The sequence below is a fragment of the Scyliorhinus canicula genome, chromosome 4 (genome assembly GCF_902713615.1).
Source record: "Scyliorhinus canicula chromosome 4, sScyCan1.1, whole genome shotgun sequence".
In the NCBI taxonomy this organism is placed as follows: Eukaryota; Metazoa; Chordata; class Chondrichthyes; order Carcharhiniformes; family Scyliorhinidae; genus Scyliorhinus; species Scyliorhinus canicula.
Window position 1 is genome coordinate 168578971 of NC_052149.1, and position 241048 is coordinate 168820018.

At 45.4% G+C, this 241048-nt stretch overlaps 2 protein-coding genes across 5 annotated transcripts; one reads left to right on the plus strand and one right to left on the minus strand.

Moving 5' to 3' along the window:
- Nucleotides 1-325: 325 nt before the first annotated feature.
- On the minus strand, nt 326-6056 carry LOC119965148 (D(1) dopamine receptor-like). Of its 2 annotated transcripts, none has more exons than XM_038795495.1 (2): nt 4632-6056; nt 326-4140 (listed from the first exon to the last, which is right to left on the minus strand). In XM_038795495.1, the coding sequence occupies exon 2, from the start codon at nt 3540-3542 to the stop codon at nt 2217-2219; it is 1326 nt and encodes a 441-aa protein (XP_038651423.1). In that variant the 5' UTR covers nt 3543-4140; nt 4632-6056; the 3' UTR covers nt 326-2216. The 2 variants fall into 2 exon arrangements, with proteins under 2 accessions (XP_038651423.1, XP_038651422.1); XM_038795494.1 differs by having other exon boundaries at nt 326-4145.
- Nucleotides 6057-71795: 65739 nt separating this feature from the next.
- On the plus strand, nt 71796-204438 carry LOC119965150 (sideroflexin-1). Of its 3 annotated transcripts, XM_038795497.1 has the most exons (12): nt 73627-73711; nt 76533-76582; nt 136594-136767; nt 147600-147770; nt 165740-165838; nt 166764-166839; nt 168170-168255; nt 173779-173906; nt 175700-175749; nt 178206-178255; nt 179305-179352; nt 203419-204438. In XM_038795497.1, the coding sequence occupies exons 3-12, from the start codon at nt 136604-136606 to the stop codon at nt 203513-203515; spliced, it is 969 nt and encodes a 322-aa protein (XP_038651425.1). In that variant the 5' UTR covers nt 73627-73711; nt 76533-76582; nt 136594-136603; the 3' UTR covers nt 203516-204438. The 3 variants fall into 3 exon arrangements, with proteins under 3 accessions (XP_038651426.1, XP_038651424.1, XP_038651425.1); XM_038795498.1 differs by lacking the exons at nt 73627-73711; nt 76533-76582 and adding an exon at nt 71796-71819; XM_038795496.1 differs by lacking the exon at nt 76533-76582 and having other exon boundaries at nt 73567-73711.
- Nucleotides 204439-241048: the final 36610 nt, after the last annotated feature.

Here is a 241048-nt window from a genome sequence, read left to right on the forward strand (position 1 = left end):
TTGATGAATGGTGATGGAAATGTTAATTCTTGTTTCCCTCTCCACCAATGCTGCCAACCCTGTCCAGTGTTTCCAATTCTTAAAAAAGGTGACTTTTGTTTTGCAGGCTGTTTCAACATTACAGTTGACTGTGTTTAATCTAGCTTGGAGATTGCTAAATGGGTTGATGGAAGCTGCACCGTTCAGCTATTACTTGTTGATGATGATCTTGAGATTGTGATGATACTCCATCGCAGCAGCCTACAGAGAAGGCAAACTCTCTCTCTCTGTTTCTGGATCCCACTTTCCATTTCCCCCAAATAACAGATACCCAATCCACGCAATAGATGTTTCAAGTTTTTTTTGGTTTACTGGCAATGCATATTAAAATGCTAAAGTGACAGGCCTATACAACAGGACTGTACATCGTTCACCACTAAAGAAACTTACACATCCCCGACACTAGTAAAGGAAAATAAAATTCCATCCACATTCACCTTGACAGTAGCAACACGCTCGGTGTCACTGTAAATTGTCGAACTGAACATTTAATTACACGATATTCAGTTGTACATTCGCCATCGGTATCTGAATTGCACAGTCCTTTCGCGGTGCATTCCCCAGTATTCGGGAAAGGTGAAAACAGTTTGGCTTCTGGGCTCCTGATCCACATTTGTGCCTTGGTTCTAGCAGGGCGCGCGGCTAATGCGGGTTAAAATGACACAGGCACAAACAACAGTGACCCTTTTTCTTATGTTTAAAAGGAACCAGTTCTGAGGTAAGCGAAAGAATATTCATACATGACACAGATCCCGAGCTTCCACACTTGTGCACAGCACCGGACCAAACAGCACGCAATGGACACTTTCCACGCAATATTACTGATTTGTTACTACAGGTAACGGATGGAAGAAAGTGGGGGCGGGGAGGGGAGGGGTAGTCGATGGGAGATACATCAATAACAGAAAAAGGGATTGGGTGTGGGTTGAGAAAATCGATCAAAGGGCAGTTATTGGCATTTTTAAAAATACATACCAAATACCATTTGCATAAATCATCACGAGATATAACATAATATTGGAACGGCTATGACAGCATTTCGATAGAGGGAAGAACACAAAAATCACACAATGATGTGAAGTTAGTTTACTTCTCAATAAACAAGGAGGTCTTCATAGTCCGACAACACAGCTCACCCTCGTCTGGACAAATTGGAATTCATTGAGATTTGGAGGGGCGAAAAAAACGAAATACATCCACATCCTGGCATTTAGCGTACAGTAAGTAATGCACCCATTTACGTGTGTTATGCAATGACATTCCATGATTCCATCCCTTAGTATTTATATTTTGGATAGTGTTTTCAGAACTTGGGGGAAAAAATATAATCACCAGCCTTTTCATACCCTTCTTCACCGGCATCATTTGCATGTCTTGTCTGCAACAGGGGAGGTTGTTATGGCTGGAATGTAAAGGAGCTGCCAACAAAAAACTAGATGATAAGCGGATCCCAATTCGGATTGATTTGCCCGCCAATGCGCACAGTACTGAGTTGTGCATCTAAGTCTTTTGATGATTATTATCAGTCTCACAGTTACGCTGTGGGTGCAACTGCTGTAAGATGCAGAGAGAGAAAGAAAGAAATCTATTGAAACGTTGACTCCTGGGAGGCAGCGTAACGAATGTTTTGCGGTTTATGGGGTATCCCGCACCGATTCGTCCCCCCAAACCGGCCCCACACACATCTCCTGTTCCACAGAAATTGGCCATCGCACGAAGCAATGTTCAAATGTACCGGGAGAGGCTACATTACAAAATAGGACTGGTACTTCGGAGCCTCCGTACTGAATGCATCCTGCCATTGGGAAGTTCCTTCACAGGTCAACTGAAGAAATTGCACAACCTCAATTTGTCAATTTCGTTCAATCTCCACCGTTGGATACGGATAGAGGAACCACTGAGTTAGATAGAGAAGTTATATTAAAAGGGTCATTCTGCAGATCTAGTTTCTCTCTCCACAGACGCTGCCGGTGCCTGCTGGGTTTATCCAGCGGTTTTTTTTTTAACATTTTGAGTTGCATGTGACTTGTTTCGAGTAATTACAGTAAAGCAATGGTTTGCTAGTGATGGTTGGTGGACAAACCACGCTTGATAGCAGCTCACATGTATGTTGTCTGTATTAAATTGGGGTAGGGGGAGCAGCATTTCTATTCCTTGGGGGTGATATAGGTAAGCTGTCAGGTGTTGTGCTGGCCGTTCTGGGTAATCGGGATGATTTTTTCCAGGGACACGTCCGTCTCGTTGTCCCCATTGCTGGAAAGCAGACTGACGGCCCCGTGCGGGGACACGGGCGAGAGCTTGGTGCATGGGCTGGGGTCCGCCCGGTTTTGCTGGGGCACGGAGTGGGGGATCAAGTAGACGCAGTTGTCCATTTTGTCCAGGGAGACCCCGGGGTGGTAGGAGGGGACCCCGTTGTGGATGGTGACCGTCTCCACCGCGTTGCCGCCGCACAGAGCGTCGCAGCCCAGCAGCGTGGAGAAGGCCTTGCGGAAGTCCGCGTTGAAGGCGTAGATGATGGGGTTGAGGGACGAGTTGGCCCAGCCGAACCACACGAACACGTCGAAGGTGCTGCCGCTGACACAGGGCAGGGGCGGCGGGCTGGCGGCGCTGCCCTCGCAGAAGGGCACGATGCAGTTGAGTATGAAGAAGGGCAGCCAGCAGCACACGAAGACGCCCATGATCACCGACAGGGTCTTCAGCACTTTGGTCTCCCTCTTGAAGGACATCTTGAAGGAGCTGTCGGACGGCTGGATGTCCGCGTTGCTGCCGCTGCTCCGGTTGCTCTGGCAGTTCTTGGCGTGCACGGCGGCTCTCTCCAGCGCCGAAATCCGCCGGATCTGTTTCTGGGCGATCCGGTAGATCCTAGTGTAGGTGACAATCATGATCGCCACTGGGATGTAGAAGCTGATCAGGGAGGAGGAGATGGCGTACGTCCTATTGAGGCTGGAGTCACAGTTGTCCCCTGGCTGCTGGGATGTGGTGTTGTAATCCAGTAAAGTGCTGGGTTTTGCCTTGTGCCAGTCCAGCTGCACTGGGATAAAGGAGATCAGCACCGACAGGGTCCAGGCCACGCTGATCATTACAAAGGCCACTTTGGGGGTCATTTTACGCTCGTAGCGGAATGGACTGGAAATGGCCCAGTATCTGTCCACGCTGATGACACACAGGTTGAGGATGGAGGCCGTGGAGCACATTATATCGAAGGCAACCCAGATGTTACAGAATGAGCCAAATGGCCAATAGCCTACCATCTCACTCACAGCCTTCCATGGCATCACCAGCACGGCCACCAACAGGTCGGACACGGCCAGCGAGATCACAAAGAAATTGGTCACCTTCGATCGGAGGTGGCGGAATCTGACCACTGCCACGCACACCAGCGTGTTGCCCAATAACGTGGAGAGTATCAAGAGGGAGAGGAAACAGCCTGTGAGCACGCGGAATGAGGAGTCCTGTTCAGCATCGAACGAGCTTCCATCCATGGTCGTCCTGTTCAACCTCATTGCTCCAGAGGGTGGGGTGGGGTGGGCCCCCCCCTCATATACAGTGTTCGGTGGGGTGGGCCCCCCCTCATGTAGTGTTCCCCCTCCCTGTGCCACACTCCGTCTGCTTACCACAACTCACAACTAACCCATAGGTAGAGCAGGCGGCGGTCACGGCGAAAACTCCTTTCACACTTCCCAACAGAAATGGACCTACCTTCAATCCATCCCCACGCTGGCTGGCTCCAGCTTTTATCAACGCCCTTTATCCCGGATTAGCTTTATCTTAAAATCCATATTCGTAGCGCAGGCGAGCATCTCTGCCCCAGTCAACAGCCTGGGAAAACGTAACCATCAACATTGCACTGTTCCTCATGTGCAATGGTGCCAAATTCTGCAGGGGAAATAGTGCATATCACTGGATCAGAGTATTGATCCTCCGAAAGGGTCCAGGGTTGGGTGTCCTCGAGTCTTATGGAGAATATAAATCTAATGCATATACTGTTGGTACGATAATCTTTTTTGTTGCAGTTTTCAATAGCTTCTCTCTCAGAACTTCTCACTCGAGATACCCGTTGCCTCCAGCGTGAGGAAATCCTGTGCCTCGCCGTTCACTTGACTTTCCTTAGAAATATGAAGAGATCAGAAATAAAACAGATTGTGTCACCTTTGAGGAACCACATAAATGGTATGAATACCATTCACAAATTATAATGCTTTACTACATACACTCCGAGTGGCAGTACAGCTGTGATCACTGCCGCGTCCAATTTACAACCAGCAGCGGCTGCATTGAGATAACAGATATTGCTGGAAAGACTGGGGAATGGAAGGCAGGGACAACGTTTCCGGCTCCACGGTGTTTGGGTCGGAGTAGATTTCCAATGTATTGTGATCCGTTTACACTGGTGTTTAAAGTGAATCCTTTACCCCCCTCCCCCGTCTCCCATTCGCAACATTTTGAGCAACTTTATAGCCAGCACGATGCACAGGGGCTGTTAAAGTCTTTCCGGGCCGGCCAATCCCCAACCCACACCCCGGGTTTAGGGCAATGCCCCGGTCACCTGCACACCGGCCCCTTAGCCTTTCCACAAGCCCGCATTTACTCACCTCATCTTGTCTCCCGCGCTGTGTATGGGCTGGACACACTCTCTCCAGCCGCTTTTGGAATGATCCCGCTGTCCTTTGGTCTTTTCGTTCAACGAAAGTTTGTTGACAGAAGCGTTAAACACCCGCAACTCATTCTAAAGTGGGAGGGGAGAGGGGAGCGAGGTCTTAATTCTCACGTCCAAACCGAGAATAAAACTTCTAGAAACATGCTGCCGAGGCGTTGACATCCACAATACGATCGACAGCATTTAATGTTTTGTTACAGTCCAGTGGCCGGCTACGGGTGCCATGTGGGGTCATTCACAAAGATGTAGTGATTCGCAGTAAGTCTTTCCCGGCTGTGTTATCTGTTTCTCCAGGTTCCCTTCCTAATAAATGAATGATCCCAGATCTGGGATGACTGGACGTTGTGATCTCGTTGCGCCACCGTGCGGATTGGCACCGCCGTTGACAGAAAGGCGGAAGCTCCTGTCTGACGTGCGGCTTTTGTCGCTGGACTGTCGCTGAAGCCCCTCCGACAGTCAGCGAGGCGGCAGCTGACAAATGCTGTGCACGCCGGCCTGCTCCCTGAACCGTTTGAGGTGATAATACTCCAGGCTTCACTTCTGAAAGTTAGGTGCAGGGAATCTAACGACACGTTCACCAAAATCTGGGAATGAGATTTTCTCTCTCATCGGATTAATACTGTTTACGGCGAAATCATCAACCCACAATGACTATTCTATGCATTAGCTGTCTGGGGCTAAGGCATCCTTTAGATTTTGGTAGAAATAGCTTTCGGATGAACGAAACCTGCCTGCTGTGGTGCCCATACTTTTCGACCTTGTGGAATCAAACCCTATGTTCAGCTTTCTGTTCCCTTTACAGATGGAGGGTGGAATAAAAAGGCAGGGTTGATGTGAAAAGTGTGTGACAAGCGTCTTGGTTCCCAACCTGTCATTTTCACCATTAGGTACGCCAGTGCTCTTCAAGGTAATTTACACAATTGTTGTGGGTGCTCAGACTGACGAAATGCGCTCGTCAAATGCGGACCTTTTTGGATCACCCTGACCAAATCTTCTATCCCAATCTTCTATCCCAAGCAGATCAACAGCTGGCAGCGAGCAACACTGGGTTCCCTTCCTGGTAACCGAATTGGGAGAGAGCCTGGACTGTATATAATCAGAGTTTTGGACTGTATTCAGTTTGTTATGTTAAAGAAAACTCTAACTTTTGCCCACAACATTGATTTGTTGAGACAAAAGAGTCATTATTTATCGTAACAACTTCTTAGGCCAGAAATGCAAATGTGATTAAATAAATCGAACTTTGTAAATATGGCGCAAATGGGCAACATTCTGCCCAGCACCGTCTTCTCTCCATTCTGAGATGAGATGAAGATAACCTTAACCGAGATTAACACATTCCTCTGCGAACAACCTGACAATCTGTGCCCCCAATAACATTAAATTAAACCTGAAGAAGTTGTAAAATAACTTGTGATAAGCGATAACTGTACTAAACACCAGGCAAGGTCGATCCGTTTAGAATGAACTGTTAACTGTTTTTAGAATTAACTGTGCCAACAGATACCAGTACTGATGGTATAACCCAATGGATGTCACATGATGAACTCCACTAATCCTGCTTAAACATTAAACATTGTTTTATTCTGGGTCAAAGATGTTAGAGCCACGCTCTAGAATCCTGTACACGGGCCTTAGTTACATCTTTAATCTACTAAAGCTCTGCTTGTTTTTTTTAAATGCATTTTTCCCAACTTCTGATTAATTATATGAGACAGGGCTGGTCAGTTGACTTAAATCACCCCCCAAAAAAATGAAGTTATCTTTTTCCTTTCACAACAGTTTTTTTAATAAAATCATTCTCAGATTGTATGCGTTACTGGCAAGGTTGGCGCCTGTTGTTCATTGCTCGTTGCCCCGAGAAGGCGGTAGGATTTTTTTGCTCATTTGTTCAGAATACAGAAAGTGAAGGATGAAGATAACACATTTAATTTGACATACGGACAACATTGGCATGCAACAGTTTTTTTTGTTTACCCAGAAGGAAAGTAATAACTTCTTCTATAAACTTTTCTAATGAGGAACAAAGCAATATTATGGATTGATCAAGCAGCCCTTTGTGCTTGCGAGAATAAGAACGTTCGCCTCCTGATGTCACGTGTCCTGTAAACGCTTGTACAATTAATTGCTTTAGAGCTTCAAAATTTGCTGAATATCATCCCATAGTTAGATCATTTTGCACAGGCCGTATTCTCTGTCTTTAAAGTTGTCAACGTTGCTTTATCTCAAGCCTCGCTGACATGTCCTGCCTCCTGTCTCAGTGAAACTGCATCCCAACAATATTATCGTGAACAAAACAATCCTTTGCACGTCTCATTTCCCAATAGTCTAGTTGTGCACAAAATTATACTTTTGACATGCACCAACCAATTACTGCCGTTCAGTTGGTCATTAAAAAAAAACAAGTATTAAAATACCACGCTGAGGGCTGCACATGGCGCACTGGGACTATGTCACTGAGGACCAGAGTTCGGATCCCGGCCCTGGGTCACTGTCAATGTGGAGTTTGCACATTCTACCCGTGTCTGCGTGGGTTTCACCCCCACAACCCAAAGATGTTCAGGTGAGGTGGATTGGCCATGCTAAATTGCCCCTTAATTGGAAAAACAACAATTGGGTACTCTAAATTTATTTAAAAAACAAAATAAAATACCATGTTGAAAAATCCCAAATCCTTCAATATAATGGTAGACCACCTTTTTGAACCATATACTTATTCCTTTTAACAATTCTACAAATTCAATGGCTTAATTAGCCACTTCAGAAAACAGTTAAGAATCAATCATGTTGGAATAGAGCCATATGTAGGCCAGACCATGTAAGAATAGTATTTTCCTTCACTAAACTGGTGTTATATGTGAGTACTCCTGTATGAAAATCACCACAATTTACAATTTGTAAAACTGAGGGAAGACTACTGAACCACAGGAGTGATAAAATGTTAAACAAACTTTAATTTAAACACAGAATTAACCATGTTAACAACAAAGAAATAGCATTACAATTAACAGTTAAAACAGTTCTTAAATAAAAGGAAAAATAACTTTAACTCACTATCTACACCTGCCCTTGTACATTCCAATCAAGCAACCCAATACAGTTCAAATGCCACTTATAACTAAAGTTCACAATCAGAGTCTCTTGCTTCTATGTGGAGATCCTTGGAGAGAGACCCTTTCAGGAACAACCTGAAAATCCTTCTTACCAGGCTCAAATCCAATGGCAAACTACTGTTCAATGTAAAATTTTATAGCAGACTGAAAAACTACAGACACCCCTGGCTCGTCCCATTAATTACATTATCTGTATCCCAAGCAGAGGGTATTCTCCAGTTTTCTTCCATTAAGATGTCATATAACCTGCTTAGCTAGGACTAAACATAATCCCTCAAATTAATCGACACTCCAGGGAACCGCCTAAGCATAAACAATATTTGGGCAGCATGGTAGCATTGTGGTTAGCACAATTGCTTCACAGCTCCAGCATCCCAGGTTTGATTCCCGGCTTGGGTCACTGTCTGTGCAGAGTCTGCACGTTTTCCCCGCGTGTGTATGGGTTTTCCCCGGGTGCTCCGGCTTCCTCCCACAGTCCAAAATTGTGCAGGTTAGGTGGATTGACCATTCTAAATTGCCCTTAGTGTCTAAAATTGCCTTTAGGTTCGGTGGGGTTACGGAGTTATGGGGATAGGGTAGAGGTGTGAACTTGGATAGGGTGCTCTTTCCAAGAGCCGGTGCAGACTCGATGGGCTGAATGGCCTCCTTCTGCACTATAAATTCCATGAAAAATTTCTATGAAAATATTCCATTAACCATCTGATATAAATAAGCAAATGGTTAAAATCAATGATTCCATACCTTTATGATGCCTTAAAACAGCTTTAGCAGACATGCTGCCTGTATGCATTTGAAACCAAGGTTTTTAATAACATTACCAAAACAAAATATAACATATAATATAAAACAATTTCCTACATTCGTCACATAGTAATCCGACAGCTTCATGGTCACTTTTACAGATCCCAACATTTTAGTCCAGATTTTAAAAATGGAATTCACATTCTCAAAATGTTATGGTAGGATTTGAACACACAGATTATGAGCCCAGGTCAGTAACCACATTACAGTAACCATTTATGTAGACTCTTAGATAATAAACCCCAAAATGCTGTACAACAATGCTAAATGATTTAATGAGGTTAAGTTGGCATGATTGAGAACTTGTTCAAAATATGGTTTTGAGTAGGTTTGCCAAAGTTGAAGAAAGGTGAATTGAAGGGGTTTAAACAGTGAATCCAAAGATTGGAACTGAGTCACAAAAGGGCTGCCACCAATCGTGGGGTAAAGTGAGGGAGGGCCACAGAGTCCGAGGAGTGAATAATGTGGTAGGGATCATAGGCTGGAGATTAATTGGGACAAGGCTGTGAAAGAATCTGAAGCTGAGCACAAGGACTTCAAATTTGTTCTGGAGAACTAGGGTGCTGGTGTAGATTAATGAGGCGAGGGCACTGAGCAAGTGGTTTAAATATGTGCTGCAGAGTTTTGGACAAGTTAGAAGTCATAGAAGATGGAGGCTGGGAAGAGTACAGTCGAATAATCAAATCTAGAGATGGCAAAAGAATGAAGTGGGGTCTCCACACAGGAGCAGAAGAGGTGAGACAAAGGGAGGCAATGTTGTCAAGATGAGAGTGTCCCTGATGGTGGTTAGAATGTAGGATTTACAGTTCAGCCTTGCTTTGTGTAAACTGCCAAAATGTTGTATGGTATGGTTTAACTGGGTAAGTCTTACAGTCATAGAGTTCTACAGCATAGAAAAAGGCCCTTCGGCTCATCAGGGCAGCACGGTAGCATTGTGGATAGCACAATGGCTTCACAGCTCCAGGGTCCCAGGTTCGATTCCGGCTTGGGTCACTGCCTGTGCAGAGTCCGCACATCCTCCCCGTGTGTGCGTGGGTTTCCTCCGGGTGCTCCGGTTTCCTCCCACAGTCCAAAGATGTGCAGGTTAGGTGGATTGGCCATGATAAATTGCCCTTAGTGTCCAAAATTGCCCTGGTGGGTGGGGTAACTGGATTATGGGGATAGGGTGGAGGTGTGGGCTTGGGTAGGGTGCTCTTTCCAAGAGCCGGTGCAGACAAATGGCCTCCTTCTGCACTGTAAATTCTATGATAAAAAAATTATATTCGTGCCAGTTAAAAACAACCGCTGAACTATTCTGATCCCATTTTCCAGCACTCGGCCTCTAACTTTGTATGCCCTGGCATTGCAAGTGCACATCTAAACAATTCTTAATTTTTTGAGGGTCTCTGCCTCCACCCATCTTTCAAGCAGCAATTTCCAGGCTCCCACCACCCTCTGGATGAAAAGATTTTTCTTTGCATCCCCTCTAAATCTAGTACCTCTTACTTTAAATCTATGCCCTCTGATCATTGATTCCTCCACCAAGGGGAAAGGTTTCTTCCTATCTACTTTATCTATGCCCCTTAGTCTCCTCTGCTCCAAGGAAATAAGTGATTGTGTAGGGGGTTGGAAATGGTCACGGAGCTGGGAGGCTGCAAGGCATTCAAAGATGTTGCCGAAGAAACAAAAAGGAAAACCAGAAATGTGACAAACCTTTTTTCAGTGAGGTATGATGATATATGATTTGAAAGAGCAGGAGAAAATGCCTCAGGAAAGAATACAATTCACAGTATTAACTAGAACGACGGTCAAGAGAGGAACTTGATTAGTCAAGAGTTGAGTTTAAAAAGAGTCAAGGAAGCTGGAGGTGAGGAATTAGGAAGGAATTAGCCTAGAGGGCAATAGGGCAGAAGCACAAAACCAATTGGATATTGGGGAGAAGAGGGAAGAGGAAACAGACAAAATACAGGAGAACCTGTATGGATATTTAATTTGTACCTTTATTCCAATTTTTGGTCAGGATTGATTATGTGATGTGTGTGGGTTAAACCAATCTTATTAGCACAATAAATTACCCGTGACCCGACAATTCTTTGTCTCTGTATAAACAGAGTGATTGAATGAAGAACCTTCTGGTATTGATTTTCAGTGAGGAAAATCCTAAAGATGGAGACTGATTATGCAGACAGACAGTTTGAGACAAATGCAAATTGACAAGATACAAGTACACTTTAATTAGATCAGGGAGATACAGACCGAGATAAGCCTGCACAGAATTTAAATAGAGGGAGCGAAATAAACACACATATTGACTAAAGATTTCTCTATTCAGTTAATTTAGCCACAGGAAAGGCTTATGTGTCTGTTAACATATATTCCACGGGCAAAGTTGGAATAATTTCTGGACAATACCAAGTCAGACAAAAGTTGATAAACACTGGGAAAGATGCAGATAATCAGAATTAGAGTCAAGCTAGGCAAACTGTGAAACACACAGCTTCTACCAGATATTAAGAAACATATCCTTTCTTCCGACAATCTTCCATCTGGCACATTGGCTCCCCCATTGTGTCACTCAAATGTATTTGAATAATCTCAGTATTTGCACCTCCAATATTTTGCTTGATGGGTGTTCCAGACAGGACTTAAATCAGACTTAATTTCTTTTGCAATTTATTTTAAATGTATTTTTCCCTTTATGACATCTGCTGGTTCTACTTTTCAGGCATGCTTTAATAAAAACAGAAAGTGCTGGAAATATCCAACTCGTCTGGCAGCATCCATGGAGAATGAAACAGAGTTAATTTTCTGAAGAAAAGTCACATTGGATTAAAAAAGTTAACTCTTTCCACTGATGCTACCAGACCTGTTGTGTTTTCCAGCACTTTCTGTTTTCTGTTCAGACTCCAGCTACTGCAGTATTTTGCTTATACTTGCCATTAGTTATTATGCACTTTGAAGAGGGATTCCTTCCCCTTTTTTTCTAGGTACTGAAGCATAATCTTTTCCGATCCTTCCTCATAGCTTCGGTATTGATGTACTTTCTGAACCTTTTTCGAACACATACGTTTTGTAGCATCAATATCTGAAGATCACATAAAGGGAAAGAAATACACCTACAGTAGTGGTTTTCAAACATCCGTGTTTAAGAGACTGTCTGAAAGTGCTGACATGCTCCCAGGAACCCCAGCCAATATTGTCTTAATCCTTTGGACCCATTTAATTAACAAGTTACCCAAAGATATTGGGCTGGATTCTCCATCCCGCCACACCAGATTTCTGGTTCAGCACGCCAGCGGGATGCTCCGTTTCGCCGGCTGGTCAATGGGGTTTCCCATTGTGGGGCAGCCCCACACCGTTGGGAAACCTCCGGGCTGCAATGTCTTCCAGGCTTGGGTACTTCTTAAAGATCCCTCAAAATTAATAAGAACATATGAAAAATTGAGTGAAGATAATTATTGCTGTCCAAAATCAAATATCAATGATGTCTGTTTTTTTTTTAAATTATGAGATAAGAAGTTGCAGCCTAACAACTACATATACTTGGAGAACCTGTCCTGTTTATTTCCGCTGTTCCCATTTATTTTGTTATATTTGGTCCGTGGACCTATATTCAGAACGTGCCTTCAAGCAGTGAACTCAAGTTGGCTGGTTTAGCACACGGTTAAATCACTGGTTTTGAAAGCAGACCAAGGCAGGCCAGCAGTATGGTTCAATTCCCGTACCAGCCTCCCCGAACAGGCTCCGGAATGTGGCGACTAGGGGCTTTTCACAGTAACTTCATTTGAAGCCTACTTGTGACAATAAGCAATTTTCATTTTCAAGTTCAAACAGCCGGCTTGTCAAGACATTGTTTATCATGTTTTGTATTTTGCAGAGGAGAAACAGACTTGTCAGTGCCGAGTGAATCTTAGGAAGGAACTAGCTTTGGAGGAAGTTGGTTCGATTGGTTGGCTGGCAACCAAGGTTGGCCAGGGACAGTGTTCTGCCTGACAACAGTCAGTGATTGGTTCCTGTGTGTTGCTTTCAGAGCGAACTTGGCAGACGTGTTTAGAACTTGGAAGCGAAAGGGACAGTCTCTCTCTCTCTCGCTGCTGAAGTAAAGCACTGCTTTATTGCTCTAAAACCAGTGACTGCCTGGCATATCTTTGTTGTAAATTTTAACTAATCCTAAGACTAAAGAGAAAGCAGACAACTTTGCCAGAGAAAACACATCAAGCCTAGAAGGAGTCGCCAGAGAAAACACATCTCAATGCCAGAAGGAAAAAGTAGTCCAACAAAAGCTTGAACTCCAGAAATAATAACTGGAAGCCACCCTAGTGCATTAAAGATCCTTTGTCCTTCTATTTTTATTAATATGTTCTTTACCTCTCAATCACCCTTTTCCTGCTATGTTATTTGTCTGTCTGTGTGTGTATGGGTGGTTGTGGGGGGGGTGGGGGGGGGGGGGGGGGGGGGGGTTGGAAGGAGTATTACATAGTTACATTTGACTGTCAGTTTAATTATACTAATGTACATAAAATATTACTTGTGTTAATATTACAAACCTGATGACTGCAGTTTATTGAGCTCAGGCAAGGACCTCAGGTATTTTAAAATGACATCTTATTTCACTAATGTTGCGACTCTGGGTCAACTGGGACTAGAATTCACTGCCTAGCCTAGTGTCGTGACAATTTTTTTTCCCCCATTACCAGTGGGATGAGGGAAGAGCGATGTTATGAAGGTTTGGTTATAGGTGGAATGTGATGTTTGAAGCTACATTCAGTTGAAAGGATATCAATGTTGCACATTTTCTGGTTTAGCCGGAAAGCAAATGGTGTTGGATGCAAATTACAGAATTTTGAATTAAACCAAATACTTTTGGTTTAATTTCCCTCATTGACAATTTAAAAGAAGTTCTGGCTATAGCCACTGAAGTTGGCCATTTCCCTGAATACAAAATGGAGGAACGCAAAGCATATAGGATAAAATGGACAATGTTTGCAGCACCAGCAGGCTGCACCTAGCAGGTGTGGATTCTGTCTGCTAAGAAAGCAGACAGCACCGAAACGAACATTCCGCATACTAATGAGGCAATCACCGGGATAATTAGCATGTTAATGGAATGATTCCAGATACGATGGACACAAATGGGGAAGCAACTGCAACATTGTAAAGGATACCAGACACTCGGGCACCAACAGGGTTCGAAAACAAAGAGCCTGAGAGCCCGCCCAGTAGCTAAGGAACAGCCTCAGTATTGGGGGGATTCAAACATATCGATTGGGAAGAGACCCAATCGATTCCAAGCAGGTAAGGGAGTCCGCCCAAAGGGGCGCGGATCCCTGGGACCTATAAAAGACAGGTCCCACACATGGTTCAGTCTTCTCGTCCAGCCCTCCTCTCTCTTTGACCAGCACTCCTCCGTGGGCCAGCACCTCGACCAGCTTTTGCCAAGAAGACCCTGAAGGAGAGAGAGAGAGGTTCGGACAGCAGCCGTCAGCAAGTAAGTGTCTCACAACGATCGCTACCAGAGATAGACACTCCTGACCCCTTATAACTTATACCAACCTGAAGTCTGCAGACCAGAGCAGAGCAAGAGGCCTTGTTCCCTGACCCGGCAGTTCCTTTGAGATAAGTATTAGTTTATTTAGCGGTAGGAATAGCTTAATTCTTTTAGCGTGTGCATGCGTAGTTATTATAATTGTATTATAATAAACTCAGTTGTTTGAACTTACTAATTGGTGTATGATTTTTATTGCTTTGAACTTCACCTTGAACTTGTGGCGGTATCTTAACGATACCTGACGACTCCAGAGCTAAGTAAAGAAACAGAGCCAAATTGAGTGTTAAGCACACTCACACAGAACGACCAACATGGCTCACTCATGTTTAGGTCAGGCATCTGAGTGGCTGTGGAGTTGAGTGTCTTGCTCGACTACAGGGAAATTGTCTCCATGGATGGAGATATCCCAGAGGTGCAGAATGGAAATGTGGAAAATGAGGAGACGGAGGATAGAACTTGGGTTATCCTGAAAGTGGCCATGTGGGAGACAAACCTATTGGTGAAAGCTTCCATTAGAACAATAGCAATTATTTCTTTTCAAATAAATCAGTTTGGCCTTGTGATTCAGGTTATGGCATTGATGCAAGGCTTTTTTTTGGAAAAGAAGCACAATAAATCTAAAATAGTTAAATTATCTGAACTTAATCCATATCAGTTTACGCTGGGCTGTTTGGTTAAGAACAACCAGCATGGGAAATTAATATTTTACTTTATTTAGTTTGCTTTTTCAGGTGAAGCAGAGGCCACGGGCTATCTGCTCAATTATATCGCCAAGCAACGGAGACTAATATTATATCTGACATCAATACCAGCATTCCAACAATTTCATTTCTGATTATGTTCTTCAATTTATATTTATAAAATAATCAGAACCATCCATTTCCTCTCAGCTAACAACCTCTCAGCTTGTTACAGTATCCAAGATACTGCACACCTCATATGATATATTGCTATATGTCTCCCACTTGCTCAGCTTTTTAACTGTAGCAAGGATATGACACACGTGTTATAACATGCATCCGAATGGAAAAGAGGAAAAGTGCAGAGTAATGATGGAAAATTATATTCATTATAATACAGCATTTAGAGACATAATTAATGCAGGAGTTTCATTTGTCTTTTCTCCAGTTTTGGAGTGGTACTTGGATGAGCAGGGGCAGAAAATTGTAACTTTGGATTATTGCCAGTCTTTTAGGCTGATGTATTTTCCAGCATAAGTGATGACATTTGTTGATAATGGCATTGTGACATTCCAAGTTTCACCATTAATACCAAGAGTGCGCCCTTTGAACAAACATTCAACATTGCTATGTGATGGAGTCACTTAAGTCAACATTTTGAATGTTGCAGCCTCTTCAATTAAAACAAAGATGATGGGCGGAATTCTTCTTTCCTGCTGCTAAGTGCAGACACCGGCGTGGGACTTGTGGTGTTTCACGACCAGCATGTCGGCGCAAACCCCTTACCGATTCCGGTACCGCTGAGGGGCTAGCACTAGCACTGTGTGAAATACCCACGGATCGCGCTGAAACAGCCGGAGAATGGCCAGGTCCCGGACCACACATGGGCATGGTTGATGACCTGCACGGTTGGGCCGTACAACATTGTGCCAGCCGTGCGTGAAACCTAACCCACCAACCACGACTCCACAGCTCACTCCCTGGCCACCAACTGTGATCCCACAGCCCACCAATCATCCCAGCCCTAGCAGACAAAGCAGCCCATTTGATTGCTACCCCTTCCACAAACATTCAAACTCTCCATCACAGACGCACAGTGGCAGCCGTGTGTACCATCTACAAGATGCACTGCAGTAACTCACCAAGGTTCCTTGGACAACATCTTCCAAACCCTCGACCACTACCATCTAGAAGGACAAGAGCAGCAAATACCTGGGATCCCCACCAACTGGAGGTTCCCCTCCAAACCACTCACCACCCTGACTTGGAAATATATCACCGCTCCTTCACTGTCACTGGGGCAACATCCTGGAATCCCCTCTCTAATAGCACAGTGAGTGTACCTACACCTTAAGGACAGCAGCAGCTCAAGAAGGCAACTCAACACCATCGTCTGATGGGCAACAAGGGATGAGCAATAAATGTTGGTCCAACCAGCAATGCCCACATCCCGTAAATGAATTTTTAAAAAGTTGATTAGGAAGAAAGAACACAATGCTAAGAGGTCACATTTCAGAACAGATATGGCAGGGGTGGCATATGGCACAGTGATTAGCATTGCTGCCTACGGCACTGAGGACCCGGGTTCGAATCCCGGCCCTGGGTCACTGTCCATGTGGAGTTTGCACATTTTCCCCGTGTTTGCGTGGGTTTCACCCTCACAACCCAAAGATGCGCAGCTTAGGTGGATTGGCCATGCTAAATTGCCCCTTAATTGGAAAAATAAATAATTGAGTACTCTAAATTTATTTTAAAAAGGAACAGATATGCTCTTGGGAGTTCAGTTATTTTTTTCAGCAGGAGAACAAGTCAATTGCTGTGGTGAACCTGTGTGTGTATGACAGCTGAGGAAGGAGGTCATAATGCAACTGGTATGGAAAACTAAAAAGGATGGTTTCGTGGGAAGAGCTGAGAGAGATCTGGAAAGGTATATCTTTTGGTGAACATTGTACCTATGGAAATAAGGTGCAGTAATTTACTGCTGATGAATGGACATTCATGCCTAACTTCTGTTGAATAAAACAAAACTGAACCTCTGCCTGGGAAGAACAGAGTTTTGAGGAACTCTGTCGCTGAGAGCAATGTCATATATGCCGAGGGAAATGCCAGTAAATCTGTGACTGATCTTTGTTGTATCAGATATTTAAAGTATAATTTATACTCTCTAATGAACACAAATTTTCTTTTAATTCATCTTTAATTTCTGTTGATTTTGGTTTGATTGTGATAGTAAAATTTGAAAAAGGTGAAATCTTGTCCACTGGGGTGGTTTGGAAAGTTCAGCTCTTTCACGTTGTTGTCTCCACAAGGAACATAGCACCTGCAAAAGCAGCCATCTCCCCAAAGTTTCCAACTCTGCACCACCCTTCCCCACCCACCACCCCAAGATCTCGCTTCCCAAAGCAGTGTCTCCCCAAAGCAAGTAGAGATAGAGCTGAGAGTTCATCAAGATATTTAAGTGAGGCTATGGTGGGTTACTCAGGTGGCATGAACCCAGTCCTGTCACTTGAACACTTAGATCATTTGGGAGGGGATATCTAAATAAAGAATGCATCAGGCAGCCTCATGGCAGTTTAAGGTGGTGCACAAAGTGCGCCTGACCTGAACCCAAATGAACAGGTTCTGCCCGCAGGTGGAGGACAAGTATGAACAGTGCCAGGGCGGTCCGGCTAACCACACCCACATGTTCTGGGCCTGCCCCAGACATATCGGGTTCTGGACAGCCTTTTTTTGAGGGGATGTCCAAGGTTGTGGGGGTGAGGGTGGAGCCGTGGCGAGAGTGGCAGTCTTCAGCATGTCGGACCATCCAGAACTACACATGGGGAAGAGGGCCGATGCCCTTGCTTCCTTAAATCGCACGCTGGAGATTCCTGCTCAGTTGGCGATCAGCAGCACAACTCACAGCTGCAGACTGGTTGGCAGAGCTGTCGTAATTTCTCCACCTGCAGAAGATCAAGCACACCATCCGACGGTCAGACGAGGGCTTCTATAAAGCGCGGGGGGCATTCATCAGCCTGTTACAAGACCTATTCGAAGCCAATAGTGATTGGGAAGAAAGCAGGGAGGGGAGGGAAAACAATAAGGGCAGACAAGATAACATAGAACAGATAGGAACGAGGGAGAGGGGATGGCAAGGAAGGAACCCAGGTAAGTATCAGGAAGGGACATGGGAAAAGAGAGAGTGTGAGCGGGTGGGGGGGGGGGGGGGGGGGGGGGGGGGGGGGGGGGGGGGGGGGGGGGGGGGGGGGGGGGGGGGGGGGGGGGGGGGGTGCAGAGAGCTCCCTCCAGCGAAGCTATAGGGGTAACAGCAACAACTCAAAACAAAAGACAGAATATAACAACACAACACCCATGGGGAAAGAAGGGGCCAAGGTGGAGCCCGAGAATCAATGGGAGGAGGAAGGGCCGATGAAAGGGGTACATGTAAATTGTACATAAGAAATGTCTCATGTGTTTTCATAAGTCGAATTGTTAATTTGTTAAATTTGGAAAAATTCAAATAAAAGTTTTTTTTTAAAGGCAGGCTATAATGAGATGTATGGTGAAGTAGAAAGATAGGGTTAACACAGATAGTGGGTGCATGAAAATGAAATGAAATAAAAATCGCTTATTGTCACGAGTAGGCTTCAATGAAGTTACTGTGAAAAGCCCCTAGTCGCCACATTCCGGCGCCTGTCCGGGGAGGCTGGTACGGGAAAGACAAAGAAGGTAAGATCTTGTATGAAAGGGACGCAGTAACAAAAGATGATCCCAAACAAAGGTAAACAGTGAACTAAGCATCATGATATCAGAGGTTATGAATGTTTAGAAATTGATGAGTACAGGAAAAGCTGTAGGTAACAGCAAAATATCTACAAGCCCTTAGACAAACAGAATCAGAGATGATAATAGAAATTCATGAACAAGTACATACCAAAAGGATACAGTCTAAGTGACTTGAGATATTTTTCTTTAAGTTACCCAAGAACCCAAAAGTAACGGAGTGTAATTATTTAAAACTATAAGCTTAACATCACATTAAATTGATCTTGAAAATCATAATAGAACTTAATAATAATAATACATTTGAAGTATAAATTGGTGAAACACAGTCTGAATTAAGACCTGGAGTAGTAACAAGAGAGAGAATATTTAACCTTGGAATCTATGGATCTCCCATGAGCTTCATAGAATATAGTTCATAGAAGATAGTTCCCATGGTAAGCGAGAGGAGGCCCACCCTGCTAGAATCATGGCAGCACCTTTAAATATAGCTTCCAGACCCGGACCGACAGTCCCTCATAGTCCTGGGCTGGGATGTTTGCTTTGTGTGCTGCGGTAGTGGCTTTATATTCAGTTTAAAATAAACCAGCTTGGTCTTTCACTCTGTGCCTCCTGGTTGAGAAGACAGTAAAAATATCAGATTTATCCAGACCCTATCAAAAGAGACCAGAGGTGAAATCTCTTCACACAGAGGGTGGTGAGCATCTGGAATGGGCTGCCAGAGGCAATGGTAGAGGCGGGTATGATTTTGTCTTTTAAAAAGCAGTTATACAGTTACACGGGCAGGGTGGGTAACGAGGGATATGAGCCAAATGTGGACAAGTGGGACTAGCTTAGTGATAGAAACTGGGCGACATGGACAAGCTGGGCCAAAGGGCCTGTTTCCATGCTGTAAACATCTAGGACTCTATATTGGGACCAGTAATGAGCATCAGGTTAGAAGATGGACAATAAAATACTTTTAAAATTGAGGGGAGTATGACACTGCTCTGCACCATCGCCAAAATTATTTAATCTGTATAGAGAACAAAAATACAGAGATTTAGATGCACTTCCGGGGGTTAATATTGGAGGCAAGAACATAACAAATTTACTTGGAATCAGAACAGGCCCAACAAAATGTCTTAGGTCAAGTAAAATCTAGAAGTTTAGAATATGGATTGAACACGAAAACCAAAAAGGAAAAAAAAAATGATATTTAGAAAGAATACATTGGAAGAAACCAGGGGGAAGATTGAAGTGGTTGATGTCACACTGGAACAATAGATAGATTTGTATATTTAGGATAAATGATAACAGAAGATGCCAGATGTGATGCAGCAATTGGAAGAAAGATAGAGATAGCCAGAAGTAATTGGGTGAAGTTGAAGAGTGTGTTAACAACAAGAAAACTCAAACTTTTAACAAGGAAAAGCTCATTAAAAAAGGTGCTACATTTGATCCACTTTCCTGTATGCCTCAGAAACCTGAACATAAGTATAGATCTGTGGAAGAAAATAGAGACCTTTGAAATATGGATGCTAAAAAATCCACATATGGATATCAAACAAAGTGGTATTTGAAATAACACAAGAGGGTGGCATGGTAGCACAGTGATTAGCACTGTTGCTTCGCAGCGCCAGGGACCCGGGTTCTATTCCCGGCTTGGAGTGCGGAGTCTGCAGTTCTCCCCCTGTCTTCGTGGGTTTCCTCCGGGTACTCAGGTTTCCTCAAGTCCCGGAAGACGTACTTGTTAGGCGAATTGGACAATCTGAATTCTCCCTTAGAATACCCGGACAGGCACCGGAGTGTGGCGACCAGGGGATTTTCACAGTAACGTCATTGCAGTGTTAATGTAAGCCTACTTGTGACACTAATAAATATCATAGAAATGTCTCTGTATTAGCAATTGCACCTTTTGGCAATTCCTTCGTTAAGCTTATTGCATTGTTAAAGACAGGTGATGATCATTGCCTCAACCTCAAGAAGTGTATAAATGAACACAGGTGGAGCAGTTGGGTGTGGGGGAATCATAAGGATTTTGTGATTACTGAACAGTATGAAGAATATACTTGCACAGTGGGCTAAGATAGCTGGCTTGTAATGCAGAACAAGACCAGCAGCGAGGGTTCAATTCACGTTCCAGCCTCCCCGAACAGGCGCTGGAATGTGGCGATTAGGGGCTTTTAACAGTAACTTCATTGAAGCCTACTTGTGACAATAAGTGATAATTATTATTATTGCTGAAGATAAGTTGCTGTATATGGAGTGACTTCGTTTTCGATTTAAAATAAATTAGTTTGGCCTTGCACTCCGCGCCTCCTGGAATTATTACAAACAATAAAAATAAATCAGATTTATCCAAAGCCTTTTATTGGGGCAAAGTTACAAGCATCAGGTTAGAAGATAAACAATCAGATACACTTAACATAGTAGCAAAGGTTGAACATTAAGCCTTGCTGATTATTTGCTGAAAAATAAGGGTTTTGGCTTCACCCTCTGTAGGATTAATGCTTTTACTGATTAATTTAAGTTACAAGGGTAGACATTTTGTTTATCCACCAATTTTCTTGGAAGTAGAACCATATCAGCAATGGGAAACTGAAGTTGAAATGTGGACATAGTTATTTCATTACTCAAAAGTAGCAAGTAGAGATAGATCTGAGAGTTCGCCAAGATATTTAAGTGAGGCTATGGTGGGTTACTCAGGTGGCATGAACCCAGTCCTGTCACTTGAACACTTAGATCATTTGGGAGGGGATATCTAAATAAAGAATGCATCAGGCAGCCTCATGGCAGTTTAAGGTGGTGCACAAAGTGCACCTGACTTGAACCCAAATGGTTTTATCATTACTAGCAAAGAGTACAGTTAGCAGTAAAGTGCTTTTAGAGTGGAATGCGAATGATTTGGATAATGACGAGGGACTGGATCTTCTATTGCTGCTTTTGGGCAAATCTTATAAAAAGGATAACTTATTGGAAGGATGACTTATTGGAAGCATAAGAAGCTTGGTCAGCCTAGATTTACAAAAATAGAATGATCTGTCCATGGACTTTGACAGATGGTATAAGAGACAAAAGAATTTTGAACTTGACATCCCTGAGTTGGTATTGGCATTTAAGTTATTGGGTTGTGCACGCATTTCTCATGTTGATAGACTTTTAGTATTGACGCAGGTTAAATTCCGAAGTAAAGACACTCTTTTAGACCAAATGGCTACTGCCCTAAAATCATTTCTAGGAAGACAGTGATTTCTAGCTACTTTCCTATTGAATATGGGCAACTCCATGCTAAAGCAAAAGATGGACAATTCAATGGTGGCTGAGTTTTAAGATTGATAAATCTTAGACGCAGATTCCAACACAAAGATGAGATTATTAATAGGCGTTCTGAAAAAGCATTCTGGGACGGCGACCGAAAGTGCTTAAACCCGAGAATTGCACAGGGAATGATTAATTAATGTTATTGATGTGATTCCAAGTATCATTATGGAATGCGTTGCCCATGGCTAAATAATAAAGTTCTTGAAGTAACACATGAAGCAGACAATTCCATGACTAAAAATGTTGGTGGGGGCTGCCATGACATCTAGCTCTTACCGAAGAGTTTGAATCCAGTGGCGAGTATTTTTATGGCTGATTAAAGCTGTTGCACTTCCACAGTTTATGGGGTGGACTGCCTTAACTGCTACCTGGCATTTCTTGATGTGGCAGGTCGGTGGAAGGTCAAAGAGTATGAAAGCTCGACATGCTTCAGGTTTGGAGATGACAACTCACTAACATATTCCAGAAGAATAGTCCTCCCTGTGACATTATCATAAATATAGAGAATTGCAAGGGTTAATGTAATATCTAAATCAACCACTAGAGCGAGCTAGATGTACAACTGTATAAGGCATCAATGCTAAGCCTTGGGGTGAGAGGTTGAGGAGAAAGCTAGAGTACATACTGAAGGGAAGATAGTGTGAATGAGAGCAGATCATAGTTAATATAATAGTGTAGAGATTAATAGTAGATTATATGTTTATTATCAACTGTGTACTATATAGGAGCAAGTGTCAAATCCAATTAAGTTGTGTTGATAAATTTTGCTTTCTACAATTTAAAAGGTATTTGTGGTCTTTGTGAACACTATGCCAACCTCCTGAATTTAACAATGCAAAGAACACTGCACTCCCTTACAGAACAGCTTTTATCAGCATTTTTATCAATACAGCCATGGGGTGTGATTTAACAGGACAGAAACAGAGTCCCGATTCGGGTGCATTGAGTGGGATTTTTCTCAGTGCCTGCAGCACCAGGAACGACACCGCTATTTAACAGCTCTTTGCCAATTTCTTTGGCCTTGGCGAGGAACACCCCGCTGAGGCCACCCTTACATCATTTCTTGCAATGACAAACTCAGCTCATCAAAGCAGGAAGAGTACTCGCGATTGGAGCACCATTTCTAAATACCGCCCCAATCTTTCAAACTCTCAGCCACCCCACTGTGGCTTCTGGACCGCACCTCTCCCCTCCCCCTCCCCCCTCCCCCCACCCCCACCCCCAACTGCACCCAACTCACCTTCGCCCCTCTCACCTCACCTCTTTAAGGGCAAGGCACCCCCAGGCCAGATCCCTGACATGGGCAACCTGGCACCCAGGCACTGTCAGCCTGGCAATGGGATTCATTAAATCCCACAAGACGTGTCAAGCGTCTCACAGGATTCAACAGCCTCTTTGCGTCACCTATAAATAGATCATTAAACCATGCCAGTGGTTTCTAGTGACATACCTCCCCTGTTCAGCAAGTTTTCAATGAAGAAAGACCAGATGACACTAGAAATGAAGATTGACAGCGCGATCAAGTTCAGTAAGACTGAATATACATTTTAGTAGATCAGGCCATTATTGCCTGCCATTAAAGAAGCCAGAAATTTCTCAAGAACTCAAAGTTTAATGAACTTTTGGGAATAAGAATTTGGTGGACTAAAAGAAGATAATTTGAAGTTGCCAGTTTTCATATCTTGCGGCCACTAAATACTGAAGGCTTTATTGTGAGATGATGGAGCACTTGATCAAGATCACAACGACCTTATTGAGAAAATCATGGTTAAGTAGGAAATTTGTTTAAAATATTGAAACACACCACCATGTCCTACTGTGAGCTTGCCAATAGCCAGGAAATTTACCGATGCAGTGACAATGGACTTAAAAGTGTGGGACAAAGAGATGGATATTTTTCTGCTGCACTTTATAGATATAGCCATCAGATTTAGCCAATCCACTGCAATATATGGAAGGGCAAATGGACCATTGTCAAAGAGGTAATGGAGAAATGGGTGGGAACAGAATTAGGGACACCAACAAAATTCCTGACAGATAACAGTTACAGGTAATACAGAGGTTGTCGAAAGGGAGGAACTTCGAATAATCATCATCATCATCAATAGGGAAATAGTGCTAAACAAACTATTGGAATTGAAGGCAGACAAGTCCCCAGGGCCTGATGCCTTACATCCTAGGATCTGAAAGGTAGTGGCAGTGAAAATAGTGGATCCATTGGTTATAATATTTCAAAATTGCCTGGAGGCAGGAAAGGCTCCAATGGATAGGGAAAATGCTAATGTGTATTCAAAAAATGAAGGGAGGCAGAATGTAGGAAACTATAGACCAGTTTAACATCTGTTGTTGGGAAATAGTTAGAATCTATTATTAAGGAAGTAATAACCAGATAAGTGCAATACATTAGAGTCAACAAGGTTTTACGAAGGGTAAATCATGTTTGACTAATTTGCTAAATGGATAATGGACATCCTGTAGATGTAGTATATCTGGATTTCCAAAGGTGTTTGATAAGGTGTTGCACAAAAGATTAATACACAAGGTAAAATCACATGGGATTAGGGGCAATTTATTAGCTTGAATGGAAGACCAACTGAAGGGCAGAGAGTTGGGATAAATGGGTCATTTTCTGGTTGGCAAGGTGCAACTAGTGGGGTGTCATTGGGTTCGGTCCTCAGGCCTCAACTGTTTACAATCTATATTAATGATGTGGATGCAGGGATAGAAGGTGCTATAGCCAAATTTGCAGATGCCACTAAAACAGGTGGGATAGTAAATTGCAATGAGGAAATAAAAATTTACAAATGGATATAGATAGGTTTGGTGAGGGGCCAAAATTTGGAAGATGGAGTTTAACGTGGATAAGTGTAAGGTTATCCATTTTGGTTGGAAAAATGGAAAGGCAACATATTATTTAAATGGTGTTAACCTTCGGTGTGGAGGGATCTGGATGTCCCTGTGCATGAACTCACAGAAAACTAGCATGCACATATGGCAGGTAATAAGACAGGCAAATGGAATATTGGCTTTTTATAGCTAAAGGAACAGAGTACAATAGGAGGGATGTGTTGCTGCAACTGTACAAAGCATTGGTCAGACCTCACCTGGAACACTGGAGCTGGCTCAGCTCAGTTGGCTGGTTTATGATGCAGAGCAAGGCCAACGGTATAGGTTCAATCCTCGTGCATGCTGAGGTCATTCATGAAAGCCCCACGATCTCAACCTTGCCCCTTGAATGAGGTGTGGTGATGCACAGATTAAATCACAACCAGTCAGCTCTCCCCTCAAAGGGACACCTGGGACTATGGTGACTTTACCTTACCTTTACTGTGTACAGTTGTCCCCTTTTTTGAGGAGGAATATAGTTGCTTTCGAGGCAGTTCAGAGGAAATTCACTAGATTGATTCCAGATTCCAGGTATGGGGGGGGTGGGGGGGGGGTGGTGGTGGTGGAGCAGTTTAGATCCATACTCTCTCAAATTTAGAAGAATGAGAGGCGGTCTAATTGAGGAAGATAAGACGATAAATGGTATAAAAGTAGACGTGGAGCGGATACTTCCTCTTGTGGGGCAATCTAGAACGAGAGGTCATATTTTTAGCAAAAGGGTAGCAGATCTAATAGAGATGTGGAGAAATTACTTCTCTCAAAGGGTCGTAAATCTGTGCAATTCACTACTCCAGAGTGCTGTGGATGACGGGACATTGAGCAAACTTAAGGAGGAGATGGCAGATTTATTTAGTCATGGGTTGAAGGGTGATGGAGAATGGGCAAGAAAGTGGAATTGAGGCCAAGATGAGATCAGCTATGATTGTATTGAATGGTGAAACGGGCTCGGGGGCTGAATTGCCTATTCCTGCTCCTAGTTCTTATGTTCTTATAATGGTGGAGAGTTTACCAATGAAGAATTTCCAGACCTGTGTAAAAGTCTGAACATCATAGCTATGCACATTGCAGCTGTAACCACATTCAATTATGGTGTTTGCAAGAGAAACAATAGAGTCATAGATGACATGTTACATAAAATATTGGCTGATCAACCAGATTGTAAATTGCTAACAGTGCTCGTGTGCCATGAATTATTTGCAAATGGTTGGAGGGGACAGTCCATACTAATTGGTGTACAGCAGGAATCCGAAATTGCCTTCTGTCCTATCAGGTGGTCCCCCTGCTCTGGAAGACACTATCACTAGCTCTACTTTTTCTGCTCATCTGAATGATTTCCATGCACATAGAGAGGCTTTCATTAAAGCAGAGGTTTCAGAGAAAACTCGTCGAGCCTTAGGGCACTGTATGTGGCCATTACAAATACAGTTTAGGTATATAACAAAAGAAAAGGGTGGAAAGAATGGAAAGGTTCGGTCAAAGTGATTGGCAGTGAAGGAAAAGTAGTAACTGTACAACACTGAAATCAAATTGTTAGGGTTCATACTTTGAGGTTCCTGGTGATATCTTGTTCAGATTTATAAAAGGTATGGATCAAATTTTCCAGTCCTACCCACTGTAGGAATCGTCACAGGCAGGACGGAAAATTTGACAGAATATTTAAAGATCCATTGATTCCTGATGGGAACTTCTTGGTCTTGGGGCAGGTGCGACTGGAAAATCATGCCCATAGAGAATGCTCATAATAAGCAAGTATGAGGAACTGATTACAGCAAATAAAGAATTGATTGATGATGAATAAAGTTACACTAAGGCTATTTATTACAAAGGACAACAACCCAATGTAGGAACAAAGGTAACATACATGCCATAAGGAGGCAATGTATGGAGGGATACTGTCATCATAGGAAGAGCATGAAAGGCTACCGGTAAATACAAACATTGGTTAAATGTGCAGGATGAAGTTCAGGAGATATGACCCATGGATTGGTAAAATGTGGAAGGCCAGAGTGCTTCTGACAGTGAACTAGAAAGGAACGTGCCACCAGAAAAAGATCTCAGACATGAAGCGAAGACTGATCATGGGCGGGATTCTCTGAGCCTCAGCGCCAAAATCGTGATCAGTGCAGGGCCGGAGAACGGGAGCCAATCCAGAGTTCAGGTCCGTCGCTGCTCCCGCAATTCTCTGATCTCCGGAGAATCGCTGCCAATCGGCCGCGTGCTGTCGACGCGGTGCTGGTCGGAGGCCATTGAAAGAGGGCCCCACGGCGATTCACCGAGTGCAGCTGGCCGAGTTCCCGCCGGCATCGCTCTCTCATGGTTTCACCCAGCGGCAACCCGGTGTGGTGGCTGCTGACTCAATCCACAGCCGCCCTGTTGGGGGCCTCCAGGATGGACAGGCTACCGATTGGGGGCTACCGATCCATGGGCACATGTGATCTGGGCACGCGTGATCTGCAGGGGTCTATCTTCTTGGTGCAGGTCCATGGTGTGGGTCGACCACGTCTCGCGGGGCGGCCAGCACAGGCCGCCACCATGCGCATGCACAGACCCCCCGTCCGGAAGTACAGGGCCCCGCATCAGTAGCCAGAGTAGCGAGGAGCACTCTGGGGTCCTGCTAGCCCAGTGCACATCGGAGAATCACCCTAGACTTTCTCCAGGTAAGTCCAGAGTGATTTACGCACGTTTCTTCGTGGGCGTGAGGACATTGTCCCATTTATGGAGAATCCCGCCCCATATGTGGGAAAGGCAATGTAGCAGCAGTCCAGGAAGAGCGAAGGGGGAAGAGTACAGGTCATAGCTTGACCAGAAGGAGAACCGCAGAACCAACTAGGAATGTCACGGGAAGTAGAAGTATTCATGACAGAGACATTTTAGTAGCTGCCAATAGATGGGCAGATAAGCTGATAAAAGAGCAAAGAAATAGTTAGAAAGTTAAAAAGAATTTGGAGCATATACAGAAATTCCAGACAGGAGACAGCCAGCCTTGTCACACAAGTGGATATGCACGGCAAAGGTGCTCCGTGACAGAACAAGGCTAAAGCTAGACTGAGACTCGGGTTTTGAGGAAGGACTCCCGGTGGAAATCAAGGTAATGGTCACGTTGAACCTTTACGCCATCGGCTCTTTCCAGGCGCCAAGTGGGGACCTGTCTAGGATCTCATGGAGCTCGGTGCACAGGTGCATCCATGCAGTCATGGAGGCCCTATATGCCCGGTCGGCACAGCACATCCATTTCAACGTGGACTGAGCCCATCAGGGTGCCCGGGCAGTGGGATTCGCCGCCATTGCAGAGATGCCAGAGAGGGTCCAGGGGGTGATCGACGGGATGCATGTTCCCCTATGAGCATCTGCAGATGACAGGCCACTCTTCACACAAATCGAAAGGGGTTCCACTCGAACGTGCAGCTGGTGTGTGACCATGGGTTGTACATAATGAACGTCTGCCCTGATACACGGGCAGTGTGCACAATGTCTTCATCCTGATGCACTCGATGGTTCCTGGCCTCTTCGAGGCACACCCCCATCTGGGCGGATGTCTCTTGGGCGACAGGGCTTATCCGCTGTGGTCGTGGCTGATGACACCTATCCGGAAGCCACAGACCGACACAGGAGACTTGTTACTGCGACACCCATTCCATGACTAGGGGAATGATGGAGCGGTGCTTCAGTATCCTGAAGAAGGAGTTCAGGTCAACACTCCGTCTCATGTCTTTCCTATATTTGCAGAAGAAGATTAGGTATGCTATAATAGGATCCACTGAGTTTGTTTTTGTAGATGGCAACCAACAGTCTCTTTCTTTGGAAGATTAATTACTTTTGACTTAATTTACTGTTTTTTTTCGTATAGTCGTTGTATGTTTGTCTGTTTATTGGGGGGCTTCCAATATCATACTGTATTATAATTTATTATACTTTGTTTACCTGCTCCTTTCCTCTTTTGGAAAATCAATAAGAAGAATTTGCAAACAATAAATGCATGTGTATGATTTTCTGCGGGGAGCTTCTATAGCATTTGAGCAATGGGTGATCGATAAAGTCAAGAAGGAATTCATGTTTGAAAGCCAGGCTTCAGGGACCTTTAAATCAAACATTAAACAAAATCATTCAGTCATGACATTGAAGCAACAATTCTATTGAGAACATGTTAGCTGCATCCCAATAAATCGGGTCAGATTCTCACAAAAAGAGGAGGCAGCGTCCAAGGGAGAAACCAGTCAATTGTTAATTGGACAGTTGAACTGGTTATACACTCCGACTAGACCTGTTGCCAGTTATGATTCCAGTGTTGGAGCAGAATGCCATGATCAACCATGCCACAGTAGAGGAAGTTCTGAAAATAAACAAAACATTAAAATAAATTAAACTTGGAGAAATGCACCAAGTTCCCAGCTCTGGGAGAACCAGATGCTGGGAGATGGGTTGTCTTTAGTGACACTTTGCATGCCAATTTTTCAGATGGATTTTTGAGCACTGCTGGGTTCATCCTATTTTTGGTTGGAAAGAATGATCAATGTTGCTCTTTAGCTTGAAAAGCACCTGAGCTGCAGAAACCCCCAACGTTGGTTGAAGCAATAAATATGGGAGTTTATTTATCCAATATACTGACAGAAATATTATATAAAAGGGGCAAGATGAGAACCGTTTTCCCATAGAACACTATATTGATAACCAATCCCTGTGGGACATGGTCCATTCAATGAAAAGGGTCACTGTAAGAAGGTTAAGAATAGACATAGCTAGCATAAAAAGAACGTTAGAAAGAAGGGAAATTTCTAAGATATCATGGGTTGACGCAAGTCACCAATTGTCAGTCTTCAGATTTTCACCGGGAGCAGTGGCCAGGGGTCTGTTGGGAAGAGCTGCAGGAAGCTGGAAGTCGGCCGTGGGGATTTCTGGGAAGATTTGTTAGTACCTGTATATAAGTTGGGCGGTTGCTAAACCCGAGACACTACACTTGTAGTGTCCCTCACCCTTCCACCTCCTCTAACCTAAGGGGTTGAGTGAATATCAGGTAAGCTCTTCCTTTCTTTTTCTTGTTTTATCTAGACAGGATGGAAGGGAAAGGCAGTGCAATGTTCCTCCTGCAGAATGTTTGAAGTGAGGGACGCCGTCAGTGTCCCTGCTGATTTCACCTGTGGGAAGTGCACCCATCTCCAGCTCCTCAGAAACCGTGTTACGGAACTGGAGCTGGAATTGGATGAACTTCAGATCATTCGGGAGGCAGAGGTGGTCATAGATAGCAGCTTCAGGGATGTAGTTACTCCTGGGAATGAAGCTAGATGGGTGACGGTGAGAGGGGCTGGGAGGAAGCAGTCAGTACAGGGATCCCCTGTGGTCGTTCCCCTTAGTAACAAGTATACCGCTTTGGATACTGGTGGGGACGACAACTTACCAGGGGTAAGCCATGGGGTACAGGTCTCTGGCACAGAATCTATCCCTGTTGCTCATAAGGGAAGGGGGAGAGGAGTAGAGCATTAGTCATTGGAGACTCCATAGTTAGGAGGATAAATAGGAGATTCTGTGGGAACGAGAGAGACTCGCATTTGGGGTATTGCCTCCCAGGTGCCAGGGTCCGGGATGTCTCGGATCGTGTTTTCGGGATCCTTAAGGGGGAGGGGGAGCAGCCCCAAGTCGTGATCCGCATAGGCAGGAAAAGGGATAGGGATGTAAGGCAGGAATTCAGGGAGCTAGGGTGTAAACTTAGATCTAGAACAAACATAGTTATCATCTCTGAGTTGTTACCCGTGACACATGCAAGCGAGACGAGGAATAGGGAGAGAGAGCAGTTGAACATGTGGCTACAGTGATGGTGCAGGAGGGAGGGTTTCAGATACCTCGATAATTGTGCTCATTCTGGGGTAGGTGGGACCTCTAGAAATGGGATGGTCTACACCTGGACCAGAGGGGTACCAATATCCAGGGGTGGGGGGAGGAGATTTGCTAATGCTCTTCGGGAGGGTTTAAACTAATTCAGCAGGGGGTTGGGAACCTGAATTGTAGCTCCAGTATACAGGAGGTTGAGAGTAGTGAAGTCATGAGTAAGGTTTCAAAGTTGCAGGAGTGTACTGGCAGGCAGGAAGGTGGTTTAAAGTCCATCTACTTCAACGCCAGGAGCATCCGGAATAAGGCGGGTGAACCTGCGGCATGGGTTGGTACCTGGGACTTCGATGTTGTGGCCATTTCGGAAACATGGATAGAGCAGGGACAGGAATGGTTGTTGCAGGTTCTGGGATATTACAGTAAGCTCAGGGAAGGTGGTAAAAGAGGGGGAGAGGTGGCATTGTTAGTCAAGGACAGTATTACGGTGGCAGAAAGGACGTTTGATGAGGAATCGTCTACTGAGGTAGTATGGGCTGAGGTTAGATACAGGAACGGAGAGGTCACCCTGTTGCAAGTTTTCTATAGGCCTCCAAAAGTTCCAGAGATGTAGAGGAAAGGATTGCAAAGATGATTCTGGATAGGAGCGAAAGGAACAGGGTAGTTGTTATGGGGGACTTTAACTTTCCAAATATTGACTGGAAACGCTATATTTCGAGTACTTTAGATGGGTCCGTTTTTGTCTAATGTGTGCAGGAGGGTTTCCTGACACAATATGCAGATAGGCCAACGAGAGGCGAGGCCACATTGGATTTGGTACTGGGTAATGAACCAGGACAGGTGTTAGATTTGGAGGTAGGTGAGCACTTTGGTGATAGTGACCACTATTCGGTTATGTTTACTTTAGCGATGGAAAGGGATAGGTATATACCGCAGGGCAAGAGTTATAGCTGGGGAAAGGAAATTATGATGCGATAAGGCAAGACTTATGATGCATCGGATGGGAAGGGAAACTGCAGGGGATGGGCACAATGGAAATGTGGAGCTTGTTCAAGGAACAGCTACTGTGTGTCCTTGATAAGTATGTACCTGTCAGGCAGGGAGGAAGTGGTCAAGCGAGGGAACCATGGTTTACTAAAGTAGTTGAATCACTTGTCAAGAGGAAGAAGAAGGCTTATGTAAAGATGAGACGTGAAGCACTCAGTTAGGTCGCTTGAGAGTTACAAGTTAGCTAGGAAGGACCTAAAGAGAGAGAAAAGAAGAGCCAGGAGGGGACACAAGAAGTCTTTGGCAGGTAGGATCAAGGATAACCCTAAAGCTTTCTATAGATATGTCAGTAATAAAAGAATGACGAGGGTAAGAGTAGGGCCAGTCAAGGACAATAGTGGGAAGTTGTGCGTGGAGTCCAAAGAGATAGGAGAGGTGCTAAATGAATATTTTTCATCAGTATTTACAAAGGAAAAAGACAATGTTGTCGAGGAGAATACGGAGATACAGGCTACTAGACTAGAAGGGTTTGAGGTTCATTAGGAGGAGGTGTTAGCAATTCTGGAAAGTGCGAAAATAGATAAGTCCCCTGGGCCAGATGGGATTTATCCCAGGATTCTCTGGGAAGCTAGGGAGGAGATTGCTGAGCCTTTGATCTTTATGTCATCATTGTCGACAGAAATAGTGCCAGAAGATTGGAGGATAGCAAATGTTGTCCCCTTGTTCAAGAAGTGGAGTAGAGACAACCCTGGGAACTATAGACCAGTGAGCCTTACTTCTGTTGTGGGCAAAGTCTTGGGAAGGTTTATAAGAGATAGGATTTATAATCATCTGGAAAGGAATAATTTGATTAGCGATAGTTTTGTGAAGGGTAGGTTGTGCCTCACAAACCTTATTGAGAAGATGACCAAACAGGTGGACGAGGGTGATGTGGTGTATATGGATTACAGTAAAGCATTTGATAAGGTTCCCCATGGTAGGCTAGTGCAGAAAGTACAGAGGCATGGGATTCAGGGTGATTTAGCAGTTTGGATCAGAAATTGGCTAGCTGGAAGAAGACAAAGGGTGGTGGTTGATGGGAAATGTTCAGCCTGGAGTTCAGTTACTAGTGGTGTACCACAAGTATCTGTTTTGGTGCCATTGCTGTTTGTCATTTTTATAAATGACCTGGAGGAGGGCGTAGAAGGATGGGGAAGTAAATTTTGCAGATGACACTAAAGTCGGTGGAGTTGTGGAGAGTGCAGAAGGATGTTGCAAGTTACAGAGGGACATAGATAAGCTGCAGAGCTGGGCTGAGAGGTGGCAAATGGAGTTTAATGCAGAAAAGTGTGAGGTGATTCATTTTCGAAGGAATAACAGGAAGACAGAGTACTGGGCGAATGGTAAGATTCTTGGTAGTGGGGATGAGCAGAGAGATCTCAGTGTCCATGTACATAGATCCCTGAAAGTTGCCACCCAGGCTGATAGGGTTGTTAAGAAGGCATATGGCGTGTTAGCGTTTATTGGTAGAGGGATTGAGTTTCGGAGCCATGAGGTCATGTTGCAGCTGTACAAAACTCTGGTGCAGACGCATTTGGAATATTGCGTGCAGTTCTGGTCGCCGCATTATAGGAAGGATGTTGCAACCAGTTAGATGCATCAGTGCAGGACCCACTCAGGAATCACATCCGCAACCACCAGAGAATTGTGTAACCGTAGGCTGATGTAACCTTCCGATCCCAATGGGAAGGGACAACAGGTTACCCCCTGGGATAAGCAACAGCTTCATTGCTCAAAGGAAACATAACAAATCATAAAACAATAACAGGAAACAATAAACAGGCAAAGGCAATTAAGTCACATACACAAAGTGACAGAAACCAGTAACAATTAACATTGCAAAAAAGACACTAGCGGTGAAGGCAACCCACAGCTCCCTCCCCCTCCTGCAGGAACACGGGCGTAGGGTATGGTGGAAGAGCAATTGAGCACCCCCCACCCGATGCTAGACTGCAGACAAAAGGGGCCGTAGCAGACAAGCACACGGTCATCAGAGAACAAACAGTAAACAACCAACACTGCAAAAACTATTTTCCCCAACCCCCCACCCCCCACACCCCCCACACCCCCCACCCACACCCCCCCCACACACACACCCCCCCCCCACACACACACACACACACCCCCCACACACACACACACACCCCCCCCCACACACACGGGAGCGAATGCGGATCGCCACTACAACCCTCTCCACGGGCCCCGTGTGGCCAGCGTGCGCCGCCATCTTCCTCCTCTAGGGCCACGTGTGGCCTCCGGTTAACCCCATCTTGTTTCGCTGACGCCGTGTGCGATGGATGGGCGCCGCCATTTTGTACACCCTCAGCCATGTGCGACCAGTGGGCGCCGCCCTCTTGGACAGACTCCAAGGACCTCAGTACAGGCGACCACACACCGCCCGACGAAGATACCCAGCTGCTGCCACGATTAGCCTTGGTGACCCTGGACCAGTCCCAGCCTCGAACACTCTCAACTGCTACAAGATGGTGCTAATCAATAGACACGAGACGTCTTGTTTAATCGACTCTGGGAGCACGGAGAGTTTCATACACCCCAACACGGTAAGGCGCTGTTCTCTCCCCGTCCACTCTGTTAATCAAAAAATCTCTCTGGCCTCCGGTTCCCACTCAGTAGAGATAAAGGGGTTCTGTGTAGCAAACCTCACGGTCCAGGGAAGGGAGTTCAAAATTACCGGCCCTACGTCCTTCCCCACCTCTGCGCGGCCACCTCCTAGGGTTAGACTTCCAGTGCAATCTCCAAAGTCTAACTTTCAAATTCGGCGGCCCTATACCCCCTCTCACTGTCTGCAGCCTTGTGACCCTCAAGATCGATCCGTCTTCCCTGTTTGTGAACCTCACCCCGGATTGCAAACCCGTCACCACCAGGAGCAGACGGTACAGTGCCCAGGACAGAATCTTTATTAAGTCAGAGGTCCAACGGCTACTGAGAGAAGGAGTCATTGAAGCTAGCAACAGTCCCTGGTTAGCTCAAGTAGTGATGGTAAAGACCGGGGAGAAGCATAGGATGGTCATCGACTACAGTCAGACCATCAACAGGTTTACGCAGCTGGACGCGTACCCTCTCCCCCGCATATCCGACCTGGTCAACAGGATCGCGCAATACAAGGTCTTCTCCATGGTGGACCTTGAGTCCGCCTACCACCAGCTCCCCATCCGCATGAGTGATCACAAGTACACTGCCTTCGAGGCAGATGGGCGGCTCTACCACTTCTTAAGAGTTCCCTTTGGTGTCACAAACGGGGTCTCGGTCTTCCAGAGAGGTGGACTGAATGGTTGACCGATACGCTTTACAGGCAACATTCCCGTATCTCGGTAATGTCATCATCTGCGGCCACGACCAGCAGGACCACGACACCAATCTCTGAAAATTCCTCCAGCCCGCGAAGATCTTTAACCTTACATATAACAAGGACAAATGCGTGTTTAGCACCGACCATCTAGCCATCCTCGGCTACGTAGTGCGAAATGGAGTGATAGGCCCCGATCATGAACGCATGCACCCCCTTATGGAGTTCCCCCTCCCTCACTGCTCCAAGGCCCTGAAGCGCTGCCTAGGACTTTTTTCTTACTACGCCCAGTGGGTCCCCAACTACGTGGACAAGGCCCGTCCTCTGATCCAATCCACAACTTTTCCCCTGTCGACAGAGGCCCGCCAGGCCTTCAGCCGCATCAAAGCAGACATGGCAAAGGCCACGATGCGCGCCATCGACGAGTCACTCCCCTTCCAGGTCGAGAGCGACGAGTCTGACGTAGCTCTGGCGGCCACCCTAAACCAAGCGGGCAGAACCGTGGCCTTCTTTTCACGTACCCTCCAAGCTTCCAAAATCCGCCACTCCTCAGTCGAGGAGGCCCATGCCATAGTAGAAGCTGTGCAACATTGGAGGCATTACCTGGCCGGCAGGAGATTCACTCTCCTCACAGACCAAAGGTCGGTCGCCTTCATGTTCGATAATGCACAGCGGGGCAAGATAAAAAACAATAAGATCTTGCGGGGAGGATCGAACTCTCCACCTATAACTACGAGATCTTGTATCGTCCTGGGAAGCTAAATGAGCCTCCTGATGCTCTGTCCCGCGGCACATGTGCCAACACACAAGTGGACCGCCGCCGAGCCCTCCACGAGGACCTCTGCCACTCGGGGGTCACTCGCTTCTTCCATTTTGTTAAGACCCGCAACCTGCCCTACTCCATTGAGGAGGTCAGGCCAGCCACCAGGAATTGCCAAATCTGCGCAGAGTGCAAGCCGCACTTCTACCGACCAGAGAAAGCGCACCTGATAAAGGCTTCCCGTCCCTTTGAACGCCTCAGCATAGACTTCAAAGGTCCCCTCCCCTCCACCGACCGCGATTGACGAGTACTCCCGATTCCCATTCGCCATCCCCTGCCCCGACATGACCGTAACCACCGTCATCAAAGCCCTCCATAGCATCTTTACACTGTTCGGGTTCCCCGCTTACATACATAGTGATAGGGGGTCCTCCTTTATGAGCGACGAACTGCGTCAATTCCTGCTCAGCAAGGGCATTGCCTCAAGCAGGACGACCAGTTACAACCCCCGGGGTAACGGACAGGTAGAGAGGGAGAACGGAACGGTCTGGAAGATCGTCCTACTGGCCCTATGGTCCAGAAACCTCATAGTCTCCCGCTGGCAGGAAGTCCTCCCGGATGCCCTCCACTCCATCCGATCACTGCTCTGCACCACGACCAATCAAACACCTCTCGAACGTCTCCTTGTTTTCCCCAGGATGTTCTCCTCCGGGACCTCTCTCCCGACCTGGCTGGCAGCTCCCAGGCCCAACCTGCTCCGAAAACATGTGCGGACGCACAAGTCAGACCCGTTGGCCGAGAGGGTCCATCTTCTCCACGCTAACCCCCAGTACGCTACGTGGAATACCCTAACGGCCGACAAGACACGGTCTCCCGACGAGACCTGGCGCCCGCTGGATCCCTGCGCATACCCTCGCCACCAGTTCCACCCTCCATCCCACCGGTGCACGTTACAGCGGCCCCCTTCCCAGGAGGATCGGTTTTTCCGCCGGCCCCGTTAGGACCCCCGCCCACCGATGCACCCTGCAGATGTTCCCTTCCCAGGTCAATCAGCCTCCCCACCAGCGCCATCTAGGGGTGTTGAAGCTGCCACAGAGACCGAAGCCACGCTCCCGGAGTCACAAACGCCCGAACCTCCACCGGCGTCACCACCAAAGCTTCGACGATCACAGAGGACGACCAGGGCCCCCGATCGACTGATTGTTTCACTGTGATATGTATATAGTGCAGTGTAAAATTGGAAAATTGTAAAATATTTTGTAAATAGTTACGATTATAAGACAAACGCTGTACGGAGGTATTACGGTACCTCCATAACCATACATCCTACCATGTTACAAAGTTATTATACCAAGCCACCACCCCAGCTGGACTCTTTTATTTTTAACAGAGGGTGAATGTGGTAGTCTGGTTAGAGGTATTACGGTACCTAGTAATGCTGGAACACCATTGGTGGATAATGCATGTTGTCTATTGGTCGAGACTGGTTGGTAGCTCCGCCCTGCAAGGTGGGGTATAAGAGCCCGTGCAGCCCCAGCAGCTACCTTTCTGTACCTGAGCTGCTGGGGGAAACATCTAGCTTATTAAAGCCTTGAGTTGGACTACAACCTCGCTTTAGTGGTCATTGATCGTGCATCAGGGTTGACCTAGGCATAGTTAAATGATCACAGCAGTTGATGATGAGTTACCATGGATATGTGAGGATGGTGTAAGACAGGCATGCATGACATGCCATGATAGCAAATCTCTGGACAGGAGTAGCTACAAGCAGCAGCAGCAGAAAGTAATTTCACTGAGAAGGCCTGATGGATAAATCAATATGCTGTTAGTCTTGCTTTATTTTTAGCTTTAACTGTTGAAAAATGGACTGAAACATTGCTGTTTATCTCAAAAGCCATTGAACCATCCTTTTTTAAATTCAGATGGCCATACAGTGGAAAATAGTAAGTATTCTGGAAAGCTTTTGGTGCCAATAACAGAGACTTTAAGAGACATGAAGCATTGATTCATCGAGATGATAGCAATGGTAAGAACCTACAATTGAGGAGAACCTGGAGATACTCAAACAATTTCCATTGCAACAAAAAAAGGCTGAGAATATTTAATAGGTGTTTTTTTAAAACATGAAGAATTTTGATGGGATGAACAGCCGGAGTAATGGGCCATCAATTCAAAATTGTTACTAAACATAGAGAGGCTAGAAGACATTTCTTTATGAAAAGTATTGTTAGTTAAAGCATGCCTTTGTCAAAGAGTGATTAAGGCAGAGACCATTCCATCTTTTAAGTGAAATTTGAATTAAACTAATTGAAGCAATAGATGATCCAGGAGTCTAAAGGGCACAATCAGATCAGCTTTGAGATTGTTTTTAGAAAGAGCTGGCATGCAAACAACAGGCTGAAAGACCTTTTTCTATGCTTTGAGTACATATGATTATATAGTCTGCAACTGATAGTGGAGACTACGCAACTTACCTATAGATACAAATATTGAGAAAGAGATTATTGCAGCCACATTCCTGAAAGAATATTCTCAAGGCATTAATTAAAACTATTTTAATTACAAACTTGTGATATCCTATTTATTATTCAAAGTATTTCCCTGGATTGCTACAGAAATAAAGTTTACACTGTTCTTATTATCGTAGAATTCCTTCAGTGCTGAAGGAGGCCATTCAGCACATCGAGTCTGCCCTGACCCTCTGAAAGAGCACCCTACCTCGGCCCACTCCCCCACCTGATCCCTGTAATCCTATCCGACCTGCACATCTTTGGACTGTGGGAGGAAACTGCAGAATCTGGAGGAAACCCATGCAGACGCAGGGATAAAGTGCAAATTCCACAGTCACCAAGGCTGGAATTGATCCTGGGTCCCTGGCACAGAGAGGCAACAGTTCCACCCATTGTGCCACCCATTATTCTACCTACATTTTCCAACTGGTAGCAAACTTAGCATCAGTTTTACATTAACACTGATCAGAAAATCTCTGAGTTTAATCATTCTTCCTCTGCCTACCTCCTCTCTTTCACCCAAGGTTGAAGTGTATTGAAGTGGATAGACAATTTGGTTGGCAGAGAGAAAACAAAGAGTAGAAATTAATGGGTCCTTTTCAAATTGGCAGGCAGTAACTAGTCGGGTGCCACAGGGATCGGTGCTGGGACCCCAGCTATTCACAATATAATAATGATTTGGATGAGGGAACATCTCAAAGTTTGCAGATGATGCCAAGTTGGGTGGGAGGGTGAACTGTGACGAGGATGCAGAGATCCTGCAGCCTGATCTGGGCAGGTGGGGTGAGTCAGCAAACCAATGGCAGATGCAGTATAATTTGGATAAGTGTGAGGTTATTCACTTTGGAAACAAAAACAGGAAGCCAGATTACTACTTGAATGGTTGTAAATTTGGAGAGGGGAGTATGCAGCGGGACCTGGGTGTCCTTGTGCAGCGGGACCTGGGTGTCCTTGTGCACCAGTCACTGAAGGTAAGCATGCAGGTGCAGTAGGTAGTAAAGAAAGCTAATGATTTGTTGGCCTTCATTGCGAGAGGTTTTGAGTACAGGAACAGGGATGTGTTGTTGCAATTATACAGGACCTTGGTGAGGCCAAACGTAGAATATTGTGTGCAGTTTTGGTCTCCTTTTCTGAGGAAGGATGTTCTTGCTCTCGAGGGAGTGTGGCGAAGGTTTACCAGACTGATTCCAGGGATGGCGGAACTGCCATGTGAGGAGAGATTGACTAGGTTAGGATTGTTCTTGCTGGAGTTCAGAAGAATGAGGGGGATCCCACAGAGACTTTTAAAATTCGAACATGACTAGACGGGGTAGATGCAGGGAAGATGTTCCTGATGGTGGGTGTGTCCAGAACCAGGGGTCACAGTCTGAAGATTCAGGGTAAACCATTTCAGACAGAGGCAAGGAGACATTTCTTCACCCAAAGAGTGGTGAGCCTGGGGAATTTATTACCACAGGAAGTAGTTGATGCTAAAACATTGAATATATTCAAGCGGCAGCTAGATATAGCACTATGGGATCAAAAGTTATGGGGAGAAAGCAGGATTAGGCTATTGAGTTAGATGATCAGCCATGATCGTGATAAATGGCGGAGCAGGCTCGAAGGGCCAAAAGGCCTCCTCCTGCTCCTATCTTCTCTGTATCGATGTAACCTAGCAGTCACAGCCGCAATGCCAGAAGCTCTTAAAAAATGCCAGCACGAACACCTTTGTAATAGGACTGTAATATCTACAGGTACAATCCTACACTGGATAGAAAGCAGGCGTTAGAATTTTCCAGTTGCACGAGGAAAACAGGTGCTCAAGATGAGCCCACAGTTCCATGCACATGATATGACCTTTTATTGACCTGCATACTTTGACTTGGTCCTTGCTGGAGGATACCAGTGGACATAATCCTAGCAATACTTGTCAAGATTACCAATGTATTGTGTTTAAATTTTAAAAGAAAGATTTCATAGGGCTTCAACTGTCTGGTTTGTCCTCTTTTTTTTTTAATATAATTTTTATTGGAATTTTTTACAGAAAATATAAAACGTAACGACAAACAATGAAATGCAACAAAATAACCCATAATAACTGTATCACCCCCAGACCGTATCGACGCATGTATCCCACCCCCCACCCCCCCAACCCCAATGAACAACAGAAGAACTTAAAAATAAATTTAAATTAAATAAACAAACATAGTCATCGTCCGCCCCCCCCCCTCTTTTCCCTCCCCCTTCCCCCCCCCCCCCCCCTCCCCCCCCCCCCCCCCCCCCGGGTTGCTGCTGCTACTGTCCCTGTACCCTATCGTTGAGCCAGAAAGTCGAGAAAAGGTTGCCACCGCCTAAAGAACCCTTGTACCGACCCTCTCAGGGCGAATTTGATCTTCTCTAGCTTAATGAAACCCGCCATGTCATTGATCCAGGTCTCCACGCTTGGAGGCCTCGCATCCTTCCATTGTAGCAAGATCCTTCGCCGGGCTACTAGGGACGCAAAGGCCAGCACACCGGCCTCTTTCGCCTCCTGCACTCCCGGCTCCACCACAACCCCAAAAATCGCGAGTCCCCATCCTGGCTTGACCCTGGATCCCACCACCCTCGACACCGTCCTCGCCACCCCCTTCCAGAACTCCTCCAGTGCCGGGCATGCCCAGAACATATGGGCATGGTTCGCTGGACTCCCCGAGCACCTGACATGCCTGTCTTCACCCCCAAAGAACCTACTCATCCTCGTCCCAGTCATGTGGGCCCGGTGCAGCACCTTGAATTGGATGAGGTGGTTTGTCCTCTTAACCATCCCTAAATTGGTTCCAGACTATTGCATATATGAGGACTGTTTTCAGTACCACGCTTTTGCTGCTTGCTTATTCAAATTACTTCTTCCATAAATGAACTTGGTTAATTGTTCTTTTTAGAACATGACTGTCTAATATGGCTAATATTAACTAGCTTCTGAAGTGATGTGAGATATAATGAAAATCCCACGTGGTATTCAGTAAGAATAAAAAGGCTTTATTGTTCATGTGGAACACACCATCTCATTTGCTTCATGAAGTGAAAGCTCAACAATAAGACCTTTTTTTAACGTGTAGCATGAGAAAAAATACCTGGGGTGAGCTTGAATAGTAATAGTCCCAGTTTCATTACTAACATTAAAAATGAAAGCAGCGTTTGGATGCAAATGAACAAGTTTTCATACTCTGCCCCATCAGAGAGTTAAGTAGAAGCAGTAGTGTAATCCAGCATTGCCTGTTCCACATTGTCCTAACTGTGAGCCATTCGGTGCCTGTAGGATACCTATTATTATGTATTATCAATGCCAGCAGCGCAGGTTCAATTCCTGTACCAGCCTCCCCGAACAGGCGCTGGAATGTGGCGACTTGGGGCTTTTCACAGTAACTTACTGAAGCTTACTTGTGTCAATAAGTTAATCGTCGTCGCCATCAGACATTTAGGTGGCATATTCTACTTTTTTTCTGATTTTCATTCAATAACCCTTAAATATAGCAGTGAGAAATAATGGCAACCTTGATGAATATTTGCAGATATTAGTTTTGATTTCTTGCTTGACTCAATTTTCATCTATCACAAGTCTGGTTAATGTAACTTTTTACCCTCATTGTGTCTTGAAATTAGGGTCTTGGCATGTGAAATCTAAATGATTGACAGTTGTGCCGATATGTTGCTGACTTTAAAAACAGTGTACCGGTCGCAGGAGATTGTGCAAACTCCACACCAACAGTGACCCGGGGCCAGGATCGAACCCGGGACCTCAGCACTGTGAGGCAGCAGCGCCACGCGCCACCCTCATTTATGAGATGATAAACAACCTGTCTTCTAACCTTGGAATCAGCAGTAGTACATCTAGGAGCACAAGCCACATTCATCATAACTGCTGCTGCTAATTGTTGCTATGGTTGGCACTGTGGACACCGCACAAAAAGTAGAGAAATTAACCCCTTAATGCATATACTTTAAGATAAAGAAGGGGGTAACTTGCATTTATGTAACACCTTTCACAAAATTGGGATGTCTCACAGCACTTAAGAACAGTCAATTAAGTATTTTTCAAATTTTGCCACATCCGTAATGTAGGAAAATGCGGCAGCGTATTTATGCACAGTGAGATTCAACAATCTTACTTGCAGATTTACTGAAGTTAGTTGATGGATAAATGTTTATCAGGATGCTGAGAAAACAGGATGCTGTTCTTCGTTGAATAGTGCCAGAGATTATTTTACACCCACCTGAAAAGGCAAATAACATTATAATTAATGGATGCAGATCAGCCCGGAATTGAAATTTAATCTGCCCCTAGAAGTGGACTGGGAGGTGTTAGGTAGAGGGGGAGAATATATAATTGTGCGGCAAGGTGCGGGGTGGAGGACTCCCGACTCTCCCCAGTTAAGTCCAAGATTGGAATGCTCGGAGGTGGCCTTCCCGCACCGAGGAAAACTCAGACCATTAAGTAGCCTTAAAAGAGGAAAAGGAGTGAGAATGAAAGTACAGGAAATGGGATCGGCATGGTTGAGGGCCCTATCAACCAAGTTGGAGGAGAATCTCCGTTTGAGGAAAAAGGCAGATATATCATAAGCACACGTGTATGGAAAGTGTTAGGAGGTAGCTGTTTAAGACAGTGAACTTAAAGTAGTTATTGGTTGACAGCAACATTTTTAATGCTGGTGGGCATGAGCAGCAACTGATGGCAGCAATGCAATCAGACCAACTTTATCATGAGCAGTTGAAAACTATATCATCTGACCCCAGTTTGTACTTACTCGTGATGCTTCTGTTCATTTCTACCAGTGGGATTTCTGTTCGTAGGACTCGGACCCATTTGAAAATTCCAAGGCAAATAACAAAGGGTCAGCAGCCACTTGTACTTTTGATGACCGTTGTGTATGTTTATTAGTACAGTTTTCTCAATATTCACTAACCTCACAATTTGGGGTCATCTCCAAATGTTAAATTGTGGGTGAAATTTAATGCTCTCTCCAGAGGCGAGCTGCAAGATGCTATTGAGGGGATGCAGAGAAGGTTTATCAGACTGATCCCTGGGATGGCTGGACAAATGTATGAGGAGAGATTGAGTCAGCTACGATTATATTCGCTGGAGTTCAGAAGAATGAGGGGGGAAATCTCACAGAAACCTATAAAATTCTAACAGGATTGATCAGGATAGATGCAAGAAGGATGTTCCAAATGGTGTCAAGAAGTAGGGGTCACAGTCTGAGGATACTGGGTAGACTGTTTAAGACAGAAATGAAGAGAAAACTCTTCACCCAGAGAGTGGTGAGTCTGGAATTTGCTACCACTGAAAGCAGTTGAGGCCAAAACATTTGTATGTTTTCAAGAAGCAGTTAGATATAGCACTTGGGGTGAAGGGGATCAAAGAATATGGGGGGAAAGGCTGGATTAGGCTATTGAGTTGGATGATCAGCCATGACCATAATGAATGAAGAGTTGGATGCTCTCCTCCTGCTTCTATTTTTTATGTTTCTAAGTGACAAATGCATGGATGACCTTTTTTTGCTACTGATAAGTTGAGATTCCATGACTCCATCTACACCTCCCTCTGCCTTGGGAAAGCGGGCAGCATAATCAAAGATCCCCCCCCATCCGGCTTACTCACTCTTCCAACTTCTTCCATCGGGCAGGAGATACAGAAGTCTGAGAACACGCACGAACAGACTCAAAAACAGCTTCTTCTCCACTGTCACCAGACTCCTAAATGACCCTCTTATGGACTGACCTCATTAACACTACATCCTTATGCTTCATCCGAATATCTTGTGTTGCCCTATTATGTATTTTCTTTTATTCCCTTTTCTTCCCATGTACTTCATGATCTGTTGAGCTGCTCGCAGAAAAATACTTTTCACTGTACCTCGGTACACGTGACAATAAACAAATCCAATCCAATCCAGGGGCCAGAGTTGGGCAATGCTCAGGAGGTGAAAATAGCCGGTCTTGGTTATGGCACAGATATCTTGTCGGAAGCTCATCTCAAATAGGTCACCAATGTTGAAAAGGTTTACCTTTCATTACAGTCAAGCAGGATGTCATCTGTGACTTTGATAAGATCCATTTCAGTACTGCAGCAGGAACAGAAATCTGGCAGCGTCCAACAGTATCAGCAGCTTGAATTTTTTAAATGCTTTTGCAGTGAGTTGTTGTGATCTGGGATGTTTTCTAAAAGTGCAATGACATCTGATGAGACATCTGGAAGCAAATTTTAAAATAACGTCAATGATCACTTTAACAGATATTTCAGCATCTTTTCCAGATTCAAATGGTGAGTGGGAACATGTTTACTTATTGACATTTCTGAAATCTTGCTTTCCAAAACTTTGTTAGTTGGAGAGAGGGCAAGACATAGGTGTTTGCTCACAAGAAATATGAAGTACCCAGCCTTAACTGTACAGAAAGAGGTTGTCATAGGAATTGTGGTCAGGTGTCGACACTTCAGTAAGGAGACAATTTACCAGTGCGTGATATCTTGCAAGATAACCTGAAGCCAAGCTCCAAATGCCTTATCAGTGGCAAAGAAAGTAGCCACTCTACTGAATTATAAGGGTACTGGTGTCATGTGCAACATCTCCCAGAGTGCTGCGAGAGCCCACATTCACCAGGTTACTGAGGCAATCGGGCTTCTGATTTAGTGAATTTTGACATGTTCCTTGTAAAGATGTGATCCATCACACCCCACTGAAGTGTCCATCGCATACCACGGGATTGCTGGCTTCCCAAAAATCCTTGGGGTTGTCGATGGAATACCTAATCCATTGAAAGCACCAAATGATGAACCAAAGGACTTCCATTCTTGGAATGTCATGATTGTTTGCGCTGCCCAGTTGCGATTCTCGTTATAAATGCAGAAAACCAGGGAAGTGCTGACAAATCAGTCATCCTGGTGAACCCAAGGGAACACCAGGTCATGAGTGTATTACCTTGACATTCAAAGGTTGTATCCACTGAGAACATGGCTAATGACACAACCCACAAGACCAGCAATACAACCGAGGAAAGATACAACCATACACACATCTCAAATGTCACGTGGAGGAGAGGATACCCAGGCTCCTGAAGGCACTTTTCCACTGCCTGGACAAGTCAGGGGATTGACCGTAATCTCTTCTGAACGTGTCAAAGATTACAGTGCATGTTGTGCAGGTAGAACTGGACCTTCACCCAGAAGATGAGAGTGCTGGAAATGGAGGAGCACAGCAAGGGTCTGGATGCACGCATGCCTCCTAGAACATGTGAGGATCCCACAGCTGTAACAGCCAGGGCAGCTAGAGATCAATAGTTGCTACTGCTTTTCAATATTGACAATCACAAAATCCCTCTCCTTCCTACCAGAAATAAGACAATAGAACTGTTGTTTGAAAGTTAAATTAGTGACTTTATTTCAATACCAAAAAACGTGAAGTCTTTGAGGTAGCTACTGCTGAAGAAGGTAAACTTCAACTGATCAAAGAAAAGGTTATCCAAAAAAAGTGTTGCTTCTCTGTACTTTCAAATATTTAACACTTTGAAAAGCTTTTGATTAGTGTCATGTAAATAAAACTTTTCAGAACATTTTACAAAAACTACTGCTAATGGGGCAGCACCGTGGCACAGTGGTTAGCATTGCTGCCTCACAGCAACGAGGTCCCAGGTTTGATCCTGGCTCTGGGTCACTGTCCGTGTGGAGTTTGCACATTCTCCCCATGTCTGCATGGTTTCACCCCTACAACCCAAAGATGTGCTGGTTAGGTGGGTTGGCCATGCTAAATTGCCCCTTAATTGGACAAAATGAATTGGGTACTCTAAATTTTTTTTTAAAAGACTACTGCTAATGTACAACAGGAGCATCCAAAACAGTGAATGCTTAAGTGTATTTTTAAATAAAGGCTTAAATATACCAAAAAATAACAGAAAACACAACAACAAATATCAAGTAAATGGGACTTTGTGTAGTTAAATATAGTGATGAACGTAAAAACGTAACACAGATCACTGAAAAAAACAGAAAATTCACCCTCATGATAAGGAGGAGAGGTGGAGTAATGAGGTGGCGGAGGGGGTGATGGAGGGAGTGATGGAATTTCTTCTATATCTCCCCCAGACTCGTGACCTGATCTCTCCTGTACCAGAGGCATGGCCAGCAGTAGATGTCTCTGCACTGGGTTGCTGCTAGCCAGAAGGTGGAGCCATTACAGATTGAACCAGGAGCTGTCCGATTTTCAGTCAGGGTGTCGTTTCAGGTGCTGGCAAAGACCCTTCTCAAAATTCTGCACACTTTGCCAAAATTAATTAAAGTCAACATTGGCTAACTGCAATATCGCTTTGAGAATGTGCATATTGTCATCATGAAGCAGTGATGAAAGACAGCATGTGACTAGCAGTTTGTGATGTGTGCTTTTGCCAAATCCACGGGTTGGAAGCATTTGTTGAGTTCTCCTGTAACTTGTTTATATTAGTATTCATCTTCAAATAAAAGAACCTAAGCTATTACTCACCTATCCTTTGTGTGTGCTCTGAGTCTGGAGTGGGGGCTGAAATAAAATTAGAAAAAAAAAAGTAACCTTGAGTGCAGGGGGATGGTTGTAAAATTCTTATTCTTTTTCATACCTCTTTCTGTATAAAGCTGTGATTATCAACCCCCACCCCAGTTGAATATGTGAATAAACTAACCTTCTGATTTAATCATAAAGAGAATTTTCTGTCACTCACTTAAAAATATTTGGACTTCACAAACCAAGGGTTTGTGGAAACATGCGACTTCCCATTTTTAAAATCATCATAATACTTATGGATAAATAGCGAGAAGTTAAAGGAGTTCAGTTCGCCTCTTCCGCTTGTTCACAACAAACTACTATATGCATACTCTGGTGGAACACGAAAAATTATTAATTTTTTTTGTCAGTCTTGAGCCATTGTATGTGGTGTACTTCTATTTGCATGCACTACCTGCGTTACCTCTTTCCAGGCTGACGTGATCCCTTTCCTGGGTAGTTCCACTTTTCCACTTTCTAATATGCACTGATGTCTCAGTTCCACCTCACTTTGCAGAATATTCAACTCTTCATCTGTGAAATTCTGACACCTTTTATTTTGGAATATGAGCCTATGCACTGTTATCTTCAGCATGAAAATACAGAAATACATTCATACAAGGCCAAGTTTAGATTAATTAATTATCATAAGATGCAAAACAAATTATTGTTATCGATTTTGAAAATGCTGGACAACTTTAAAATCACTCGCCACACTGCTTGAACTCAAACAGGCTGTTGCCTGACCTTCATGAGCATTCCTAGCTCTGCCTGCATCATAGTAGAGCAGCCTAACCTCTACTACACTATACTGGAGGAATTCCCTGCTAGCTGTGCTGTAAGCTCCTTACAGGGGCCTGAATCAAAAGGGTGGCCTAAAGAAGCATAGAAAGGCAAGTGAGCACTTTTTCTGTCGTCAGCTTCGGAAGCAATAGCCCCAGTGCTGATTGGAAGATCTGGGCCAATAATTTCCCAAAAGCAAATTGGATGAATTTTGAACAAAATATTTCAGTTCTACGGGGTGAGGGTGGCAAAATGGAACTAATTATATAGCTCGCCCAAAGAACCAGAACAGACATAATGGGCCAAATGGCCTCCTGTGCTGAATAATTGTATCATCCTACAACCAAACTGCTTCAGCCTCAGTCAGCGACCAGGGAGATGGATGGAGTTGTTGCCTGCAGAATGGAGTTTTTGATGGGCACTCTAGACAATAGCCCTCATTTTATCAATAATTTGTCAGGATTAAATTTTTGCTCATTGTATGTCTGGTATCTAGTACTGAATCTAGCAATGTAGAGGCAGTGGCGGAGTCAAGAGTGGTAATGGTGAGGTAGGGTTGAATGGCGTCAGCGTAACAGGCTGGTTTTTAGTAACATCCTATTTTTCATAAAATCTAAACTATCACAAAGATAATGTACAGAATTTGTAACCCTTAACATTGGCCTAACTATAATTTACTTCAGTATTTGTTGAACTGAACTGGCATTTAACTGTAGTAGAGAGTTCTTGACCCACTACTCCACTCCCCAGACTGATCAAATGCAATTGTGGGGTGGGGTAACATCTTAAATCCCATCTGTACTTAAAGCTGATGCAATGAAAAGATTTGCCTACATAGCGAAGGTTTGTGTCCATCTCTGTTTTCAGTGGACACAATTCAGGTGGTCAGATCTTCCACTGGAAACAAGTTCATGGGTCAGTTAAGACCCTAAATCTACTTTAATTCCTCTTCACCTCATTATTACCAGTTCCTGCTCCGAACCACAACATACTTGTTTTTGCTATCTATTCATATGTTGCCAGTCACTTCTTTTTCCATTCAGAGACTTAATGCAGCGTTGCTATTTTTAGCCAGCCTGAAATTATCTTTGGCTCCACATGCAACCAATTAGGTTTAACTGAATGCCTGTCTTCAGGAATTGCAGCAATACCAGCAGAAAATTCTTCCACTCCTTTTGCAAATCCCTTCTGCCTGTAGGTGCACTTCATGCTGGGTGTTAGATCTAAAAATAGTTAATAACTTTCCCAGGGACCTGGTGATAAAACGCAATGTTTGTAAATTGGACAGTCTAAAGGATCAGAATTTTGATTTGATTTATTATTGTCATGTATTAGTATAGAGTGAAAAATATTGTTTCTTGCATGCTGTACAAACAATGCATACCATACATAGGGAAGGAAGGAGAGACTGCAGAATATAATGTTACAGTTATAGCAAGGTGTGGAGAAAAGATCAACTTAATGCGAGGTAGGTCCATTCAAAAATCTGATGGCAGTAGGAAGAAGCTGTTCTTGAGTCGGTTGGTACGTGACCTTAAACTTTGGTATCTTTTTCCTGACGGAAGAAGGTGGAAGAGAGTATGTCCGGGGTGCGTGGGTCCTTAATCATGCTGGTTGCCTTTCCGAGGCAGCGGGAATTGTAGACAGAATTTCTACCTCCTCCATGAACAACTAAGAAATTCTACCCAATTTGTCTTGAAGTGACGTTACTCTTGTATTTTCTACATTGATAAGTGATTATTGGAGAAAATGGAACTACCAAAGCAGATAATGCATTTGATTTCCTGTTGGGTTTTCCACCCACTATATTCAAAGGGTTATGGTGAGTAGGGGCATTTAATTGATGCATTTATTCTGGTGAACAATCTGAAAAAGCATTTGAATACACAACTGAAATCTTTTTTCTGAGTTAATTATGTCATAAAATAATGCAAACTCTTTCTTTTAGCCAGAAATATTGCTATTACAAATGCGTTGCAGTTTATAGCTCCATGCGTTGATGAACTGATTAGATGAAAAAAATTACAATTTTCTTTACTCTATACAATTAAATTAAGAAAACAAAACTGACACCTGAGCCCTTGATGATCTGTCACAAACCATGACAAAATATAAACCACCTAAATAAGCAGAAATAATGATTTGAATGTACAACTTTTATAATGCTTTATTTCGCTTTTGAAGAGCTGCACTTCAACCACACAAGAGTTCCATGTTAATCAGCAAAAACGACTTGGTCACCCCAATTTAAACTCGCATATGAGCACGATCAGTTGGGCATGATTACAGAAGCAGCTGGTACCCATGACGTCGTAACCCAGCACCGGTCAGCATATTAATTTCTCTATCGCAAACAACTGGCATGGTTATTCGTATTCAAAAATAAAAACCTGGATAAAGTATCAGAGGGCAACTCTTGCTGTGGAACCGAATCTCAGCCAGTAGAGGGAAAAACAACTTGCATTTCTTTAATGCTCCTTGCCCAAAGATATGTGTCTGCTTTTACAAAATTAAGAAAAAGAAAGAAAGAGATTACCAAGCAGAATAAAATTGGGAAGGAACTCTAAAATCATGGGCAAAATAGTTATTTGAAGTAAACCTGAGGAAGGAGCAGTGCTCCGAAAGCTAGTGTTTGAAACAACATGTTGGACTTTAACCTGGTGTTGTAAGACTTCTTACTGTGCTCACCCCAGTCCAACGCCAGCATCTCCACATCATAGTTATTTGAAAGCACAGAGAAAAGTTACAAGGCAAACATTTTTAAGAGAAAGGCAGGAGCATTTTATCAGAAAGAAAGTTACCTAGAGAAAAATAGAGGCTGTGGGAGTTCAGAGCAAAGTGGAATACAAAGGACGGACAGTGGATGCAGCCCACGAGGAGCTCATCAAGGTAAAGTGACCCAAGACCAAAGAGGTAATTGTAAAAGAGAGCAGCGATCATTAAGTTAATTTCTCACAGTAGGGAATTAAAATTAGCCAAACATGGCAAAGTGGAAATGTTAGAGGTGCAGGAATGTTTTGTAGTTTGTGGAAGGTGGAGGCAGGAAGAGCAGTAAGGAGAGTTTGGGAGAAGTCATGCTCACAGTAATTAACAATGTATTATGTTCTTGGAAGTAATGGGTTATTAGGCAAAGAGGGAGGGAGCTCAACTAATGTTTCAGAAGTGAAGGAAAATTTGCCAGTGATAGAGAGAATTATGTTGAGCTCCGGTTTGAACAATAAATCAATGAAAATGTAGGGGGAAAAATGGAAAAGAATAACAATGATGAAAACCATTTATTCATTTGCCACTTTTAAACACAGGAATATGATTACGCTATTCAGTTACTCGAGCCTGCTCCACCATTCAATAAGATCGTGTCTGATCTCATTGTGGTCTCAACTCCACTTTTCTGTCTGCACCACCTAACCCTTGTAGCTATCTAATTCAGCCTTAATTAAATTCAAAAGGGAGGGCCGATGGGGACTTTTTATGTGAAAGACGGGATGGGGTGTTGATGATGTTATATTACAGTGTGTTAAGTCTCTTCTTATTTTTTTCTTGGATGTCAGGGTTGTAAGAGGGATGTTTAATATAGTACATGGAGAGGAAGAAGAGTATAGTGAGGACGTTAGGGTTTGCGTACCTGGGTGGGGAAGGCGGGCCAGGGGAAGTATGTTCTTGTTGTCATTGGCTTTTTGGACGGGGACCTGGTTGGGACTACCTCACTAGCAAGCATGATTAGTTAGAGAATGCGAATGGCATGGGGGAAAGAGGCTGCAACTTGGACCAGTTTTGGCAGGGCACAATGAGTCTAGTTGTTTGTTTGTTTGGTGGGGGGAAGGGGTTAGCCAAGGCGCGGGTAGACTGCAAGCCTGTGGGGGGGGAGAAGGAGATATTGGGTGGGAGCAGTCGAGATTGTCTTTGTCTCACCTTGGGGTAGGGCCGGTGGCGCTAGGTGGGCCTGGGACCTAGGGATTTGTAATGAAGGGATGATTCATCACGGTGGTAATGGCTGACCCAAGGGTGGGAGTGGGAGGGGGAGGCGAGAGACCCCCGACTAGACTAGTGACCTGGATCGTGCATGGTCTTGGGGGCCTGTGGAAAGTGTTTGTGGTCCAATGTGGTGTTTTTACAGAAAACTCACTTGCGGGTGCGGGTGCGGGACCAGACCAGGCTGTGCAAGGCCTGGGCGAGCCATGTTTTTCACTCAGGCTTTGAAAGCAGTGCCTGGGGGGGATTTTAATCAATAAAAGGGTCCGCTTTCGAGCAGAAAAGGTCCTGGCTGATCAGGGGGGGTCAGTACGTGATGGTCACAGGCATACTGGAGGGAAAGTTGGTCTTCGTGAACGTGTACTCCCAAATTGGGATGATGTAAAGTTTATAAGGGCTGTTGGCCGCAATATCAGATCTAGACCCTCACCAGCTGATTCTGGGGTGGGGCAGTGGATTTAAACTATGTGTTAGACCCAAAGATCGATCTCTCCAGGTCAAAGTAATTGGCCCCTTCGGGGATGGCAAAGGTGTTTGCTGTGTTCATGGAGGAGACAGGAGGTGCGGACCCTTGGCAGTTTATGCATCCCGGGTGTAAGGAGTTTTGGTTTTCTTCCCTTGGTGCACAAGTTGTACTTGAGCATAGATTTCTTTGTTATGGGTAGAACTCTTCTGCCCAGGGTGAAAAAGGTGGACTATTCGGCAGTGGTTATTTCTGACCATGCTCCGCGTTTGGTAGATCTAGTGTTGGAGGTGGGCCAGATGTAGCACATGGGACAGAGCTTGGTGTAACGCTTTTGTCAGACATTGGGTTCTGCGGGAATGTTTTGAGAGCCATAAGGGAATATATGGAGTTCAATGAGAATGGGATGGTCTCACCCTCTACTCCGTGGGAAGCGTTGAAGGCAGTGATTAGCGGGCAGATCATCATATCATATAAGATACACATGGACAGGGAAGCCAAGAAGATTCAGTAGAAGTTAATGGATGAGACCCGAGGACTGGACAGTGGGTTTGTGAATTGCCCAACTCTATCTATTGGCACTCAAGAAAATGCTGCAAATGCAGTTTGATTTGCTGTTTATGGATAGAGTGGTGTGCCAGTTGAGGTGTTTGAGGGGGGGATCATGTATGAGTATGGGGAGAAGGCCAGCCGTCTCTTGCTTCACCATTAAGGTGGCAGGAGGCTACTAGGGAGATCATCCAGGTTAAGGATTCAGCAGGTAGGCTGATTTCTGCCCCAGACAAGGTGAATTTCTAGTTTTTTATGAGCGGCTTTATAGGTCAGTGTTGCCAGAGGACATGCGGGGAATGGCAGAATGTTTAGAAGGTCTGGAGTTTCCCAAGGTGGTGGAGTTAATGAGGGGAAGAGCTGGAGGCACTGCTGGGATTGGTGAAGGTTCAAACAGCATTAGGAAAAATGCAGATTGGGAAGGCACCGGTGCTGATGGGTTCATGGTGGAATTCTACAAGATGTTTGCGGATTAGCTAGTTCTGATATTGATGGGGATGTTTGACGATTCTTTGGCGTGGGGTTCTCTCCCTGAGATGCTTGGGAAGACATCCATCTCCCTTATCCTGAAAAAGGATAAGAATCCCACAGAATGCGCCCAATTTCATTGCTCAATGTAGACTCAAAAAAGCTTTTGGCCAAGATCCTGCATTGAGGCTGGAACTTGGTTTCCTGGAGGTAGTTGCGGAGGACCAGAGGGGATTTCGGAAGGGCCAAAAGTTGTCGTCCAATGTGAGGCAACTACTTAATGCAGTCCTCACCCCAGCGGCTGGGGCGGAACCTGAGATAACCGTGTTGCTGGATGCAGAAAAAGCATTCAATAGGATCGAGTGGAGGTACCTCTTTGCGGTTTTGGAAAAGTTTGGGTTGGACCCTGGGTTTGTGTCATGGGTGCTGTTGTTGTATGTGGCTCCATCTGCCAAAGTTCGTACCAACACCATGAGTTTCGGATCTTTTCAGCTGCATAAGGGGATCCGACAGGGGTGTCCTATGTCTCCCCTCTTGTTCACATTGGCGATTGACCTCCTGGCTATTGGCCTAAGGGCCTCAAATCCTTGGAGAGGAATAGTTAAGGATGGGGTGGAACACAGTATGTCCTTGCATGCAGATGACCTTCTGCTATACGCAAGGTACCCGAGGCCAGTTATGGGGGATGTATGTATAGAGAAGAACTTAGTTAGCACTGCTGCCTCACAGTGCCGAGATCCCAGGTTCAATCCTGGCGCTGGATCACTGTCCGTGTGGAGTTTACACATTCTCCCCGTGTTTGCTTGGATTTTGCCCCCACAACTCAAAGATATGCAGGCTAAATGGATTGGCCACGCTAAATTGCCCCTTAATTTGAAAAAATGAATTGGGCGTACTCTAAATTTAAAAAAAAACACTTTGGTTCCTTCTCTAGATACAAGTTAAAGTAAGGGAAATTAGAGTATTTTGAGGCCAACAGGGGTGTCTCTCTTGGTGGGCTACCTTTCCGCCTGGCCTGGACCAAGTTTCGGTATTTGGCGATCCAGGTGGTTCGAGATTGGGCGTGGCTTTGTAAATTGAATTATACCAGCCTTGCGAGTAGGGTCAAGGCTGCCCTGCAAAGGTGGACAGCATCCCATTGCCCTTTGTGGGCCGGGTTCAATCCATCAAGATGAACATCTTGCCAAAATTCTTGTTTTCTTTCAGCATCTTCCTATATTTGTACCCAAGTCATTTTTTCAGGGATTGAGCGGCTTATATTGGGTTTCATATGGACAGGGAAACAACTGAGGATTCAGAGGGGAGTCTTGCAGAGGGATTGGAGGAAGACTTGCTCTGCCAAATCTGATGTTTTATTACTGGCTGCCAGCGCAGCGAAGGTGTTGAGGTGGTGTGGAGACCTATGTCTACCTTGGTGCAGTTGGAGTCTGGGTCGTGTAGAAGGGCCAGTTTGGGGGCATCATGGCCATTTTCTCCAGCAAAGTATTCACCAAACCCAGTGGTTGTCTCCACTTTAAAATTATGGAGGTAATTCCGTCAGTCTTTCAAGTTGGGGTCAGTGTCAAGGCTGATCCCCATTTGTATGAACCACTTGTTTCAACCTGCAAAGTTAGATGCCACATTTGGAGGGTGGGAAAATAACGGACTGGAGGGTGAGTGATTTATTCCTGGAGGGGCGGTTGGCCAGCCTGGAGGAATTGAAAGAGAAAGTTGGGCTCGGATGTGTTTAAGTACCTCCAGGTACAAAATTTTGTTTGACGGACGATTCTGACATCCCTGATGCCCCGCCATCAACCTTGTCCGGCATATATGGATGGATTTTAGGGGCGGATCCGGTTTCTGTGGAGGGAAGGAGAAGGCCAAATGGGATGAGGAGCTGGGACCTATATTGGAGGAGGAAGTTTAGAGTGAGGCCCTTCGCAGGGTGAAAGCCAAGTCGTGTGCGAGGCTGAGCCTGATCCAGTCCAAGGTACTGTTTAGGGTGCACCTCACAAAAGCCAGAATGAGTCATTTCTTTGTGGGAGTTGAGGATAGCGAGTGCTGGTTGAGAGGGCTCACAAATCTCTCACACACACACACATGTTCTGGTCCTGTCCTAAGCTTGTGGGTTTTTGTGTTTCTTTTTTCAGCGAACCTAAACATTGAGATGGAGCATTGTCCTTTATTGGCTATTTTTGGGGGTATCGAACCTGCTGAGCTGTGGATGGGTGTGGGGCCAGATGTCCTGGTCTTCGCCTCGCTGGTTGATGAGTTGGAAGCCGGTGATGCCAGTTAGTGCCTCAGCGTGGCTAGGTGACTTAATGGAGTTTTTGCACCTTGAGAAGGTAAAATAAACCATGAAGGGGGTCAATTGAAGGCAACTACTTATTTTGCATTTCAAGGAATAGGTCACTGTTCGCTGTTAGGGGGGGAGGGGGGGTAAACAATGGGAGGCTGTTTAGTTTACTAGATTATCGTTTTGTTTCTTGGTGCTGCTGTGATTTTTTTGTATGTTTTGTATTTTTTGGTATAATATGACAAAAGTTTAACAAAAATCTATTTTTTAAATTCAATGACCCTGCCGCCACAAACTAATGACTCTCAGGAAAGAAAATCCCCTCATCTGAGTCTTAATAATCTTGTTGTTTTATTTTTAAAACTGTGTCCCCTAGTACTAGTCTTTCCCCAGAAAAGAAAACATCTTCTCAGTATCCATCCTGTCAAGTCTCCTCAGGATCTTATATGTTCCAGTAAGAGCATCACTCATTCCTCGAAACTCCAATTGCGAAAGGGCAAACATGTTCAACCTTTCTTCATATGTCCTTCATTTCAGAATTAAATCGAGTGAACCTTCTCTGAACTGTTTTGAATGCAATTATATATTTTTTCATATAAGGGGACCAAAACAGAATGCAATCCTTTAGGTGTGGGCTCACCAATGCCCTAAATAGTTATAACAAGGTGTCCCTATTTTTACACTCCAGCCCCTTTCAATAAAGCTAACATTCCATCTGTCTTCTGTTATGACACCCTGGGATTAGCACGCGGTCTACAGACTTTGACTTCCCAAAAGCTACAGTCACCAGGTTTGTAAATTTAAACACAATTAACCTTTATTACCAACAAGAACTATAATTAAATAGGCAAAAACTACAACTGGTTAATTATTACCTAATTTCTAATCCCCGCTCTTTAACTTGCGCCACTCTCTACACACATGCACAAGGCAGGCAAACACAGGAAAGAGGGGTGTAAAAAATAATACTAAAAGCAAAAGGATAAAAGTCTCTGCTTAAGATGGATCTCCCAGTTTTGTTCTTCAGTCTAGGACTCCAGTTGGATGATGTTTTTGCTTAGACTGGAATGGTAGACTCATCAGAGTCTCAAGACCTCTCTGCAGACTCAGAAACAGCAGTAGAACATAGAACATAGAACATTACAGCGCAGTATGGGCCCTTCGGCCCTCGATGTTGCGCCGACCCGTGAAACCATCTGAAGCCTATTTGACCTACACTATTCCATGTTCATCCATATGTCTATCCAGTGACCACTTAAACGCCCTTAAAGTTGGCGAGTCTACTATTGTTGCAGGCAGGGTGTTCCACACCCCAACTACTCTCTGAGTAAAGAAACTGCCTCTGACATCTGTCCTATATCTACCACCCCTCATTTTAAAGCTATGTCCCCTCGTGTTGGTCATCACCATCCGAGGAAAGAGACTCTCACTGTCCACCCTATCTAACCCTCTGACTATCTTATATGTCTCTATTAAGTCACCTCTCAGCCTTCTCCTCTCTAACAAAAACAACCTCAAGTCCCTGAGCCTTTCCTCGTAAGACCTTCCCTCCATACCAGGCAACATCCTAGTAAATCTCCTCTGAACCCTTTCCAAAGCTTCCACATCCTTCCTATAATGTGGTGACCAGAACTGCACGCAGTACTCCAGGAGCAGCCGCACCAGAGTTATGTACAGCTGCAGCATGACCTTGTGGTTCCGAAACTCAATCCCCCTACTGATAAAGGCTAGCACACCATATGCCTTCTTAACAGCCCTATTAACCTGGGTTGCAACTTTCAAGGATTTATGTACCTGGATGCCGAGATCTCTCTGTTCATCTACACTACCAAGAATCTTGCCATTAGCCCAGTACTCTGCATTCCTGTTACTCCTTCCAAAGTGAACCACCTCACACTTTTCCGCATTAAACTCCATCTGCCACCTCTCAGCCCAGCTCTGCAGCTTATCTATGTCCCTCTGTATCCTATAACATCCTTCAGCACTATCCACAACTCCACCGACCTTCGTGTCATCTGCAAATTTACTAACCCATCCTTCTACACCCTCTTCCAGGTCATTTATAAAAATGACAAACAGCAGTGGCCCCAAAACAGATCCTTGCGGTACACCACTAGTAACTGAACTCCAGGATGAACATTTGCCATCAACCACCACCCTCTGTCTTCTTTCAGCTAGCCAATTACTGATCCAAACCGCTAAATCACCTTCAATGCCATACTTCCTTATTTTCTGCAATAGCCTACCGTGGGGAACCTTATCAAACGCCTTACTGAAATCCATATACACCACATCAACCGCTTTACCCTCATCCACCTGTTTGGTCACCTTCTCAAAAAACTCAATAAGGTTTGTGAGGCATGACCTACCCTTCACAAAACCGTGTTGACTATCGCTAATCAACTTGTTATTTTCAAGATGATTATAAACCCTATCTCTTATAACCTTTTCCAACATTTTACCCACAACCGAAGTAAGGCTCACAGGTCTATAATTACCAGGGTTGTCTCTACTCCCGTTCTTGAACAAGGGGACAACATTTGCTATCCTCCAGTCTTCCGGCACTATTCCTGTCGACAAAGACGACATAAAGATCAAGGACAAAGGCTCTGCAATCTCCTCCCTGGCTTCCCAGAGAATCCTAGGATAAATCCCATCTGGCCCAGGGGACTTATCTATTTTTACATTTTCCAAAATTGCTAACACCTCCTCCTTGTGAACCTCAATTCCATCTAGCCTGGTCGACTGAACCTGAGTATTCTCCTCGACAACATTGTCTTTCTCCAGTGTAAACACTGACGAAAAACATCCTTGTAACACTTCCCCTATCTCCTCTGATTCCACACACAACCTTCCACTACTATCCTTGATTGGCAGTCAGGAAACATTTGGGGGAGGGGGGGGGGGGGGGTGGGAGAGAGGGAGAGCAACACACAACCTCTCTTCTCCACGTCCAGGAGCTTTCTGCTGGGTTCTCTGAAAACACCCCACCTGGCAGGACACAAATCACTGTCTGTTGCTGGGCAGAATACAATTCTTGGCCAATCCATTAGCTACCAGCCAACCAATTGAACCAAATCCCGCCAATCTCTTGGGTGAAATAAGTCCGAGTTCTTCTGTTCAAAATCTAAATCTTCTTCGCAGTGTACTATTTTGCAACTTTTGAGTTCCTCACTTCCCCTGCTCAACTTAACGGTATGTTTCCGTTAAAGATTCATGGACCAAAAATGATAACGACAAAGTAAAATAAATAAGAAATAAGAGAATCGCCAGGAAGGGCCCGAACACATCCTAATTAGCTACTGTACTAGCAAACCAACTTGTGATTCATGTATCAAGACACCCGGATCCCCCTCTACCAGAGGTTTTATTTAGCAAAAATATATTTTATTCATAAAATATCGAAGAACATTACAACCCATATCAAAATAACCATTACAAAAAGTGCAATAATATTTACATTTTCAACATAGATCATGTTTCAGCCTCAGGTATTCCATACAATTGTGATGCATGTAATATTCACTGTAAACACTAAATATGAGTCATACAACCTGAGCGAATCAAATCAATTCCCTCCCCTTGGTGCACTATGGCTGAAGGCCCTAGACATTGACCGTTCCCCATTGCACCTCTGCAGTGGCTGCTCAAAAGCTTTAGTGCATCCCTCAGCATGTAGCCCTGGACCTTGGAATGTTCTGCAACCTCCCTCCATTTCAATAGTATACTGCTTTCCTATTCTTCCTGTCAAAGTGGACAAGTTAACATTTTCCCCTATTCTACTCCATCTGCCAATTCTTTTTGGCCACTCACCAAACCTATCTGTATCCTTTTTGTAGGCTCTTTACTCCCACTTTACAATTTCCTTTCCTACCTACCCTGGTGTCATTGGCAGATTTAGCAACTATACATTCGATCCCTTCGTCCAAGTCATTGATATAGATCGTAAATAGTTGACGCCCAGCATAATCTGCATTATATATCCACATAATTCTACATCATTCAGGTATAGAATGTCACACCAACCAATAAAGCAACTTCATAACTTTAAAAATAATGTAATGTTTGTAAAATTACAATTTAATGTATATTTACATGTGAAATGAATAAAAACACAACCTCTGCCTAATTAGATGTATCCTTAGTTGCACAAATGTGAGTGACATTATTTGATCATTTTAATGTGAAAATATAAGGAATGTGAAAGAACACTTCTTAAGCATTTGTTTGTTATGCAGACTAAATTAATGTCATAAATGCACAGTTCAATTGATTCATTGTAACCTCTTCAAATAATAAATTACTCAGTCTCATAAAAGCCATTAACCATACAATTCCAAGTAAAATCTGACCAGTTTCTTTAAAATGCCTTTATTATATTAAAATTGGATTAGATGTCAGTTTATTTCCAAATACTCAATGTCCACTGACAGAAAAATATGAACCTGAACTAATTGACAATTGTTTCATGGTTTCTTAAAATGTCCGCTTTGTCAATCGGCTACATCCACTTTGTTAATTAACGTAGCTTTAAAATAATTGTATTATCCTGGTTAGCCTTCTTTGTGCAAAGGAGAATGACTAAGCTCCTTTAAATCTCTCTGAGCCCACAAGTGATCCTTGTTATTGCTCCATGAACTCCCTCAGCGCTGTCGACACGGACCGCTAATATTCCAAGTATTAACTCATGTTACCCAAGTAACTGGACCGAATTCTGCTCCTATGGAGCACTCGCCAGGATCAAGTGCTGCTAACCCATTGCAAATTACTATGGGACTCTCTTTTGCTACCAGATGGCTTTGGGCTGCTTTAGATTTACAACTTGTGAAGGGAAGGAAAATTCAAGCCGCAGTATTAAAAATAGAGCAGCAGTTTTGTACATAGATTTACAGGGACATGTACTTCTGAACAAATGGGATACAGCAGTTGCTAAATTGTCTGAAAATGTGTCAGCATTCAGGTACCCCAGGATCACAGATGCAAGTCGAAAAATCTCTTTTGGCAGAAATGAGGGCCAGAATAATAAACCTTCTGAGCACTAACAGTCTCCAAGAGATTTCTTCAAGCTGTATTGAGGAAATGGAACAGGCTGTAATGACATGTATAATCTAAGGAGTGTAAAGAGTTAACAAGATAATGTTCATGTATCTCAGCACTAGGTGGCACCACAGAGTAGTCTTTTCAAAGGCTGCGTTTCTAGATATTCTGGGAGAAGGTTATGGAGGAGGTTGTGAAGAAGGAGGTAGATTGAGAGGTTAAGTAAGAGGTTGAGATAGACTGTTAGCTGTACTAAAAAGATATTATTGATTTCTGTAACATAGATTTTATATTGTTGTTTCATTAGCTATTACCTAGTGAAGTGTGCAAACCATTTGAAGTAGTGAAAAATAAACTAGCTTAGTTTTAAGTACATAGAATGATGTTCTTTGTCAACACTATGACTTTTAGCCATCTTGGAGAACTATACAAGGAACATCACACAGGCAGGAAGTGGAATCACCAGTAATTCAAGGGCAACTTCCATGTTGTAGCTTGAGACATGCGCTGAAAGCTTCCAGTAGTTAAAAAAGGGGTTTATTGATGCAAGGCAAATGCAATAAGTAACAGGCACAGAACACAATATAACAGGTCCTAACACTTCAGATCCGAGGTCCACTCTGTCGGGTGTCCTGTTCGCAGGGCCTCGCGCAAACTCCCTGGTGACTGAGTTTTGCCTGCCCACGTGCGATTGGCCTCGAGCCAGTCACGTGGTCTGTGGAGCCCGCCCCCTTAACAAGGCTGCTTTATTCTCCCCTTAAGTCCCTTATTATAGCTACCCAAAACAATCTATATACAGAAGTTACAAATGTTGTAAGAGTCAACAGGGGAAAGAGTCCATCAAAACGTTAATCCGTCTGGAGACGTCAGGGCCGGCCAGTGCCTTCGTAGCCCTGCCATAGGCTCAGCACCGTACTGGGCAATCAAATTGTCAACAACCGTTGTCACCTCAGGAGGCCGCACCTCAACTGCAGGTGAACTGGCCTTACTGGCCTTGAGGGATGCAGCTGGTTGAATAGATTCAGGAGCCACTGGCTAGGCTTGGCCAGATGAAGTTACAGGCGTGTTCATGATGCTGGTGGGACTTGCCAAAACCAAGCTGGAGGCTGCCCCCTTAAGACTCCTCAAGTGGTCGACATGCTTTCTAACGGTATTCCCGTTGACATTGACCACATTTTTTTAAATGTATTTACTAAGGATTTTTCATATTGTACAGAACAAAGCACAGTGGTTAGCATTGTTGCTTCACAGCGCTAGGGTCCAAGGTTTGATTCATCAGCCCATCCTGCTAATCAAGGTGATCCTGAAGTGAAGTTACGAACCAAAACCGGGTGTCCCACACGAATGACCTGTCGGCCCCTTTTTCTGGCTGCTGACTCTAGGAGAGGTTGAGATAGATTGCTGCACTAACAGCTTCTGGGAGGTCTGAAAACCACCCTCCCTGTCAAATTTGGGATCACGAGATCCAACCTGGTTCTCAACTGACAGCCCAAGAACAGCACAGCAGGTGTAAACCATGAGGTGTATAGGGCTTTGAGTTGTACAACAGCAAAAGATTAGCCGACCGCTGGCTAAGTGGTTTATCAGATTGCTTACTCATCGCATTGTTGAAAGTCTGAATGGTCCTCCTAGCCAAACTGTTAGGCACTGGGCGGTATGGTGCCATCCTAGTGTGTCACATGGCATTTGTTCATACAAAAACCTGAAAACCACTGTCCAAAATGATTGATTGGAGAAGCCCATGAATGGCAAACACATGGCGCAAGTCGTCCACCATGGTTGTCGAAATAGTGGTTCCCAGGTTCCCATCTCTTGAACCGATAGCCACTGAGTTGGGCATCAACCAGAACCAAAAACCTCTTGCCCATAAAGGGGGCCCATTTAGTCAACATGGGCCCGGGTCCTAGGGGAACCTGGCTATTCTCACAGGTGAAGAGTGGCGGACGGCAGCAAGGATTGCTGCATTTGGCAAGGGTGGCATTGTTGCACCAGTTCTTCAATGGCTTTATCTGTGCCTGGTCACCAGAGGTAGCTGGCTTCCAGAAACTTCATCTTTGTCTGCCCTGGGTGGGCGGCAAGTAGCTCTTGAAGGACGGGCCCCATTGCTGGAGCGGAATGACCACTCGTTCATCCTCGCATGTCAACTCGTACTGATGAATGAAGAAGTTCCTCAGTTGCTCAGACTTCTCAAAGCACCACCAAGTCTGTTCATTCTTTTCACACTTTCTTTGAAAGTATGGGGTCTCTTTGGGTCCAATTTCAGATGTGTCCGGCAGACACTGGCAGAAAATCGAGGAAGTTCAAGGCCAGTATGATCTCCTGCGGTACTGGTCATGGTAGACTGAACTTTGGTAGGGGCAGGCAACCTAATGCATTCGCATTGGAAATTTGCACCTCCAGGCTGGTGAGGGAAAGCATAATTATAGGCCGTCAATAGTAAGGCCTAATCTTGTACCCTCACCGCAGCTATGGGCGGTATGGGCTTGTCTTCCCTTGAAAGGCCGAGTGAAAGCTTGTGGTCGGTCACAATGTCAAACCGCCAACCATACACATATTGCTGTAATTTCTTCACACCTCATATAACCGCAAGCCCTCCTTCTCAAATTGGGCCTGGTTCTGCTTCTGAAAGGTTCCCTGAGGGAAAGGCGATATGTCCCTCAGAATCATTTCCCATTTTGTGGGGAAAAGACTGCTCCTATACCATAATGGGATGCATCACATTTATGCACGATTGGTTTTCCGGGGTCAAAATGCATCCAGTGGTTTGAGGACTGTAATGCTTGCTTCACGAGTCAGAAGGCTTCCTCTTGGGACTCTCGCCAATGCCATCACTGATTCTTCTTTAGTAACTGGTGTAATGGTGCCAACACTGTGGCTAAATTCAAAATGACCCTTGCATAATAATTTACCATACAGAGGAAGGATTTGAGCTTGCTGACGTTTTTAGGTGCAGGGATGTCTCATGTAGCCCTGATCTTCTTCCAGGGGGTGCAACCTTTTCGCATCAACAAGGCCTCTGTCACTTCAGAAGCCTGGGAAGTACACTGTTTGCATTTGAGGCGGACTCCCATATCCCGAAACCTCATTAATATTTCCTCCAGGCTAGCTATGTGTTATTTTGGTATAGTGTTGGTGACTAACACACTAACACATCATCAAGGTAGACCATAATTTTGGGAATCCCCTGGAGAAGATTTTCCATTGTATGCCGGAAAACAGCACAGGCCAAAGCAATGGCGAACGGTCCAGTATATTGAAAGAGGCCTTTGTGGGTATTCATTGTGGCAAACTTCCAAGACCCTTCATCCAATTCTAGTTGCAGGTAGGCGTGACTAAGATCCAATTTTGAATAGGTACCCCCCCCCCCCCCCCCCCCGCCCACCCGCCAGCTTGGTGTACGGCACCTCGATTCAGGGAATTGAATACCGATCAACCTGGGCAGCCTGATTTATGGTTAGATTATAGTGCCCACAAATTCTTACCAAATTATCTAGTTTAAGGATAGGGACTATTAGCTCCACCCACTCTGAAAACAGAACTGGCTTAACGATGCCCAACTCTTCCAATCTCTTCAGCTCTGCTGCAACTTTCTGATGCAGCGCATATGGCACTGGTCCAGCTCTGAAAAACTTGGGCGTCGAATCCAGATTGACATAGATTTTGGCTTTGATGCCTTTAATCCAGCCCAGTTCCCTGTGAAAGATATTTTCGTACCTCTTTAGGACATCTTTGAGGATGCCACTGGATATTTTGGAGGATTTCCAGCCAATTGAGCCTAATGTTCTGTAACCAGTTTCTTCCCATCAGACTATGTCATTCCACGACAACCAAAGGCAGATTTTCTTCCCACTCCTTGTCGGCTACTGGTGCACATGGAAAGCTTGGGTGTAGTCTTCAAGTTTATAGACTGAGTTCCTGCATGAAAGTATTGGAAAGTCTGCTCCCTAACTATGATCACCGAAGCCCCGGTGTCGACTTCCACTTTTAAGGGGTTTGCTGTTTACCTTTAAGACAATTGGGGCCATCTTTTCAATTGGACTGCATTCAATCAATATATTGCATTCTCTTCTTCAGAACTCTTCCCCAATACGTTCAGTGGTGCTGTGGATTACTACTGCTGTTGTTTGTTTTTGCATTGGCGCGCTTTGCCTCATGTGGCAACGTGTTTAAATGTGCCGATTGCATCAGAAGCACACAAAACTCCCAAACATGACAGATCTCCTGGAGATGGCCTCCCCCACAATGATAGCAGTCCACCTCTGACTTGGGTTGATGCCCTGTCTTTTGCCCAATTCTTTAACTCCGATCCGGTCCCAAGGACCATGTCTGGTTTCCGCTGGGCCTGTTGAGCCTGCCATGCACCTCATGGACATACCACCTCATTCTTGGTTATCCTTCCCTTCAGTCCACAGAAAAGGCAGTAGGGCAATTGCAGAGGGTAAGACGGGTAAAAGAGAGCAGGATATTGGCACACCAACTGAGGAAGCAGGCGCACCAACTGAGGAAGCAAGCAACAACAAGGGATTTTGGAAGGATGAGGGATGAGCGAGGCAAGGCGGAGTCAGACCCGGAGGGGGTGAATGGGGTATTTGAGGTCTTTTACAGAAAGCTGATTGAATCTGAGTCTCCGCCTGGGGAAATGAGAATGAGGTGGTTTTTGAATGGGCCGGAGATCCCAAGGGTGGGGGAGGAGAAGATGCAGGGGTTGGGGGCCACGATTGGGCTAAAGGAGGTGATGGACTGCATAGGCTTCATGCAGGCAGGGAAGGCTCCGCTGCTGGATGGTTTTCCAACTGAGTTCAATAAGCAGTTTGGTGCGGTCCTGGGGCCCCTGATTGTGGGGATGTATAATGAGTCGAAGTTAAGGGGGGGTGCTGCCTCCCACACTATCGTAGGTGTCCATTTTGCTGATTTTTAAAGAGGGATAAGGACCCGAAACAGTGTTGGTCATACCGCCCGATTTATTTTTAAACCATGCCCCCTAGACCTAGATTCCCCTTCAGCACCTACCCTGTAAAGCTCCCTCAGATTACCTCTTGTTCTTCTAAATTTGAATGTGTATAGGCCCAACCTGCTCAGCCTTTTCTTATAAGGCAACTCCTTCATCCCAAGAATCAGTTTAGTGATCATACTTTGATCTGCTTTCCATGAAATTAAATCCTTCCTTCAGGAAACCAAAACTGTACATAGTACTCCAGGTGCAGTATCACCAATGTCCTGAAGAATTGTAGCAAGTCTTCAATACATTTATATTCCATCCCCTGGCACGAAAGGTCACCATTCCAGTTGCCTTCTTAATCACTTGCTGTAGCTGCATGATAACTTTGGGTCATTCAAGTACAAGGACACCCCGATCCTCCTGTACTGTAGCCCCAATGGAGTTGTCTTCCATTTAAATGAAATCCTACTTTTCTATTCTTCCTGCCAAAGTGTAAAACATTCTCCACTTGTCTGCTTGGGCTTCCTCTGGGTGCTCCAGTTTCCTCCCACAGTCCAAAGAGTGCAGGTTAGATGGATTGGTCATGTTAAATTTCCCCTTAGTGCCCAAAAATGTGCAGGTCAGGTTGGGGTTATGGGTATAGGGTGGGGGAGTGGAGCCTAGTTAGAGCAATCTTTTGGAGGGTCGGTGGAGACTTGATGGGCCAAATGGCCTCCTTCTACACTGTAGGGTTTCTATGATTCACAACTTGCTTTCCTACCTATCTTTATATCCGCAAAAATGGCTACGATACAGTCTGTTACTTCATCTAAGTATTAATATAAATTGTAAATAGTTTAGGCCCTAGCATTGATATCTGTAGTACTCCACTAGTTACCATTTGCCAAACTGAAAATGATCCCTTTATCTGGACTCTTACTTTATGTTAGCTAAGCAATCCTCTATCCATGGTAATAATGTGACTCTGAGCTCCTATCCTCTACAGTAATCTTTTTATGTGGAAGCTTATCGGATGCCTTTTGGAAATCTAAATACACTACAGTTACTGGTTTCCCATTCATAATCGTGCTTGTTACATCTTTAAAGAATTCTTAATAAATTTGTCAAGCACGATTTCCCGTCCACAAAATCATGGTGACTGCCTGATTTTGTTCTGCTACTACCTTCTTAATAATGGATTTTCACATTTTCCCAATGATAGATATTAGACTAACCCACCGATAGTTCTGCTTTCTGCCTTCACCTTTCTTGAAGAGTGTTGTTACATTTGCAGTTGTACAATCTGCTGGGACCTTTCTAGAATATAGGGAATGTTGGAAGATTATAACCAATGCTTCTACTATTTCTGCAGCCACATCCTTTAACACCATAGGATGCAAGCCATCAGGTCCAGGGGACTTGCCAGCCTCTAGTCCCATTGGTTTTGAAGGGCATTTTTTCTAGTGATTGTGATTGCTAAGTTCCTCTCTTTTGCCCCTGCTTTTTTTCTCTTCTTGGCTTTTCGTGTCTTCTATGGAGGCAGATATAAAGTGCTTATTCAAAAGTCTCTGCCATTTGCTTGTTTCCTATTCTTAATTCCTCAATCGCACCTGCTGAGGAACAATCACCCCGTTTCACTACTATTTTTCTTTTTATGTGCTTGTAGAAGCTTTTACTGTTGCTAGTTTTCTCTCATACTCAACTTCTCCCTCTCTTTTTTTAAGTTACTCTTGCTGGTTTCTAAACATTTTCCAATCTTCTGGCCCACCACTAATCTCTGCAGCATAGTACATTTGTTCTTTCAATTTGATACAATTTTATCCATGGATGTTGCAACTTTACCATTGACTCTTTCTTTTCTCAATGAAAGTTTTGAAATATGTCCTTAAATGTCTGATGGGAGGGCAGCATGGTGGCCTACTGGTTAGCACAGCTGCCTCATGGCGCTGAGGTCCCAGGTTCCATCCCTGCTCTGGGTCACTGTCCGTGTGGAATTTGCACATTCTCCCCGTGTCTGCGTGGGTTTCGCCCCCACAATCCAAAAATGTGCAGAGTAGGTGGATTGGCCATGCTAAACTGCCCCTTAATTGGAAAGAATAATTGGGTAATCTAAATTTATTTTTTTTAAATGTCTGACGGGACTCGTGTGTGAGGTGAAATTAAATCTGTTCAATTGTATTCACTGGAGTTCAGAAGAATGAGGGGGGAATCTCATAGAAACTTATACAATTCTAACAGATCTAGACAGGGTAGATGCACGAAGGGTGTTCCCGATGGTAGGCATGTCCAGAAGCAGGGTCACAGTCTGAGGATCTGGGTTAGATCATTTAGGGCAGAGATGAAAAGATATTTCTCCACCCAGAGAGTGGTGAGCCTGTCAAATTCATTACCACAGGAAATAGTTGAGGCCAAAACATGTTTTTAAGAAGCAGTTAGAAATAAAACTACAGGTGAAAGGGATCAAAAGATATGGAAGGAAAGCGGGATTAGGCTCTTGCGTTGGATGATCAGCCAAGATCATAATGAATGGCAGAGCAGGCCCGAAGAGCTGAATGCTGAAGAGCTGAATGGCCTCCTTCTGCTCCTATTTTCTATGTCTGCTACTGCTTCCCTTCTGTCAAAACATAGGAACAGAAGTAGGCAATTCAGCCCCTTGAGCCTCAGCGCCATTCAATCAGAACCAAAGCTGATCTCTTCCCTTGTCTCAAATCCACCTCTCTACCTGTTCTCCATATCGCTTTAAGCAAATTTAGTTTTTATCAGAAATATATCTATCTCCTTCTTGAGACCAATTAATAACTCAGACTCCACCACACTATGGGGCAGCGAGTTCCACAAATTCACCATCCTCTGCGAGAAGCAGTTCCTCCTCATCTCAGTTCGAAATCTACCGCCTCTCAACCTATATCTGTGACCTCTCGTTCTAGATTGCCCCACAAGGGGGGACATTTGGTCTACGTTTTAGCAATCACTTTTAATATTTTATGCACCTCAATCCGATCCCCTCTCATCCTTCCAAACTTCAGCGAGTATAAGCCCAAACTGTTTAATCTCTCCTCATATATCAATCTTTACATCCCCGGAATCAATCTTGTGAACCTTTTCTGAACTGCTTCCAATGCCACGACATCCTTCCTCAAATAAGGAGACCAAAACTGTACATGATACTCTAGATGTGGTCTCACCAACACCCTATACAATTGCAACAACACTTCTCTACTTTTATACTCAAGTCCTTTTGCAATAAATGCTAACATTCCATTTGCCTATTTCATTACATGCTGTGCCTGCATATTGACTTTCTGCAATTCATGAACAAAGACACACAGGTCCCTCTGCCCAGATGCATTTTGAATCTGCTTTCCATTTAGATAATTTGCCTTTCTATTTTTTCGACCAAAATTGATAACCTCACATTTATCCATATTAAATGCCACCTGCCAAATTTTGGTCCAATCTCCTAGCCTTTCTATATCTGTCTGTAAAATCTTTATCTCCTCTCACTGCCTGCTTTTCCAACTATTTTAGTATTATCCACAGATTTTGCTATGTTACACTCTGTCCCTACTTGCAGATCATTTATACAGATTGTAAACAGTTGAGATCCAAGGACTGATCCCTGCGGCACCCCGCTAGTTACAGTTCGCCAGCCAGAGAAGGACACATTCATCCTGATCCTCTGCTTTCTGTCAGTCTGCCAATCCTCAAACCAGTCCAGTCAAGGGCAGCACGGTAGCATAGTGGTTAGCATCAATGCTTTACAGCTCCAGGGTCCCAGGTTCGGTTCCCGGCTGGGTCACTGTCTGTGCGGAGTTTGCACGTCCTCCCCGTGTGTGCGTGGGTTTCCTCCGGGTGCTCCGGTTTCCTCCCACAGTCCAAAGATGTGCGGGTTAGGTGGATTGGCCATGATAAATTGCCCGTAGTGTCCAAAAAAGTAAGGTTAAGGGTGAGTTGTTGGGTTACGGGTATAGGGTGGATATGTGAGTTTGAGTAGGGTGATCATTGCTCGGCACAACATCGAGGGCCCAAGGGCCTGTTCTGTGCTGTACTGTTCTAAAATTCTAAATCTACTCTACCCCAATCCCTTGCGATCTCACCTTCTGGATCAGTCTTTTATGTGGCACCTTGTCAAACTCCTTTTGAAAATCTAGATATACCACATCCACAGGTTCCCCATTATCTATCTTTCTGAGTACATTCTCAAAAAACTCAAACAAGCTGTCAAGCATGAGCTACCCTTCATAAAACCATGCTGTCTTACCTTTTAACCTATTTTCTCATTCCACTTTAGTCAACCCTTTTTTCATACTACTGTAATTTTCTTTATTTAAGGTTATGACTCTAGTTTCAGACCTAACTTTCTCACCCTCAAACTGAATGTGAAATTTGATCATGTTATGATCACTCGTGTGGTCATTAATTAATTAATCCTGTCCCATAACACATTATTCGATCTAATATAGCTTGTGCTCTGGTTGATTCCAGAATGTGGTTTCTCTAAGGAATTGTCCCAGATCATTTAATGAATTTATCCATCCAGGTTACATTTGTCAATTTGGTCCATCAATTCAATATGAAGGTTAAGATGTCCCAGGATTATTTCCAGTACCTTTCTTACAAGCCCCCATTATTCCTTTATTTATATTCTGACCTACAGTATATCAATGACTTCCACCAGTGACTTCCTTTCTTTGCTATTTCTTATTTCCACCCAGACTGGTTCTAACTGATCGTCCAAGCTAAGATCATTTCCCACTACTGTACTGGTATTATCCTTTAAACCGATCTATCCCACCTCATTTTCCTTTCTTCCCTTCCTTCCGAAATTTCAAATAGCCTTGAATAGTCAAGCCCCAGCCGTGGTAAATTTGCAACTGTGTATTTGTAATGGCTATCATATCAGACTTATTTATTTCTAGATTTGCGATCAATTCATCCATGTTGTTACAAATGCTGTGCATTTAGATAAAGATCCAGATCCACATACCCTTAATTCTGTCTTTTTACCATTTATCCCTGCTGTGACCTTACTTGCTAGTACACTCTTATGCTTGTACATTCTGTCCCTTCCTGTCACACTCTGGTTATTATTACCTGTTCGTTATCCTGCAAGGTGCCTTGTTCCTTCTCTTTAACGTTCCTAATTTCCCCGCATGTGAATCCGCCCCTCGCTATTTATTTTAAAGGCTTCTTTACAGCCCTAATTATACAATTCATGAGGACACTGGTCCCAGTATGGTTCAGGCAAACGTGATCGCAATGGTACAGCTCCCCCTTTCCCAAACATTGGTGCCAGTGCCCCATGAACAAAAACTATTTCTCCCACACCAATCTTTGAGCCACACATTTAACTTTGTGATCTTCTTTATGATATGCCTATTTTTTTGTAGCTCAGGCAATAATCTAGAGTGTATTAGCTTTGTGGCTCCACATTTTAATTCAGTCCCGGGCTGCTCATACTCTCTCAACAGAACCTCATTCTTAGTCCTTCATATGTTGTTGCTAACGCACTTGGATCATAACAACTAGATCTTTCCCCTCCCATTAAAAGTCCCACGCCAGCCCTGAGGAGATATCATAAAATTTACAGTGCAGAAGGAGGTCATTCAGCCCATTGAGTCTGCACCGGCTCTTGGAAAGAGCACCCTACCCAAGGTCAACACCCCCACCCTATCCCCATAACCCAGTAACCCCACCCAACACTAAGGGCAATTTTGGACACTAAGGGCAATTTAACATGGCCAATCCACCTAACCTGCACATCTTTGGACTGTGGGAGGAAACCGGAGCACCCAGAGGAAACCCACGCACACACAGGGAGGATGTGCAGACTCCGCACAGACAGTGACCCAAGCCGGAATCGAACCTGGGACCCTGGAGCTGTGAAGCCATTGTGCTATCCACAATGCTACCGTGCTGCCCCAATCATTAACCTTGGCACCAGGCAGGTAATACAGCCTTCAGGGATCATGTATGAGTGCTCTTGTTTAAACCCTGTTTCTTCCCTGTTTTCATCTTTCTTTTATTTTTCCATTATAATTTTGACCCATGGATGAGTAATGGACTTGTGATTTTAATGCAGCCTGCATCTTTAACTCAAGCTGAAGTAATGGCCTGTATCTTTAAATCAAGCAGGAGGAATCCAGATCGCTTTGATTGACTTGGCTGGTGGCCAATGAACTGGCTCAAATGTCTGTACTCTGCCCAGTGGCCAGTGATGATTGGTACTGACATGTTTTTCAGTGTCACAAGGCTGGTATTAGGGTTTCACTTTGATTCTGCAGGCTGGATGGAGGAATCTCACCAACTCACTCCAGGAATATCCAGTTAATAATTCTCACTGGAAGGCCACTGTGGGAATCGGATAATTCTCTTTCTCCAAAAAAGACTGTGCAAGCAGAACCTGATAAATCCCTTTCTCCCTGGAACAGGTTGAAGTGAAGCAGAGACCAGAATCTGTTAACTCTTAAGAACAGGCTGCTGTGAAGTCAGAGGCCCCTCCTGGATAAACTATAGGATATACTGCTGAGCTGCAAAGAAGATTACATGATTTAGACCAGAGGCTTTAAACCACACTTCTGCTGAAAAGAGAGTACACTGAAGAATTCATCATCTGAAGCAAGAACTCTTGCCTTTTGACCGTAATCCTTTTTTTTTTACCCCTTTCCACCTCTGTGTTTGTCTGTCTTGTAGGTGTTGTTAGATGGTGAGACAGCTAAAGCGGGAAATAGGTTAGCTTGCTTGTTATCTAGCTGAAGTTACTGTATGTAATTGTGTTTAAACTAACAGACCTGTGACTAATTATTGGGCAGCCAAGGGCCAAAGACTTCAGGAACTTTTATAAGAATTATTGGTTAATTCACTTGTGTTGTGACTCTGGGGCACGTGAGGTTGAAATTGACCGTGCACTTGCCCAGGATGGTGTAACACTCTTACAGTACACTGTCCTCTTCCTGACCACAGACCATTCTGGAAAAAAACAGCTGAAAGGGTGTGACTCCATCCTGGAATGATGCACCCAGACACTTTTCTTCCCTGATGCATCATAATGTCTGTCTTAAGCTTGGTCTCCATCACATCAGTTCAGAGCCAAAGCTCCTCAAGCTGCAGATACTTACTCCAGGTGTGGTTGCTATGGATTACAAAGGCAGTACGGTGGGTAACACTTGCTTCACAGCTCCAGGGTCCCAGGTTCGATTCCTGGCTTGGGTCACTATCTGTGTGGAGTCTGCACGTTCTCCCTGTGTTTGCGCGGGTTTCCTCTGGATGCCCTGGTTTCCTCCCACAAGGCCCGAAAGATGTGCTGTTAGATTAATTGGATATTCTGAATTCTCCCTCGGTGTACCTGAACAGGTGGTGGAATGTGGCGACTAGGGGCTTTACACAGTAACTTCATTGCAGTGTTAATGTAAGCCTACTTGTGACAATGACGATTATAAAATAGAAAAGGTATCCACTAGCTCCCACATACCACAGCTGCAATATATCACCTGCCCTGCCATTTTTATTTAATTAGGGTTTAGTTCAGAATATCACTCACTCAATGATTACTCATAGTTACAGTGAGAAGTCTCACAACATCAGGTGAAAGCTAGTAATTCCAAATAAACCTGTTGGACTTTCACCTGGTGTTGTACAACTTACTGTACCCACCCTAGTCCAATACTGGCATCTCCACATCATACTCATTGTTATATTGTGCTGTTTAATTAGTTATGCTACAAGTTAACATTGTATATACATCTCCCCAACACCGATTTAGGTGGGTTATGGGGATAAAGGTTATAGGGTGGAGGCATGGGGCTTAAGTAGGGTGCTCTTTCCAAGGGCCAGTGCAAACTCGATGGGCTCAATGGCTTCCTTCTGCAATATAAATTCTGTGATTCTAAACTACTGCCCCAGTTCAGTGGGTGAAAAAACTTCAATCTCACCAGTCACTCACTACCTGCACACCTAATTAATGTCTCTGGCTGTAGCTCTTGGGTCTCATTGTCTCTGGTTCCCTCTCTTTGACCACTCACTAAAAAAGCTGGACAGCACCTCCTCCAATTTTCACTATCTCAGGCCTTCACTGTCGCTAGCTCCCCAACTCTTGGGCCACTCCTTTCCTTGCAAAAGACCAGATAACAACTGCCTCATCCTTACTGCACCAACTTCCCTTCCCTGCAAAATATGTCAGCATATTGCAATGAACTCTATTCCTTGCTGCTCTTGAACCATTAATTTCCATGAATCCTCCCTCAGGTGCTTTTAAGGTATATACACAAAGTCGTGAAGGTGCTTTCTATAGTCAAGGACACGTGCACTGGCAGTTGCCGGCGCTGGTTGTGTTACGTGCGCGGAAGGCGCGTCGCCGCGCGGCTCTGCCTCCCACCCTGGCAGAGAACGGGAACCCGCCGCGCCGGGAACCCCCACCCCATCCCACGCGGCACGTGCTTGGGCTCGCGCGCTGTCAGGCGCAGCACTTCCGGGTGAAGCGGGTCCTCGAGCTGGAGCCTGGGCTTCGGACTGAGCAGAGCGGGAGGAGGAGGCGGTGAGTGAGTCAGTGACAGAACGAGCGACCGTTAATGGATGGGGGTCGTGCGCGCGGTTAAAGCGGAGGCTATGGTCAAACATCGCCCATAATAAAATACAAAAAGGGGGAGGTGAAGGAGAGAATGTTTGTATCCACCGAAGGTCGGTGACTTGGAGTGGGGTTGAGGGAGAGGTGCCCTCAGGATGTGCTCACCATCCACCTTTCTCTCACCTGGGTTTAAAACATGGAGGGGGGATTTCTCCATCGCCCAGCCTGAGCGGTGCGGTCAACAAAATTTGACAAGCCAGCCTCGAATTTGCAAAGGGATTCTCGCTGCTTTGATCTCTCGGTTTGCAGGATGAATGCTTCCAATGCCGCTTTCTTCCCCTGTGTGTGTGTGTGTGTGTGCAGGGCAAAGATTAACCGCGATGTACACCGATGGCGTTCGGTTCATTTGCATTGATTTTGGATCCCCCCCCCCCCCCGCTTGAAAAGCCGGATTGCCCCGGCCGGTAGGTTTGTCACTGTCGCAGAAACCCATCGGGCAATTTAACTTTAACGTGTGTCGCCAGTATTCGCATGCAGCTTTGCATACGTGTCGCAGAAGACTTGCTGACTGTAGATTCTTCTCTCTCTTCCCCCCCCCCCCCCCCCCCCCATGGAGTTCCGACAAATGAATAGGAGATGCACAGGGTTTTCTTTGAAATATTTCTGTTGCGGTGATTTCTTAGGTTGCAGCATAGAAGCAAATAAAGTTCCTAATTCCGTTGGGAAGGTTTTTGTTGCATGAAGGTAAACATTCACATCGGTTTTATGTTTATGATCGTTGGTGTCTCTATTCGTGTGTAAGGGGGGGGGGGGGGGGCAGTCAATGCTGCAATTGCGTCCTGAATAAAATACTCGAATAGTTTATGTTCGTTGTTGAAATGTGAAGGATATATTGCTAATGAAACGATAGCTCGGAACACCCTGTGCACACCCAGAGTTGGGTACTTGCCGAGTAGGTTGCTGACTGTTCAAATTTGGCTCCTGTACAGTCGATGTGAAATTAAACATTAACTATCAGCTCATGTTTTCATGATTTTTTTTAATGTTCTGCGGTGCTCCCACAAATGACTTGTTCTTTGTGAATGTATTTCACAGCGCGTTTCCGTTCCGTACAGGTTCTTTGATTCAAAATTGCTCTTGCGGTTTACAAGAACATATTCAAGTTTTAAAAAAACAAGGCAATTAGCAACGTTAATGGTAATAACCAGTTGTGTAACTGGTTTTTAAAATTATTTAAAATTATTTTACGGGATGTAAGGTTTGCCCATCGTTAGTTATCCTTGAGATGTGGTGAGCTACCTTATTGAACTGCTGCAGTCCATGTGGTGTAGATACACCCAGAGTGCTGTTAGGAAGGGAGTTCCAGGATTTTGACCCAGTGACAGTGAAGGAACGGTAGTCAAGATGGTGAGTGACTTGGAGGGGACCTTGCAAATGATGTTCCCACACATTATCTACCCTTGTCCTTTGAGGTCATGGGCTTGGAATGTGCTGTGGAAGGAGCTTTGGTGAATTGCTGCAGTGCATCTTATGCACATTGTACACACTGCTGCCACTCTGCTTCAGTGGTGGAGGGAATGAATGTTGAAGGTGGTGGATGGGGTGTCAATCAAGCAGGCTCCTTTGTTCTGACTGGTGTGCAGCTTCTTGAATATTGCTGGAGCTGCACTCGTTTCAGCAAGTGGAGAGTATTCCATCACATTCCTGACTTGTGCCTTGTAGATGGTGGCAGGCTTTGGGGAATCCTGTGAGTTACTCACCATAGAATTCCCAGCCTCTGATCTGCTCTTGTAGCCACAGTATTTATATGCCTGATCCAATTCAGTTTCTCATGGAATGATAAAATTCCAACATTGCAAAAGGAGGCTATTTGACCCATTGGGTCTACACCGACCCTTTGAAAGAGCATTCTACGCAGCCTCACTGCCCACCCACACCATGCTATCCCAGTAACCTGGACACCTAAGGTACAATTTAGCATGGCCTATCTATCTAATCGACACATCTTCAGACTGAGGGAGGAAACTGAAGCACTAGCAGGAAACCCACGCAGACACTGGGAGAACGTGCAAACTCCACACAGTCACCCAAGGCTGGAATCTAATCCGGGTCCCTTGCGCTAAGGCAGCAGTGCTAACCACTGTGACCCCGTTTATGGTCCATGGTAATCCCCAGCATGTTAATGGGGATTTAGCAATTATAATGCCTTTTGAATTTCATGGGATGATGGTTAGGTTCTCACTTGTTGGAGATGGCACTGGTGTGGCATGACTAACTTGCCACTTACAGGTCTTGCTACATATGGCAGACTGCTTCAGTATCTGAGGAGTTGCAAATGGTACTGAAGATTGTGCAGTTATCTGAATATCCCCTCTTCTACCGTTATGATGGAAGGAAGGTCATTGACTTTCAATCGCATTGCTATCACTGAATTCCCTACTATCAACAACCTGGGGTTGGCATTGACTTGAAACTGAACTGAATCAGCCATGTAAGAATTAAGAAGAATGATCTATGATTACATAAGATATGAAACACAAGGTATGGGGGGAAAGTAGTTTAGCCCATCATGCATGCATGTTCTCTGGGTGGACTATGTACAGTTTTCTCCTATTTTTTTATCTGCAATTTTGAGGTGTATCTCCTATATTCTCCTATATGTCCATCCTGAAGGGATTTGCATAAAGGTGGTTAAAATACGTTTTATCACAGATTTATTCAATCACAAAGCGTAAATTATTAATTTGTTTCTATATCATGTAAATTTACTAAGATTCAATTTCTTTCACAGGCCATTCATAATCAATTTACCTCACTTGGCCCGATTTCAGTCAAATTGAGGTAACAAACATCAAGAATTATTCAATAGCTAGTGAAACTGACATGAAGCTAGAAAACCTAAAACTAATGTTTGCCGTTGTTCGCTCACAATGTCTCGTCAATAGACGTTTTTCCCCTCCTTGGGGTAATCTGAATAATTATCTTTACCTATCAGCTCACTTTCTGTTTGCCGATCAACTTCAAATGTGTACAAGCAGCCAAAGTTGTTGTTCTATCGCTGGCTTTGATAAAGGTTGTCAGTTTGACGCACTGCTTTATGCTTAGAAGTGTAAGATATCTTGATGCATATTTATTGCAACTTTAGTATCAGTGTGAAGATGTTTCTAGTATGTACCTGTAATGAATTTGCAGTGTAAACCTAGAGACATTTGGCGATGAGGAAGTAAAGCAAGTGAGCTTTCTAGGAAAGTACTTTCATATTGATTACATATTATATAGAATCAACAGCAGGTAACAATCATGCTATTGATCCAATTGATATAAATACTAGTATTTATGCTTCAAGCTTCACAAAAATTCTCCCACTCTAATGATCTCTTTCCCTACCTTGTTCCCATATGTTCCTTAATTTTGCGTAAAGCTGCCACTGAAATACTATGTTTCAAGCACTCAAGTGGCAGCAATACCCACATCCTAACCACTTTCTCCTTACAAACTACCATCCAATTTCCATCCACCCCATCATCTTCTGCCCATCATCTAACTTGACCTCCTCCATTATCTCTCATTGACAGCCTGATTGTCCAATATCCAGTCTTGGATGAATAACAACTACTTCCAAATTAATCATTGTGGAGCTATTTTCTTTGGCCTGGTCCTCCATATTTGTTCACTCGCCACCAATTCCATCCTTTTCCTGGTCAGTGTTGCCCCTTAAACCAAATGATTCGCAACCTGGGCATCCTACTTGACCTGGCTTCTAACCCCACAAATCTGCTCAATCAGAAAGTCTTCAACCTCTCAGATTGCTTGTCTCCTGCCCTGCCTTAATCCATCTGTTACTAAAGTTCTCATTTACTGTTGTATTGCCTCCAGACTCGAATATTGGATAATGACCTCAATGGCATTCCATCTTTCACCCTCCTTAAAATTCAGCTAATTCTAAACGTTCTCACTCATTCCCAAGCCAGTACTTCCCAAGCCAGTATTTTCCAATGTGACTCCATTTTAACACCTGAAAATTAATATGACCCCAGACATCGGCAAAAACAAAGCAAGATAGCAACGGAGAGGCAGTCGGTATATAGCAATTAAAGTTTGTATATTGTAAGCTCAACATATGACAACAGATCATATTAATATGGAAAATCTATTGTAAAACTGTAATTTTATGAATTCATGTAGATTTCAGCCAAGCTGTCCATATTTCCTGTTGACCGAAGACTTGGTGAAACCCCTCAACCCCCATACAAACATTTGTAATCAGTACCCCCCCCCCCCCCTCCCCCAACGGCAGATGTACAAACATGCCACTTTTCCCAGCACCTACCCTCCACACGCACACACCTTTTTAACCCCTATTCCCCCACTTACTCAGCAGGCCCTCTTCCAACTCGCTCAGCAGCCCCTTTCCACCCCCTTTGTTCACTCTGATTCAGGAAACCTTGTTTGCAAAATGAAACAGTAGTTTCAATTTACAATTTAATTTCCATTTCAAAATATATTATTAGATTTCAGTTTGTGAGCGCATTACTTTAAAAAAAAAATGCCATTTCTGTTTCCATGCAGTGACAAAATTGTACTTTAAAAATAACTCATTAGCTTTGAAACATGAGTAAGTGAAAAACACAAAATGTATATTTTTTTCTGCTAATTTTGGATTAACCTGGTAATTATTGAATTTGATGCCTTAATTTTTGGAGATTTCCTGAACCTCCTCTGGCAATGTTCCAAAATCTACAAATGGGAAATAATTTTGGCCTTAAAACATGCATTAACCTGGAGTAGTTTCTAAGCCAGTAATCTAATTTATGATTACTTTGCCATCGGAGTTGTGATCACTAAAGGGCTGTTAGAACTTTTAGCTGGATCTTGCGGTCCCAACAGTGACGAAGGAAGACCTGGTTTCTCATGATGAGGACTGCGACTTCCAGGAATCCTACTTAACTCTAGAATACCTAAAGAAATCCGGGGCATCCCATGCTGATGGTTACGCTGGGACCTGTCAGCATGTAAAATGAGGCCGATTGCCCTGTGCTTACACTTAGTATTTTCATAGAATTTACAGTGCAGAAGGAGGCCATACGGCCCATCAAGTTGCACCGGCTCTTGAAAAGAGAACCCTACCCAAGGTCAAAACCTCCACCGTATCCCCATAACCCAGTAACCCCACCCAACACTAAGGGCAATTTTGGACGCTAAGGGCAATTTTGGACGCTAAGGGCAATTCATCATGGCCAATCCACCTAACCTGCACATCTTTGGACTGTGGGAGGAAACTGGAGCACCCGGAGGAAACCCACGCACACACGGGGAGGATGTGCAGACTCCACACAAACGGTGACCCAAGCCGGAATCAAGCCTCGGACCCTGGAGCTGAGAAGCAATTGTGCTATCCACAAGGCTACCGTGCTGCCTATATTTTGTTTCTGCATTAGCTATGTCAGCATCACAGACTATTATCTATGTTCTGCCAACATTTATATGGGTAGCGCTAGCTAAATCAGGCATGACCAGCTGAATAGTAGTGCTGATAACGAAAGTCTTTTCATATGGAAATAGTTTGTTCCACTGTATTTTCTGTCTTGCTGCCCATAATCATTCTGCTTTGTTTCCTATTGCAAGTGTTTTTTTTGTTCTTAGTCTTGGATTGTGTATTCCAATTAAGTAATTCCATAAGACATAGGAGCAGAATTATGCCACTCGGCCCATCAAGCCTGCTCTGACATTCAATCATGGCTGATATTTTCTCATCCCCATTCTCCTGCCTTCTCCCCATAACCCCTGATCCCCTTATTAATCAAGAACTTATCTATCTCTGTCTTAAAGACACTCAGTGATTTGGCCTCCACAGCCTTCTGCCGCAAAGAGTTCCACAGATTCACCATCCTCTGGCTGAAAAAAAATTCTCCTCATCTCTGTTTTAAAGGATCGTCCCTATAGTCTGAGATGGTGTCCTCTGGTCCTAATTTTCCTATAAGTGGAAACATCCTCTCCACGTCCACTCTATCCAGGCCTCGGAGTATATTGTAAGTTTCAATAAGATCCCCTCTCATCCTTCTAAACTCCAACGAATACAGACAGAGTTCTCAAACGTTCCTCATACGACAAGTTCTTCATTCCGCAGCAAGCTTTCATGAGTTTAAAAATCAAAAAGGTTGTTCGTTCACACACCTTGAACGCAGCGTCACTCACTCACGTCTCTGATATCACTCACTCACTTCTCTGATATCACTCTCTCACTCACGTCTCTGATATCACTCTCACTCACTCACTCACGTCTCTGATGTAGAATTTCGGTTCCTCAAATAGATTTGTTTATTGAAAGTTGAAGGGAGGGTCTTTTAAACTGAAGAATTCAGTGCAGGTTGTGAAGTTTCTTGTTGCTGAATATCTCGGAAGTTGGTTCTTGATGACTTTTGAAACAGATTGATGGCTGCTTGATGATTTGCAACTGGTTTCAGAATCTGATTTTCAGACTGTTGATGGCTGGGCTTGAAATATCAAATATGACTCAGCCTTTCTCTGCAGCTGTTGTCAGTGTTCTTGTGCAGTTTGCCTCAGTCTCAGTCAAAACTCATTAGGGGTGTTTGACTGTGCAGTGGTGGGCAGCTCCGGCAGTGCGTTTACTGCTGGTCAGAATTGCGCAATCCCACACCACATTCTGCACTTGAAACCTCATTAATTATGAACAGGTGAGTTCCCCTCCAATCTCCTGGCAGGCCAGCAGTTGATTCATCTCCCTGCCATAAACTAGCTGGTTTGAAGCTCCGGTGCCATATTTAAACACTAGCCCAGCACACACTCATCATTCTCTCTCCACCTGTTTTCACCAGATGGCAGGCTGTCTGCAGCCCAGAGGGAAAAGACTAGCAGACTCAAAGAAGTTAGTTCATCAATTCAACCACCCCTCAAGTCCATCTGTGAGATGTCCATGCCCTTTTTGGACTCCTACCCACCGCACCTGGAGTACTCGTGCATCCCCTTTCAGCAAAAATTGTGGTATCCCTTTAACTTCCTTGTTTGTGAGCTTTTCATACAGCCTTTATGGGGTCCAACTTTCTTCTCCTCTGCCTGCCATTGTGAGCTCTCGTGCTGTTTCCCTACATTGCACTCCCATCTTTGTCAGGCCACTCTCTCCCAAACCCCGAATTCACCTAGCACCCCACCTGCGGTCAAACCTTGGACCTTTGTCGAGTTGCATATGCGTGTCCCGCAGCACTGTGCTGTCCAGAAAGACACTGGTGTGTGGCATCAGGGGGGAGGGGACCCTGTCCTGCCCAACCCCAGGCGCTATACTGATCAGATTCGGTGACACTGGTGGGTCCATGGATCCAGTTGCACAATACTGTCCATGAAGACCAGATCCGCATGCAGATGGAGGGCACAAACTGATCTGCCCTGGCAGCGGTGAACAGTGCATCAGCAGGAGTGCTGCAATACGACAGAAAGGCTTTGTTGCACTCACCACAAAAGTCTCTTGCGAACTGTGCATGCCAATCTTTATAAATGGGTTTAGACCAATGTGATTTCGCACTTCCAAGATTGGAAGGCCTGATGGGATGCCGGTGGCTGCTGTTTTAATGAGCATTCATAAGATGGAAATATGCTAAAGCATTCACGCCACAAGCCAATGGGAAGGCTAACTTACCATTCACCCGCCATTGGCAGAAATACAATGTGATTTTACCTTGGCGGGTTTCCAACTTTGCGGCTCCTGCTAGATTCTCCATTCCTGCCTGTCACAAACCATGTTGTGGACGGGATGGGCGATTCCATCATTATCTCAAGCTGGTTTTGATCACAAATAGTCTTTGTAATTCGTGTGAATGGCTGCCTAATATTTTGCCATTGCCAGAGGGCACCAGGAATTGCTTTTTGTTGATTCTAAGCCGTCCATTCCATGTTTTATGGAACATAGTCAGTCTTTTTTTTTCTATTCATTGCTTTAGTGATTCACATTCCAAGTCTTTGATCAAGGATTTGATCAAGTATTTCTCATACTGATTTGTACAGAATCATGCAGCATATCTTTGGATCAATTCAATCTTTTAAAAAATAAATTTAGAGTACCCAATTCATTTTTTACAATTAAGGGGCAATTTAGAGTGGCCAATCCACCTAGCTTGCACATCTTTGGGTTGTGGGGGCGAAACCCACTCAAACACGGGGAGAATTTGCAAACTCCACACGGACAGTGACCCAGAGCCGGGATCGAACTGGGACCTCGGCGCCATGAGGCAGCAGGGCTAACCCACTGCGCCATCGTGTTGCCCCTAAAGATTATTTTTAAGATGAACCCCATATCCACCTGTTGGGGAATTTGATTAAAGGATGTAAAACTATCTGTTGGTGGATAATTTTTATTGATATTACACAGGGCATTGCATGATTAGGGCTGTTTATAGCTGCAGACTTGTTCAGGTGTCTTTTAAATCATCAGAAATATCAACATCTTCGCCTGTTGTTTCCCCACCTCTTGTCCTGGCCATCCCCCACTTACATCCTTTGCTCCTTGCTCTGCGCAAACCTGGCTCCTCGTTCCTGCTGATATGACCTAACATGAGCTGCTCTATATTGTGAAACATATCCTTGCATCTCCCTTCATAAGAATAGCAACTATTTGCTTTTAGTCTGTTAAGTATTGCAACAATTCCATTAACTATCTAATGTTTGCAATAAGTGAAAGGAGATTTCCTACAGCGAGATGCTGGTAAAATGTTTATACTTTTAAAGTGGATGAAAAGGCTCTGTGAATGGTTCAATGGATTTAAAAAAGACATAGTTCAGCTGGTCTCAGCATGGACACTTGGCAGAAATGTTCAGGTCTTCAGCACCTTTACATTGGGGTGCAAAGTGAATGTATTGTCTGGGACTCCCTGTTCATTGTTATCCAATAGCCCTTGCTAGATATGTAGCCACCGAGTTAAGACAGGTGATGGCTTGGCTGTGGTCTTTCCAGTGTTTGTATTGCCAGGTGACACTAGCTGCATAGCCTCTCTCACTTGAAAAATGGTAATTTGAGTGAGACCCTCAAGACCACCTAGCACCCATGATATTGTACCTCATCAAGAAGTTCAGAAAGGAGAAGGAACTTATTGTTAACTATAGAATGATGCAGGAGCTAAACTGTAGCCGGACTGAACATTTGCAAAAAAAAAACAAAGCCAATATTTTCAGTGCACCAAAAAATCAATATTCTCGCTCCTGATTCCAACTTCTACCACCAATTCCCCAACTCCTTCCAAACATGCATGAACCAGGTACAAAGCTTCGGTGTCCTGACAGTTCTGAGTTGTATTAGCGAGAGGCAGCACAGCTTTGTGAAGGGGAGGTTGTGTCTCACTAACTTGATAGAGTTTTTTGAGGAGGTCACAAAGATGATTGATGCAGGTAGGGCAATGGATGTTGTCTATATGGACTTAGTAAGGCCTTTGACAAGGTCCCTCATGTCAAACTGGTACAAAAGGTGAAGTCACATGGGATCAGAGGTGAGCTGGCAAGATGGATACAGAACTGACGAGGTCATAGAAGACAGAGTAGCAATGGAAGGGTGCTTTTCTGATTGGATGGCTGTGACTAGTGGTGTTCCATAGGGATCAGTGCTGGGACCTTTGCTGTTCGTAGTATACATAAATGATTTGGAGGAAAATGTAACTCGTCTGATTAGTAAGTTTGCGGATGTCACAAAGGTTGGTGGAATTGCGGATAGCGATGAGGACTGTCGGAGGATACAGTAGGATTAGATAGGTTGGAGACTTGGACAGAGAGATGGCAGATGGAGTTTAATCTGGACAAATGTGAGGTAATGCATTTTGCAAGGTCTAATGCAGGTAGGGAATATACAGTGAATGGTAGAACCCTCGAGTATTGACAGTCCGAGATCGAGGTGTACAGGTCACCGAAAGGGGCAACACAGGTGGAGAAGGTCGTCAAGAAGGCAAACTGCATGCTTGCCTTCATTGGCCGGGGCGTTGAATATAAAAATTGGTAAGTCATGTTGCAGCTGTATAGAACCTTAGTTAGGCCACACTTGGAATATAGTGTTCAATTCTGGTCGCCACACTACCAGAAGGATGTGGAGGCTTTAGAGAGGGTGAAGAAGAGGTTTACCAGGATGTTGCCTGATATGGAGGGCATTGGCTACGAGGAGAGGTTGAATAAACTCGGTTTGTTCTCACTGGAACGACGGAGGTTCAGGTCCAACCTGATAGAGGTCTACAAAATTATGAGGGGCATAGACCGGGTAGTTAGAGGCTCTTTCCCAGGGTAGTGGGGTCAATTACATGGGGTCTAAGGTGTGAGGGGCAAGGTTTGGAGGAGATGTACGAGGCAAGTTTATTTTTTTACACAGGGTAGTGAGTGCCTGGAACTCGCTACCGGAGGAGGTGGTGGAAGCAGGGACGATAGTAACATTTAAGGGGCGTCTTGACAAATATACCAATAGGATGGGAATAGAAGGATACGGACCCCAGAAGTGTAGAAGATTTTAGTTTAGACTGGCAGCATGGTCGGCGCAGGCTTGGAGGGCCGAACGGCCTGTTCCTGTGCTGTACTTTTCTTTGTTCCATGTAGTTCAAATTTTACATATCCATCATCAATGCTAATGCAATATTACCGAACTGCCCTTAATATCATTGCCACTGAAATGTTTGTCCATGTTTTCTATTGGCTTCAGATGCCCTCCTTGCAAGCCTTCTGAGTGAGCATCACCATATATAAAATGTCATGCATTTAAAGCTCCACTGGCTGGTTCCTAAGGTATTTGCCTATTACTCCCATCAGTTACATCACCCTAAAAGCATTGAATCCAAAATCAACTCCTCCCATGAAGGCTTAGTTTAATTCAAAATGTATGTTTCAACATGTCAGAAAATTTTTAGCTGCTGTACTGTTAACCCCGCAAGCTTCCCTGTTCATCTTTCTGGTTTCTAGTTGTTGGTGACACACTTTCTCTTGTATTTTTTATTTTTGGTGACCATCTTTGAATTAAAAAATTCAAAACTGATGCTCCAGTGCAGCACTGAGGGAGAACCACATTGTCAGAGTTTCCATCTTTTGGCTGAAGCATCAAATTGAGGCCCCATCTGTCTGCTCAGCTGAATATATAAAATCTATGCCATTATTTTGAAGACGAGGGACGGTATCCCCAGTGCCTTGGTCAATGTTTATCCCTCCACCAGCATCAGAAAAGCAGATGTCACAATTTGGGAAGAACAATAATTTCTCCTTTTCTGCAGAAGGGTCATATGGACCCAACATTAACTTTTTTTTCACTCTCCACAGGTGCTGCCAGACCTGCTGAGTTTATCCAGCATTGTGTTTTTATTTAAGAATTTCTCCCTTGTCAATATTTATCAGCCAAACAACAGTACTAAAGTAGATTATTGTGCCATTATCTCACTGCTGTTTGTGGACGTTTGATGTGTGCAAATTGCCCCACCCCCCCGGGTGTCAGCGTAGGTTTCCTCCGGGCGCTCTGGTTTCCTCCCACAAATCCCGAAAGACGTGCTTGTTAGGTGAATCAGACACTCTGAATTCTCCCCCAGTGTACCCGAACAGGAGCCGGAGTGTGGCGACTAGGGGATTTTCACAGTAACTTCTTTGTCATAATATATACCAATATATCATGGTGCAGACACACACTGATGGACACACACAGGGACCAATCAACATGTACAAACACCGCAGCCAATCACCAGTTAGAATACACACACTATAAAGGCAGAGGGCACCACGGTTCCCGCTCATTCTGGGTGCTGCCTCTGAGTGTAACAGGAACTCATTCAGCCCAGCACGAACTCACAACATGTGCTGAGAGAATCAACTGGTTCGGACAAGGCTTGGGTCTCTAGTTCAAGTTAGCATTATTTAGACCCACAGTCATCGTGTGTTAGTTAGTTAGAAGTAGTTAATAAAATTGAGTTGAACCTTCATCAGTGTTGGAAGTGTCTGTTCATCTCTCGAGCCTACACTAGCCAACACTTCATGGTACCAGGAGTTGAGGAATGCTCACACTTCTGAGACCTACCCTTCAGTGATCTGCCTTCCACCAGTCTCGCGCCATCCAACAGCATGGACTCCGTTCGTCCGCCGCCGCCTCTCCGCATTGCAGGGAATCTGGGCTCCAACTGGAAACTTTTCAAACAGCGCTTCCAGCTGTACCTCGAAGCCGGGGATCTGGAAGCTGCCTCGCATGTAAGATTGCTCTCTTCCTCTTCACAGCCGGTGACCATGCTCTGCACATTTACAATTAGCTCACCTTAGATGAGGGGGAGGACAGATCGAAGTTCAAGATCATAATTCTGAAGTTCGACAGCCACTGCGCGGTCGAGGTCAGCGAGAGCTTCGAGAGATGCATGTTTCAGCAGCGACCTCAGGGTAAGGACGAGCCTTTCCAGTCCTTTATTACCCACCTCCGCATCTTTGTACAGTCCTGCAACTACGGGTCCACCTCTGACTCCATGCTCCATGACCAGATTGATTTTAGTGTTCAGCCTGAGCCCCTGCGCCAGCAGCTACTAAAAGTAAAGCAGCTCACTCTCTCCACGGCCATTGAGACCTGTGTACTGCATGAACATGCCTCCACACGCTACTCATGCATCCAGGCTGCTGAAACGGCGCGGCAAGCCCTTTACGAGGCAGAACGGGTCCAAATGATCAAATCTCTTCAGGCTCTGGATCTGAACGATGGTGGCCTTTTCGCGGAGTCCCGCGCTGACATGCACCGAACGTGCTGACGTCACGAACCGCTTCGCGCAGGTGCGTGCTACGCTGGATCGCTCTGCGCATATGCCGTGGCGTGACGAATGTCCCGACGCTCCGGCGTGCGTCAACTGTGGCTCTGCCCACTTAAAGCGGCAATGTCCCGCGAAGTCCCGACGCTGCCTACAGTGTGGCAAACGAGGCCACTGCACTGCAATGTGCAGATCTTCAATGCCTGCTGTTTTTCGAAGGTCCACCCAGCCCCACAGAGACGTCAGGGCTATCCAGCCTGCCATCAATGAACCTACTCTACACCTTGATTCCGATTGTGCCTACAATGACCCACAGGTCCCGTTCCAAATCGGCGTCGGTACTGCTAACAGGATGTCCCCCAACCGTGGCACTGAACCTGTCCATGTCCACAGCATCAGCCAGGATGATGAGGGGTGTGCCACCCTTGCGGTCAACCGGTCCCCTGTCAGGTTCCGCCTGGACACTGGCGCTTCTGCTAATCACATCGCGTCGTCTGATTTTCGCAAGCTCTGCGTACAGCCTGCTGTCCTGCCATCTGCGTGCAAATTGCTGGACTGCAATGGCAATGCCATCGCCGCCAGCGGCTCCTGCCGCCTTGAGGTGACACGTCGTGATCACACAGTCATTCTCCCGTTCGAGATTGTTGCTGCCTCAAAAGCCTCCTTGCTGGGTGCGCAGGCATGCAAGCTGCTCCACTTAGTGCAGAGAGTACACTCTCTCCCCTTAAGCTATGTGTCTGCATCCTCTGACACAGACTTCGGGGCGCAACTCGACTCCATCATCCGGCAATACCATGATGTTTTCGAAGGCATGGGCACGCTCCCCTACACATACAAAATCTTACTCAAGCCCAACACCACGCCTGTCGTTCACGCACCTCGCAGAGTCCCAGCGCCCCTCAGGGACCGCCTCAAGCGACAGCTCCAGGACCTCTAGGACCAAGGAGTCAGTTCTAGGGTCATGGAACCCACAGGCTGGGTAAGCTCCATGGTCTGCGTCAAGAAGCTGTCCGGCGAGCTGCGGATCTGTATTGATCCTAAAGATCTAAATCAAAATATCATGCGGGAGCACTACCCGATTCCGAAACGTGAGGAGCTCGCGCCCGAGATGGCCCACGCCAAACTATTCTCAAAACTGGATGCCTTGAAGGGTTTCTGGCAGATCCAACGAGATGAGTCAAGCAGGAAGCTGTGTACGTTCAACACCACCTTTTTGCAGGTTCTGCTACAACCGGATGCCATTCGGCATCATCTCTGCGTCCAAAGTTTTCCACCGGATCATGGAGCAGATGATGGAGGGGATCGACGGCGTCCGGGTATATGTCGACGACATTATTATCTGGTCGACCACCCCGCAGGAACATATTGCCCGCCTTCAGCGTGTTTTCAGGTGCATCCACGAACACAGCCTCTGCCTCAATAGGGCCAAATGCTCCTTTGGCCAGTCAAGTATCGACCTGATTCGCAAAACCACAGATTTCCGATGGCTCCCTACTCACGAGCATGAATGGCAGGAGCTGAAGGCCAAGCTTTCCACGGCCCCAGTGTTGGCCTTTTTCGACCCGACCAAAGAGACCAAAATCTCTACTGATGCTAGTCAGTCGGGGATTGGCGCCGTGCACCTGCAACGAGACAAGGCCTCGTCATGGGCCCCCGTTGTGTATGCGTCATGGGCCCCTGTTGCGTATGCGTCATGGGCCCCCGTTGCGTATGCGTCATGGGCCCCCGTTGCGTATGCGTCATGGGCCCCCGTTGCGTATGCGTCATGGGCCCCCGTTGCGTATGCGTCATGGGCCCCCGTTGCGTATGCGTCATGGGCCCCCGTTGCGTATGCGTCACGGGCAATGACTTCCACAGAGCAGCGCTATGCGCAAATCGAGAAAGAGTGTCTCTGCCTTCTCACTGGAGTCGTGAAGTTCCATGACTGCGTCTATGGACTTCCACAGTTCATGGTTGAAACCAACCACCGCCCCCTTGTAAATATTATCAAAAAGGACTTGAATGACATGACGCCTCTCCTCCAGCGTATCCTACTCGAGCTGCGCAGGTACGACTTTCAACTGATCTATACCCCTGGCAAGGACCTTGCCGTTGCCCTCTCAAGGTCGATCTCAACTCCGTCTGATCATGACGGCTTAATTTGCCAAATAGACGCCCACGTTTAGTTTGCAACCTCCCATTTGCCAGCTACGGATGCACGACTGATGCAAATTCGCCGCGAGACAGCGGCTGATCCACTTCTGCAGCGGGTGATGCGCCTAATGTCAGACGGGTGGCTCAAGGGCCGATGCGCGCAATTTTACAACATCCGCGATGACCTAGCAGTTGTCGACAGGATGCTCCTGAAATGAAAGGTTGAAAAATATGACAGTACCTCTGCAATTTTCACACTCATTCCGTTCAGTATCCATGGATGCTGCTCATTTGGCCCTGGTAACTTATCAGCTTTAAGTGCAGACAGCCTCTTCAATACCACCACTGTATCAATTTTAAATGCTTCAAATGTATGACCCACCTCCTCTCTCACCATGATTGGACAATACCTTCTTTGGTAAAGCAGGTGCAATGTATGTGTTTTCCTTTCATACCACAGCCTTATCCCCTGCCTCTGCATGAATCTTTTTGGTCAGTAATCAGCCTCATTCCCCAGACCACTCATTTATTATTTATATGCCTACAGAAGGCTTTGGGATTTCCTTTTATGTTAGCTAATAGTCTCTTTTCATATTGTTCATATTGTTCCTTTGCTTTTCTTATTTGTTTCTTCAATTTCCCTTTGAACTTTCTATATCAGCCTGGCTCTCAAATATATTATATGTCTGTCAAAAGCATGCTTTTGCTGCTTAATCCCTATCTCTTTCAAGGAGCTCTGGATTTGTTTGCTCTACTTTTTCCCTTCATTGGACTGTGCTTGAACTATCTCAAGTGAAACAGTTTTCCCTACTAATCTATGATTCCAGTTTCTCTAGGCCAGATCCATTCTTACCTCACTGAAGTTCGCTTACCCCAGTTAATTAATTTTACTCTCTGGAAAAGGACCAGGAGCAATCCATAGCCAACTAAATCTTGATGCAATGATCAGCACGGTAGCATGGTTGTTAGCATAAATGCTTCACAGCTCCAGGGTCCCAGGTTCAGTTCCCGCCTGGGTCACTGTCTGTGCGGAGTCTGCACTTCCTCCCCGTGTGTGCGTGGGTTTCCTCCAGGTGCTCCGGTTTCCTCCCACAGTCCAAAGATGTGCGGGTTAGGTGGATTGGCCATGCTAAAATTGCCCGTAGTGTCCTGAAAAGTAAGGTTAAGGGGGGGGTTGTTGGGTTACGGGTATAGGGTGGATACGTGGGTTTGAGTAGGGTGATCATTGCTCGGCACAACATCGAGGGCCGAAGGGCCTGTTCTGTGCTGTATTGTTCTATGTTCTATCACTATCCCCTAAATGTTCTCCTATTGAGACCAAAGGGAGAAATGGCGTTCGTTAAGGAAACCAGGATGTAGAAGCAGTTTGGGTGGATGAGAAATGGTAAAGGCAAGAACTCATGGGAGTGATATACAGGCTTCCTAATGGTAACTACACAGTAAGACGAGGTATCATGGAATGGATAATGGGAGATTGTCCGGAAGCTACAGCAGTAATCATAGACAATTTGCCATTTATACTGGAAAAATCAGATTAGCAAAGGTAGACTAGATGAGGAATTCATAGAATGTTTTCGGATACCTTCTGCAGGCCAGTTACCGTAACGTCTGTCATGGTGAAAATGTTAGAAGCCATTATTGAAGATGTTGTAGCAGGGCGCCATAGGCAGAGTCAACACGACCAGCTTTTAAGTTGAGAATGCAGGCGGCGACTGGCCTTTATGTACGAACGGTGGAGTCGTCCACCAGATGCGGCGGCAGAGAGCAGATCACGTGGCCAGCACGTACACTAACGTGTCTCACCCTGTAAATTTGTGCTTTGGGCTTGAAATCATGGAGGAGAGATTTCTCTATTTGTAGCTGTCAGCAAACAAGGAACAGGGCTGTGAAGAACTGAAGATGGATCATTTTCTAATAAGGAAGAGAAGGCCAGAGACACAAACAGGCCAGGATCTCAACTGAATCTGTTGAGTGAACTGCTCAGGAGAGCCAGTGCAGGATAAATCAGTGCTGGTGTGAGCTGTATATAGATCTGGTGAACAATCATTAATAAGAAACTGAAATCTGGGATGGAGCAGTATAAAGATGATTTCTTGAGGTGTGGGTATGCTAATTGTCTTGTGTGTTATGTACGACCGGCAAATTAAAGTTTTAAACCCTCAAAAAGGCATTTGGAGACTAAGCATGGCGTGTTTGAGGACAAACTATTGATTTTTTTCAAAGGATGCAGCAAGAACTTAAATCATCAACTGAAACTGAAGTGGGGAAAAAAGTTCGAGGAAACACTGGCGTAGAGTAAGCTTTGTAAAACAGATTTGGGCCCTGGTTAGAACCCCTTCAGATTCTGTCTGAATGTCTTCAAAAAGCTTGTTCACCTGGTGTGTTTTAGCTTCTTCCTGGTCCCCAAACAAGACTGCTCTGCTTTACAGATTATAACTCTTTTATACCTGTGCTACTGTCAGAGAATTGTGTACTCGGGGTCAGGTAGATCAAAATTTACCTCCGCAGGGGCAGCACGGTGGCACAGTGGTTAGCATTGCTGCCTACGGCGCTGAGGACCCGGGTTCGAATCCCGGCCCTGGGTCACTGTCCGTGAGGAGTTTGCACATTCTCCCTGTGTCTGCGTGGGTTTCACCCCCACAACCCAAAAGATGTGCAGGATAGGTGGATTGGCCACACTAAATTGCCCCTTAATTGGAAAAAATAATTGGGTACTCTAAAATTAAAAAAATTTTTTTACCTCCGCTTGCTCCCAAAGCTTTTCCAAAATGTAACTGCTCCTCTGGATTCCAACCAGCAATGACCTCTCCATCATCATCATCTCTCGAAGCTGAAAAACAAATTATCTCTGCAGGCTGCAAAAGCACATTAACTCCCAGGGATGTCTCCAGTCAAACCACATTCCTCTGGTCAATTGCACTTGCTATTTCCTGGAAGTAAAACAAAGTCCTTTTTAAAACATGACCACTGCAGTCAAACGCACTATATAACTCCACGCTTTTGACCCTTAAATTGTCCCAATACTTAGAAGCCAATATCCCTAAAATCCTCCATTCGTCACACATGGATTGAAGATTGGCTATCTTAACAGGAACAGCATAGGCATAAATTGATTATTTTCTGGCTGGCAAGATTCTTCAATTGGTATGTCAAAGGGCTCAATGCTGGAACATCAACAAGTTATATAGGTTACTTTGAAGGGCATGCAGTTATATTTGCTGATTACACAAAGGTATAAAAGTAGGTTGTGAAGAGTAAATACGGAGACTGCAAAGGAATATAGATAGGTTAAGTGAGTGGGCAAAGATCTGGCAAATAGAGTACAATGTGGGAAAATGAAATTGGCAATTTTGGCAGGAAGAATATAAAATAAACATCTAAATGGTGAGAGATTGCAGAGCGTACCTCCGTATGCAGAGGGATCTGGGTGTCCTAGTGCATGAGTCAAAAGCACAGCAAATAATTAGGAAAGCTAATAGAATGTTTATTGTGAGAGGAATTTATTACAAAAATAGAGGTTATGCTTCATTGAATGTTGGTGACATATCTGGAGTACTTTGTACCGTATTGTGCCTTGTTTAATGAAGGATCCAGATGCATTGGAAACATTTCAGAGAAGTTTACCAGACTAATACCTGGATTGGGCAGTTTGGTCTTATGAGACAAGGTTGGACAGGCTAAACTTGTTTCCACTGGAATTTGAAGTAAGAGGCAGGACTTGATTGAAACATAAGATCCTGAGGAGTTTTGACATGGTAGATGTGAAAAGGATGTTTTCTTTGGTGGGAGAATCTAGAACAAGGGATTACTGTTTAAAAATAACCAGTCGTCCATTAATGAATGAAATGAAAAAATGAAAATCGCTTATTGTCACGAGTAGGCTTCAATGAAGTTACTGTAAAAAGCCCCTAGTTGCCACATTCCGGCGCCTGTCCAGGGAGGCTGATACGGGAATCGAACTGTGCTGCTGGCCTGCTTGGTCTGCTTTAAAAGCCAGCGACTTAGCCCAATGAGCTAAATCAGCCCCTTAAGACCAAGAGGTGGATTTTTTTTCCTGAAGGTCATAATTCACTGGAACTTTTTTTTTTCTCAGAAGCTGGTAGAAGCAGAGTCTTTGAATATGTTTAAGGCAGAAGAGCCTTGATGAGTAAGAGTGATAGGTTATCTGGGGTATGCAGGAATATCATCTGGGGCATCTAGGAATATGGAGTTGAGGTTACAATCAGATCAGCCATGATGTTATAAAATGGCGGAGTAGACACTAGGGGCCAAATGGCCTACTCCTGCCCCTAATTTTTATGTACGTATGTTTGTATAGCACTTGGCCTTCCTCATTGCCAGGACCTAGGTCTAACAGTGCCTCCTTTCTCATTTGGACTGGCAAAATAGTGCTGTAGAAATTCTCTTGAACACACTCTAGGATCCTTTACCCTACTACTATCCCAGTCTATATTTAAGAAATTAAAGTCCCCCAAACTCTCTCATTCATGCACTTCTCTGTAATTTCCTTACTAATTTGCTCATCGACAGCTTTCCTACTAAATTGTTGGCCTTTAGACTACACCAGGCAATGTAACTGCAGTATTTTTGTTCCTTGGCTCTAGTCAAATCAGTTCTATCCTTGACCCCTCTGGGTCATCCTATCTCTCCAACATGGCAATATTCTTAATTAATACCATCATCCTCCTCCTTTCCTATCTTTCCTGAACACCTTGTATCCAGGAATATTTAATACCCACTCCTGCCCATCTTTAAGCCAGGTGTGTGTCTTTTTTTAGCCACAGCATCCAAAATTCCACATTGCTATCTGCACCTGCAACTCTCTATAATCACCGCATACTATGCATTCACGTACATTCACTGTAACCCTAATTTAGACTTTATGGCGTTCCCTCTTTTTCTGAACCAGCGTAATATCTTATTATTGCCTACTCCGGTACTATTTGTCTCCCAGTGTTAGCATTGTGTTATCCCAAGGTTTGTACACTCCTACCAGGTTTACTAAATCCTCCCTAAAAGCACTAGCAAAACACCCCGTGAGTCCTGACTCTGTTTAGTGTAACCCATCCAGCCTGTACATTTCCAATTTCCACCAGAAGTGATGTCCTTTGAATCTACAGCCCTCCCTTCTGAACCATCTCTACAACCACACATTCATTTGCTCTATTCCTCTATCTCTACACACAATTGTGTGTGGTACCAAGAATAATCTGGAGATTACGACTTTTGAAGTCCTGTGTGCTAATTTCCTACCTAGCTACCTCAATTCTGATTGCAGGACCACATCCCCTTTCCTAACTATGTTGGTAATGGACCACTGCTGGCTATTCACCCTCCCCCTCTGGATGCTCTGCAGCCATTCAGTGGCATTCTTGACCCTGGCACTAGGATGGCAATGTACCATCCTGAATTTGCAGATGCAACTGCAGCAATATCTGCCTATTCCTTTAAAATCTCGTATTACTATTGCAATTTATTGCACTTCCAGTCTTTTTCATGCCCCTCTGTACAGCTGAGCAAGGTGCCAGGATATGGCTCTTGCTGCACTTCCCAGATGAACCATTACTTTGATCAGTATTCAGAATTGAATATTGGTTGGAGAGCAAGTTGCACCTGGAGGACTCCTGCACCATCTGCCCATTTCTTCTCGATTACTTGTTGGTCACTGATTTTTTTTCTCCCCCCCTCACCCTTTGTACTCTCAAGCCGGATGACAACATCGAAAATGTGCTGTCTTAAAATTCTTAACTGCACCTTACTGATGTCAGCTGCTGATCCAACTCTGAAACCTAGAACTTGGGCTGCTGTAGCTGACAGCACTTCCTGCAGAAATGCTCTGGAGTTCCCACCTGGAATAGGATGCAATTCCATTATCTATTAGATAATAAAAGTTACTATTTTTTTTTTAAACTCACCAGATACTAATTTCTTTACTTCTGTTGTCATTTAAATACAGCAAGGTTAATGTAAATGTTTTAACCCTTATTAAAAAAAAAAGTTAAATTTCTAATTTCCCAACTCCTTAGACTAACTTCCTACCTTTGAAGATAGGTAAACTTAACTACAATACTTAGCAACCAAAAAACTTCTGGCATTCTTGTGATGTCACAGTTTGATTTGTTTTCTCTCTCGTTGATCCTAATCTGCTGCATACTCCTCCCAGTCTGCTTTACATTGACCCAGACCTGCTGAACACTGCTCGTGGTCAGAATTGGGAAAAGCTAGAAATGTAATAGCATTTCAAGAGGTAAAATGAGGGAGGGTAGATTAAAAACAGGTAGGGCTGTGTTAGCTCATAAGACAGGAGAAATTAAATGGAAAATATGTGGTGCAACAAAGCCAAGGGGAGTAGTAATGGGGAAGGTAAAGGAAGAAATGACGGGTCTAGAAGAGGTGTAGATGGCAGAAAAACGAACAGCTGCCATCAAAAACACAAAGAGAATGAGTTAAGACCGATACTGGGAACTGGGATGGTGGGGAGAAAAGAGATAAAAGGGACACGTGTCACATCTCTTGCTGAGGGGAGAAGTTGAGTTTGGTGGTGACATCACACTGGCGATGGTGGAGTGTGATCCATTGAATATAGACAGCAGTGGAGTAGAAGGTGAGGACAATGGGCACCCTGTCACGGTGTTGGGAAGAAGAAGGGATCAGCGCAAAAGTACAGGAAATGGATTGGACATGGTCAAGGGCCATGTCAGCTTGATTGCTACCCTTCTACAAACATTTAATCCTTCCACCACCGTCTAACTGTCAGCTGTGAGTACATTCTACATGATGCCCTGCAGGATCTTGCCAAGGTTCCTTAGGCAGGTAGCACCTTCCAAACCCAAGACCACTACGATCTAGAAGAATAAGAGCAGAAGGTACCTGGGAGACCACCTGAAGGTTTCCCTACAAGTCACTCACCACCCTGACTTGGAAATATATCGCTGTTCCTTCACTGTCACTAGGTCAAAATTCTGAAACAACCTAACAGCACTACACCTCGGGGACTACAATGGGTTCAACAAGGCAACTCGCCACCACCTTCTGAAGGGAGACCAGGGATGGGCAATAAATGCTGGCCCAACCAGCAACACCCACATCCTGTAAATTAATTAATTTAAAAAATACTGGGTGGGGGGGTTCCTTGATTGAGGATCAAGGAAGACTTATCAGACGAAAGTTGCATCATTGGAACAGATGAAATGGGGAAACTGAGAGAATGGAATTGAAATTTAGCAGGGTTCAGGCTGTGAGGAAATGTAGTGAAAGTAGTTGTGGGGTCACTGGGTTTGGAATGAATATATGTTGATGGCCTATCCCCAGAAACCAGGGATTCACCTGAGGAAGGAGCAGTGCTCCGAAAGCTAGTGTTTGAAACAAACGTGTTGGACTTTAATCTGGTGTTGTAAGACTTCTTACTGTGCTCACCCCAGTCCAACGCCGGCATCTCCACATCCCAAAAAAAGAGACAGAGAAGTCAAGGAAGAGAAGAAGTCAGATCATGTAAAGCTGAGAGAAGAATGGAAATTGGAATCAAAGCTGAAGAATTTTTCCAGTTCCAAGCAAGAGCTGGAAACGGCTCCAATACAGTTACCATTGTACCAGAAAAAGTGTTGAAGGAAGCGACCCAGAGTAGGACTGGAACAAGGAATGTCCTGTAAATCCCACAAAAGACAGGCATATCTAGAAATCATGTATGTACCAATAGTAACAACATTTATTTGGAGGAAGTGAGAAGAGTTGGTCAATGAGAGAGTGAGTTCATCCAGAATGGAAATTGGTGGACGTTTGCTCAAAGGAAGAAGCAGGGGGCCAGCACGGTGGCACAGTGGTTAGCATTGCTGCCTACGGCGCTGAGGACCCGGGTTCGAATCCCGGCCCTGGGTCACTGTCCGTGAGGAGTGTGGTGGTATGAATGGGAGCACTGCCATTGGTGCAGAGCATTGGTTTCCCATTGGCTCTGGCTGGTTATGTTCCTCTCGTCTGATTGGCTGGGACTAGACATGTGACTGCTCACCAATTGGTCGAGAGGCAAGTAGACCCCGCCTCCGAGGCGGGGTATAAGTACCCAGAGTTCCCGGCGGTTAGCCTTTCTCTGTAGTCGACCACCGGGCTAACAACCAGCTGATTAAAGCCTGAGTTTGGACCTTCATCGTGCCTCGTGTCCAATTGATGGTACATCAATTTAATCAGCTAGAATTATGAAATGGAGCTACGCATCAAGTGTGACTGCCTCCGCATCAGCCCGCATGCTTCAAATGCGCCTGCAATCTTTAAACATTGGCAGGCGTGTTTCAACAGTTACCTGACAACTGCAGCCAGCAAGCCCACCAAGGAGCAGAAACTCCAGATCCTCCACTCGTGCGTGGGCACGGCGGTATATTCAATGATTGAGGACGAAAATGATTATGACATGGCCATGGATATCCTGAGAGGACACTTTCTCCAGCCGGTCAACAAAGTATACGCACGGCATTTCCTGACTACTAGACAACAGTTCCCTGGTGAGTCACTCGACGGGTTTTACCAGGCCCTCACGGCTCTAGGGAGAATGTGCGTCTGTCCCCAAGTTTCTGCGACAAGAGCACATGGAACCTTTAATCAGAGACGCTTACGTTGCCGGCATGCAATCCTCCTCTATCCGCCAACGATTGCTGGAGAAGAACGCCCTTAGCCTAGCTGAGGCACGGACCCTCGCAACCTCCCTGGAGGTCACCGACCTGAACGCCCGCGCATACGCCCCCGGCCACGCGGCAACCCCTTGGACTTCATGGCACGCACCACCTCCGTCCTCCGCTGACCCCAACCCTCCCCCAGGCCTGCGCTGCGGGACGCTCCGACAAGCTAACTAAGCTGCTATTTATGCTGCCTCTCCAAACACCCGCGCTGCCTGGCCCGCTCCGCTCTGTGTAAGAGCTGCGGGAAGAAGGGTCATTACGCTGTGGTCTGCCAGACCAAGTCGGTCGCTGCTGTTCTGCGCAGCGACTGCAGATCCCGATTTCCCCCCCCCCCCCCCCCTCCCATCCCCCCCAGCCCTCCCAGGGCCCAGCGGCGCACACCGACCTCTCTGGCCCACGCAACAGGCCCACGGTCCTCCCTACCCCTGCTCCCGGCTGCCCTGCCCGGCCCGCAGACGCCGATGACACTGCCCCCAGCTGCCACGAGGTTCCCACGGGCGCCGCCATCTTGGGTCCCGGACGCCATGTGCGGGTCATGGGCGCCGCCAACTTGGGGCCCTGGCTCCACGTGCGGGTCCTGGACGCTGCCACCTTGGGCCAATGCGGAAGGCCCTGCCAGCGATTACTCTGCCACCGAGGAGGATCTGGAACTCTCGCCACAATTTGCTTTCATCACACTCGACCAGCCGCGACCACGCACGCTCGCCAAGACTACGACAATGATCCAGCTCAACGGGCATGAGACAAAATGCCTACTGGACTCCGGGAGCACGGAAAGTTTCGTCGACCCCAACACGGTAAGACGCTGCGCGCTCCCCATCCACCCAGTCAAGCATAAGATCGATTTGGCCTCGGGTTCGCACTCCGTCCAGATCACCGGTGCTGCATAGCGGACCTCACGGTCCAGGGGAGGTTTTTTAAAAACTACAAACTCCTCATTCTCCCCCGTCTAAGCGCCCCGGCACTCTTGGGCCTGGATTTCCAGTGCAACCTGCAGAGCTTGATCTTCCAATTCGGCGGCCCTATTTCCCCCCCTTACTGTCTGCAGCCTCGCGTCCCTCAAAGTGGACCCACCTTCCTTGTTTGCTAATCTCCCCCCAGATTGTAAACCTGTCACCACTCTGAACAGACGATACAGTGCCCAGGACCGGACCTTCATCGGGTCCGAGGTCCAGAGGCTCATTAAGGAAGGAGTCATCGAGGCCAGCAACAGTCCCTGGCGAGCCCAAGTGCTGGTAGTTCGGACTGGGGAGAAAAACCAGATGGTCATTGATTACAGTTAGACCATCAACAGGTTTATGCAGCTGGACACGTATTCTCTTCCCCCGTATTTCCGACCTGGTTAACAAGGTGTTTGCGTGGGTTTCACCCCCACAACCCAAAAGATGTGCAAGATAGGTGGATTGGCCACACTAAATTGCCCCTTAATTGGAAAAAATAACTGGAACATTCCTTGTTCCAGTCCTACTCTGGGTCGCTTCCTTCAACGCTAAATTTATTTAAAAAAAGGAAGAAGCAGGGATTCCTCGAGCAGTCCTGGTGCAGGATGGAGGTCTGTAGAGATTGGATGTCAATGCTGAAAAGTCTGTGCTGAAAAGGAGATGGTTAGGGTCACAAACGTGACCATTTTTAAAGTGACAGAGGGCGTCAGAAAAGTCACAAATGTAGGTGGGGAGAAAATGGACAAGGAGTCAAGATTAGAAGAAATTGGTAACAAAGGGGAGGAAGATGTTGAAACAGGGCAGGAACATGTTGAAGTAATGCATCTCAGGGCAGTCCTGTTTCTGGATCTTGAAAAGGAGGTAGTTGCCAGCTCTTCAGAGTTTGGAGACTGAGGTTGCAGGCTGTGGCCAGGACATCTCCAGAGATTAGGTCAAAGTCCTGAAAACACTGGTTTAATCTGATTTTCAATGACATGCCGGACTTGTCTGTCCCCAATGGGAACATTTGATCTGTAGTTGCCAAAATGCTTCTCAAATTTTCAAGATTTCCCTGCTCCACTATTCCCAATAGCATCAAGACCATGCAGATACAACCTGTTGGCAGATTTAGAGTGGCATTGCTAGCCTGACATTGTTGCAGTCCAGAAAGATGATAACATGTTGAAGATGGGAAACAATAGATCAGTAAAGAAATGAAAATAATAGTTTTGCAGAACATTTAGAGATTAATGGCTTTCTGTTTAATGAATACTCTCAAACATCCTTTTCTGTCAGTTAATTTTGGCTTTTGTATGCATGGTAATGAAGGCTTATGTCTTGGATGACCGTTGATCCAGATGGTGACAGATGTGATAACTGAACTGGGATTTAGCTTTTATTCATGGCAATCTGCCAAGCACTTGAGAGATAATGTGTGATATTATAGCTTTCTCTTGTGTTGTCAAATGGGTCATGAAGCTGCAACCTATTTGTAAGTTAGAATGAATGCAGAGGAAGACCAGTCAAACAACATGCTGCATTTAGCTAAATATTGGCATGTTGCTGCATGCAGATGTATTCTTAATTAAAATATTCTTTTCAAGTTAGTTTTGAAGAGTCCTTCTGTGCAGTTACTGAACCTCAATATATCAATTTAATGTAATTCTCCAGCCTCTGCTCAGACATTTCTTGCTGGCGGCTATGGCCTCTTACATGTTTAAGTATTTACATTCACTGCTTTTGAAAATGGGAGTATTTGGTTTTCGTGCTTCGGAACTGAACACTCAATGAAATAACTGGACACGTTTCTAAGCACTTAACAATCAACAAATTGTTCTGAAGTCTATTGTTTATATATCGTAGAAGTTGAGATACTGGATGCAGAGTGGAATCAAAATGTACCAGTTGTGAGTGCTTCCAAGGTGTGAATCCTGCCCCGCTGCAATGAAGGTTCCCTAATTTGAATTATGGAAGGTCCTAACACTGGGTGATTGAAGTTGACACTAAAGGCTAGACTTTAACCTATAATTAATGAGCAATAATCATGGAATTATACTGCTATTCAGCTCCTGATTAGAAGCCAAGAGTGCAAGCACCTGAAGCTCTAAAGCTCCTTCGAAAACGCAAAAGAAGATGCCTGTCTCCCTGGAGTTCTTTTTGTTACAATCATTCCATGCTGCTTTTTAAAAAAAAAACACCTTCCTAATATGTTTTACATGCATAGGATGTGACCATGATAATGTCTACAGCCTTTTCTGTAATTTCAGATGGAGGTTCAAAGCTGACTTGTAATCATAAATCAGCCTTGGATTTTAATTTTACTAATCAACATTTCTTAATAGCAACAGCAACTTTTCATTAGTGATGCTTATAAACTACTGTCTGAAATAGTGCCTTGTGTTCTGTCTCTGCATCATTCTGTTTAGCTGAACAAACATAATAACTCTCACTTGTGTAATTATAGAAACTTAGCAAGAATTAAGAATAATCAGGACTGATCATTTCAGGAAATGTCAGTGAAGATTTTAATACATTTGGTGTGAAACCACTAAATTGTAAATATGTAATTTTGTGGCCACGCAACTATGACCTATTGTCGGTCAAAATTGACATTTCACGTTATCTTGGTATCATTGCAGTGGTTTACTGATCCTATGGCCGTTATTATAGCCAAAGATTAATGCAAAAATGCATGCACTTAACACAAGATAAGCAGTTTCATGCGACCAAAAATTGAATAGTTACTTAGTTTATTTGTGGATATTATTCCATTCCCTGCACCAATTGCGCTTTTCATCCTTTCCCTTCTAGAAACACGTTCATCTTTTTTTAATGTAACCACTTATTAGTCTTCAGAAGATCCCCAACTGAGAGAAATAAACTACTTTTATTATGTTCTGGTCATCCAGAAAGAAGTACATATTTTTTTCAGAAATATCAGGCAGGCCACGCTGCCACCATTGTGTACACTGTTATTCATGCCCAAAAGTATTATAAATAATAAACCTGCATAAAGATTGCTTTTTGTGTTCAAAATAATGGAATGAAACTTCAGATATAATGTGATTTTCTGAAAATGGACATATCTAACCAATGTCTTTAAAACAGTATTATAAAGGTGACTTGGAGATAAGTGTGTAAAGCTGCATGTATCTCCTTCATTACTTTAGTGCACTATCATTTCTTTTAAACATAAGGATAAAATACAGCTTAAAATGTGAGCTATGGTTTCAGCAAGCTGTAGCGTATGAAATTATGTGGTCAGTTATTAAATGCTCTTCATTAATTTCTAATTTGGCTTGTATTTCCATTTGCTTCCTGTAGAATACAGGAAAAGGATTTAAGTTGTGCCCTATCAGGCTAAGATTTATGTGTCTGGACTTGTGCAAACAATCTAGTTTGATGCGAGACTGCTGCATAAGAGATGCCATTCTGATGAGACTTTAAACTCAAAATCCTTTCTTTTGGATGGGTCTAAGAGATCACAAACAGTGTTTTGAAGTTGAGGTTTCTGCGTCCTGGCAAATATTCTATCTATAATTCCCGCTTCCTCAGAAAGGCAGCCAGCATAATTAAGGACCCCACGCACCCCGTACATACTCTCGTCCACCTCCTTCCATCAGGAAAGAGATACCAAAGTTTGAGGTCACGTACCAACTGACTCAAAAACAGCTTCTTCCCTACTGTCATCAGACTTTTGAATGGACTTGCCTCGTATTAAGTTGATCTTCTCTCTACACCTTGCTATAACTGTAACATGATATTCTGCAGTCTCTTCTTCCTCCCTTATGTACGGTATGCATTGTTTGTACAGCATGCAAGAAACAATACTTTTCACTGTATACTAATACATGTGACAATAATAATAAATCAAATCAAATTCTTCCATCAAGCAATAACACCAAAACCAGATCAGTTATTCATTTCATTTGGCATTTATTGGACCTTGCTGCGTGCAAGTTGTCTGACATATTTGCCTTGCCTGCACATTTGTGTTTTGTACTTCAAAAACAATTAATTGGACAATTCATTGGTTTTGAAGCACTGAGATGTCATGATCCTCTCCTCCTTCCTCTTTTCCCTTTCCTTTTTACAAAATAAATTGAAAATAACTAATGATCTTCACTGCATAGATTAGAGTAATTCAGGATAAGGATAACATGGTCAATATCAGTTTCACAATAATGCCATTTAGGATGTGATTCAGTTTTAACAGCAGGAGGATTGTAGAGAATATAGCCTGAACCCATTATTGGAAATATTTTTCAGTATTTCCTCTCCATTCATGACAATTGTCCTCAAATGAGCAAGGCTGTTCACAACTCTGGTGTTGTGTTTGACCCTGAGATGAGTTTCAGACTACATGTTAGCATCATGATCAAGACTGCCTACTTCAACCTCCACAACATCACTTGATTCTGACCAGCAGCAGCTGATCTGCTGTTGAAACCCTCATCCATACCTTTGTTGCCTCCTTGGCTTGACAGTTGCATTGCAGTCATGGCCAACCTCCAATCTACATAAACAAGTGCTCGTCCAAGCTCTCCTGCCTGTACGTTAACTCGTTAAAAATCTCAGTCACCCATTGGCTTCCAATCCAAGAAACAATGATTCTTGCAATTGCCTTTTGCTGCGAGTGGCTCATGTGTTGCACAACGGATCCCTTTAAGATTGCTGCACCGCCATGCATGCTTGTATTTTAAAGTAAATGCTGGTTGTGCATTGACTTCTTTCCTCCTTGCATGGCATGTTCTGGATAGTTGTGTGACTGAACAGCTTTAAGGGAATGACAGTGCCTAATCTTAAAATCCTCATTTTCAAATTACTTCTTGACTTCGTTCCTCCCTACTTCTTGGCTTCATTCCTCTCTATTTTCGTACCGTCCTCCAGCCCTACAATATTAACCTCTTGTGCATTTCTGATTTTAATCACTGTACTATTGGCAACCTTGTTTTCAGCTGCCTTGGCCCTAAACCCTGGAATTTTCTCTTGTGATAGCACAGTTCCTTTAAGCGGGCGGGTTCCACTGACCACGTGGCTGGCTCAGGGCCAATTACACAGGCGTGCACGAACTCTGGCCAATAGGGAATTTGCGTGACGGCCTGCGAGTAGGAGCCGAGGCAGTGTGGACCCCAGAGCCAAAATGTTATGATTTGTTATATTGTGTTTTTGCCTGTTACTTTACTGCCTTTGCCTTTCATCATAAACTCCTTTGTTAACTACTGGAGGCCTCCAGAGATGTCTCAAGGCACCACATTGGCAACTAGGTAAAAGTTTGCGTTCACAGTGAACAGGTGTCTTGAATTGGGGAGGTGGGGGAGAGAGAATGGGGAAGGAGCAGTTGAGAAGAGAAGCTCCAGCAAGAGTTGGGAATCATATAAATGGTGAGTGAGAATGCTTATTATTGGTCAACTAAGCCATTTGACCAAGGGGCTGAGGATTGGAGTCGGTACATTGAAGGGCTCTGCTTTTGTTTACCGTAAGAGATCATAGGTGATACCTCTGACAGTTTGAGGGCCCCAAACATATATTTTAATTAGGAACCTCATGTCCCCGTAGGCACCCAACTCTTAAGACCTGTGAACAGATAGTAAAATTGGTCAAAGAAATTTGAACCCAACCCCTTCAGTTATCCTCAAACGCTATAAGTTTAACTTTGTAGTGAGGGACCATGAAGAGTCTGTCTCAGCCTTCATAGCCAGGCCTTGCAGCTCGCTGAGCATTTGTGAATTCAGGACTGTGCTCAGTGATGTGTTTTTAAAATGTATTTTTATTCAGAAAAAATTTCAATTACCACATACGGATTAGTCTAGCAAATTTATACAACTTTTACAAAAATATCCTCCCCACCTTTTGTTTGAGGACAACCAGCTCCTTAAAAGGGAACGAATGACATCCACTGCGCATAGATCCTCCTCCAATCCCCTAATGACATACTTAATGTTTTCCAATGGACGGCACTGTGCCCTCCATTCAAGCGAGACTCTCCTCCAGGCTATTAGACATGCGAAGACCAAGACATCAGCCTTCTTCCTCTCGGGCATCCCCAGCAAGTCCGACACTCGGTTGGGCACGGTTCCACTCTAATTCCCCGAATCTCTGACATTGTTTCAAAGAAGGAAACCCAGAACTTAACCAGCTTGTGGCAAGACCAAAACATGTGCGAGTGGTTCGCCCGTCCACTTGAACAACACTCACATCTATCCTTTACCTCCGGGGGAAAAATCCCACTCATGGGTGCTCTGGTCAAGTGTGCCCGATGCACCACTTTAAACTATATTAAACTTAAACTCGTACACAAGGAGGTGTAGTTAATCCTATACAAAGCCTTTCTTTACACACAAACCCTTCTAAACCAAACCAAACTCTTCCTCCCATTTTACGTTTCATAATTTCTTCCAACCCAAGAGGTGGCTCCCGCACCTGCCTTCTTTCCCTTTTCCCACCTCCGGGTAAACAAATCCATTCAGAAACTGTACCATAGTGAGTCTTTGTCCAGAGGCTCAGACCTGGTAAAGGTCTCCAACATTCCGTTGACTTTCTCTGGCGCGGAGACACCCCCCCCCCAGTCCTCCTGACTACTCACCTGGTGAGTCAATGACTAGCCTTCTCCCCATGCTCATGAAATGTCCCTCTTGAACGACAAGCTGACTCACCACCTTCCCTGTCAACAATTACTCAAACTACTTCTGTAGTTTCTTTCTCTCCACTAACAGCTCCGCCGTTTAGGCAAGAGAGTATTGACGGTCTTCTTTGAGTATGGAATCCACCAACCTCTGCCTCTCCACTGTACCAGACTTGCCTTTATGGGCCTTAAATAAAATTAGCTCTCCCCTGATGACCACCTTCAGTGCTCCCCAAAATGTGTAAGGTGAAACCTCCTCATTCTTCTTAAAATTCCCATAAGTTTCAATTGCAGAAGCTATCCTCTCTCAAAACCCCTCGTTCATAAGCAGCCCCATGTCCAACCTCCACGGGGTCTCTGAAAGTAGCCGTCTCCAACTGTATATCCACATTGTGTGGGTATGATCATCGACGAGTACCCCGCTCTACAACCTCGGATAGGAATGACTTCCACTGAGAAATCAATACAGGAGTAGACCCGATGCACATGTGGAAAGAAGGAAAATGCCTTCTCCCTTGGGTATCTAAATCTCCACGAGTCCACACCGCCCACCCCTATCTACTCCATGAATACTTGCAACTCCTTAGCCACCCCCGATGCTGTGAAGGATTTGTGGCTAGACTTAGCCTGGGTCTAACATTCAATTAAACCCCCCCCCCCAATTAATTGAGTCAAGCTTGAAGATGGCTGCCAGCACCCTTTTGATGAAGTCCGTGTCATCCCAGTTCAACACATAAACGTTCATCAAGACCATCAGAGAGCCCACCAACACACTACTCGTGATCAAATATCTTCCACCTGAAGCCACCAAAAAGTCACCTTCCTAGTGATCAGGACTGCAGTATCCCACGATCTTGCATCAAACCTCGAGTGGAAATGCTTGTCTCACCCACTCTTTCCGCAGCCTTGTCTGATCGTGAACTTTCAGATGTGTCACATGCAAGAAGACCATGTGCGCCTTCAAACACTTTGGATGGGCAAACACCCGGATGCTTTTAACTGGCCCATTTAACCCCCTCACGCTGTATGCAACCATTCTAATTGGGAGCCTCTGCCCCCCCCCCCCTCCCCCCCCACACACACACACACACACATGATCGGCCATATCCCACCCACAAGGCAGTCCAACAGGGCCCCAGTTCGCATCGGCTCCAGGCCCACCCAAGATGGATACCCCCCCAGACTTGTTGCCTTAATGAACCTAAAAATTTAAATGCCAAAACTCGGGTCTCTCAAAAGCTTCATTCAAACATCCCCAGTCCATGCTTCTTTACAAAGTCTTCTCTGGCATATTGAAATGATTTCCTGTCTCTGAACGTGACCTGAGGCAAACCGGTACACTCCAAACCAAACTTTTCTCTTGTATAGACCAACCTTGGCTTTAATACACGCAGCATGCCTTTTTTGCCAGTTCTGCCCCAATGTCCTCATCAATTCTGATGGGATGGCCCTGTCATTGACATTCTTGGGTGTCCTTCAGCCACCTCAGAATATTTTCCTTATCCAAATACCTCTGGAGTCAGACCCGTGGCAGCTCCCAGATCTGGGCATCTATTGCAATGGCCGGTGGGCTTGGTCTTCTTTGGCAGGGTTTGTGACGATTCCCCCCCCCCCCCCCCACCAGCACATTCCCAAACATCTTTGCCGTATAATCTGTAGCATTTGCACCTTTTATGCTCTCTGGCAGCCCCACGATCCTCAAATTTTGGCATCTCAAACAATTCTCCTTCAATATCGTCCTTCTTGAGCTGAGGAGTGGGGATGGGGGGGGGGGGGGGGAAGAGGAGGAGATCATTGATAAGTGCCTTTGGGCAGGGGCTGCTGCGCTAGCAGGTTATGCTGGTGAACAGAAGTGAGGTGGTGGGGGAGAAGGCCGAGAGGGGTGGCCGCAGGAGAGGGGGGGTGGGGGGAGGTTGTTGCGACGTGGCAGGGGTGAGAGATGACATGGTCATGGGCAGAGAAAGGGGACATCTGGGATGGACTAGGTACAGGGTGGAATTAAAGGGGCGGGAGTTAAGTGGGAAAGATGGCAGAGGGGATTGGAGGCCTAAGCCTCCGGTAAGGCTCGTAACGTGGAACATCTGGGGACTGAATGGTCCGGTTAAAAGGTTGCGGGTGTTCGAGCACCTCAGGAGCTTGAAAGTGGGGTGGTCTTTCTGCAGGAGACGCACCTCCGTGTGAAGGACCAGGTTAGGTTAAGGAAGGGGTGGGTCGGGCAGGTTTTTCACTCGAGGTTTGATTCAAAATCAAGGGGTGGTGATTTTAATGAGCAAAAAAATGGGATTTGAGTGCGATGGAGGTGAGAGATCTGGGTGGGAGATATGTGATTGTGAGTGGGGTATTGGAAGGGGCACCGGTAGTGTTGGTAAATGTGTACACCCCAAATTGGGATTATGTGGGTTTTATGAGAGGGTGGCTGGCAGCGATCCTGGATTTGGCCACACGCCAGTTGGTCATGGGAGGAGATTTTAACTGTGTCCTAGAGCCGAGGGAACTGAGGGTGGATAGGTAGAGTCCCAGGTCGATGGGTAGAGCACAAATGGTGAGGGAGATGGGGGGATTTATGGAGAGGATGGGTATGGTGGATCCATGGTGCTTTCAGAACACAGGGGGAAGGGAGTATTCCTTATTTTCACACGTCTATAAGGTTTATTCGAGGATTGATTACTTTGAAGTGAGTCAGAGGATTTTGGTTAGGGTGGAGGGGACAGAGTATGCGGGGATAGTTATCTCGGCCCATGCGCCCCACTGGCTGGAGATTCGGTTTAAATTGGGACGAGAGCAGAGGCCGGAGTGGAGGTTTGACTCGGTTGTTGGCGGATGGATTTTTCTGTGATATGGTGCAGGCGGCGATTAAGGAGTATGTGGAATTGAATCAGAATTGCTGACTTCCGGTTGCGGTGATGCGGAGATAAGCCGCACGTTCGGCAGCTCCCGCTATCAAAGGACTTTCGGGCCTGTTTTAGGGCCCCAAACGGCGCTGTTTCGATGATTCCCGGTGGGGGAAGGTGCTTGGTGGAGGAACATTCCCCGGAATTTATGGTGCGCACCCGGAGTAAGGCAAAGGATAAGGCTGCAGCAGCTCCCCAGAAAAAGCGGGGGAAGGAGGACAAAATGGTGGCGGAGCACCCGAGAATTGGTGGCAGTGGGCGCAGGAGCAGCATGCTGCTCTTCTGCGCTGTTTTGTGGAGCTGAAGGCTAAGTTGCCGGACTCCCTGAAGGCGACTACCAGCAAGCTGCTTGAGACCCAGACAGCCCAGGGGGCAGCCATTCGGGAGTTGCAGCAGCAGGCTGCTGATCGGGATGAGGAGGCCGTGGTCCTCGTGGGGAAGGTGGAGATGCACGAGGCACTTCACAAAAAGTGGCAAGACAGCTTGGAGGAGCTGGACTTTCGCACGAGGCGGACGAATTTGAGGATCCTGGGCCTTGCGGAGGGGCTGGAGGGGTCAGATCTACCGTCCTATGTTGCCACGATGCTGAATTCGTTGGTAGGGACGGGGTCCTTCCACCTGCCCCTGGAGCTTGAGGGAGCCCACAGAGTGCTGGCCAGGAGAGTGCGGTTCCATCGGTTCAGTGACCGTGAGTGTGTGCTGCGCTGGGCCAAGAAGGAGAGGAGCAGCAAGCGGGAGAACTCGGTAGTGCGAATCTACTGGGACTGAGTGCGGAGGTGGCTAAGCGGCGGGCCGGGTTTAACTGGATGAAGGCGGTGCTGCATAACAAGCAGGTTAAATTTGGAATGCTGCAGCCTGCGCGTCTGTGGGTAACATATAAGGACCGGCATTACTACTTTGAGTCCCCGGAGGAGGCGTGGGCCTTTGTGCAGGTGGAGAAGCTGGACTCGAACTAGGGTTTGGGGGCTGCGGGGTCTTGTGTACTACGGTTATTGCTGTTTTTGCTGTTGCTGTTTTTGTAATTTTGATATGTTTTTTCTATGCTGGTTCTTGCTCTGTTGCCGGGTGGTTCTGTTGGGTATGGATTTGTTATGTGGGGGATGTTGGGGGTTTGTTTTTCTTTCTGTATGGGACTGGGGGATGGGGTGGAGCTGGAATTTGGGAGCTGCGTCAGAAGGGTGGGACAGTGTGAAAGCGCGGGCTTTCCTCTGGTTTCTCGCGCTGCGGGGCAGGAGGGATGGAGCTGGCGGTGGGGGCGTGGCCTCTACTGGTTTTTTCCCGCGCTGGAGCGGTGCCAAGGAGGAGTGGCAGGAGGGGGGAATGACCCCATGTCGGGAGGGGTCGGGTTTTGGCGGGAGTTGCCGGGATCAGCAAAAGTCAGCTGACTCACGGAAGTACCATGGAGGGTGCGTCGCGGCTAGGAGGGGTCCTAGCCCGAGGGGGGGGGGGGGGGGGATACTGGGTTGCTGCTGGAATGGCCAGGAAGGAGCTGGTGTAGGCCGGGGGGGGGGGGGGGGGGTTAGAGGCGCTATCGTCATGGGGAACGGGTCGGGCGGGGTGTGCTGGCCTGGGGCGAGCAGTTGATGAGCTATGGTTAATCGGCGGGGGAAGGGGGGGCGGGGTTCCCTCTGATCTGGCTGATCACCTGGAACGTGAGGGGGCTGAATGGGCCAGTTAAGCGGGCTAGGGTATTTTCTCATTTGAAGGGGCTGAAGGCGGACGTGGCTATGCTCCAGGAGACCCACCAGAAGGTGGCGGACCAGGTTCGTCTGAGGAAGGGGTGGGTGGGGCAGGTTTTCCATTCCGGATTAGATGCGAAGAACCGGGGGGGTGGCGATTCTGGTGGGGAAGAGGGTGGCGTTTGAGGCGTCTGAGGTGGTGGCGGACAAGGAGGGCAGGTTTGTTATGGTGAAGGATAGGCTGCAGGGAGAGAAGGTGGTGCTGGTAAACGTGTATGCCCCGAATTGGGATGACGTTGGCTTTATGAGGCGTATGTTGGGCCGCATTCCGGACCTGGAGGCGGGGCGCCTGATCATGGGGGGAGACTTTAACACGGTGCTGGATCCCCCACTAGACCGGTCCAGTTCAAGGACGGGTAGGAGGCCGGTGGCGGCCAAGGTGCTGAGGGGGTTTATGGACCAGATGGGAGGGGTGGATCCCTGGAGGTTTGGGAGGCCGAGGGCATGGGAGTATTCCTTTTTCTCCCATGTGCATAGGGTTTACTCCCGAATAGATTTTTTTTCGTTCTGAGCAGGGGATTGATCCCAAGGGTGGAGGATGCCGAGTATTCGGCCATACCAATTTCAGACCATGCTCCGCACTGGGTCGATCTGGAGATGGGGGAGGTGCGGGACCAGCGCCCCCTGTGGCGTCTGGACGTGGGGTTGCTGGCTGATGAGGTGTGTAGGAGGGTCCGAGGAAGTATTGAGGGGTACCTTGAGGCCAACGATACGGGGGAGGTCCGGGTGGGGATGGTTTGGGAGGCTCTGAATGCAGTGATCCGGGGGGAGCTGATTTCCATCCGGGCCCATAGGGAAAGGAGGGAGAGGGAGAGACTGGTGGGGGAGCTCCTAGATGTGGATAGGAGGTACGCGGAGGCCCCGGAGGAGGGATTGTTGGGGGAACGGTGTAGCTTGCAGGCCAAGTTCGACTTGCTGACCACCAGAAAGGCAGCGACACAGTGGAGGAAGGCGCAAGGTGCGGTTTATGAGTATGGGGAGAAGGTGAGCAGGATGCTGGCGCATCAGCTCCGCAGGCGGGATGCGGCTAGGGAAATTGGTGGAGTGATGGATAAGGGCGGGAATGTGGTGCGGAAGGGGGCAGAGGTGAACGGGGTTTTTAGGGACTTTTATGAGGAACTGTACCGGTCGGAGCCACCGGTTGGGGGGGGGGGGGGGGGGGGGGGGGGGGGGGGGGTCGAGAGCTTTATGAACAGGATACGTTTCCCAAAGGTGCAGGAGGAGCTGGTGGAGGGGCTGGGGCGCCGATTGAGTTGGAGGAGCTAGTCAGGGGGATTGGTCAAATGCAGTCAGGGAAGGCACCGGGGCCGGATGGGTTCCCGGTGGAATTTTATAAAAAGTATGGGGACCTGGTGGGCCCCCTGTTGGTGCGGGCCTTCAATGAGGCGTGGGAGGGGGGGCTTTGCCCCCGACGATGTCACGTGGCGCTGATTTTGATCCTGAAGCGGGATAAGGACCCCCTGCAGTGTGGATCATACAGGCCAATCTCGCTCCTCAATGTGGATGCTAAGTTGCTGGCGAAAGATCCTAGCCACCAGGATAGAGGACTGTGTGCCAGGGGTGATCCATGAGGATCAGATAGGATTTGTCAAGGGAAGACAGCTTAACACGAATGTGCGGAGGTTGTTAAATGTTATTATGATGCCGGCGGTTGAGGGGGAGGCGGAGATAGTGGTGGCGCTAGATGCAGAGAAGGCCTTTGATAGAGTTGAGTGGGGGTACCTGTGGGAGGTGCTGGAGAGGTTTGGATTTGGGGAGGGGTTCATCAAATGGATGAGGTTGCTTTATGAGGCCCCGATGGCGAGTGTAGCTATTAATGGAAGGAGGTCAGAGTACTTCAGGCTCTACCGTGGGACCATGCAGGGGTGCCCCCTGTCCACCTTGCTTTTTGCACTGGCAATTGAACCTCTGGCTATGGCGTTGAGGGAGTCGGGGAGGTGGAGGGGTCTGGTGCAGGGTGTGGAGGAACATCGGGTATCGCTGTATGCGGACGACCTGCTGCTGTATGTAGCAGACCCAGTGGTGGGAATGACGGGGGTGATGGAGCTGTTGGCTGAGTTTGGGGGCTTCTCGGGCTATAAGCTGAATCTGGGTAAGAGTGAGGTGTTTGTAGTGCACCCGGGTGATCAGGAGGAGGGAATTGGTAGGCTCCCGTTTAAGAGGGCAGTGAAGAGTTTTAGATACCTGGGGGTGCAGGTGGCCAGGAGTTGGGGGACTCTCCATAAGCTTAATTTTACCAGGCTTGTGGAGCAGATGGAGGAGGAATTTAAAAGGTGGGACATGGCGCCGCTATCGCTGGCGGGTATAGTGCAGTCCGTCAAAATGACGGTGCTCCCGAGGTTCTTGTTCCTTTTTCAGTGCCTGCCCATCTTTATCCCTAGGGCCTTTTTTAAGAGGGTGACTAGCAGCATCATGAGCTTTGTTTGGGCGCATGGGACCCCGAGGGTGAAGAGGGTCTTCTTGGAGCGGGGCAGAGAGGTGGGGGGCTGGCGTTACCCAACCCCTCGGGGTATTATTGGGCGGCCAATGTGTCGATGGTGCGCAGGTGGGTGATGGAGGGGGAGGGGACAGCATGGAAAAGGTTGGAGATGGCGTCCTGTGGAGGCACAAGCCTGGGGGCCCTGGTAACGGCGCCGTTGCCGCTCCCTCGTATGGGGTATAACACGAGTCCGGTGGTGACGGCTACCCTCAAGATGTGGGGGCAGTGGAGGCGACATAGGAGGGAAGTGGGGGTCTCGATGGAGGCTCTGCTAAGGGGAAACCATCGGTTTGTGCCGGGGAACATTGATGGGAAGTTCCTGGGGTGGCACAGGGTGGACATCAGAAAGCTGAGGGATCTGTTCATTGACGGGAGGTTTGCGAGCCTGGGAGAGTTGGGGAGAAATTTGAGCTCCCCTCGGGGAACATGTTCAGGTACCTGCAGGTAAAGGCGTTTGCTAGGCGGCAGGTGGAGGGATTCCCTTTGCCCGCGAGGGGGGTGAGGGACAGGGTGCTTTCAGGGGTCTGGGTCGGGGATGGGAAGGTATCTGATATCTACAAGGTAATGCAGGAGGTGGAGGAGGCGTCGGTAAAGGAGCTAAAGGCTAAGTGGGAGGGGGAGCTGGGGGAGCAGATCGAGGATGGGACATGGGCGGATGCCCTGGCGAGGGTTAACTCTTCCTCCTCATGTGCGCGGCTTAGCCTCATTCAATTCAAGGTGCTGCACCGGGCCCATATGTCCGGGACTAGGATGAGTAGGTTCTTTGGGGGCGAAGACAGGTGTATCAGGTGTTCGGGGAATCCAGCGAACCATGCCCATATGTTCTGGGCATGCCCGGCACTGGAGGAGTTCTGGAAGGGGGTAGCGAGGACGGTGTCGAGGGTGGTAGGATCCAGGGTCAAGCCAGGCTGGGGACTTGCGATTTTTGGGGTTGCGGTGGAGCCGGGAGTGCAGGAGACGAGAGAGGCCGGTATTGTGGCCTTTGCATCCCTAGTAGCCCGGCAGAGGATCTTGCTACAGTGGAAGGATGCGAGACCCCCAAGCGTGGAGACCTGGATCAATGACATGGTGGGTTTTATTAAGCTGGAGAAGGTCAAATTCGCCCTGAGAGGATCGGTACAAGGGTTCTTTAGGCGGTGGCAGCCTTTCCTCGACTTTCTGGCTCAGCGATAGGGAACTAGGTCAGCAGCAACCCGGGGGGGTGGGGGGGTTGACTATGTTTATTTAATTTAATTTATTTTCAAGTTCTCTTGTTGTTTACCGGGTTTGGGGGGGTGGGGGGCTTAATATATGCGTTGCTACGGTTGTGGGGGTGTTATGCTTATTATGTTGTTTTATTGTTGTTTGTTACTGTTTGTTATATATTTTGTAAAACATTTTCAATAAAAATTATTTTAAAAAAAAAAAAATCCGAATTGCCGGCCATTTTTTGGGAAGCACTGAAGGCAGTGGTCCGGGGGAGATTATTTTGTTTAAGGCCCGTGCGGATAGGGAAAGGAGGGAGAAACATGACCGTCTTGTGAGCAAGATAGTGGAGATGGACAGGGAATATTCGAGGGTGCCCACCGTGGAGGGATTGGCGAGGAGGAAAACGTTGTGGGGCAGTTTGACAGGTTGACAACAGGGAGGGTGGTAGGTCAACTGCGTAGGGCAAGGGGGGTGCAATATGCGTATGGGGAAAAGGCGAGCCGCATGCTAGCACACTAGCTGCGGAAGCAGGCTGTATCCAGGGAGATATTGAAGATACGGACTGGAAATGGGGATATGGTGTCGGAGCCAGGGAAGAAATATGAGCCCTTTAGGGAGTACTACCGGGTACTTTGAGGCGGACCTGGGAGGAGAGGAGGGAGACATGGGGTGGTTTCTGGACAAGCTGGAATTTCCCCAGGTGGAGGAAGAAAAGAGGCCAGCATTGGAGGAGCCCCTGGAACTGAGGGAGGTGCTGGATGGTATCAGGGGTATAAAGTCGGGGAAGGTCCCTGGGCTGGATGGGTACTCAGTGGAATACTATAAGGAATTTGCAACAGACCTGGCAGCTCATCTGTTGGGGGCACTTAATGAAGCACTGGAGAAGGGGGAGTTGCTGGAGAAGTTGATGCAGGCAGTAATCACACTAATTCCGAAAAAGTGGAGGGACCCGGTAGAATGTGGGTCGTATGGGCCTATATCACTATTGAATACGGATGTGAAAGTATTGACTAAGTTGTGTGGGGAGAATTGAGGAGTGTGTCCCCGGGGTGGTGGCAAAAGATCAAACCGGCTTCGTGAAGGGCAGGCAGCTTGCGAATAATATAAAACGGCTGTTGAGACTTCCGGTTGCGGCTATGCGGAGCTAAGCCGCACGTTCGGCAGCTCCCGCTTTAATGGGACTATAGAATTTAATAGAACCTGCGGATCCTGGGCCTCGAGGAGGGGCTGGAGGGGTCGGACCTGCCGGCCTATGTGACCGTGATGTTGAACTCGCTGGTGGGGGCAGGATCCTTCCATCTGCCCCTGGAGCTGGAGAGGGCCCACAGAGTACAGGCCAGGCGGCCTAAGGCGAATGAACCCCCGTGGGCGGTGCTGGTACAGTTCCATCGGTTCAGTGACCGGGATTGTGTTCTCCGATGGGCCAAGAAGGTGAGGAGTAGTAAGTGGGAGAATTCGGTAATGCGTGTCTACCAGGACTGGAGTGCGGAGGTGGCCAAGCGGAGAGCCGGGTTTAACCGGACGAAGGCGGTGCTCCACGGAAAGCAGGTGAAGTTCGGCATGCTGCCGCCTGCGAGTCACCTACAAGGACCGGCACCACTACTTTGAGTCCCCGGAGGAAGCGTGGGCTTCTCGATGGTACGTAAGTGGGTAATGGATGGGGAGGGGGCAGCATGGAAACGGATGGAGATGGCGTCATGTGGAGGCACAAGCCTGAAGGCACTGGTAACGGTGCCGCTCCCTCCAACGAGGTACACTACGAGCCCGGTGGTGGTGGCTACCCTCAAAATTTGGGGCCGTGGGGGAAATGGAGGATGGGCTGTGGGCAGAGGCCCTGAGTAGGGTAAATTCGACCGCGACATGTGCTAGGCTCGGGCTGATCCAATTTAAGGTCGTTCACCGGGCCCATATGACGGTGGCTCGGATGAGCAAATTTTCGGGATAGAGGACAAATGCGCTAGGTGCGCGGGAGGACCAGCGAACCATGTTCACATGTTTTGGGCATGCCCTGAGCTGAGGGGGTCATGTCCCAGGTGCTAAAAACAAGGTTGGTGATGAGTCCAGGGGTGGCAATTTTTGGGGTTTCGGAAGACCCGGGCGTCCAGGGGGAGAAAGAGGCCGACGTCTTGGCCTTTGCCTCCCTAGTAGCCCGGAGACGGATTTCATTAACTTGGAGGGACTCGAAGCCCCCAAGTGTGGAGACTTGGGTTACCGACATGGCTGGGTTTCTCAGCCTCGAGAAAATAACGTTTGCCTTAAGAGGGTCTATGCTAGTGTTCTCTCGGAAGTGTGGGGGGGGAAGAGGGTGGTGAGTGCTTCATTGGGATTGTGTGGGAAGACTGGGTCGCATGTTATAGTGTCTATTTAATTGCTATTGTATATTCTCTTTTCGCACTATGTTGATGTTCACTCTAGTTTGTTTTGTTATTATGGTTACTACTGTTCTATTATGAAAAATTCTGCAAAACCTTAATAAAATTACTTTAAAAAAAAATCTACCAGTTGGTTAAAACTGCAACTTTTGAGATATCCCCATATCACTGGTTCACTTTCTTGTCTGAGTTGTAATGTAAATATGGATCATGAAACTAGACTGCCCAATCCCCTGCAACCCTACTTAACCGTACACATCTTTGGACACTAAGGAGTCATTTTTGCATGGCCAATCCACCTAGTCTGCACATCTTTGGACTGTGGGAGGAAAACAGAGCATCTGGAGGAAACCCACCCAGATACGGGGAGGCCGGGATCGAGCCCAGGTCCTTGGTGCTGTTTTTCTTAAGTAACAAAAGTGCACTCGGCAGTAATTCACAAGTCATAAAATCTTTTTTTTTATCCATCTCATTGTTCCTGTGCAAGTATTGCCCTGATCATTTTTATAGGCCTCACTTAATCCTATTAGAGAGCAGGCACCAAAAAGTCTATATTGAACAGCTCAGAATCATACATTAATGATTTTTGCTGACAATTTTCAGAAATGTTTGTTATTTTAAAATACGCAATTAAATTCTTTTGTATCAGTTCACAACACAGTTGGCTTTTATTAGTATACCTAATTGAATGCTTGAAAGCATTTGCTTGAGGCACTTGATTTTCTCTTTTTATCATCAGTTACATAGTGTAATCTTGTGTTTAGTCATCTGTGCAAAGTTCAACTAGTTTGAGATAAATATTGAGGCTTAACAATGTTGCTTTTGGAGCAAAGAGAAAGGCAAACTCATTTGTAACAAATATTAGATCCTTAAGAGTGTCCTTAAAGGTGTAACTGTTAACACTTGGATTTCTGCTACAAAGTTAACCGTCTAAATATTCACTTTGCCTTTTGCTTATTTCTATTATTATATATGTATATTTTCCATTTCTTTTATGTCAATTTCCCTTCCCATTTTTCCTTGTTCCAAGACGTGTAATTTTTTTGGAGTATGACAATTAAATGTTTTTCCTATATAGGCTTTCATTTTGATGTCGATCACCGTGTGAACATGTGTGCTGTAATCCCAAAATTTATCCTGGAATTATGGGAAAATTCCAGTCAACAAATTTGAGGGACCTTGATGATGTATTTTGCACACACCAAACACCTAGCCATTTATTTTGCACCTCTGACACCAAAAAGACTAAATTCCATTTTAAAAAGGAGGAAAAAGAAATATTTACACATATTCAGTGGACAGGAGTATCCGTACATGTCATTTTTTTTAACCGATCTCCCTATTTGTTATAAAACTATTAAATATTCAGAAACTAGAGCAGTTGTCGCTTGCCTTCTCATATTTCTTCCTCTGATTATCCCCCCCAAATTGGCTCTGAGCTGCTTTTTAATATGTGATGAAATACATTTTCAATTGCTTCTCACTTAAGGGAAGAGAGGTGAGTGTTCCTGTTGTCTTCCTCATATGTTCCTGGGTCAATTCCACCAGGAGCACCATTATCCCCAGGAATGCCCTAGCCCTGAATCCATGTCTTACTCCAGTTTTTTGCGCTAGCCTCAACTAGCTGGTTTGCGCTCACCATGCCCAGGAAACCCATTTCCTGCTTTCATGATCCCATCCCCTGTGAGCTGGCTGAAATTTGTAAACTATTTTTTCCCCTCGGGAAGTCCTGCCATCACTGGCATAATTCCTGCCCTTTTTTAAAACAAAAACTCCTGTCAGCGCAAACTGCCATCCTATTCTTAAACCTCCCTTTCCTCTAATTGAATATATCACCTTCCCAAAGCCATACCCAACTTTCCTGCAACAATGTTTGAATTTCGTCAATTTATTTTCCACTTCTGCAGCAGCTCTGAAACATCTCTAATCATAGTCACAAATCCATGCTCTGTAACACTCATTATGGATTACTGTCCTTCCTCTTGTTTATCAGCATGTGATAGTTGACAGTGGGGGGCATCTGCTTTGGGTTGGAGAGGAACTTAGTGGGAGGGGGGATCCTGTTGTCGTGGTCCATGTCGGCACCAATGACATAGGTAGAATGAGAAAGAGGTTCTTTCTGCATAGAAGTTTGAGGAGCTAGGTACTAAATTAAATAACAGAACATTCATAGCTATGATCTCTGGATTATTACCCTAGCCGCATGCAAATTAGCAGAGAGTACATAAAATTAGAGAGATGAATACATAGCTCAATCATTGGTGTGGGAGAAGTGAGTTTCATTTTGTGGGGCAGTGGCATTAGTACTGGGGAAAGTGATGGTCTACATCTGAACCATGCTGGGAAAGTGTTCTTGCAAACCATGGGCAGCACGGTAGCATTGTGGTTAGCATAAATGCTTCACAGCTCCGGGGTCCCAGGTTCGATTCCCGGCTGGGTCACTGTCTGTGCGGAGTCTGCACGTCCTCCCCGTGTGTGCGTGGGTTTCCTCCGGGTGCTCCGGTTTCCTCCCACTGTCCAAAGATGTGCGGGTTAGGTGGATTGGCCATGCTAAATTGCCCGTAGTGTCCTAATAGTAAGGTTAAGGGGGGGAGTTGTTGGGTTACGGGTATAAGGTGGATACGTGGGTTTGAGTAGGGTGATCATGGCTCGGCACAACATTGAGGGCCGAAGGGCCTGTTCTGTGCTGTACTGTTCTATGTTCTATGTAACTAGGTAAGTAGGAAGGACTTTAAATTAATGGGGGGGTGGGGGGGGAGGGTTGATTTAGTTCTGGAGAGGGGGTACATAGAATTAAAAAGTAAAAGGATATGGCAACATTGCAAAGCAGCTATTTAGGTAATGATACCCAGAATGTGACGGAGAGGTTGTGTGTACAATCAGAAAAAAGCAGCAAATAGGGTCAAAGGGAAAAAAAGTGATTAAAAAGTCAATGGCTCTTTACTTAAAATGAATGTAGTATTCTGCTCAAAATAAATGAATTCATGGCAAAGATTGAAATTGATGGCTATGATCTTATAGCCATTACACAGATATGGTTACAAGGAAATCAAAGCTGGGAATTTAAATGGACAAGATGGATTAAGTATGAAAGCAAGAAATGATCTTGGACTGGAAGATGTAGAATCCATATGGGTGGAGGTAAGAAATAACATGGAGAAGATGACGCTGGAGGGAGAGTCTGTAGACCCCTGCTCCCCGATGTAGCTATACTGTTGGATGGAGAAAAAAAATCAGGGAGATAATGAGGGAATGTTTTTTTTAAAAAAAGCAGTACATAATCATAGGTGATTTTAACCTTCATGTGGATTATGAAAATAAAATTGACAGAGGTAGCCATATGTTGTGGGTCTAATCGGGGATCAGGACATTTTAGATCCGGTAATGTGTTAGAGAACAGAACATCCAATGCAGAAGGAGGCCATTTGGCCCAGTCTGCACCAACCCACTTAAGTCCTCACTTTCACCCTATCCCCATAACCCAATAACCCCTCCTCACCTTTTTTGGACACTGAGGGCAATTTAGCATGGCCAATCCACCTAACCTGCACGTCTTTGAACTGTGGGAGGAAACCGGAGCACCTGGAGGAAACCCATGCAGACACTGGGAGAATATGCAGACTCCGCACAGACAGTGACCAGGTAATCTGAGTAAAAGATACTCTAGGAAATCGTGACCATAACATGTTAGAATTTAGCATTCTATTTGAGAATGAGAAACTTGGGTCAGAAATAATGCTAATCTTAAATAAGGGTAATCACAAAGGAATCGGTGTTGGAGTGGACTGGGAAAGGAGTTTAGCAACAAATGCAGTTGATCAGTCGTGGCAGACATTTATGAAAATACTTAATGGCTCAACAAATATATATCCAAGTGAGTAAGAAGGATTCTAGGAAGAGGATAAATCAACCCTGGTTAACCAAGGAAGAGAATAATAGTATTAAACTGAAAGAAAAAAAGCTACAATGTGGCAAAGATTCGTGGTAAGCCTGAGGATTGGGAAAATTTTAAAAACCAACAAAAGATGACCAAAAGAATTAGAGGGAGCAAAGAAACTATGAAGGTAACCTAGAAAACTATATAAAAATAGACAATAAGAACTTCTTTAAATATATGAAATTAAATGAAAATCACTTATTGTCACGAGTAGGCTTCAATGAAGTTACTGTGAAAAGCCCCTAGTCGCCACATTCCGGCGCCTGTCCGGGGAGCCTGGTACGGGAATCGAACCGTGCTGCTGGCCTGCTTGGTCTGCTTTAAAAGCCAGTGATTTAGCCGAGTGAGCTAAACCAACCCCTATATAAAAGAAAGAAGAGAGAAGCCAAAGTGAACATGGGTCCCTTAAAGAATGAGACCGGGAAATAATGGGGAACCAGGAGGTGGCTGTGGAGTTAAATAAATACTTTGAATCAGTCTTCGCGGTCGCAGACATGAATAGCATTCCAAAAATACTAATTAATAAAGAGAGGTGGGGTGGGAAGAAAATAAATACATTAACTGTCTCTGGGGAAAAAGTACTAGGGAAACTAATGTGGCTAAAGGCTGAGAAGGCCTGTGTACCTGATCGGTTGCACCAGGTAGAAGTATCTACAGAGATGGTGGGTGCTTTGGTAGTAATCTTCCAAGAATCTTTATTTTGGGAAGGTTAGGTAAGGTTGGGCTGGGTGGGGCAGACTTCTCATTCCTGCAACAGGATGAGGGCCGGAGGGTAGCCATACTACTAAATAAGAGGATGGTGGTTATGGACCCGGGGGAACGATGCGTCATGGTCAGCGGTGTCCTAGACTGGGCACCGGTGGTGCGGATAAACGTGTAAGCTCCCAACTGGGACACACGGAGTTTATTAAAAAGATCACGGTGGAAATCCCTGACATAGATACACACCGACTAATTGGGAGGGGGGTGGGGGGACAGACAGACAGGTTGAACCCCGAAACAGGAAAGACATCCAACATGGCAAAAGAACTCGGCACATTCATGGAGCAGATCGGGGCTGCGGAACCATGTCAGTTCACCCACCCAGGGGAGAAAGAGTTTTCCTCCTTCTCCCAAGCATACAATGTATATTCAAGGATTGACTTATTTGTAGTGGGGAAATGGGTGCTTCCAGGGCTAGTAAGTGTGGAATATTCTGTGATTGTAATATCATAGAATTTACAGTGCAGAAAGTGAGTAATCTCCGACCACGCTCCGCATTACGTGGATGTGAGGATGGATACGGGCTGTGTCCAACACCCCGCTCCACCGCCCATGGAGGTTGGACATGGCTCTCCTGGCCGGTAAGGCTTTCCGTGTGAAAATATCACAGGCCATAAACGAGTCTATCACTAATAACCAGAATGGGGAGGTCTCACCCTCCACATTCTGGGAGGCGCTGGAGGCCGTGATCAGAGGTAAAACTCGCGCTTACAACGCACGGTGAGATCGGGAAGAGAGGGTGGCTGGGCACCAGCTAATCGACTCCATACTGGAAGTAGACCGGCGATACTCCGAGGCTCCGACCGTAGAGCTCCTGGCAGAGAGGAAAGCATTGTGGATAGCACAATTGCTTCACAGCTCCAGGGTCCCAGGTTCGATTCCGGCTTGGGTCACTGTCTGTGTGGAGTCTGCACATCCTCCCTGTGTGTGCGTGGGTTTCCTCCGGGTGCTCCGGTTTCCTCCCACAGTCCAAAGATGTGCAGGTTGGGTGGATTGGCCATGACAAATTGCCCTTCGTGTCCAAAATTGCCCTTAGTGTTGGGTGGGGTTACTGGGTTATGGGGATAGGGTAGAGGTTGACCTTGGGTAGGGTGCTCTTTCCAAGAGCCAGTGCAGACTCGATGGGCCGATTGGCCTCCTTCTGCACTGTAAATTCTATGAAAAAGCTACAAATGGACTTTGACCTGCTCTCCACGAGGGAAGGAGGGAAAGCCTCCTGCTGGCTCACCAGCTGACCAAGCAGGCAGCCACAAGAGAAATAGCCCAGATTAGGGATAATAGAGGCAAACTAGTAGCAGAGCCAGAAAAGGTCAACAAAGCATTCGAGACCTTCTACCAGGGGCTATACACCTCCAAACCCCCAGCAGGGAACTTAAGGATGAAGCAGTTTCTCGGTGGACTGGACATGCCAGTCATGGGAGAGGATAGGAGTTGGGGCCGGAAACACCGCTAGAACTGGGAGAAGTCATGGAGAGTATTAACTCCATGCAGGCGGGGAAGTCGTCGGGATTGGATGGGTTCCCAACCGACTTTTACAAAATATTTGCGACGGCACTGTCCCCATTCCTGTGGAAGATGTTCATAGATTCACTGGCGAGGGGCATTCTGCCACCTACGCTAGCACAAGCCTCAATCTCGCTGATGCCCAAGAAAGACAAAGACCCAACAGAACGCAGGTCCTCCAGACTCATCTCATTGCTAAATGCAGACACAAAAGTACTGACCGAGAGGCTGGAGGACTGCGTACCAGAGGTGTAGCCCTGTTAAGGGTAGACGGCTAACATCAGGCGCTTGCTGAACGTGATCATGACCCCACCCGGGGAGAGAATGCCTGAGGTGATCGTCTCCCTGGACGCAGAAAAGGCCTTCGACAGAGTCAAATGGAAGTACCTCATTGAGGTATTCAGGCGGTTCGGGCTTGAAGCAGAGTTCTCCGCCCGGTTGAAACTCCTGTACGACGTTCTCACAGCAAGTGTACGGACAAATACCACCAGCTCTAAATACTTCCAGCTGCGCAGAAGCACAGTGCAGGGATGCCCGTTGTCCCCGCTGCAGTTCGCCCTAGCGATCCGGAAAGGAGGCAGAGAGCACAGCATCTTGCTCTATGCGAATGACCTGCTCCTCTACATCTCAGACCCGTAAAGCTGCGTGGAAGGAATCATGGCGCTCTTGAAAGAGTTTGGCGCCTTCTTGGGCTAAAAACGTAATCTGAGCAAAAGGGAGATCTTCCTGGTGCACCTGCAAGGGGAAGGGGCTGAACTGGAGGGAATGCCATTTAAACAGAACTGACACAAATTACGCTACCTGGGGATCCACAATGGAACCTGACCATCCTGATGGAGGAAGTAAAAAAGGACCCGCAGAGATGGAACTGACTCCCACTCTCCCTGGCAGGGAGAGTGCAGAAGATCAAGATGAATGTACTGCTCAGGTTCCTCTTCCTGTTCAGATCCATGCCGACCTACATCCCCAGGCCTTTGTCAACTCACTAGGAAAACTGATCATGGCGTTTATCATGGCAAAACACTGCACAGGTTCAACTCCACTTTCACATATGCAAGGCTGAGCCTAATGCAGCTAAAAGTGGTACTCAAAGCCCACTTAACCTTAACTAGAACGCAAATGAGAAGGTTCCTCCCGGAGGTGGAGGACATATGAGAATGGCACAAGAAGGCCCGGCCAACTACACCCACATGTTCTGGTCTTTCCCCAGACTTGTTGGGTTTTGGACAGCCTTCTTTCTTCGAGGCAATGTACCAGGTTGTGGGAATGAGGGTGGAGCCTTGCCTATAAGTGGCAGTCTTCGGGACTTCAGAATAGTCAGATCTCTATGGGGAGGAGGGCTGATGCCCTTGCCTTTGCCTCCTTCATAGGTTGCTGGAGAATCCTGCTTGGCTGGCGGTCAGCAGCATCACCCAAAGCTGCAGACTGGTTGTCCGATCTATCGGAATTTCTCCGAATGAAGAAAATTGAACTCTCCATCCCGGGCTCTGAAAAGGGCTTCCACAAATATGAGAGCCATTAATCTGGTTGTTCCAAGACCTGTTTGTAGCCAACAGCCAATAAGCCAATGAAAAGGAGAGGGGAGTCACGATACAACAAGGAGAAGGGGGAGGGAAGCGGAGGGGGATGGGAAACAAAGAGGCATGCCCAGCAAATAGCAAAATATACAATATCACACCAACACAGCTGGTGCACGGCACGAGGGAAGAAGGCAAGAAGGGTGTGGGGGGGGGGGGGGGGGGGGGGAAGCAGGGGACCCATTATGCCAGATGGCTGAAGGGGAGGGGGTGTCAGGAAGGAAAGGAAAGCTGGGGAACCAGCCAGAGACAAACGCCTACTGGAAAACGAAAAAGAGGAAGCTGCAACCGTTGTAAATAATGTAAGGCGACTGGTAGTAAATGACAGAAGCTGACCAATATGTATATATTTCTCTTTATTTTCACTTTTGTCTTCAAATGTATGTCCATGCTTATTGCTGTTCTGTATAATTACGAAAACCTCAATAAAAACATTTTTTTTTAAAAGTTCTGGAAAGGTCTCAGAGGATTGGAAAATTGCCAATGTCACACCCTGATTCAAAAAGGGAGGGAGGCAAAAAAGCCGGTCACCATAGGCCAGTTAGGTTAACATCTGTCATTGGGAAAAATACAAAGGATGTAATAGCAGAGCATTTTAAGGTACACAATATAATTAAGCAGAGTGAGCAAGGCTTCATGAAGTAGAAATTGTACCCAATAAATGTATTTATCTTTGAAGTGGTGACGAGCAGGATAGATAAAGGGGAACCTGTAGATTTAATACATTTGGGATTTCGAAAAGGTACAGCATAAAGAGCGTCTTAAGATAAGAGCCCATGATGTTGCCGCTAGTATATTAGCAGGGATAGAGGATTGACTAACTAATAGAAGGAATTGGGATAAGAGGCAAATTTTCAGGATGGCAACCAATAACTAGTGGAGTGGTGGCACAGTGGTTAGCACAGCTGCATCACAGCTCCAGGGACCCAGCTTCAATACCGACAGGGTGGTTTAGTGGTTAGCATTGCTGCCTCACCGTTCCAAGGACTCTGGTTCAATTCCGGCCTCGGGTGACTGTGGAGTTTGCACTTTCTCCCTGTGTCTGTGCGAGTTTCCTTTGTGTGCTCCAGTTTCCTCCCACAGTCCAAAGAAATGCAGGTTAGGTGGATTGGCCATACTAAATTGTCCCTTGATGTCCAAAAATGTTAGATGGGGTTACGGGGATAGAGTGGTGGTGTGGGCTTAAGTAGGTGCTCTTTCCAAGGGCTGGTGCAGACTTGATGTGTCGAATGGCCTCCTTCTGCACTAAGTTCTGCACTGTAAATTCTATGATCTAGGAGTGCTATAATGATCAATACTGGGCCTCAATTATTTAAAACATATTAATTATGTTACAATGTAGAGGTGGCAAGGTGGCACAGTGGTTAGCACTGCTGCCTCACAGCGCCAGAGATCTGGGTTCGATTCCGACCTCTGGTGACTGTGTGGAGTTTGCACATTCTCCCCTTGTCTGCATGGATTTCGTCCAGGTGCTCTGGTTTCCTTCCACAGTCCAAAGATGTGCAGGTTAGGTGGATTGGCGATTTTAAATTACTCCTTGTGGGGATTGGGCCTAGGTAGGGTGGTCTTTCAAAGTGTAGGTGTAGACTTGATGGTCTGAATGGCCTCTTTCTGCACCAAAGTGATTTATGATTCTCTGCAAAATGACTTGGATCTGGGAAGTGAATCAGCTGTTGCCAACAATATATATTAATGAGTTAGAATCATAGAATTTACAGCAAGGGAATAAAGTGTTATGGGGATAAGGTGGGAAATTAGAGTTTAGAATTATCATATGAGATCAGTCGTTATCTATATGAATTACGGAGTAGACTTGATGGGTTGAATGGCCTCCTTCTGCTCCTGCTTCCTATAGATTTATGACCACAATCCTTCTCTGAAATATTTAATCCATAGTTCATCAGAGTTGCACTGCTCTTTATTCCACTCTTGTTTAACTGTAGCGAGTGCATCTCCAGCAATCTTCCCAGTCTCTCATTATTACCTCTGGTATCCCACAAGGACCTATCCCTGCCCCTTCTCTTCATTAAAATAAACATTTACAGGATGTAGGTGTCACTGGTTAGACCAGCATTTATTGCCCATCCCTAATTATCCTTCAGAAGGTGATGGTGATTTGTTGTCTTGAACCGCTGCAGTCCCTGAGGTGTAGGTACACCCACAGTGCTGTTAGGGAGCAAGTTCCAGGATTTTGACCCAGTGACAGTGAAGGAATAGCGATACATTTCTAAGTCAGGATGGTGAGTGACTTGGAGGGGAACTTCCAGGCTGTGGGGTTCCCAGGTATCTGCTGCTATTGTCCTTCTAAATGATGGTGCTTGTGGGTTTGGAAGGTGCTGCCGAAGGAGGTATATCCAAATCCACATACACTTGCCGATATGATCCAGAGAAATTCAAGATTCCTCAGATTTATGCAGGTGCCAATAGTTTTGCACAACTGCTAAAGTAGTTTTGTTTTACTCAAATGTGTACAATTTATAATAATTTGAAGATAAAATGGGAAGTGAAAAAATGCAATTCTGTGCTGTAGTTAGAAACAGTAAAGTACAATATGTAAATTTACAGAGCCAACACTCCACCATGGTTGCTGAACAAATTCAGTAACTATTACTCCTGGCAATGATATATAATATATTATTGTTTATTAACTCAGGAAAATATAATTAAGTCAGAACTGCAGAGTAAGATATTAGTCTTTTGATTTACCACATAGCTGCTGAAAACTAAATATTTGTCAACTGTTCCTTCTGATGCTTTTCCTGAATGAATGAAGTGGGTTGACCTGTTCAAGTCCATTCAATTATTTTAAACACAGCTTTACATTTCTGATTCTTCAGATTTGCCCTTTTTTCACAATTTATCGTTAAGTTGTTTTATAAGTAGTGGCCTATTATTTACATAATGATATGGCTATAATGTCAGAAATTCTTTGCAGTTTTAAAATACATTAAGCCAGGGGTGGGCAAACTTTTCCCTGCAAGGGCCACATTCAGAAATTCACAATTTTAAAGGGCCGCATAGTATATTAATTAATAGTCCCGGTTGTAACCAATTAGCGTGCGGCATATACCTCAGCGCTTCCCCCGGCGGCATCCTGCCTTTAGCCCTCTTTTTCTCTACTTTTCAAAAATGGCGCTTCACCCGGTTATGATTCTGGGCGCCTCATATAGAACATAGAACAGCACAGACAGGCCCTTCGGCCCTCGATGTTGTGCCGAGCAATGATCACCCTACTCAAATCAACGTATCCACCCTATACCAGTAACCCAACAGCCACACACACACACCCCCATTAACCTTGTAAAAAAACTTTTTTTTTTAAAAAAATGTTTTTTTTATGACTTGACCTTGGTGGGCCGCAAAAAGACCTTTGGCAGGCCGCATACGGCCCGCGGGCCGTAGTTTTCCCACCCCTGCATTAAGCACTCAACAGGAAGCTACTGTTTATTTAATTGATATGTACACTTCTTTAAGTACAACAGCTGCGCAGATAGCTGTGGAATCATTAAATATATTCTTTAAAATTCCTGAAGGATAGTCGCACAACTTCAGAACTATTGATTGAATTATTTGTGCAACTTGACAAATTTAACTAGGCCAGATTACTCTTCCGTATGCTTTCTTCAATTGTCATGCAGCTATTATGTAGCGAAAGCTGCTGACATAATGCAATCTGCCATGGATAAGCATCGTGCAGTGGTGTTTTGTCAATTGTGATTTGGTTGGCGGAATGCCCATATGTTTATAAATCATTTTTCATTAAATTTCTGCTGCAAGATAGGTTGAGTTATTTCAAATTGTGCTTCTTTTTAATGTGGAATTTCTTATTGAACACTTTGTGTAACCGTATCACAGTGATTAGCACTGTTGCTTCACAGCTCCAGGGACCGGGGTTCGATTCCCGGCTTGGGTCACTGTCTGTGTGGAGTCTGTACGTTCTCACCGTGTCTGCGTGGGTTTCTTTCAAGTGCCACAAATTCCTCCACAAATCCCGAAAGATTTGGATATTCTGAATTCTCCTTCGGTGTACTCGAACAGGCACCGTAGTTACGACTATGGGATTTTCACAGTAACTTCATTACAGTGTTAATTCTTTTTTTAAATTTACAGTACTCAATTATATATTTTTTCCAATTAAGGGGCAATTTAGCATGGCCAATCCACCTAAGTTGGGTTGTGGGAGTGAAACCCACGCAGACACGGGGAGAATGTGCAAACTACACACAGACAGTGACCCAGGGCTGGGATCGAACCTGGGCCCTCAGTGCTGTGAGGCAGCAAAGCTAACCACTGTGTCACCGTGCCGCCTTCATTGCAGTGTTAATGTAAGCCTACTTGTGACATTAATAAAGATTATTATTATCTTTTACATTTTTTTCTTTTTAAGTTTTTCACCTCTAAACAACGCTGTGGAAGACATAAAGATCCTGTTCCCTTGACACGGCAGGAACTGAATTTGGCAGGTGCTCAAAATAGTGCCTTCGGCCAGAATGCTAGTTTCCCTTCACTGTTCCTGTTGCATATAAGCTTGATCAGAATTGAGAAAGGCAGACCCTGCGAGCCCACCTGATTCTGCAGTGAGGTCAGCTTAAATAATTAAATGACTTGTTGAGGACCAGTTTATGATTTTGCTGGGGGAACATGGGTTGCACGCTGGTTTACGACAAACCAGGTCCATGGAGGTAACAACACACCAGAGAGCAGGTGAAAGCCATTCATATCAATTCAGAAAGAAATACAAGTGCCATCTACAGTATACCTATTCCAATTTCTATTGGGTAAGCATGCACTTGTTACTTTCAAAATTAAGAAGCAAATTCAAATATGGATGTGAACTCGATGAACGTTTCTAATTGGCTGTGTCATCGATTTCCACTCCCCAGCTTGTTGCTCGTTGTGTTCTCTCCTTAATTGGCTCTGTTTATGGCGGTTAATATGATCGCCTTCCTTAATTCTAAATACGTTTGCTCAAGAGTCGCCAGGTATCTTTCGATACCGCCACAAGGTTCAAAACCGAATACTGATCAAAGACTCGATACACCAGTTAGTAAGTTTGAAATCAATGCTCATTTATTTGCACACACAGTCAATTATACTCATGCAGAAACTCTACCAACTAAACTATCACTACTACTAAAGCCTATACTTGGCTTCGGGCACCCACTCAGTCAGAGGAACAATGCCCGTTGTCCGGTTCTGAGGCTGGTGGGGTCGAACTGGTACGGGATAGTAGCTAGGAGCGTCTATCTCATAGCGTGCGTTGACTTTGGACTTGCTTGTTCTGGTGCAGCTGCTAGGCAGGTTTCTCGTCGCTGAGAGCCAAGGCCAGGAAGAACGATTCTCTCTTGGGGGCTTCTTATACCCAAAGGGGGCTTCGTGTGCTTTTGGGCGGTCCTTGAACTTGGGCCCAATTAATTGGACCATACCATGTTCATTGGTATCGATTTCCTCCAATAAAGGGGTAGCTGCCCTGATTGCTGGGCGGGCCCTAGGTGGCCGTTGGCCTGCTTTGTTCAAGTCTCTGGCGCCGGGGTGTCTGCTTTAGTATCGTTTACCTAAATGTTTCTCTTTTGTCCCCGGAGATGGCTCATTAGTATGGTAATGGCTTTGCAGTATCGGTCTTGTCTGGGAGCTATAGCTCCAATCAACAGACAAACCTTGCACCTGCTTGCTTTCTCAGCATTGTCCATTTTTCCCTTCATTCTTTGCAAAGTTTCCATTTTGTAATCGGGACGTGGCCACCCCAGGTGGCTACAAGCTTCACAATGTCACATTAAATGGATAGTGTATAAAGCATTCAGTTCCAGACCTCTTCTTGAAAGTCAAATCTTGTGTACTGCAGAATGCATGACAACAAGGGTTGACCGTGTGCACATATCTTCCCTTGTACGGTTAGATGGCAGTTCAGTAGAATATACTTATTTAATTAAAAGCAAATTACTGCGGTACTGGAATCTGAAACAAAAACGGAAACAAGTGTTCTGGAAACAGAAAGTTTTTGCAGCTCTGATGAGAGGAATCATCCATACTTGACTACACATATGAGTCAGCGGTTCAGTTATTGGTGGAATTGTATTACATTGTTACATAATATGTGAATTTGTTCATGGCATTTTTAAATATAATTGAGACGTTGATCACTGATTTAAATTGTTACTGGTTGCATTTATGGAATTGGACAGATTCCCATTTCCTAAATGAGCTAATGGCGATGGGAATGTGCTTGTAAATGGATTTTTGCAGCCAAAATTATCTTGGCTTCCACAGATACTTTGATTAGCTGAATGGTTTTGCAAAATATTTGTGCTTCTGGGGTCTGATAACATCAAGCCCTATTTCCCCACATCTAAAATATTGAAATGTAATCCCGTGTGCTAATTTGAGAGCTAAAGTTGTTAATTGCTCTTGTAGATGAAATTAAATTTCCCAGAATAGAGCATCAACATTGCAGTTCATTGAGTTCTGAGATTTGGTTGTAACAGTACCTCATCACGAGAGCCTGATATTGCCTAAATCACGATTTAGTTCCAATTAAAGTGAATGAAAAGCCACAGAGTTTTCCAATAAAACAATGGTGTCCAGACGTTTTCTTGATATGACCCCTTAATGCCTCTAACTTTGTGTGACTCCAGAGTGAAAGGGGGGAGGACTACTCTGCCCTGTAAAAAGTGGCGACTCATCTTTATCAGAGGTTGTGTTTGTAGCAGTAATTCTGCCTTCGAGAACAGATGATTAAATCAAATTCACCAACAGAAAAAAAGGATCTCATTGCTGTCACAACTCTACTCAAGCTCTACTGCTGTCGTGGAGCTTGGGACTCTAAAATTCCTTCTCCTGACCCCCCACTAACAGTCACAACCCACAGTTTAGGAAACCCTGCAATACATACAATTTGTACTCTATAGTAATTACCACATGTTTTATTATTGTATTTACATTGATTGGAAATATGTTTATTGTGTTGATCTGTAAAACCTCTGGACCATGTTTGTATTTCACTTTAACAAAGAAAATGTGCATATGGGGTGTACATCTGATTTCCTGGGTTAGATATATAAATAGGGTAATTGATCATCTTTGGTGACATATTTCTGAAAAGGTGTACCTTTTGGACCATGGGACAAAGTCTCCTTATGTGCCACTGTGAAACCACTGGAAGATAAGAGTTCTGTAAAAGAGCTTAACAATCAGTGATGCAACACTACTGTTTATCTGTAATTTCCTATTTCAACTTCAGTTTCTGATTATTCTTCAGACTTTGCCCATTCTCATCCTTTTACGGTTGAAATACAAACTGATTAACAGGAACCTTGATTGGCTACATAAAACGCATGCCAACTGGGTACTAATAGGACAAAGTTATCATTGTTGATTGGTTTGTCTCCAAGAGTGATTATTTTTCCACTCCCTCTATAATCACATACGTCAGAACTTCAGTAATTCACTTGGAACTCAATCCTCCTCATTGATCCTCCTCTCCAACCTGTTTTACATGTTACTCATTTAAATCCCAATGATTTATATTAACTGTGTTAGATTCCATAGGATATACTGCACAAACCCATGCCAGTGTCTAACCAGTCCATAAGCAGGGTTCACTCTCCATTCAAGCCTCTTCTGTCTTTCTTTATTTAACTCTATCAGCATGCTCTTCTATTTCATTCTGCCTCATGCTAGACTAACCTCCCCTTAAATCGTGGTATTCACTAGAAAAATAGTGTGGGCCAATAGTGATATTGAAAAATTTTGATTGGGCCACATGAGAACAGGGACGGGAGGAAGCAGTAAGTTTGAGATTGCTGATGAGGCAGTTGTGAGTGGGGAGCAATGTTTTTTATTGGTTTTCAGGCTCTGATGAGGCAGTGCTGGAGCCTGAGCTCATTTCCTTCGGGCACACTCTCCAAACCACGACAGGAAAAAAAATGTTGCATTCCTGTGTCAAGGAACCCTGAGCTGATCCAATGATTGCTGTGCCAGTGTATCCGTTTCACATTGAGCACTGCTGTCTCAGGAGGAAAAGGAAATCGTGACCCACAGTTTGGGAACTCCTGTCTTAGGCAATCGGTTAATTACCTAATATAGTACAAAATACATCCCACAGAGAGGCAGTAAGAAGGGCTGCAAGAAAGGCACACAAATGGATGCTTCAATATTGACTACTTTTGGATGAGAGAGACAGATTTTGGTCCCTCGAGGAATAAGGTATACGGAGCAGACATGAAAATGGAATGGAAGCCAAAGATCAGCCATGATTGAAATTAATGATACTGCAGGTTTGATGGGGCATCTGGTCCATTAGTGTAGAGATTCACAACTTTTTGAATGATTATTGTGTTGATCTGTAAAACCTCTGGACCATGTTTGTATTTCCCTATTTCCCTATCCTATAAAATCAGCCCCTTTCCTCATGGCCCCCGCCCCTCCCTGCTCCCCATTCTAGATTCCTCTGTTGGCTATCCTGCCAAGCTCCTTCAAAATCTTGTATGTTTTAATAAGGTTGATTCTCATTTTTTTTTTGAAACTCCAGAGAATATAGGCCCAATTTACTCGGCCTCTCGTCAGACGACAATGGGAGGTGGTGGCGCAATGGTATTGTTGCTGGACTAGTAATTCAGAGACATAGGGTAATCCTCTGGAGACCCAGGTTTCAATCCCCCCATGACAGATGGTGGAATTCAAACTCAATATGACATCTGGGAACCATTATAGATTGCTGTAAAAACAATCCTAAAAACACTTGCCATCCTTACCTGGCCTGGCCTACGTGTGGCCTCCACAACAATATGGTTGACTCTTAAATGCCTTCAGAAATGGCCTAGCAAGCCACTCAGTTGTATTCCACGGCTACAAAAAAACCAGACAAACCAACCAGCATCAACCTAGGCACCGGAAATGACTACGAAAAACTCTGCAAAGTCCGCCTTACTAACACGTGACAAAATTGGGAGAACTGTCTCTCAATGTCCCAGACACCACCATCACTATTCCTGGGTAATCCCACTTAATCCTCTCCAATCCCTTGATGCCCTAAGTACCATTGCCCACGGCGAAAACAACAGGGAGCGCGGGCACCCCTGCTTTGTCCCCCTGTGCAGCCAAAAGTACTCCCAACTCACTTGGTTCATCCGCACGCTTGCAACTGATGCCTTATATAGCAGCCGAACCCAATCCACAAACCCCTACCTGAACCGCTCAAGCACCTCCCACAATATATATATTAATGATTTTGATGAGGGAACAAAATGTAATATCTCCAAATTTGCAGGTGACACCAAATTGTGTGGAATGGTGAGCTGAGAGTAGGATGCAGAGATCCTTCAGTGCGATTTGGACAAGTTGTGAGTAGGCAGATGAATGGCAGATGCAGCATAATTTGGAGAAAGGCAAGGTTATCCACTTTGGTAGCAAAAACGAGAGCGCGGACTATTATCTGAATAGCCATAAATTAGGAGTGGGGAATATGCAACGAGATCTATGTGTCCTCGTACACCAGTCACCTGAATGTAAGCATGCAGGTACAGCAGGTGTTAGAGAAGGCAAATGGTACGTTGGCATTCGTAGCAAGAGGATTCAGAGTACAGGAGCAGGGATGTCTTGCTGCAATTATACAAGGCTTTGGTGAGGTCACACCTGGAATATGGTGTGCAGTTTTGGTCTCCTTATCTGAGGAAGGATGCTCTTTCTGGCATGGCAGGACTGACGTACGAGGAGAGATTGAATTGGTTAGGATTGTATTCGCTGGAATTCAGAAGAATGAGGGGGATCTCATAGAAACCTATAAAATTCTAACAGGACTAGACAGGGTAGATGGAGGAAGGATTCCCGAAGGTGGGCGTGTCCAGAACCAGGGGTCACAGTCTGACGATACGGGGTAGACCATTTAAGACAGAGATGAGGTGCCTGTGGAATTCCTTACCACAGGACGTAGTTGAGGCCAAAACATTGCATGTTTTCAAGAAGCAGTTAGATGTAGCACTGGTGAAAGGGATCAAAGGGGGGAAAGCGGGATTAGGCTTTTGAGTTGAATGATCACTATGGCCAGAATGAATGGTGGAGCAGCCTCAAAGGGCTGAATGGCCTCCTCCTGCTCCTATTTTCTATGTTTCAATAGCAATACTTGTGAAGAGAGTCACTTTAAAATCTGGAGCAGGGTAATGTGTCAATTGCACAGGCCAGTATTGTTTACAGAAGGAAAATCTCACTTATCGTGAGGATGGGTGGCAGATTGACTGAGCTTGGTGGTGTGGCTTTGCATTGTTTTGTATGTAGTTCGATGCGCGAGGTCCCATCAAAGTTTTGTGTAACCATTTCGTAGGCTGAGGGGCTTGATGAACTATTTCAGAGGGCAGTCAAAAATTAACCACATGGCTGATGGTCTGGAGTAACACATAGGCAGACCAGGTAAGAATGTCAGATTTCATAACCAAAGGACCGTTGATGAGAAATGTTTCATGGCCACCATTACTGATACTAATCTTTTTATGCTAGTTTTGTTTTGACTGAAGTTAAATTCCTCCGCTGCTGTCATGAGTTTTCACCTTGTGTCTCCACATTATTAGTCTGGGCCTGATGATTGCAAGTTCAGTAATGCGATCACTGTGTCACCACACAAAATGGAAACCTTGTTTGACAGATTTATTAGTTTTTTTGAGAATGTAACCAACAGGGCAAATAAAGGGGAACCCATAGATGTAATGATAAGTGTCTCAAAAAGTTTTGAAGACCACATACCAGTCGGAACCGAGATGGTCGAAAGAAAACTTGATTTATTAAAAAGCAACTATATTTACAATATGCATCAGATTCCAGCTGGGTCTGTTCTCAGATCCATACCTGCCTGGCTTTATACAGATCTTAATCATGAATGATCTAGGGCTCCCTGCCCCCTTAGCAGGGGAGCTTGATTTCGACGAGACTCACCGGGACACCAATTGCACCAACCCCATATGTCTCGTGCAGGTTATAACATTCCTCCCCACCAAAGTCCAAAGATTCTTCTGATGACTGAGGAATAGGAGGGCACCAGACCATCTTCACACTTGGCTGTGCTTCCTGCACTTGCGGTGCTGGATCTGGCCTTGTATATCTGGATGGCGAACGCCACCTCTGACTGGAATGCCCTGGTTGATGCACTGTCTGAGGCTGCTGCACTGCTTGCTCCCCGTTGGAGACCTCCGATGCCTGGGTTTCCATTTCAGAATCCGCATGCTCAACCTCTCCCATTTCGGCATTGTGTCCCGTTTGGCTCTATCTAACCTCCTCGGCCTTCAGATCTGGCCTGACTGCAACCTTCATCTCCTGACAAACTTTGCGTAAAACTGATCGTCTGTACCGTGTGTGATCGAGGTGCTTTTTCATGACATGGTCTTGTGCTGAACTTCATAAGATACCGGCCCGATCTGGATGATTGTCCTGGAGATCCACTGCAAAGTTTCAAACTTAGACTGCGTCACCTGGTACAAATAGTCTGCGCAGGTTTCATCGAACAGGGCAATGCCCTTGCAGCTCCTGGCTGTGACGTACTTTCCTACCTATACCAGGGAAAACCAGACTAAAACGTGTTTGAAGCCTCCAGCCCATTAACAATTCTTCCAGTGTCACCCAGGTTGCAGCATGCGGAGTGGTCCTATTGCAGAACAAGAACCTGGCCAGTCTTGTGTCCATCAATCCGCAGTCTGAATTTTGTAGTCCTCGTTTGAGCGTTTGTACCACCCTTTCCGGCAGCCCGTTTGAAGCCAGGTGATATGCGGCCATATGGGTGTGCCCGAGAACTCCTCACTTGTAAAAGGCATTCCATTATAAGTAACCAACACCTCTGGGATACAGCGTGTACTGAAGGACAAGTGCAATTTTTCAGTGGTTGCTCTAGAGGTGGTCGGTGGTCGCCCACATTCTATGGACTTCCAGCCACTTAGAGTGATATCTATGAGGCGTAAGAACATGGAGTCTTGAAAACGGCTGGTAAAGTCGGCGTGTAACTGCAACCACAGTCGCCCTGGCAATTCTCATGGGTGAAGGGTCCACTCATGGATTTGGGATGTTGTAGCAGGCAATGAGTCCAAAATGTTGAGCATGGCTACTACGTCGTCCGTCCTGGGATGATAAGGAGGGTGCATCGGCAAAGATTGTCGGCTTAATGTATCGCATTTGCAATCTGGGTACTGGACGAGTTCTGAAATACCTTGGTTGTGCGTCCGAATCAACTTGACTTTTGCCATGGCCCCATTTATTTTGATGTTTAGAGGGCAATCTAAACCAGGGGCCCCCTCTGGGTTCAGAGTGTGGCCCACAAAGCATTTTGTTGCCTATGTGCATGATTGCCACATTCCACTGATTTCCATCCACGTCGTTTTTATTTCTTACCGGTATAACTGAAGTGATACACAAAGCAAGGGTAATTGAAATGGGATGCATGCTGAATTCACACAACATTGACTGAGAGAGCCATGCACTCCCTTTGTGTTCAAAGTGTAAATATTTATTTTGTTTTTACTATTTGAAGTTGATGGGAGTCCTATTAATAAATAAATGATTAAGCATTTGAATTATGAAATATTCAACATATATTAAATTGTATTTAATCTTATTCATGGGGTCAAGATTAGTGAACAAACTTGATTTCAATCATATGGCCTGCTGAGATGGAGGGCCACTCATGTGGTCCACTCGCTATCCTACTATGTACCCATACAATCAATAACAAATCAGCAATTAGGAAACCACATGGCATGTTGGCCTTTATTGCAAAGTGATTAGGGTGAAAGAATAAATAAATCTTGTTATAATTATACAGGAATTTGGGGAGAAGACACCTAGTGTGCAATTGTAGACTCCATATTTATGGAAGGATATACTTGCCATTGGAGGTGTTAAGACAAAAGTTGACGAGATTGTGCTTTGCATTGAGACTGCTGTCTGTGATAAAAGGCTGTGTAAATTGGGTCTGGAGTTTAGAAAATGTGAGGTGATCTCGTTGAAACATTCAAGATTGTGAAGCGGCTTGACAGAGTAGATAATGAAAGGTTGTTTCCCCTGGCTGGGGAATCTAGAAGGAGGTAATTTTGGGTAAGGGGCCAATCATTGAGGACTGAGATGAAGAGAAATTTCTTCTCACGATGGTGTGAATCTTTGGAATACCCCAGCCCTAAAGGTTGTAGATCTGTCACTGTTGGATAAATATTTGGTCCCTCAGCAAGGGATATGGGTACCATGTATGAGAGTGGAATTGAAGCCAATGATCAGCCATGAACACATGAGTTAATTCTGGTCTTCTCCTATTCCTTATGTTCTTATACCCATGTTTTTTCTTTGTTTGCGTTCTAGAGAGTAGAAAATGACTGAAGAAATATCATTGAACATCAATACGAAAGAGCCTCGATGGGACCAGGGTACTTTTATTGGGAGAGCAAAACATTTCTTTACAGTTACTGATCCAAGGAACATTCTTCTATCAAATGCTCAATTGGAGGATGCTCGAAAGATAATACATGATTATAGGTATAGTACAGCATCGTTTTCTATGTCATTGTAGCCTGTCTTACAGTTATATTTGATTTTTATCTGATGTCCTGCAATATTATCACAAGTTTGATTTTAACTTTTTAAAATTAAAAAATAGGAAAACACGATGCACAGGATTGTCGGCTGAACTCCTTTCCTACAAGGAAGAAACCATTTGGGGGTTAAAGTGAATGGTAATGTGAATAAATAGGATAGCAGCAACAAAATACCATCAGAAACTAGTTCTGTATTCACAGTTAAATAACCTTAAGTTATAAACCTCAAATAGGACTTGAAACTGGAAGTATTACCCCACCCCTAGACAGGATAGAGCACCCCCTCACCCCTTGAAAAACCTGTGGATGTATCAATCATTTTTTTTATTGGATGGATATAAAGTTCGGAAGAAGATTGACGATAAGGATACCTCAGGTGGAGATGTTTGTTTGATGGTTTCTTAACTATGAAACCATCATACCAGCAAAAGCAAACATAATTGGTAACTTGACTTTGGAATCAATACTTAAGATATGAATTTTTTAGATCAAAATAATATGATTATTGTGGTGGCTCAAGAAAGCTGGAGGCTTCCAGTAATAAACAGAAGTTTATTGATGAAAGGCAAAGTAGTTAGATAACAGTCACAGAAAACTATACAACAGGTTTTTACTCTTCAGCTCCCCATTGGCCTGGGTAAACTCCCCATTGGCCTGGGTTTGCATGCTCCCGCGCAATTGACCCTGAGCCGGTCACATGGTCTGTGCAGTCCAGACCTGGAATATCTGACTGTAAAGTGCCGCCCATGCTACATTCCACGGAGGTTCATTTCTGTTCTCATCATGGCGGTCTACATCCCACCCCAGGCAGAAGTGAAGAAGGTGCTTGATGAATTGTACACCACTACCAATAACAATTTAACAGAATACCCGGAAGCCCTGTTCATCGTGGGTGGGGATTTCAACCAGGCCAACCTCGAGTATACTGCCAAAATTCCATTAATACATCTCCTGTCCCACCAGGAGCCCCAACATCCTTGACCATTGCTACACAAACATCAAGGGTGCCTACCGATCCATCCTCCGACCGCACTTCGGAAAATCAGACCACAAGACGGTGCTCCTTCTCCCAGCATACAAGCAGAAACTTTTTTTTATAAATTTAGGCTACCCAATTCATTGTTTCCAATTAAGGCACAATTTAGTGTGGCCAATCCACTTGCCCTGCACATTTTTGGGTTGTGGGGGCGAAACGCACGCAAACATGGGGAGAATGTGCAAACTCTACACAGAGCCGAGATCAAACCTGGGACCCTGGTGCCGTGAGGTGGCAGTGCTAACCACTGCGCCACCATGCTGCCCTACAAGCAAAAACGTAAGTGGGAGAATCCAGTTCAGAAGGTCGTGCAGTGCTGGTCCGAGGCAATGGAAGAACTCCTATGCGACTGCTTGGAGTCAGTGGACTGCTCCATATTCAAGAAGCCAACGGCCAACCTAGACGAGTATGACACTATCATCACAGACTTCATCAGTAAGTATGCAGAAGTTTGCATGCCAAAGACGGTAGTATGTGCGTTCCCCAACCGGAAACTGGTTTAACCGGGAGATTCGCTCCCTACTGAAGGCCAGGTCTGAGGTGTTCAAGACAGGTGACCCTGACCTATACAAGAATCTAGGTACGACCTCCACAAAGCCAGCAAGGACGCTAAAAGGCAATACCACACTAAGCTAGAGCCACAGACTAACAACATGGACTCTCGTCGGTTGTGGCAAGGCTTAAACAACATAACGGGCTACAAAGAAAAGCCGAGTAGAATCTCTGGCAACAGCGCAACCTTCCCCGATGAACTCGATGCATTCGACAGAAACCCAACAAGCTGTTGTCAACTGCCCCAGCAGCCCGGACACACCCATACCCACCGTCACAGCCTCCAAAGTCAGATCAGTTCTTGAAAGTGAACTCTTGGAAAGCAATGGGTCCTGACGGAGTTCTTGGTCATGCACTCAGATCTTGCGCGGATCAGCTGGCAGGTGTGTTCCCGGACATCTTCAACCTGCAACTAGATCCTCGACTTTCTGACACAGGTCACAATCAATAAGGATGAACAATAACACCTCCTCCATACCGGGGCCCCACACGGCTGCGTACATAGCCCCCTACTATACTCCCTATACACACATGACTGTGTTGCAAAATTTGGCTCCAATTCCATCTCCAAGTTTGCTGAATACATGACCGTAGTGTGTCAGATCCTAAACAACGATGAGGCAGAGCATAGGAAGGACATAGAGAGCCTACTGGCATGATGTAACATCATCAATCTCTCCCTCAACATCAGTAAAACTAAGGAGCTGGTCATTGACTTTTGGAAGCGAAGCATCGTACACACCCCTGTAAGTTGTACAACAAAAAATTAGCCGACCTCTGGGGAGTGGTCTACTGGATTGCTTCTTCATGGCATCAGTGTTGCAGAGGTGGTTGACAGCTTCACCAGCAATCTGTCCTGGTTCTCCCATGTCAACACTACAACCAAGAAAGCTCAAAAGCTCCTATACTTTCTCAGGAAACTAAGGAAATTCAGCATGTTCACAATGACTCTGACCAATTTTTACAGATGCACCATAGAAAGTATCCTATCTGGCTGCATCACAGCTTGGTATGGCAACTGCTCCGTCTAAAACCGTCAGAAACTACAGAGAGTTGTGAACACAGCCAAGTACATCACGCAAACTTGCCTCCGATCCATTGACTCTGCCTGCACCTCCTGCTGCCTTGGGAAAGAGGGCAGCATAATCAAAGACCTTTTCACCCGGGTTAGTCTCTCTTCCAACCTCTTCCATTGGGCAGGAGATACAAAAGTCTGAGAACACGCACTAACAGATTCAAAAACAGCTTCTTCGCTGTTACCAGACTACTGAATGATCCTCTTGTGAACTGAACTGATCTCTCCATGCATCTTCTCTACTAAGTAGCACTACACTCCATATACTTCACCCAATGCCTATGTATTTATTTCCATTGTGTATTTATCGTATGTCCTCTGTTTTTCATGTATGGAATGACCTGTCTGGACTGACGCAGAAAAATACTTTTCACTTTACCTCTGTACTTGTGACAATAAATCTAAATCTAACCAAGGCGAACTGGCAGCAAATGTCAGACCAAAACCAGGTCTCCCACCTGGAAATACCTGTCACCTGTCTGTTCTAACAGCTGACTCTTTGGGAGGCCTAATGTGCCTCCACCCTCCCCCGAAACTCGGAAGTACAAGATCCAATCAGGTTTTCGACCAGTGGCTCATGGGCAGCTCAACTGGCGTGGCCCTTGTGGTTGAATGAGGTGTTAAGTTGTACAACAAAAAATTAGCCGACCTCTGGCGGAGCGGTCTACTGGATTGCTTCTTCATGGCACTCTTGAAAGTTTGAATGGCCCCCTCAGTCAGACCTTTTGACGGCGGGTGGTAGGGTGCTGTCCTTGTGAGTCGCAAGGTATTTTCTTACAAAAATCGGTGGAAATCGGGACTTCAGGTGGTGGCCTTAGTATGAGTGGTCGAACACAGGGCAGCTCCTGCTTGAAGGCATAGAAAAGAGCTCTTTTTACCCGAAATTGGATGCAACCGACAGAAAAGTGTAACTGAAGGTCGGAGGAGAAGTCCCCTTCCGGATTGGTATGTCTGCTGGTCACCAAACCTGGTAGAAGAAAGTGAAGGACCTGACCATGGAGTTGGAAGAGACCTGCACCACAGCAGCCAGTGGAAGGATGGCGGAGGGAGAAGGTCTACTGCAAGTAGCAAAGCCCCAGATGGAACAGTTGATGGCCTTAATCAAGGAAGAGTTCTGCCAGCAGGAAGATCGCTCAAAGGCCATCAATAGAGTGAAAAGTGTGTAAGTGGACAGTTGCCCCCATCCCCCCTCCTGCTGCCTGGGGCTGTGTTTGTTCTGTTTGTTTGTTCTTGGGGAAGGTGACTTGTGATTCGAGATGAGTCTTTGTTTGGATGGGGAAGGGGAGGTCAGCGGGGAGCCTTCTTCACAGAACAGAGAGGTGCGAGCGGGGGAGGGGTGGGGGGTCGTTGTGAGAAGCTTTTGGGCAGGAGTTGCCATGCTGTTAGGTAATACTGGTGAACAGAAGTGAGGTGGGGGCGAAGGCCAAGAGAGGTTGCATGCAGGGGAATGGGGGGTGCTGGTGGGGGAGAGGGGTGGAGAGAAGAGGGTGATGAGGTGAGGTTGGAGAAAAAACATAGTCAGGGGTGGAGAAAGGGGCTATCATGGGTGGGCCAGGTATAGGGTGAAATTAACAGGGGTAGAGCAAAAGGGGAGGATGGTGGATGGGATGGAATGGAGATGTGAGCCCCCTGGTAAGCCTGATAAAGTGGATTGTGCGAGGGTTTAATGGCGGACCGGACAAAAGATCTCTGGTCTTTGCGCACCTTAGAAGCTTGAAAGCGGAGGTGGCCTTTCTGCAGGAGACATACCTCCGCGTGAAGGACCAGGTTAGGCTAAGGAAAAAGTTGGTTGGACAGGTTTTCCACTCTGGGTTTTATTCAAAGTCGCGGTGAGTGGCAATTTTGCTGAGTGAAGAAACTGGGGTTGTGAGCGCGAAGGAAGTGAGGGACACGGGTAGGAGATAAGTGATGGTGAGTGGGGTATCAGAAGGGATGCTGGTGGTGTTGGGGAATGTGTATGCACCGAATTGAGATGATGTAGGTTTTATGAGGGGGTTGCTGGCAGCAATCGCAGACTTGGCCAAGCACCAGTTGATTATGCGAGGAGATTTTAATTGTTTCCCAGAGCTGAGGGTAGTTAGCTCAATGGGTAGGATACAAATGGCAAAGGAGCTGGGTGACTTTATGGAAAAGATGGATATGGTGGACGGGGAAAAATTCGTACAAACTATAGTTGATTGTTGGGAAGTTGGTTTCCCAAATTGTTTACATGCTGTAACTTTTCATATACGTTTGGAATAAAATACATTTATAAGAAAAAAAGCGCTGGAAAGCATTGCGGGTGTCGTTGTCCGAAACGATTGACTTGGGGAAACCCATGAATGGCAAACACTCAGCGCAAGGCATTTACCATGGCCGCTGAGGCAGTAATCTTGAACTGATAGCCACTGAAAAGCATAGTTGTAAGCAGCCAACAGCAGGGCCCAAAGCTGCACCCTCGCTGAGGCTGTGGGCGATATGGGCTTATCATCTTTTAATGGGCCCAGTAATGGCTTGTGATCTGTCACTGTCAAATACTGGTGTGATTTCTTCACACCGAATATAACCGCTAATCCCTTCTTCTCAATTTGGGCGTAGTTTTGTTCTGCTTCAGAAAGGGTTCTTGAGACAAAGGCGATAGAGCGTTCCGAACCTTCTACCATTTTGTGGAACATTCAACTTTGGCTTATGCCTCAGCAACCGATGAGCTTGGTCCAGTTCATAGCGAGAGGATTCCTGTCCCTCCCCCATCAGTTCCGCCAACACCTTGGCAAAGAACTCCGTCGGCCTCGAGCCCTCCTCCCCCTCCGGCAGGCCCACAATCCTCAGATTTTGCCGCATCGAGCGGTTCTAGCTGGTTTAGCTCACTCAGCTAAATCGCTGACTTTTAAAGCAGGCCAGCAGCACGGTTCGATTCCCGTACCAGCCTCCCCGAACAGGCGCCGGAATGTGGCGACTCGGGGCTTTTCACAGTAACTTCATTGAAGCCTACTCGTGACAATAAGCGATTTTCATTTCATTTCATTTCATTTCTCCAAGTCATCCAGCTTTGCTCGCAGGCCCTTATTGGTCTTGACCTTCCTCCGCTGCTCATGCCCTATCGATGTGAGCTGGTCACTGTGCTACGACATGGCCTCCTCCACTCCCTTCATCTTTTCACCCTGCTCCCTCACCTTGGCCGATGTCTTCACCACCCTCACCGGGGCAATCACCTCCTTCACCCAATGCCTTCAATGTCACTTCCATATGTTTTGCAAACTGCTTCTCCAACTCTAAGGACATCAACTCATTCATCTTCTCTGCTGTAAGCAGTGTGTCCCCATCCAGCAGCCCAGCCTCCTCCATCTTGCCAACTCTCGGGCTGGCCCTCTCACTCGACGGTGAACTCTCACTCCCTCCCTTCTTCACAACTACTTTCCTTTGACTTCTTTATACCTTCTTTACACCCAGTCATTCACAAATTGCCCCAGGACCAGACATTAAAACTCCTAAAAACACACCTCAAGCAGGAGCCACCCAACATTTGACTTCCCCTCTACATGCCACCACATGAAGTCAGTGGTACCTTTTTCAACGCACTCCGTTGCCTGAGCTATCTCGATCGCTTTTTCCAACATAATTGTGGTTTCCGCCAAAATCATCTTCTGGATATTAAGGATATGGATCCCACAAACCAACCCTGTCGTGCGACATGTCACTAATCGCGGTCCAAAACTCGGTGCTCAGATCAAGGCTGGGACAGCGTGGTCCCTCTCTGCAGAGTTGAACTTAAAACATTGGAGGATAATCGAGGGCCTTCGTTCGTAATGTTGAACCAATTTCACAATGTGGTCAGAGGTCTTCGAGTCGGATATCTCCGGGGATGTGAGGTTCCTTATCAAATTATACATTAGGGGCCTGCAAACTGTCGGAGATATCACCTTCTGCTTGTCCTCGCCTATTATCTGGTTTACAGCAAAGAAGAACTGGAGCTGTTCGATGTACTGACTTCATGACTGAACCCCTTGGTCAATTTGGTCTTGTTTCCCAATGATAGGCATTTCCAATCACGGTTAAACGATTCCGACTCTTTCTGCCACTTCTTTACTTCCTGAACTGCTCCTTCCTTCACCCCTCAATTCACAATGACTGTCAGCTGCGATCAGAAACTTTTACCTCGTCGCCAATATGGTGGCTCATGACATACACTGGACACTTCCAGTAATAAACACGGGTTTATTAATGAAAGGCAGTTAGATAACAGCTAGAGAACACACTATACAGCAAGCCTTTACATTTCAGTTCCTTGGACCATGCTGCACGGGGTCCTGCTCCCAGGGCCTGCACAATTGACCCCCAAGCTGGTCACTTGGTCCATGGAACCCACCCCATTGGGGGGGCCACGCTTCCACAATTACCTTAGAAAAAGCTACCTCCAATTCGTGAGCCTTGATAAATCGTGGGGTAGAAGGTCATTTTTATATCAAATCTTTTTTTTAGAACATACAGTGCAGAAGGAGGCCATTTGGCCCATCGAGTCTGCACCGACCCACTTAAGCCCTCACTTCCACCCTAACCCAATAACCCCTCCTAATCTTTATTTTTGGTCACTAAGGGCAATTTATCATGGCCAATCCACCTAACCTGCATGTCTTTGGACTGTGGGAGGAAACTGGAGCACCCGGAGGAAACCCACGCACACACGGGGAGAACGTGCAGACTCTGCACAGACAGTGACCCAGCAGGGAATCGAACCTGGGACCCTGGCGCTGTGAAGTCACAGTGCTATCCACTTGTGCTACCGTACTGCCCAAAGATTTAAAGAATCTAAACTAGATTTGTTAAATCTAGTTTAAAGAAATGCCAGAACCACGCTTTGATTTTTCTCGATGCCCCAAGATTTACCTTTGTGTATATATGTTAAATTTACCATCTGGTATCAGAGGTCTTCAAATGTATACAAGTGATTGCACCTGTGCCGCGTTCTCTCCTGATCTTGCAGTTATATAAATGATGTGTACATGTATCTTTCACAAATATTATTTGCAATGTTTCACTAAGGGAAGAGTTTAAATCTGCCTGATTTAGGGACCCAATATACACATTAAAATGGTTCAAGAATTTGAAATTGAATTAATCTTATTTGCTTAATGTAAAAGCAACAGAATTTAATTTGAGAACCTAAAATCCTAATTTCTAGAGTACTGAAGAAATCACATAGATTCATATGAAAAACAAATATAAGCATAAGTAAATGTTTAATTATTTTACATGGACAGAGTAATTGTCAGCAACAATTTGTAATTGTAGCTGGAATAAATGTTTTTCCACAAGAAAAGCTAATGTGCAAAACATGAAATTGGAATACGAAGCAAAGATCAAATATTTTTATAGTAATTGTAAGGCAGCAAATTTAGGTTGGAAAGTATTTCCAGTTGATGGTGAGCAAAATGTTTAGTCTCTATTACATTGAAGGCAGTTACCTAATTACAGTGACTTTGTTTCTGAATTTTATAGCTGACTTTGAAAGGTACAGCAAAAAAGTTGAACAATTGGATCAGAGCCCCTGAAGTTTATGGGAAGATAGATTTGTTACGTAGTCATCCAAACATACAGCTCAAAGGGAAACTATTCAGCTCATTGTGAGATACCCAATTAGTTCCACTCGCTTATTCTTTCCCCATATAGTCTTGCATTTTTCCTTTTCAAGCATGTATCCAATTTCTTTCTTTTTTTTTTTGAAAGTTACTATTGAACCTACTTCTACCACCCTTTTCAGATAGTGCATTCCAGATCATCATGACTCGCTGCATAAAAACAAATCTCCTAATATCCTTCCAATGTCAGTCATCTTAAATCTTTGCTCTCTGGATACTGACCTGAAACAGTTTCTCCTTACTTAATCATCGAAACACTTCATTATTTTGAACTGCTCTTGGATCACAATAGGTTAGCAGAGATGTAAGAAAATAATCCCAGTTTCTTTATTCTCTTTGTTCCAGGAGGCAATGACACCTCTTAGGTTAAGTGGTGCTTCAGAAGTGGTCGGTGGTCAGAGGCAGGAGGGTATGACTGTGAGCCAGACATGTTTGAGAATCTAGAATGTAATGGAAATCCAGAATGGAGGAGAATCAGCCCCTTACCTTTGTTCCAACAGGTCTCGGGTACTTACTGTCTCTGGATGTACAATGCCAACAGGGTGAATGGGTAAACTGACCATTGCACAATGGTACAGGAGACCATTCAAGTGGGCGAGGGGTTGTCCAGAAACAGGGGTAGTTTTATGTCATTTTGGGTATTAGAAATGAGGCATAGCCTTAAGTAAGTTTAATTTTCTGTTTCTTTATAAGAAAGGGTTAAAACTTTGGTCAGCTTCAGGTGAAACAAAGGAGTCTGCATGTCTGTGGGTTTTAATCACTTTACACTCTTCCTGCATTATAATTCAAGGGTTTACGATGCAAAAGTAAACAGGGTTTAAAGGAAAACTAGGTTGTTGCCTAGGAACCAGGGGACACCCTCGGTTAGAAAGAACTTTGAGTCAAGTTGAGGCTGGACTGGACCCGGGAGCTGGGAAAAAACAGATTTCCCAAAAGAACAAGAGGAAGTCCAGAAACCAGGGAATTGAAACCAAAAGTATGTCTCGGGGAGAGTTAAGTTAAAGGAACAAAGAACAAGAAGTAAAACAAGGTCCTGTTGGGTAAAGTTAAAGTGAAAAGCAGAAAAAGTTCTCTGAGCTAAAGAGATAGCTGCAAGAACCAGATTTAAAAGTGAGAAGCCAGACATCTGAGGTAAATCAAAAGGGTGGTGACCCTTAATACAGACTGTGAAGCAGTAGTGTTCTGTCAGCATGGCTGGGTAGCTGAGAGATTGTGTAGCATTTTGAATGTATGTGGCTAAACATGACAGAGGAATACTGAGAGGAGAGATTGAAATGATGGAAGTAGATCTTTGGTGAAGGTATCTGAGAGAAAGTCTAAGGCCTGGGGTGGGATTCTCAGTTTCTGAGACTCAAGTGTTGACACCAATGCAGAATTCATGGACTTTCACAACAGAGAAAATGGCACCACACCTGGACCGATTCCACTACTATTAAGGGGCTAGTCCCGTGGAACACAGTCGATTCCAATGAAAAACTGTGCGGTATTCGCCAGGGCAATGACTGACACTCGGGAGGCTGACAGGCTGCAGCCACACATACACATTACACTCCCCACACACACTTATCCCAGCCAAAAAGATGGCACTCGTTGTGCTGGAGCGTGCCAAAACTTCTTTCTTGAGTAGTTTCCAATCTGTTGGAACCACTCCAGGAGCTATAGTATAATCAGTGCAACCACATATCTGTTGCTAGTTTTAAAAAGATTTTAGGATGTCAGCTTTTAATCCCTTAAGTTTTTCCAATTCTTTTTCTGCATAAGTATTAATTATTTTGTATTCCTCATTCTTATTAGCCTTATTATCAATATTTATATTTATCACATTTATATAATGTGTACAATATATTTAATTATTATGTCATTTATATTTTATATAATAAAATGAATCAACATTCCAGCCACTTCCTATGACAATTTCACCTGTCATTGTCTTAAGGGGGTGAACATTTACTTTCACTACCCTCCTTTTTATCTACTTTCTCTTTATCTGTGGCGAGTTTAGGGCATACCTGCTGGACAAGTACAGCAACTTCATGGGCATTCAATGATGAGACAGCAACATGTGATATTTCTGAGAGCTTACAGTGGAGCAATGTAACATGGATATCAGTGTTTAACAACACATCTGCCCCTCACCTTCAATTGCTGTAAAATTTTCGCATAAATAGCGGTGAACACCACTAGCCTCACTGTTTTTTGACAGCATATTCTCGGCTATTAAGTCAGTAAGATCCTAAGCTAGTCAAAAATAACTTTACGTAAATAAACAAAAGAACTTGGATTTATGGATGACCCAATGAATAACATTTAAAACATAGTTACTGTTGTTTTGCAAAGTAATTAGACACTTGGATACAGAAAAACCTCATCTATTTTATCATCTTTATCTTGTGAAATTGTATGCTTTTATCCTTTTGTATTTTTTATAAGAAGTTTTTTAGGTGATGCTTATCCTATCGCAAGATTATTATGTTGTAATATGTATTCAATCTTAGGCAAGGTATCATAGCTCCTGAGCTTACAGAAGATGAACTTTGGAGGGCAAAATATGTCTACGATTCTGCGTTTCACCCAGATACAGGAGAAAAAATGATTCTTATTGGTCGAATGTCAGCTCAGGTGCCGATGAACATGACAATTACTGGATGTATGATGACCTTCTATAAGTGAGTAAAGAAAGACATTTTAAATGTTAGCTTTTTTTAAATGACTTTTCACAACTGTAGAAAGCACAATTTGACAGGAAGGTTAATGTACATTTGATGCTACCAAATTTGCATTTAGTAGGAACTGCATGTTCCTGCCCACTTTCCAATTAACTGCATTTCTGGAACAGCATTAAACTCTGCATTTGCTTCAGCCCAATTGATCCAGAAACGGTGGAAAAAATAGGCCTAACTAAATTAAGGAATTCATTTTCTAAGCACATCCTTTAAAAATAATGTGAACTGTATCCCTATTCAGAACATAAAACCAGGTTTTCATTTTTTAAATTAAAAAATGTTACATAGTTGTGGAGTTGAAACTACTACTCAACTCCAGAACTGAGTGCCATTTGGAAATCTCGCAGTATTTGGGGAGAAATTAAGGGTCACCATGCCGTACAATATGTCAAAAATATATATTTTCTATAAATTGTGAACCATGACAAAAACGAAACTCCATGGCACAATGTGTAGGCTTCTAGTGTCAGTTTGATACTTGTGGATTTACTCAACATATTTCGAGCATGATTTTGGATTAGAATTATATAAAAATGCCAGAGATGAAAGGGGCTTCACATGGCCCTGATAATTTAAATCAAGTCCTGGGAAGTTTCTTTCTGGTAAAGAGTGGATGCTGGGGTCCTGTGCAGTATAATGTGTTTTTTTTTAATACCAATGGAGCTCCCACAGCAGATGGTGAATTCAATAAAAAAATTAATCTGGAATTCAAAAGCCTAATGATGACAGTGAAACTATTGTCATAAAAAGCAATTGGATCACTAATGTCCTTTTAGAATCTCGACAGTGCAGCAGGAGGTAATTTGGCCCATCAAGTCTGCACTGACCCTCTGAAAGAGGACCCTCTGAAAGAGCACCCTACCTAGGCCCACTCCCTCATCCTATCCCCACCTAATCTGTAAATCCCTGGACGCTAAGGGTAATTTTATCATGGCCAATCTACCTAACCTGCACATCTTTGAACTGTGCGAGGAAACTCAACAGAAATGGGGAGAAAGTCCAAACTCCACACAATCACCCAAGGCTGGAATTGAACCCAGGAAACCTGCGCTGTGAGGCAGCATTGCTAATTACTGTACCACCGTTCCTTCCCTTTAAGGAAGAAATCTGCCATTCTTACCAGGTCTGGCCTATGTGTGACACCAGATCCACAGCGATGTGGTTGACTGTCTCTAATGTCCTCTGAAATGGCCGAGCATGCCACTCAGCTCAAGGGCAATTATGGATAGACAATAAATGCTGGCCCATCCAGCAACATCTGAATTTTTTTTAAAAAACTATTTCTGATGGTTCTCTGTCATTTTTATACTGTTTTCTGATATCTCTCAGTTTTTCTTCTGACTGTTACCTTTTTCACTTTTCCTCCTTCGTGTTCTCAAAAGTGGAGAGGAGACATATGATCACAGAACCGAGGGACAGCAGCAAGCAACATGCTGTTGCTGTTCTAATTGCCTTCACTGTTGTGTAATTTCCCCCAGCTGGTTTTATGCTTTTGTCTTTCACCCCATTAGTCTTGTGTCTACACATTAGCACTCCTTGTATTCTCATTTCCCATTTATCTGTTGCTTCTGTGTACTACCTACAGTATTTACCTCTTTTCAACTTGCCCTGCCAGCTGTCCATTTGTACATCCTACTGCTCCTTTGCAGATTACATTTTTCCCAGTGACATTCCATTTTCCTTTTCCCCTTTCTACTTTCTCTTTATACTACCATTTCCCTCCTTTCCTCTTTATCAGTTCCCCTCCATCTTCTCTGAGATTCTTCTTTAAATTCCTTGCTATTCGCTACCTGCCCCTTGCCCTGTCTCTTGTTACCCATTTTCCAGCTCTCTCTTGCTTTGCCTCTGCCTGTCCTGCTTTACAGCTCCTGTATTTTCTGTCATTGTCTACTTCATGCCATCTCTCCCATCCTCCGCTTTCCCCATGAATCTTGCATCCCTTCCCGAGCCCTGCCAACCTCATCCTGAATCCTTTTTTTCCAGGCAAGGTTAGCCATGCCGAACAGGAGAGAGCAGGTCCTGTAGTGGCAGGGAAGATCTCACAGAAATCTGACAGTAGCAGGGAGCCCAGTTTTAGGACATAGCAGGACTGAAGATGGGGAAGTATAGGAACTCTGCAGTAGCAGGGATGAACAGGGAAGGTACTGAATGGTTGATCTTGGAGAAGCACAAGCATTACCTAATGTTGTCATTGTAGGTTAAATAGATTAGTTGAAGGAAAAGGGAATTAAGGTAGGCATATGTCATTAGTGCCATTGTTTATTTGAGGGATAAACACTAACATAGATTGGCTGCTGAATAAACAGTCTTTTACCATGTTATATTTATTTCAAATTCTCTCTTTGTAGTGTTTAGAGGACTGAAAGGTAACTATAACTGTAAATATAAGTACCTTATAACTTAAAGTTTAAAACTAATTCACAGGTGTGAGATTACATGACATGCAGGTGCCATGGAGATAGCATGACAAATAGCATGATAGAGGTGTGACGTGGACAGAAAACATGTGACCATACAGAAAATATGCACAACAGGAAGTAACACAGGTACAAGACTTTTAAAATACAAAATGGATTAATCTAAAGGATGGCATGGATGCCAAGGACAGTGTAAGAAAACATTAGTTATGTTGATGGCCCAGGTCCCAGAAAGATCATCTTGCACTTTTAGGATGCCTTAAACGTAATTAAGGTATCTCAACGATATAGTAGAAAGCAAAGTTCAAGTGCCTGAGCAGAGGTTCGGGAAGAACAAATGGCGGATGCCCTTGTCTTCATAGGTTCGTTTTGAAAATTATGAAGATGTGACAATATAGGGGGCTTTAGGGTGGGAATTCGAAAACAGGTCAAGATTACTGAATTTGTCTCACCAGTAATAAGAATGCACAAAAAGGTCAGAAGTACATGTGTGAGCTGGGGTATGAGCTTGCAGAGATGGAATAGAACAAGACCATGGAGGAACGCGTATGAGGAGGCCCATTTGGCTCCTTGAGCCTGCTACTCCATTTAACTAGATCATCGACCTCAGTACCATTTTCCTGAACTATCCCTGTATACCTTGATGTCATTGGTATCTAGAAATCTATCAATCTCTGCTTTGAACATACTCAAATACTGAGCCTCCACAGCCCTCTGGCTGAGAGAATTCCAAAGGTTCAGCACCCACAGACTGAAGAAATTTCTCCTCAACTCAGTCCTAAATGGCATACCTCTTATTCTGAGACTGTCCTCCAACCAGGAAAATCTCCCTTCCTGCATCCACCCTAACGAACCATCAGAACATTTTGTGGATTTCAATTTGAGCAGCTATCATTCTTCTAAATTCGAGAGAAAACAGGCCCTGTCTCCTCGATCTTTCATCAAAGGACAGTACCGCCATCCCAGGGATTAATCTAGTGAACCTTCATTGCACTCTCTCCAAGGCCAGTATATCCTTCCTTAGGTGAGGAGACTAAAATTGCATGCAATACTCCAGGTGTGGTCTCAGCAAGGTTCTATACAACTGCAATAAGACTTCCTTACTCCTATGCGCAAATCCCTTTGCAATAAAGACTAATGTACCATTTGCCATCCTAATTTCTTGTTGCACCTGCATGTTAGCATTTAGTGGCCTATGAACAAGAACACCCAGGACCCTTTGAACATCAGCACTTCCCAATCTCTCTCCACTTAAGAAATACTCTAAATGCCTGTTTTTCTGACCAAAGTGGTGAATAACTTCACATTTTTCGATATTATATTGCAATTGTTCTTGTCCACTCACTTTGACTAAATCACAAAACCTTTACAGTCAAGAAGGAGGCCATTCAGCCTATTGAGTCTGCACTGACTCCCTGAATGACCATTCTATGTAGTCCCACTCCCCGGCTTTATCCCCGTAACCTTGCATATTATTTATTTTCAGATAGCAATCCAATTGCTCGATCAAACCTACCTCCACCACACTCTCAGGAAATTCATTCCAGACTACAACCACCCTCTGGATGAAAACATTTTTTTCTCACATAATTTTACTCTTTTTGTTAATTATTTTGAATCTGTGCCCTCTAGTTTTTGCTCTCTTATTGGGAATAGTTTCTTACAATTTACCCTCTCCGTATTCCTCAGGATCTTGAATATCTCTATCAAGTCTCCTCTCAGCCTTCTTTTCTGCAAGGAAACCGTCCCAACTTTCCAATCTATCCTCATAGTTGTTTACCTATGGAATAATTATTGTGAATCTCCTCTGTACTCTCTCCAATGCCTTCACATCCTTCCTCAAATATGACACCCAGAGCTGTACAAAGTATTCCAGATGAGGACAAACTAGTGCCTTGTCCAAATTCAACACAATATCTTTACTCTTCTACTGAATATCCCTATTAATAAAGCCAAAAATATTATAATCTTCATTGTTGTTACAACTAGGCTTACATTAACAGTGCAATTAAGTTCCTGTGAAAATCCCTTAGTCGCCACACTCCGGCGTCAGTTTGGGTGCACTGAGGGAGAATTCAGAATGTCCATCTCACCTAACAAGCATGTCTTTTGGGACTTGTGGAAGGAAACAGGAGCACTCGGAGGAGATCTACGCAGACACCTGGAGAATGTGCAGACTCCACACACACAGTGACTCAAGCCGGGAATTGAACCCGGGACCCTGGCGCTGTGAAGCAACAGTGCTACCCATTGTGCTACCGTGCCACCCATTATATGCTTTACTAACTGTTCTCTCAATATGTCCTGTTGCCTTCATAATATCAGTGTGCATATACACCAATGTCTTTCTATTCCTGTCTTTCTGTTCCTGTATCACCTTTAGCGTTTCTCTATTTGCTTTACACCTGTCTCTCCAAATTCTTCCTACTAAAACGAATCATCTCACACTTCTCTGCATTTAATTTAATCTGCCACTTGTCTGCCCATACCACCAACATGTCTATGTCCTTTTGAAATTCAAGACTTTCCTCATCACAGTTAACAACATTTCCAATCTTCTGTATCATCTGAAAATTTTTAAATCCTGTTTCAACCCCACAGGCTCGGTCATTAATGTACATCAGGAAGAGCAAGGGTCCCAACACTGACTCCTGGGAATTCCACTACAAGATTTCCTCCAATCTAAAAATAGCCACCATTCATCATTACTCTGCTTCCTGTCACTCGGCCAATTTCTTATTTAAGCACCTGTTTTCCTTTTATTTGAGGAGCTAGAACCTTTCTCACAAGTCTGGTGGTATGACACTGCATCAAATGCCTTTTGAAAATCTATAGGCACCACATCAACAGCAATTGCCCTTATCAACCTTCTTTGTCACCTCCTGGAAAAAAAAGTTAAACATGATTTTCCCTTAATGAATCCATACTGGGTTTCCTTAATTATCCTGCACTTGCCTAAGTGACTATTAATTTTGTCCAGAACTATATTTTCCAGAGGTTTTGCTACCACTGAATTCAAGTTGACTGGTCTGTAGTTGCCACCTTCATTCTTGCACCTCTTTTTGAACAAGGAGTGTAACAATTGTATTTCACCAATCCTCTGACACCATCCCTTGTCTAAGGAAGGCTGCTTATGAAATTTCCACTCACTTCCCTCAGTATCCTTGGATGCATCTCATCTAGTTCTGCTACCGTAGCAATTTTAAGTAAGATAGCCCTTCTAACACCACATCCTTATCAATTATAAATTATTCTCGTGTAGCAATTACCACCCTTCTCACCTTGGCCTGGTAGAAAGTGCTTGTTTCATGCCTCCTACTTTTTTGACTCCACATGCAAGTCTCATTTTTATCCCTAATCGGCCCTACCCTTTTACTACCCTTTTATTATTTATATGCTGATGGAAGACCTTGGGATTTCCTTTTATGTTAGCTGCCAGTCTCTTTTCATGCTCTCTCCTTGCTTTTCTAATTTGGTTTTTCACATGCCTGCTGGTCCTTGTATATTCAGCCTGATTCTCCATTGTATTTTCTACCTGATATCTGTCGCAAGTGCACTTCATTTTCATCTTCAGCTCTTATCTTCTCGAGTGCTCTGGATTTATTTGTCCTATCTTTCCCATTTAAGGAATATACCTTGATATTGCCTGCAATACCTTTTCTTTGAAGATGGCCACCTTCAGCCACCGTTTCTTCTGTCGACATTTTATTCCAACTGAGTTGACTCAGATGCATCTTATCCCATTGAAGTTAGTGTTCCTTCAATTAATTATCCCTGCTCTGGATTGCTCCTTGTCCATTTCCATGGCCAATTTAAAATCTTATGATACAATGGTCACTGACCCCAATATGCTGTCCCACTGATACTTGATCCATTTGGGTCAATCTGTTCCTCAGCAAGGCCCCAACAGTTCAAAGTCCAAGGCCTTTCATTGGACTGGAAGCATGCTGCTGCAGAAAATTATCTTGAACACATTCCAGGAACTCTTGTTCCTCATGTCCCTTTGCACTATTTCTCTCCCAGTCCCAGAAAGTCAATGACTATAATTCTTTCACCTCTCTGTAATTTCTTTGCAAATTTGTTTCTCTACATCCCTTCCACTATATACTACACTAAGCAATGTTATTGCATCCTTTTCATTTCTTCCCTCTAACCAGCGAGATTTGGTCCTTGACTTTTCTGGAACATCTTTTCTCTCCAGTCCTGTAATGCATCTTTTCTAAATACTTCCACTCATCACCACCCCCCCCCCCCCCCCCCCCCCCCCTTCCTTTCCTGGCTCTCCTAAATACTTTATATCCAGGAATATTTAAAGTTCAGTCCTGTCCTTCTGAGACATGTCTCTGTCTTGCAATAGTATCCTAATTTTCATTTGCCAACCTGTGCCTGTAGTTCACCAATCTTTTAACCATACTCTGTACATTCACATACATGAGCATTAACTCTGATTTAGGCTGTTTTACTTTCTCCCTTTCTCTGACCCCATCTAATGACTTAATAAATTTCCATGGGGCCTCTTTGTATCCTGTTCATGATTCACATTCCTGCCAAGTTTTGTGTCGTCAGTGAATTTTGAAACTTATTTGGTTCCTCTGTCCAAATCATTGATATACATTGTGAATAGCTGAGGCCAATGCACTAATCCTTGTGGTACCCCACTTGTCACAGCCTGCCATCCTGACAATGATTGGTTTATCCCTACACTGTTTTCCAACAATCAATCCTTTCTCAGTGCATGGCAGTATATGAGCTCTAATTTTGCTCCCCAACCTCCTGTGTGGAATCTTATCGAAGGTGTTATGAAAATCCAAATGCACTACATCCAATGGCTCTCTTGTTTATCCTGCAAGTGACTTCCTCAAGAAACTTCAACAAGTTTGTCAAACATGATTTCCCTTTCATAGGTCCTTGTTGACTCTGCTTATTATTGAGGATTTTGAAGTCAACATTCTGGGGAAGTGGAACTCCTGGAAATTGGTGGATACCAGTGAACCAGGCAGTCCAAGATTAAGTACTTAGGAGACCAAGGAGAAAAACAGTAAATGGATGATACGCCCATGAATGAAGTTATGTGAATAGATTTTTTTTGTGCTTGCTCAGGTTTGTTTTTAGTTTCTGTGTTTCAGACAACACTTATTGATGTACCCCAGCTGTCAACATTTTCAAGTGTTTCACTTGCCTTAATAGATAAAATATTGTAGTTTGCATAGGGTGATGAACAAAGATGCTTTTTAGATCACTTCAGGGACTGGTTTTATTTGTTTTCAAAGATATCAGGAAATACTGCAGTAAACCTTGTTTGGGCTTTAAGTGACAATTTGTGTAATGAAATAAGGAAACAATAGCAGTAACAAAATCTATGTTTCAATAACAACAAAAGGTATGGGAAATACCCTGATCAAACAGCATCTGTGGAGAGAGAAACAGAGTTAGCATTTTGGGTCAAAATCCATCGTCAGAACATTTGTAATAGCTCCTGAATTTTGCTACATCTTTGTATATTATAAAATAATACGTCGTTCCTAAATTTGTGATAAGCTGAGTAGTAATGACTTGTTATATAAAATCTTTTCCCTACCAATTATGGAACTTGTCTGTTTGTTTAATTTAAAAACAGAGCATACTGGAAACTCAGCAGTTCAGAAACATCTGTGGAGAGAGGAAGATAGGGTTAACGTTTCAGGTCTATGACCCATCATCAGAACCCATGGGAAGAAAAGACATTGCAGGATTTATACTGTCGACATTGGGACAGGCAGGATTGGAATCAGGCCAGTATAAATCGATTGGAGGAGAGCCTTTTGAGGTTGATGGAAAGAGCACGCATATTGCAAACCACAGAGGACATGAGAGAGAGAGATTTGTACACAGTATATTACTGATTTCGACGAGGAGGTTATCAGTATTATCCATGAGATAGAAACTAGACTTCAATGACTCGAGGAGATCTTTTGTAGAATTCGCCAGCTATGCTTTAAAAGAGAGGTGTTAGAGGTGAGCCAGTAGTTGAAGCAATACAGATGAGTATTTAAGAAAGAGTTCGCTAGCCCTATCGCTGAGGCTGAACCAGAATGTCCACTTCATTTAAAATTCGACCGAGAAATGAGCTTCTGACAACATAGCCACATTAAATGTTGCATATTTTCACCTCCGTAAGATTGCCTGGCTCCATTTCTGCCTCAACTCATGCAGCTAAAACCTTTATCTATTCTATTGTTAGATTTAGATTTCACTGTTCCAAATGGCTGATTACCCTCCATAAACCTGTGCTCATCAGTGAATGACATGGTGGCACAGTGGTTAGCACTGCTGCCTGACAGCATCATGGACCAAGGTTCAATTCCAACCTTGGGTGTGGAGTTGGCATATTCTCCCCTTGTGTGTGGGGGTTTCCTCCAGGTGCTCTGGTTTCTTCCCACAGTCCAAAGATGTGCAGGTCAGGTGAATTGGCCTTGCTAAATTGTCCAAAAGTCTAGGTGGGCTTACGGCAGTAGGGCATGGGTTTGGGCAGGGTGCTCTTTCGGGTTTGGGTAGGGTGCTCTTTCGGAGGGACGGCACGGACACGATGGGCTGAATGGCCTTCTGCACTGAGGGAGTCTATGGATCTAAAACTGGTGGGTATGCCTTCAGCTGCCAAGTCCTATATGTTCAAATAAACAAAAGAAATGAGCGCAGGCCTTATGGTTCCTCAAGCCATGTTCTGCCATTCAGTTAGATCATGGCTGATCTGATCTTAGCCTCAACTTCATTTTACTAGGGCAACACCGGTGCAGTGGTTAGCACTGCTGCCTCGCGGCGCCGAGGAACTGGTTTTTATCCCAGCTCTGGGTCACTGTCCGTGTGCAGTTAACACATTCTCCCCATATCTGCATCGGTCACCACCACAACCCAAAAAGATGTGCAGGGTAGGTGAATTGGCCACGCTAAATTGCCCCTTAATTGGGGGGAAAAAAAGAATTGGTTGCTCTACATTTTTTTAAAAACCTAATTTTTTGTACCTGTTGTTTCCCATAACCCTTGACTGTCCTGTTGTTCAATAATCTCTCTATCTCAGCCTTGAATATATTCAATGACTGCATCTCCATATCTTTTTGGGCTAGAAAATTCCAAAGATTCATGACCTTCCCTCTCAGAAAATAAATTCCTCCTCCTTCACCTGAAATGGGAGACCCCTCGTTCTAGATTCCCCATAAGGAAAAACATCCACTTAGCATCAGCCAGTCAACCTGCCCCCCCCCCCCCCCCCCACAAATGTTTTATATTTCAATAAGAATGTATCTTTCTCCTATGTTCCAGTAAGCATAAGCCCAACCTGCTCAACCTTTCCTTGAAAGATGACCTCTTCTGAGGAATCATCCTCATGAACTTTCACTAAATTGCCTCCAATACAAGTGTATCCCTCCTTAAAATTCTTAAGTACATTCTTACCAAAGCCTTGTTACAGTTGTCGCAAGACTTTCCTACCTTTATACGCCATCCCTTTGTAGTAAAAAACGACATTCCATTCTCCTTCCTGTACTTGCAAGCTAACAGTTTGTTTTTCACGTACAAAGACACCTAGATTCCTCTGTACTGCAGCATTCTGCAATTTTCCTTCATTTGAAGAATATTTTGCTTTTCTATTATTCTGCCAAAGCGGATATTATATTATATTCCTTCTGCCCAAATTTTGTCCACCCACAAATGATCTATATCCCTTTGTGGACTCCTTTCTCAGAACCTGCTTTCTACCTATCTTTCTGTCATCAGTTAATTTGGCTACAATACTTTTAGTCCTTTCATCCAAATCATTAACATGGATTGTAAATAGCTGAGGTGCCAGGAGTGATACCTGTGGCATCTTACTAGTTACAGTTTGACAATCGGAAAATAATTAATTCATCCTTAATCTCTATTTTCTGTTATTAGCCAGTTCTCTAACTATGCTAATGCATTACCCCAACACCGTGAGGATTTAACTTGTGCAGTAACCTTTTTTAAAAATAAAACAATTACTGGAGGCTTTTTCAAATATACACCTAACAAAGAAGAAACAACATAAAAACCAACCACAGCAAACAGCCTAAACATCCTTGCACTTCCCCCACCATCTTCCCCCTCCCATCTCACTCTACCGGCTTTCACCCAGCGTCTGCCCCCGCCGTTTAACTTTAAAACCCAACCTGAACTGAAAAAGAAACCCCCCCGCCCAACCCCCGCTGACGACTCAATACTCCTTAAAGAAGTCAATGAACAACTTCCACCTTGAGGTGAACCCCTCCTTTGTCCCCCTAGTGACGAACTTGATCTTCTCAAAGTGTAGGAATTCTGCCAAATTGTTCACTCACACCCTTGCGCTCGGCGGCTCCGAGTTCCGCCTGCCCAACAAAATCTGTCTCAGAGCTATCAGGAAGGCAACGGCCAACACATCGCCTTTCTCTCCAACTGCACTCCCGGATCCTCTGGCACCCCAAATATTTCCACCTCCGGACTCCGAGCCACTGTTACCTCCACAATCTTTGACATCACATCTGCAAATTCCGTTCAAAACCACCTCAACCTCGAACACGCCCGGACTCAGAGCCACTGTTACCTCCAAAATCTTTGACATCATGGCCGGGATTCTACCCTACCTGGCGGGGCGGGGAGTCCCGGCGTAGCGGAGTGGCGCCAACCATTCCGGCGTCGGGCCTCCCCAAAGGTGCGGAATTCTCCACACCTTTAGGGGTTAGGCCCGCGCCGGAGTGGTTGGCGCCACGCCGACTGCCGCCAAAACCGGCGCCAACGGCCTTTGACACCCGGTGTCGGGGCTGGCCGAAAGGCCTTCGCTGGTTTGCGCATGCGCCGGTGCGTCAGCGTCTGCTGACGTCACAACCGGCGCATGCGCAGTGGGGGGGTTCTCTTCCCCCTCCGCCATGGTGGATGCCGTGGCGGTGGCGGGAGAAAAAGAGTGCCCCCACGGCACAGGCCTGCAAGCCGATCGGTGGGCCCTGATCGCGTGCCAGGCCACCGTGGGGGCACCCCCTGGGGTCCGATCCCCCCCCCCCCCCCAGCCAATCCCACCGCCACCAGAAGTGGTTGATACCACGTCAGCGGGATTGCCCCGTCAGCGGCGGGACTTCGGCCCATCGCGGGTTGGAGAATCGCCGCAGTGGGCAAGCCGATCGGCGGGGTGTGATTCCCGCTCCCGCCAATTCCCGGGTGGCGGACAATTCCGGCCAGGGTGGGGGCGGGACTTACTCCGGCCCCGGGCGATTCTCCGACCCTGCGGGGGTTCAGACAATTCTGCCCCACATCTGCAAATCCTGTCCAAAACCACCTTAACCTCGAACACGCCCAAAACATATGGACATGGTTCGCCGGCCCCCCGCACACTACCCACAGTCCAAAGATGTGCGGGTTAGGTGGATTGGCCATGCTAAATTGCCCGTAGTGTAAGGTTAATGGGGGGATTGTTGGGTTACGTGGGTTTAAGTAGGGTGATCATTGTTCGGCACAACATCGAGGGCCGAAGGGCCTGTTCTGTGCTGTACTGTTCTATGTTCTATGTTCTATCCTCCACCCCTGAAAAGAGTTGACCCATCCTGGATACTGACAGGGCTGGTTTAGCACACAGGGCTGCTTTAGCTCAATGGGCTAGACAGCTGGTTTGTGATGCAGAACAAGGGCAGCAGCATGGGTTCAATTCCCGTACCAGCTGAGAATTGTGAATTCTCCCTCTGTACCCAAACAAGCACCGGAATGTGGCGACTAGTGGCTTTTCACAGTAACTTCATTGCAGTAAGCCTACTTGTGACAATACACGGTTATTTATTTATTTTTGTGGGCCCTGTGTACCACTTTAAACTGGAAGAGACTTAGTCTTGCACACGATGAAAAGGCATTAACCCTCCACAAAGCCTCACTCTAGCCCCCTGCTGTCCCCCCCCCTTCCTTACACTTATGCCTAACTTCCTCCACTGGGGTGCATTCTCTTCAACAGCTCCCCATATATATCTGAATTCAACAACTTCAGATGATCAGCCCCACCTCGACCCATTTGTTTTCATTTCATTTTAACTGTCTTTTACCATTTCTTTCTTTCCTGCACCTTTCTCCTCTTTGCTTCCCCCTTCCCCTCCCCCCACACCTACAGTTCATCCTCTGATGTTAGTTTCTCTGCTGTTTAACCTTTCACATCTTTTGTCCTCTCTGGGGACTGCCATTAACACTCTTTCACCTTGGTTTCTGTGGCCATTAGCACCTGGTTTCCCTGGGTTTCTGTGGCTATGACACATCTTTCATTCGCGCTCCACAGTATAAATATTTCTCACTCTCTCTGTCTGTTAGCTTTGACAAAGAGTCATCGGACTCGAAACGTTAGCTCTTTTCTCTCCCTACAGATGCTGCCAGACTTGCTGAGATTTTCCAGCATTTTCCCTTTTGTTTCAGATTCCAGCATCCGCAGTAATTTGCTTTTACCTAAAGTATTCTATCCCCATCTGCCCCCAACCCCAGAGCCTCGCATCCAACTCACCAGAGCAAACCTATAATTGTCACAGATTGGCACCCACAGGGACATGCCTTCCATTCTAAACTTCTGCCAGCACTGGTTCCAAACCCTCGACGCTGATGCCACCCCTGGGCTTGTGGGGTACCTGGCTGGCACAAACAGAAGAGGTGCCAACAATAGTGCCCTTAAGCTGGTCCCTTTACGTGCAGTCGTCTCCACCGCCCATTTCCTAATTGCAATGTTTGCTGCCCAATAATAGTTTTGCAAGTTCAGCTCTGAACACTTGCTTTAATTAGGCCCCTTGTGCAACAGATGAACCCAGTCCACAAATACCTGCCCAACCCCAACCCGCCCCAGCACCACTAATAAGTACATCCACGTCACCCGATCGAAAGGTTTTCTTCGTGTCTATCGCCACAACCACTTCAATTTCTCGGCCCTCCGAGGACATCATAATAACATTCAGCAACCTCCAGACATTCGTTGACAGCTATAGCCCCTTCAAAAATTCAGTCTGATCCTCTCGTATCGCCCTGGAACTCAATCCTCTATCTGTGTCACCAGTACCTTCGCCAGCAGCTTTGCATCTACATTCAGCAGCGGAATCGGGCGGTATAACCCGCACTGCTGCGGATCCTTGTCCTTCTTTAAAATTAGTGATATCGAAGCTTGAGACGACCTGGGTGGGTGGGGGGGGGGGGGGGGGGGGGGTAACTCAACTCTCCCTATATCATCGACTCATTATACATCCCGAATAACGAGCCCCACCTCCGCCCCATACCTCCTGGAGAACTCGGTTGGGAACCCATCCAGACCTGGGGCCTTCCCCGGTTGCATCAGCTCCAAGCAATCCTTTACCTTCCTCGGTCCGATCAGGACCCCCAGTCCCTATACCTTTGCTTCCACAACCCTTGGGAACTCCAACGCGTCCAAAAATCACCTCATACCCTCAGCCCCCACTGGAGGCTCCAAGCTGTACAATTTCCAGTAAAATGCCCCAAACACCTGGTTCACCTCTGGCTCTGTAACTACTGAACCCCCGCCATCTCTCATCCTCCCAATTTCCTTTGCCACTGCCTGTGTCCTCAACTGATGTGCAAGCAACCTGCTGGCTTTCTCCCTATATTTGCATATTGTGCCCGTGGTTCTGCGCAGCTGTCCCACCGCCTTTCCCGTGGACACATGTCCAAACTCCGTCTGGAGCTTCTGTCTCTCCTTCAGCAGCGCCTACTCAGGTGCTACTGAGTACCTCAGGTCAACCCTCAGAATGGCCTCCACCAACCTCAATCCCTCAGCCCACTCCACTCTCTCCATGTGCGCCCGGATCAAGAAAAACCCTTGCCTTCAGCGCCTCCCACAACGTGGAGAAAGAAACCTCCCCCACCTTGGGCTGGATTCTCCAATTTGGAGACGATGCACCCATGCCTGCACCATGCTTCGTGGCGGACGAGCCCGCAGACCCGGGCCGCAAAATAGTTACCCCCGCCTTCGGCCGGCTCGCACGCCCTGGGCTGCCCCATTACAGTGCCCGCAGCACTGTATAATGCCCCCCCCCCCCCCATCCGTGGATCGGCCCTCCCCTGACTGTAGCGGCGCTGGACTGAGTCCGCAGCAGCCACGCTGAGTTCCCAACAGGTGAGACCACATGTGACCCATGCCGTCAGGAACTCGGCCGATCGGAGCTTCGCGGGGCGGGCCTCAGACAAAATAATGAGGACGTGGATGCGGCATGCTTTTCAGGGCGCCGAGCATCGCGAAAGCAGCGCGGCCCCCAATGTTGGCATCATCGGGGATTCTCCACCCCCTCGCCAAACACGATTTCGGCGTTGGGGATTGGAGAGTCCAGCCCCATAGTCTGCTCCACATAGTCCTGGATAGCCGCCCCTATCTTCTTGCAAACCTCCTTACCTACCAACAACCCCACATCCAATCTCCACTGTGGCCGTTGGATCCAACCACTCCCGCCAACGGCGCCTTGTCCAGGACAAAGACGTCACTCCGGGAGTACACTCTGGATGTGCAAGGAATTCCTCAATCCGCCACACGCCTGCCCCTCCTATGTGTTCATGAACTCCATCAGCTCCTTTGCCATGGCCGATACTGTCAGGGACCCGGGGTCTTTGCCAACACCTGTCTCAAGAACTTCATGTCGTCCCAATTTAGGGCATACACATTCACCAACCTCCCGCTCACCATCACAAATCTACGTCAAGGTTTGTCACTATACTTCCCACCTCAAAAGCCACCCTCTTATTGATCAACACTGCCGTGCTCCCCCCACTGCACTCATTGACGAGCCTGCCAGCATAATAGCCCCACTCGAGGCAACATTCTACTCCCCTTCCCCTCTACTACCCCTCACCCGCAATTCCTCAAAAAACAGTTGAACACACTTACCCAATCCGCACCCACACACAGTACAACAATCCGGCTGGCATACACACCCGCATTCCCCATGCTGGCATTTCCAAAGTTCAGTGTCTTCAAAAGCCTCCCAGTCCCTGGTCTCTCATAAAATTACTCGCCTCCTCTGGCATTTCACTCCTTTCTTTTAGAACTCCGCACCCAAGTCCTGGTAGACGTGCACCATATTCCCTTCCCAGGTCCATTCTTTTGTCTCCTTCGCCCACCACAGAATCTTCTCTTTGTACAGAAAACGATGCAACCACACCACCATCGCCCTTGGCTGCTCCCCCGCTTTCGGCCTCCTCCTCAAAGCTCTGTGCGCTCAATCCACCTCGGGAGGACGGTCGAAGATGCCCTTCCCCACCAACCTCTGAAGCATCTTCACCACATACTTTGCGGCTTGTGTTCGTTCAAAATCCTCAGGTAGCCCCATAATCCAGAGAGTCTGCCTCCTGGAGTGATTTTCCAGGTCCTCCACCTTCTCCCTCCAACGAGGACAACCTGTTCTCACGGACTCCTCCACATTCTGGAGTGCCAAACTCTGCGCCTCCAGCCTTTGCTCCATTCTCTCAATACCTACCCTGATTGGCTCCGCCACCTTAGTCAAAACTTCCAAGGCCTCTTGCCTCTGCTGCTGGAACTTGGCATTCAAAAAATCCTCCAATTGCTCAGTAGGCCATTGGTCAGCCAATGATGCATCAAAGCCCTCCGCCACCTTTCCCTCTGTCACACTTTGAAAGTTCTCCAAGCCAGACTTCTGCCCGTTGCTTGAAATGCTCATCATCTGATAAGCCATAAACCGGCCCCACCAGAGGAGAATTCCTGTTGCTCACTCTTCATGCACTTTGTACCAGCAAGCACTCCCTATATTGGGTGAAAAGGATCAAACAATTCCACCTCGAGTGGGAGCCACCAAATGTGCGACCATTCACTCCCTGCCTGCGACTGGAAGTCGTGCAGTAACCTTTACGTGACACTTTATTGAATGACTTTTGGAATTCATGAATACGTTCCATTTATTGATTCTTTTTTTATGCGCTGTGCTCACTGCATCCTTAAGAAACTCTAAGAAGTTTGTCAAACACCTGGAATTCCCTTCTTAAATCTCTCTACTCCTCTACCTTTCTCTGCTCCTTTAAAGTATTTCTTAAAACTTACCACGTTGATCACCTTTTGGTCATCTGGCCCAATACCTCCATATATGGTTTAGTGTCAAATTCTGTTTGATAATGCTCCTGTGGCATCCTTGGGTCATTTGCTGCATTCAAAGTGCTGTATAAATACAAGTTGTTGTTGAGCAGTTTTGAAGGAAAGTATGATGTCAACTGTTCCATAATAAAAGTACAATATTACCGATAAAACTGTAGCATTATATTACTATGCTAATAGGGGACACGGCTATATAGTAGGAAGAACTTGATGAAAGGTTTTTCAAAGTATCAAATGGTATTTTACAATGGCATTAATGTTACTTAACAGTAGTAATGTGATCAGTATCTCCATGGTTTGTTGTGTAGATTATTAACTTCCTGAAATATTAAAAATGTTCAAAGTAAATGCTTCCATCACATTGTTACAAACCAAGGCACAGATTAATGACCTTATGTAAGAACTGACTCTCACCCAGGCCATGTAGAGATGTATTAAATATATTCATTGTGCTGCATTGATCAGTGCTTCTCTTTTTCCTCTCTCCTACCCTCACTTCCTACTTCCTGTATCTTTATGTTGAAGTCAAACCCATTTCTGAATCAATCTCATTCTTTCTCAGTGATCTGAACATTTTAAAACCTATTTTCTCCCTCAGCCCCCTACTGCTCCACCACCCCCAATATTTCCTCTTATAATCTTTAGGCTTGCATTAATCACTACTTCCTGATATACCTTATCTTCAACCCTAATGACACCCAGCTCCATGAAACTTGACCAATCACTTTTTAACCAATATTTTTATTTATTGTAATGCAGATAAAGAAACAAACAAAATACAATTGTAGAGACTATTGTAATCCAATATGGTCACTGAACAATTTCCCTATTAATTTTCCGAAACGGGTCAGAATTCTACACACTCCAACTGGCAGGTTTTTAGGTGTGCACTTGAAGGGATGTGATTCTCTTCGGATTCCCACCCGCTCCAACCATTAAGCAATTTTACACTGGAGCAGACAAGGTTTTATGTGGGAAGTCTGCCCCAATTGAGCCCCTTAATGGCCAATTTGTAGGCTGACGGCAGGATTGAATTGGGTCTTTTCCGACCGTGGGACCCCTTGAACTTAACTGGACCTCTGGTAGCCAGACATGAGTTCTGACATCCACCTGCACTTTTTCTTCTGTCCACTACAGCACTGTTGCTGCAGGACTGAAGAGCTGTGGGCCAATCAGATTGCTCTAAGGCAGGACCCTCTTTAAAGTTGAAGGGGTGGAGTAGCGCCTGCAGCCATTTGATGCTATTCGAGGGTTAAATGGCTGTGGGGCACTCCGAGTCGGTGGGGTTGTGTTCCTCACTGACTCCTCAAATGGCAGGTAGCAAGACCCTACCATCTGAAAAACTTAGGTCAGTACTATAATTTCTAACTAAATATTAACTGTAATGTTTCCTATTTATTTGATTTTAGAACTACTCCAGCTGTGGTTTTCTGGCAGTGGATTAATCAGTCCTTCAATGCTATTGTGAACTATACTAACAGAAGTGGAGATGCTCCGATAACTGTAGGGTAAGTTGTGTTTTTATTAATATTGATGAACAGCATTGTCATAAATTTGTGTTTTGGACTGTATTTCATATGTTGCCAATGATGGTTTTGTTGATCAAAATAAAACTAATGTAAACAAGACTGAGCTTTCATGTGTTTATTGTTTGTATTGTATCAGTGTAGTGTTTTCATCATAGTTAACACTGTTTAGATTTTGTTCTAGAAGTTGTTTTGTTATGCTCCTGACGTAGCATAAGCTGCTTCCTTGATGTGCACTCTGAAAAAGGAAGGTTCAGACTTAGAGATAGCTTAAACACATTTATTAAACTGTTAACGATTCTCCTACTTGAATTCGACTCTCCTGTTAATCCTGCTATAGCTACTCAGACTGACGAACCAGTCTGCTACAATCCACGTGGTGGGTGTGATGTATTCAATCAACCCTGTGCACTCACCAAGTGTCTCCACTGGAAAGAGGAAGATCATGAGTGCTGTGTCCTTATATGAAATGAAAATGAAATGAAAATCGCTTATTGTCACAAGTAGGCTTCAAATGAAGTTACTGTGAAAAGCCCCTAGTCGCCACTTTCCGGCGCCTGTTCAGGGAGGCTGTTACGGGAATCGAACCGTGCTGCTGGCCTGCTTTCAAAGCCAGCGATTTAGCCCTGTGCTAAACAGCCCCTCTATATATGGGTTGATGTAATGCCCCCCTGTGATGGTGTCACCTCTGTGTGTATCATGAATGCCCATTGGTCGTGTCCTATCTTACTGACCTATTAGTTGAATGTCTGTGTGTCATGTCTCTGGTGCTCCCTCTAGTGTCTATCTAGTCTAAGTGTATTTACATTAATCCCTTGTGTATTTACAGTGATGCATATCACCACAGAAGTCTTAAGAATATCATTACAATTATGATTTCTGATTTTATTTCCTGTCTAAATTACAGACAGCTTGGTACAGCCTATGTTTCTGCTACAACAGGTGCTGTAGCAACAGCTCTTGGCCTTAATTCGCTAACGAAGGTATTGTTAACTTCTGATATGTGCATATTTTATCAGCTAATGGATCTTGGAATTGTGGCGAAGGTGTATTGCTGAGATCATGAGGATGAGACCAGAAGTGAGCAGACGTAACTAGTGCTGTATTCAAGGAGCAGAGATGGAGAGATCAAACTGGAACTATAGAAGGATTTGAAGGGATAAATTGCAAAAGATCTTGTGCTTCACGATTCAGAAAACACATCAGCAGGTGGTTCGGAGCTAATTTGATTCCTGGTCATGTTCATTATTAGAGGACAGTGTATAATAAAGAAGCACGGTAGCATTGTGGATAGCACAATCGCTTCACAGCTCCAGGGTCCCAGGTTCGATTCCTGCTTGGGTCACTGTCTGTGCGGAGTCTGCACATCGTCCCCGTGTGTGCGTGGGTTTCCTCCGGGTGCTCCGGTTTCCTCCCACAGTCCAAAGATGTGCAGGTTAGGTGGATTGGCCATGATAAATTGCCCTTCGTGTTCAAAATTGCCCTTAGTGTTGGGTGGGGCTACTGGGTTATGGGGATGGGTTGGAGGTGTTGACCTTGGGTAGGGTGCTCTTTCCAAGAGCCGGTGCAGACTCGATGGGCCGAATGGCCACCTTCTGCACTATAAAATCTATGAACAGAACCGTGGATACTTTACTCCTTCACGATGCAAAGATACTGAACCTAATTGTTAATGTTGTTTTGAGCTGAGGCTAACCGGGGATTGAACATAAGACTTCTACACTAGTATTTCACATGTCAATACATTTACCCACTAAGCATAGATGTGAACTTCAATGCAAGAATGTTTTCATTCTTGTATGAGTATTATTCAATTCCTTCAGATATTCAATTTTTTCTTTAACTTTCCTTCATTTGAATATGTTTTCTAACATGGATTCATTGCAATTAATGATGCATGACAAAAGCCTCATGTGCATTCGCACTTTAGGATAACGTAGATAAATTCCAAAATACAAGAATAGTTCACTTAAAATTTAGTTACAAGGGATGTTGAGATTAAATGAAAGACAATTAAATAGTTTCGCTTGTATCGGTATTCTTTGCGAGAATATATTGCATCGTGGAAACCGATTCCAGCTGCGTTTCTCAGAATCCTGGTTTTGAATTCTTCACTTCCCCATTTGGTAAGAGGCAATATAATAAGCACTATTAATGATAACTTGTTCATAATATATGGATAAGGAAAAACATTCAAGGGACAAAAAAGTGTAATGTTTAGACGTTTGTATAGATATGATGAAGAAAATTTGGTCTATCTCCCTTAGTTGTTCTTGTAAAGGAAGTAATTAATGATCCATTTCTTCTATACAGCGTGTGACACCTCTAATAGGACGCTTTGTTCCATTTGCTGCAGTAGCTGCTGCCAACTGTATAAATATTCCTTTAATGAGACAGAGGTAAGTTTTTCATCTATTGTCTGAATAGCAGTGAAACATAAATTTCAAAATGAAATAATTCTAGGGGTGACAATGTATCATACACTGGGTTATCCAATTCCATACTTACTGAGCAATTTCAAGCAGAGTTCGGGCACTTCTCCAAAATCAAGTGGCAGTCACAGTGAACTATTCCTGAGAGACTCCTTATTAGCAAATAAAATTTAACAGAGTGCTGGGAGCAGCCCTATTACCTCACACTATATGCAAGTGACAGCTTGGAAAAATTTGAGGAACAAAACTCTTGATTGCTGTGAAAGTTATCAGGATGCTACAAAAATCCAGTAAGATCAATATATGTGCTTTGTGAGACATAACATGCCCATCATAATTATTGTTTACTGAGTGGGATACTCCTGAATTTTGTAAAAGATTGAGAATATTTTTGAAATTACATTTTCCCATTCGTGGTCATGCAGTGGGAACAACAAGGGCGCAATTTAACGGAAGAATTTCCAAGTGTCATTTCAGATGAGTTTGGCTGGGAGTTCCTGCCGGCTCTGTGACCCAGTTTCCCACAACTATCTAACCACACTTAGCCATTTTTTTGGACCCTTGCGAGTTTCTCTCCAGGGTAGACCACACTTAGAATTATTCCCATCACTGGGGACCTGGCTCCTTGGAGATCGGGCTGTCTTTTTGAAAGGGTGCCCTGATCTCTGAGTGAGCTTGAGGGTCCCCCCTCCCTCCCCCCACCCATGGACAATGTCACCCCCCCACACACATGGGCATTACCCCCCCACCCAAATGAGGACACTCCACAATAGGTCGCTGAGGGGCCTCCTTTTTCGGGCCTTCGTTTCCCCCCCCCCCCCCCCCCCCCCTTCCCCCGCACCCAACCTTCAGGAGGCCCCTTGTACCCGCCCATCAACCCCCACCCACCATACCCCTCATTATGGGCATCGCTCCCCCAGGCCCTGTCCCATGGCAGCACCACCTGGGCACCCTTGCACTGGCACCCTGTCAGTGCTCATACCAATCAGGCAGTACCATCCTGGCACCTTGGCAGTGTCAGGATGGAAGTGCCAAGGTGCCAGCCTGGCCTGGTGGTACCCTGACCACCTAGGGGCCTTCAGTGGCCTGGGAGGCCCTCTCCCCTCCTCCCCTAGATGTCATTCCGCCAGATCTACATTTGTGTGTACCAGTACTAATCAGCGCTCTAAGATCCTCTTGTTGGAGAGTCAGTTAGATCCCAGGAGGCTGTTAGATTTCTTTATGAAATGGAGATTGGTCTTAATTGGTGAATATTGGTTTCTCACCACACCTAGGCGGGATCCGGAACCCGTCAATGTAAGTGAGCCGGTTAGATCACAAGCCGCTTGTTACCAGGCGTGCTTCCCGATTTGGGCCGCTCCTGCGATCTAACAGGCTTGCACAGATCCTCAGTGGGCACGACATGGCCATTAAATCGTGCCTCAAATCTTTAAATTCTCTTTAATATTTTCCTGTTTAAAAAAAACTGTGATTTCTATTCACCATATATAGTGTGATGGCAATACATTTATTTTACAACCTGGATAATATGTTTCTCAGTATTGCATGATTTAAGCTTCTGAAAATTGTTTCATCAGCTTATTTAACATGGCTTCACAAACCAAAAGGTGGATGGATCATACTGAATTGTATTTCTGGAAACGTATGGACTTTTTCGGTGAATTTTCAGAAATGACTGTTAAACTCAATTTTGGAGCCTGGAACGTACTATTCCTCCTCAATAACTAGCAAAACAATCGATCGGAACGAAAAAATGCCCCCGTTGCTCGTGAATTCAGGTACCTCAACATTGAGGTCGCTGCCTTACAAGAGACTCAAAAAGCAGGCAATGGGCAACTGAGGGTAGAAGACGGTGGTTACACCTTCTTGAGATGAAAACCCAGCAATCAGCCCAGGACACACAACTCGTCAAACGACTCTTGAAGCTCCCTGGCAGCATCAACGAATGCCTCATGACTCTTCATCTGAAACTTGCCAAGAACCAGCAGGCAGCGGTCGATATACCCAAACTTTTGATGCCATGATGAATCCAAAAAAGATTTCTACTCCGTTCTGGACACCATACTCTCCAACATTCCCAAGGAAGATAAGATCATCCTCCTTGGGGACTTCAATGCCAGAGTTGGAAAGATCGCCCAACACTGGAAAGGAATCATGAGACAGGAAGAGTTGGAAATTGCAAGTCCACTGGGATTTGCCTCACCAAAGACATGGAACACCAGCTTGTCATTATTAACACAGTGTTGTGACCCGCTGGGTTAGTGTGCGGTCAATTCCAGCCCCACCTGACCCGGAGTTGAAGCACAATTTAAATTAATAAATAATTCTTCGAAAAACACCCAAAGTCTTTGGCCCTTGTCTGCCTAATAAATACAGTCGCAGATTTGTAAATTAATTTAATTAGTAACAGTAACTATAATTAAATCTATAGCAGATACAACCGGTTAGTTGTTGTACAAATACACAAGACAGACAAACAGAGGGTGGTAAAGAGGGTTGAAGAATAATGATAAAAGTAAAAAGGATAAGAGTCTTTGTTTCAGATAGTTGTTTTCTATCATACCTTTCTTCAGTCCAGGCTTTCAGTTCGAGGTTTCTGTTTCTTCGGTAATGGTTTTCACTGTACATTCATTCAGGTTTGAGTTTTAGAAATACAGCAGCTATGCATCTTTCCTGGAGAAAAACCAGAGAGAGAGCAGCTTCTTTTCCTCTGGCGTCCAGGAATCCGACTGTCCTTCCTTGGTTAAAAATGATGACAACAAAAATAAAGAAAGGGGTGGGAAATGGGAATCAACGGGAAGGCCCCTCACAACTGTTCCGCCAAAAAGACAAGTTCAAAACTTCCCGGAGACATCCACGATCAAAGCACTGGCATATGATTGACTACACATCGTCCGAACCAATGCCCTCATCACCAAAAAAATAACCAGTGCAGATGACTGCTTGACTGACCACCGGCTCATCCGCTCCTGTATGTCCATCAGAGTACGGTGAAGAAACAGCTCAGAAAAAAGATCAATGTTTCAAGAGCCAAGCATGCTTGCGAACCTCCCAACAATGTCTTCACCAAACATTTTTAAATGTTCTTTCTAATGGAATGGAGGAAAAGTTGAAAGAGCTGAAGACAGCCATCATCTCAAGCTATGAAGAAACCATCAGCTACAAGACCAAGTCTGGTTCAATGTGACTGACTATACCATCCAATACCTCATCAATAAGAAGAGGAAAGCTCTGTCAAAATGACATCACCAGCAAGGCAAAGAGGCAAACTCATCAAACAGCAATGGTGGATGTACAAAGAACGACCAGGGAAATCAAAATGCAATGGTGGACTGAGAACGCTAAGGAGCTGCAACCCCTCACCGATGACCATGACATCTGGGGCTTCTTCAATGCCACCAAGGCAATCTATGGACCCAACATCCTCGACCTCATTGGTGCAGAGTGAAGACGGAACCCTTTGAGAGACCGAAAAACATCAGCCTTCGATGAGAGAACACTTCGAAGAACTCCTAAACCGTCTTACAATCATAGATGACGACGTGTTCAAGGAAACTCTCCAACCTCCCCATCAAAGATGATCTTGGACTCCCACCAAGCATGGATGAAATTGAAGCCACCATTAAACATATGAGAATGGAGAAGCCGCAGGAATGGAAGGGATTCCAGTGGAGATTTCAAAACGTGGAGAGGAGATCACATGTCATCTCCATTAGCTGTTCCTGAAAATTTGGGACAGAAAATAAATCCCTGCTTATCGCAGGGATGCCATCATCACCACCATCTTCAAAAAAGGAGACAAATCGTACCGTGGGAACAACCGAGGACTCTTTCCTGGGAATCCTTGCTCGCCATCTTATCCAAATCTCTGAAGAGAAATGCCAGAAGCAACATCAACAACTCTACCATGGCCTTCATCGATCTGACCCTGTCAATTTTGACTCTGTCAATCGGAAAGTGCTATTGAAGACCCTGTCAAAGGGCAGCTGTCCAGAGAAATTCATCAATATCCTCCGACTCCTCCACGACAGGATGTCGACAACAATTTTAATCGAAGGACACAAGACAGAAACCTTCGAGGTCAAGACTGGAGTCATGAAGGAATATGCCGTTGCTCCCACCCTTTTCTTCATCGCCACCATCTTTCACCTTATCAAGAACAAGCTTCCCAGTAGAGAGAGCGTCGTCTACAGGATGGCCGGAAACCAAGAAAACAATATTGACATTGCTCGTGGAACCTCAGTAGCGGATGACAATGCTATCTCAACTCTCCAGTTGAGAATCTACAGCTATGCCTGACACCTTCATGGAAACATACCGAAGAACCGGTCTCAGCCTCAATCTCAAGAAGACTCGAGTCCTTTATCAATCTGATAAAGATAAATCAGGGCAAGATCCAGTCTCTCCCTCCATCAAGATCAACGGAGAAACCGTCTGAAAAGTGGAACATTTCTCCTAACTGGGGAGCCACCTTTCCTTTAAGGCTGACATCGATGCTGAGATCCAACATCGTATACACTCCACGAGTGCAGCCTTCAGATGCCCAAAGAAGACATTCTTCGACCATGACATCCATGCTGATACTGTACCAAGATCCTTGTGTACAAAGCAGTTACCCTCCCAACTCTTCGACATGGCTCATAAACTTGGACTTTGTACAGACACCACCTCAAGGCCTTGGGGTGGTGGTTCTCCTCACCAGCCGGGAGGACAGGCGTCCTTGAAAGAATACCAGCGACCTCGAGTCCAAGGACACCTCCCGGAAACACCTGATAAGTGTGCGGTCAATCATACTCATTAGCAAGTAATCACTGAAGACGGAGAATTTGTACAGTAATGGCATTCCTTTTATCTAACAGTTCGAATAATATGTTTCTCAGTACTGCATGATTTAAGTTTCTGGAAATCTTTTCATTAGCTTATTTAACATGGCTTCATGGAGGTGCGAAGGGGGGTGGGCGTCTGGAGAGAATGCTCGCTAATGACATGTTAAATAGATTAAAATTAATTACAGTACAATATGCATGACTCCAATTGTGAAGGAGGGTGGGGGATGATTCCAGAAGCCAATCGTGCCGGAGAGAATCATGCTTTCGCTTCTCTACATATTTTTAACCCACGCTGACATTCTCGCAGACGGAGAGAGGAGACTCAAAATCGTTCCCTGTATTTCTGAAAAGGGGATGGGCTTTTTCAGTGAATTTTCACAAAAAAGTATTTTTGAAAAGCTGGAGGTTTAGATTTCTGCAAGTAAGCTGTCTTTTTCCAATGGATAACCAGGTCTGGACTGATTGTAAGGAAGCACAAAAATGTAATGATCTAAACTTTTTCATTGTTTTTGAGCTTTGAGTACAAAAATATAAATTGTAACCTGGCATTTCTTCTTGCTCAACCTAAAAACCTTTCAGCATGGAGTTCCAAAGCGCTGTTTTGAAGTTTGCGATGCCAAACATTCCAAAAATATCTTCAGGGTCTGCTTTCATTCCACAGAGAATTGAAACATGGAATACCAATAACAGATGAGAATGGCAACCGACTAGGAGAATCAACAAAAGCTGCTCAACAGGCCATTGTACAGGTGGTCATCTCTAGGATCCTCATGGCTGCTCCTGGGATGGGTCAGTAGTACTAAAAGTGGTGTGTTACAGATCACTGGGAATCAGAGTTGCTGTGACAACATGCACTTTTACATGCATTTTACAGTCTGGAGCTATGGATAGTGATGGTAGAAGTTGCAACTTTTTTCCATCACTGGTTGACTAGGAATCTACTCTTACTGCCAGCCATTGGTATGTATTGGAAGGGTTTGCAGGTTGATAATCAATCTGTTTGACCATATTATGAGTGTAACTTCCTTGGCTGTCGAGTGGGACTTGAACCCAGAGCTTCTGTCTCGGAGGCAGGGACACTACCTATTGCGCCACAAGACCTTCATAGTATTAAGAGTAAATAGTTGTAATAAACTGACGTCCTGAGTCACTCCAGTTAGACAAATTTCTGTATTTTGTTTCTATTATTTATACAATGTGTTGCCAGGCAAACACCAAATATTGTTTTGTTGTTCATGGGTTTCTGCTGTGTAGCTTCCTTAAGTGTTACTCTTTGGTGTTGGAAACAATACTTATTCCAAATTTACTGTAGGTAATCATTATGATAATTATTGTAAGTAATCATTATGATTAATCGTTTTGATATATTTCCATGCCAGTTATGTTTTACAAAATAATTCAATTGCACTTTGAAGCAGATTTTTTAACCACAGTTATTTTTCAGTCTTGTTTGTGTTTTTTGAATTCAAACTTCAAATACAATGTTGGGTTGCTGCTAGATTTAGCATTCATTAACACTGTTAGCATTTGCTAGTTATTCTTGTAGTAGAATTCAGGGGGCCCACCTATGCCTGTCATTCAAACTCAATTTTCTTCAGTAGGTGGATCTTGACCTGAATTTGGATTAAAAAGCTCATGGCTATCATGAATGAGATAGCAAAATCTAGCAGTGGTATCTGTCCATGACTATAAAACACATTGATTTACAAATATTATGGACCAGCTTTAGCAAGTACTTTTGAAACATTCACAACTTGGCTGTCTAAAGCATGCCAGTATGGAAATTAGAGACCCAGAGAAGTGGAGGAAGTTGCTGAATATATGGAAATGTAGATCTGTGCTTTTGAGAGCTGTTGAATAAAAGTGTAAATGCAAACACTGTTCCCAATACCTGCCATATGTTTCTCTGCTGAGTTTGAACATTATTTAACAATTGTATTTTCCTAACTATTTGCTCCTGGCTCTGCACAAAGACCAAGGAGATCAGTTAGATAGTTTGGTGAATAAGAAAATGGATGAAAATTGGATTCAGTTAAGAATATCAGGTCAATAACAAATTCATCTTGATTAGGAATCTTTTATTTCTTGTTCAGGAGCTGTTGGGGAAAGTCGGTGCGAACAGTGAGGAAGCAAATGGCTTAAGTGCACACTTTCTAATTTAGTTTCTTATTGTAAAATGTTAATATATTTCCCCTGACAATCTTGAAGTACAGTATCAGTAAAATTTCCATTTTAGCGTAGTCTTCTGAGATTGTGTGATTCTTCGTCTTGTGAGTTTCAGGTATTAATGCTGGCAATACCTCCAATTGACACCTTGAAAATGTTACTTTGGCCATTTATTATAGGTTTCATCAACTTTCATCCAAAGACTTACAGAATGCTAGAAAATTCACATACTTTTTTCGATGGAATTCAAAACTATTTGTTGCAAATGTCAATCCGAAAACTTTTATAATCATTGCATTGGACTAGAATTTAAAATATTTGAAACATGCTTAGCTTATTATTGTTACCTGATATACCTGCTCTTTTGTTATTTTAATTGTGATTATATTGTTAAATTATTAAATACCTTTTTACAGCTATCCCTCCATTTATAATGAATACCTTGGAAAGGAAAGCTTTCTTAAAGGTAAGTTTTATTTAAATATTTATCTTTTGAATTTTTATGCTTTCTGTTTGTGGAGCTATTCTAATGGTAGTGCTAATATCCAGCAATATTCAGTTTGTTTCCTTTGTTTAAAAAAGATTAATGTAGCTATTTGCTCATTACACGACTGACCATTTCATCTTAAAATCCATAAAAAGTTGTAATGAACTAGAAGAAAAACAAGTACTGTACATGAATGCCTTTTCATCACATCTTTACTTTGTAACTTATGTTCTAAACATTATGCACAAGTGAAGTGAAGCAATTGTGAGTGCAAATAAATTAATGGGATAGAAAGGGCAACATTTTAACCTGCTCAAAATCCATCCACTCACACGGAGTTAAATTCAGACCAAAGTATTTTAAGACCCTTGGGTCTGGCGCATGTAAACAGACTACCTAAGGCACAGAGACCATTAAAAAACTGTTGTAGAAGCAGCATATTGGTGAGGTGTGTTCGAGCATGGGTATTGATTGTAATGGACTGTTTTGATTCTTGTTCTTCAAAGTCCCTGAAGTGCATTTTGCCATTTTGGGAGGGGTGCTTTTCGGTGCACATTGCCCATTGAAGATATTACAAAGAGCATTGATGACAATTAACTCCATTCCCTAACCAGCAACTGCATCCTTCATATTGTAAACTGTCTGATGGTGAACCAGACCTTTGTGTCAAATTTTATCCAGCTCCAAGCCATTACCAAGATCGCCTATTTCCACTTCCTGAACAACCCCTCCTCCCTCTGCTTCAGTTCATCTGCTGCTGGAACATTTATCCATGCCTCTGATAAGTCCAGGTATTAGGCTTGAGTATTTCAATAAAGTCCTGGCTGGTCTCCCATATTCAACCAATCATAAACTTGAGGTCACCCTAAGCTTTTTAAAAATTCATTTTGCAGGATGTGGGCATCAGTGATTAGGCTAGCATTTATTGCCCATCCCTAGTTGCCCTTCAGAAGGTGGATTTGCCTTCTTGAACTGCTGCAGTCCTTGAGATGTAGGTCAATCCACTGTGCTGTTAGGGAGAGAGTTCCAGGATGTTGCCCCAGCGACAGTGAATGAACTGCAATATATTTCCAAGTCAGGATGGTGAGTCACTTGGGGGAACCTCCACGTGGTGGGACTCCCAGGTATCTGCTGCTCTTGTCCTTCTAGATGGTAGTGGTCATGGGTTTGGAAGGTGCTGTCTAAGGACTTTTGGTGAGTACCTGCAATGCATCTTGTAGATTTCTCATGTCCCAACTGACACAAAGTCCTGTTGTCCATCTACAATTGCTCCCAGCTAAACAATAGCTTGATTTTAAAATTCTCATCCGTGTTTTCAAATCCCTCAATGGTGCTACCTCCCACCCCAGCTGTCTCTGTAATCGCTCCAGCCCTAAAATTCTCCAAAATATATGTGCCGTACTGACCATCCCTGACTTTTACAATAAATGGCAGAACCCTTAAGGGTATTGATAGCCAGAGGGATCTCAGTATACAGGTCCACATGTCACTGAAAGTGACAATGCAAGTGGAGAAGGTAGTCAAGAAGACATACGCATGCTTGCCTTCATCTGATGGGGCATTGAGTATAAAAATTGGCAAGTCATGCTGCAGCTGTATGGAACCTTAGTTAGGCCACATTAGGAAAATAGTGTTCAATTCTGGTTGCCACACTACCAGAAGGATGTGGAGACTTTGGAGAGGGTACAGATATAATGTTCTCTGTATGCATGGATAGCTAGGTCTTTGTAGCTGAAGTGATCAGAGAACATACAGCTTTGTAAATGAACAAAACTGTTTATTAATTAACCAAATCACTAAAGGGTTTCTATGATATAAGATTACAATTGGATATTATGACTAAATACAAACAACTATGGTTAACTCTTATTAATTCCTGTTGACTCAGAAGCTACTCAGTATGTGACTGTACTCTGTGCTTGTCCAGGTTCTGTCTCATTGTGCTGTCCAGGAGATTACCTCCTATTTCCATGCGGCCTGTCTTCCAGTGACCTACTCCTGTCATCATCCTATCTGTGGTCGGATGCTAGAATCTCAGTCTATGCATCCAGCACCTATCTTTACTTACAGTTAGGTTATTAAATTATACACAAATTATATTCTACATATCATTACACAGAAGAGGTTTATCAGGATGTTGCCTGGAATGGAGGGCATTAGCTGTGAGGCGAGGCCGGAATTGAACCTGGGTCCCTGGAGCTGTGAGGCAGCAGTGCTAACTCACCACTGTGTCACCGTGCTACCATGTTTACATTTATCTTTAACTGACCAGTCCTTGTAAAAGTCATTAATGACTTAATGCTTCCTTCACATGAACCTGTGACTCTAATACAAAATTTAGCTAGCTTGTTGGGGTTAGTGAAATACTGTAGTGATACTGATATTTCTATCTAAATTTACATAATTGTAAGTTATTGATATTTGCATTCTTATAGCGATTCCCATGGATGAGTGCACCAATTCAAGTGGGCTTGGTGGGAGTCTGGTGAGTAGAAGGGTTTTGAAATCTCCCTAATTGTCCAGCAGTGGAAAAGATAATTGAAGAAATTAATAGGTTGGAAATAGACCCTTTTTTTATAAGGTCACTTTTTACGAATGTTAATATATTCACCAAGAGTGATTCCTCTTATTCTCGAACTGTGCCATCTTGAGGGAGTCTTTAAGATGCCACTTTTTACCTGAAGAGAATGCCCTCAGCAAAAATTCATATTACATTCATTAGTCTGTTATAGTTATTGCTTCATGAAATGGGTGTCGAGAAAAACATTTTTTGTCAATTAGCATCTCGCTACACAATATAAAGCAAATTTTTGCTTTAGAAAAGAAAATTTGCATTTTGGGATTGGATTACACGTCTTTAAAAGATTTTTTATCTAACTGATTACTGTTTCTACTTTGTAAAAACATGCCATGTTTTGTTTTTATATAAGTCGCCAATTGTTTAATCTCCCACAATGTTAAGATGTTCCTTGCAGACACCAAAATTCTTTGTTGCTTTTAACGTAACTCTGTCACTTCAGAGAGTCAAGCATCCATCATTAGATAAATAGATACCTTTAACCAAGGCATATAATTTGTGAATGAAGTATTTCAAAGTGGCAGGCTCTCTTATGGTTTCTGCCAAGCCAAACCTAGCCCCATAAAACTCAGATTCAGAAGAAGTTCATTTGTGATATTTCCATAAAGTTGATCTGATGGAAATGTTCCCGTATGATTCTGTGTGGCGAGCAGCTGGAATAGAATGCCTATTTACCTGGGTCTCTGCTCAACTGAAGTCTCTGTTGGCTGCTTGTATACAGGTTTGGCCTCATGATGTTTACAACATTTTTGAATTAATTAAATAATATTTGTTCAAAAAAAGTAGCTTTAATATTCAGAGCAGGTGTTGTCAAAAAAATACTAATGGAACTTTTATCATGCCTTGATGGGTTGATAAATATTGGGAATATTTCAAATGCATTGGGAGGGAAATATATGTTGGCGCATTGGTTGCATTCTGTCCATTTTTATTGTTGGTATCCTTTCTCATTTCAGCTTGGTATTTGCCACACCACTTTGTTGTGCATTGTTTCCACAGAAAAGGTAACAAAACAGTTCAAGCATGATACGTCTGTTGATGTTTTGCATTGCTGATAAGTTTTAAAAGCAGAAATAATCCATTTCATCCTGTAGTTTTAAGTCACGTTCCAAGCCTGTGCAAGTGCCAGGTTTGCAATCCCAATGCTCTGCTGAATTAGAACTCTTTCACTATTCAATGTAATAAATTATTGTCTGTGTTTAAAATAGCAGGTGTTCCTTTCTGTGACACATGCCACACCAGTCTCATTTTTAAAAAGTCACACTATTAGAACACCTGGTGAACTGTTGAACTGAATAGGTCAGGGCATGAAAATTAATGTTTATTGTCTGATCACAGAAGTTATGCATCCCTTAGAATGGCGCCCTGTTTCATCTTTTTCAAAATTCTGGTAGACATCATCAAATCATTAATTTACAGAATCATTAATTATCCATCTTAATAATATGGCTAAATCACAACTGACAAGTATGGAACAAATTGGACAATGGAACAAATTGAACAATGGACCAATAAATGGTGTGTTGTCATAAATGCTAAAAAGACCAAGTCAATAACTGTCCAGGGAAAGATTGACCACATTAACCTTTATTTTTGAATGGATAGATAGAAGCTTCTGGTGTTTCAAATATTCTGATACGGTGTGATAGTGTAGTGGTTATGTTACCAGATTCGTGATCCAGAGGTACACCATGGCAATAAGAAATTGAATTCAATTAATTTGGTCATTTGTGGGATGGTACCAAAACAAACAGCCAAGTTGTTGAAACTTTTGGACTTCCGGTGGCGTGATCTAAGGGGACCATGTGCGTGAGGTGGCTCCCGCTGGAAAGCTGATCTTTTTGCCCTTTTTTCTGGCACCACGGACCTTATACTTCTCAGGGACGTTTGTAATTTAGTGGAATAGAGTTTTCCCTTCTCTGAGATGCCAAGGAGAGACAAGCCAAGAAGAATTCAAGCCAAAATCCGGCGACTGATTCCAAAGCCTCTTGGGGATCATCTGGAAATAAGATGGCGAGAGCGGATCCTTCCACTCCAACCACTTGACAAACAACCGAGGCTCTCCCAGCATTTTTGCAAACGAGCTAGATAAACACCGACAAAGCTTGGTGGTGGATCTTAAAGGTCAATTGAAGAGGCCTTTGTCCCCATTCATTTGGCTCTTGAAAACGCAAAGAAGACCGTCGAAGATCATGGAACTACAATTAAAGCATGAAGGCAACATTATAAGATCACCATGACCGGATCTCTCTGGAGGCCGATATTACTAAGATGGTTGAGAGCAAAAAGTCATTAAAAACTGAATGACCTGAAGAATAGGTCCAAGAGTCAGAGCATTCATAATGTGAGGTTGGCGAAGCCTTGATCTGGAGATCCGCCTCTTGCGGTGATTGTAAGGTTTCATAGTTTTAAAGAAAAGGAGCAAGTTCTTAAATGGGCAAGGGAACATCGTGACCTCAAGTGGAAAGACCACTCCATTAGGCTGTACCAAGAAATGAGTGCGGATCTAGCAAAAGAGAAGAGTTGCTTTTAACGGAGGGAAAACCATCTTGTGTAAGAATGGAGTCAGGTTCAGAATGGTCTATCCAGCTCGCCTTCGAGTGACTGTTGGGAAAAGAGACCACTTTTTTTTTTAACAGACAATTTTATTGAGGTATTTTTGGCATTATAAACAGTAACAATATACATTAGTGTGCAGATACCAATTACAAAAAACAGTGCAAATAACAATACCACTCTCGCAGATATACCCGCCTATTCTTCCCCCCCTACTCTACACTATTCTACCCCCGCTGCTGACGATTAGCTCCCCGTGAAGAAGTCGATGAATGGTTGCCACTTCCGGGCAAACCCTGATAGTGATCCTCGTAAGGCGAACTTGATTTTTTTCCAAGCCGAGGAAGCTTGCCATGTCCGACAGCCATACTTCGGTCTTTGGGGGCTTTGAGTCCCTCCAGGCCAACAGTATTAGTCGCCGGGCTATCAGGGAAGCAAAGGCCACAACGTTGGCCTCTATCCCCTCCTGTACTCCCGGGTCTTCCGACACCCCAAAATCGCCACCTCTGGACTCATCGCTACCCTTGTTTTCAGTACCTGGGATATGACGTCCGCAAATCTCTGCCAGTATCCCCTGAGTTTTGGACACGCCCAGAACATATGGACATGGTTCGCTGGTCCTCCCCCACATCTAGCACACTTGTCCTCCAGCCCAAAGAATTTGCTCATCCGGGCCACCGTCATGCGGGCCCGGTGAACCACCTTGAACTGAATCAGACCGAGCCTGGCACATGTTGCGGTTCCATTTACCCTCCTCAGAGCGTCTGCCCATATGCCTCCCTCCAACTCCCCACCAAGCTCCTCCTCCCACTTAAGTTTCAGTTCCTCGGTCCCTGTGTCCTCCGCTCCCATAAGCTCCTTATAAATATCTGAGACTCTCCCCACTCCTACCTCACCCCTGGAAATCACCCTGTCCTGGATCCCCCTTGGTGGAAGGCGTGGAAAGGACGGGACCTGTCTACGTACGAAATCCCGCACCTGAAAGTACCGAAAGTCAGTCCCCTTCGCCAGCCCGAACTTCTCCTCCAGCGCCCTCATGTTTGCGAAGCTCCCTTCCAGGAACAAGTCGCCCATCCTTCCCACCCCCGCCCTCCGCCACGCTCGAAACCCGCCATCCATCCTCCCCGGGACAAATTGGTGGTTGTCACATATTGGGGACCAGACCGACGCTCCCACTTCCCCCGCATGCTTCCTCCATTGGCCCCAAATCCGCAAAGCCGCCACCACTACAGGGCTGGTGGAGTACCTGGCCAGCGGGAACGGCAGGGGATCCGTGACCAGGGCTGCCAAGCTGGTGCCCCTGCACGAAGCAGCCTCCACCCGCTCCCAAACCGACCCCGTACCCACCATCCATTTGCTTATCATGGCTATGTTAGCCGCCCAGTAGTAGTTGCTGAGGTTCGGCAACGCCAGCCCCCCCTCGCTACGGTTCCGTTCCAGCATCCCCCTCTTTACCTGCGGGGACTTCCCCGCCCAAACAAATCCCAGGATGATTTTATTGATTCTTTTAAAGAAGGATGCGGAATGTAAATAGGGAGACACTGAAAAATAAACAGGAATCTCGGGAGGATCATCATCTTCACCGTCTGTACTCTCCCCGCTAGTGACAGCGGGAGTGCATCCCACCTCCGAAACTCGCTCCTCATTTGCTCCACCAGCCTGGACAAGTTCAACCTATGCATCTTACCCCAGTCGCGCGCCACTTGTATCCCTAGATACCTAAAACTTTCCCCAACCAGCCTAAATGGTAGCTCCCTCAACCTATTCTCCTGACCCCTCACCTGCACCACAAACATCTCGCTTTTTGCCATGTTCAATTTGTAGCCCGAAAACCGGCCAAACTCCCCTAGGATTTCCATAATCCCTGCCGCTGGATCTGACATATACAAAAGCAGGTCGTCCGCGTAGAGCGAGACCTTGTGTTCTATCCCCCCCCCCGACCATTCCCTTCCATCCCCATGCCACTCTCGGAGCAATTGCCAGCGGTTCTATGGCCAACGCAAACAGCAGTGGAGAGAGGGGGCATCCCTGTCTTGTCATGCGGTGCAGTCTAAAATACTCAGATGTCGTCCTGTTCGTCCTTACACTAGCCTCCGGGGCCTGATATAGCAGTTTAACCCAGTCCACAAAGCCCTCTCCAAACCCAAACCGTCACAGCACCTCCTATAAATAGTCCCACTCCACCCGGTCAAAAGCCTTTTTGGCATCCATTGTCACCACGACCTCCACCTCTCTGCCCTCCAGGGGGATCATAATCACATTGAGTAGCCTGCTTAGATTGGCTACTAGCTGCCTGCCCTTAACAAACCCCGTTTGGTCCTCCACAATCACGTCCGGTACGGAGTCTTCGATTCTGGACGCCAGGATCTTGGCCAGCAGTTTAGCGTCCACATTAATCAGGGAGATTGGCCTATAGGACCCACAGACCTCCGGATCCTTATCCCGTTTTAATATCAGCGAGATGGTGGCTTGCGACATCATCGGGGGTGACACCCCATTGTCCCTCGCCTTGTTAAACACCCTAACCAGCACCGGCCCCAGTATACCCGCAATTTTTTTGTAGAACTCCACTGGATACCCATCCGGCCCCGGGGCTTTACCCGACTGCATGGCCTTCAGGCCCCCCATTACTTCTTCAGCTCTAATCGGGGCCCCCAGCCCCTCTACCGTCCCTCTGCTCACCTTTGGGAAGGTCAGCCCATCTAAGAAGTGCCTCATCCCCTCCGGCCCTGTTGGGGGTTCCGAGGTATACAGCTTACTGTAAAAGTCCCTGAATACCCGGTTCCCTGCCCCGTCCACTATCATCCCTATCTGCCTGGCCGCCTCCCTCTTCCTAAGTTGCTGTGCAAGCATTCTGCTGGCTTTCTCCCCATACTCGTACACCGCGCCCCTGGCCTTTCTGAGTTTCTCTACGGCCTTCCCAGTGGTTAGCGCTCCCAGCTCCGCCTGCAGTCTCCGTCGTTCCCTAAGTAGCTCTGCCCTCGGGGAGTCCGAGTATTCCCTATCCGTCCGTGTCATCTCCTGCACCAGTCTGTCCATCTCTGCCCTATCCGTTCTGTCCCTATGGGCTCGGATTGAGATCAGTTCCCCTCTCACAACCGCCTTCAGCGCCTCCCAGAGCACCGCTGCTGAGACGTCCCCTGTATTGTTGACCGGCAGGTAGTCCTGCATGCATTTCCCCACTCTCTCACACACCGTCTCCTCTGCCAACAATCCCACCTCTAACCTCCATTGTGGGCGCTGATAACTTTCTTTGCAGACCAGCAGGTCGACCTAATGTGGAGCATGGTCCGAAATAGTGATCGCCGAGTATTCAGTATCCCTCACCCCCTCCAAAAAGTCTCTACTCATAATAAAGAAGTCAATACGAGAATAAACCTTGTGAACATGTGAATAGAACGAGAACTCCTTCCCCGTCGGCCGGCTGATTCTCTAGGGATCTACCCCCCCCCCCCCCCCCCCCATTTGTTCCATGAACCCTCCCAGTTCTCATGCCATTGCCGGGACCCTGCCCGCTCTGGAGCACGACCGGCTGGGGCCGAGGACTGTATTAAAGTCCCCACCCATAATCAACTTGTGCGAATCCAAGTCGGGGATTTTCTCCAGCAGCCTTTTGATGAAATCTACATCATCCCAGTTTGGAGCGTAAACATTCAGTAGGACCACCTTCACCCCCTCAAGCTTACCCCGGACCATGAGAAATCTACCGCCCCCATCCGCAACTGTGCTGTCCGCCTCAAACTTAACCCGTTTGTTAATCATGATCGCGACCCCTCTGTCTTAGCGTCAAGCCCCGAATGGAAGACCTGGCTAACCCAGCCCTTCCGTAATCTAAACTGGTCCGTCACCCTCAAATGTGTCTCCTGCAGTAACATTACATCCTCCTTCAGAGCCCGTAAGTGCGCGAACACACTGATGTACCATCAATCGGACGCGAGACACGATGAAGATCCAAACTGTGGCTTCAATCAGCTAGTTGTTAGCCCGGTGGTCGACTACAGAGAAAGGCCGACCGCCGGGAAACCTGGGTACTTATACCCCGCCTCGGAGGCAGGGTCTACTTGCCTCTCGACCAATTGGTGAGCAGTCACATGACTAGTCCCAGCCAATCAGATGAGAGGCACATGACCAGCCAGAGCCAATGGGAAACCAATGCTCTGCACCAATGGCAGTGCTCCCACTCATATCACCACACACATGTGTCCTCTTGACCGACCCGTTTAATCCTCTAACATTCCAGGTGATCAGCCTGGTTGGAGGGCATCCTGCCCCCCCCCCCCCCCCCCCCCCAACGCCGATCAGCCATCCCCCTTCTTGGGTCCACCCCCTGCCCATGTGCCGCGCCTCCCCTGGTCTGCCAGGGGAGCTCTCACCCCGACCCCTTCCCTGTTATCTGGTTCAGAACCCTCCCTCGTCAGCACTGGTGTGGCATTTTAAGAAAATAAGGTTTTGTTTTAGGTGCTCTTTCGAAGGACCGGTGCAGACTCAATGGGCCGGATGGCCTCCTGCACTGTAAATTCTATGATTTTCCAGTTGGGAATCTCCCTGCTAACAAAGGGGTTAGTTAACTGGACGGTCGAGGGTTTTCTGCACCACCTAACAGTATTTTTAAAAAACGAGCTTAGTGCTTGTGTTTCGTTAACTGTAGGTTTTTGGATAAGGTATTGTTTGTCACTGTTTCAATATGTCTTGTTTGGGGTTGGTGGCATTTTGGTGTTATTTTGCTGAAGGTTTCTGATGGATTTCCTTTGTCAGGTCATCTGACTTGCTTGGTGGCCATCTTGGGTGCATCTTTTTACTTTATCTTTTCAATGTCCCTTGTTTGATATCTCTCTTTGGGAATGGCTGACTCCGTATTAAGGGGTGGTGGGAGATCTCCAATCCATTTGTTACCTGGAATGTTGAGGGTTTGAATGGCCCAGTAAAACGGTCAAGGGCATTCACTCATCTTAGCCTCAACTCTAGTGTTGTTTACTTGCAGGAAATCTACTTGCGTGTCAAGGATCAGACCAGGTTACGCAAGGGTTGGGATGGGCAGGTTTTTCACTCCAAGGCCAGGGATACCACAATTTTAATTAATAAGAAAGTTCAGTTCTGCTCTCAGATTATAACTGACCCCAATAATCGATATATTATTGTTTGTGGCTCCCTATCGAACACTCCAATCGTCATGGTCTATGTTTATGCTCCTAACTGTGATAGCATGAATTTTCTCAACTCTCTTAGCTTCTCTCCCCAACCTTGACTCGCACCAGATGATTTTAGGAGGCGACTTGAACTGTGTTTTGGACCCTAAATGGATGGTTCCAAACCTAAATCTCTTGACTTATCCGGCATGGCCAGAATTTTTTGTCGTCTTTTGTGGCACAGATGGGGGTGGGGGGCAGGGTGGATCCCTGGTACTTTTCACACCCGACCGATAGGGATTTTTTCTTTTTTTCGCATATCCATCATGCGTATTCCCGCATTTATTTTTTTAACTTTTGGTAGGGCTCTCCTCCCTTCGGTAGTGGCTGCTCAGTACTCGGCACATTATTTCTGACCATGCTCCACATTTTGTTGATCTATTGTTGGGTCTGGGCCTGCCCAACTCCCTCCCTGGAGATTAGATACTACTCTGCTAGCAGATAAAAAAAATTGCAAGTGTTTGTCTACCTCCAAAAGTATTCAATTAAATTAATCAAGTTTGACTCAATCTCTCCCTCCACGCTATTGGAGGGCCTGAGGATATCCTTCGGAGAGAAATTATTTCTTGTACAGCGTACATGCTGAGGACTATGAAGTTAGAACAGCAGAGGCTAGTGTATTCCATCCTGGAGGTGGATCAGCAATACTCGCTCGATCAGAGCTACTTGCAAACAGGAAAACAATTACAGACTGAGTTTGAGCTACTGTCCATTAACAAGGCTGTACATCAGTTACAGCGCCCCAGGGGTACATGTTTGAGCACGGGGAGGAGGCCAGTCATGATTTGGGCCTTTCCTCCCAAGTATAATTTGAGGATCAAACAGGCTTCGTGAAGGGCCAACAATTATCAGCCAATATACGTCACCGTTTCCAATTAAGGGACAATTTAGCGCAGCCAATTCACCTACCATGTACATCATTTTGGGTTGTGGGGTGAGACCCTCGCAGACATGGGGACAATGTGCAAACTCCACAAATACAGTGACCTGGGGCCGGGATCGAGCCCAGGTCCTTGGTGCTGTGTGCTATCAGTGCTAACCACTGTGCCACTGTGCTGCCCTTTACATCACCTTTTAAACATAATTCTTTCCCCCTCCCCAGACCCGAGTCTGAGGTGATAGTATCTCTGGATTCAGAAAAAGCATTTGATAGGTTGGAATGGGAATATTTATTTGGGATTCTTGGGAGATTTAGATTCAGCCATACACTTGCCTCGTGGATTCACTTGTTATATAATGCCCCTTCTGCCAGCTTTATCACAAACACTGTATACTCTGATTACCTGACCACTTTTGTTTGCCTTGGCAATAGAGCCGCTCTTTATATCATGGGCAGCACGGTAGCATGGTGGTTAGCATAAATGCTTCACAGCTCCAGGGTCCCAGGTTCGGTTCCCGGCTGGGTCACTGTCTGTGCGGAGTCTGCACGTCCTCCACGTGTGTGCGTGGGTTTCCTCCGGGTGCTCTGGTTTCCTCCCACAGTCCAAAGATGTGCGGGTTAGGTGGATTGGCCATGATAAATTGCCCGTAGTGTCCTTAAAAAAGTACGGTTGGGTTACGGGTATAGGGTGGATATGTGGGGTTGAGTAGGGTGATAATTGCTCAGCACAACATCGAGGGCCGAAGGGCCTGTTCTGTGCTGTACTGTTCTATGTTCTATCATTGAGGGCCTATAGTCAATGCAGAGGTATTTGTCCTGATGGGTTGGAGCATCGGGTTTTGTTTCATGCGAATGATCTACTCATGTTATGGACCCAACTCGCTCCTTGGATGGGATAATGAAGACGTTTAATACCCCAGGTTCCTTCTCTGGTTATAAACTGAATCTAGGCAAGAGTTGACCCTGGAGTACAGAGGACACATTTGACTAAGGCAAGGATGAGTGAGTTTTTTCCAAATGCGGAGGACAGATGTGACCGTTGTTCACTTGCCCCAGCTAACCATACACATGTTTTGGTCCTACCCCAAACTTCCCAGTTTCTGGGCTTCCATTTTTAGCACTATATTGGATTTCTCCAGTTGAATTGAATTCCATGTCCATTGGTTGCCAAATTTGGGGTTTCTGATTCACTGGCATTTCACTGTGGGGTAGGGCAGATGTTGTCGCCTTTGCCTCACTGATAGCCAGGAGGCAAATATTGCTTGGTTGGAGGTCTCCCATTCTGCCCAGTGCCTCTGTCTGATTGGGCGATTTAATGTCGTTAGAGAAAATTAAATACACCTTCAGGGGGTCAGTGGGAAAGTTCTACCTGAGATGGCAAACATTTATCTCCTTTTTTAAGTTTCTAGACACCGTCCGCTGTTAGGGCTTCAGTTATAGTGTTTAAGTTTAATTGTGTGTTTTAGATTTGCTTGTAATTTTTGAATTTGTTGGATTATTGTTATTTTGTTATTATGTAAAACTTCAATAAACAAACCTTTAAAAAATGTTGTTGAAATTTTTTACTTTTGCTCGTTGTGTTCTCTCTTTAATTGGCTCTGTTTATGGCGGTTAATATGGTCGCCTTCCTTAATTCTAATTACGTTTGCTCATGAGTCGCCAGGTATCTTTCGATACCGCCACAAGGTTCAAAACCAAATACTCGCTACACCAGTTAGTAAGTTCAAAATCAATACTCATTTATTAACACACACAGTCAAATATACTCATGCACAAAACTCTACCAACTAAACCATCACTACTACTAAAGCCTATACTTAGCTTCGGGCACCCACTCAGTCAGAGGAACAATGGCCGTTGTCCGGTTCTGAGGCTGCTGGGGTTGAGCTGGTACGGAATAACAGTTAACAGCGTCTGTCTCGTAGCGTGCGTTGATTTTGGACTTACCTGTACTGGTGCAGCTGCTAGGCAGGTCTCTCCTCGCTGAGAGCCAAGGTCAAGAGAGTGATTCTCTCTTGGGGGATCTTTCTTGTACCCAAAAGGGGCTGCGCGTGCTTTTGGGCGGGCCTTGAACTTGGTCCCAATTAATTGGTCCGCATCTTGATCATCGGTATCGATTTCCTCCAATAAAGGGGTGGGTGCCCTGATTGCTGGGCTTGTCCTATGTGGCCGTTGGCCTGCTTTGTTCTAGTCTCCTCTGGCGCCGGGGTGTCTGCCTTAGTATCTTTTACCTAAATGTTACTCTTTTGTCCCCGGAGATGGCTCATTGGTATGGTAATGGCTTTGCAGTATCGCTCTTGTCTGGGAGCTACAGCTCCAATCAACAGACAAACCTTGCACCTGCTTGCTTTTTCAATATTGTCCATTTTCCCTGCATTCTTTGCAAAGTGTCCATTTTGTAATCGGGACGTGGCCATCCCAGATGGCTACACTCCCTCCTTGTGATCCTCAATGCGAAGCGTGAAGGATCACATTACCGCATCGTCTTCGTTCTCAGACCAAGCGGGGCACCCATAAGCAGGCTCTACACTGCTCTATCCTATGAAACACAGTTTTACCTAAAATCATTTTAAATACATACATTATTATAAAACTCTACGGGGCGCTATGACATTCGGGCATGCATTACAAAAACCAAAAAACTGGAACCTCTAACTATCCTCAATAAATTATCCTCACTCAAACAATCCAAAAATAATCTATAACATCTTAAACTGTACAAATAGCAGCACACAAATTTCTCTGGCTTGGCAGTTAAGCACAGAGTTTACATTTCTTTATTGAACAAACAAACCACAAAGAAAAACGGATGCACTTTAATTCATGTCAAGGGGTTTGGGGGTTTGGTGAAGTCTGAAAATAGGGGACCTAAACGTGTATACCGGGGTGCGAGAGCGGTTGGCTCTCCTTTGCCATTTCCTGATTCTAAGTGTCTGCACGACACTGCAAAGTATCGCCAGTACTAAGAGGGCTTCTACTACGTACGAAAGTAAATACCAGGTGATAAACTTATCACACCAGGTGAGGGTATTGTTAACTTCGGGGTTCTGTGTATTGCAGGGGTGGGAATCATTGACGGCTTGTGTGGTAGGGGTCAGGGGTGTAGCGTCTGGGTACAATCGAAGGGATCCCGCTAAGATCCAGGTGAAGAAGATGGAAGTCATCTTCATCTTTCCTGTTCTCGGTCTTCTTTCTCTTCCTCTTGGTTCCTGAGTTTCCGGAGTCCTGTCAATACAAGCATAATATCTGTTATTATCTTGCTTAAGATCTCGTGTGTCTGTCTGTCCTTTATTACCAATTACCCTTTATAATTGGTCACCATCTGTGACTCCTTCATTTTTTTTTAACCGAATATATGGACAAAACATCCGAGAAAAATGCTGACACAGTGCGAGCCGTTTCGCAGCCTGTGCGATTTACCATCCCAATGTTTGAGGATGTAAATAGCATATGAAGAGTATCCTAAGGGTCGCCGTAAAACAAACAAAAACATTTTCAAGCTAAAAGTTGGAAAATGGGGTGAGTATGGGCCGCGGCGGGTAAGAAATGGATGGAATCACTGGGTAGGATGGTGATCAGTGCCGTTTGTGCTCTACCCGAGCGTAGCTGACCAGAGGGGGGTCCCCAGGCAGGGTGAGGATCAGTGCCATTTCTCCACTGCCTGAGCAACCGGCACGAACGGGTAAGAATGTGGTTGTCGTGGGGGTTGTAGTTATGCATCTTCTCTCTCGAAGCAGAAGAGCAGTTATGAACTGTTGTCTGTGGGCAAAATTTTACCTCTAAATAGGTTTCTGTGAACAAACTAGTCCCAACGGTTGTCTGTGGACAAACTTATTCCATTAAATGCCAGGGGGCATTAAAGGAGTGGTGTCGTGGGGCCGTGAAAATGTGCAAATTTAAAACCAACATTTAACATCAACACTAACGAACAAACCTACAACAAACATGGTGCAGGTTCCATCAGAAAGGACACCGTATCTCTCCATCGGTTCCTTTTTACCATCATCTGGACACCTCATTGCTCAATAACGAACAGAGTCGTAAAGGGATTCGTTTGGTGGGAGTCAGACTCTATGTCATCATCTTTTCCCAGCTGCCATACTCTTGACTGGAGTAATTTTGCTAAAGCTGCTTGGGGCGAATTGGGGTCCATCTCATCATTCCGGATGAGCCTGAACGAATTGTCTCGGTGCCAGAATCCTGTGTCGAGGTTGGAGATACTGGGGTTTAATCCGTAATCGTCGGGCGGTGGGTCTGGGTCAGGGGCTTTGATGTACGTGATTTCGAAGGGGTCACTGGAATCATGCTCTGAGTCGCTGGGAGTGGGGCTTGGTACAGGGGGATAATCATAACATGGTGTGCTGTGGCTGTCGTCATCGCTATCATTGTCACTGCTGGTTGTAGGAAGGGAGAGGCGGGGTTGTGCCTCTGGGGGTGGAGTTGAAGTTGTGTCTGAGGACGGGCTGGACTGGCTGGGGGAGGGTAGGAATGCGTCATCTGTGGGTGGGGCGTGATCGTCTGTTGCTGCAAGCAAGATGTAGTGTGTATGGTTATTCTGCGAGCCATAAGCCTTGAGCTGGTTTATGTGAAACTACGTAGACTTGCCATTGGGATATGTAATCTTGTATACCGAGGGGCTGACTTTGTCTGAGATGGAGTACGGTCCGGTGAATTTAGGGGAAAGGAATGAACTGGGATTGTATAGGGAGAGCATCACTTGCTGCCCTACTGCAAACTCAGTGGCGTGTACTGTTTTGTCGAAACAAGCATTGCTCTGTTTCCTCCGTGTCCCAAGTCTCACAGCTGCTGCGAGTTGGGCTGCCTTTATATTCTCAATTAGCTGCTGTACAGCATTTTCATGTATGAGGGCTGTGACTGCGGGGCTGGCCAAATCCAGTCATAGTAAATACTCTGTCCCTTTTCGTGGGGCGTCCGGTCATGAGAGTGTGGGGGGTGTATCCTGTGGACGTGGATACCGTGTTCTGTAAAAACATTAAAGCAAATGGGAGAACTGAACCCCAGGTGCTGTTATTCTGCTGCACCATTTTCCTGAGGGTGGCTTTTAGTGTCCTGTTCATCCTCTCTACAATACCACTTGACTGGGGGTGGTCTAATGCCGAAAATTGTGAGTACGTTTTTCATTACGCATCCTGTAAAATGGGAGCTTTCATCAGACTCTATACTGCGGGGGAGTCCCCATCTTGTGAAGATGTGTGTTAGGATTTTAGCCGTATTCGTTCTTGATGGAAAAGCTTCCACCCATTTTGTGAAGGTGTCGATGACCACCAAGACATACTTATATCCATTTCTGCAAGGGGTTAGGGGTACAATGTAATCTCTCTGCAGATTTGTCCAAGGGCCATTAGCGGGGCGGGTATGACTAAGTTGAGCCTTTTTTGCATATCTGTACGGATTGTTCTGGGCACAGAACAAGCAATTCTCAATGTACTGGGTTACTTCGGCTTTTAAATCAGGCCACCAGCAGAGCGGTCTGAGGTGGGCTAAGGTGGGTTCAATGCCTTGGTGTCCATGATTGGCATGGAACTGACAAAATGATCTGGTTCCTGCCCTGGCTGGGAACTACATAAATGCCTTCTTTCAGAATCACACCGTCATGTGTGGTTATTGCATTTTTAAACTTATCATACAGGGCTGGGAAGGTTCCCTTTAAAACTTCCCTGAGTTTCTCATCTTCTTTCTGTGCTTTCACTAGATCCTGAATGTTGGTCTGTGAGACCTGAACTGCGTGTACTGGGGTGCTTTCCGGGCGGTTCCAAAAATAACCAAGCCTGGAACCTGCCTTCGCTAGGGCATCTGCTTTAGCGTTACCAGGGGGGGGAAGAACGATGATGACCGCGAACCTTAATGATGCCATATTTTCTATCTTTCGCTGTCTCTAAGATATGTCGGAGTAATGGGGCTGAGGGTAGGGGTTTTCCGTTTGCGGAAACAAAGCTTCTCATTTCCCACAGGGGTAGGAATTTTGTTAAACTATTACAGACATACAAGCTGTCCGAATAGATGTCTGCTGGGGTCGGGAACGAGTTGGGATGATCTACGATATACGCGATTGCTGCCAGTTCTGCTGCCTACGAGCCTAAATGTCCTGGCAACTTTACTGAAATCTCATCTAGGGGCGCGTCCTCTATATAAATGCCGTAACCGGTGATTCTCTTTCCATTTAAAACTGTGAAGGAACCATCTACATAAATTTACAGAGGTGCGCACGTGTCTGTGGGCTGGAGTCTCTGGGGTGTACTTCCTGCTTTCCTGGGAGGTGTCTTAGGTCTAAATGGGCCTGTGTTGTGTTTTGTGGTGATGATCTCGCACTCATGAGGGTTGCCTGCATACTGCAAATTATCGGCAATGAAGGTGTGGGTCTTGGTTCTTTTTACTGTAATGTCCCGTCTCTGTAAAAGAAGGGTCCAACGGGCTGCGTGGATTTGGCTGACTGCCGTCTTTAAGTCGGCCGTCTAACAATAGCTGTGTTGGGGTGTGTTCAGTGAGGATGGTGATGGGGTTTAGTCCTGTAATGTATGCCAAGTACTGTACAGCCCAAAAAACTGCGAGCAGGTGCATTTCACCGGCAGAAAATCCTTGCTCGACAGGATCTAAAACGGGTGAGACGTATGCTACGGGGCGTAATCGGTCATGGCGTTCCTGGAGGAGCACGGCCGAAAGGGTTCAGTCGGTGCTTGCTACTTCGATAGCGTACAGGAAAGTGGATCTGGGACTTGTAGGGCGGGAGCTGTGCTGAGTGCTCTTTTTAAAACATCCACAACATCCGTATGCTGTGGAAGCCATTCCCAAGGTGCCTACTTCTTGAGAAGTTCAGATAGAGACGCTGCTTTAGTAGCAAAACCGTCGATATGGTTTCGGCAGTAGCCAACCAGTCCAAGAAATGACCAGAGGGCTGAGACATTGTGGGGAAGGGGCAATTTGACGATCGAGTCAATTCTCTTCTGCTCGATCGCGCGTTTACCATGAGTGATTACTGTACCCAAATAAATCACTTTTTCTTTCAAATCTGGGCCTTCTTGGGGTTGACATTACATCCAATGTCTTTCAGGAGTCCTAGGAGTTCGGCGAGAAGCGAAATGTGCTCTCCCTTTTGTGTCTGTTTGTCGTAGCAAGTCATCTACATACTGGACCAGACAATCGGGGTGGGAAAATTTTGCTAATCCATTTGCCAGCTGTCGGTGGAAAATGGAGGGGGAGTTGTGGAAGCCTTGTTGTAGGCACGTCCACGCATATTGTTGCCCCTTGAATGTGAAGGCGAATTTGTACCGGCACGCTTTATTTCATAGAATTTACAGTGCAGAAGGAGGCCATTCGGCCCATCGAGTCTGCACCGGCTCTTGGAAAGAGCACCCTATCCAAGCCCATACCTCCACCCTATTCCCATAACCCAGTAACCCCACCTAACACTGAGGGCAATTTGGACCCTGAGGGCAATTTAGCCTGGCCAATTCACCTAACCTGCACATCTTTGGACTGTGGGAGGAAACCGGAGCACCCGGAGGAAACCCATGCACACACTGGGAGAACGTGCAGACTCCGCACAGACAGTGACCCAAGCCGGGAATCGAACCTGGGACCCTTGAGCTGTGAAGCATTTGTGCTAACCACTATGCTACCGTGCTGCCCTGAATCCAATGGAATGGACCAAAAGCCGTTGCTAATGTTCAAAACCGAAAAATGTTTTGACTGGATTCCCTGTTTGAGCATGGTCCCAGGACTCGTGGCTACGGTGGGGGCTGCTGCTGGGGTTACTTTGTTCAGTTTCCGGTAATCAATGGTCAGTCGCCATGATCCATCCGGTTTCCTGACGGGCCAAATGGGTGCATTGTTTGTGGAGGCTACTGATCTGAGTACGCCTTGGTCAAGTAAATTCTCTATTACCTTTGAGATTTCTCCCTCTGCTTCCTGGGGAAATCCATACTGCTTCTGGGGTCGGGAGCACAGAGCCAGCCAATTTGCCGCAGTTGTGCTTGTGCTGTGCAAATGCTGCTTTGTGTTCCTGCAGGACTGCCCTAACCTGTTTGGCTGGACTAATGGTTCAAGGGTTGAACCAGAAGTCTCCTCCTGAGCTAATCCTGTTCTCATACTCTCCAACTGTGAGCGTGGCGGGGCCTCATGCTGCCTTTGCCATTTTCCAAACACGCTTGTTTACCAGATCAAAAGAAAGGTTGTGGGAGCTCATAAAATCGATCCCTAGGATATGTTCAGCTGGCTGGGGCAGATCAACCAAAACTACGGGGTGCTTAGTTGTAATGTTACCTATTTGTATCGCTACAGGGACTGTGATGTGTCCCTGTTGTAAATGACCTGTAAAGCTGCTGAGTGTGATGGTGTCTGTTGTGGGCCACCGGACCTGTCCCAAAGGGTGTCGTAAACCCAAGTTGGGGAGGCCGAACACCGTCAGTCGGTGCCGTTCATGTCTCCGTTGTCTGAATGGGCGCTAATGGTATGGATTGGCTTTGTCCTATTCCTATTTAGGGTGCCTGTCTGTTGGACTCTCTGCTGCTTTTGTGGTGTGTTGCACTCTCGTGTAAAGTGTCCTAACTGTCCACAATTGTAACATTCTTGGGATTTGGGCGGTGGTGGGCTGTTCCTGCCCTCATTTACCCATGCGGGGTTCTGGTGCACTGTAACTGGATTCATAGCTTCCTGCTCTTCATCTGGTCTTACAAATGAGGTTTTGCCTTGGACTGATTGCTCCCAAGCGCGGGACAACCTTTTCAAACCCCATTTTTCATTGTGGGCCTCGTCTGAGGGGTCATAATTTGCGCAGGCTCGCTGTCCTGCCTTTGCCGCATGAGAGTCCAGGATTCAAGTCCATTTGGCCATATTATCTGCGGACAAATGGGCACGGGCTAACTCTCCAAAAACTGCTGTGAAGTGAATCCACAAGCGTCCAGCAAATACTGTGGGGTGCTCTGTTTTCTTTTGCCTACACTTGTTTGGGCCTTCTATCGGGTCTCCTCTGTTATAGCCGATCGCATCTAGGACCACTGTGTGCATCTCTGTTACGGTGCCTCCTCCTACATTCTGTGGGTCGGGATGGGCTGCCACAACTGAAGGGTCGAGGCTTAAAACAGTGAGCTTTACCTGCTATTTCTCGTCCAGGCCGTACATGGTGGCCTACTGTTTAACTCTAGCGAAAAACTGGTGGGGGTCTGATGTGGGAATGAACGGTGTAAATATTCCATACACGTCCCATAATTGGGTTACGGCTTAACAGGATTGTATAAAGGAAATTGGCGTCTCCTTCTGCTGCGGCCCTGCGGTGTGTGGTTACAGGGTTCATGGGGGTATGTTCTGCCTGTTCAGTCGGGGGTTGGGGTGCTCTCCTTTTCTGGGGCTTTTCCTGCTACATGTTCCAAGCACGTATCTATGGGCAGTTTCATTAAATTCCTGCCAATCGGGGCCGTTCTTCTGATCTAACTGGGGTCCAAATGTACTTTGAAACCCATTTTGAACGGAAAGCAGAGAGTGCAATTCTGCAATTTGCTTCCGGCACTTTGCGTGGTCTACGGAGCTCTGCCTTTGTTCCGTCATGGAAATGTGGAGCGCTCGTAGGGCTGCTTTTAAATCATTGCACTGTTTCTGCAATTTCTCAACTTGTTGCCCGGCTCTTGTCTTACCAAGTTGCATGTCCTGGTAGGCCTTATCGTATTGGGTTTGGAAATTACTCAAATGCGCAAGACGAGACTGGTGTGCCCTCTTGGCATCATCCACCTCTCAGTCCCTCGCTGGTAACTTCTCTCTCAAATCCTTATTCTCCTTCTCAACTTCGCTCACATCTACCTCACAATTTCTATCTCTCTCCTCAATCTCTCTACGGAGCATCCTAACGACCGCCTCTGTGCCTTGCAATTGTGCCAAGCAGGACACGATTGCCATCGGCTTGCGAGCTTTCCCTAAGCTGCTCTTGTGGATCTCAGACAGGTTCTCCCACCAAGTATGTCCTATACTCCCGGGACCTATTTCGTCATTGGCGCAGCATTCACTCCAAATGGGCCATCCTTTCCCTTTGAGATATTTTCTGATCTCATCTTCCCATACGGGACACTGTCCTACTCCACTGGTCGCTGCGACCTCGAATTCCTGGGGGTTCATAAGGCGTTTCATTGCCATCTTCTGTATCTAGGTTCTCTACTGAATTTGGAACAGGGGGTGATAAAGTGGTGATGTAAACATGGGTACGGCTTACGCTATTTTCCGGCCTACAAAACTCCCGACGGTTTTACGCAACAAAATCTCTCAGGTTTACCTTATATCCCTGTTAGTACACATGCATTAACACACTTCCGAATCTCGGAGGCTTGATCAGTATTGTTCTTATGCTTGTGGTTTTTAGTTTCTAATTGGATTCTCAATTCAAATTTGGGTTCTCTCGGAGTGGTTAGGCACTTCTAAATCTAGTCCCGGCGGAGTCGCCAGTAAATGTTGCTCGTTATGTTCTCTCTTTAATTGGCTCTGTTTATGGCGGTTAATATGGTCGCCTTCCTTAATTCTAATTACGTTTGCTCAAGAGTCAAAGACTCGATACACCAGTTAGTAAGTTCGAAATCAATGCTCATTTATTTACACACACAGTCAAATATACTCATGCACAAACTCCACCAACTAAACTATCACTACTACTAATGAAATGAAAATGACATGAAAATCGCTTATTGTCACGAGTAGGCTTCAAATGAAGTTACTGTGAAAAGCCCCTAGTCGCCACATTCCGGCACCTGTTCGGGGAGGCTGTTACTTAGCCTATACTTAGCTTCGGGCGCCCACTCAGTCAGAGGAACAATGGCCGTTGTCCGGTTCTGAGGCTGCTGGGGTTGAGCTGGTACGGAATAGCAGTTAAGAGCATCTGTCTCGTAGCGTGCGTTGACTTTGGACTTGCTTTTTCTGGTTCAGCTGCTAGGCAGGTGGCTCCTCACTGAGAGCCAAGGCCAAGAGAGTGATGCTCTCTTGGGGGATCGTTCTTATACCCAAAAGGTGCTTTGCGCGCTTTTGGGCGGGTCTTGAACTTGGTCCCAATTAATTGGACCGCATCTTGATCATCTGTATCGATTTCCTCCAATAAAGGGGTGGGTGCCCTGATTGCTGTGCATGTCCTAGGTGGCCGTTGGCCTGCTTTGTTCTAGTCTCCTCTGAGCCGGGGTGTCTGCCTTAGTATCGTTTACCTAAATGTTACTCTTTTGTCCCCGGAGATGGCTCATTAGTATGTTAATGGTTTTGCAGTATTGGTCTTGTCTGGGAGCTACAGCTCCAATCAACAGACAAACCTTGCACCTGCTTGCTTTCTCAGTATTGTCCATTTTCCCTGCATTCTTTACAAAGTGTCCATTTTGTAATCGGGACATGGCCATCCCAGATGGCTACATTACCAATGGGAACTTGCCAACCATACCAGATCCCGCCTACTTATCACTTCTGACTTGCTTGACATGACTAATTTGTGGCAATGATGCCCTACCCTTTTCATCTTAATAAGCAGTCTTTTCTCCATATCCGTTGCTTCCCACGTACATATTTCCTACAGAAACACTTCAATTAATTTTCCATTAGTAGCCTTATAGGGACAGGGCATTCCATATACAGTCCCTTGTGTGAAGAAATTTTCCAACATTCACTTTTGTTCAAGTTCAACTTTGGGGAGGTGCTCTGGGGACATGGGTTCAAATCCTGCCACCGCAGCTTGTGGAATTTAAATTCAAAGCTAGGATATAAAGCTAGTCTTAGTAGTGGAGGCTATGACAATTATCACCGATTGTTATGAAAACTCATGCAGTTCATTAATATTCTTTAGGGAAGGCAATCAGCCATCACTACCCGTTCTGGTCTACATGTGACTCCAGACTTTCAGAAGCATGGTTGACTTGCTGCTCTCTGATATGGCCCAGCCAGCCACTTAGTTAATAATTAGGAATGAGCAGCAAATGCTGACTTTGACTTTGAATAAAACTGACTTGGCTCATATTGCTACATTACAGTAGTGATACTTGAACAATGTTTGGGACAGCCTGAGATATTGAAAATGTGCTTTACAAATGCAAGATCTTTCTTTGTAAGCTAAGATGATGTACAGATGTTCTAGATTACCTCATTGGAGAGATGAATCATTCCCTATTTTATCCTGTAACTTTATACTTCATGATGTTATGCATTTCTATTGGACCACCATTGCAATATTTGCCATGCAATAATACGTTATCAAATTTGGCAACGCCCCCACCCCATCCCATTCCAAAAAAGCTGACAGCACTCGCCCACAAACCCTGAGCTCAACCCATTGACCTTCCTGAAAAAAGACTTGGGGACAAAGATAAGGATGTTCTGAAACATGAACAGAAACCTAGGCAGCACTGTCATTTTAACTGCCTGTGCCAGCCCAGCCAGCAGCAGCAGCAACACGTCCCATCTCTTAAAATCCGCCTTCATCCTTTCCACTAATCGGGCCAATTCAGCTGGACCCAGCTCCACGTCACCTGAATACCAAGGTACCTAAAACTCGTTCCCATCACCCTGAATGGAAACTCCCCAACCTCCTTTCATGCGCTCTGTCATTAATCGGGAACATCTTGGGCTGGATTCTCCATTCCCTGATGCCAAAATTGCGTTTGGCGACAGGGCGGAGAATCCGTTTTGGCTACGAAATCGGGAACATCGCTGGTTTTTCAATTTTCCGTACCCTGAAAATCGGGAGTACATCACACCAAGTATCCACCGCCTCAGACCATTGCCTGAGGGCATCCCTGCGATGCTCCGTTGCCAACCATCCAAATTCCCAATGGCATGGCTTACGTGTGCTTGCACCTCGCGTGGCGGTTGCAGACTCAGTCCGGGGCCACCACAGTCGGAGTACGGTCGATCGGCGGGCAGGGGGAGCTTCATTCGGGGCTGGGGGCAATCTGGGCAGCGGTCAGGGGCACGCAAGCGGCCGATGCGGGGCACTACTTCGGCGGTCCAGGTCTGCGGGCTGAGTCCGCCATGGAGCACAGTGCGACTGCTGCAGGCCGCCGCTGTGCGCATGTGTGGCCTCTGAACGGGAAGTGCTGGGGCCTGTATCGGCAGCTAGAGCTGCGAGCTCTACGCCTGATCCCTGCTCGCCCCAGCAAAACGGGGAATAGGTGGCCTTGACACCAGTTTTCCTTGCTTAAGACCACTGTTTTCACAACGGCCTTCACATAGTCTCAAAATCGAAGAATCCAGCCCCTTATTCTTTCCCATCTTCAACTTGGAACCTGAAAACCGAGCAAATTCCCGAAGATCTCCACAAACTCCCCCAATGTTGTCCAACGGGTCCGAAAAACAAAAGAACAAGTCATCCGTATCCAGCGAGACCCTATTTTCGGCAACTCTTCCCCCCCAACGCAATCCCTCTCCAGTCCATCAACGTCCGTAGCGCCATGCCAATGCCAAGGCGAACAGCATCAGGGAGAACGGGCACCCTTGCCTTGTCGTGCGGTGAGGCCCAAATTACCATGAACTCACTTGGTTCGTCCACACACACTCGCCACTTTCGTGTTATACAGCAGCCTGACCCAAACTACAAACCCCTGCCCAAACCTCATTTAAATTTGAATTGTGCAGCACCTCCAACAGGTATGCCCATTCCACTTGGTCCTTCTCCGCGTCCATCCCCACAACCTCCTGCCCCCTCAAAGGCATCATAATCATATTATGTAACCTCCATACATTCACCGAAAGCTGCATTCCTTTCGGAAAACCCCAACCAGTGTGTGTTCAAATCTGGAATATTCTCCAATACTCGACTCAGATCATCCCAATTCGGGGCATAAACGTTTACCAACATCACCAGCATCCCCTCCAGTTTCCCACTGACCACCACATATCTACCCCCAGATCGGCTACATTGCTCCCCCGTCGCAAAAAAGGCACACTCACCATCATTGCTCCCCGTCGCATTGCCCACCCCATCAAAGCTCCTCTCCATGCCCTCACACTCCTCCCAGTCCATGGCCTCTCATAAAGTCCGTTGATTCCTCTGGCGGGTCAAAATGAAACTCCTGTTTCTGATGGATCATCCAGGGTACAAAACCCCAAACTTCAGCCCCTTTTTGAAGCGGGCAGCCTTTATCTGGTTGAATCCGCTCTCCTCTCCCCCAACTCTGCACCCAGGCATTGGTAGACCCCCAGCTCACTCCCTTCCCAGGTTCATCTCCTGGTCTGCCTCACCATTTCAAAATCTTTACTTTGTCCAAGAGCACCACCGTCGCCCTCGGCAGCTCTCCCACTTGCAGCTTCCTCCTCACCCCCTGATCCACCTCGAGGGGCTGATCAAAGGTCCCTCCCCCATCAACTGCTCCAGCATCCTCGCTGCATACTTGCCGGCCTCTGCTCCCTCAGGCATCCCGACGATCCTCAAGTTTTGTCTCCTGCAGCAATTCTCCGGGTCCTCCAATTTCTCTCCCAACCACTTCTGGCTGTCCAAGACCATCCCCAACTCTGACTCCAAATAGGCCATTCACTCCTTCTGCTCCCCTACTGTCGCCTTCTCTGAATCACCTGGCCCTGAGCCTCCAATCTCTGCCCACTCTCTCTATCCTGTCGGAACTCTGAGCAGCTCCACCACCTCAGCCAGGTCTTCCGAAACCACCTTCTTCTGCTGCTGGAATTTTCTGTTCAAAATCTCCACCAGCTGCTTTGTCGACTACTGGGTTAGATTGTATCCTTTGTTCCTATTATTGTATCCAAAGAATACTACCTGAAACACTAAGCTGTATTTGTCATTGTGTACATTTAATATAAATTAAACAAGTGGGTGGTACAGAGAGTCGAGATAATTGGGTCTTTTTCTGGATTGCAAGACGTAACCAGTGGGGTGCCACAGGATTCGGCCCTTGGACCCCAGCTATTTACAATCTATATTAATGACTTGGATGCAGGGATAGAAGGAACTATAGCCAAATGCGCAGATGACACAAAAATAGGTGGGACAGTAAGTTGCAATGAGGAAATAAGAACCATACAAATGGATATAGATAGGTTAGGAGAGTGGGCCAAAATGTGGCAGATGGAGTTTAACGTGGGTAAGTGTGAGATCCTGCATTTTGGTCTAAAAAATGGAAAGGCAACTTATTATCTAAATGGAGAGAGACTTTGGGGTTCTCCGATGCAGAGAGATCTGGTTGTCCTTGTGCATGAGTCACGGAAAACAAGCATTCAGGTGCAGCAGATAATAAGGAAAACAAATGGAATGTTGGCATTAATAGCAAAAGGAATTGCGTATAAAGGTAAGGAAGTGTTGTTGCAACTATACGAGGCATTGGTAAGATCGCACCTGGAGTATTGTGCACAGTTTGGTCTCCCTATTTGAGGAAAGATGTAGTGACATTGGAGACAGTTCAGAGGAGGTTCACTAGATTGATTCCAGAGATGAGGGGTTTATTGTATGAGGAGAGATGGAACAGTTCAGGCCTATATGCTCTAGAGTTTAGAAAAATGAGAGGAGATCACGTTGAGGATGTTATGCTCGGGAGGTTAAATTGCCTACTCCCGCTCCTAGGTCATGTGTTCTAGGGAGGAGATGCTCTGGCTGATTTCGCAATCCAGCTCTTGGCCTGTAACATTGTAAGTAGCTGATGAGGAACATATCATGGTAACTCAGTGGTTAGAAATGTTGCTTCACAGCGCCAGGTTCGATTCCCGGTTTGCGTCACTGTCCGTGCGGAGTCTGCACGTTATCCCCGTGTCTGTGGGTTTCCTCCGGGTGCTCCGGTTTTCTCCCACAAGTCCCGAAAGATGTGCTGCTAGGTGAATTAGGCATTCTGAATTCTCCCTCTGTGAACCCAAACAGGTGCCGACTCGGGGCTTTTCACAGTAACTTCATTACAGTGTTAATGTAAGCCTACTTGTGACAATAAAGATTATAGAAGATTGGCCTAATTCTGCTCCTATATCTTATGAACTTGTATTGTTTTGAAATGTTATACTTTCCTCCAAGGTGATTATCCTATGCAAAGCTGGATATTCTCTCCTTTGTCCCTATACTTGTATACAGTGTGAACAGCCAGCAACCTGTCACCAATTCCTGAGACACCACTTGGCTGGCACTTCAAAGTCTACTGCAATGCTCAAGTCAGGTGTGTAATGGAATGGTCGCCATACTCCTGGATAGGTGCAGCCACAATGTTTAAGCATACTATGCAGGACAGAGCCATTTGTTTGATTGGTACCCCTGCTAATAAATGAATATTTCCCTCTGCCATCACAGGGGTAGCAGTAATGTAGGTCCACAGAATGCACCACAGTGACTTCGTTTTCATTTAGGATGTAACATATAACCAAATCATAGTGTAGAATCATTGTATAAACTTGAATAAAAATTATGTACCTAAATTTCCATTCTCATTTGGCCAATTCATGGGAGATTATATTTGCCTGAACTGTTTTGAGATGCCTTTGTTTAATTTTTACAGTTCTATGTCTGTGAACCGTCTTGAGCATGATATCCAGGCCAAAGTTCGAGAGACCAGTCCTGGGGTGGAATATGTTTACTTCAACAAAGGATTGTGAAAGCACAAAATAACTGAAGATAAACACCAAGCAATCCAATTTGTAGTGAGTTTGGTGTGCCAAAATTTAAGAACTGTTTTTCTTTGTCTTAACCCATTTGTACTTTTTTCAATAAGCTAATTTAATTACTTAAAATTACTAATCTAAATTAATTCTAATTGATATTAGATTCGGATGTTGTAAAAAAGAAAGGCAACAGTTTGTGCTGTCTGCATTTATGTGGTCTGTTTCTAACATAACTTAATACCATTACCAATGTGAACCTTGTCAGTTAACTGACTCAGCACAAAACATCACCATGAATCAAATGTGTGTTTACTACATTCCACCTTATTACAGTTTTTCGTACTGTGTTTACAATTATTTGCTAATTAGAATAGAACAGAAAATAAATCTTGTGACTGTGTTGAGTATCATGTAAACATAATTGTATTGGAGAGTTAGCTTAAACATTTAAATTTGAATTGTGTAGCAAGGTAATGGGTGAAAGCATCAGAAGGTAATTCTCCATTCGATAAATTGTATGTTTTGTGGACTTTGGCAATTGAATAATGTTTAAGCTCCAGATTGGGAATAAAGGACAGCGTATCTAGATATGTGAGCTATTAAATACTTGAAACAATGCAGTATTGATACCTGTGATCAGAAGGTGATAATGGTTTTAAAATTTATAATCTCAATGACAATTGTGCAATAAAACTACAGTGTTGCTCTATAAGCACATTCTTAAAGATAATTTGCATTCCTAGATATTTAATGCCTTTAGTACTTATAAAATGAAATCATGAATATAGGAATACAATACAGTTTTAATAGGAAAGTATTGGTATATTGTCTTGCAAGTGTTTCAATCAATGGAAGTGTATTATTTTGATGAAACTGGAAAATAAAACCCAAATAAAGTCAAACTTCAAGATAAGATAGTTTCTGTATTTTGGATATTCTAATAATTGCCTCAATATAACTTGGCTCAAAGAATAATAGATCTTGTTTTTACAAAGAAGAATGTGTTGTCATTGAAGGCAAGTGTAACACAGTATACACCATTAATTTTCCATGAAATTGAATTACTACAGTTGTCTATGTCAAAACCTGTGCTTGCAAATGAATTCAATACTGTTAAGTAACCAATTTGCTCTGCTACATTACCCTTCTATATTCGATCTACAGCAGCCATCCGTTTGCTTGACTACTAGAACGCAGTACATTTTATGTGGAGCAAACCTGCTACAGGAGAGTCACTGCATTTAGTATTATTTTCCTAAAACCAATGCTGTTACTCTACACGAAAATCTTTAATAGAAAGTGTACAGCAAATTGTATCTTCCTTGGTTGGCGAACTGTCAAAAACAATTAGGTTGAAATGAATCTTGCGTGGTGATGCAAAACAGGCGATAGCCAATAAACTGCCTCTTTTACACCCTGCCTGGTTATGTTTTCCATTGGAGACTTTTAACAGAAGATTGACCATGTACCTGTACTCCTATTAGGGTTATAAATTATTTAAAATTAGAAACATTTAACTACTTAATTTGATTAGACTTTAAATTTGCTGAGGTAAAGTGTCAAAGATATTTAGTAAAACTAGAAGAGGACAGAACCTTTTAAGAAAGCTCAATCCATTTGTTATTGTCAGAAGTTTTAGTATTATATAATGTTGGTGCATGAGCCGTAATGTAATAAGAATCCTGTGTGACAAATTCCATCTTTTCCACCTGGACTAAGTAGAGCACAAAGTTATCATTGCTTGAAATGAACTCAGCTCATTTGCTACTGAAACACTCTTCCATGTCTTTGTCCTCTCCAGATTCTATTGTTCCTGGCCTGCTTCCTATCAACCATCCTCCTTGACTTTTTCTTAGTTCCTCAAAAAGCATTGTGGCATCGAACCTATTCCACAGCTAGTTGTCTATCATCATACTGTCTATGCTGACCCATGTTGGCTTCCAGACCCAAAACCTCAAATTCAAAATTGCCATCATTGTGCTTACACCCTCCCATGGTCTCAGTCTCTTCATCTCAAACTTCCTCCTACCTGAAAATCCACATGTATGTTCCTTCCTTCTCTCTCCATTTCCTCCACTGCACCTTCCCACCCCCATTACCACCCACCAATTGAGAATAGCAACAATCATTCTCCATTCATTTGAGTGTATCTGTTTTGCAGTCCATTGGTTTACTACAGTTTGCAATATTGACTTTTATACTTGAACAATTCAACTATTATTTTAGTTAAGTAACTTTTTTTTTTAAAGAGTATGTTTATTAAAGATTTTTCTTATTCGTGGGTGGTGCCAAGGGGAAGAGGGGAAAGCCTTGCGCAAAAAATCACAAATGAAAATACCTAAAATGACTGGAATATGGCAGTTGGAATTTCTCCAACTCCTTAAAACTAGCAAACCTCTCCTCAACAAACAGGTCTCCAAATCTCTCCAGAGCCTTCCCCTCCCAAGATTTAAATGCTGAGACAAAATCTGCTGGCAGAAAAAGGTATTTGTTGCAGATGAGGGCTAGCAAAGACCAAGAACAGAGCTTGGAATTCTGCCTGAACTGCTTCTAAATTCTCAGGGTGGAGACCGGAGAGAGAGGCAACGATGCAGTGACTGTTGTCCGAAGGCATGCCGGCCTTTGCTTTATTGAACAAAGCCCTCTTCCCCAGCTCTGCTCCCAAATCTTGGTATAACCTGATGGCGTGACCTCCCCCCCCCCCCCCCCCCCCCCCTCCCATTTGAAGTCTCAATGCTCTTTCGCACATCTCCGAACCCGCTCTTTCTCTTTGAAGCTATGGAACGTCACTATTACCGCACGCAGTGGATCCTCAGGATGAGGCCTCTGCCAGAGTGTACAGTGGGCTCGATGCAACTCAGGAAGGGAAGGGTATCCACCCTCCCCTCCATCTTACTGAACATCTCTGTGAAGTACTCCATGGGCGTTGGCCTTCCATCCTCTCTATGAGACCCACAGTTTGAATGTTTTGCCTCCTGGACCGATTCTCTAGACATTCAACTTGATCTTTAATAACTTATTCGCTTCGGCCACAACAAACATCCCTTTTTCCAGAGACAATCTGATCACTGTGTCTCGAAAGTGCCACTTCCATATCTTTTATCGTGGCTGCATGGGCTTTCATGGTTTCATTGGTCTTCTCCAGAGTTGTTCAGATGGGGGTCAAGGCCGCCTCCATTAATTTCCAGAGGCCCTCTGACACAATCTGCCAGTGTTTATCAAATTCCTTCACCAAGGTACTTGAAAGCACCTCAGCCGTTACAGGAGTGGCCGGAGCCCCAGAGGCTGCCTCCGCCATTTTATCTGCCGACGCACTCTGAGAAGCCTCCGACTCCATCGATGAACTTCTGCTGTCCACCTTCTTTCCCCTGGCTTTTCTGGGCATTTCAATCATATAAGATCCTTATTCCATTATTTATATGTGTTTTCAAAAGATAATACCCCTTGATACTGAGATAAAAGCCACCTCGCATGCGTCTTCCCTGACACTACGCCACCGGAAGTCTTAGTTAATGAAGTTGAATTGCATATTTCCTTTTAAGTCACCATCCGATCCCTATTAGTTATCCCAAAATGTTCGAAAGCACAAATTTTAAACCTAAAAATGGGGAAACATTAGGCGAAGTTGGACGTTGGTCTATCATCTATGAAACCTAGATTAAAATCCAATCTTACAGTGAGAGAATGAAAGTCTTCTCAGTTGATTATGAGGAATCCTGTGGTAAGTGAATCTGGGTAATTTCTAATGATCGGCCTGCAGTGCAACCTGTTCCTAAGTTGCAACTGAACCAACAAGTTGAATCAAATTGGATGGCTGATGTTGGAACTTCTTAAAATGTTCTTTTGAGTCCAGGGTAGAGAATAAGCAGCTGTCCTATGCAATACCTAACCTGATACTAACTCTGCCAAAAGTAACCAAAGCCAACATTCCTCTCCTTGATGAACAGAAAACAGAATGACCTGAACTGTTCACAATTAGTTTAAAGAGTGGATGTAATGTTTACTGCTTAATCTGCTAGGTATGGTCGTTTTTCTAATCACAAGCATTTCAACTGAAATAATCCACTTGTGTGGGCAGAATAGGATACTCGGATGTTGTGGTGATTGTTCTTACAGTAATGTAGAATTTCAAAGAGTCCTTTATTGTTATGAGACTTTGTGGTCAAAAGCAGCTCCATGGAATATACAATTCCCTGGCAGACCAGCACAGAAGATGAAGAAAACAGCACATATAAATTACCTGCAAGAATATGACGTTTCCAAACATTGTGAATGGATTTTAATATGTTGCTCTTTTTGAAGACAATCTCCGAAGGTGCCAATTTTCTTTTACCACATCTCGAAGTTGAGCCTTGTTTACAGTTTTCAATGTGATAGCATCATTTTCTTGAATTAATGAATTTAATTAATTAATTGAAAAGGAACAATCTATCCATATGTAAATTTATTTTTGTGAGGATTCATTCCTCGTTGAATGGATTCGATGATATTTGCAAAATGGCTTCTTGAGCTTTTGGCATTCCCCTGAAATCATAAGTCATTGCTCTTTTTCCTTTTCTTTAAGTCTTTATTCAAAACTAATTTCCATTAATTTTTTTTTTTTATTGCAATTTTCTTCCCTCCACACATCAAAATATTGATTCCTTGCTGGGAAAGAGTATTTGGAGAATGTAGCCATGCAAGCTCATTGGATATTTAACCATGGTGACATCATAAGTGGGGGCCTGCTACCGACAGCCAGGTTTGGGCTGTTCCAAAATCTGCATTGATCTTCACCTATAATTCATTTTGGATTTACGAAATCATATCATGGGGATAAGACTCATCAAAAGCATCTTAATGTTGTATATAGTACTATAATTCTGATTATACATAAATATAATATACTAACTTCGGTGGCCATTATGCATTTGTTAGGTACTGTGTACTAGCGCTAGGTACTAGGTAAGGAATTGATATTTTGATGTGCGGAAGGAAGAAATTTGCAAATTTAAAAAAATGAAATGGAGCATTATTATGAATAAAGAATGGTTTAAGAGAAGGAAACCGTGCAATGACTTTTGATCTTGGCTGTATGTCAGAAGCAGAAGAAGCCATTTTGCAAAAATCACTGAATTAATTCAATGAGCAATGAACCTTCTCAAATAAATTGATTTATTACATATCTCAACATATGGTAAAGAGCTATCCTTATGTTGAGACATGATAAATCAACCCTGACGGCTTTCCACATTCTCAGAACAGCAGTACACACTAATGAAAAGCAACTATGCCAGTACATTCCAGAATGGTTTACTTCTACAGTTAGGTCCTCGGAAACTGCTATTTGGAGCTGTAAAATTAGAAGCACATCAATGGAAAAAGTATCTTACATAGCAATGAAAAACAAAGAAAATTTCCTTCTCCAGCAAAAGCATGATTTGTGCATTGTAGCTGCAATAAGTTGCGATTCTGTCATGATAGAAAAATTTATTCTTTGTGAATTAATTTAAGGATAGTGTCTACCTCAGACTACTAACTTTTTGTATTCTAGTTAACAAAATTATATCCGCTGAACCAACTTACTCCGGAAGTAGCTTTGGAAAATCCAGCACCGAATTAGAGGAACTGATGATCACACAGCACAGAACAAGCCCATTCGGCCCATCGTGTCTGCACTGGTTCTCCAAATAAGTATTATGGTTTAGTGCCATTCTCCTGCCTTTTCCTCGTACTCCTATACATTATTCATTTTTATTCACATAATCGTCTAATGCCCTCTTGAGTGCTTCGATTGAACTTGCCTCCACCACGATTCCAGTCGTGCATTCCCGATCCGAAACACTTTTTTACCATCACATTTGCTGCTTTTGAAAAGAACTTTAAATCTGTGCCCCTCGCATTCTGGATCCTCTTACGAGCAGGAACAGTTTGTCCCACGGGCAGCACGGTAGCACAAGTAGATAGCACTGTGGTTTCACAGTGCCAGGGTCCCAGGTTCGATTCCCCGCTGGTTCATTGTCTGTGCAGAGTCTGCACGTTCTCCCCGTGTCTGCGTGGGTTTCCTCCGGGTGCTCCGGTTTCCTCCCACAGTCCAAAGACGTGTAGGTTAGGTGGATTGGCCATGATAAATTGCTCTCAGTGACCAAAAAGGTTAAGAGGGGTTATTGGGTTACGGGGATAGGGTGTAAGTGAGAACTTAAGTGGGTCGGTGCAGACTCGATGGGCCGAATGGCCTCCTCCTGCACTATGCTCTATGTCCCTATCTACTATATCCATCCCCTCATCTCTATCAAATCTCCTCTTGGTCTTCTTTCCAAGAGAACAGTCACAACCTCTTTAAACCTCATAACTGAAGTTTCTCATCCTTGGAACCATTCTTGTAATCTCCAATGTGTTTTAGGGCAGCACGATGTCGCAGTGGGCTAGTACTACTGCCTCACGGCACTGAGGTCCCAGTTCGATCCCGGCTCTGATATAATGTTTGCAATTCTTCAATCGTCTGACACCACCTAGCCCCATCCAGAGTCAAGGGAAGACTGAAAGATTATGGCTAGCATTCCTGCAATTTCCACTCTCATTTTCTTCAATATCATTGGTTTCATCTTATCCTGTCCTGGTGCCTTGTCAACCTACTGACAGTCTATCCAACATTGACTTCTTATCAATTTCTAATGACAGAATTTCCTCTTCTGTCACATGACCTGGGTAGCATCCACCTTGGTAAAGACAGTTGCAAAGGATTTATCTAATACCTCAGCCATGTCTCCTGCCTCCATGTGTAAATTCCCTTTTAGGTCTAATCAGTCCTTTTACCATATGTATTGATACGACCCCCTGGGCTAGTGTGCGGTCAATTCCAGCCCCACTTGTCCTGGAATCACAACACAATTGAAATTAATAAATAATTCTTACAAAAACACCTAAAGCCTTTGGCTGCCCAATAACTACAGTCACCAAGTTTGTAAATTTAAACAAAATTAATTTTATTAATAACAATAATTATAATTAAATATGCAGCAAATACAACACATTAACCATTATCTAATTCCTAACCCCCACTCTAACTTGGCCCCCTCCAGCTCCCTGCAGGTCGCTTTTAATTTCCAATGCCTGAAGCTGGAACTTTCTGATGCTTTCTCTGCTCTCTCTTTTGCTTCTTCCTCTCTCTCTAATTCCAACTTCCTAATTTCAGTTCCCATTTGATAAACCTTTTTTATTTTTGCTGAATTGTTTCATTTGTAACTGGATTTTACCTCATTCTAGTGATTGTTGCCATGACCGAGGCTGTGTTTCTGGCATTTCTTTCAAATATAAATGCTGAGCAATTGCTTCAGTTATTTCTATCTTCCTAGCTTTAGCTGGCACTTCTATTTTTAATCCACCTGCCAATTCGACTAGCTTGTCTTTTTGAAACCCTCTTTTAAAAAAAAACAAAGGCAAGTCGTCCACCTGAAGAGAAATCTTATCAGCCTCCAGAGCTATTGTGTTATACTACCACAAACCTGGTGTCTCTTTTTAATTTATACTGTAACACAAATGTCGCTGTCTACCATTCCAAAGATCACAGACCCAAGCCCCCAAATTATGTTATGATCCGTGGGCTAGTATGTGGTCCATTCCAGCCCCACTTAACCCAGAGTCGCAACACAATTGAAATTAATAAATAATTCTTAGAAACGCACCCAAAGTCTTTGACCCTTGGTTGCCTAATAACTACAGTGACCAGGTTTATAAATTTTAACACAATTTTATTAATAACAATAGCTATAATTCAATATGCAGCAAATACAATAGACTAACTATTATCTAATTCCTAACTGCCACTCTAACTTGACCCCAGCCCAAAGGATAAAAGTCTTTGTTTTAGTTGGTTATTTTCTAACACACCTTTCTTCAGTCCAGGCTTTCAGTTCGAGGTTTCTGTTTCCAGCCGTTAATAGTTTTCACGGTAGACTCATTCAGGTCTCTGCAGTTTGAGAAATACAGCTTTTCTGGAGAAAAATGAAAGAGAGAGAGCAGTTCATTCCTCGGAGTGTCCGGACTCCAAAATCTTTCCTTGATTCTCTGAAAAATCATCCCACATTATTACTTCGTATATTTTGTACAAAATGTTAAAAACCTAATAAAAATATATTTTTATATCATCCCATATGGGCAGGATCCAATCACCACCTGTACACCAGCGGAATATGACCTTTTGGCCAATTAATTTGCCACCAATCGAACTGAGTCCCAGCGATCTCTGAAATGCCGAAAATTCTTGAGTTCTGCTGTCCGAAAGCTAGCAATGTGTTCTCTTTTGTAACTTTTGAATTCCTCACTTTTCCCTGCCCGATTTACAGGTATATGTCCATTAAGCATCCATGAATCAAAATAATAGGAACAAAAAGAAAGGGGGTTAAAAGGGAATCAACAGGAAGGGCCCTTACAGTATGCTTACAGAAAACTTTGGGATTCTCCTTTGTTTTGGCTGCCAGTTTTTTTCTCACAGTCCCTCTTTGCTGCTCTCATGTACATTTTAATTTTCCCTCTGAACTTTCTATATTCCACTTGGTTCTCAAATTGTATTTTCTACCTGACATCTACCATATGCATACTTTTTTTTTTTTAATTTCTGTCATTTTTCATCCAGCGAGCTCTAGAATTGTTTGCCCTACCTTTCCTTTTTGATGGAATATACCTAGACTGTGTCCAGACCATTTCTGCTTCAAAGGTAGCCCATTATTCAGCTACTTTCATTCCAGACTAACTGGCCCAACTCCATTCTTGCCCCATTGAAATCAGCTCTTCACCCGTTAATTATTCTTGCTCTGGATTGTCCGTTTCCCATTTCTATCATCATCCTAAACCTTATGATACAATGATCACTGTCTCCTCAATCTTCCCCCACTGACAAGTTGATCTACCTGGCCTACCTAATTTCCTAGAACCAGCTCCAACAGTGCATCCTTTCTTGTTGGACAGGATGCACACAGCAGTAGAAATGTTTCCGGAACACCAACTATAAACATTCACCCTTCTCGCCGTTTACACTACCACTGTATCAGTCTACATTTGGGTAATTAAAATTCCCTCTTGTTATTCATCTGTCCTCCTAGTACAGCAGAACTAAAAAGTAATGTTTTCTGATTTTCATGAGATGTGCATAAGAATTATGTTACGTGATGTAATTACACAAGCTAGTACCTCGGGGATATCCAGAACTATAATACGTAATTTAATTACACAAGCTAGTACCTCAGGGATATTCAATGTTACATATAAATATGGTGACAAAACTTTGAAATGCTGTTAAATGTGTTGTATTAAATTATGATTAATTTGTTAATGATTATAATTAAATATACTGTTTTTGCAAGCAAACAATAGTTCTTTTTTAAAAGAAGGTGCAACCTTTGTATCTTTTGTGACATAATTTGATGACGATTCCAATGCACTATTAGCTAATTATTTTATCCCATAATTTAAATGATCAAGCTAATTTAATAGAAAGCGTTAGAACTAAGTAACCTGCAAAACTCAGTTCTTATATAAGTGGATGGAAGTTAAACTTAGGACTTCCTGATCCAATAGTAAAATGCTTGGCCGTGGCTTATTAAATTGCCTTCCCTTTGGGGTAGCACTGTTGCTTCACAGCTTCAGGGTCCCAGGTTCGATTTGAGTCTTGGGTCACTGTCTGTGCGGAGTCTGCACGTTCTGCGTGGGTTTCCTCAGAGTGCTCCGGTTTTCTCCCATAGTCCAAAGATGTGAAGGTTAGGTGGGTTGGCCATATCTTTTTATTAAAACAGTAAAAAATATATACACGGCCAAACGGTACAAACACTCATTTTGTGTTGGAGAAACAGGATATCCTCCCCTCAATGTACGGGGAAGGGGGTGGGTACTCTGATTATTAAAACAGTTCACAACACGTTTCTACAAAAAACAAACCTTTGCGCTGAAGAGACCAGATACCTTCGCTTCTGTCCCAACAGAAGGGAAAGGAAGGGGGTGGTGGGGAGAGAAGGGAAAGGAGGGTGGTGGGGAGGAAGGGAATCGGTGTGGCCATGCTAAATTGCCCTTGGTGTCCAAAGGAGATCAGGTGGGGTTACGGGGATAGGGTGGAGGCGTGGGATTGGTGGGGTGCTCTATCCAAGGGCCGGTGCAGACTCGATGGGCCAAATGGCCGCCTCCTGCACTGTAAATTCTATGATTCTTATGACTTTGCTTTCAGATGTAGATTAAAAGAACATTTTCTAAGGGAATTAAATCCGTGTCTTGCTAAAACAAAAATCAGATTCTTATTTTGAAGTAGATCTAGGAAGCCCTGTTTCATCCTCGTTGCTCCTTGTATCCCTTAATTAACATTGGAAAGTATCAAGCAGGTGTCCTTGCACTGCTTAGATTGACATTGTTAGAAAGCAAACCACAATAAGTATATTCTTTTATCTTTCACTGCATCTTGCATTGTTGTGAAGCTCAGAAAGGCTCAGAGCCCCATGGAAAGGTCAAATGCAGACAAGAAATGCTACTCAACGGCAATGTTTGTTTAAATGGTTAAAAACATTGCAAGATGATGTATTGAAATAATTAAAATTGGTAGTTCAGTCAGCCAGCAGCTGGTGTTTTAAGAGCTTTGTTTTTTAGGTTAGCATTTGCACCACCTGATTTAACACTATAGTAATTGGCTGATCTTACCAGTCAAATATTTAGCAAACGCATCATCAAAACCAAGATTAAAATGTGAGACATGCAGCCCCCTTTGGATCATTGAATAGGTGCACTTTATTTATGTTTTTGGTGTATGATATTGGGCATCTTCACCCAAAATTAATTCCTCAAATTTAGTTTCATTCCAGTTGAATTTCACAGCCAGCACTTAGGGAACAAAATATCTATTTTTCCAAGCTAAAGCTCACACTCGGTAATGTTTTGGTTTGAAATAAGAAGCAAATCTGAATGTTTGAATTTAATCAATGACAATTTATTCGCATTATCCAAGGTGATCACTAGATGGAGCACATTGCAGACATAATGCAATGGAAGGGAAGAGAGGAGCTCATTTTGTTGGCTGAAAGTACAAAGGCACTGATGTTGCATAAATCAAAACTTGTCTCAGGGTAGATAAATATTGATTATTTCAACGTAATTTATTCATTTAATTTGACAGGGGAGACGATTAACAACTTTTTTCCAACCTTGCATTTAAAAATACATTTATTAGCCATTTGGATTTTTCTCAACCATTATATCGCAATGGTTAACGAGATACACTACAGATCTCACCATCCGCTGAGGTCCTCAGTGCAACATGGCCCTCACCGTACCACTATCAGCTAATTTTTAGCAAGTAGTGACATCCAAGGTGGTTCTGTGGATGTATCATATTCATTTATATGTGTACCAGAGATGAGCCTAATTAACGGATTATGCCTCAAGATGCTGTGTTCCATGAAGGTCTGACCGCAAGTTTCTACTATTGGGTCCAGGACTCACTTCATGGTTCAGTTACTGAAGACAATATGTGGCTTCGGCAGAGAAACGTGCGGCACAGAAGGAAGCCATTCAGCATATTATGCTTATGTTGGCTCTGAAAGAGTTATCCATGTAATCCGGCTCCACGTTCTTTTGTATAGTCCATCATTATTTTTTCTTTTCGAATTATAGATCCAAATTTCTTTTGGAAGTTATTATTGAATCTGATTCCATCACCATGTCATACAGTACATTCCAGATCATAGTTACTGGCAAAAACAGTTCTCTGCATACCTCTCTCTGTTTATTTTGGCAAGCTATCTAAATCTGTGCCCTTTTGTTACCCACTGAACTACAAGTGGAAAAGTCAGGCTGAATATGGATGGAGCAGAGCAATCTTCTCAAATTATTTTAAAATTTATTCTTTAAAGGGACGTGGATGTCACCGGCTGACCCAGCATATATTGATGGCACAGTTGCACAATGGTTAGCACTGTTGCTTCACAACGGTCAGCGACCCGGGTTCGATTCCCAGCTTGGTCACTGTCACATTCTCCCCATGCATGCGTGCGTTTCCTCTGAGTGCTCCAGTTTCCTCCCACAAGTCTCAAGAGAAGTGCTTGTTAGGTGAATGGGACATTCTAAATTCTCCCTCTCTGTACCCGAACAGGCGCCGGTGTGTGGCGACTCGGGGATTTTCACAGTAACTTCATAGCAGTGTTAATGCAAGCCTACTTATGACACTAATAAAAATTATTATAAAAGATTATTATGATTATGTTGCCTGTCCCCAATTGTGCTTGAGAAGGTGGAGTTGAGCTGCCTTTTTGAACTGCTGTACATGTGGTGGAGGTACCCACACAGTGCTTTTAGGAAAGGAATTCCAGGATTTTGCCCAGTGACGGTGCAGGAATGACAATATATTCCCATGCTGGGATGGTGTGTGGCTTGGAGAGGAGGTTTGCAGGTGTTGGGGAATCACGTACCCTTCTTCAAGAACGTAAATGTTGCAAGTTTGAAAGGTGCTGTCGAAGAAGCCCTGGTGAGTTGCTGCAGTGCATCTTGTTGGTGGTACAAATATCTGCCACTGTAATCATTGGTGGAGGGAGTGAATGTTTAATCATAGAATCTACAGTGAAGAAGTAGGCCATTTGGCCCATCGAGTGCACCAGCCTCTGGAAAGAATCCTACCTAAGCTGACCCCGCCACCCTATCCCAGTAACCCCACCCTATTTTGGATACTATGGGCAATTTATCATGGCCAATCCACCTACCCTGCACATCTTTGGACTGTGGGAGGAAACCGGAGCACCCGGAGGAAACCCACGCAGACACGGGGAGAACATGCAGACTCCGCACAGTGACCCAAGCGGGAATCAAATCTGGAACCAAAGGTAGTAGATGGGGTGCCAAGCAAGCTGCTTTGCCCTGGATGGTGTCAAGTTTCTTGACTGTAATTGGAGCTGCACTCATCTAGGCAAGTGGAGAGTATTCCATTATACTCCTGACTTGTACCTTGTGGATTATGGACAGGCTTTGGGAAGTCAGGAGGTGAGTTACTCGCCGCAGAATTTTGAGCCTCTGACCTGCTCCTGCAGCCACAGTATTTATATAGCTAATCTACTTCAGTTTCTGGTGAAATGGTAACTCATGATATTGAGAGAGGGGGATTCAATGATGGTAATGCCATTGGATGTCATGGGGAGATGGTTGTATTATCTCGTTACAAATGGTCTTTGTCCAGCACTTTAGTGATCTAAATGTTACGTGCTGCTTATCAGCTAAAGCCTGAATGTTGTGTAGGACTGCCTGCATATGGAAATGGACTGCTGCAGTAACCGAGGAATTGCGAATGGTGCTGAATATTGTGCAATCATTATCAAACATCCCCATTTAGAGGTGGTAAAGATGACTGTGTTGCCAAAGTTTCTGTTTGTATTTCAGACCCTCCCAATCTTTCTCCCTAAGGCCTTCCGGAGTGTGGAGGCGCTGATCCCGGAGTTTATACGGGCAGGGAAGGTATCGAGGGTGAGGAGGGCTCTGCTGCAGAGAGGGGGGTTGGCGTCCCGAACCTGTTATATTATTACTGAGCTGCGAATGTGGAGAAGGTGAGGCGATTGGCGCGGGGGGGGGGGGGCAGGGGGCAGAGTGGATCAGATGGAAGGAGGAGTCTTGTAGTCTGAGGGCCCGATTCTCCCCGTATTTGCGTGGGTCTCACCCCCACAACCCAAAATATGCAAGGTAGGTGGATTGGCCACGCTAAATTGCCCCTTAATTGGGGGGAAAAAAAAGAATTGGGTACTTTAAATCTATTCCACAAAATAGTCTGAGGGCCCTGGTGGCGGCCCCGTTGCCGTTAGCTCCGGGGAAGTATACGGGGAGTCCGGTGGTGCAGTCGACAATTAGGAAATGGAACCAGCTGAGGTGGCATTTCAAATTGGAAAGAATGTCGGTGTTGACTCCATTGTGTGGCAACCACAGGTTTAAGCTGGAGGGCGGGGGGATGGACAGGATGTATGGGAAGTGGAGTGAGGCGGGGCTGGAGCAGGTTAGGGACATGTTCTTGGAGGAAAGGTGTGTGCGACTGGACGAGCTGCGGGAGAGGGTTGAGCTGCTGAGGGCCAGTGAGTTTAGGTATATGTAGGTGAGATACTTTGCGCAACTCAAATGAAGGACGTTCCTCAAGCTACCAGAGTACACGTTGGAGCAACTGTTGCTTCCTGACAAGTTTGGAGAGGGCAGGATTGGAGATATATATGGTTAATTGGGAGAGCAGGGCGGTTAGTTTGGACCCTATGGTGGTGATCTTTGGATCTCAGAGCAGTCGGAGCTGCTGAAGGGAAAGGGGGCCAATATTGTGGCCTTAGCTTCTCTGATTACCTGGCGAAGGATCCCTTTGAATTGGAGGTCAGATACATCACCGGACTGATGGCCTGGCTGGGTTCTCCTCCGACTTTCTCTGGCTAGAGAAGATTAAGTTTGGGTTGAGGGGGGTCAGAGGAGGGTTTTGAGTTGCAGCGGAGGCTGTTCATGATGTTATTAGAGGAGTTGTTCATCACGGGGGAGGGACTAAAAGGGGCAAAACTACAAACTTTGGATATGCTTTGATGGACTGTGTATTTTGTTGATGTTGTTTGTGTATGTTTGGAATAAAATATCTTTTTTTAAAAATTAAAAAATCCCAACTTATGATGTTCTGATAGAAGGATGGTCAATACTGAAGCAGCTGAAAATGGTTGGACCAAGGACACTACCCTGAGGAACTCCTGCAATGATGTCCTGGAGCTAAGATGACTGGCTTCCAACAACCACAAACAATTTATTTTGTGCCAGGTATGATTCTAAACGGCAGAACGTTTTTCCCCCTGATTCTCATTCACTCCAGTTTAGCTAAGGTTGCTTTATGTCACACTTGGTCAAATCTGTCTTGATGTCAAGGACAGTCATTCTCACCTCACCTCTGGAGTTCAGCTCTTGTCCATTTTGGACCAAGGCTGCAATAAGATCAGGAGCTGAGAGGCACTGGCAGAACACAAACTTGGCAGCAGCGAGCATGTTGTTGATGTATAAGTGACACTTGACAGAATTGTCAAGAGTAGATTGATGAAGCAGTAATTGGCCGGGTTATAGTGATCCTGCTCTTTGTGTACAGGACACAGATGGACAATGTTCCACATTACCAGATAAATACAGCGTTGTAATTGTATTGGAACAGTTTGGATAGTGGCACAACTAATTCTGGAGCACAAGTCTGCAGTACTATTGCTGAAATGTTGTCATGATCCATAGCCGTTGCAGTTTCCAGTGCCTTCGGCCATTTCTTGATATCATGTGGAGTGAATCGAATTGGTTGAAGACTGGCATCTGTGATGCTGGAGACTTCTGGAGGAAGCCGAAATGGATCAACCACTGGGCACTTTGGCAGAAGATGGTTACAGATACTTCAGTCTTGTTTTTTGCACTGATGTACTGGGCTCCCCTTCATTGAGGATGGGGATATTTGTGGAGCCTCCTCCTCCAGTGAGTTTCTTAATTGCCCACCATCAATCACAACTGGATGTGTAAGACTGCAGAGCTTAGATCTAATTGGTTAGTTATGGGATCGTTTAGTTCTATCTATTGCATGCTGATTCTGCAGTTTTACATGCAAGTTGACCTGTGTTGTAGCTCCCCACCAGGTTGACACTTCGTTTTGACTGCTGCTGCTGCCCTGCACCCTTCATTGAACAAGGATTGATCATCCAATTTGATGGTGATGATATAAATGAAGATATGCTGGACCATGAAGTGTCAGATTGTGGCTGAGTACAATTTGCTGTTTCTGACTACCTACAGCACCCCATGGATACCAAGTTTTGAGTTGCTAGATCTATCCCACTTAGCATAGTGGTAGTGCCACACAACACGATGGAGTGTAGCCTCAGAGTGAAGATGGGACTTTGTCTCCCTAAGGAGAGTACGGTGGTCACTTCTACCAATACCGTCATCGACAGATGCATCTGCGACAGGTAAAATGGTGAGGACAAGCTCAAGCGGATTTTTGCCTCTTGGCTCCCTCAGCACCTGTCACATGCCTAGTCGCGCAGCCATGTCCTTTAGGAATCAGCTGACTCAGTTTCAATCTTTTTTGATCTAACTTTTGTCATTTTTATGCAAAAATACAAATAACAACCGTAAACTAAAAATAACAAACTAAGCAATCCCCCCTCTGAAACAGTGCATACCCATGTACTCCCTTCCCTCCACCCCCCCCCCCCCCCAACAGCTAACAGTGACCAACTCCTTGAAATACAATATAAACGGTCGCCATCTCTTGCAGAACCCTTCAATTGACCCCCTCAGCGTATTTGACCTTCTCGAGGTGCAGAATCTCCATTACGTCCCCTAGCCATGCCAAGGCACTATGTGGCATTGCCAACCTCCAACTCAACAGGAACCTCCTCCGAGTAATCAATAGGGTGAAGGCAAGGACATCTGTCCCCGCACCCATCCGCAGTTCCGGCACATCCAAAACCCTAAATAAAGCCACTAAAGGACAGGGCTCCAGCTCAATGTTCAGTATTTCTGATTTTAAAAAATGGTTTAAAGGGATATGGACAATACGCTAGTGGATTTGAAACCAGGAAAAGATCAGCCATGATTTGATTTAATGGCGGAGCCGGTTCAAGGGGCTGAATTGCCTATTTCTGCTCATAATTCCTATAAATGCCGACATGGTCCTGATGAACGAGATCCAAAATCCCACAAGCTTGAGACAGGATCAGAACATGTGTGTGTTTACCGGTCCCCTCGAACAGAGCTCGCACCTACGCTCAACCCCCATAAAGAAACAGCCCATTCTGGCTTTAGTGCGGTGCACCCTAAACACTACCTTGAATTGGATCAGGCTCAGCCTCACTATGCTGATGTGGCATTCGCCCTACAATGGGCCTCACTCCACACCTCTTCCTCCAATTATAGGCCCCAGCTCCTCCTCCCATTTGGCCTTCACCCCTTCCACCAAAACCGGATCCTCCCCCCAAAATATATACTGGACATACTATCCTCTTCCAACCCCGAACAGGAAAGGATCCCCTCCAGCAAGGAAGATGGCGGCACCACCGGGAATGTTGGGAACATCTGTCCAACAAAATTCCGTACTTGGAGATACCTAAATGAGTCTGAGTCCGAGAGCCCCAATTTTAATTTCCATTCTTCCAGGCTGGCAAACTGCCCCTCAAGGAATAGATCACATACTCTCTCCAGCCCCTTCTGCTTCCACACCCAAAAGTAGCATCTAACCTTGCCGCCTCAAACAGATGGTTGGCACAATAGGGGCCAGCCTGACACTGACCCCAGCTTGAAATGTTGACAGAGTTACCTCCATATTTTTAAAGTGGAGACAACAATTGAGTTTGACAAGTACTTTGTCGGAGCAAATAGAAGAGAAGCCGTCACCAGTGTCTCTAAATTGGATGCTCCACACGACCCAGACTCCATCAACACCTGAGTAGACCCCGGGTCCCCACACCCAGCAGACTCGGTTAGTAGTGGTGCTACCAAACCATGCTTTGTGATGGATGTCCCCCACTCAGAGTGCATTCTGGGCCCTTGCCACGCTCCGTACTTCCTCCAAGTGGTGTTCAACATGAAGGAGGGGTGGGGATAGGTGGTAATTAGGAGTTTTTTTCCCAGTATTTGACCTGATGCCATGAGACTTCATGGGGTCCAGTGCCAATGTTGAGAACTCCCATGGCATAGCACCACACCGTGCTGTGCTGCCTCTGGTGGGTCTGTCCTGTTAGTGGGACAGAACATACCCAGGGATGGTGATGGTAGTATCTGGGACATTGTCTATTAGGTATGATTCCGTCAGTATGACTATGTCAGGCTGGTACTTGACTAGTCTGTGGGACAGCTCTCCCAATTTTGGCACTGGATTTCAGATGTTAGTAAAGTGGTGAAATTTGCAGGCTCAATAGGGCTAGGTGTTCTGTTATTGTTTCTGGCGCCTAGGTTGTTGCATAGTGTTCCATCTGGTTTCCTTCCTTATTCACTTTTCTGTAGTGGTTTGATGGAACTCAGTGGCTTGCTGGGCCATTTCAGAGGGGATTTAAAAGTCAATCACATCGCTTTGGGTCTGTAGTCGCATGTAAGCCAGACCAAGTAAGGACAGCAGATTTCCTTCACGAAAGGACATTGTTTTTTTTTAGAAAATATTTTATTGAAGCATTTGTAATTTTCACAATTTAACATATTGACATTTCTAAAACAAGCGCGCGGGTCGACGCACAGAGTACCCCCTAAAATAAAAACAAACAATAAACCCACTTCTCCCGCCCTATCCCCAAATAGCTGTATATTAAATTCCCTTTCCTTATTTAACCGGGCCACCAGGGAGGAGAAGGCCAGGATATCGGCCTCCCTCCCCCGCTTTGCCCCGGATCTTCCGACACCCCAGATATTGCTCATTCTGGACTCAGAGTTACCCTACCTTCCAGGACTTCGACATAACATCTGCAAATCCCTGCCAGAATTCCCTCCGTTTCGGACATGCCCAAAACATATGAACATGGTTGGCCGGGCTACCCCCACACCACCCACATCTGTCCTCCACCTCCTTGAAGAATGTACTCATCCGAGCTACCGTCATGTGGGCCGTGTGGACTACCTTGAACTGAATCAAGCTGAGTCTAGCACAGGACGAGTTTGCATTTACCCTTTTCAAGGCTTTTTCCCACAGTTCTGTTTCCAGCTCCCATCCTAGCTCCTCTTCCCACTTCCTCTTTGATATACCATCAATTCCGACACAAGAGTGAGATCAAGTGAATGAAGGCTTTAATACGCAAAGAACTTAGCTCGCCAGAGACTTCAGTACAAACTGAGCTCCACCCACTGGACGCAACATTATATACAGCCCCGGGGAGTCGGAGCCAGAGGCAGAGCCCACTGGGGTTCCAACCCAAACCTGAAAGGCATATCACACGAAACCTTAAAGGCATATCACCAATCTGGTGAATACATTCACCACATTCACCCCCTGTTTAAAAAAACACAAAGTCTGTCGGAGGAGACGTGGGATCAAATGTTCAGTCTATCAGGAGGCCTGATCGTCCTCTTTGACCTCCTCAACTCAGGCGGTGGTATGGTGGGCACAGATGTCATCGATGATGGTATATCTGGGAGCACGGCAGTCGGAGCTTCCGTCTGGCGTATCGAAGAAGGTTGGGGAGCTTGGGCCGGGTGAGTGGCTGGGGGCGACAGTGCAGGTGCGGGGGGGGCACGGTTGGTGGCGACTGGGGATGCAGGGGAAAACATTGACGGGGGAACCGTATCTTGCTGTCCGTCAGAATGCGCGACGTAGGCATACTGGGGGTTAGCATGTAGCAGCTGGACCCTCTCGACAAGGAGATCAGTCTTATGGCTCCTCATCTGCCTCCGGAGGACAGGTCCCAGAGTTGTCAGCCAGGATGGAAGCGAGACCCCAGAGATGGGCCTCCTAGGGAAAACAAACAAGCGATTGTGAGGGGTCTCGTTTGTGGCCGTGCAGAGGAGTGATCTAATGGAGTGGAGCGCATCGGGTAGTACCTCCTGCCAGCGGGGAATTTGGATACTACTGGACCGACGGCCAGAAGGACAGCCTTCCAAACCGTTGCGTTCTCCCTCTCCACCTGCGGGTTGTAGCTGGTAATCCTGCTCAAGGCGATGCCCTTACCGAGCAGGTACTAACGCAGCTCATCGCACATGAACGATGTACCCCAGTCGCTGTGGATGTAAGCGGGGAAACCGAACAGTGAAGATGCTGTGCAGTGCCTTTATAATAGTGGCCGAGGTCATGGGGCAGGGGACAGCGAATGGGAAGCGGGAGTACTCTTCAATGACGGTTAAGAAATAGGCATTGTGGTTGGTGAACGGAAGGGGCCCTTTGCAGTCGATACTTAGGTGCTCAAAGGGCCTGGAGGCCTTCACCAGGCGAGCCTTGCCTGGCTGATAGAAATTCGGTTCGCACTCCGCGCAGACTTGGCAATCCTTGGTCATGGCCCAGACCTCCTCGGTGGAGTAGGGCAGATTGCGAGCCTTAATAAAGTGGGCAAGCCGGGTGACAGAGGTCATTGCGGATAGCCCGCAGTCGATCCTCTTGCGCGCTGGCGCATGTACCGCGGGACAGGGCATCTGGGGGCTCACTGAGCGTCCCCGGACGATACTTAATATCGTAAGTGTAGGTGGAGAGTTCGATTCTCCACATCAAGATCATCTCATTCTTGATCTTGCCCCGCTGTGCGTTGTCCAACATAAAGGCGACTTACCGCTGGTCGGTGACGAGGGTGAACTTCCTACCGGCTAGGTAGTGCCTCCAATGCCGCACAGCTTCCACCATAGCTTGCGCCTCCTTCTCGACAGCGGAGTGCCGAATCTCGGAAGTGTTGAGGGCTCTAGAAAAAAACGCAACTGGCCTGCCCGCCTGGTTGAGGGTAGCAACCAGGGCGACGTCTGACGCATCGCTCTCGACTTGGAAGGGAATGGTCTCGTCCACCGCGTGCATAGCGGCCTTAGTGATATCAGCCATGATACGGCTGAAGGCTGAATGGGCCTCAGGCGTCAGGGGAAATGTCGTGGTCTTAATAAGTGGGCAGGCTTTGTCCGCATAGTTGGGGACCCACTGGGCATAATAGGAGAAAAGCCCCAAGCACCGTTTGAGGGCCTTGAGGCTGAGGGGAAGCGGGAGTTCCGTGAGGGGGCGCATGCGGTCGGGGTCGGGCCCTAGGACCCCGTTTTCCACGACATAGCCGAGGATGGCTAGCTGGGTTGTGCGGAAAACGCATTTTTCTTTGATGTAAGTTAAGTTGAGGGCCCCGGCGATCTGGAGGAACTTCTCAAGGTTGGCGTCGTGGTCCTGCTGATCATGGCCGCAGTTGGTGACATTGTCCAAGTACGGGTGAGTAGCCCGCAGCACGTACTGGTCCACCATTCGGTCCATCGTTCTCTGGAAGACCGAGACCCCATTAGTAACACCAAAAGGGACCCTAAGGAAGTGGAAGATCCGGCCGGCTGCTTCAAAAGCTGTGTAGTGGCGATCTTCCGGGCAGATCGGGAGCTGGTGGTAGGTGGACTTCAGATCGACCATGGAGAAGACCCGGTATTGCGCGATCTGATTAACCATCTCCGCTATGTGGGGGAGGGAGTATGCATCAATCTGCATGAACCGGTTTATAGTCTGGCTGTAATCCATGACCATCCGGTTCTTTCCTCTGGACTGGACTACCACCACCTGCGCCCTCCAGGGGCTGTTGCTGGCCTCTATGACCGTCTCTCAAGAGTCGCAGGACCTCTGACTTGATGAAAGTCGTATCCTGGGCACTGTACCGCCAGCTCCTGGTGGCGATGGGCTAACAGTCAGGGGTGAGGTTCGCAAAGAGTGAGGGGGGGCGACCTTCAGAGTCGCCAGGCTACAGACCGTGACGGGAGTAAGGGTCCGCCGAACTTCAGGATCAGGCTTCGGTGACTTATTGAAAATCAAGACCAAGCAGCAGGGTCGCGTAGAGGTGAGGGAGGACATAGAGTTTAAAGTGGGAGTATTTAGCGCTCTGGATCGCGAGGTTCTTTAGAATCTCAACCCCAGCATCATACGAGGCCGCCTTCTTGATTAAAACAGAGATTCTGTGGCTCACCCGGGCGTAGAGGAGGTGCAGCTTGCGAGTTTCGAGGATAGGTGCTTCTGAGGAGCACTATATGCCTCGAAGCAGCGAGGCCAGTGTGAGAAGATCTCCTTGGCTTCTGGCGCATAAGCATCTAGATCGAGTTTCTCTGGTTTGAGAACGGGGTCCATAGTGTCGTTGTTTGCGTCTTAAATTAATATACCATCAATTACGACACGAGAGTGAGATCAAGTGAATGAAGGCTTTAATACGCAAAGAACTTAGCTCGCCAGAGACTTCAGTACAAACTGAGCGCCACCCACTGGACGCAACATTATATACAGCCCCGGGCAGGCGAAGCCAGAGGCAGAGCCCACCGGGATTCCAACCCAAGCCTCAAAGGCATAGCACACCAAACCTTAAAGACATATCACCTATCTGGTGAATACATTCACCACACTCTTCATCTCTCTGATAGGGGCCCCTTCCCACTCTTAACAATTCCCTGTATATGCCGAAACTTTCCCACCTCCAACCCCTGTTTCTGACAGCACTTTATCCTGTAGTCCCCTCAGGGGGACGCGAGGAAAGCTTGGGTCCTGTCTCCGTGCAAAGTCTCGCACTTGAAGATACCGAAACCCATTCCCACCCGGCAATTCAAACTCCTCCTTAATGTCTTCAAGGTCAGAAAGCCCTCCTGGATGAATAGATCCCCAAACCTCTCAACCCCCCCCCCCGGGAAAACCGGCGAATGTCACAGATCGGTGACCACACTGACGCGCCCTCCAGTCTCATATGCTGCCTCCATTGCCCCCATACCCTCACGGCTGCCACACCACAGGACTTGTGAAGTACCGAACCGGCGAGAACGGCAGGGGCGCCGTCAGTAAAACCTCCAGACTTGTACCTTTGCAGAATGCTGCCTCCATCCGTTCCCAGACCGACCCCTCCCCCACTGCCCACTTCCTGACCATTGATATGTTGGCAGCCCAGTAATAGTTAATAAAGCTCAGGAGAGCCAATCCCCCTTCCCCGCGGGCCCGTTCCAGGAGTGTCCTCTTTACTCTCGGGGTTTTACCCGCCCATATAAATCTTGATATCGCCACATTCATACTTCTGAAAAAAGCCTTTGGGACAAAAATCGGGAAATATTGAAAAAAGAAAAGCAGTCTCGGAAAGACCGTCATCTTCACCGTCTGAACCCTCCCCGCCAGCGTCAGTGGGAGCATGTCCCATCTACAAAAATCCCTTCTCATTTGATCCACTGCTTTGCCCAAATTTAACTTGTGAAGCTGCACCCAATCCTTGGTCACTTGAATCCCCAGATACCTAAAACTCTTCCCAACCTCTTTAAAGGTAGCTTCTTCAGCCTCCTTTCCTGCCCCCATGCCTGAATCACGAACATCTCGCTCTTTCCCATATTTAACTTCTAGCCTGAAAATCGCCCAAATTCTCCTATTATGAAAATCGCCCAAATTCTCCTAATATCTAAAGGACACTGTTGATTGTCGTAAAGAAAACACCAGGTTAACCAATGGTTTCATGATCGCCATCACTGAGGCTACAGAATTTAAATTCCACTAACTGCCATGATGGGATTTGAACCCATGTCCCCACAGCATTAGATGAGCCTCAAGATTACAAGTCCATAGCTTATCATTATACCACCACCTCCCAGCCTATACTTCAGTACGAGTGCAAATTGTTAAGTATGGCAAACACAACAGGACAAATGGTACCTCGAATGGCAGGACCTATCTCCTGAATGCAACTTGAGAGTTGAGGAGAAAAAAAGGGAATGACTAACGAGGGACAATTAAAGTGAATGAACTGAAGTTTGGTAAAGCAAGATTGGATTGACAAAGGGAAGGAAGAAAAAGACCAAAAATCTTAAGAATTTAGCACCTGAAGAATGGAAATGTTTAATTTTGTTAAGCTTTGGGGCCAGATAGGTTGATTGGCATTGCAATTATTATCATTTCATTGGTGATACCTTTTAAGAGGCAATTCATGGGCACATTTTAAAAACAACGGATAGGCTAAAAGATGAGGTGTCATTTGTGAGAGAATCACTGGCAATGTTTTCCTGCTCCTGTACATTTATTTCTGGAGTCCCTGAAGTATCTATCCATTGCCGCCTTTTATTTCTCATTTACATGCTGCTCTTTGGTGGCATCATCTGAAAGCAGCATCAGTTTACACATTTGTACTGAAAACACTCAACTCACCCTCATCTCAACCTCTTAACAACCCCTCTACGACTTCCATATTGTCAGATTGTTTGTCCGACATCCTGTCTTGGACGAGCAGAAATTTCCTTTAACATATTATGAAGATTAAAGCCATTTGTTTTGGTCCTCCCCAGAAATTCCGTTTCCTAGCCATTTGCTCTATCTCTCTCCCTGGCTACTGTCAGAAGAATAACCAGACCATTTGCTACCTTTGTCTTGTATTTGGTCTCGGATGAATTTCCATCATATATTCATGCCATGACCAAGACCACCTACTCTAACATTACTCTGCTCTACTCTTGCCATAACTAATCTGCTGCCCAAACTCTCAACCATGCCTTTTTTCCCTCTCAACTTGACTATTCCAACACTCTCCTGTTTGGCCTTCTACATTCCATAAACTTAAGCTCATCCAAAACTCTCCTGCGCCGAATCCGAACTTGTACAAGTCCTGCTTACCAGTCACTCCTGCGTATATCAGGCTACATTGGCTGCCAGTCTGACAATGCAACAATTGTAAAAATGATAAAAGCAAATTACTGCGGATGCTGGAATCTGAAACGAAACAGAAATTGCTGGAAAATCTCAGCAGGTCTGGCAGCATCTGTAGGGAGAGAAAAGAGCTAACGTTTCGAGTCCATTGACTCTTTGTCAAAGCTAAGAGACAGAGAAAGTGGGAAATATTTATACTGTGGAGTGAGAATGAAAGATGAGTCATAGCCACAGAAATGAGGGAAACTGGGTGCTAATGGCCACAGATACCAAGGGGAAAGAGTTTTCCAAGGGGAAAGAGAGGATAAAAGATGTGAAAGGCCAAACAGCAGGGAAACTAACATCAGAGAATGAACTGTAGATGTGGGGGGAGGGGAAGGGTGAAGCAAAGAGGAGAAAGGGTAAGGAAAGGTGGAGAATATGGGGGGGCGGTTAAATATATATTAAGAAAGACGAGAAAGAAAGCAATGGTAAAAGACAGTTAAAATGAAACGGGATGAAAACAAATGGGTCGAGGTGTAGAGCTAATCATCTGAAGTTGTTGAGTTTGATGTTGAGATCGGAAGGCGTGCCTAACCGGAAGATGAGATGTTGTTCCTCCAGTGTTTTGGGCCTGCGATGATAAGCATGGAAGAGGTAAAGGGGCAGGTGTTACACCTTCTGCGATTGCATGGGAATGTGCCATGGGTGATGAGAGTGGTATTGAGTATTGTGGAGGAGTGGACTAGATTATCTCGGAGGGAACGTTTCTGCGGAATGCTGACAGAGGGAGTGAAGAGAAGATGTTTGGCGGTGGCATCAAATGGAGTTGGCGAAAATGGTGGAGGATTATGCTTTGCATACAGAGGCTGGTGGGATGAAATGTGAGAACGAGGGGGACTCTATCCATGTTCTGGGAGGGAGGGGGGAGCGAGGGTAGTGGCGCGTGAGATGGACCGCACACTGTTGAGGGCCCTGTCAACAACTGTAGGTGGGAAATCACGGTTGAGGAAGAAGGAACACATTTTCAAAGCACCATTTTGGAAAGTGGCATCATCGGCCTTACAGGGTGTAGGGTGTGAAGAGCTGTAGTCCAGATAGCTGTGGGAGTCAGGGGGCTTGTAGTGGATATTAGTAGATAGTCCTTACAGGGTGTAGGGTGCGAAGAGCTGTAGTCCAGATAGCTGAGGGAGTCAGTGGGCTTGTACTGGATATTAGTAGATAGAATTATAAAATGATCATCCTTCTTTACAAATTCTTTAATGGCCTCACCCCTGCCTACCTATGTAAACTCTGCCAACTTTACAACCCTCCAAGATATTTGTGTTCCATTCTGGCCTCTTGCATATTCCCTTTTCATATACTTCACTATTAGTGCCTATTGTACATTTACAACTTCCTAGACCCAAAACTCTGGAATTCATTTTTTAAACCTTTTTGCCTGTAGATGAGTAATCCAGAGAAGACCTGGATCTGGAATGAGACTCTCTGATCAGTGTCCCTGGCTGTTGCTCTTTAAATTTTATTCCTTTCTCAGGGTTACAAAACCAATGCACAGAGTGGAAGGGCAGACCCTTATTTCATCTCCTTGCTTGCTCCAAAAACAAATTCAGATTGAATCCAATTAATGGTCCCTACACATAAGACATACTAGATCCAAGCTGACGAGCAGGCCTTACACATGATCTTGGGCTTAATCTTAAGCAAACCAACTGTCATCCCACCTCTGGCCTCCCCAACCAATTAGGAGGGATGAATGGGGTGATGCACTCACTCTGTTAAAAAAGAATTTCTAATTAAATGGACCGTAGCATGTTTCAGAAAACCTCATGAGCACTTGGCATTTTGAGGCTGCAGCGGTCTGAAAATGGGAGGAGACCGGGGGGGTCTCTCAGTTCTCATTCTTATCCAAGAGCCCTGCTGTGTAAGAGCTGAGGGACTGCAGTGAGGCGAGCTCTCTCCAGAATAGAAGAGGACAATCTCTCCAACCAAATGAGCTATTGGTAAAAGTTGCAACATCACCCTAAGGACATTTTTGTGCAGTGAAGGGTGGGGACCTGAACTGGAATCTTGTGGTGGAAGCAGATTCAATTGAGGTTTTCAAACAGGAATTGGATGACGAGGGCTATGTGAAAAGGATGGGAGATTGAAACATGATCTTGCAGAGGATGATAGGACGGAGTGTCAAGTCCAGAGAACCATGAATGATCAGAGATACACAGCATACGATGACAAGGAAAAGAGGGGCTTTTAGGAAGTAGAAGGGGAACAAATCAGTGGAGGCATTAGTGGAGTACAGAATAGGCAGGGTGGAGCTTGAGAAAGCAATTAAGATAGCAAAGAGGGGATATGAAAATGCTCTGGCTGGTAGAAGAAGGGACAATCCTAAGATATTCTATAAATATTATCAATGGGAAGAGGATAACCAGGGAAAGAAACGTTAGCTCTTTTCTCTCACTACAGATGCTGCCAGACTTGCTGAGATTTTCCAGCATTTTCTCTTTCATTTCAGATTCCAGCATCTGCAGTAATTTGCTTTTATAAAGAATAGGCCCATTAGGTAGCAAAGAGGGAATCTGTGGGAGGAGCCAGAGGACATTGGCAGAGTGTTGAACGAATACTTCATGTCCATTTTCACCCAAGCGAATGAAGTAGGTATGGAACTCTGGGAGAGAGACAGCGAGCGTCTTGAGCAAATTGACATAGGGAGTGATGAGATATTGGAAGTGTTGGCAGTTTTAAAAGTGAAGAAATCTCCAGGTCCGGAATACTTGGAGGGCCGAAGGGCCTGTTCCTGTGCTGTATTGTAATTGAAATGAAATGAAAATCGCTTATTGTCACGAGTAGGCTTCAATGAAGTTACTGTGAAAAGCCCCTAGTCGCCACATTCCGGCGCCTGTCCGGGGAGGCTGGTACGGGAATCGAACCGTGCTGCTGGCCTGCTTGGTCTGCTTTAAAAGCCAGCGATTTAGCCGAGAGAGCTAAACCAGCCCCGTTTTGTGTCCCAGGTTGCTATTGGAGGTGAGGGAGGAAATTGCAGGGGCTCTGACCCAAACTTTTAATTCCTCTCTGGCCACGGTGGACGTGCCAGAGGACTGGAGAACAGCTAATGTGATTCCACTATTTAAAATGGGCTGTAGAGATGAACCAGGGAACTATAGATAAGTGAGTCTCTTTTTTATAAATTTAGAGTATCCAATTCATTTTTTCCAATTAAGGGGCAATTTAGCATGGCCAATCCACCTACCCTGCACATCTTTTGGGTTGTGGGGGCAAAACCCACGCAGACACGGGGAGAATGTGTGCAAACTCCACATGGACAGTGACCCAGAGCCAGGATTGAACCTGGGACATCGGTGCCGTGAGGCAGCAATGCTAACCACTGCGCCATGCTGCCCGACAAGTGAGTCTCACGTCAGTGGTAAGGAAACTATTAAAGAAAATTCTGAAGGGCAGAATCGCCACTTGCTGTTTCGAGGTCACATCACCGTCATCTACAATATTGATCACAGGCATATCAAAACATCCCCCTTCCTCAGAAAACATTAATGTATGTTTACAACTATTATTTCTATTTTAACTTTATACATTTGTGATATGTTTAAACAATGTGAACAAGTTTATCTAGGGTGTCCATAATCATAATATGGCTGGTCAGTGTCTGTCCCTTTCACATAGATCATTGTGCCTCCCTCATGTGATAGCTTAGACTATTGCTACCCTTTTAGAAGACTGGTTTACATGTCGGCCTCTTGCTTTGTCTCCTTTTTACTCTGTGCCTTTGGAAGGCATGCTTCCGTGACTGACACGCGTGCGTCACCAGCTTTTTTCTTTTTATTTCTTGCCATGATGCTGTTTGCTGCCTCCCTGTGTGTTTGCTGTTTCTTTTGCCTCTGGGTTATCAGACTTTTTGTCTGTGGGATGAGCCACCTCTCTCAGTCCTCTCTTCATCCTTGTTTTGTCAATTGGTTTGGGAATTCTTTTGTGTTTATGTTGAGGCTTGGCAGCCTCTGGTTTGGTGCTGGTCTGCACGCTGTGCCTGGAGGTCTGCAGAGTCTCTGGTGGATCCTGAGTCATCACTAGATTGTGTAACCACGGCCACTTCTGCACCCTTAACTGAATGTTGGAGCACCTCACTTTCTGGTGCCTGTGTGGAAGCAACAGGTGCCGCCCCTTAGCTCGCTGGAGCATCGCTCAATGGCTCCTCTTCACTAGAAATGACGATGCTGACACTCTGTGGTTGTGACAATCTGGACGTTGGGTCATCATGGTCTTGTTCGAGAATATATGAGCTGCATAGCGAGATAGTCATCAGCTCCTCCGCTGCATCACTCTTGGAGTTGTGAATCTCTTCCACATCAAGTTGCTATCATGCAATTCATCATTGATGTCTTCCCATTCATCCTCAGTGTCCTTGAGGATCAGGGAGTCGGCTGCCAGAACCTTACAGAGATCTGAAATGATTCACCAAGTACCTCTGGACAAGCTTCTCTAAGATTCTGACGATGTTGTCTGTTTCTAGCCTGTTCAGTAGCTGGTCCTCCGTGGTATCAGCAGCTGTGATCTCCATTTTTATTTTGGAGTGCGCCATCTCCGAGCTTCCACCCTTTTCAGTGTCCAGCGCGGTCTGGACATCTCCCGTGACCACCTCGTCATTTCTTCCAAACGACCGGAGTAGTGCTTCTTGGGCTTTTACATAGAACATAGAACATAGAACAGTACAGCACAGAACAGGCCCTTCGGCCCTCGATGTTGTGCCGAGCAATGATCACCCCCTACTCAAGCCTAACATATCCACCCCATACCAGTACCCCCCCCCCCCCCCTCCCCCCCCAATTAACCTTACTTTAACACTAAGGGCAATTTAGCATGGCCAATCCACCTAACCCGCACATCTTTGGACTGTGGGAGGAAACCGGAGCACCCGGAGGAAACCCACGCACACACGGGGAGGACGTGCAGACTCCGCACAGACAGTGACCCAACCGGGAATTGAACCTGGGACCCTGGAGCTGTGAAGCATTTATGTTAACCACCGTGCTGCCCCGTGCGGGCTTTTCATTCAGCCCGTCCTTGCTCCTGCAAAAAAGATCTACGAGCAGCTCATACTGGTCTTCATCTGTCTTACCTTCCATGCCATTACTTTCCACATCATCTTCAAAGTCATCATATATTCGTAGTACTCATCATCGGTTTCAGTATTATCTGCAATGAATTTTCCAATTAAAATACAACACTGCACACAAAATTATATGTTCATTCAGGAGGCCACCAAGTTCAGACTTTTGCTTAACATTTCACGCTGTGGAACGTCAGGAGATCTGAAGAAATTAAAGAATGATTAATTTTGGTACAGTTTTCGTAACTTCTGCGAGTGCTTCAACTTTCGTGCTTCTGTTTAGTTTTAATTTATTTAACTTTACATCTTTGCCCTCCCTCCAGTCGATCTTACAGCCTGTGCACCCCATAATTTCTGATGCATCAAAGGATGATTCAAGCGGCCACGAATCCATCTGATATACTTTCGTGATCACCTCATTTGTGAAATACTCATTAGGCTCGAACTTAAACTCCAGAGTGAAGCTCCTCGGCTTCTCATGCTCTGACCATTTAACATTCACATCTTGCAGATGCTTAATATGGGCTCGTCAAGCTCCTATATCATGCCACTGAGCACATTCACGTTTTTGAAGACTGTTGACCGGAATTGTGGAATGCTCACTGGCTGTTCCATCTCTTTGTCCGATTTGTCATCCTCTGCCTGGGTTTTTTCTGAATACTCATCAACCATGCACACTCTGATGTCTTGTAGGGATCTGTAGTGTTCAGCTGGCCAGCCGTCTTCTGGGACACACAGTTCCTCAACTAAGTTCAGGGATTCACGTGAATCTGCTCCTATGATGGACTCAATGTCCATGTCTACAATATAAAACAGTAACATATACCTCATTTCGCCGATGGACAGCTCAAGTTCACACATCGAAAGTCTCCATCGTTTTTGTTCTGGAGTACATCAGGAGTCTCGGCCAATCAACGATGTTCAGTTGCACATTCAGCTTGTGCAAAGCAGACCGACTGAGGGGGTTGCCCCTCGTTTTAATGTCAAAGTCGCATTGTAATAATGGGTTGTTCAGGAACACCATAAATTTCCATCTGGTTTTAACAGTTTCCAGAGAGTTCTTACTAGCATCGGTCTTTTAAAAAAAATTTGTTCAGACTCTTGGGGTCCTTGGTTGCAATGAGATCTGAAGAACTGTTTGTCTGGATGTATCTCACCAACCGCATTTACTGATCTTATATGGTCCATTGTAGGATGCACAAAACACTTTAGAAAAAAATACCCAATACGGCCGCACCTGTAACAGACTTTTCCAGAGGCCGGACATTGCCATGGGCCATGACAAGTGCCACATTTTTGGCAGAAGATGGCAGCTCCTGTTGGCCATTTAAAATGGTCGCCGGCACTAAGACCACATTTCTTGTGACATGCGTCACAGCACTAATGGTGCTGCCGTCTTCCTCTGAGTTGACACCAAAGTTTTTTGAGCAGAGTGCCTATTCTCTGTGCAGTTATTCGCTCGCCTGACAGACCTTTGTGGTGAACGTATTGTATTAATCATTCACCATGTATTACTCTGTATCACGCTGTTGCCCATGTGGGCTCCACCTATGGACCATTGTACGATATTGCATAGGATGTATCATGTTGGTGCCCTTGTGGGCTCTGCCCCTGGCTCCGCCCCTTGAGGGGAGGTATAAAGAGCATCAGCTCAGTAGGCGGCTCTCTCTAGCAGATCAGTCGCAGGCAGGCACTGTTCTAGTCGATTAAAGCCACAGTTTACATCTACTCTCTGTTTCGCATGAATTCATGGTCGCATCAATTTAATTGACTACAACACGGGCAGCACGGTAGCATTGTGGATAGCACAATGGCTTCACAGTTCCAGGGTCCCAGGTTCAATTCCGGCTTGAGTCACTGTCTGTGCCGAGTCTGCACGTTCTCCCCGTGTGTGCGTGGGTTTCCTCCGGGTGCTCCGGTTTCCTCCCACAGTCCAAAGATGTACAGGTTAGGTGGATTGGCCATGAAAAATTGCCCTTAGTGTCCAAAATTGCCCTCAGTGTTGGGTGGGGTTACTGGGTTATTGGGATAGTGGGAGGTGTTGACCTTGGATAGGGTGCTCTTTCCAAGAGCCGGTGCCGACTCGATGGGCCGAATGGCCTCCTTCTGCACTGTAAATTCTATGATAACACCACAATGGAATCGGCCCTCAAACCTGACTGACTGGAACTCGACCCACAAGTCGCGGAGGCCAAAGGGATTTTTTTGCACTGGCTCCACTGTTTCGAAGCCTACCTCGCCACCTCCTCCTCGCCTTCCGTCTCCGACGATCAGAAGCTGAGCCTCCTCCACTCCCGGGTGAGCCATCGAATCTCTGCACAACTCGAGGAAGCCTCCACTTATGCAGACACCCTCGCAATACTGAAGCGCCTTTTTGTAAGGCCAGTGAACGAGGTGTACGCGAGGCATCTCCTCACTACTCGCCGCCAATGCCCCGGGGAATCGCTGGAGGAGTACCTACATAACCTCAAAGTCCTCACGCGAAGTTGCAATTACCAGGCCGTTACGGCCACTCAACATATGGACCTCGCCGTCCGGGACGCCTACGTGGCTAGAGTCAGGTCCAACTACGTGAGACAGCACCTACTCGCCTACTCGAGAAAGGCCTCCTCCCGAGAAGTAGCGTTCCAAAGCCTCAACGCGTTCCCGTCTGATCACACGACACATTCGTGAACCCCCGACGAAAGAGTACCCCAGGCCTGTGCCCAGGCTGCTACCCAGCTCGGAACGCGAATTGCAGCGACTGTGGTAAAAAGGAACATTTCGCTACAGTTTGCCTGGCTAGGTCCAAATCCTCAAACTCACAGGCCCAAAGACCCCGCAATGTGGCTGTGTGCCTGCCGGCTCCACACACCCCCCCCCCCCCCCCCCCCCCCCACACCCCCGGACGCGTCATGGGCCTTGTGTTGTCCGTGGGGGCAGCCATCTTCAAACCCACACAACATGTGCGACTTACAGGGGCCGCCATCTTGGCCATTGTCGCCCACGCAGCCCGACACGTGTGACCAACGGGGGCCGCCATCTTAGCCGCCATCTGCAGCGACGCCTGACACGTGCGACCGATGGGGGCAGCCATCTTGGGACCACCCCACCACCTACGATCACGCTGGCTACCCGCAACTCAGCACGGTCACCTTGACCAGTCGCGACCCATACACCTCCGGAGCTCCATGATGACCGTCCGGGTGAATGGACACGAAACACCTTGCCTGTTCAACTTTGGGAACACGGAGAGCTTCATTCATCCAGACATAGTTAGGCGCTACTCGCTCCCAATCTTCCCTGCACATCAAACCATCTCCCTCGCTTCTGGGATGCACTCGGTGCAGATCCGGGGGTGCACTATGGCAACCCTAGCAATACAGGGCGCTGAGTACGCCGATTTTAAGTTATATGTACTCCCCGACCTCTGCGCTCCTCTCCTGTTGGGATTGGACTTCCAGTGCAACCTCAGGAGCCTAACTCTGAAGTTCAGCGGGCCTCTACCCCCACTCACCGTATGTAGCCTCGCGACCCTGAAGGTCGACTCTCCCCCGCTCTTCGCAAATCTCACCGCTGACTATAAGCCAGCCCCCACCAGAAGCAGGCGGTACAGCATACAGGACAGGACTTTCATCCGGTCCGAGGTCCAGCGACTCTTGCAGAGGGGATCATCGAGGCCAGCAATAGCCCCTGGAGAGCTCAGGTGGTGGTCAACAGGACTGTGGAAAAGACCCGGATGGTTGTAGACTACAGCCAGACCATAAACCGGTACACGCACCTCAATGCGTACCCCCTTCCCCGGATAGCAGACATGGTTAACCAGATCGCACACTACCGGGTGTTCTCCACGGTGGATCTGAAGGCTGCATACCACCAGCTCCCAATCCGCCTGGAGGACCGCCACGACACGGCCTTTGAGGCAGACGGCCACCTCTTCCACTTCCTCCGGGTCCCCTTCGGCGTCACAAACGGGGTCTCGGTCTTCCAAAGAACGATGGACCGAATGGTGGACCAGTACGGGCTCCGGGCCACATTTCCGTACTTGGACAACGTCACCATCTGCGGCCACAACCAGCAGGACTACGACGCCAACCTCTAGAGATTTCTCCAAAACGCCCAAGCCCTTACCCTCACTTATAACAAGGAGAAATGCGTTTTCCACACAACCATATTAGCCATCCTCGGCTACGTCGTGGAAAACAGAGATCTAGGACCCAACCCCGACTGTATGTGCCCCCTCCTGCAACTCCCCCTTCCCCACTGCCCCAAGGCCCTGAAAAGGTGCCTCGGGTTCTTTTCCTCTTACGCCCAGTGGGTCCCCAAGCCCGCCCACTAATCAAGGCCACCATCTTCCCACTGGCAGCCGAGGCCCGCCAGGCCTTCACCCGCATCAAGGCAGATGTTGCCAAATCCGCAATGTGGATTCCTCCACCTTCCAGGTGGAGAGCGACGCGTCAGACGTCTCCCTCGCCACCACACTTAACCAGGCGGGCAGGCCAATAGCATTTTTTTCATGTACCCTCAACGCCTCCGAAATTCGACACTCCTCGGTTGAAAAAGAAGCCCAGGCCATCATGGAAGCTGTACGGCACTGGAGGCACTACCTCACTGGCAGGAGGTTTACCCTCGTCACCGACCAACGGCCTGTAGCCTTCATGTTTGAAAGTACACAGCAGAGCAAGATCAAGAACGATAAGATCTTGAGGTGGAGGATCGAACTCTCCACCTATAATTATGACATAGTGTATCGTCCTGGGAAGCTCAACGAACCTCCAGATGCACTGTCCCGTGGCGCATGGAAGATGACCGACTCCGGGCTATCCACGATGACCTCTGCCACCCGGGGGTCACCCGGCTCCTCCACTACATCAAGGCCCGCAACCTGCCTTACTCCACCGAGGAGGTCAGGGCCATGACCAGGGACTGCCCAATCTGCACGGAGTGTAATCGCACTTCTATCGACCAGATAAGGCCCACCTGGTGAAGGCATCCCGGCCCTTTGAGCGCCTCAGCATCGACTTCAAAGGGCCCCTCCCCTCTACCAACCGCAACACACATTTTCATAACGTCGTTGACGAGTTCTCCCGCTTACCCTTTGCAATCCCGTTCCCCGACATGACTGTGGCCACCGTCATTAGGGCCCTGCATAGTGTCTTCACCCTGTTTGGTTTCCCCACTTACGTCCACAGTTACCGGGGCTCGTCGTTTATGAGCGACGAACTGCGTCAGTACCTGCTCGATAAGGGCATCGCCTCGAGCAGGACTACCAGTTACAACCCCCGGGGAAACGGGCAGGTGGAGAGGGAGAGCGCGACTGTCTGGAAGGCTGTCCTCCTGGTCCTGCGGTCTAGGAATCTCCCAGTTTCCCACTGGCAGGAGGTCCTCCCCGACGCACTCCAGTCCATTAGATCCCTCCTTTGCACGGCCACGAACGAGACCCCTCATGACCGCCTGTTTGTTTTCCCCAGGAAATCCACCTCCGGGGTCTCACTTCCGTCCTGGCTAAAGACACCGGGGCCCGTCCCACCCCGCAAACATGTCAGGAGCCACAAGTCCGATCCCCTGGTTGAGAGGGTCCAGCTCCTTCACACCAATCCCCAGGACACATACATAGAACACCCCGACGGCCGACAGGATACGGTTTCCCTCCGGGACCTGGCACCTGCAGGTTCCACTACCACCGCTACCCCAACCTACCCCCCCCAGCCTACGCCGACCAGCGCCCCCACCCCTACATGGCACCCGCACCCCCTCCTGTCCCCCCCCTCTCCCCTTCACCGACTCACAGGAACGAAGCTCCAGAAGACATGCTCCCGGAGTCCATGTCTGTGCCCGCACCAGCGACTTCACCACCCAGGCCTGCACGGATGAGTTTGACACCCGGGCCAGCTGCGATACCAGAGCTTCAGCGATCACAGCGCATGATCAGGGGGCCGGACAGACTGAACCTGTGAACCCTTCACCCCCTCCGGACTTCAATTTTTTAACGGGGTGAATGTGGTGAATGTATTGTATTAACCATTCACGATATATTACACTGTATCACGCTGTTGCCCATGTGGGCTCCACCTATGGACCACTGTACGATATTGCATAGGATGTATCATGTTGGTGCCCTTGTGGGCTCTGCCCCTGGCTCCGCCCCTTGAAGGGAGGTATAATGAGCAGCAGTTCTGTAGGCGGCTCTCTCTAGCAGATCAGTCGCAGGCAGGCTCTGTTCTAGTCGATTAAAGCCACAGTTTACATCTACTCTCTGTTTCGCGTGAATTGATGGTCTCATCAACCGTTATTGCTTGTCCCAGTACCAAATCATCTTCCCGCAGCCACCTCTCACATGGTTTATCATTTGATACACCAACGACAATTTGCTCGCGATCAGAGAATATTTCAGACTACTGAAATTGCATGACTGGACCTTCAGCCATAAGTCATTGACAAAACTGTCAAACGATTCACCAGGTTTCTGGGTACGCGTACGGACCATGTATCTCTCAAGTGTTTCAATTTTTTTGTGGAGCAATGTCGATCAAAGTACCCAATGACTTCATCGTATCTCTTGCTATCCTCCTCATTTTCAAAAGCAAAAGTATTATATAGTTCAATTGCTTGTGGACCTGCTACTGTGAGCAGCAATGTTATCCGCCTTTCATCAGGCTGTGCCTGCAAGCTTAGGGCTGAAACATAGAGTTTAAACTGCTGCTTGAAGAGCCGCCAGTTTTTGTCTACATTACTGGATATCAGAAGCTGGTGGGGGGCTTTCAGTCCATCCATCTCGAGCATCAGTGCCTTCTAGTGCATTGATCGCCACAGGCTACAGTTCACTAGGTTGGTCCTTCCGCCGAATTTTAACTTTGTCTCTGCCGTCGCTATCTTCAAATCTTCAGCAGTCTGGTACCATGTGTTCGATGTCTAGCAAGGAATCTACCAATCTACTTGTGACTGGTCCAAATCAGGATCTTTATTAAAATCACGCGTGGTAAGATAACAATATGATACAGAGCAAGTTATCATGGAATTTCTTTGTACTCCCCTGGAGCTACCCCATGCACGACTGTCCTCGTGTACGTCTTAAAACATCTCTCAATCACCAGATGTGCCCGCACTTATATCTGAGTGCCTTGTCACATGACCACTGTCTTGAGACTGTATGATGGGTCTGTACCGCCACCTGCTTCTTGGAAGTCACACCACCAGTCATCTACAATATTGCTTCCAGACATATCACCACAGGACAGGCAATGTATATTCCCGGATATTCAGCATAGCTTTGTAAGGAGGAGGTCATGCCTAACGAATTTGATTTAATTTTTTGAGCTGACCAAGTGTGTAGATGTGGGTAGTGCAGTTGATGTAGTTTATATGGATTTCGCAAAGCCTTTGACAAGGTCACACATGGGAGACTTAAAAAGAAGGCAAATGCACATGGGATACAGAGTAATTTAATAAGGTGGATTCAAAATTGGCTTAATTGTAGGAGACAGGATGCTAACAGTAGGCTGCTTTACTGACTGGATGGTAGTGTCCAGTGGTGTACCACAGGGATCTGTGTTGGGTCCCCTATTATTTGTCATTTATATAAACAACATAGATAACTATGTGGAGGGGTAACATCAGTAAGTTTGCGGATGGCATAAAGATTGGCCAGTGAGGTTGAGTGTCTTGGGTTACAGGAAGATGGAAGATATAGACAGGATGGTCAAATGGACAGATAAGTGGCAGCTGGAATTTAACCCAGAACAATGTGGGGTGATAGACTTTGGAAGGAGTAATTTGACAAGGAAGTATTCAATTAACAGAATGACACTAGGAAGTTATGAGAAACAAAGGGACCTTGGCGTGTTTGTCCATAGATCTCTGAAGGCGGAAATGCAGGTTAATAGGGTGGTGAAAAGGCATTTGGGACATGACTTTATGAATCAAGATGTGGAGATGTCGGTGTTGGACTGGGATGGACACAGTAAGAAGTCTTACAATACCAGTTAAAGTTCAACAGGCTTCGTTTCGAATCACTAGCTTTTGGAGTGCAGCTGCTTCACCTGAGGAACTGTGATCCGAAAACTAGTGATTCGAAACAAACCTGTTGGACTTTGACCTGGTGTAAGACTTCTTACTTTATCAATCAAGGAATAGGTTACAAAGGCAGGGAGGTCATGTTGGAGTTGTATCGAACTTT

Bases quoted from the DNA above. Each gene is read 5' to 3' on its own strand.
- LOC119965148 (XM_038795495.1), bottom strand. From the start codon at position 3,542: ATGAGGTTGAACAGGACGACCATGGATGGAAGCTCGTTCGATGCTGAA.
- LOC119965150 (XM_038795498.1), top strand. From the start codon at position 136,604: ATGACTGAAGAAATATCATTGAACATCAATACGAAAGAGCCTCGATGG. The intron at 168,256-173,778 runs GTAAGTTTTTCA...TTCATTCCACAG, and splicing joins ATTCCTTTAATGAGACAGAG to AGAATTGAAACATGGAATAC. The intron at 178,256-179,304 runs GTGAGTAGAAGG...TTCTCATTTCAG, and splicing joins GTGGGCTTGGTGGGAGTCTG to CTTGGTATTTGCCACACCAC.